Raw genomic sequence first — 288,358 nt, 5'->3', positions numbered from 1 at the left:
CCATGCTGCAGCCTCCCAGGTGGCTGAGATTAAAGGCATGAGCCACCATGTGTGTTCAAGTGAAAGTAAGAGCCACATATCTCTTATTAAAAATCAAAAGTGAGAAATGATTAAACTGAGTGAGGAAGGCACGTTAAAAGCCGAAACAGGCCAAAAGGCCCAGGCTAGTCTCGAGCTCCTGGCTTTAAGCAATCCGCCTGCTGCAGCCTCCCAGGTGGCTGAGATTAAAGGCATGAGCCACCATGTCCAGCTTCTATGCATTATTTTAAATGGAGTATTGAAGAACTATTTTTAATTTCAATTCGGTCAATATTTGGGTCACAGTTAGGCCTTAATGTTATTACACGCCGGTCTGATGCTCATGGCCAGGCCATTTTGTTTTCCTGTTGGATATAAACAATCTCACAGAATAATGTCAACTTCAGAAGGTTAATCGGAGACTGTGGTAAGTGCAAACAAAAACAAGGGCACTTTATAACGTTGTCTAAATGCAGATAAAAAACAAAGTCTTGATGCCACTTCTGACAGCATCCAATCTAAAATCTTCACTTTCTGAGACCCTATCGAAAGTCAACCAATTAAACCCCGACTCGTTTAATAGTTTCTCTCTAACTCCTTCCACTGAGATGACCCATAGTACCCCATTCCTTGCTGCAATGTAATTATATTTTCCACAAGTGTGCTCCTGGTGGTCTTTAACTGAAGGGCACTCACTGGGTCACTGGTGAATTTCCCCGCAGGAACTGAGTCAGACCCCATCTCAGGGCCCTGAACACGATAGGGGCCTGCTCTAAGGCGTGGGCCCTCCGGACAGCCCCGGCCTGTCTTGACTGGCGAGGGTTACTGTTCTTGTCCCAAGCGTACAGCTGAGGAAGGGGAGACTCAGGGCGAGCAACCCGGGTCCCAGTGGAGCCCCCGGCACACGCCGACACTGGGGTACCAGCCGCGATGGCCGCCACTGTGCGCGGAGATGGCTACGACGCGTGCGCGGGTAAAGTCCGTCGGCGCCTTGCCTCCCAGCGGCGCCTTCCCCAGCCCCAGGTTTTTGTCCCCGCCAGCGGCTCCGACTCCATCGCGTCCTCTTCCAGTCTAATGCTTTTTTCCAGATCTGGATCCCAAACTCCCTCCTGCCAGAATCTGGACCCGAATCCACCCGTTGCCCATTTTCCGCTGCCGCTGGAGAGAATCTCTGAGGTCCCCAGGACAGCCTGCCTGCACGGAAGAGATGCTTCCTCAGTATGGCCGCCCCCAGAGAGGAGCGATGAAGTGCAGGCCTCCATGTTGCTTTTGAGCCCTAGCGGCTTTAGGGAGCCATGTTTATTACTGGCGGGCGCCGGCCTCACTGAGCATGTGCAGCCCTGGCCGGGCGGCCTCAAAATTCTGACGTCACAGGGCGGTTCCTGAAGTGGACATAGTTGTAAGAGCTAGTTATTGTAGACAATGCCTCTGGGATCAGGGACTCTAATCTGGAAATAGATAGTAGGTGGGGTCGGTAATGCTGTCTCTGGGTCAGAGACCTGAGCTATGTGGGGTTAGAGAGGGACCCTGGGCAGGCGAGTCTCTGGGGAGTGTGGTGAGAATCCTTGTGTCAGATGCTGGGAGGAGGTGGGGTCAGGGCTGGGGTCCGTGGGCCGACGGGTTGGGGGATGGTCAGCGTCAGTGATCAGTAGTAGAGATTCTGTGTGCCCTGATCGCCAGTGGAGTTTTTAAATACAGAATGTTCATGAGTTTAGCAATGTTATTCACCTCTCATTATTTAAATAATTTGAAGTTTTCCCCAATAACTAGTGTCTTAGAAGTTGTGAAAATTTCAGAAAATGACAGGTCTTCCGAGTTCGTGATGGGAGTTGGGTAGCACTCGCTTACGAGCACCTGGAGAGTTCCAGGTGGTGAAGGTTTAGCCCAGTAAAGCAGAGAGGTTAGGAGGTTAAATTGGGGGCTCTGGAGCCAGACCTGTGAGGATCTGAGTCCTGGGTCTGGCACTTAAAAGCTGTGTGACCTTGGTCAAGATACTTGGCCCCTCTGTGCTTCAGTTTCCTCATCTGCTAAATGGAGAAATAAGGGCACCTACCCCATAGGGTAGTTGTGTGATTACACAAGTTAATACACTTCAGTCATTAGCAAGAAAGTGAGTGTCAAGCTGTATTTGTTCAGGCAGCCATATGGTAGCCCCACTTCATTAATAAACTGAGGTATTGAAGTATTTTCTTTTTCTTTCAGAAAATATTTGTCAAGCACCTTCTGTGTTCTAAGAACTGTTCTAGGGCTTTGGATGCTATGGAGGTCTAGAAATTCACATTATGGTGGCAGGTGACAGACAGTACAAAGAGATAAAGTAATTCCATATAGTGATAAGCCAGGGAGGAGTGCTAAAAGGAGCCAAGGTGTAGAGGTGACTGGAAGGTGACCAGGGAAACCGCTGTAGGGTTTCTAAGTGATGAGATCTGTGACAAATCCCTGTGGTCACCAGGGGGCATTGGTTGTGTAACTTTATTCTGTCCCATTGATCTTGTAGTCAACCCTGGTCTGTTCTGTATTGTTTTAATTACATAATATTTGTAATAATGTTTAATACCTGGTGGAGTGCTCTGTTTACTTATTTTTGCATAATTAACCACCCCTAAGCTTAACTTCATGCTTTTGCAGGGTGGTTGATCTCCATGGTTCTAGGTGGTTCTGCATGGGGCCTCTCACATGTATTACAGTCAAATGTTAGCTGGGGCCACAGTCATCTGAACTCACTTACATGACTGGCAATTCATGTAGACTGTTGCCTGGAGAAGACATATGTGGCCTGGTGGAATGGAATGGCAACTAGGTTCAAGGAAGAGCTTCCCAGGAGCAAGGCTCCCAAGAGACTGAAGTAGAAGCTTCAGTTTCTTTAAAAAATAAAATAAAATCGGGCTGGGCGCGATGACTCATGCCTGTAATCCCAGCACTTTGGGAGGCCGAGGTGGGCAGATCACCAGGTCATGAGATGGAGACCATCCTGGCCAACATAGTGAAACCCGTCTCTAATAAAAAATAAATAAATACAAAAATAAGTTGGGTGTGGTGGCATGCACTTGTAGTCTCAACTACTCGGGAGGCTGAGACAGGAGAATCTCTTGAACCTGGGAGGCAGAGGTTGCAGTCAGCTGAAATTGCACCACTGCACTCTAGCCTGGTGACAGAGTGAGACTCTGTCTTTAAAAAAAAAAAAAAAAAACCCAATCCTAGAATTCCCAGAATGGAATTTATGTCATATTCTGTGGATCGAGCAAGTCGCAAGGCAACCAGATTCAAGGGGAGGGGAGTTATTCCTTACCTCTTGAGAAGCAATGTGTGTTGAGGAAGGGAAAGAATTGATGGTAGCTGTCTTTGACTTCTACCATATAGAGCAGGGTCTTCACACTCTTTTCTTCCTTAATAATCTTCCATTTGAAAATTTTCCCTGCAATTCTCACACCTTTATTATTTCATATAAATTTTACAATCAAATTTTTCTTGTCTAGATAAGCATGCCATTTGGATTAAAATTGCATTACATTGCATTACTTTGCAACTTTTGAGAGATTGTGGGAGGGGAATTGGCAACCTTATAATATTGAATCTGCTCATTAAGGAACGTAGTCTGTCTATATACTTAGGTTTTATGTTTTTAATAACATACATGTTGGTATTTCTGCCTCGGCTTTTCTCTTTGTTTTTTCATGTAACCCATGAATGAGACTGCACTGTCTGTGTGATTGGGCAGTTGCCCAAAGTTTAAGGTGTTAACATGCATTAATTCACTTAATCCCTCCTCATTTCCTCCTTCCCTCAACCCCTGACAACCACTAATCTGCTTTCTGTCTCTAGATTTGCCTATTCTGGACATTTTATATAAATGTGTCATCCAATATCTGGTCTTTTGTGACTGGCTTCTTTCACTTAGCAGGATTCTAAGGTTTTTTGAGGTTCATTCATTGTGTAGCCTGTATCAGTACTTCATTCCTGTTTATGATTGAATAATGTTCCATTGTTTGTACATATGTATGTATACCACACTTTGTATATCCATTTATTCATTGGGGGATATCTGGGTTATTTACAGTGTATTTCAGGAGTCCCCAGGATCATCCTCCCCCTTGATCTACTGCTATTTGTACCTTATATGACCTCTGCAGAGCTATTTATCTGGAAATTAGCCGATGGTTAACTAAATATAGTTCTTTTTTTTTTTTTTTTTTTTTTTTTGAGACAGAGTCTTGCTCTGTCGCCCAGGCTGGAGTGCAGTGGCCGGATCTCAGCTCACTGCAAGCTCCGCCTCCCGGGTTCACGCCATTCTCCGGCCTCAGCCTCCCGAGTAGCTGGGACTACAGGCGCCCGCCACCTCGCCCGGCTAGTTTTTTGTATTTCTTAATAGAGACGGGGTTTCACCGTGTTAGCCAGGATAGTCTCGATCTCCTGACCTCGTGATCCGCCCGTCTCGGCCTCCCAAAGTGCTGGGATTACAGGCTTGAGCCACCGCGCCCGGCCCTAAATATAGTTCTAAAGACTCATTTCACAGATTCCTAGAGTAGGAGCACAATGCCACCAGTCTCCTTGCTAAGACACAGCAAGAGTGACCTTTGCTACAGTTCCCAATAAGTTCCTCATCTCCATCTGAGATCACCTCAGCCTGCATTTCACTGTCCATATCACTGTATGAGCATCTCGGTCACAACAATTCAACAAGTCTCTAGGAAGTTCCAAACTTTTCTTCTTGTCTTCTGTTTTTGGTTTTTGTCTTTAGATGGAGTCTCACTCTGTTATCCAGGCTGGAGAGCAGTGGCACTATCTTGGCTCACTGCAGCCTCTGCCTCCTGCATTCAAATTATCCTCCTACCTCAGCTTCCTGAGTAGCCGGGATTACAGGCGTGCACCATGATGCCTGCCTAATTTATTTTTCTTGTATTTTTAGTAGAGACAGAGTTTCACCATGTTGGCTGACTGGCTTTGAACCCCTGACCTCAAATGATCCACCTGCATCACCCTCCCAAAGTGCTGGGATTACAGGCATAAGCTATCATGCCCAACCATCATCTTCCTGTCTTCTTATAAGCCTTCCAAACTGTTCCAACCTCTGCCTATTACCCAGTTCCAAAGTCACTTCCACATTTTCAGGTATCTTTGTAACAATTCCCTACTTCTCTGGTACCAATTTCCTGTATTAGTTTGTTCACACATTGCTATAAAGAACTACTTGAGACTGGGTAATTTATAAAGAAAAAAAGGTTTAATTGGCTCATGGTTCCACAAGCTGTACAGGAAGCATAGCTAAGGAGACCTCAGGAAACTTACAATCATGGTGGAAGGTGAAGGGAAAGGAAGCATATCTTCACATGGCCAGCAGGAGGGCAGGGGAAGTTATTACACAGTTTTAAACAACCAGATCTCATGAGAGCTCTATCACAAGAACAGCAAGGGAGATGTCCACCCCTATGATTCAATAACTTTCCACCAGGCTCTTCCTCCAACACTGGAAATTACAGTTAGACATGACATTTGGCTGGAGACTTAGAACCAAACCATATCACCAACGCTATAAAGAAACTGAGGCGGCCAGGCGCGGTGGATCTCGCCTGTAATCCCAGCACTTTGGGAGGCCGAGTCGGGCAGATCACGAGGTCAGGAGAAAAAGAACATCGTGGCCAACACAGTGAAACCCCGTCTCTACTAAAAATACAAAAAATTAGCTGGGCATGGTGGCAGGCGCTCGTAGTCCCAGCTACTCAGGAGGCTGAGGCAGGAGAATGGCGTGAACCCGAAGACGGAGCTTGCAGTGAGCCGAGATCGCGCCACTGCACTCCAGCCTGGGTGACAGAGCAAACTCCGTCTCAAAAAAAAAAAAAAGAAACTGAGGCACTGATGTCACACTGCTGGTGGATCTGAGACTTGATCTCAGGCCAGCCTGATTCCTAAGTGGTGTTCTTACCCTATTGCCTCAGGATCAGGGAGAGATATATGGAGCCTGTACATTGCTAAAGAACAAGTTGAAAGAATTTTATTTCCAACAGTAGGATTGATAAGGACCAGGTGAAAACAACTAAAGCTTCTGGAATACATTTCAAGGACCTTTTAAAAACGTGTCAATGAGCTACAAAATAAGAGTTCCAAAAAGCCAAAAAAGTTTTAAAATGGAAGTGAAACCCAAAGAAGTAACTAAGGCACTGATGCCACTTTTCACCCTTAAGATATTTGCCAAATGTCAAATTAAACTTTGCTGTTTTTCACAGCCTGAGGTGGGAAAGGGGCAGCAGAACAGCAGACAAAGCTGAGGGCCTGCCCGAGTGGGAGGAGCTAAAAGGAGATATCATAAAGTGAGATCCAAAAGCATAGACTTAGTGTAAGGGTGAACTATGAATAAACCTTTCCGCCTCCCCTGTATGCTGCCCTTGGCCCCTGCTTCCCTAGGAACAGTGAGGAACATTGTGCATCCTGAGAGAAAACATCTCCCCTGAAAGTTTTATATATCTATAAAACCAACCCTTTAACTGGGTTGTTCACACAAGCTGGGTCGTCTAAAATGTGTCAAGCTTCAAATTCAAAGCAATATCAGCTTTTTGATGCCTTCTAAGTGACTGACGGCTGCAAAATGGATTGTCTTTGGAGGATCTCTGAGATAGTTTCAAGGAATGTAAGTTCAAAATAAAAAATCACAAATGTAAAATCAGCAAGAGCCAGCAGAAGCAATGGGCAGAAAGAGCAGGCCTGCAAAAACTTAAGACAGTCAAGTTACCAAAGACAGTACAAAGTGTGTTTTATACTTAAAGAAACAAAGGAGCTGAAATAACTTGAGTATGAAAATAACCAAATAGATTGGGAAAAGTACCAAGTAGAAATGAAAAGTATCATAACTGAAATTGAAAGTTCAATGGATTGGTTTAACGGTCATCAAAAAGAGAATAACAGATGAAGAAATAAAGAAGTTTTCAGACTCGAAAAAGCTGAACGACTTTATTACCTGCAGACCTGCACTACAAGAAAAGTTAAAGCATGTCCTTCAGGCATAAGGAAAATGATACTGATGGCAGCAGTGGGCCATCTGGAGCAGCCACTGTTATGCCAGCTGCAGCGAGGAGGCACAAGTGGTGGTGGCAGGAGCGGCTGTGGGAGCAGCAGTGGCGGTGGTGGGTCCCCTGTGCCCTACATCCCTGGGGCAGCTGACTGCACCACCCCGACCCTTGCATGGCTGGGTAGGACCCGCTGCAGGCCCGGAACCTCCGCCGCGGCTTCAACCTCACTCTCTGCCGAGTCTCAGGAGCCCGTGAGCCAATGGTGCAGCCAGGACTCATGGGGCGGCCCCAGAAGCATTGAGTTTGTTTGTGCGGAGTTGGCTGAGGCCACCAGCTGTCCGCACCTTGCCTGCTGCCACTAAGCGGCAAATGAGGACAAAAGACGTGGCCAGGGCTGCGTGCTTTATGGAGGCAGAAAGTTGGTGGGGTGGGAGCTTCCTGGGCGCAGCTGGAGCCACCCAAGCTGTGGCTGCGACCAGGGCACTCTTGTGCTCTTGGGAGCCAGGAATAGGCAGAAGCCCCGCCCTCCCAGGTGCAGCTGCAGCCACCCAAGCTGGAGCTGTGGACCCAGGTATCTCTGTACTCCTGGGGGCCCAAGAAGGCCCCCCTGTCCCTGCAGGCTAGGAAGTGCCCGCTCCCGCTGTCTGGGTTCTCCTCACTATTAGCACCTGCTCCCCTCACAGATCACAACCTGGGGCACTGTCTCTCTCCGCACTGTCGCATCCCAGCCGCATGTGTACATGCTTGGAGCAGTGCTGACATGCCAGCCCCTTGGTCCCCTTCAGACTTTGGAGGCTGACAAGCACGGGAAGGAGGCTGAAGTGGGGCTGAGGACAGCCTGGCACAGGCCTGCAGGTACTCCTTGGCATGAATAATCTGGGCGCCATGAACAATGACAGGATACAAACAGGCTCTTGAGTGGAAGCGGGCAGGTTCCCAGTGAAGCCCCACCTGCAAGCTGGGGAGGGGCTGAAGCCTGAGGGGTGGGCCACCAGTCTTCAGGGAGGAGCTACTGTCTCTGCTGAGAGCTGAAGAGACAACGGGATGAACCACCTGCAGAAAGGAGCTGCCCTCTCTGCTGAGTGCTCAATACTCATCAGGACACCCTGGCTATGGAGAGGAGCTACCCACTGTGGGTCTCCTCTGAGCTGTTCTATCATTCAATAAAGCTCCTCTTCATCTTGTTCACCTTCCACTTGTCTGCATATATCATTCTTCCTGGACGCAGGACAAGAACGGGAGACCTGCTGAATGGCGGAGCTAAAATAGCTGTAATGCACACAGCGCTGAAACATGCCCCTTTTTTGTCACATTGCAGGCAAGGGGAAGAGAGGAGAGAAGAGCTGCGGCTCTTCAGGGAGTCCAGACCTAGGAACTCCCCCAAGCCAGGGCTGTGACACCCTCTTTAGGGCTCTGTGGGTTCCTGGCATCTCCAAGGTTCTGGGTGCTACCATGTTCCCTGGTGTCAGCCATGGAAGCTGCTTATGGTATGCCTGGTCTAGCTGCAGCCTTGCATGGAGCTGGCACCTGTGCCAGTGACTGAAGCTGCCTGCCCACCGCCTGTCTTCCCTCAGCTGGCATGCTTGGATGTGTGTAGTGGCCGGACCCTATGCTTGCTCACACACCCCTTGCTGCTCCGGGCCTGGCTCACCCTTGGCAGACATGCGATCCAGGCTGGTAGTGGGAACTGAGCACAGCCTGCCAGGCCGAGTGGGTGGAATGAGACCAGCGGTCCAGAGCAAAACTCGAGTGAAGGCGCCACTGGCCACAGAGGTTTCTGGCTGGTGAAGTAACACCCTAAGGATCCCGTAACAATACCAGATGGAAATCTGGATCCACGCAAAGAAATGATCTACACCAGAAATAGTAGCATCGTGTATCTATACCAGAAATAGTAACAAGCTGGATATATACTTTACTATTATTTAAACTTCTCTAAAAGATAATTGTTTAGAAAAAAAAGTAACATGCAGTTTATAATATATGTAAAAGTAAAATGGATGACAATAAGAGCTTAAAGACTAAAAGGGGAGAAGTTTACTATTCTCAGATTCTCAAACTGTACATGATGTGATCTACTGTCGCTTGAAGGTAGGCCGTGATCAGTTAAAGATGTACACTGTAAACCCTAAAGCCACCACTAAGATAACAAACCAAAAGATTACAGCTATTAAACTAACAAGAGAGATCAAATGGAATCATAAAAATATACTGGGTAAATCCAAAAGAAGACAGAAAAAGAGGTAAAAGAGAATAAAGGACAGATGGGATGAGTAGAAAACAATAGCAAAATAAGAGACTCAACCATATTAGGAATTACGTTATATTTAAATTATCTGATTTAGAAGACAGGTTGTCAGATTGGATTTTTTGACAAAGAGTCAGTTATATTTTGCTTACAAGAAATTTTCTCTTTCCCTCCCTCCCTCCCTCCCTCCCTCCCTCCCTCCCTTCCTTCCTTCCTTCCTTCCTTCCTTCCTTCCTTCCTTCCTTCCCTCCTTCCTTCCCTCCCTGCTTCCTTCCTTCCTTCTTTCTTTCAACAGAGTTTTGTTCTTGTTGCCCAGGCTGGAGTGCAATGGAGTGCAATGGCACAATCTCAGCTCACTGCAACCTCCACCTCCCGGGTTCAAACGATTCTCCTGCCTCAGCCTCCTGAATAGCTAGGGTTACAGGTCCCCACCACCACACCGAGCTAATTTTTGTATTTTTAGTAGAGACGGGGTTTCACAATGTTGGCCAGGCTGGTCTCAAACTCCTGACCTCAGGTGATTCACTGCTCCATCTCCCAAAGTGCTGGGATTATAGGTGTGAGCAGCCATGCCTGGCCAAGAAATGTACTTTAAATATAAAGATGCAAATAGGTTAGAAGTAAAAGGATGGAAAAAGATATACCATGCCAAGACTAGTCAAAAGAAAGCTGAGGTGGCTATACGAAGGCCAAAATAGACTTCAGAGCAAAGACTATTACGAGGGATTAAAGAGATTATTTCTTACTAATAATTTGGTTAGTTAATGAAGAAGACATAACCATCCTAAGTGTGTTTGTACCTAATAACAAAGCTTCAAAAGGCATGAAGAAAAGTAGTAAAACAATAAGTAGAGATAGACACAACCATCAGAGATTTTAATTCCACTCTCAACAGTTCATAGAATAAATAGGCAGAAAATCAGCAAGAATGTAGTGGACTTGAACACTATCAACCAACTTGACCTGATTTATATTTATAGAATACTCCACCCGATAATAGCAAAATGCACATTTTTCTCAACTGTACATGGAACATTTATGGAGATAGACCACATTATAGCTCATTAAAAAGCCTCAATAAATTAAAAAGTATTCAACTACAAAGTATGTTCTCTGGCCACAATGGAATAAAATTAAAAACCAGTAACAGAAAGATCCTTTAAAAATCCCCAAATATTTGGAAATTAACTCACTTCTGACTAACTCATAGGTCAAAGAAGAAATCTAAAGGAATATTAGAAAGTCATTTGAAGTTATTGGAAATAGAAAAACAACATAGAATCTGTGGGTTGTCACTGAAGCAGTACCTGCAGGGAAATGTGTGATATTAATTGCTGTATTAGAAAAGAAGAAGGGTCTCAGATCAGCAACCTCAGTTCCTAAATTTAAGAACATAGTCCGGGTGCAGTGGCTCACGCCTGTAATCCCAGCACTTGGGGAAGGTCGAGGTGGTCAGATCACCTGAGGTTGGGAGTTCGAGACCAGCCTGCCCAACATGGTGAAACACCGTCTCTACAAAAAATACAAAAATTAGCTAGGTGTGGTGACTGGCGCCTGTAATCCGAGATACTTGGGTTGAGTATACTTAGGCTGAGTATACTTAGACTGAGGCAGGAGAATCGCTTGAACCCGGGAGGTGGAGGTTGCAGTAAGCAGAGATTGTGCCACGGCACTCCAGCCTGGGCAACAGAGCAAGACTCTGTCTCAAAATAAAATAAAATAAAAGAATATAAAAGAGGAAGAGCAAATTAAATCTAAAGTAATCAGCAGAAAAGGAATAATAAAGATCGAAATGGGAATCAATGAAATAAAAATAGGAAAAAAAAAATCAATAAATCCACAAACTTGTTCTTTGGGAAAATCAATAAGAATGACAAATGTCCAACTGGATTGATTGGGAAAAAAGAGAAAATTATCCATATAAAAAGGGGGATGACAGACATCACTAAAGATGTGGCAGAGGTAGTGCTCATCAGGATTCTCCACTGCAGAGTTTCTCTTTGTCCCCTCTTCCATACTGTCCTCTTTGGAGAATAAGTCACTGTGTGCAGCCCACACTTAAGGAGTGGGGAGTTATTCTCGCCCTCCTTTGGGGTGGAATATATTACAAATTATTTGAAATCCTGCATGGGAAATTTATCTCTTTTCCCTCATTCATTTACTTATTTAATCATTTATTTCTATCAGTATGTACTCATGGATATTTATTTTATCTAACACTGCTCTATTTTGTTGCCCTTTACGTGCATGGAATCTTCTATACTGCCACAGGTGCTATCAGATCCCCAGCCTTTGCACATGCTGTTTCCTCTCTGGGATTCCCACATGCCAGGCATTAGGTCAAGCTCCACGGGACTCCCTGAGATGGATCAGCCATAGATCCCACCATGAGTACCTCACAGTCTGGCTGGGAAGATGAGACAGGGACCCAACTATCTACAGAACAGAGTCACCAGCTTATAGGTACAAAGGAAGGGCATGGACAGCACAGGACACACCTGCCTACTGCTCGAGGTGTCAGGGGCAGCTTCTGAAGTTGGTGGATCTCGTAGGGCTCAGTGCAGAGGTGTGACCACAGAAGACAGAAAGGAGGCATTCCACGCAGAAGGAAGCTAGAGTGACAGGAGCACACAGTACAGAGGTGGGGAGCGTGGTAGGGGAGTGAAGACTTGGACCAGCCCCCCACTGGTACATTTTGTGCTAGGTCTCCACACTTAAACATCCCGCAGCTCAGCTCCAATGACTGAAAATTCTGCTAATGAGAATTTCTCTTCTGCGAGCTTTAGGCCTTGGCTGGTTGGGCCAGTGGCTGCCTCTTATGTCCCCCAACAGTTGAAGCTCAGTTCCACAGGAAGAGCTTTGTGTTTTGCTCTAAATAGCAAGTAATCCACTGGCGCGGGATCCAACAGGGAGTGAGTGAAGGACTTACATTCCATGGGAGGCCTCTGGCTGTGGGCACACAATGGGCTCTGGGCTTAAGAAGGAGGCTGGGAGCCCCCAAGTAGGAGAAGGACATTGGGGTCATCCGTGAGAGAGGAGATCTAGTGAGGATGGAGTAATGGCAGGGTGAGGTAGGGTGGGAAGGGGAGGGACAGGAGCAGATAGGGAGAGGAGGGAGTAATAGAGGAGGGAAGGTGAAGAGAATGGAAAGGAGGGGAGCGAGTAGATAAGGGACAGGGAGGGAGGGAGAGGGAGGAGAGGAACACGGGGAAGGGGGAGGGTGAAAATAGGGAAGGGGATGGTCCAGAGGTATTCATTTGATAGCAGCCCCAGCAGGACTGATTGTGGCAGTGCCTGTTCAGTGAGAGAGAAAGGAAAGAATCAAGAACAAATTCTAGATTTTTGAGTTGGGAGAGCCCGCCCCTATCCTGCCTACACGATAATCACTCATCCTTCTTTGTAGTTACCTCACTTCACTGTATTACCTGGAAATAACCTGTCTCCTCATTGATGGTCCATTCTTTGGGAGGAACTAGGAGAAGATGGGGACTCTTCCCATCTCAGTGCTTTTCACTGAGAGAAGAAAAGGAAGAGTCACATTTGAGTGTGAAAGCAAGAGTCACCTTTGAGATCTATTAAGTTTAATATGCCTCATTAGGAAGCTGCCTCATTTCCCCAGTAGCATCAACATTCTTTCTAAAACATTATTTGGAAAGCATTATGATTTTTATTGTATAGCCCCCCTGGTTTTCTTTACTTTTTCCTATTGATTGGTCATTGAAGTTGCTTCCAATTTTCAGTCATTGTGAATAATTGGTTCTTTAAAGCATAGAACAGAGCCTGTTTGCAATGAGCATTCTGTACGTAAGTCTTTGTTAGTATATCTGATTATTGTATTCCTAAAATTCCCCAGAGGTATGATTTGTAGGTCAAAGGCTATAAACATTTTATAGCTTCTTAATACATATTGCCAAATGATGCTGCAAACAATGGCACCATGTACATTTTTCAAGAGAAGCATCAAAGGAGTGCCAGTCTCACTGTATCCTCACCACCTGGACTATTGTAATGGTCCTGAATTATTGCTATTAGATGTGCAGAAAATGCTATTTTATGTTCATATCTGGATAAAGTGCCCATGAGGGTTTTGACTAATGAGGTATAGAGGAGAAGAATCCTTTTTAAGGATTTAGATGTGATTTTATTGAGTTGCAGATGTCTTCCCCACATTACCTTTCGGGATTGAATACAGGGGTAGAGGCCACTCAGCTTGTATCTATGTTTACCGTCCTTCTGTGATTGGAAGCCTCCCCGTCTTATTCCATTATACTTTGCTACTGTTCTCCCACTTAGCTGACCTGTCACCTCTTACCTGAGTCTCAGGGTTAGCAATGGATTTCATGGCTGTACACTTTGGTAATGAAGAACTCCATTATCACTGGAAGGGGAGTGATCCTTCTGTGGCGTCTGAGCCACGACAGGACAATATGGAAGCCCAGCATGTCAAGGTCCAGGAGCGTGTTCAGTGGCTGGGTCTGGGGGCAGGAGGAAGAGAGGAGACAAACAGATGTAGGGAGAGCCTGCCCCTGTCCTGCCCCCACCATGATCACTCATCCTTCTTTGTAGTTATGTCACTTCATTGTATTACCTGGACATAACCTGTCTCCTTGGTTGATGGGGTCTGTTCTTTGGGAGACAGAGTTAGAGGCCAGCAGATCTAAATTCTAATCCTTCTGCCTGATGTTGGGCAAGTCATTTGTGCCTTTGGAGCCTCAGTTCCTAATCCGAAGTGAATCTGGCAGTGGCCACCTCCCAGGGATGCTGCGCTAGGTGAACTGTCTGAGTTGGGCAGCTGGGCCAGGCTCTAGGTCACTGTGAGATGCTGCAGCGGTGGCTGTACCCCGTTAGTGCTGGGTCTGGAATCCCAGCCTCCAACACAGCTGTGATTAAAGAATGCCTGGAAGGAGCAATGCAGGAGGAAGAAGGATGAGAAGTTCGAAGTTGGCATCAGATGACTGGGGACTTGGCTTTCTTCTGGCTACTTTGGGCTCTGACACCTCTGGCCACACACGCACCCTGAGCACTCACCATCTCCCGGAACTCAGTAGCCTGATGGCCCAGGATGACTGAGTGCCCGCAGATCTGGCAGGAACAGCTTGTGAACGGCATGGGTGGCCAGGGTCTAGCCTGATAAGGGGAATGCTCTTCCCTCAGGAAAGCGGTCCAGGTGTCCTGGAGCAAAGGACTATGTTGGAATAGCTTGGTGCCTGCAGCCTAGAGCTTGGACGGTTTGGGCAACCAAATGAATCCCTGGGGTTCCCAGTATTTGGGAAGAGGTTACGGTATTTGGGAAGAGGCCAAAAACATAAGGAACGTCCCCGTGGCGTCAGGGTCCTGTTCCACACAGACAGAATCTGAGACGCCCTCCCCAGGGCACCCGTTCTTCTCCAGACCATTGTCACCTCCCAAGCGGGCCTCGAAAAAGGCAAGTCGGAGGATGCGGACCCACGCGGGACCTATTCCAGGCTGGTGGCGCCCTCCGCGGTCCTCCGAGTACAGCTCCCGGTCCCCACCTCTGAGGCAGAACTTGGAGAAAATGAGATCAAATGGAAGCTACTGGTATCGGGCCACACGCGTGGCGGCCTGCAAACACCCTTTCAAGATGGTTCATGTTGACCCCAATAGGTCTCGTGATGGAGGGGCAGGCACTGGGAGTTGCTGGTCGACCCACATGAAACCCCACCACAGAGCATCCAGGGCTGAGAGCGCGGCAAGAGCCTCCTCCGAGCCTAAGCTGCAAGTCCAAGCTCTCACGAACAGATGGGGAGCCAACACTTTGCCAGCGGGCGGAACAATCCTGCTAACGCTACGGACGTCCTGGAACTCGACCCCCTGCACAGTGGCCGCTTCTCTCGCAGGAGCTCCAGAGAACAAGCGCAGTACGTAACAGCGGCCGCCAGGTGGAGCCCGACAACCGGCGGAAACGGCCGCGGTCCTTATCGGAGCGCTTTTCTCAGACTCCGGCTGGTGGAGCGCGTCTGGCTCGTCTTGGAGCTCCCGACTTGGAGCTCCGGGTCAGCACGACGCGTCCCCAGCAGCAGACGGGACGTCTGGCTGCTGCGAAGGGTACAGACTCTCCCCACGCGACTCCCGGTGTGGCGCCGGCCTCCAGAGAGGACGTGGAAAATGTAACTGCGAGCCTGCGGGCCGGGCGCCTTGCCTGGCCGGGCTCTCCAGAGCCGCGCAAGCGGACTTAGAAAATACTGTATCCTCAGGTGTGGGCTGAAAAACTGCAACCGTGAAAGGTTGGTTGAAAACACTTTCATTCTAAAATTTATGAACAGAGAAGATCTTTAAAGCATAGAACAGAGCCCGTCACGATGGTTCACGCTTCTAATCCTAGCTATTTGGGAAGCTGAGGCGAGAGGATCGCTTGAGGCCAGGAGTTTGAGACCAGCCTGGGCGACATAAGGGGACCGCTGTCTCTTAAAATAAAAATAAAAAGGCATGTATACAGCAAAGAGAGCTCGGAAACCACCAAGGACATGATTGATTAACTTGACCGCATTAAGTTTAAAGAAAATTTATCTCTGCATGTATGTACCAGGACAAAGTCAAATGACAACAAACGAGTGTGGGGAATATTGGTGTGTGGTGCAAATGCATGTGTGATAAGAATACTGATTTCACCATTACTTGTAATAACAAAAAATAAAGAAAACATAGCCAATCAGAGGAGCCAGGTTTAAAAAATTCTGATACATCTACACAATACCATTAATTTATGTTTTGGTTTATTTCTTCAGTGAGGTAGACTTACATGTATTAACATGGAAAGATGTCCGTGATGAAATAGTAAATGAAAATAACAAATTCATGAGAATGCAAATTAAAATCATAGTGAGATACCGTGAATACCTTAGACAAAATATTCTTCAAAACTGAAGAAGAAATAAAGAATTTTTTTTTTTTTTTTGAGATGGAGTCTCACTCTGTCACCCAGGCTGGAGTGCAGAGTGCAACGGCATGATCTTGGCTCACTGCAACCTCCACCTCCCAGGTTCAAGTGATTCTTCTGCCTCAGCCTCCCGAGTAGCTGGGATTACAGGCGCATGCCATCATGCCCAGCTAATTTTTGTATTTTTAGTAGAAGTGGATTTTCACCATGTTGGCCAGACTGGTCTTGAACTCTTGAGCTCAAGTGATCCACCTGCCTCGGCCTCCCAAAGTGCTGGGATTACAGGTATGAGCTACCGTGCCTGGCAGAGACTTGTAGAAAACAAAAATCGAGGCAATTTGTTGCTGGTAGACTTGCATGCAAGAAATGTTGAAATAAGTTAAAAGAAGTTCTTCAGAGAAAAGTAAGTAATTTGGATCTACATAAAGGAAGAATATTAAAAATGAATACATGAATGTAAAGTAAAAACTTTGCATTTTCTTAGTTTTAATTGATATAGCAGTTAATAAATAATTTGTTCAAAATAAGGATAGCAATAGTTATTAGATGATTATAATTTATCAAAAAGTGAAACAAATGATAGCAAAGATATAAACTATAGGAGGGAAGAGTTAGAAATATTTTGTTATTATAAAATACTTGCACTACTCATAAGGCAATATAGTATTACTTGAAAGTAGACTTGCACTAATGGTAAATGTATGCTGCAAAGTCTAGGGCAACCAATAGAAAGGTTTTTTGAAAGTAAAAAGGAAGAATTTACATGCTTAAATGGGAGAGAAAATGGAATCATATAAACTCCATTAAAACCACAAAAGGTGGGAAAAGAGTGGAAGGCAAAATAGGAAGAAAAAACAGGACAACAAATAGAGAATAATAACAGACATGATAAATACCAATCCAACTGCATCTGTAATCACCTTTAATATCAATGGTCTACATACGCCAGTTAAAGACCGAGTTCATCTGAGTTGATCCCCCACAAAAAAGACCCAACTATACATTGTGTACAAGAAACTCATTTTAAATGCAAAGGCATATAGATTTGATGTAGGAAATGGAAAAAGTTATACAAGGCTAACCATAGTTAAAATAAAGCTGAAGCAGCTATATTAGTTTTCAGACAGAGTAGATTTCAGAGGTAAAAGATAATTCTGGATTAATATAGGCACTACATGGTAACAAAAAGTGAATTATCTGAGAAAATACAACAATTCTTAATGTGTATGCACCTAACAAGAGTGTCAAAATACATGAGGCAAAAACCTGACAGAACTGCAAGGATAAATAAAAGTATTCACAACCATAGTTGTAAACATCAACACCCTCTATCAGAAATGGAGAGATCCAACAGATAGAAAATCAATAAAATATAGTTGAAGTACACGGCATCATCAAACAACTGGAAGTAATTTACATCTATAGCTTGCTTAGTCTAATGACGGCAGAATACATGTTCTTTTCACTCTCACATGGAGCATTCACCAAGATAGACCACATTCTGGGCCATAAAGCCTACCTTAATGCCTTTCAAAGTATAAAAACCATACCATATCTGCTCTCCAAAAACATTGGAACCAACTATTATACAAAACAGTACTAGAATGATAACTGGACAATCTCGAAACACTTGGGTATTCAGAAATACATGTCTAAATAACATAAGGGTCAAGAAGAAATCTCAAGAGAAATTAAAAGAATTCTTTGAAGTACATGAAAACAGAAATACAAGTAATGCCTCCAAGAGTTTCTCACTTCCCTTATGGGAACGTGTGTATTCCCTACAGACATCAATCAAAGCTGGACAGGGAGCCTCCAGGAAGGGTCTCTGACATGGCTACAGTTTTGTGTGGGGCACAGTTGCATACAGCACTCCCTAAAACATTTCTCATTCCCAATTAGTAGCTGAGACATTCCCTAACTAGTCGTGGAGGCCAGGGAGGGCATCCCTTCCACCTGGTGGACTGAGTGGGGATTTGTCATAGGAGGCACCCTGCAAAATTGTATCTAAACCCCTCTCTGGAGGCCAGGACAAATCTGAATAGGCCATGGAACTGGAGAGAGCCTGGATGGGAGCCAGGGGTCAGGAAGGCCTTGGGAGCTGCTTAGACGGGGCCAGATATGAAGGCCTGAGAAGGATACCTTGTTGCATGGGTCTGGTTGGCCCGATGCGTCTCCAGAAACTTTCTTAAGACTCCTGGTTAGGGGAGAGTACTGCACCTAGCTATAAAGTGAAGGCCCAGGGATGGTTGGCGCCCTACTTTCCACTCCAGTCCAAAGCACTGCTGGTCATCAGAGGCACCGGAAAATATGTCTAAGTACCCCCTGTTTGTGGGCACCAGGTAAGGATGCCCAGTAAGGTCTGGGAAGGGCTTGTAAATCTGGCCATAGTTCTTCCTGGCCTTGTCTATGGCACGCAAATTCATTGACTGTTTACAAGTCCCTCTCTGGAGGAGCAGCAAAGGCCTGAGTGGCTGAGGAGGCCTATTATTTTTATTCCTATTATTTTATGTGAAATTATTACTTATGTTATTTTTGTTATTATAAAAAAATGTAAAGTGTGACATCAAAAACAAAACATGGGAGAAAAGGAAGTTAGAGTGAAAAGTTTGTGTATGCAATCAAAATTAACTGTTATCAGCTTAAATTAACCTGTTATAAGTATAACATGCTTTATGTAAGCCTCAGGATAGTCACAAAGCAAAAGCCTATAATGGATACACAAAAGATAAAAGGAAAAAAACCAAAACATACTACTACAGGAGCCACAAAGCCCCAAAAGAAGAAAGCAAGAGAGAAAGAAGGGACCAAAGACTATGAAGCAACTAGAAAACACTTTAAAAATGGCAAGAGTAAGTCTATACGTGTCAATAATAACCTAGAATGCAAACAGATTAAATTCTCCAGTTAAAATATATATAGTGGCTAAATGAGGTATTTTTTTTAAAGACCCAGCTATATGCTGCCTACAAAAGATTCACCTCACCCGTAAAGACACATGAAGATATTCCATGCAAATGGAAAGCAAAAGAAAGCAGCAGTTGTTGTAGTTTTATCAGATAAAATAGACTTTACATTAGAAATCCTAAAAAGAGACAAAGGAGGGTATTATATAATGATAAAAGGATCAATTCAGCAAGAAGGTATAAAAATTATGAATATATACCCACCAACACCAGAGCAAATACTAGATCTAAAGGGAGAGACAGACTGCAATACAATAATGGGAGACTTCAACACCCTGCTTTCAGCACCGAACAGATCATGCAAAGAGAAAATCAGCAAAGGAACATTGAACTTAAACTACACTCTAGAGCAAATAAACCTAACTTTTATAGAACTTGTCATTCAACAGCTGGAGAATGTGTATATATTCTTCTCATGACCACATGGAACATTCTTCAGCGTAGACCATATGTTAGGCCACAAAACAAATCTCAACACATTTTTAAAAATTAAAATCACATTCAAGTATCTTTTTTGACCACAGTGGAATAAAACTAGAAATTAATAACAAGAGGAAGTTTGGAAAATGTACCAATACAACGTGCTCCTGCACAACCAATGGGTAAATAAAGTAATTAAAAAGAAAATTTAAGAATTTCTTAAATAAAAATAGAAGCACAACACACCAAAATTTATTTTATATAGCAAAAGCAGTACTAAGAGGGGTAGTTTATAGAAATAAATGCCTATCTAAAAAGGTAGAAAGATTTCATTTAACCCAGTGACGCACTTCATGGAATTAAAAAAGGAAGAACAAATCAAACCCAAAATTATAGGAAGAAGAAATACTAAAGATTAGAAAAAAATAAATAAAATTGAGACTAAAAATATGAAAGATCAACCAAATGAAAATACGGTTTTGAAAAGATAGACAACATCAACAAATCTTTAGGTAGACTAACAGAAAGAAAAAAGTCAGTGGAATAGAATCAGAGATAAAAAGGAGACATTACAACTGATAAAACAGAAATACAAAAGATCATTACAGACCATTACGAACAACTTACATCAACAAACTGAAAACTTTATAAAATAGGTATATTCTTGGACACATATAACCTACCAAGATTGAACAATGAAGAAACAGAAAACCTGAATTAGAACAATAATGAATAATGTGATTGAATCAGTAATAAAAAGTCTAACAAGAAAAGTCTAAGACTATATGGCTTTACAGGTGATTCTTACCTAACTTTTAAAGATAAGCTAATGCCAATTACTCTAAAACTATTCTAAAAAATCAAAGGGGAGAGAATGCTTCCAAATCTTTTCTAAGGCCAGCATTACCCTGATACCAAAATCAGACAAGAGGACACAACAAAAGAAAACTATAGGCCAATATTTTTAATGAACATAAATGCAAAACTTAAAAAAAAAAAAACCTTAGAAAACAAAATCCAACAGCACAGTAAAAAGATTATACACCATGATCAGGTGGTATTTTTCCTCAGAGATGCAAGGATGCTTCAACCTACAAATATCAATAAATGTGGTACATCACATACATCACATCAAGAGAATAAAGGGCAAAACCATGTGCTTATCTTAATAGACACAGAAGTAGTGTTTGATAAAATTCAACTCCTCCTTGTGATAAAAGCCCTCTCAATAAAGTAGGTATAGAAGGAGCATACCTTAAAACATTAATGTTCATATATGATAAACCCACAGTTAACATCATACTGAATAGGGAAAAGTTGAAAGCCTTTCTCTAGGAAAGAACAAGACAAAGATATCCACTTTCCCCTAAGATCTTTCCTCTAAGATCTAGAACAAGTCAAGGATATTTACTTTCACCACTTTTATTGTAAAGTGGTCAATCACATAGTTTTCTCTTACTGAAAAGTGGTGAAAGAATCCTAGACAGAGCTATTAAAAAAGAGAGAAATAAAGGGCATTGGAAAAGAGGAAGTCAAGTTGTCACTGTTTGTAAATGACATGATCTTATATTTAGAAAAACCTAAAGATCTCACTAAAAAGCTGTTAGAACTGGTTAACTATTTCAGCAAAGTGGCAGAATGCAAAATCAACATACGAAAACCAGTAACATTTCTATATGCCAATAGTGAACAATCTGAAAATCAAGGAAGCAATCCCATTCACCATAGCTACAAAAATATAAAATGCCTAGGAATAAATTTAAGATCTGTACAATAAAAACTAAAACATCGATGAAAGAAATTGAAGAGGATACCAAAAATAAAAAAATCTCATATTCATTAATTAGAAAAATTAATATTGTTAAAATGTCCATAATACCCAATGTTAACTATAGACTCGACAATTCCTATCAAGTGGCATTCTTCACAGATATATAAAAAGCAAGCCTAAAATTCGTGTGAAAACACAAAAAACCCTGAATATACAAAGCAATCCTGAACAAAAAGAACAAAACTGGAGACATCACACTATCTGACTTCAAAATATACTACAAAGCTGTAGTGATTTAAAAAAAAAAAAAAAAAAAAAAAAAAAGCATGTTGATGGCATAAAACAGACATATACACCAAAGGAAAAAAATAGAGAACACAGAAATGAATCCATGTATTTATAGCCAACTGATTTTCATCAAAGACCCCAAGAACATACACTGGGGAAAGAACAGTATCTTTAACAAATGGTGCTGGGAAAACTGAGTAACCATATGCAGAAGAGTGGAACTTGACCCTGATCTCTCACCATATACAAAAATCAACTCAAAATGGATTACAGACTTAAATGTAAACCTCAAAATTATGAACCTACTAGAACAAAACTTAGGTAAAATCCTTCAGGACTTTGGTCTAAGCAAAGATTTATTGAGTAAGACCTCAAAAGCACAGGAAACCAAAGCAAAAATTGACAAATGGGATTACATCGAGTGAAAAAGTTTCTGCACAGGAAAGGAAAAAATCAACAACGTGAAGAGATAACTTACAGAATGGGAGAAACTATTTGTAAAGTATTCATCTGATGAGGGATTAATAATCAGAATACACCATGATGCTCAAACAATTCAATAAAAAAACCCCAAATAATCTGATTTTAAGTGGGCAAAAGATCTAAATAGACATATTTCTCGGAAGAAGAAAATCAAATGGCCAATACATACATGAAAAAATGCTCAACATGATTGATGATCACAGAAATGCAAATCAAAATCACAATGAGATATCCTTGCACCCCAGTTAAAGTGGCTATTATCAAAAAGACAGAAAATGACGAATGCTAAGGAGGATGTGGAGAAAGGGAAATGCTTATACAGTGCTGATAGGAATGTAAATGCGTACAGCTACTTTGGAAATCAGTATGGAGAATTATCAATAAAACTAACGATAGAACTGCTATGATCCAGCAATCACACTCGTTGGTATGTGGCCAAAAGACAGGAACTCAGTGTATCAAAGAGATATCTGCATTCCCATGTTTATTGCAGCAGCACTATTCACAATAGCCAAAATATGGAATCAACCTAAGTATCCATCAACGAATGAATGGGTAAAGGAAATGTGGTATATTTACACAACGGAATATTATTCAGCCAGAAGAAAGAATGAAATTCTGTCATTTGCAGCAACATAGATAGAATTGGAGGACATTATGTTAAGTGAAATAAGCCAGGTACAGAAGGACAAGTATCATATGTTCTTACTCATATGTGTGGGCTAAAAAAATGGGAGGTAGTGAACAGAATGGTGGTTACCAAAAACTGGTAAGGATAGTGGGAGGAAGGCATGAAAAGGGGTTGGTTAATGGATATAAAAATACAGTTAGATAGAAGGAGTAAGATCTAGTGTTTGATAGCACAATAGGGCAACTATAGTTAATAGTAGTTTATTTTATATTTCACAATGTTCTCAACACAAGGAAACAATAAATGTTTGAGGTGATGACTATCCCAGTTACCCATATCTGATCATTACACACTGTATACTTGTATCAAAATATCACAGGTACTCTATAAATATGTACAACTATTATGTTTTCATAAAAATTAAAAATAAATTAAAAACTCAACTATTAATTGTTCTACTTCATGGACATAACATAGTTTTCCATTTATTTGTGTTTTCTTCCATTTTCTTTCATCAGTGTTTTATAGTTTTCAGTATACAGTCCTTTCACCTCCTTGGTTAAATTTACACCTAAGTATTTTATAATTTTTTTGTTGCTATTGTAATGGGATTGTATTCTTTTTTTTTTTCTGCTTCCTGGGTTCAAGCGATTCTCCTGCTTCAGCCTCTCGAGTAGCTGGGATTACAGGCGCCCGCCGTCACGCCTGGCTAATTATTTTTGTATTTTTTTTTTTTTTTTTTGAGGCGGAGTCTCGCTCTGCCGCCCAGGCTGGAGTGCAGTGGCCGGATCTCAGCTCACTGCAAGCTCCGCCTCCCGGGTTCACGCCATTCTCCTGCCTCAGCCTCCCGAGCAGCTGGGACTACAGGCGCCCGCCACCTCGCCCGGCTAGTTTTCTGTCTTTTTTAGTAGAGACGGGGTTTCACCGTGTTAGCCAGGATGGTCTCGATCTCCTGACCTCGTGATCCGCCCGTCTCGGCCTCCCAAAGTGCTGGGATTACAGGCTTGAGCCACCGCGCCCGGCCTATTTTTGTATTTTTTAGTAGAGACAGCATTTCACCACATGTTGGTCAGGCTGGTCTCAAACTCCTGACCTCAGGTGATCTGCCCACCTCAGCCTCACAAAGTGCTGGGATTACAGGCATGAGCCATCATGCCCTGCTGGGATTGTATTCTTAATTTCCATTTTGGATAGCTCAATATCAGTTTACAGAAACAGTCAATCACCCTCTCTGGATAAAGCATGGGTACTCAGCAATTAGCAATAAACCCTTTAGCTAATTTCTAAGTTGCTTTCATTGTTACTTTATCTGTTTGATTTCTTGACTAAAGTCTAAAGTTTGGTAATGGCAACTAACACATTTTTAAGAGAAATTAAAATGGATAATATGCATGTGACATGCTGTGAAAATTGCATGACTTCTTTTAATTAATTTAAGGAAACTATAGTAGTCAGGGCTTTAAACCAAACTGGTGCAATTTATTTTCTGCTAAATTACAAAGTTATTTGATTGAATTGACAAGTAATATTGCTTTGTTTTATTTTTAATTCATTACTGTGCAAACTCATATTTGGGGACTGTAAGATTATATATAAAACCTTGAACCACCTTTAAATAACTATATTTTAATTTATTAAGCCACAAACAGTTTAGTTATGTTGTTCTGAGCAAATATCTTTACTATTTTTTCTCTGCAATAGGAATAGAGATTTCTTTTGCTCTTCTATCTCAACTGAAAAGAATGTGTTTTCTGGATCACTGCCATTGGCTCCTTCCATAGTATTCAATAAATATACGCATTTCATAGTGTTAGGCTTGTATAAATGCACTACTAACTTCTCTTCACTATAAATGAACTTGAACAACTCTCATATCTACAATTTCTAGTACCAGGAAAGTGACATTTTCCTTTAAAGTGGGGAATAGGCCTTTTGAGGTCATGGTGCAGTCATATATTTCCTTTTATGACAATTATTAGCATCACGTGAGGGCAGAGAGGAACGTAAAAAAGATATATCACTTCAAGTTAATAAGCTACAATCTGCCACCACTGATGGCATGTCCACTTACAGCTCACCAGCCAGCTCTTCGTCAATAAGTATTGCTTTGCAGTGGTTTGTAACTGAATTGTATGATGTAAGTGTGGAGACAGCCAATCATAATGTTACAGGATCTTTGGGGTGTCGATTTTCTTGCCCAGAAACCTCTGTGGCCAGTGGCATCTTTGCCTGAGTTCTTGTCCTGCATCCGGGAAGAATGAGGTACGCAGACCAGTGAAGGGCAAATATTAAGAGTAGTTTTATTTAGTTTTAGAACAGCTCAGAGAAGACCCACAGTGGGTAGTTCCCCTGGTCCGGTGGAGTGTTCAGCTTTCAGCAGAGAGGAGACCCTAGAGAGTGTGGCTTCTCTCCACAGGCTGGTCATTTGGAGGTCTTTGCAGGTCTCTGAAGCTCTCAGTAGAGAGGATAGTTCCTCTCTGCAGCTTGTCATCCCATTGTCTCTCTGTACTCTGCCCTCTCTGGCACAGCCCAGGGCTTTTATGGACCTCAGAGGGGAGGAAGTAACTGCCAACTGGTCCATGGGCAGCCATGGGCAGCTGAGATCCCCAGTCCTGTCCACAGGATTGGCAATCTGGCTCCCAGCCTTCAGGCCCTCCCTGGCTTGAAGGTGGGGCTTTGCTGGGGACCCACCTGCTTCTGCCCAGGACTCTCCCCCTCTCCCTGCCATTCAAGGCCCCAGGGCTCGACTCCAACTCCATTGGGAGGGCAGATCCTGTCTGTTTCCGGCCCCCTCCAAGAGCACAGGGAGGCTTGGATCCACAGCTGCAGTTTGGGCTGGGCTACAGCCTGCTCTTCAGAGCAGGAGGCCTGGGTCTGCAGCACCACCAGGGAACTCATACCCCAACTCAGAAGGGGTGGGGCTCCCACCAGCTCCATGGAGTATGCAGGCCCAGCCATGCCTCCCTGCTGCAGTCTGCGTGATGGCAGCAGCTGCTGCCGTCAATAAGAGAATAAAAAAGACAAAATTTACCAATATCAATAATGAGAGAGGTGATCTCACTACATACATTACATATATTAAAAGGCATAATAAGAGATTACAATGAAAAGCTGTATGCCAGCATGTTTGACAGCTTAGAAGAAAACACAAATTCCTTGAAAGATATAAGCTACTGACACTGACTGAAGAAGAAATAGATGCCATGAATAGTCTATTAATTAGACTGAGTTTATAGTTAAAAATCTTCCCACAAAAAAAAAATTCCAGGCCCAGATGGCTTCGCTGAAGGCTTTTAACAAACATTTAAGGAATAAATAACAAATAGACATAAACTCATTCAGAAAATTGAAGAGGAGAGAATACTTTTGAACTCATTGACTTTTTTTTTTTTTTTTTTTTTTAGACAGATTCGTGCTCTGTTGCCCAGGCTGGAGTGCAGTGGCATGATCTTGGCTCACTGCAACCTCCACCTCCTGGGTTCAAGTGATTCTCCTGCCTCAGCCTCCCAAAGTGCTGGGATTACAGGCGTGAGCCACCATGCCTGGCCTAGACAGACATTTTAAGAAAATAAAAAATACAGTCCTTCATGACCACAGATGCAAAAAAACTTAACAAAGTTTCAGAAAAATGACTTACCCCAGGAATTCAAGTTTAGTTTACCATAATAAAATTAACCAAAGCAATTTGGCATAAAGACAAACGTTCTGCAAAACAACTTGACAGTTTCTTAAATGTTAAACAGATGCCTGCCGTATGACATAGCTATTCTTGTCTAGGTATTTACCCAAGAGAAAGGAAAGGACATTTTCATATGACCATCTGTGCATAAATGTTCATAGTAGCTTATTTGTAACAGATCAAAACTGGACACAATTCAAATGCCCATCTTCAAATGAATGAACACACAAGTTGAGCTATATTCATACAATGAGATACTACTCAGCAATAAAAAGGAATGAACTATTGATACATATCACACATTAATGAATTTCAAAATAATTGTGTTGAAAGAAAAAAGCCAAAGAAAAGTAAATACTGTGTGGTTCCATTTATATGACATTCTGGAAAACAGAAACTAATCATAAGAGAGGTCAGATCTATGGTTGCCAGGGATTTGAAGGAAGCAGGGAGGTTATGGGGGAGGAGTTATCAAGAGGGAGGAGAATATTTTGCAGGGATGATGCATATATTCCTTATTTTAATCGTGATGATAGTTTCGTGGTTGTATACACATGTAAAAATTTAACAAGTCCTGCACTTTAAGTATGTGTGTTCATTATATGCCAATAAAACCTCAATATAGCTGTTAAACAAAAATTAACTACCAAACTACTAAATATGTGTATCACTCTAGGAAATGAAAGACATCTCTTCAACTGCTTTATTGTGTCTTGACTTTTTTTTCCCCAAGGAAGACCTATATTTTGCTTCATTTCTTTCTACTCTACATTTCTTTTTACTCTGCTTTCATTTAGTTTAAAAAATAGCTCTCTGTTGGTCATTTCTAATCTGTTTTAAAGTAAATAATTGTACTGTCCAATTAGAGACTGAGATAACTCATGAATTATCACACAGGTTGTTCTCCTATAGAATATATATGATTTTTGAGTACTAATATTACACAGTGAATTTAGAATTGTGTGTATGTATATACATACCATAGTCTTATAAATAACTTCAACTTGCAATAATTAACTTGCAGTTAATTCTTACAGTAGCACGAGTTTGGGCCTCTTAAAAAAAGAACTAAAACCAACTCCCTGCCTGAGAATAGAAACACACACACACACACACACACAAAAGTTGAATAATTTTCTCACTTATAATTGTGGGCATTCATTTATGGAGTTCTTGGGAGCTATGTTAGCATAAAACCCCACCTATAATTATCATTCATATTAGGATAATATTTCACAAATGTGGTCAGTATTATCTTCCTCAACATTAGGAGGTTAGGTAGGTGGAATAAGTTCTCGTGTTCTGTAGCACTATAGGGTAACCACAGTAAACAACAGTTTATGGCTTTTTTTTTCAGATAGCTGAGAGAGAGGATTTTGCATGTTACCAACACAAAGAAATGATAAAGGTTTGAGGTGATGGACATGCTAATTACCCTGATTTGATCATTATACATTGTATACATCTACTGAAATATCCCACTGTACCCCATAAATATGTACAACTATGTGTCAAGTAAAATATATGAATATATATAGTAAATAAATGAAGTAATTTGCCATTACTTAGCATTTTATTAAATGTATGTTTCCAAAATTGTATTTGTTCTTAAGACCTTTTGAGTGATCACAGTTTCTGCTAGTCTCCATAAGGCCTCGGTTTAACAGGGTGATGAAATCTTGAATAAAACAAAGGAATGTGTTTGTATTTGCGGTGCTTCCCTTGTAGGTGAAATGGCCACCAGACCGAGGCTTTCTGGAATGCATTCATTCTCTGCAGTTGAAAGGGATGATCCCGGATCTGAAAGAAAGAGCCACAGTGACTCCAAGAGTGGAGCCAGGGCATGCTGGACACTGCACAGCTATGGCCATGTGTGTCACCACCGAGGGAGATGTGAGAGAAACGCAGAGGGATTGCTTGTGACTGTGCCTTCTCGATGTACGATGGACCGTTCTGCCCAAATAGTAAGTGTGACCAAGGACCCGGTAAACATAGGAAATAAAGAATATTTCATTTGACATTATAAGGAATGCGACAATTATAGTCACTTGAAAGTAAACTATATCTGTTGAGAATTCCTAGTTTTAATGGGAAGAAATGTGCTTCTCTTCTTGAAAAGCCACAGGCTATTGCTTTTATATCTACTATCAGTCCTCTCTGGATTTCTCAAAGGATTTTCTGTATATCCTACCATTTTCCTTCTGTTGCTGCAGTTTGGAAGTAGTTTGTTATCAGGATTATCAAAGCATCACTGCTATTTATGACAATGACTTTAAGAAATGCAAGAATGTTTGGAACACTGCAGAAAACATATTTCAACCTGGAAGGCAAATACTAATTTCAGGAACTATTGATCTATTATAACACAGGACCACTCAGACATTTAGCTCTAAGACTTTTGCATATCTGTTGTTAGAGGCGTATAGTGGGGAGCATGACTCAGCTGCTTCTTAAGTACAAGGTGTTGTCTGCAGCAAAAGAAGAATTTGATTGTAGTATCAACAGAACCAGACAGAACTCTTTGAATATAATTATATATCTTGGAAACTGATTCATCAAAGCTATTAGATTACATAGTGTCATTTAAGCATCATTGGGCTCTGTACTTTTCATTATCTGTACTTTTCATTATGGAGTATAATAGGCTTTATTTGATACAGAAATTGGGTGTAAGATGGAAACAACTTGTGATTTTCGAATAAACTTTTGGGGATTAGTTACTTTGATGTTGTCAAGATAGCACCATAGTAAGTCCTCTGCCTTTCCTCTTGATTTATTTATAATTTAGAATCAGCTTATGATTTAAAAAAATGTGACAGGCACAGTGGCATGCACCAGTAGTCCCAGCTACATGGGAAACTGAGGCAGAAGGATCACTTGAGCGCAGGAGATAGAGACCACCCTGGGCAACGCAGTGAGATCCGCATCTCAAAAAAAAAAAAAAAAAAAAAAAAAAAATCAATTCCCAATACCATTCCAGAACACTTTAAATATAACCAGATAAAATTGTGATCACTTCTTTACTATGGCGTTAAAATGGTTCTCAGTCCATATTTGTTAAGTACAATCTTAGTGTTTCTGTGCAACCTAATACATTAGAAAGAAAAATTGTATTGCATCTGAATAGGAAATAACTCTGAATTGAGGGTTACTTCTTTTAGCAGTTGTGATTAGATTGGTTAGTGAAAATTATCTGTAATTTTCAGGCAATGGCTAGACAAGTGCCCAAGGCACAATAGCCGCCTCTGTGTGTGTGTGTGTGTGTGTGTGTGTGTGTGTATGTGTGTGTGTGTGTTGAGGGTGGTAACATTTCTGGGAATTTGTCTTACATAAAATGATACTACCTTTCCCAAAACGACCTAGAGGAAGTTGGAAATCCCATTATCCTGGCTTCCTGCTGAGCAATATCCGCTTCTTTTTCTGACTCATGCTGATGCAACTGTATACTTAGCTTCACTTCTCCAGTAAATAAGCGAGAGCTTTATTATAAAAGACAACTTCTAATTGATTTTCAAGCTCAATCCTTTCTATGCACTGAGGGAAAATTATGGTAAACTATCTGTAAAACAATAGGTGAAAGAAGAGGAGGTAAAATTTAAATAAAAACTAGGATCCTAAATGGGAAAATAGCTTGACATTAGAAATTGATACCAAAAAATAATGATATGTAATCTAAGATGAAAATATTTTGAAGACTATCAGGATATATCCCTTAAATGTTATTTAGTTCTGAAAAATATGTATTGAAAAACTGTTATATTTTACTTTATGTCTTATATTACATGTGCTAAAATTAAAGAGAAACAAGTAGAAAAAAGTAAAGATGATATTATTATTTTATCACCCAGCTGATTTCAAGACTGGAGACATTCTTTAAATAAACCTAAATTATGACTCCTTGCACTTAAGTTTTGCTAACATAAAAAGTATATATGATTTTGGAGATTTCTGCATATTTTAGAATGAGCTCTTCAGTTGCTTGTAATTTCCAAGATTACCCATTTTACCCCTTAACTAAAACTCCTCTTCCCTTACTGCTTCACTTCATGGGGATGTGACACTGACCAGAGAAATGATCACATTGAATTTCTGAGCCACACTGTTTTGTACGGTCAAAATACGATGCTCAAAGTATGATTTCACAAATCACATGGTTATTGCCATGCAAGGAGAATTTGTTTTCTTAGGCTCACAATGCTTGAAAAGGAGGAGACTAATGTAAACAAATCTACAGGGAATACACTCAAGAGATGAGGCACATTAACCACAGACAGAGGGAGTGAGTTCCAAATACTAAAATCTAGTTCCTGAAGTAGAAATGGAAGCAGGCCTCTGTGGAAAGGAAAATCGAATTAAAGTTTGAGGTGCACCTTTTTTTTCAAGTGAATTCTCTGGAAAGATGGGATCTGACACCATGGAGATCCTCAAAGACACCTAAGGTCCCTTGACACCAGTGGGTGGTGCCGGTGATGCAGGAAAGGCTTCAAAGCTCAAAGGCTGACAGGGTGGGGCATTGTTGCTGCATGAGTTCAGTCTTCCAAGAGGTGACTGGCAGGGCAGCCCTGTCATAGAATATGCTCTCAATTTTTGGAGAAGTGGCTGAGATTTACTGAAGTTCTCAGTGTTCATCGAGCTCTTATGTTTTTATGTATTTTGAAATCCAGTGGTTGAGGTCAGTAACTCACGTATGATGGGTCTGATAAGCTCTGACATTGCATTCTTTTTTCCCCTCCCCGCTCCATGAGGGGAAAAAAGCTGTGTCACCCAGTCTGGAGTGCAGTGGCGTGATCTCGGCTCGCTGTAACCTCTGCCTCCTGGGTTCAAGTGATTCTGCTGCCTCAGCCTCCTGGGTAGCTGGGATTACAGGTGCGAGCCACCACACACGGCTAATTTTGTATTTTTAGTAGAGACAGCGTTTACCATGTTGACCAGGCTGGTCTTGAAGTGGCTAGTCTTGAACTCCTGACCTCATGATCCTCCTGCCTTGGCCACCCAAAGTGCTGGGATTACAGGCAGGAGCCACCGCGCCCGGCAGGTATCACATTCTCGAGGGGTGGAGAGAGTACAATCTAAGTTCTTGTTACAGCAAAACATAACAAACTATGTAAGTCTTTGGAATAATTCCAAAACTACATAACACACATGAGCTCCAAGCTTACTGATTTATGTGTGTGGCTTCTCCGAGGAATATCTTTTGGTTATCCTTGCACGACATGGCAAATATTTTTCAAAGTGAGTGAGAATGAATGAGAAAATAAAATTAGAAAAATAGTATGGCAACGATGTGGATCATCGCAGTGTTCAAGCTACAGATAAGAAAATGACATGCCCTCCAACTTTCATTCTGTTTGTTATATTTTTCAGTAATATTCAAAATATTTATTGCAAAAGTTAGCATTTCAATGGTGAAATTAAGATGCCTATCTTTCAGTTGAGTTTGGCAATTTTACATGTTTGATGTGAAATTCTGATTTGAAATGTTGCTGGGGGTCTTTAGTATTGCATATGAATAATAAAAATAAAATTTTCACTTTATGTTGAAATAAGATATACAGTATTTTATATGGCAAATATTCCTTTTCCTTTTAAGAGAAGAAGAAGAAGTATTTTATATGGCAAATATTCCTTTTCCTTTTAAGAGAAGAAGTATTTTATATGGCAAATATTCCTCTTCCTTTTAAGGTGGTTATTAGCCAAGTGAATCCTACTTAAAAGTTACTTTCCAATAGTTGAGAAGTCACTTACGCCATACCTACATGAAGAAGAAATATGAATTGACAGTCACTCATTCAGCCCAGTGGGACAAACCTTTCACACTAGGAAAACAGAGCCAGGCTTCCTTAACTATGCTGCAGGGCAAGTCAAAACATGAACGTAATATCTGAAAAAGCCTGAAAAACATCTCTGGCTAACTAGATCTCGTTGCAGGCAGTGAGAGTGGTGGCAAATGTGAATGTGTCTGTGTGGGGTGGTGGCAGGGGGATCAGAATATACGGGTCCAAGGAAAACTGTGACTCTTGGCAAATTACTTGTTTGGGTGCTCCTCTTTATTTTTTTATTATGGTAGAAGACTTTGGATACACATTTTTAATTGTACAAAAAACAAATTCTTCAGTTATTGCATTTTTGCAATATATTAAAATACATGAGAAAATCACATTAAAAAGAGGCATGATTATAGAAACAAAATGTTATTGCAATACGATATCAACTTATAATTCACAATTATATTTGTAAATATCAAATTATAAGTAATTTATGAGAAATTAGAGCCAAAGCTTTTCATACTTAATTTAATGTTTTTCTAAAGGAAAAACGTGGTGAGAGAATTGTAGAGAAGACGCAGCTTATCCTTAATCCATTTGTCTTGATACTTAACACAGTTTTCGTGGCGCAATGATTCCAGGACTCCCTGGGGATACCAAAATCCACGGATGCTTGAGTTCCTTATGTAAATTATGAAGTATTTGCACGTAACCCACACATACATTCTCTCTTTAAATAATCTCTAGATTACTTATTATTCCCAATGCAATGTAGACACTATATAAATAGTTGTTTTACATATTGTTTTAAAATTTGTGTTATTTTTAATTTTTGAAGATATTTTATCCATGGTTGGATGAATCCATGGATGCAGAACCTATGGATAGGAAGGGCTGACTGTAACTGAGCTCAGAGATTGGCACTGGAAAAGCACTTAAGTAATCAATATTCCAGGAAAGGGTACTTAAAAAGTATCATTGAATCTACATGAGAAGTTTTAAATACAGTTTTTTCCTTTTTAGGGAGTTTGCAGGTCAGGTATAGGCTAGACTGACATCAAGATTCTGACTTCTTTTACTTTGATTTTGAAAACTTGGCTGATAGCAGCTTCACCATTTTAAAATGAACATGAAAGAAGAAATTATAGAGGTGATGTAATAATTAATTATGACTTTCTAGCATCAATGACTTTATACAAATATTTGATAATAAATGGGAAAAAATGCCCAACCTATGATTTTTAAAATATATGTAAGAAGTGGAGTCAAATATAATTACAGCATTTTGTTTGGTTTTGCTTTTGTTCTTTGCTTTGCTTTTAACAATGAGAATCTATCCAAGGTATTATTAACATTTGATTACTTAGATGCCAAGTTTTGCTTTTAGTTTATAAGGAAACATAGTGGATTTTATCGCTGGATACTACTGGTAGAAACTTTGAATTGATTTTTGAGTGAAAACCAATTTTCATTGAATTGTCAAACCACAAATGCTATATATAATAGCAATTTAGAACAAGAAAAACCTGATTTTGATTAAAATGAGGATAAATAATGAAAAGTCACCACAAAATAAACTTCACACTGTTACTGGCTTTTGAAGAAAATCATTTCGGTATTAAATCTGTAGATAGAACATTTCTCTGCCTCATGTGATATTTTATTCTTACTTAAAAGGTTTGAGGTATAAAATAATGCATTGTATTTCTTTGTAGATCCTCCTATTTATAGATATCCTATGATGCAAAGTAAATTGGGAAAGGAGATAGCAGGTGGAGTGGCAGCTTACGGCATTCTATAAGTTGGTTAAAAACATTTTCCTCTTAGTATATAAATCTTGGAATTGATCTCTTAACCTTTTTGGTAGCACTAACAGGTGGTTTATTTTATGATATTTTTCCCCTTGGTTTCCCTTTGCTTCCTGTCTTTTTATCACAAAGTTACTCTTCATTTGAATGCTTCTATTGGAACAAATTGCTAGGTTAACAGAATGCAAGTAGACAAGTAATCCTGTCAGGTACAGAATTCAGTGCTGTCAAATTTCTTGTATCAGGGAAAATTTTAGGTAGGTGGAATAAAAATCTTTCCCTTCATATAACAGATCAAAAGTGTCATGTCACAAGCATGAGAACCATTTGTCATACTGAAAGAAAATTCTTTTCTTAAGTTTATGAATAATTACATCGTGAGTGACAATCAAGATAAAAACTGTACTTTTATCTAAGTGCACATGTAATCATGAGTAAAGTGCTTCCTGAAAGATGAGCAAGTATATTGCTTGAAAAATAATCTTACACTTATCTGTCTCACTTAGCAATCAAGCACAAGGAAACGTGTTATTTCTCTAATAATTCAGGCGAGAAAAAATGTGATCAAAGTATGTGTAAAATTCACAGCTTCTGTCTGTGTCTTCATCAGTGGTCAACCTAGAAACTTTCATTTAATAAGACAACTAAGATTAGGTTTGGAATAAAAGAACTGTATGAATTAATTTTAGAATGCTATGTTGTTTGTCTTCTGACTTATGAACTGTATGGATTAATTTTAGAATGCTATATTATTTGTCTTCTGCCTTCATTTAATTCTTATGGAATTTGAATTTTTAGTAAAAAATGGTTCTGAGCAAGTACTGCAGTGGATACAAGATAACTGGATCCTAGCACTGGCTCTTCCATTTACAAGTTGCACCATAGACTTTGACAAGGCATATGATATGGTTTGACTCTTCTCTGTGTCCCCACCCAAATCTCATGTTGAATTGTAATCCCCAGTGTTGGGGGAGGGAACTGGTGCGAGGTGATTGGATCCTGGGGGCAGATTTCCCCCTTGCTGTTCTTGTGATAGTGAGTTCTCTTGAGATCTAGTTGTTTAAAAGTGTGTAGCACCACCCCCTTCACTCTCTCTCCTGCTGGTCAAGTGAATATGTGCTTGCTTCCTCTTTACCTTATGCCATGATTGTAAGTTTCCTGAGGCCTCCCAAGCCATGCCTCCTGCACAGCCTATGGAACTGAGAGTCAATTAAGCCTCTTTTTAAAAATAAATTACCTAGTCTCAGGTAGTTATTTATAGCAATGAACTAATACAGAAAATTGGGGCAAGAGAGGAGTAGCACATTGCTATAAAGATACCTGAAAATGTGGAACTGACTTTGGAACCGGGTAACAAGCAGAGGTTGAAAGAGTTTGTAGGGATCAGAAGAAGACAGGAAGATAAGGGAAAGTTTGGAACTTCTTAGAGACTTGTTGAATGGTCGTGACCAAAATGCTGATAGTGATATGGACAGTGAAGTCCAGGCTGAAGTGATCTCAGATAGAGATGAGGAGCTTATTGGGAACTGGAGTAAAGGTCACTCTTGCTATGCTTTAGCAAAGAGACTGGTGGCATTGTGCCCCTGCTCTAGGAATATGTGGAACTTTGAACTTGAGAGAGATGAATTAGGGTATCTGTTGGAAGAAATTTCTAAGCAGCAAAACATTCAAGAGGTGATCTGGCTGCTTCTAAAAGTCTATGCTTATTTGCATAAACAAAGAAATGACCTGCAACTGGGACTTAACATTTAAAAGGGAAGCAGAGCATAAAAGTTTGGAAAATTTGCAGTGTGGCCATGTGGTAGAAAAGAAAACCCATTTTCTGGGGAGTAACTCAAGAAGGCTGCAGAAATTTGCATAAGTAAAGAGGAGTCGAATGTTAATAGCCAATACAATGGGGAAAATGCCTCCAAGATATTTCAGAGAACTTCAAGGCAACCTCTCCCATCACAGGCCTGGAGGGAAAAATGATTTTGTGGGCCAGGCTCAGGGACCCACTGTTCTGTGCAGTCTAGGGACATGGCACCCTGTATCATGGTCACTTCAGCTCCAGCCTTGGCTAAAAGGGGCCATGGTACAGCTTGTGCCATTGCTTCAGAGGGTGTAAGCCCCAAGCCTTGGTGACTTCCACATTGTGTTGAGCCTGTGTGTGTGCAGTATGCGAGAGTTGAGGTTTGGGAGCCTCCACCTAGGTTTCAGAGGATGTGTGGATGTCCAGGCAGAAGTCTGCTGCAGGGGTGGAGACCTCATGGAGATCATCTACTAGGGCAGTGCAGGGGGGAAATGTGAAGTGGGAGTCCCCACACAGAGTCCCCACTGGAGCACTGCCTAGTGAAGCTATTAGAAGAGGGCCACTGTCCTCCATATCCCAGAATGGTAGATCTGCTGACAGTTTGCACCATGTGCTTGGAAAAGCCACAGGCACACAATTCCAGCCTGTAAAAGCAGCCATGTGGGCTGTATGCTGCAAAGCTACAGAGGTAGAACTGCCCAAGGCCTTGAGAGGCCACCCATTGCATTAGTGAGACCTGAAGTCAAAGGATGTGAGACCTGAAGTCAAAGGAGATTATTTTGAAGCTTTAAAATGTAATGACTCCCCTGCTGGATTTCAGACTAGCATGGGACCTGTAGCCCCTTTGTTTTGGCCAATTTCTCTCATTTGGAATGGGAATATTTACACAATGTCTTTACCTTTATTGTATCTTGGAAGTAACCAATTTGTTTTTGGTTTTATAGGCTCATAGGCAGAAAAGACTTGCCTTGTTCCAGATGACATTTTGGACTTGGACTTTTGAGTTAATACTGGAAGGAATTAAGACTTTGGAGGACTGTTGGGAAGGCATGATAGTGTTTTGAAGTGTGAGAAGGACATGAGATTTGGCAGGGACTAGGGGTGGCATGATATGGTTTGGCTCTATGTTGCCACCCAAATCTCATGTTGAAGTGGGACCTGGTGGGAGGTGATTGGATCATGGGAGCAGATTCCCTCTTGCTGTTCTCATGATAATGAGTGAGTTATCATGAGATCTGATGTTTTAAAAATGTGTGGCACTTCCCTCTTCACTCTTTCTCTCCTGCTTTGGTATGGTAAGACATGCTTGCTTCCCCTTCGCCTTCTACCATGACTGTAAGTTTCCTGAGGCCTCCTAGTTATGCTTCCTGTACAGTCTGTGGAACTGTGAATCAAGTAAACCTCTTTTCTTCATAAATTACCCAGTCTCACTGGGTGCAGTGGCTCACACCTGTAATCCCAGCACTTTGGGAGGCTGAGGTGGGTGGATCAGGAGATCAAGAGATTGAGACCATCCTGGCCAACATGGTGAAAACCTGACTCTACTAAAAATACAAAAATTAGCTGGGTGTGGTGACGCACGCCTGCAGTCCCAGCTACTCGGGAGGCTGAGGCAGGAGAATTGCTTGAACCAGGAAAGCAGAGGTTGCAGTGAGCCAAGATTGTACCACTGCACTCCAACCTGGCTACAGAATGAGACTCCATCTAAAAAAAAATTAGTCTCAGGCAGTTCTTTATAGAAGTGTGAGAACAGACTAATACAGCATCTGTTCTTCTGTTTTTTCATCTGTAAAATTGAGGAGATTTGAATAAATGATCCCCTATATCCCTTCTACTTTTGATGCTTTATGAATCCAGGTTAAAGTGTGTGGTACAATTTAAGAAGGCTCCTTTTAATATTTGTATATCCATTAAGGACTCTTAGCTCAGATCTTCAGTATTCATCAATGACTCTCTCTTTCTCTCTTCCTCCTTCTCTCTCTTTACCCTCATTCACATCAACATATAGAATATTTCCGTTACCTAGGAAGTTTCCTGTGTCCTTTCCAAAACAATCTCTTATCACCATTGGCTAGTTTTGCCTCTTCTTGAACATATTAAATGAAATCATACAGTATGTCATCTTGTGTCTGACTCATTTCCCTTAGCAAAATGTTTTGATATTCCTCCAATTTTTGGTAGATATTTTTAGTTCATTCCTTTCCATTGTTATGTACTCTTCCATTATATGAACATGGGATTTGTTTATCCATTCTTTTATTGACGAATTTTTGGGTAATCTCCAATTGTTGGCTATGAATCTCCTGTATTAGCTTTGAAGCTGTAATGAAACTTTTAGTCATTTCCCTCAATATCACAATATGTCCTCTTAAGTTATTAGTGCTTTGGCCACTTCCCAAAGAATGCAAGATCCTTACAAGTTTATTTCCATGTATTTGTCTGTCTCTCACCCTTGTGCCATTGTAGTAATACACTTTTTAAAATTGCATATTGTATTTCTACAAGATATTATTATTATCATCATAGTTTTAAAAAGCTTTCATTACTATTTACTCATGTTTGCCGTTTCTCTGCACTTCATTTATTCTTGCATTCCCCCTGCTGCTTTTGTTTTCTGATTTTTAATTGCCAATAAGAGCTACAGAAAATCATGAAATGTTTCTTTTTTGTTTCTATATTTAATGTTTAATTGTTTTTGTGCTTATTGTTAGTAACTTTTTGAAACACCTTTCATTCCTTTACATAGAGAGGCTCTTCAGCCAAATTTCTATTCTTTAGTGTATCCTTTTTCTTCCAGACATTTTGTTGTTGATGAGAGCAGAAATTATTTCCCTTATTGGAAAACATTATCAAGCAAAATATTTTATGGGCAAATGCCTCCATAACCTGAAACAATTGAAAGAACTATGGCTTGAAATGATAGAAATTTGATTGGTTTCTAGATTTCTTGTTGTAGATTTTTTAAGAGAAAAAATATATTAAATCTGTTTTTAAAGTGACTAAGGTAGGCCAGGTGTGGTGGCTAAAGCCTGTAATCCCAGCACTTTGGGAGGCCGAGGTGGGTGGATCATGAGGTCAGGAGATCGAGACCATCCTGGCTAACACGGTGAAACCCCATCTCTACTAAAAATACAAAAAATTAGCCGGGTGTGGTGGCGGGCACCTGTAATCCCAGCTACTCGGGAGGGTGAGGCAGGAGAATGACCTGTACCTGGGAGGCGGAGCTTGCAGTGAGCCGAGATTGTGCCTCTGCACTCCAGCCTGGGTGACAGAGCAAGACTCCATCTCAAAAAATAATAAGAATAATAAAATAAAGTGACTAAGCAACTCTACTAAAAATTGTGATGCAAGTGAAAATTGTCCTCAGCTTCTTAGGCTATCACTTGACATTTACTTCACTACTTAGCTTTACCCAAATCATGCTTTTCCTATCCCTTTCTTGCCTAATAGAGACGCTTAATGTTTTTTCTTTTTTTTTTTCCTCTCAAAAACAAAGTATATTTGTTTTTCCATGCTAACAGTTGATAAAATATTGTCCCACTGAGGCATAAATTAGTAAGAAAATGCCAACTATTAGTTCTCCCAGTTGTTTTTATTGTTTTCTTTTCGTGACATTTTACTATAAAGACACATGCACATGTATGTTTATTGCAACACTATTTACAATAGCAAAGACTTGGAACCACCCCAAATGCCCATCAATGATAGGCTGGATAAAGAAAATGTGGGACATATACACCATAGAATACTATGTGGCCATAAAAAAGAATGAGTTCGTGTTCTTTGCAGGGACATGGATGAAGCTAGAAGTCATCATTCTCAGCAAACTAACACAGGAACAGAAAATCAAACACTGCATGTTCTCACTAGTAAGTGGGACCTGAACAATGAAAACGCATGGACACAGGGAGGGGAACATCACACACCGGTGCCTGTCATGGGGTTAGGGGGCAAGGGGAGGGAGAGCATTAGGAGAAATACCTAATGCCTGTGGGGCTTAAAAGCTAGATGACAGGGCGGGCACGGTGGCTCATGCCTGTAATCCCCTCACTTTGGGAGGCTGAGGTGGGTGGATCACGAGGTCAGGAGATGGAAACCATCCTGGCTAACAGGGTGAAACGCTGTCTCTACTAAAGATACAAAAAAATTAGCCGGGCGTGGTAGTGGGTGCCTGTGGTGCACCTGTAGTCCCAGCTACTCTGGAGGCTGAGGCAGGAGAATGGCGTGAACCTGGGAGGCTGAGCTTGCGCTGAGTGGAGATCTGACCACTGCACTCCAGCCTGGCCAACAGAGACTCCGCCTCAAAAAACAAAAACAAAAACAAAAAACCTAAATGATGGACGACGGGTTGATAGGTGCAGCAAACCACCATGGCACATGTATACCTATATAACAAACCGGCACGTTCTACATATGTATTCCAGAACTTAGAGCCAAAAAAAAAAAAAAAAAAAAAAAAACCAAGAAAACCAAAAAAACAAAAAAAAAGGAGCTACAGATTGAAAGGGCTCACCAATTTAGACTGATGTTATTTGTGCTGTTTGAGTTTCTTATGTTTCAGATATTGGCCCTCTATTAGTTGTATAGTCTGCAAATATTTTTTCCCGTTCTGTGGGGCTGTCCCTTCACTTTGTTAATGGTTTGCTCTGAAGGAGCGTTTTAGTTTGATGCCTTATTTCTGTCCTTTTTGCTTTTATTGCCTGTGCTTTTGGGGTCATATCCAAAAAATCATTGCCTCAGGGAATGTTGTGAGGATTTTTCTCTGTTTTCTTTTAGTAGTTTCACAGTTTCAGATATTATGTTTAGATTTTTAATCCATTTGGGTTGATTTTTGTATGTGGTATAAAATATTGACAGGTGACAATGTGCTAGCAGTCTTCCCTCGCTCTTGACGCGGCCTCGGCCTAGGCGTCCTCTCTGGCTGCGCTCCAGGAGCCCTTCAGCCCGCCGCTGCACTGTGGGGGCTCCCTCTCCGGGGCTGGCCGAGGCCAGAACCGGCTTCCTCTCTCTGCTCGCGGGGAGGTGTGGAGGGAGCGGAGCGGGCAGGAGCCGCGGTTGCGCGCGTGCTCAGGGCCTGGTTCCGGTGGGCGCCCGCTCCGCGGACTCGGCACTAGGCGCGGCCAGCCAGAGCCTGCTGGGCTTGATGGGAGGCTGAGTCCTGTGCGTGGACCGCAGTTCCCTCTAGGTCGGGTTGTTGGCCACGATGTTGAGTCTCCCTCTCTTTGTCGCTTCCCCTCTTTTTCTCTTGGTTGTCTGGGAGGAGCTCTCTCTGGCCTGCCAGAGTGGGAGGGCTAGGTGCCAGCGAAGTCCCACAGCAAGTGCCAGTGAGAGGTGAAGCTGGCTGGGTTTCTGGGAAGGGTGGGGACTGGGAGAAGCTTTCTGTCTAGCTAAAGGATTGTAAACACACCAATCAGCACTCTAGTCTAGCTAAAGGTGTGTAAACACACCAATCAGCGCTTTGTCAAAACGGACCTATCAGCACTCTGTAAAACGGACCAATCAGCTCTCTGTAAAATGGACCAATCAGCAGGATGTGGGTGGGGCCAGATAAGGGAATAAAAGCAGGCCACCTGTGTCAGTAGCTGCAACGTGGTTGGTTCTTCATCCACATTGTGGAGGGTTTTTTCTGTAGTTGTTTGCAGTAAATCTTGCTGTTGCTCATTCTCTGGGTCTGCAATATTTCTATTCGCTTTAGCGCTTACTGTGAAGGCCTGCCTTTTCACTCGTGAAGTCAGCTACAGGAGAATCCCATCGGGAAGAGGGAACGACTTCAGTTGCCCTGCCCTTAAGAGCTGTAACACTCAGTGGGAAGATCTGCAGTTTCACTCCTGAGGCCAGCAAGACCAGGAACCCACCGGGAGGAAGGAACAACTGCAGACCGTGCTGCCTTTTAAGAGATGTAACAGTCACCGGGATGGTCTGCAGCTTCACTCCTGAAATCAGCGAGACTACGAACCCACCAGTAGGAAGAAACTCCGGGCACGCCTGAACTTCAGAAGGTACGAACTCCCCACACACCATCTTTAAGAACTGTAGCACTCACCTCGAGGGTCTGTGACTTCGTTCTTGAAGTCAGCCAAGACCAAGAACCCACCACTTATAGACACAATATGCATTCAATTTCGTTCTCCTTCATGTGGATAGCTAATTTTGCCCCACACTATTGACGATACAGTGCTTTCCCCAATGTGTGTTCTTGGCACCTTGGTCAAAAATTAATTGATCATACATGCATGGGTTGATCTCTGGGCTTTTATGCTGTTTCATCAGTAAGTTTTTTATGCCAGTGGCATACTATTTTCATTAGAATAACTTTATATTTTGAAATTAGGGAGTGTAATGACACCAGCCTTTTTCTTTTTGCCCAAGATCGTTTTGACTCTTTAGGATCTTTTGTGATTTCACGCAAATTTAAGGATATTTCTTATTTCTGTGAAAAATGATATTGGAATTTTGGCAGAGATTACATTGACATTGTAGATCATTTTGGGTAGTATGGACATTTTTGAAAGTGGGGTATTGAGTTTCCATACTGTAGTACTGTCACTTCTCCATGTCATTTTTAATAATTGCTTTATGTATTTAGGTTCTCTGATGTTGGTGCATATATAATTACAATTTTTATGTCCTCTTGGTGAATTGACTCCTTTCTCATTATTTAATGACCTTGTCTCTTTTTACAGTTTTTGATTTAAAGACAATTTTGACTGATAAAAGTATATATACTCCTGGTCTCTGTTGGTGTCTATTTGTATTGAGTATCTTTTTTCATACCTTCAGTTTAAGTCTGTATGTGTCACCAGTAGAGTGAGTGAGTCTCTTGTAGGCAGCATGTGGTTCTTTAAAAAAAAAATTATTCAGCTGTCCTGTGTCTGTTGGTTGAATAATTTAAACTGTTTGCATTCAAGGTAATTACTGATAGATAAGGGCTTGCTACTGCTGTTTTGTCATTGGTTTTCTGATTTTTTGTAAGTCCCTGTTTATTCCTCTCTCGCTATTTTTTTTTGGCTTTGTGGTTACAATGAAGGTTGCATAAAATAACTGAGCGTTATAACAGGCTACATAAAGCTGATAATAATTGAACTTTAATCTCACACTTTCACTCCCCCCTTTTATAATTTTGATGTAAAATTTTTAATTTTTTTTTTGTAATTTGTATTCTTTAGCAATTGCAGCTACAATTTCTTTTAATAGTTTTGTCTTTTAATCATCACAGTAAGGATATGATTGCTTTACGTGTCACCCATACAGTGTTAGAGAATCTCAGTTTGATTGTGTTACTTAATACCACTGAGTTTTTTACTTGCGTTTTTTCGTTGTTGTTATTAAGTAGAAACCTTCCATTTCAGCTTAAAGAACTGCCTTTAGCCATTCTATAGTAGGGATAATGTTATCCCTAGCAGGATGACTCCCTTAGGATTTGTTTATCTGGGGAAGTTGGAATTCTCTCATTTCGGTTTTCGTCTTTTTTTTTTTTTTGAGATGGAGTCTTGCTCTGTCGCCGGGCTGGAGTGCAGTGGCGTGATTTCGGCTCACTGCAACCTCTCCCTCCTGAATTCAAGCGATTCTCCTGCCTCAGGCTCCCCAGTAGCTGGGAATACAGGTGCACGCCATCACGCCCAGCTAATTTTTGTAGTTTTAGTACAGACGGGGTTTCACTATGTTGACCAGAATGGTCTTAATCTCCTGACTTCGTGATCCGCCCGCCTAGGCCTCCCAAAGTGCTGGGATTATAGGCCTGAGCCACCGCGCCCAGCCAATTCTCTCTATTTTTTAAGGACACCTTTGCCAAGTAAAAAATTCCTGGTTGGCAGTTCTTTTTCTTCAGCACTTTGAATATATCACCCCAATCTCTCTTGGCCTGCAGAGTTTCTGCTAAGAAGTCAGCTGAAAGTCATATTGTGGTTCCCTTGAATGTGATATGTTTCTTATCTCTTGCTTTCAGTCTTGTTTCTTTGTTTTTGATTTTTGATAAATTGATTATGTTTTATCTTGGAGAATTCCTTTTTGAGTTGAATTTGGTTGGAGACTTCTGAGCTTCCTGTATTTAGATGTTGTCATCTTTCCCCAGATTTGGGAAATGTTCAGCCATTTTCCTAAATACGCTTTTTGGGCCTTCTTTATCTTGTTCTGATTCTCCTATTATGTGAATATTAGTTTGCTTGACGGTATTTCATAATTCCTGTAGGCCTTCTTTATTATTTTTCTTTTTGCTCTTCAGACTGGATAATTGCAAGTTATCTATCTTTGAATTCATTGATTCTTTATTTTGCTTGATCAAGTCTGCTGTTGAAGCTTTCCATTGAATTTTTCAGTTAAATTATTACATTCTTTATGTCTCAGATTTCTATTTGGTTTCTATTTATCATCTCTAGTTCTTTCTCAAATTCTCATTTTGTTCATGAATTAGTTTCAAATTTAATTTTATTTAATTGGAGTTCCCTGAACTTCTTTAAGGGGGTTATCCTGAACTCTCTGTCAGTCATTTTATAGATCACCTTCTATTCCAGATCTATTATTGGATCTTTATTATTTTCTTTTAGTGGTGTCATATTTCCCTGACTTTTTATAATACCTCCTGTTCGTGCATTGATGCCTCTGTGTTTGAGGACACAGCCACCTCTTCCAGGCTTTGACAGATCTTTACTGCTTCGCAGGAAGGAATTATGGATGCATTAGCTGGCAATGACCCTGGACAGGGAGACCTTGGTGTCAGGTTCTCTAGTTGGCCTGTGTGACTTCCTGAGCCCTAAGGTTGAACGGTACTGCTAACTGGACTCTGCAATTCACTCTTGATTAGTTAGGATTATAGGCTGTCTCCACTGGCTGGACGGTATTGTTTTGAATCTATAGTTGAGCAGGCCTCTGTGCTGAGCTCTATGTCAACTAAAGATTCTGGTGGTGGTGCTCAGCTACACAGGGTGATCAGGGCTAGAAGCCATTATGCCCCAAACATATGGGTGGACTTGATCTTGTCTCCTGGCCTAGAGTAGGTTTAAACAAAGCACCAAGGCTTAGTGGAGTGCCTGGTCAGCTGCTGGTGCTGGGTGGGGCCAGATGCACCCTCTGCAGATAAGTGCTGACTTTCACTTGCCTTCTAGCCTGGGCAATGCTCTAGAAAGCACCAGGTCTAGTCTACATAAGAAAGCTGGCAAGGGATTCGAGCTGGGTAGACCTGTGAACTGTACTTCCTGCGGTACAATGCTGTTGGCTAGTTTCGCTCATATGATTCCTCAGTTAGCCAGAATGCAGAGCAGCTACATGCTGGTCTCAGTGAGATCTACTCCCATTCTTTATTTCTAGCTGACCCTAGGTGATCTAGCCCTGATGGTACTCCTAATGTTTCCTGTGGTATAAGACAAGAGTGAGCCTCCTGTGAAGGGTTCCAGAATGGTGGGAAAGCTGAATGTACACCTCCAACTTACTTTTCCCACTGTAGAAATTGTGGGTCCAGTGAAATCCTCTGTGCGTCATGCTGTGTCAGCTTGGTGGAGGGGGTAGCATGCTCAAAATGAACTGTTCCTTACCCTTCAAGCACAGCTTTTCTTAGTTCTGCAGTACAATTGGGTGTCTGTCTCACTCCTGAGTTCTGGGATATTCAGAAAGGTATTCTTGCCTGTGGATAGTTGCTAGTTGGTTTTCCGTGTGGGGGTGTGCAGCTGGAGAAATTCTATTTTGCCACCTTGTGAAGTCATTCTCTGGAATAATTTTGGATTTACATAGAGTTGCAAAGATGGTAAAGACAGTTTCTACACACTCTTCACTCAGTTTCTTCTGATGTTAACCTCTTACATTGCCATGGCACGTTTATTAAAAATAAGAAATTAGCATTGTACAATACTATTACCTAAATGACAGGCTATATTTAAGCAGTTTTTCATTTTTGAGAGGAAGTCTCGCTCTGATGCCGAGGCTGCGGTGCGATCTTGGCTCACGTCTACCTCAACCTCCTTGTTTCAAGTGATTCTCATGCCTCAGCCACCTGAGTAGCTGGGATTGTAGGTGCCCAACACCACGTCCAGCTAATTTTTGTATTTTTAGTAGAGACTGGATTTCGCTACGTTGACCAGGCTGGTCTCAGACTCTTGACCTCAGGAGATCTACCTGCTTTGGCCTCCCAAAGTGATGGGACTATAGGAGTGAGCCACTGCGCCCGGCCCACATTTCACCAGTTTTTTTTTTTTTTTTTTTTTTAAACTAATGTCTTCTTTTTGTTCCCAGGTACCATCCAGGATCTCATATTGTGTTTAGTCTTCATGTCTCCTTAGTCTACTTCAATCAGGGACAATCTCTCTGTCTTTCCTGGCTTTGTCACTTTGAAGACCGCTGACCAGATATCTTTTAGAATGTTCATCAATGATTTGGGTTAATCTGATGTTTTCTCTTGATTAAAGTGGGGTTGTAAATTTTGAGGAAGAATTTCGCATAATTGAAGTGACCTTCCCATTGTGTCATGGTGGTGTGAGGTAGCCATATGACTTTTCATTGTTGACGTTAACCTTGATTACTTGGCTATGTTGGTGACTTGGTTTCCTCCACTACAAAATTACAGTTTTTACTTTTCCATATTCCATTTCTTAAAAGTCAGTCATTAAGACCAGCCTGCAAGACTGGGCACAGTGGCTCATGTCTGTAATTCCAGGACTTTGAGAGACCAAGGTGGGCAGATTGCTAGAGCCCAGAAGTTCAAAACCAGCCTGGGCAACATGGTGAAACCCCACCTCTACGAAAATTAGAAAAATTAGCCAGGTGTGGTGGAGTGCACCTGTAGTCTCAGCAATGTGGGAAGCTGAGGTGGAAGGATGACTTGAGTCTGGGATGTTGGGGTTGCAGTGAGCTGTGATTGTGCCAATGCACTTCAGCCTGGGTGATAGAGCAAGACTTTGTCTCTAAAACAAAAACGAAAACTACAAAAACACGACTAACTTGCAAGTCACATGAGGGGTATTCAACTTCACCATAATTCAAAATCACCACAGTAATTAACAAATATTTTAAAGAATTTTTAATTGGTTATCCAATTCTGTGTTGATAGGTTTTTAAAACTCTTTTATGATTTCAAAAGTGTTACTTAATTTCTTGCTTGCATGGTTTCTGATATGAAGTCAGCTCCCATTCTTAACCTTGTTTCTTGTTGGGTAATGTCTTTTTTCCTCTAGCTTCCTTCGAGATTTTTCTCTTTTGTGAGAGGTTTTCAGTTTTTGTGTTAATTTCTCTTTGTCTCTGGTTTTCAGCAATTTGAACACGTTCCATATCACTTTAAGAGTTCTTCATCAGGGGTCACTGGACACGTGTCACAATTAACAAACATTCTCCAAATGTGTTCTGTTTCCCCAGGAAGCCAGCGGGAAATACAGCAAATTGCCTCTCCTCCTTCTTTAGCAAAACAGGTGTCAGAGCAATGCAAGATTTGACTGGGACAGCTTTACTTCATTAACAATTAGAGTGAGCTGTTTATCTTTCTAGTAGAAACCCAGTGATAGATACTAAAATTATTTGGAGCTAATTAAGTGTAATGGTAGTTTTCATTTAAATTTTGCTATACGGTGGCTTAGAGCATCTTACCTGTACACAGTTCCAAAAGCAGAAAACCTAAATTAAATTAACATATTAAAAATTAACATAGATGTATCATTATAGGTTCCCAAAACCATCATAAATGACTCTATTTTACACCTCTGAGTTCTTATATGATTTTTCCTTTAACTATGTCATAAGACCTAAGACTATGGTGTGAAATATATACCTACTATAAAAAAGTAAGCCTTCCTCCTAGTGTCAACAGATTGATAAAAGCAAAATAGACAAAACAACAACCAAAAATGCCCAGAAATCCTATATATGTAATTTTATATATATAAAATATATAATATATAAAATTATTTATATATATTTAATATATAATATAAAATTATTTTATATATAAAATTTATATATATTTATAATATATAATATATAATATATATTATATATAATATAATATATATAAATATTTTATATTTTGTATAAATATATATAATATATAAATATATTTATATATAAAATATATATTATATATAAAATTATATATATAAAATATATATTATTTACATATATAATATTATATATATATATATTTTTTGAGATGGAGTCTTGCTCTGTCGCCCAGGCTGGAGTGCAGTGGTGCAGTCTCAGCTCACTGCAACCTCTGCCTCCTGGGTTCAAGCAATTCTCCTGCCTCAGCCTCCTGAATAGCTGGGACTACAGGCGCCCAGCACCACGCCTGGCTATTTTTTTTTAAAAAATATTTTTATAGATAACGGGGTTTCACTGTGTTAGACAGGATGGTTTCGATCCTTTGATCTCGTGATCCGCCTGCCTTGGCCTCCCAAAGTGCTAGAAATCCTATTTTTAAATGCATATTTGCATTAATAACAACCTGTGATCTATTGATGTATGTATTCATGCATTCTCTATATGTAAATGTCTGTCCAAAATGTGACTATATATATATTTATATATTAAACTTTTATTTTAAGTTTGGGTTACCTGTGCAGGTTTGTTACATAGGTAAACTCGTGTCATAGGGGTTTGTTGTACAGATTATTTCGTCACTCAGGTATTAAGCCTAGTACCCAATAGTTATTTTTTTGTACCCCTCTCCCTCCTCCCACCCTCCACTCTCAGGTAGGCCCCAGTGTGTGTCATTCCCCTCTATGTATCCATGTGTTCTCATCGTTTAACTCCCACTTGTAGGTGAGAACATGTGGTATTTGGTTTTCAGTTCCTGTGTGTGTGTGTTAAGGATAATGCCTCCAGCTTCATCATATTCCTGAAAAGAACATGATCTCATTCTTTTTTATAGTTGTATAGTATTCCAGTATTCCACGGTGTATATGTACCACAATATACTAAATTTTAGTTTATTACAACTTATATGCAACATACAATGGCAAGATGAATCAAATCAGGAGATAAACAAATGAATGTGAAAAGACAGCAGTTTTTTTCCTGTTTTATTCTCTGCAGATGTAATTTTTAATGAGAATACATTTTATTGCATTAGTAGTGGTTTTAGAAGAGACATCAATATGATGCCTAGGCTGGTCTCAAACTCCTGGTCTGAAAAATGCTCCCTCCTCAACTTCCCAAAGTGGTAAACTGTACTTCCTGAGGGTGCAGAAAAGTGATAGATGAAGCAAGTGAAATTAGTATTACTGTTTTTTCTGTTATTCTTTATTAGTAAAACCTTTATTAGGGTTTTTTTAGTCTTTCCTTAGTTTTCATGTGTCCAAGCTCCTTTCTCTTTCATTTCACATGCGCACACATACAATAACATACACTTTCGAACATCAAAAGTTGAATGATGAAAGAGTATTCATGAGCCCAAATCAACCTGTACCTGACTTTTTAAAAATTCCTCTCAGAGTTAGCCTGTGGAAAGGTGGTGGGGTTTCATTGCATTATCCCCTGCAGATGGAAAGTCAATTACAACATGTGTAATTGCTTCAGTCCTGATTTTCTACCTGCATTTTCTGCTTTGGGGTTGTTTCACCTGACCAAGGCAGTTTCTGTGGCAGCAGGTCCTAGCTCTCTTGGCCAGGTCCACTGACAAAGCCACTTTGCTGAGTGGCCAATTTGCTGATGACTATTTTGTTAAATTTGTTTCTGTTACCTATTTAAGGTTGACTAATTTTCATGTGTCATAGTCACAGCAAATGTAGGATGTTTGGTCTATCTCTGACCTGGCTTTCTGCTTTGACAGATGGAAACTAAAAGAGAAAAGGAAAAACTGGTGGTGCAAAAGATGAACATATTTATATGAGTTTATTCTTGAATAAAATGATTTATTTTTAAAATATATTCTTGATACGATTTGGCTGTGTCCCCACCCAAATCTCATCTTAACTTGTAGTTTTCATAATCCCCATGTGTCGTGGGAAGGACCCAGTGGGAGGTAATTGAATCATGGGGGACAGTTACTCCCATGCTGCTGTTCTCATAATGGTGAGTGAGTTCTCACGAGATCTGATGGTTTTATAAGAGTCTTTTTGCCCGTTTGCTCAGCACTTCTCCTTCCTGCCATCATGTGAAGAAGGACATATTTGCTTCCACTTCTGCCATGATTTTGTTTCCTGAGGCCTCCCCAGCCAAGGTGAACTGTGAGTCAATTAAACGTCCCTTTTATAAATTACCCAGCCTCGGGTATGCCTTTATTAGCAGTGTGAGAACAGACTAATACAATTCTTCTGATGAATATATTCTTCTCATTGATAAATGCTTGATGTAAATACTTAATTTTTCCTCTAGCTGCCTTCAAGATTTTTCTTGTCTGTGGTTTTCAGCAATTTGGTTATATTTCATATCATTTTTATGAATCTTCCGTAGAGATCAGTGGATACATGTGGCACAAAGAACATGGGATTTAAGAATGTACTCCTGAATAGCATATTTCACATATATATTAAGTTAGTATTCTTAAATACAAATACTTTCTTGTGAATATATTTTGATTAGTAAAAATGTATTAATAAATATTAATTCATGCATATTGTTCTTATTCAAAAATATGTTCTTATAAATATATTAATTGCTGCCTCTCTCTTCTCCCTAGTCCCCAAAGGTAACATCAGGGGCCAGAACAGAGACACAGAAATGTTCCTTAACATGTCAAAATGAAATATTGTCTATTAAAACAGAGGAATTAAAATAAACGAGAAGTTGGGCATTGGTCAGCTGATGCTTGTAACCTCCAGCTTTCAGATTTTCCAGGAAACTTGGTTGGACCCTTTTCTTGTGTTCAGCTGTCAGAAGCTAAATGTTCCCTTCCTCTCTCTCTCTGCAGTCTGTTCGTGACATTTGGTATTCCTAACATGCCCACTTGGAGGAAACGGCCAGCTTAGGCCAACTGGGGCGAAATGCATGCACTTCTAAAGTCATAAGCCCAATAATAATTTTCAGAAGGAGGCACTCATTCACTTCAGCTTATAAACTTGCAAATCTGTAGATTCATTAGTCTATCACTTACATGGAAAGATAAAATTTATATTTAATTTTGAGACTTGACTTGCAAATTTTCAAGAACATCAACATTTGTTTTTGTTGTGCACCTCTGTCAAAAGATAAATACATAGTACGTGATCATTATTTGTTAATAATATACTCTGCATGGTCTCACATTTCATAGTTCATGCATTGTTTATTCATTAATATAACCTGTCTTAATATGCACCACATTACTGAGAGCCCTTGTCAACTCCTCAGAAGCAATTAACTCCCAAGGTAACTATGACAACGAATCACTTAATGCTTAAAGTGTAACAAAAAGACTATGTGATTTGGATGTTAATTCAAATATTTCCCATACAGCCCCATACAGCCACTTTGGAAGGGAAGTGCTTTCCCACAAAACTAAGTATACTCTCACCATAAGATCCAGTAATTGTGTCTTGGCTTTAACCAAAGGCATGGGAAACTGAGGTCAACACAAAAATCTGCACATTGATGTTTATAGGAGTTTTATCCATAACTGCCCAAAGGTGGATGCAACTTCAGTAAGTGAGTGGATAAACAAACTCTGGTACACTCATACAATAGAATATTAAGTAATAAAAAGGTACGTGTTATTTAACTATGAGAAGACATGGAAAAAAAACCAAAACAAAACCTTAAATGCCCATCACTAAGAGAAAGAAGCCAGTCTGAGAAGACTACATACTGTGTAAGCCGAACTATATGACATTCTTTAAAAGGCAGAACTATGGAGACAACGAAAAGTACAGTTGTTGCCAGGGATTTGCAGGGAGGAGGAGGGATTAATAGGTGGACCACAGGGGATTTTTAGGGCAGTGAAACCATTCTGTAAAATGTCATGGTGGATATATTACATTACACATTTTTAAAACCCATAGAATGTACAACACAAACAGTGCACCTTAATGAAACTGTTAATTTTAGTTAATAAGAATAATGTATCAATATTGGCTCATTAATTGTAACAAATATACCATAGGAATGCAAGATATCTTACTAATAGGCATGATGAGCTAGGGAGGGTTTAAGGAACTCTCTGTATTGTCTGCTTGATTTTCTTGTAAATGTAAAACTGCCTCCAAAAATAATGCCTTTTTATTAAAGAAAAACATGCTGCTACCACTGTATGCTTAGTGTCCTATGCATTTCAAGTCTGGGTGGTATGTCTAGCGGAAAGACATTAACATGTCCCAGGCTGATGGTATTGAATAAAGGATTTAGATGGCCATAAAAAATGGATTTTGTATAATGGATTTTCTGAGTTGATAAAAAAGCAGTATGAGTATATCACCATAATACAAAACTTAGTGATTTGAAATAAAGCAAACATATCATCCAATTTGCCAGTGTAATGATAACACACACCTTGTATAAACAGATATTGAAACATCAGTTTGTCGCTGGGTATTCAGGATTTAGAATATACATCAATCTAAATTTTCACATTTAGTAAAGCTCTAGCTTCCTCTTATGCTAGCCCCATAAATAAGACAAATTTTTTCTTTCATCCTCTCTGATGGCCAACGCCGGCCTAAACTCTTGCCTGTTAGGAATTAGTACACATCTCCTAGCTTAGAGACACCTACACGAGTGACTCAGTGGAATGTGGTTCACTGTGCTCTCCAGTGCGGGGCCAGGCATTGTTCCTCTCCCTTGCTTAGCATGCCAGTCTTGTGGACCCTCTTTCAGTTGTTCATTCACTCCCGGCTTCCTCTCTTCACAAAAACTACTCTGTTGACCTTGGTTTAGAATTCTCTACCCACCCCCTTCCACCCACCTCTTTATGCTGATCCTGTCCTTGTCCCGTCTTGCAAGGCTCAACAGTTAAATCTCAGGGCAGCCTTCCCTCACCCTTCAGTCCTGCCTCTTTACATAACCATCTTGTGGACTCCTGCTATTTTCCATCAGACTGAGAGCCTCAGTTCCCTGGTGTGATAATGTGACTAAAGTCAGCCTCACCTAATTAAACAGGGAGCCCCCAGAAAGCAGGGCTCACTGTCATTTGGCAGTACCTGCCCTGAGTCTGGCCCATCCTTGCTGCAACTCAGGAGAACTCAGAAGGCTGGGAAAGCACCTTTGCAGGGCTTGGCAATACAGCTGGATCTAAGGGAGGCAGGGAAGGAAAGAGGCAGAGAATAAATGAATCAACTTAGCCAGAATTTTATAGTCAGAAGATCTACAAAGAAGTGGGTTTAATTTCAGCATATATTTGCTTTTAAAGACAAAATGACATTTGAATTAATGCTATTATTAGTGGTAGGGAATGGGGGAAATGTCTATGTATTGGTGCTTGAGGTCACTAAACAACATAGCTCAGAGTAGAAGTTTCAAAAAGAGTTTTCGGTGAAATAATTTGTTTTACAAAATAGGGCACATTATCTCCTGTTTTGTTGCAGAAACAAAAACCATAATTTCCCTTTTAAGCAATTCTTTGTTTCCATTGAGGGAACTAGGAATACACATGTTAGATCAGGAGAGATTCAGGACAGACATTAGGAAGAATTTTCTAGCTCAGGTGTTGTTAATCACTTTCCCATAGTAAAAAAGCCTGCAGAGCAACCTTTTTTTTTTTTTTTTGATGAGAGTTAAATCAGTAAGACAGTGAATAGTCTAACCCAGTAATAGCTGAATTGACCAGATATCCTTCAAGGCTTCTCAGAGACTTCCTCAGCACATGGACTTCAGCTCTCACATAATTTTCTCATTCATAGACTGCGTTGTGCCTGCCATTTCATGTGTTACTATTATTAGTAATATTATTTTAGATGGAGTCTCACTCTGTCACCCAGGCTGGAGTGCAGTGGCACAATCTCGGCTCACTGCAACCTCTGCCTCCCGGGTTCAAGCGATTCTCCTGCCTCAGCCTCCCAAGTAGCTGGGATTACAAGTGCATGCCACCACGCCTAGCTAATTTTTGTATTTTTAGTAGAGATTGGTTTCACCACATTGGCCAGGATGATCTCGATCTCCTGACTTCATGATCTGCCTGCCTCGGCCTCTCAAAGTGCTGGGAATACAGGTGTGAGCCACAGTGTCTGGCCTCATCTGTTATTATTCAAGGTATTTAGTGCATCACTGCGCACATGATCTTTGCTCTTGCCCTTATTTTGTTATACCTGTACTTGAAGAGAGACATTCTGCCTGGCATTAAATCAACGTTTTGTATGATGGACACTTACATATGGCTCAGAATGCATTTTTGTCTGCTAAATAGAAATAATCTTCTCTTCTGTGTGACAAATAATACAGCTAAAAAGTCTCAGAATTAATCAAACATCATCAATTAATTTCACATTTTTGACTGGCTTCCTTAAGTATTTAAATTATTATGATTTGCAAAATAACCTTGAAAGTCATTCAGTCAAAATGGCTTTGAAATAAAATCATAATATGTTAAAGTAAGAAATTATATCCTACATAATGAGGACAATAGAGACATTAAAATAGTCTCATCAAGTATTTGCCTTTAGTTAGTAGTAGTTTCTCCAAGAAAGTATTAACTTCAATTTTGAACAAAGTTTTCTTTCTCTTTTTTGGCAGTATCAGCCTTTTGCCAAGCTGAACACAAGGGGATGAAAAGAAAATCTGGGCTCGAATGTGCAATTTCATATTTTATGTTAGGGCAATTTACAACATATCATAAAGCTGCATTAATAAACAGATGTTCCACAGTCTGCAGAATACAAAATGTCTTGAATAAGCTACGAAGACCAAGGCACTTTTTGGAGCAGATTTTTTCGTCTTAAAGTTTTATCTCATGCAAACATTGCATATAACATGAACTTATGTAACCAATGCTTTCAGCAACATGTCATAGTAGAACCAAGGCCCAGTTGTTAGCTGAAATCTACATAAATATATGTATGTAGAATAGTTAGGAAATATAAATATTAGCATATGCTATTTATTGTCGATGATATCAATAATTCTTACATGAACTCAGAAAAGTTTTTTCTTTTTATATTCAAAATGAAGTTTTCTAATTACTCTCTTTGACACAAGGTTCTCCCTGTCTGCAAATTCCACCCATTACAGCTATCTCTTTGAGGTAAATCTCTCTCCTTCAAGTCAATCTTAGCTTCTCCAACACCTACACAATGGCTGGCACATGTAAAGGCATTCAGAATACAAGTAAATGCATGCATAAAATGAACACATATATTTACAAGATATTTATAGACATGTCATAGGAATGTGGGGGCCAAGAAGAGGGATTCTAGCTTTTGGGTAGATACAATTGCAGATTATAACGGTAACTTACATGGTGCCTAAAATATCAAGTTACTGTTCTAAATGTGTAAGATCTGTTGGTTCATATAGTGCTTGCAAAAGCCCTTGAAATATACTTTTATTACAATTACCATTATATAAATAGAGAAACTAAGGCAGGGAGAGGTTACGTTGTTCCAGGTTCACGTGATAATTCAATGGCAGAGCTTGATTCAAATTTCATACTGTTAACTTACATACAATTTTGCCTACCATCGAGGCATTCTTCTTGTTGAATGGAATAAGGCCCTCAAAGGGAATTTATGGAGTACTGTTACACAGAAATAACTCTGAATATAAGTAAGTCTTCTGTGGAATGACTTCATCTTACATTCTCAGAGAATGATACATTTTATGTCAAATAAGTACAGAAGAAAGAAAATGATTTTATAAATGTTACTAACACTATACCTAACAAATGGAAGACATATGATAAACTTATACATTCTAATTTGAAATTTATGAAAATGATACACAAAACAGTGTTTAGAGTAGACTCTACCTCTTATTTTTGTGAGGCCAAAATACCTAATTTATTTTATGAAATAAATGCTTAGGAATTATTTTATTTGTTGTTGTAAGGAATTTTGCCTACTGAAATGGACAAAGCATTGTGATTAGTGTTGGGTCTTTTGGCTGAGACTAACCTAAAGGGAACAAAGAGGAAAAACCAGATGGTGAAACTGAGGTTCCTCCATCCTCTGACGGCTTGACTACCATTGTATTTTAGTAAATCCTTAAATCATATACTATGATTATGATGACTTAATTTTTTTTGTAATTGATGATGGAGTTGATAAGTTTTTGTATACCCTTGCTTGTTGGATCAGGAGAGATTCAGGACAGACATTAGGAAGAATTTTCTAGCTGGGGTGTTGTTAATCAGTGTCCCACAGTAAAAAAGCTGGCAGAGCAGCCTTTTTTGATGAGAATTAAGGCAGTAAGACAATGAATAGTCTAACCCAGTAATAGCTGAATTGACCATTGACCACTTATCCTTCAAGACTTCTCAGAAGCCTCCTCAGCACATGAACTTGAGCTTTTACATAATTTTCTCATTCGTAGTGATTGCATTGTTCTTGTAATCTCATGTCCTATTATTTAAGGTATTCAGTGCATCACTGCATACATGAGCTTAGGTCTTGCCATTATTTTGTATTCCCTGTACTGGAAGAAGAGAGACATTCTGACTGGCATTAACTCAACATTTTGTGCGAGGAACTATTACATATGGATCAAAATGCAGTTTTGTCTGCTATATAGAAATGATCTGTAACTCTGTGTGATAAACAATACTGCTAAAAAATCTCAGAATTAATCAAACTTACCATCAATTAATTTCAAATGTTCACTAATTATTAGTGAGAAAGGAGTGTTGAATTATCCAATCATAATTGTACATTTGTTGATTTCTCCTTTTACTTCAATTAATGTTTGCCTTTTGCCCAATTTGGGTAATTTTTCCTGCTAGGTTTTCAAAATTTTTTCAGCACTGTGCTCCTTTTCCTCTTCTCCCTCTGAGACTCAGATGACATGTATGTTGGAACTTTAGTTATTGTTCCTCAGGTCTCTAAGACTCTAATCAAGACTTTTTCATCTTTCTTCATATTCTCATCATCTTCATATTCTCTCTCAATAGAGAGCTGTTAAGATTAGATAATTTCTGTTGATTTATATTCACAATAACAGATTCTTACCTCTTTAATTTTATTGTAATAAAAAGCTTACCTAGAATTTTGTGTGTCAGTTATTGTATTTTTTGGTCCTAATATGTTCATGTTGTTTCTTTTTACATCTTCTTTTTATTTTCTGATACTTCTAGTTTTCCATTGGTATACAAGTGTTGCGGCCGGGCGCGGTGGCTCACGCCTGTAATCCCAGCACTTTGGGAGGCTGAGGCAGGCAGATCATGAGGTCAAGAGATCAAGACCATCTTGGCCAACATGGTGAAACCCCGTCTCTACTAAAAATACAAAAATTAGCTGGATGTGGTGGTGCACACCTGTAGTTCCAGCTACTTGGGAGGCTGAGGCAGGAGAATCGCTTGAACCCGGGAGGCCAAGATTGCAGTGAGCCTAGATCGTGCCCCTGCACTGTAGCCTGGGCGACAGAGTGAGACTCCATCTCAAGAAAAAAAAAAAAGTGTTTGTGACCACTTGTTGGAACATTTTTACAAAAGCTGCTTTAAAATCCTTGTGATGTAATTCAAACTTCTGTTTCTTCTCAGTATTGGTAGCTACTTAGTACTGATTGTGTTTTCTCATGTGGGTGCAATTTATCTGTTTTTTGTAATTTTGGATTGTGCCATGGACATTAAGTTTCAGGCTCTGGGTCTTATTAAAATATTAGGCAGATTGATGCTATTTTTGCTTTAGAAGCAATTGACCTTGCTATATTCAAGCTGCAAGTTCCAGTCTCTGTTTTGTGAACTGTGGTTCCAACAATCAGTTGAGTTTTCAAAGCCTTTCCAGTTTTCTTCAGATATGTCCTGGTGGTCAGTGTGGAACTTGGATGATAATCTGCTAGCTTCGTTCTCAAAATCTTTGGTTAACTAATTAGGAGCAGATCCACACACATGCAACTTGGAGATGCACTCAGTTCATTAAAAACTTTATGTTGTCACTTCCTCTCCACAATGTCTTCTAGTTTCCTGAAGCTCCTCTTTTCTGTTTTCTGGCCAGAATGCTGCATCTTTGATTACTGTGCTCTGCTACAGTTTTTCATGGCTTCATCCATGTTTGGAGCCAGGTGACAGGTGGCAAAATGAGAAAAGACTTAAAAGAGTTTGCATCACCTTCTTGGGATCACAGCTGCACCAACTGGAGAGGAAGATGCCCTGGCCTCAGAGTTTTGTTTCTCCTAGGCACCTACTGCTGCCACCACAGGAATTTTTGGGGGCCAGATCACAAGGACTCAGAGAAAACAACAACAAAGTGGAGGGATTTCTGCATTCTCTCAAAGTAATAGGAGTCCTCTTTCCTGCCCAAACTCATAGGGCTTATCCTTGATCTCAGCAATTACTGAGAAATTGTTCCGCCCTTTACATGGAAAACGGACTTTCTTGTTCGCCTCATCCCTACCAGCGTCTTTCTCCCTACACCTAAGGTCACTTACCAACTGCCCTTTATCATTGAACTTACTGCATTTTTCTCTTAGTAGAATTAAGAGGAAAGAAGAGTATTTCTTGTACACGTATCTTTATTATATGCAGACAAATCACAGAGTGAGAGAGTAAGGGTTTCAAGAACAATGAGAGAGAGACAGAGGAGAGAGAAAGAACTGCTTGTGGAAATACAGAATATCCCACATTTTCAATATGGAAAATGTATGAGGGTCTGAAAGAAAATACTCAGTTTTTTTTTGTCCTGTAAGAGGCAGCACTGACAAATGTGTACCAGAGTTTGGGTACATTTGGTCCAGCTCTTCAGAATCATGTGGTGGGAAATATAACAAAGCTATTTACACCCAATTCTAGGCAGATAAATGTGCTTCAAGGAAAGACAAGGGCCTGGCTAGATTCTAGATGTTTTTAAACTGGAGGCCAGAGACAGCTTTAGGGAGTCTATATACAGGCACAAATTTCTTTCTTTTATATTCTTCTTGCTCTTTGAAAACGGTCTTTATGTAAATACACCCTACATAACCAAAGTTTCCCTTTGTTCTGGGCAGTAGTAGGTCTGATTGGAGCCATTGTATAGTGTCAGGAACATACCAGGACACAGAGAATAGTGTCCTAAGGATTCAGAGAAGGTGGACCCTGCTGTGATGCACAAAAGTGAGGGTGCAGCTGCCTAGGACACACTCATGCATGTTTGCTTGGACCATGGAAGATGGCAGGGGAAGAGCTGTCATGTTGTTGGGGTAGAGGGTGCACATGAGTATTCACCTGTAAGTCATGTTGTAGAATCACCTCGCACAGCCACTGTATCTTCCCACCAGCATCACCAGAGAACTCCTTTATCGTCACTTCAGTAATGCTTGATTTTGTCTGACTTTTTTATGTATACAAATTTAGATAAAGAGAATTGCACTCTCATCATTGCTATAATGTATACTTTTTTGATTACTAATGAGTCTGAGAATCTTTAGATATTAGCCATTAATGTTTTTTCTCTCTCTTTATTCTTTTTTTTTTTTTTTTTGAGATGGAGTCTTGCTCTGTTGCCCAGGCTGGAGTGCCGTGGCATGATCTCGGCTCACTGCAACCTCTGCCTCCTGGGTTCAAGTGATTCTCCTGCCTCAGCCTCCCGAGTAACTAGGGCTATAGGCGCCCCACACCACATCTGGCTAATTTTTGTATTTTTAGTAGAGACGGAGTTTCACCATGTTGGCCAGGCTGGTCTCAAACTCCTGACCTCGTGATCTGTCCACTTCGGTCTCCCAGAGTGCTGGGATTACAGACGTGAGCCTCCACGCCCAGCCATGGTTTCTCTTCTTAATGCGTTTGTACTTTTGTTTTTTTCTTTCCTCTTTATTAGGATAACAATCTATATCTTCGATAATGTTGTAAATACCTTTTTGTTCCCACTAGCTTTTCTTACAAACTTTTATTCCTAGTGTCTTGTTACACAGAAATTTTATTTTATTGTGGTCCATTTTGTCAGCCTTTATCTTTATAATTTATATGGGGTTCTTTTCTTGTTTGGTTTTGATTTGTATAAAAGTGATTTTTTACCCTAAAGTCAAAAGTTGAAATATAACGTTTTCTTCCTATTTCAGAGGACCATGCAAGATATGATAAAGATCTATGTCACTGAAATTTGGTTCTATATTTGTACCTCAGCTTCCTAGAAATAAAAGAGAATTCTAACATTCATACTTTGAGTAAATTTTATGTGAGAGGTTTTGTTGTCAAGATCAAGTCTGAGAGCAGTCTTTATTCGGGCCTTTAATTGAGTTACCAAGTGATAAAGGGGACATTGTCTTCAACAATAACCCTACAATAAACATGTTTTGTACAATAAATATATGACAGTTTCTTAAAAGCAATTTCTTTGGCAATCAAGACAATATGGCTTGTGTATGGAGTTATATAATGGTCTGGATTAATCCAGTATTAAATCTCTGGTTATTACAGAAATCAATGGATTCTATTCTTCCAAATAATCCTTAAATATTACTTATCTCAACTGAGATTTTGGTGAAAATTCAGCTTTAGAGCTTTTATTGGCCTGCCAATGAGCTGAAGTAAGATTATTCTTTTCTACTGAATGAAGACAAACCACCTTATAAAAATTAACCCAGAAGGCTATAGAGGTGATTTGTTTTCTTTATTTCTGATGATGGTTAGATAGCTTGACTAAAACTCTTGGTTCCCTAAATGGCTTTTCTGCTTTTGGATGGTGGTAGCCTGGGGAACTTCAGGAAAGCAGATGTCTCCCAAAACTGAGAATAAAATACCTGGTTTATTCCAGTACATTCCAGGAAACCCCATTTCCAAGTTCTTTAAACTAAAACATTACTGTAAACATGTTGGCCTAAAATTTTTCAGAGCTAGAAATTTTCAGAGCAATAGCTGCCAGTTGCCACCATGATGTTAGGAAATTCTCATTAATTCTTACATGACAGTTGTCTACATAGAGATGAAACACTTGACTAAATTGTCAGCAGCACAATTGTGTCCATACAGACAGACGGAACAAATCCAATGCTGTGATATAGTTTAAATGTGCACATATTAACTGATTAGAGAGCTAGAAAATGGAGGGTATTTTTAGCAGGCATATGATAAATATATTTCTGACTGTTGAATATTGCTTAACTGCTTTGTTCTAGGTACTGGGGATTATATAGTAGTAAGTAATACAGACAGATGTAATGTCCTGATGGGCTTTGTATCTCAGGGATGAAATGGGATTTTGTTGGCGCCAAGACCTGATTGCTTTGCCAGTTACCCTCACTCCTGGCTCACGAGGAAAGTGTATTGAGGAGATGCTCGTGGAACCACATGAGTTTTAATATCATAAGCTTCTGCCCTGAATTGAAAGGTAATTTTTTGTTGAGGAAGGCTGAGCCACACTTATCCACAAGGCCTCCTTTGGCACAGGCCCTAGATAACCCAAAGTGTGTTCTCTGAAACAGATGGAGAAAATTAGAAGGAAAAGCAGGTGAGGATAGAAAATGTCAAGAGTGGTACTGAGGATGCTGCCAGCTGAACCGCCATTTGTTTTTCATAGAACAAAACTTCAAGGGGTTTAAGTAGTTGCCTTTCCTTGGAAGTATTTATGCAAGAAAGATGTTTTATATTCTGAAAGAGGGCATATGTGAAGGGCATTTCAGAATGATGTAAGGTGTATGCACAGGTCATGTGATGGAGTGGTCTGGGGTAACAGGACATACGACAGGCCTCGAAGTTCACCACTACAAGGCAGGAGCCCATACCACAACATTTTAAAGCACAGAAGCTGGACTGTGGAGGTGGAGTCATTCATGCCAAAAATCACAACTTGGTTTGGAAAATGAGAGGGGAGAGAAACTTCCCTAAAGAGAATTAGAAAAAGTAAAACCCATGAGGTAAAGCTGTATAGATTTGAAATAATAAATCCTTACAATTTTTACTTCCACTGGTTGATGGCAGGGTTTCTTAATCTTAGCAGTATTAACCTTTCGAGTCAGATAATTTTAAATTCTTTTTGCAGAGGAGAAGAGAGGGTATAGGCTGTTCTGTGCATGATGGCATGTTTAGCAGCATCCATAGCCTGTACTCACTAAGTGCCAGTAGCAACCCCCAGTTTTGACAACTCAAGATGTCTCCAGACATTTTGTTCCCTGGAGGCAAAAACGGCCCTGGTTGGGAAGCACTGGTTTATGAATAGAAATAAAACTAGTGTTCTCCAGCCAAACAAACAACAACAAAATTAAACAGCATATTTTCAATTTATTGCCTTCCTTGGCTAGTACATAGCTCACTACAATTAAAGCTTCCAATTAGAAATTCTTCCTGGGTTTAAAAAAAAAAAAAGCCATCAAGAGAAGCAATTTAGTAAGCTGGGTTTTAGGAATATGTTGTTAATTTTGCCTAAAAGGTGGCACACAAGGGGAGTGTTATGTAATCATTTTAAGTAAATGTTTCATTCAAAAAAATATTCTTTAAATGGTTTGATTCAAAAGTGCTAAAATCTCTTATCATGGAAGCATAAATATGAATAGTTAGGTTATTTAAATATAACTTACTGTGAAATCATCAAGGACCATAGCTAATCGAACCTATCATTCTAGCCTACATCATCCTGTGCATTTCACAAAATCCTAATGAAAACTACACCAAGCTCAAAGTAGAGATAAACATATCAGTGTTGACAGCCATGAAACCACACTATGCAAAGGCTATGAGCTCTGAGGAATTCCTGTTAGTTGCAGCACATGTAGGATCAATGAAGGAAGAAAATGAAGGCTCTTGGGAGATAAAATTATGCCAGGACAAAGCTGAAGAAGAGCAACACATGTCGGAAATACCCTAAATTTTGAAAGGTGCCAGGCTTGGAGGTGGGGCAGGCACCACCAGAAGAGAAAACTTCCCTTTGAGACTTTCTTTGCTTGTGACAAGAACAGCACTTGATGCCCTTAGAATAGTTCCTGGAACATCTGAATAAATATCTGTGGAATGGTTGAATCAGAGGTGGGGACTAGTGTTCAGCTGCCAGAGCTCTCAATGGTATGACCACAACTGAGGCTCCAACTGGCAGGGAGCTGCTGACTCCTGACACTGCAGGAGCTGGTCTCTGGATTAGGAGGTCCTGTTCTACTTCCAGTTGCAAATATTACATACATTTGTGTGTCTGAGTGCATATATAACCACCCAACAAGTTCCCCTTGCCCACTGCCTAGACAGAGCTGATTTATCAAGACAGGGGAATTGCAATAGAGAAAGAGTAATTCTTGCAGAGCCAGCTGGGAGGGAGACCGGAGTTTTATTGCTCAAATCAGTCTCCGCGAGAGCGTTTGGGGATCAGAGTTTTGAAGGATAATATGGTAGGGGCTCAGGAAGTGGGGAGTGCTGATTGGTCAGGTTGGAGATGGAATCACAGGGGGATCAAAGTGAGATTTTCTTGCTGCCTTCTGTTCCTGGGTGGGATCGCAGAACTGGCTGAGCCACATTACCGGCTTGGGTGGTTCTGATGGCAGCAGCGGCCCATCTGGAGAGGCTGCTGCCAAGATACCGGCTGCAGCAGGGGAGGCAGCGCAGGGCCGCGCTTGTAGAGCTGGCGGGAGTGGGGAACAGGCAGGAGCCCTGCCCGCTCCTGAGCTGGTGGGCAGGGAGCCCTGCACTCCCTGGGGCAAGGGCAGCTGCCCAGCCATGGCTGCAGCTGGGCATCCCTGTCCCCTTGTGGGGTGCCGGGAGAAGGGGGGCACGGGAAGCCTATATTAGACGAAATATCATGTTATATTTTATGTATTTATTTTTTAACCCATACCAATCCAAGCTAGATTTTCTTACTGATTTAGTTACTTTGCTGGCTTACTAATCTCATTATGTAGAATATATTTTGGAAGTTGCCTTAATAGTTTTTAGAGGAAAACAGGATAAAAATAAATATGTAAAAGAGGCCAGTTTTCCTTATATATATATGTTATGGTGTAAAAGAGCACTAAATAAAATGATCAGTAGAGTGGCTAGGGAGATAATTAAAGTTAGGTTTTTGGGCCGGGCGAGGTAGCTCACGCCTGTAATCCCAGCACTGTGGGAGACCGAGGCTGGTGGATCACTTGAGGTCAGGAGTTCGAGACAGCCTGGCCAACATAGTGAAACCCTGTCTCTACTAAAAATACCAAAATTAGCCGGGTGTGGTGACGGGCGCCTGTAATCCCAGCTACTCGAGAGGCTGAGGCAGGAGAATCGTTTGAACCTGGGTGGCATAGGTTGCAGTGAGCAGAGATGGCACCATTGCACTGCAGCCTGGGTGATAGAGCGAGACTCTGTCTCAAAATAAATACATACATAAATAGATAAAGTTAGGTTTTTGAAGGAATTGAGATTATAAAAGTATAGTTCAGTAAAGGATGCAATAAATGTCTTTTGAAAATGCAAAGGCAGAGGTATTTCTGGCAGAAGTAATATGAGACATTTACTAAAATATCGTTTCTACTTATGCTTCTGTAGTTTACTAAAGGCAATTATTGTTTCCTTGGAAATATCATTAATGAAAGTGACCCTCAGTACCATAGATTGGGAGCCACGAGGCTGGTCCTGGGCTGACTCTGCTTGGACTCACTCAGGAACCAGCTTGTCTGGTCTCTTTTAAATAACTGCTGCCAGCAACTGCCAGGAGTTGCAGGATGGGAGGAAGGGATGCTGACTGGCCCAGCTGATCCATAAACAGTCCTTTAGTAGCACTGCAGTTGCTTGTGATGCATGCCTGTGATTCCAAGTTTGTAGTCTTTCTTTCGTGAGGGGTTTCCATCTCACCCTCAACTCTGTTCTTTGCATCGTTCAGGCTACACATTCCAGTGTGTTCCCATCTCCTCCTGCCCTCTAGTCAGCTGAAGGTTTTGCATCCTGTTCTCAGCATGGACACACATCTTCTCTTTTGTCCATCACATGGTCATTTCAATAGGATGTTGGTAGAATAGGAAGAAGATGCTCATGTATTTAATAATTTTTAATTAGAAAGTCAGAGGTTGAACTGAAAAACAATTCATATTGAAACTGCGTTTGCAATAATTATAACAGTGAGAAAATTATGGCAGTGGGGAAGATCTAATCTAGCCAACTTCCCTCTTACATTTTACCTTCATGTTGCCTTAATTATTACTGGGCTTAGGATGGGCTAGCTTTGGGAGACATGTAGTTTACAGTTTAAATGATAATAGTCCTCCAAAACTCAACCACCTTTATAAAACTAATGAGAGACTACCAGGCTAGGAGGAGAGGAGGCTGAATCCAGCAAAGGTATAGACACAAAAGACTGCCAGCCATCATTCCAGACATCACGAGATATGCATCTTTTCCAATTACTCCTGCAGATAACATCACTACTGTAGAACCCAAGATTGGCCTTTTGAGATAGCGTTTCAGATATTTTGCATGTTTGGCACCAATTTTGGCACCTTCTGAACCCACCAACTGCTAATGTGGCCCCATGCAGAAGCAGAAGCGATTCAGCACACAGCAGGATCCTTTCCCACGCTGTGATTGCGCCTCCCAAACAATCAGCAGAAAGCATCCATTGCCTAGCCACCTCCCTCCCTTCCCCCAAATTACCTTTGAAAGAACCCTAACCTACAAGCTTTCGATGAGTTTGATTTAATAACTCCATCTCCTGTGTGGTGTGGCTGGCTTTGCATCAATTAAACTCTTCCTTTACTGCAATGCCCTGGTCTCTGTGAATTGATTTTTTTTTGTGTGCAGCAGGCAGGAAGAACCCATCAGGAAGTTACGGTATCATTGTTGAGCTTTTCAATTTATGGAGTTTCAAAATATAATTATCAATATGTGTCTTCATAAAACACTTTTACACTATGACACTATACAATATTTTTATTAGATCTTATTTGTTATTTATGATTTATCATCCTAATTTTTAAAACTGTGATTTTTATTAGATTTTTATTTACACTTACAAAAATTTTCAAACATACACAGAAGTAGAGACAAAAGTAATAAAACCCAATGTATTCCTTACATTCTACTTCAATAATTGTAAATATATGTAGTCTTAAAATTTCACATATATCCCTCCCACAAACACACACTCATGCAGAATTTTAGAACAAACCCCAGATATCATATTATGTCATTTTTAAATACATAGCTATGTATCTTTAAGGGAAAGGACTTTTAAAATACATAATAGTAGTACCATTAACACAACTAAATAAATTAACAGTAATTCCTTAATATCATCTAATGTTTGGTGTTCAAATTTTCATGATTTTCTCACAGATCTGTTTTTCAATCAAAATCCAAACAAGTCCACACACACTGCATTCTGTTGATAGAAGTTTTTGACAGGGCAGGAGCATCACCATCATGGACAAGCACCACCACTCTAAAGTTCCCCTTGATCAAAAACCTAAATCCAAAGGGCATCAGCCTAATGGCTAAGGTCAGCATGACCATAAACCACAAATGACATCTCTGACCAGAAACATTCCAACCATAGGATAAACCCCTCCCTGACCAGAGACATGCCAGCCCCCAGACAACCTCCCCTCCAGCTGGAGAGATGTCAGCCCCAAGATAACCTCCTCTCTGACCACAGACATTCCAACCCCGCCATAAACTTCTTGCCCACACAGAAACATGCCAAGCCTGTGATAAGCTCTTTCACCAATAAATACTCTTACTCTGTAAGAGAGAGTGTTCCTGACTGAAATCATCCAGAAGCCCCTCTCAGGTTTATTCTCCAAAATAAACCTGTCTTTGACTGTTAAGCCACTTTTCATGTTTCTTTCCTCTTTCTTTAACTCTTACAGTTTTAATTTATCACAATGTCTTCTTCCCACCTGACTCCATGTATTTGCAGAAAAAACTAGGTCATTTGCCTGTAGAATTTCCCGCATTTTGTGTTTGGCTTAGTGCACCCTTATGGTATACTTTAACGTGTATCTCAATTAAACTGATAGAAGAAGAGATTGATTAGATTTCAGTTCTTTCAGTTTTATTTATTTATTTTTTGTTGGCAAGAATACTTCAAAGGTGGTGCAGTGTACTTCCTAGTGAATCATATTCGGGGCCTGCAACGTTGGATTTTCTTTCTCTTATCAGGCTTCTTAATTTCAGTTGTTCCAGTACATAAAAATTAGTATTTTATCATGGTCTGTGATTACTAATCATTTAAGAGTTTATGGGGACATAAGTCGCTTGCTCCTGCTTTGCTGTCTGCCATGAGTAAAAGCTCCCTGAAGACTCCCCAGAAGCAGATGCTGCCATGCTTCCCGTACAAGCTGCAGAACGTCATTGAAATTATGAGACTATCATTCAAATGGAAGCATTATAGTTCTTTGGAACAATTATGATCTCAAAACAAAAGGAGTATGATACAGATACGCTGCCTGAGGTGTTTTGAGATGTATTGAAGTGTTCCAAGCTGTGACTTACCTTAACATGTTCTTGAGGTACCATGGCATGGATTAAAAGGAAATTCGGTGAGCAGCCTCCACCTAAATGACTTACTAGGGAAACTATGTGAAATTATTTAGAAGAGTGAGGGGATCAAATAGTACTTATCCTTCATGCAAAAGTTGCACAGAAGTCATATGGAAATGAAAAAAGGTTTTTTTGCCCTCCCCCTTGTGTATATCTTACAGGCAGTGGATGGAAGAAAATAAAAGAATATATGAAACACGATGGTTGTTCTGAACAAGAGCCTTAACCGTATGCATTTATTGGGATAGGAAATAATGACTAAGAAATGCAGCAGCTAAACTTGGAAGGAAAGAACTGTTGCACAGCCAAAACATTGTACATATCTGATTCAGACAAGCAAAAGCACTTCATGTTGTCTGTAAAGATGTTCTGTGGCAACAGTGATGACATTGGTGTGTTCCTCAGCAAGTGGATAAAAGTCATCTCCAAACCTTCCAAAAAGAAGCAGTCATTGAAAAATGCTGACTTATGCATTGCCTCAGGAACAAGGTGGCTCTGTGTAATTGACTACAATCCCAGACAGTTAGTACCAGATACTTGCATGTAGGAGGAGGTAATTTTCATGCTAGTTCACAGCAATGGGGAGCATTTTACATTAATCTCTTGGATGATGATGAATCAGAAGGAGAAGAATTCACAGTCTGAGATGGCTACATTCATTATGGACAGTCAAACTTGTGTGCTCAGTTACTGGCATGGCACTCCCAAGATTGATAATTAGGAAAGTTGATAAAGAGACCACATTGTTGGATGCAGATGTTCCTGTGTAACAACTCCATAAACGTGCATTTCACCTTAAGGATACGGAAAGAATGTACTTGTGTCTTTCTCAAGAAAGAGTAATTCAGCTTCAGGCCACTCCATGCCCAAAAGAACAAAATAAAGAGATGATAAATGACGGTGCTTTCTGGACAATCATTAGCACACATAAGGCAGAGTACACATTTTACGAGAGAATGGGCCCTGTCCTTGCCCTGGTCATGCCTGCGCCTGTCGTAGAGAGCCTTCAGTTGAATGGTGGTGGGGATGTAGCAATGCTTGAACTTACAGGACAGAATTTCACTCCAAATTTACGATGTGGTTTGCGGATGTCGAAGCTGAAACTATGTACAGGCGTGGAGAGAGTATGCTCTGTGTCATCCCAGATGTTTCTGCATTCCAAGAAGGTTGGAGATAGGTCTGGCAACCAGTCCAGGTTTCAGTAACTTTGGTCCGAAATGATGGAATCATATATTCCACCAGGCTTACCTTTACCTACACACCAGAAGCAGGGTCGCGGCCACATTTCAGTGTGGCAGGAGCAATCCTTTGAGCCAGTTAAAGCCAGGTCCCCCAATGAATCAAACACAAACAGCGAGGGAAGTTACACAAACGCCAGCACAAATTCAACCAGTGTCACATCATCTACGGCAACAGTGGTATCCTACTGTCTTTTTGCTAGGACTTGAGTGCAGCAAAAAGTTGACAAAAAAGGAGAAAAAAATGAACAGGCTTTTGTGGTTTATTGGGAAAATGTTTCATACCAGGCGATGCTATTCTAAAACCCCACTATCTAACTGCAAGTGCTGATTTGAAATGCAGAAGCCACAGTAAAACAAACAAAAAATCAAAATGTACAAACTATTGGAAATTAATTTTTTTTCAGCAGTTTTGTTGGTTGGTTGGTTTTTGTTTGGTTTTGTTTAAGTGGGCAAGAAGTAAATAATGTGGCTGGAATACAAGTTGAACAAACTTGAAAACACAAATCTAACATGTTTTTATGGACCAATGAACTTGTATATTGCATAAGCTTTAGTAAAAGGTATATTTTTACCATACCCTTTTTTATATCATGGTATTATAGTACACCTTGTTACCAAATAGGTTATTCTCTTCCCTACTCACCTTTGAGCTTTTGCTTTAAAATACATTCAGGTTCCAAGCCTGGCCATGCTTGTTTAATCTAATTATCATGCTCTTCCATGTTTTTTTTGGTCTAAGGCTGGAGCTTTTTTTTTTTCCCAGCTGAAGTCTTATGACTTTTCGTGAGTCAAAATTGTTTGGATTTCAGCAAGTCAAATCTTGTGAAGGCCTACATATATATTTTTTAAGATTATGTGAAGTCTGTGCAAAAGCTTTAAAAAACTGCCTCTGCCTTGCCTGCAATACATGTGACATATGTTAACTTAGTCTCTCTTCCCAGACACTGTTGGTAGTTAATTCGGCGTTTTCCTTTTTTTTTTTTTAAAAAGCATTTATAGTGGTTATCCAAGAGGTTCTAACATTCACATGCAATTTGGTGTGGCCATTTAGCTACATTTGAGTTAATGGCGCAGAACATGTAGATATTTGAAGTGTTCTCTCCCCACACGTAAATACATATGTGTGTTCCAGGATTTGTTCAGGTTTTTCCCCGCTCCTGATCTTGTACATAACTTGTATTATGTATAAGTTAAACATTTTATTTTGAACTTGGAATGTTCCCAGTGATTTTGTTCAGCAGGGTATTTTCTGCCATGTTGGCAAGTGACAAAAAATATCATGAGAAGCATCTGCTACCAATTGGGAGATGGTGCCCTTATGGTAGAATGAGGAAGATCTCAGTAAAAGCATGTTTTATTAGCTTTACTTTTGGGGGCTGTTGGAGGGGGTAGTCTAGGCCAGAACGTCATTTTAATCTTAAAACATAAGATGCTTTTATTAGATGATCAACTAAAATAGCTGGAAGACAGTACTTTAGAAACAGATAGTTGTAAGATGACAAAATGCAAATGTAACTTGTGTTTTTATTTTTTTCTCTGGCTTCTTTGTTTGTTTGTTTTCTCTTCTCCAGTACTGAGCAAATGTCCACAAATGTCTCCTAACTCAGAAAATGTTTCTTTTCCTTTCAGTTGAGATTTGGTTCCATTCAGGGTTGTATGTTGGCCTTGCATGCTAAACTGGCCGGTTTTACCTTGCTTTCATTCCTGAACTTTGGTTATGCTTTTGTTCGGATTCTTCAAAGTTGCAGCAGACTCACTGGGCTATATTTAGTAGGGGAACCACATGCATAATGTTATATGGCACAGTCTAGTAATACAATCATCCTTCTTAGAGTAAAAACTACCTCTAGATTGTGGTAAGCTTTTACTGTCCCATAAGACAGGAGCCACAGTACCTTATGAATGCGAAACTGTAGCTTCCTACAGTGTTTCCATACAGAACATTGTCTTTCTGGTGTCCTGGGCTGTTTTGAAAAAGTTTCCATTAATAGACTTTTCAGAAATTATTATTAGTAGCATTTTTTTCCAGCTTCGCTGTTTTCATTGCTCACTCTTTGCTCAGACTCCAGCATTCAGTACCGTGTTGGTCCAGATGTAGGTTTATATGCTCGTTTTTAGCTTATTTCTTGTACCTTGCAGCATGCTGTATGCATTCAGCCCTTAAGGGGTTTATTTTACAAACTGTGTGCCTGTAAGGTTTATTAACAATAAGATAGAAAATTGAGCAAGTGTATACAATAATTTTGTAGAAAAAAAGAATCTGCTCAATTCCATATTTCGTCCATGAAAAACTTGCAATACGAGCAGTTTCAAGGAATAAAGAAAAAAAAAAAGAGTTTATAGGTCGTCCAGGTCTGGTGGCTCACGCCTGTAATGCTAGCGCTTTGGGAGGCCGAGGCCAGTGGATCATTTGAGGTCAGTTCGAGACCAGCCTGGCTGACATGGTGAACCCCTGTCTCTACTAAAAACAAAAACAAAAACAAAAATTAGCCAGGTGTGGTGGTGTGTGTCTGTAGTCCCAGCTACTCGAGAGCCTGAGGCATGAGAATTGTCTGAACCTGGGAGGCGGAGGTTGCAGTGAGCCGAGCTTGTGCCACTGTACTCCAGCCTGGGTGACAGAGTGAGACTCTGTCTCAAAAAAAAAAAAAAAAAGTTTATGGGTAATTTGTGATTTATTTATTTCTGTAAAATGCCCTTTCCCATCTTTAGCCAACTTTTAATTGGGTGATTTTTATATTAAGACAAACTTTATATATTAAACATTGATTTTTAAATTATTTACTATATCCAGTCAACAGCTTTCTTTAAGAACTTTCTAGTGCAAAATAGAAGAGTGATAGAACTTGAGTACGAAAAGGAAAATAATCTAATTAATTAAATGTATCTCTGATTAACAGAAAAATAATATAAGCTACAATAATATTGTTATTTCAGAATCCCCCAGTTACAAAGTAACAGTGAGAAGATGGTGGTCTACCAAACTTTACTTGTGACAAAATTCTAGTGTAGTCTTTTTTAAGAAATGATAGAAGAAAGTGATTGGATTACAAATAAGATTAATATAATGATACATCAGTATTATGAGCATCTTTCTTACATAAAGAATATTTTCTGAAGACATGGATAGTAAAAAAAAAAAGGTAGCACAATAAAATTATACAGGGACAACTTATTAAAATAAACGTGCTCAGTTCATTGTGAGGAAATAAAATTTTTTTTCTGAAAACAAATAGAAAGAAAATAATAACTATGTTAGCCCAGAGAAGGGAATACACTTGAATTATAGATGAACAATACTGTATATGACAATTATAGATGAACATATACTGTGTATGACTAACACGTAACCATGAAGAATAGGTTAAGATAAGGGAAAAGCAGCAGAAACATCAGTTTTCAGGCAGATACATTATTACAGTGTACCCAGTTAGTTTATGTCACTTTTTAAAAGTCATTTAAATAAATTTATTTGTGGAAGAAAAAATATCTGAACATCAGGTATGGTTTGATCCACAATGATCCAACAATCTGTCATAACTCACTCTAGGAGTATTCTTACACAGTTTGCAAGAGAAATTACATGTGGAGCTACGGGTGAACATTTATCAAAATTCATAAAGCTGTTTAACCTGAGTGTTACACAGTACATAGTGACCATCATACAATAGTAAAAATACAATATCAGATACTATTTTTACAAGCTATGATGTAAACAATTTAGGCTCTTTTTAAAAAAAAATCACAAAAATTTGATTACAGCTTTATTTCAAGCATTTTCAGTTAGACACAGGTTTATATATTTTAACTCAAAATAGCAAAAGACCTTCTGTAGGTAAAATATATTCTGTGTTTAAATGTTTGCATTCTGAAGTATGACTTGCCATGTATGAGTTCAGGTGGGACGATGAAGCTGCTGTAGCAAAATCCTGGCTGATGATGAAGACTCGGACACATTTCATCTTTCATGCAGTCATTCAATATTTTGTGTATTTACATGAAGGGGAAAAGAGGGGAGGATACAAAGGGAGCCAGCATTCTTTTTGGATGAAGCAGCCTAATTCCAGAGAACGGGCTTTCCATTTTGAACTCAAAGGGTGTGATGCACAAATTGAATTTTTACCAGTCCAGGGAGCTGCCTTTGGCCTGGGAGGCAACACTTGATGATGAAGTGAGCTAAAGGGAAGTGTTAACTGAACTACAGGGATGGTCGCCTGTAAAACAAGTTTCCAAACATGCTCAGGCCCACGCAGAGGTGAGGTGCAACCAGAACTATCAATTTAAAAAAATGCATTCACAGATGCAGACACAGAACTTGTAGGAAGAGTAACAGTTCTAGGGGCCTGGTTGTAGTTTCTAATATCTGCCTTCACCACCCTCTGTGACTCTTCTATTTTTCTGCTTTAATTTGATCCCAAGGATTTCATTAGCAACTTTCTGAAAATACAGGAAGATACAGTCTCCTGTCTTGGCTGAGATAAAGTGGCTACTAAAACCATTTTCCTGGCAAACCCATAAGTGTTTTTCAGGTTTTACTGTTTCCATATGCTCCAAATCAATTTTATTGCTCACCAAGGCAACCAGTAGCAAAGTTTCTGACTCTTCCCTCCCTTTCTTCAGTACAATGTACCGATCTTTTAAATTCTCCAAGCTTTGCTAATTTGTAACATCATGTATCAAGAGGATTCTCTGTGGTCCATAGATAAATGTACCCACCATCTTGCTGCCTATTGTACACACCCCCTACATCTCATACTTGAAGAGTAACCTTCAAGTTTCCTGGCAATGTTATCCAGCTCAAAAAAAAAAAAAAAAAAAAAAAAATCACCACTATAGTTTAGTTTTCTTTGTTCCCAAAAGTTTCTTGAGCAAAACTCATAGGTCTTCCAGGAGCTGCTGCTTCAAGCATGACAAATTTCAGTTGCCATTCTCGACTTCTTTCTTGGGGTCTGATGGAGTTCAATGTGGTGCTCAGGCTAGCTCCCCAGGCAGACGGAGAAGGAAAGGAGAGCACCTCTGTGGACAGGGACAAAAGGAAGGGAGCAGGACCTTGCCCTGGGATCTGGATGCCCTGGAGAGATCAAGGGAAAATAGCACTCACCAGGCACCATCTTGCTCATCTCCCCTCCCCGTTAGTTGATGATACTTTCGTTAAATGAACCAGTACTTTCACATGCTTTTAAGTAAAAATGAAATTCAATTGGAAGGACCCAAATCAAACATGGTATCTCTTGAGTTATCTCTCACTGTGGATGACAAAGGCTGTTGTCAAAGTTGATTTCATTCAATTAACTTGATGAACATTAAACAACCTGTGTAGCCCAGAAAATGAGCGTTCTGGGAAATCAGTTATTACAGAAATGCAGAGGTGTCCTAACTCGTGTCATGTGAAGGTTGCCATGATGCAGATCATGACATGGCTGTGAATGTGCAGGCTCTGGTTTGCCCTGACTTGGGTCCATGACTATGCCTTGAGGGTGGAAGAAACACCAGAGCGCCCTCAGATAAGATGGCTGGAGGGCATGACAAGAACCATGCAGGTAAGACCAGACCCTGCATGCAAGATGAATGCTAGCATCTGGCTGAATAGAGGAATTTGAACAAACAAAATCCTTTTTCCACAAGCTCTTCACATAATCCTACTCCACCTGGAGCTTCATGACTGAAATGAGTGGTTATCTATATTCAGGTCTAGTCAGATGTGCTGATTAATTATAGTTGAAGAGCATACATGTATCATGCTTTCTTACATATTTAATCTATCCCATGTATACATAAGATTTTGAAGGATAAATTATTGATTAGCATTAAAGTGTAAAATTTACTTGATAACTATAAAATGTCTTAAATACACTAGTATGAATTTTGAAATTATGCCAAATGACCAATGTGAAGGGGTAATGTTACTACACGGGGTATGTCTTGCCACTGCGTCCTTTAGGAGATTTCTGTAGTATCACAGTAAAGTCCACCTGTGTGTGAGAGAGAGGCTTGTGCTCGCCTTCCTTACCAGCAATGGAAAAGTGTTCAGAGGACCCAGCTTGGCCTGAGTGTGAAAACAAACCAAAGCCAGCTCTCCTGTAATGTGTGCTCACATCCCTGAAAGAAAAGCAAGAAAATCCCAGACTCCAGATTTTCTAATATAAGCTCTAGTGAAATACTTACCTTTCTTGAGTCAAAGTAGAAGCAGCTGCTAACTAGAAATGTCAGCCTGCTGCCTCCTGCCAGAGCTTTTCTATGGCTGTTGTGGAGTGAAGAGGGTCGAGTCTCTGGCTTTCTTACCACAGGTGATCAGGTAAGAAGGAACCACAGTATCCTCTATGAAGAAATGCTGTCCGAGGTGCTACCTGGAATCCAAAGGTTTTCTAAAGAAGACCTGGGAGGGGACTCCACCCCCATCAACCAATACCAGCCCAGCCCAAAGGCTGCAAATTTGCTTCTTTCTGACACCCAGAGGAGAAACAATCACCAGCTCTTTTCCAGTGAGTCCAGCACTGTCTGCAATTGGATTTGCTTTAGTTGCAAGGATTGTAACCTAGTTGTGTGTGTGTGTGTGTGTGTGTGTGTGTGTGTGTGAAGCTTGAGGCACCTGGTGTTAGTTTTACTATCCAGTTGTATTAAAATTGGCATGAAATTTCCTATCTAGAATTTCAAGCCTCCAGCTGTGAGCCTTATTCAGCAATCATTGATTTCATCACCAAAAAAGATAAAACCAGGAAATAAAATGTGTGTCAGAGAGTCCAACTGATTGTTTCTTTTACCCTTAACTAACTCCCTTTCCCGTGCCCCTCCCCTGCACCTACTGGTTTTCTGAGTTTTTTTTTTTCCCTCAGTCTTTAATAAACTAATTTTAAATGTGTGAATGGGGTCACCAGGTCAGAGAGTGAGGTTCTTCACCCAGGGAAGAACCATGCCATGGATCCCAATGATAAGTTCTCCTTATGGAGCTAAAGTCTTTCACTGGAGCTGTTTCCAGTGTCACTTGATGTAGCATTTGGGATAGTCTCATCGTGGAGCACCACCACTATCCTAGTTGGCCGATACCTGTTTCATCTAAGAGGAGAATCAGGTAAGTTGTCCTTAAGCGCCTTTGGGAAATCGTGCCGTTCAGAGAGCTGCGTTGTGCTCACGCCTCTGGAAGGTCTTGCTGTCCATGCGCTGACTCTTCTAACTCCGTGTCCCCCATTCCTGGGGGTGTTTGCCAGCAGGATGGAATGATGGCTCACTGAAAACTTAAGATGACATGGAAGATGACAAGGGAGATGAGAAAGTCCTGCCCAGTAATGATAGGAAGATAGGCACAATGCAGTGACCTCACAGGTCTCCATTCCTCAGCTCAGCTCTGATGAAGAGGCTCATGTCATACAGTCTCTTCAGATGATTGCAGAGAAAAAGGTGGTGACAGAGAGGCAGATGTTTTACTGTTTCCACTTCTGGAACTTGCTGCAGGGTATGAAGAGGGTCAGCACCAGCAAAGGTATAGAATATCATGTCTGCAATGGATGAAGCCATCAAAGGATGGCTTCACTTCACCACCAGACAGCACTGACCAACCTATGGCAATAAGTCCCGCAGACCAGAATGACACCCATCAAATGCCTCACTCACCATATGTCAGCCCAGAATACTCTTACAGCGGTGAACCAGTCTCTTTATCCACCAAGCCTGACCCAGCAGGCAGGAGAGGCCCAGTACCAAGACGATCATCCACAATAACCTGCACACTGCACGGAGGATGGAGGCCATCCCTAACAGCCCACAGCCCTCAGGAGGCAGAGGCAGTAAAGGGCTCCTTCTCTTCTTGTCCTGATGAATGGGTATTGCACCAGGAAGACGAACATTAGGAGTGGGTGATCAGAACCTCAGTCCAGCCACCATCTCCTCTATGATGACGACCAAGATGGGCAAACTTTCTGAAGGCAAAGGTCCAACCAACATCCTGGGTGGCTGGCATTTTCTGAATTTCTAAAGGCCATCACAAAGGAATGGGAGTATTTGGTGCACTTTGATTTTGCAGTTGCCTCTGATGACCAAGAGATGGAGGGCCAAAGATTTCTCCTGACGCAAGGCCCAGGTCATATTTCTGCCGCACAGCTGTGACCTTCACCCCACCTACACCCGGTAGCACAATCTCCAGTAATATTTGCAAATGGTTATACTAACATCAGGTCATAAAAGCTTTTTGTTTTTGAGTTACATTTTTAAATATAAAATGTCTTGTTTTTTATGTTTGTGTTCATGTGGTACATTTTCCAGGATAAGATGGGCTGTGCTGTAATGGCAAATAAACCCTGCGAGTCTCAGTGGCTGGCCTCCTCAAAGTTTATTTCTTGCTCACAGGGTCTGTTGTGAGACCAGAGACTCTCCAGAGCAGCTCCCCTTCCGCCCCTGCCCAGGAAATAGAACATGTGCACAACCGAGACGAATCGTGTAGAAAAACAAGGTGATTTTCCTAGAGGAGGACTGAAGTGCTTTGCTAGTATCAGCCACTATGATAAAAGGTGGAGAAGAACTATTCCATTTCTTTAATCATCTAAGAGACAGAGTACTCACTTAGAGTGAAATATTTAAACTATTTCTTTATCCCTTGAATTAAAAGACCTTAATAACATGAATTCATAACTCAAATATAGATAATAAACCCAGCATAGTTTGGCAAAACAATTTTTATTTCTTCTTGAAATACTAAGGCTATTTTCTCATATAAATTACATACGTATCTATATACATATTTTCAACGACTGAAATTAATTTTAACATCTTTAAAACAGCAAATAATATCATATTTCCTGTAAAATGGCTGGTTACCTCAAAGGCAGCATTTTAACTTCCTTAGCTGCTTTAAAAGATTATCAGCAGTCTACAGTAAATATTACATGAGACATTTAAAGAATGGTGATTGATTTCATCATTTAAAAATCTTAGTCAAGAATAGGCAAGAGCAATTTCTTAGAATCAAAGCTCCTTCATTGGGAAATCATTCATCTTGGAAAAAGCAGAAATATTTTAGCTAATAAAAAATATGTTATTACTAAATTAGCATCGAAGAACTTGTAAAAAATCTCATTTTACTTTAATTTGTTAAAGTCAAAGCCTTATATGCACCTTTGATTTTTATAATATTAAGCATCAAAAGCAAATAGAAAAAAATTAAAATAAAATGAAAACCAATGAAATAGAACACAGACCAATCATAAAATCTGTGCTGGCAAAAGCTGATGCTTTGAAAAGATTATTAAAACCTGCAAAACACCTAGCAAAAGGAAAACATCACCAATATCAAGAATAGAAAATGGGACATCATTATAGACCCTAGAAATGCTACAAGGATTATAAGAATGTATGCTGAACAACTTTATGGCAAGAAATTTGACAATTTAAGTGAAAAGCATGCATTTCAATTGTTTATGGTATAGTTACTTGCAACTCTGGAGAGTCCACATAATTCATATAGCAGCCATCTTCTAGCTTTGTGGGTTCTCTGTAAAAAAGAAACTGGAAGACTCACAGTAAACGAATGACATATACTTTCCACCCTTATATGAGTAGAGAATAATCTGCTAGAGCTTGCAATGCTGAGGTTTAGCAGAACCACTTCAGATATTATTACTAGCAGAGAAGATTAAGTTTGGGTGTGACCCACAACCCCATCACCCCTGAGCATGCCTGATCTCACCTTGGAAACTTGTGTGTGTCTTATAGCCTTATACCTAAATATGGCTAAGCAATATGGTTAGAACTCAATATCATGTTGTCTCTTGGACGCATGAAATCAAGTGATAAATTTTGGTACACTGCTCCCACTCTCACTCCATATACAGATGCACACACAAACACTTATCTGCACACACTTCACAGAATTAGCAAATACACATACACATTGACACTCACATAGTCATACATCTTCTCTCTCCCTCCCACACGCAGACACACATACTCCACAAATTCTTGCTAACTGCATCTTTGAATGCCAGTTTAAAAGGAAAATTAATGTCTACATATTTATAAAAATGTTTGACTTCACTATTGGTTATGAGTATGCCCACTAAATCCATTTATTCCAATGAAGTATTTAGAAACTATAGTCAATGGGCTTATCCCTGTCACCAGCGACCAGCACATAGCATATCTCTTGGAAGATTGAAAGTAGCAACTATGAAAACGTGTTAAACTCAATTAGAAACCATTGACTAAAAAAGTTAATGTCATTATTTGAATTTACAAAACCATATTTTCAAATAATCCATTCCATGCCTATGAGTAGATTATTTGAAAACATAATTAGTTTTGTAAATGGTCTACACAATGGGTCAACCAGACTGTACAGGGACTTGACATTGCTGGCCTCATATCTAGGGTGTTTGTACTCACAGAATAGGCTGTTTTCTTAATCTATATAAAATGTCTTGAATTAATCAGGATGAATAAAACAATGCCCAATTTAATTGTATTTGTGCAATGCAGCAATGACAATTGTTACTGATAAAACATTATCATCCTTTATGTATTTATTCCTTAAGCTACACTATCTTTTTGAAATTTATATAGTAATAGATATTCTACTTCATGTCCAGGGACCATTTTTTTCTTTGTAAAATAATGGCAAATATAGCATCTACATAGTCAGCAGACATAGGCTCTGATTTTCAAAGCAAAATCTGCTCACCAAAGTGATTTATCAAAATCATTGCTTCAGTGTAACACTCTAACACTGTGAGACTTAGCAAATTATATCAAAATTATGCAAAAGTGGCTTGCGATTTTGAAGCGAAGCTGTATTTGTGAAATCTTGAAGTTATCTATGGCTCTTAAAATGGCTGTTCACGAATCTGAAAGGAAGTCCACTAACCTTTGAGGAAGAACCCAGGTAGGTGAATAAAACTTCCTGTAGTGCAAGGTTTTCTTATTATCTTCATTTAGTGCATCTTTCAGTTATCTCATCTCTTCCTCTGACAAAGCACTGAATATTGCATCTTATGTTATCTTATCGGATGCTAACTCCTGTTCACTCTGATCTAGAATGTTTACTTTTCTCTGTAAGCTCCCTCTGCGGCAAGTAATAACTGCCATGCCTCCTGCATTTCTACACATGGTAAAAAAGAAACTACATATTTATTTGTGCCTGTGGTGGCTGTGCTTTGGAATTTAGAGCAGTGTTCCATTTTCCTCAGAAGAGTTGAGAGTGATTTTTACTTACAAATTAGATCAGTTCTACTTTTTGATTCTCCTCCTCCTCTTTCTTCCTCTTCCCCTACTCCCTTTCCCCCTTCCTGCTTCTTTCTCTCCTCTTTTGCTGTCTACACTTTTTCCTCCTCCTCCTCACTCTTGTTCTCTCTTCTGCCAGTCATGTATGTCAAAGTGTGTCCAGAATTGGTGGGTTCTTGGTCTTGCTGACTTCAAGAATGAAGCCGTGGACCCTCACAGTGTTACACTTCTTAAAGACAGTATGTCTGGAGTTTGTTCCTTCAGACGTTCAGATGTGTCTGGAGCTTCTCCCTTCTGGCAGGTTCATGGTCTCCTCGACAAGACTGAAGCATAGATTTTCGCAGTGTTACAGCTCTTTAATGTGTGGAATTGTTCGGTCTCCTCTCCTCCCGTTTTCGTGGTCTCCCTGGCTTCAAGAGTGAAACTGCACACCTTTGCAGAGGGTGTTAAACAGCTTTTAAAAGCAGTGTGGACCCAAACAGTAGGCAGCAATTTGATTTATTGTAAACAGCAAAAGAACAAAAAGAACAAAGCTCCCACACTTTGGGCACCTGAGCAGGTTGCCGCTGGCTAGCTCAGGCAGTCTGCTTTTATTCCCTTATCTGGCCCCACCCACATCCTGCTGATTGGTCCACTTTACAGAGAGCTGATTGGTCTACTTTACAGAGAGCTGATTGGTCCATTTTGACAGAGTGTTGATTGGTGTATTTACAATCCTTGAGCTAGACACAGGGTGCTGATTGGTGTATTTACAATCCCTTAACTAGACATAAATATTCTCCAAGTCCCCACTAGACTCAGGAGCCCAGCTAGCTTCACCTGGTGGATCCTGCACTGGGTCTGCAGGCCTGAGGTTGCAGTTAGCGGAGCTGGAGCCATTGCACTCCAGCCTGGACAACAAGAGGGAAATTCTGTCTCAAAAACAGGAGAAAGAAAGAAAAGAAAAAAAGAATCTCCAAATGTTCAAATAAACTCTATAGAATTTAAATGTGTTTTATTTTTTCTCTTACTGTTAGGAAATTGGTATTTTAAGTGAAAACAACTATTCAATGATTGTTTCTAGAACCTCTGAGACTTACATAAACCCTTTAGGGGAGCTCCTGGGAGAGCCTGAGCTTCTCCTGATTCAGGTTCCCTTTGGAGCGTTCACTAAGAGTCTTCTCTTTGCCGAGTTTGGTAACAAGGTTGTTGAAAATGGAAGAGTATCTTCAGCCGTGAACTTACTTTGCAATATTCAGGTTTCTTTGGAGTTTCAAGAAGTTCACAATTGTCTTATAATGAACAAGAACTTTCCTATAAGAACTACAAAGCATGCCATTCAGAAAACAGGTAATAGACATTAATCCCAGGAACACTAAATATTTTAGGAAGGCTGTAGGTTCAGAAAAACCCAGGAGCCCTGTAGACTGAATGCCTACCTCCCCTCCCTGCCAACCTCCCCTTCCTGCCCCCCCCCGGCCCCTCCCACCTCCCCAGTGAGCTCCCTGCTTTGAGGCTCAACCTTCTAAAGTCCACTTTCCGGGCTGAATGAGTCTCCCATGAAGCCCTTTCCATCTCTCCACTGCTCGGAGCTCTCCAGAACTCACATTGTGATTTAAATCCAGGATTTAAATCGAATGTCTTTACTTACTAGTCAAAGCCCCACATGCTTACCTGAAATCCCTCTAGTTATTTAGTGTTAGAAACCCACCACTAGGACCATTATTTTGCTGTTAGATCTATTTTTTGGGGAAATGCCTAATGTCAGGAATTTTGTTTTTTTTTATTTTTATTTTTTTGAGACAAAGTCTAGCTCGGTCGCCAGGCTGGAGTGCAGTGACTCAATCTCGGCTCACTGCAATCTCCTCCTCCCGAGTTCAAGCGATTCTCTTGCCTCCACCTCCCAAGTAGTTGGGACTACAAACAAGCACAACCATGCCCAGCTAATTTTTATGTTTTTAGTAGAGACAGTTTTCACCATGTTGGCCAGGATGGTCTTGATCTCTTGACTCCCTGATCCGCCCGCCTTGGCCTCCCAAAGTGCTGGGATTACAAGCGTGAGCCACCGCACCGGCCAGAGTCAGGATTTTTATTGCTTATCTTTATTGAGCTGGTCTAATCCCCACAGATGAATATTTATTGACTCATTTATTTCCCTCTTTGGAGGAAGGAAGCCCTGTTGCCAGCGTTCTAAAAGGTGGACAATGAGAAAAAGCTCAATTTTCAGTATGTGCTTTGTTTTCAGTATTGTACCCTTTCCTCAATTGGTCTTAGTGGTCTCCAGTCCAGAGACTCTCTGTTTTATCCTGTATGGAAAATGAACATGTTTGTCCTTTATACAGAAATGGACATGTGGGGCTGTGTTCAACCACTCCTAAAACACTAAAACAGACATTCAGTAAATCCTTGTGCTTCCAGCCCACTTAATCCTCCAAGTTACTTAACTGCAGATTGTAGCACTCACGTAGGAAACCCTGTGAGCAGCCTCCTTTGAAACTAGTCATCCCTCCAGCCTTATTCCCCCACACCCTCAAGGGTATTTTAACTAAGGACCTAAGTTTTAAAAATATACTTTAGTCATCTACTCACTTTATCTTCCTGCCTGCCCCTCTCACACCTTGATTAAATCCATTTTTTCCTTCCACCCATCCGTGTCTCTTGACTCTGGCTTTTAGGTGGCAAGCGGCTGCACTTAGGACCAGACACAGTATCATGTGTCATGAGACTTTTTGGAGAGCTCTTCAGTTTTATAACTTGGTGGCTCAAAGATTTCCTTTCTACTGCTTTAGACAGCTTTTTGTGGGTATGTGTTTTCCAAAATCAGCTGCTTTTTCCATATAGAACCGTACATTGAGATTACATGAGTGGCTGTGATGTCTAATGTAACAGAACATTTGATTCTGTTTGTCTATATGGTTTATAGGAAAACATCTCTTCTCACTGATACGTTTCTTTCCCCTTACATCTCTGTTACTGTATTAACCATTACCGGCTTTTTAACAATCACTTTAAGATTTTAAAAGATATTTGCAGCAGGAATTACTGTCTGCCCCTAGAGGTAACGTTTGAGTGAACTGTCTTATTGTCATTGGGAACTTCCTTTAGATCATTCCACTGCATTCCAGACAGGTCGACAAGAGTGAGACTCTGTCTCAAAAAAAAATTTTTTTTAAATAAATGATTAAAAAAAAAAAAGAAAAGAAACCTTTCTAAGGTAATAGTTGGAGACACTGGCAAAGACATGTGACAGTGTTTTCACTTTGTTTTATTATAATGTCAAAGTATAGAAATACCTAAATATTGAATCATGGAGGGATGATTGAATTATACAATATTCCTATGTATGGCTGATTGGTTCAGTTAGAACTTTACTCACATATTGAACTTTGAAATTTTCACTCTCCCGATCAGTGCCTTTTAGCCTCCTGTTTCATTTTGTTTAACACTCATCACTGTCTAATATACTATATTTTTCTTGTTTATTGCCTGCCTTTCCCAGAATAAAATCTTCATGAAGGCAGAGATTTTTGTTTTTACTTCATTCATTCATGTAGCTCCAGTAATTAGAAAACTGCACATGGAAACAGCTCACTAAATATATGCCGAATGAGTCGCTGATGCTTTTTCTTAACTTAATGACATAGGGTAATGTCCATAACATATAAAATAAAATATGCGGAGTCAGAACATAAAAAAATACACACACACCCTCAAACACACGCATATAACAAAAATCTTGACTTCAAGATGTTCTGCTGAACTTCAGTTGTTCTTGACTTCTGCATGTGGAGGTGGAGCATCTTTGTTAAGTTTATGAGTAATGTGATTTTCTTTGTTTATGAAATGCCAGGTTACATGTTTCCTTTGTCCAGTTTTGTATTCTTTTCTCTTCTGATTTGCATAAATTCTTCATATTCCATAAACGCTACTCCTTTGTCATAGGTGTTGCAAATATCTTATTTCCACTAATGGCTTCTATCTACTTTTCATAAAGTCTTTTGATAAACTAAAATTTTAATATTATTGTTGCAAAATGAACTAATGTTTTCATAGTTTACTGTTTTCTGTTTTGGGTATGCAATCCTTGTCCACTGGAAGGTATAAACTATTCATATTTTCTGAATTTTAAAGTTTTTTTATTTTTTATTTGAATTCATTAGAACTTACATTTTTGTGTGTGTCAAGTGTCAGGTAGGGGTCCAATTTTATATTTTTTTCTCATCTGTAACTAACTTCCCAGTACAATTCATATTTAGAGTTGCCCATTCTTTCCCAATGGACCTGAAGCAAAAGATCTCATGCACTGGGTTCCCTTATAATTTGGCCATATCTATATTTTGAGCTGTTTGTCTTATTTATATAACTCTGTAGTCATGTAAGGAGTCTTATGTAAGGAGTCTCCCTTCTGATGGAGTTACCTACCCCATTGATTTTTTTTAGGCTTTCTCTTTACTAATAAATATATTTACAAATACAAATCACTTTCGGAGGAATGCTTTAGTTGCATCCTCAAGCTTTGATATGTAGTTTTTTCATTGTCATTCTGTTCTAAGCATACTTTATTTTCTTATTTCAAATGTATTTTTAAATTTCGCAAAGTATAGTATATTGTGATCTTCTGGTTAACAAAATCTATGTTGTCAAATTGTGGTCTAAGAATATGATCATTATCATATTATTATTATTACTCTTTTTTTTTTTTTTTTTTTGTTCTGAGACGGAATCTTACTCTATTGCCAGGCTGGAGTGCAATGGTGCCATCTCAGCTAACTGCAACCTCCGTCTCCCGGGTTCAAGCAATTCTCCTGCCTCAGCCTCCTGAGTAGCTGGGATTACAGACATGCACCACCACATCCAGTTAATTTTTGTATTTTTAGTAGAGACAGGGTTTCACCATGTTTGCCAGGGTGGTCTCGATCTCCTGACCTCGTGATCTGCCCACCTCAGCCTCCCAAAGTTCTGGTATTACAGACGTGAGCCACAGCGCCTGGCCCGATTATTATTATCTGTTGATACTTGCTGTGGCCTAGTACATGGCAATTTTAATAAGTGTTTCATATCAACTTGAAATAAACATATATTTTGTCATTTTTAAGTATTAGGGTCTGTTAATATCCTTTTCATAAAATTTTCATAAATAGTGCTTTCCAATATCCTTATTTTGAGATTTTTGTTTGTTTGTTTATTGCTCAACCAGTATCTGAGGGAAGTACTATTTAATTGTGGCAAAATACAACATAAAATTACAATTTTAACCATTTTTAAATACAACTCAGTAGTGTTAAGTGTATTCACATTCAGAATACAACCAGTCTCCACAACTTTTCATCTTGTGAAACAAAAACTCTACATCTGTTAAATAACTTTGATTGTCCCCTCCCCACAGTGACAGAGGTATTTTAAACTGTCTCTCTGGAATATCTGTTCATTTATCATGATTTTGTCAACTTTTACATCATATGTATTGAGGCTTTTTATATGCATAAAGGTGAATTTATTATTACTTCATACTTTATAATAATGTATTATTTTAAGCATTTTAAGTACTTACAAAGCTGATTATGGATCTTTAGTCTCTAAATACCTGCAAGGAATAAGTATAGTGCTTTATTTCTAAGGAGAAATTTCTGTTTTCACCTAGAGAATAGCAAAGTTCCCTATCCTTTCTCTCTTTAAAAAAAATCAGTCTACTGTTTGAATGTGCCCCATTTTCTATGTGCTGGCTGGGTGCAGGCATCTCTAGTTCCATTCGTTATATCACACAGGTTAAAGGCTTTATCTCTGATATCTGCAAGGCTATCAACACCCCAAACTCTAAATACAGAGAATGGAAAGAATTGTTATGTATTATCTAGTGTCCCGAGGTGTTTCTTTTTTTTTTTTTTTTTTTTTTTTTTGAGACGGAGTCTCGCTCTGTAGCCCAGGCTGGAGTGCAGTGGCCCGATCTCGGCTCACTGCAAGCTCTGCCTCCCGGGTTCACGCCATTCTCCTGCCTCAGCCTCCGGAGTAGCTGGGACTACAGGCGCCCGCCACCACGCCCGGCTAGTTTTTTGTATTTTTAGTAGAGACGGGGTTTCATCGTGTTAGCCAGGATGGTCTCCATCGCCTGACCTCGTGATCCGCCCGTCTCGGCCTCCCAAAGTGCTGGGATTACAGGCTTGAGCCACCGCGCCCGGCCCCGAGGTGTTTCTAATTACAAAAGTTGGGTGTTGTTTTTAAGTTATCTTAGCCAGCCACCTTGATGAATCGGGAAGTCTCCGTGACATAATATTAATCTGAAAAAAGTATAGTTTGTTGATAGCATTTACTCAGTGATTCCAGAAATGTATACTGTGAGCACACCATGCGCATGGTTATGGAAGTCCCTACATCATACTGTCCACTTGGAGAATCATGGCTTATACATTTGGGAGGAGGGCTGTAATTCTAAAGGAGGTTACCACAACCCGCAGGCAGGACACAGAACCTCTGAAGTGAGCAGAAATGAAGTGTTTCCCGGGAGTAAGGAATGAGAAAGGCTAACATGTATGTAACATGTGTCCCACGTTCACTTTGGGGTGGAGACATAGCATGTAAATGTATTTCAGTTAGGCCTTGTACATCGAAAGATGAAGTGGAGGATACGAAGACGCAGCCTCTGTAGACTGGCCAGAGCTACGCCGTGGTGGGTGGCCTCGTATCGGGAAGGAATACTGGTCAGTTTCTGCGTTAAAGCTGCAAGAGGGAGGAGAAGTGTCAGGCAGTTGGTTGAAATCAGTGGGCAAGACTTTTGAAAGAGCTGGTTTCTGCCTTCGCCCTTAGGGAAGAAAGCCTAATGGTGTTAGCCATTCTCTAGAGAAACCTTAAAAACCTCTGGTCCCTTCGACCAAGAGAAAGTCTGTTCAGTCAAGTGGGCGGTTTAGGATTCTCTTTATTTCTCAATACGTAAGTCCTGCACTCATGGCCTAGCATGATCTAGCAAGGATTCAGTGTGATTCCACTAACGACAATTTATTTATTCCTAAGTCCATGTGTATGGACATGTAAATATATGGAAGACTGCTCAGCAAAATATTGGTTCTGTTTATCTTTGATATCTTGGTGGTAGTTTCTTGGTGGTAGGTAGTTTCTTCTTCATGCCTTTCCAAATCATTTTTATTTTGGGAGTTGTATATAAAGAAAATATTATAAGCACACCAAAAAACGCAAATAGTATATATATAAAGAAAAATAATTCAAAATATTTAATTGCTCATGATGCCATAAAATGGTAGACTTTCTCAGGAAATACATATATTTCCTTAACATGAATTTATTAGCACATAGTCAGCATTTTCATTTCAATATAATGTAGTTTACAGTTCTCACTATCTAAATTGACATTTACTTTAAAATACAGAAAAAGACGGCCAGCCACGGTGGCTCATGCCTGTAATCCCAGCACTTTGGGAGGCCAAGGCGGGGGCATCACGAGGTCAGGACATCAAGACCATCCTGGCTAACATGGTGAAACCCCATCTCTACTGAAAACACAAAACAAAATTAGCCAGGCATGGTGGTGGGCGCCTGTAGTCCCAGCTACTCGGGAGGCTGAGGCAGGAGAATGGCGTGAACCTGGGAGGCGGAGCTTGCAGTGATCTGAGATTGCGCCATTGCACTCCAGCCTAGGTGACAGAGCGAGACTCCATCTCAAAAAAAAAAAAAAATATATATATATATGTGTGTATATATATACACACATATCCATATATATCTTTATATATATATCTTTTCCTATATATATCTTTCTCTCTCTATATATATAGAAAAAGTCTTCTCAGATAATAATGGTAAGGTTAATTATACGTAATGGTCCCATTCTTTTTTTCTGTGAACCAATATGTGAAAGCAATGACTATCTTCTCTATGAAAGTTTTAGGTGGCTTAGACAATGTTCATGCTTTATTAGAGTCTCATCTTGAATGGGCAAGAGACTGCAATGCTTAGGTTACTACTGGACATAGTGAAGTGATCCGTGCCATATATATGCATAAATCATTCTGAACAGCTGGACAGTTCCAGGAGACCAATTAATCAAGTGGAAACCAGGTGTAGAGGCCAATGAAAAGCTTCCCCTTTGCCCTCTGAAGGTTTGCTGAAAAATCAACTCAAAAAAGGTAGATTAACAGGAGAAATGGCGTGCAAATTTATTAATGTGCACAAAGAGAATCACAGAGTGATTGTCAATACCTTAATGGGGTTCAGAAGCTTGTATACCATGTTGTGGGAGGGGAATCTCAGAGAAAGCCTGGCTGTTTATTTCACTTATATAGATTTTCTCCACAGATGCAAATCTCCTCCACGAAAGTCAGGTTTTCCACACTATTCCTGTCTGCTGGCCCTCTGAATAGCGACCTCAAGATACATCGAAGAACTATATTTTGGGGTATACCTTTACTCCTTTTGTATACCAGGCATCCAGCTACCCACTATTGCTCGCCTGCATCCCATCTGCATTCTACAGGGTTATTTCCTGCTTATATCTGTTTCCTTGAACTGCCATAACAAAGTACCATAGACTAGGTGGCCTAAACCACAGAAATTTGTTTTCTCACAGTTCAGCAGTCTGGGAAGTCCAAACTTATGTTGTTGGCCGGTTGGTTTCTGGTGAGGGATCTCTTCCTGGCTTGTAGATGGTCACCTTCTAGCTATGTTCTCACATGGCCTTCTTTAACTGTGTGTATGGAGAGAGAAAAAGAGAGAGACAGAGAGAACTTCAACCATCTGACCCCGGCTTTGAGCCTCATGCTTTGCATATGACTCCCAAGTCCATATGCACATTAATAAATGTATATACCTTTTCAAAAATCTGCCTATTATCAGTTTGTTTTATAGGCTTCATAAAAGGCCAACAATCCTATCAGATTGGGGGCCCAACCTAATCTGATAGCATGTAACTTTAATTACCTAATATCAGTTTAATTTCTTCCAAATGTAGTCTAAATGAATTCAGTTCATAGCAATTCAGTCCATAGCTTGGCTTAGCCTGGTCCACAGTCACAGGTGAAGCTGAGCTATGGACTGAATTGCAGCCCATCCCAAGTCATATGTTAAATCCCTAACCTACAATTTGACTGTATCTCCAAATGTAGCCAAACTGGAGGCTAGGGATTTAACATATGAATTGGGAAGGGCTGCAGTTCAGTCCATAGCTCAGCTTCACCTGTGACTGCAGGCCCACTTTGACCCAGGTAAACAGACTTCTCTGTAATTCAGTATGATAACACACCTTCTGCAATCAAGTCTTAACCGCAGATTTGGGGAAGGGCTTCTCTTTCCAAGTTCGTTCTTCCTTGAGTATCTTCCCTTAGCTATAGATTAACTTACAGAGTTCACTTATGTCCTATAGTTAATCTTTTCTCATGGTGTAATTCTTTATATTAAATTTCTGTTGAAATCACTCTATGGTTTTTATCTCCTGATTTGGCCTAGACTGCTACAACAACAGATAAGCTGAGAAGCAAGAGCTTGCAATATAACTGCCCCTGGTGTTAATTATTACAGTTTTGTGGAATATATCTGTTACAGGACTAGGTATCTGCTTTCATTATACTTGTACTTTAGTTTTATTTAATTATACTTGTATTATGATTCTGCCATGCAAAATGTATGCCTGTGAAGAAAATAAAAATATTTCACCCCCAAATATCCTTCTTTGACATCGTCTGAGATTGCTGTTCAGAGGGCCTGCAAATAGAAGTGGCCCTGAAAAGCTGTCTTTCCTCAGGTGGGAGGTTTGCATCTGTAGAGAATCTGCCTTGATACAGCCAGGCTTTCTTCTGGGGCACTTCCTTGTCTGGGTCTAGTCTGACACCTTTAAACTTCTGAAAGAAACACTTACCATCTCTTTTCTGTGACGGCTACTACCTGTGAGGTTTCACCTACATAACAAGACCAGCTTTGCTGCCAGGCCTCCTCCTCTCTCCCTCCCATAACGTGTCCCACCACCATAACTTGATTCACCACCAGAACCTGGTTTTGGCCATGCTCTGAGCTGCCATTCTTTCTGTAGCCTCAAGATGGCATAAAATCTTCAACCATCTGACCCTCGCTTTGAGTTTATTAATACTTTGTATATGACACCCATGCCCATATGCATGTTAACAAATTTGTATGCCTTTTCTTCTGTTAATCTGCCTATTATCAGTTTGTTTCATAGGCTTACATTATCAAAACTTCAGGGGAAAAATGTAAACTTCCCTGCAATGCCAGTGCAGCACAAAGCTTAGAGCACATGGTAACCCTGACAGGAGGGTCGCTGCATCCGGGGGACCTCACAAGACAAGTCTGGAGGTAGGGACAAGCAGGCAGAGGGAATCAGGGTGACAGTGTGGGCAAGAGACCTGGACCACATAGCGTCTCTCTCAAGAGGGCTGCATGAAGGTGGTCACGAGGACAGGCTAGGACTGAGGGGTGGTGTATTTTGAACATGTCACTGGGGCAGAACAACACCAGATGTTCTCACTCACACTGCTGGCCCACCATGCAGCAGCTGGAAAGAGCAGAACAGCCCTTCTTTCTGCTTCCTGATATCCTTACTAGAAAGCAGAAATGCTTAAAGATGCCTGTCCATTAGTACAGAACATGTATTGAAGACTGCATTTGGAGACCAGAGGCAATAAATTGAAAACTAGCATGATTATCTTAGTCACTTTTTACATAATAGATTCTGATAATTTAAGACATTTTTTGTATGTGATTTATTGTAGCCCATGTGTTACAAAGGATCTGAGAATTAGACACTTTAATTGTAATATATTACTAAGTTTAATATGGAATGTTGTTACCCCTTGTATGGGAGTGAAATATGCTTAAAGAAACATTACAATGTGTCTAAAATAACTTCTTAAACTTGCAAAAATCAGAGTGGATATGCCACATAATTGCACTCTAGTGTGAAAATTCAGAGATGTAAGAGCAGGTCAGATACCACCTGGGATAAGGTTTCACCTATCCTCCTTTTATGATCAAAAATTATTTTGCAAATTTTGCATTTCTACAAAATTATTTTAGGTTATTATCTAAAGTCACCATTTAAGATTCACCATTAAAAAAAAAATTCTGGGCTGGGCACGGTGGCTCACGCCTGTAATCCCAGCACTTTGGGAGGCCGAGGTGGGCGGATCACAAGGTCAGGAGATTGAGACCATCCTGGCTAACATGGTGAAACCCTGTTTCTACTAAAAATACAAAAAAAATTAGCCAGCCGTGGTGGCGGGCGCCTGTAGTCCCAGCTACTCGGGAGGCTGAGGCAGGAGAATGGCGGGAACCCGGGAGGTGGAGCCGAGCGAAACTCCGTCTCAAAATAAAAATAAAAATAAAATAAAATATAAAAATAAAAAATTCTGATACCTGGTAAGAACAATGTCATGCAAAGGAATTTCAAAGTTGTGAATTATCTTCTTGGCTCCACCTTCTAAGAGAGGAGGATGTACTATTTGTTCTTGTAAATCCTCACGGTATTTCCCCATTAGCATCCCCAAATACAAGAGCTCTAATGAGAAAGTGGCTGCTCAGAAATTTGGGCAGACGTTTAATCCTTATGCCTTCATTTCTTTCATTGCTTAATAAACACTAATGGATAATAGTGAACACATTTCTATATCAAATGATTTTATAAAAATTTAGTCAAGGAATTAGGAGAAAGTACAGTCATTTCTCCAAAGGAGCGTTTCAACAGACATGTCATCAAAAACTAAATTTAAAATGGCAACCTGTGTGAAACACTTTGGCAGAATAATAATAAATAATTTGGATACAAGCTGAATACACGAATTATTTTACTGGGGTGGATGATATGGGCATCGCATGCTTATTATGTTTTTGGTTTGTATTACCCTAGATGTTGTTTAATGTTCTAGTGTTTTGACAAAGACGGGCATAAAATGAGCACTAATATTTTAGTTTCTATTTTCTTAAGGAAATAGACCAGTCCTTTGCAAACACGTTTTATTTCCTAGTAAACTCATCTATTGCGACAACTATGCAATTAAGGGACAAATCATTCTTCCTTAATCTCCGTTGATGGCAATTCCAACTGGTGCCCAAGCTAGGACTTTGGGATCACCACTCTTCTCTCATACTCTACATCCAGTCTGGAAAGAAATCTTTTTGGTTCTATCACACTTACAAAAGCTACCAAAAACCCTACCACTGATTAAGAACTCCATCGTCACCACCCTGATCAAAGCCATATTTTTCTCTTTCCTGGACCAATTTAATGGCCTCTGGAGGAGGACTGGCCCCCAGATGGCCTCAGCGGACCCAGCTTTCTTCTCCCCTTCTCCATTTCCTGGCTTGCAGTTTTAGAGTAACTGTAGAATGTGCGAAGAATGCAGTATCTTGATACATGGAGGAACTTTCCAGAAAAGCCTGGGCTTTGTCCTCATTCCTTGTAGAACAGGATGTACTATAATGCTTTTGCTCAGTGACCCACCCATGGGATGCCCTGGAGCTAAAACCCAGAGCGGTGTGCTTTCAGAGTCCTTCAGCTGTGGTGCAAAGTGGAGTATGTATAGATGAGTATATATTCTCTTTATACCAGAAGTAAGTATAGTTTCATTCAGTGAAAGTCACTGTCCCTAATCTATATAATACTCAAAGTTTAAAAAAAAATACTCTATGTTAAAAACTGTGAGCATTGAAAGCTGACTTATCTATTCAACGATCATATATAGTAAAGGGTATTACAGTATAAAATACCAAGAAAGCAGATCAGTTCATGAAAAAACTGATTTTGAACATCTTTTTTATTCATTATATGACATCCTGATAAGTTGTTCTGAGGAATTACATACTTTTGGGGTCTTAAAGTACATTTTCTACAAAAAAGTCATAGCGTTTTCTTAAAATGAGCCATCAATTAAAGCAAGAATGGGGAGTAGATGGCATTGGTAGATACAATCAACTAAAACATTGTGTTTATTTGCACTCCAGAGTACGGTGAGCTTATATTCAAAATTACTAAAGGAAGCAGAGTTGATTTTCTACAGCTTCTTCTGTTTCTTCTCTCAAACCTTCAAAGAGAGGAAAATGCAAAGGAATGCAGTATTCTCCCATTTAAATCAACATTACAAATGCAATTAAAGGGAATATAATATGACTAAACAAGACCTCATCATGATGTGAATTCTATGGCAGTTTATTTTGACTGCTTTTACTGAGCTTTGTGTGACTTTCTTTAGTTTATTTGTTAGCCACTCAGTTGCTAAGATCAGGATGTTTTTAGCTTTTTAGACACAGTATTTGTCGAAGCTCTTCTTCTCATACTATACTTTTCTGAAATGAATATGAAAGTATTGAAATGTCTTATCAACTTTCCATAAAAATTCTCATTTACTTGAGCCTTTGCAAATGCCTGACTAAACACATGGCTCTTCACTTCAGAACTTGCTCGTCAGCATCTGCCATGGAAAAGTTTCGATTGCACACATATGAACCCATTGCCAGCACCCCAAGGGAAGGGGCAATAGAAATGGGAGGGGAATGATCAAGTCAATGAATGATGCACTCCATTAATCTTAATGTTAGGACATTAATATTGCTTGGCAACTGCCTAAAATCAACAATAAGTGATCAACCAATTTGTTGCCTAAAAGTTACTGATTTAACCATCAATAACTTTAACAGCATAACAGTAGCAATAACTTTAACTTCACTAACTTTAAATAACTAAAGTTATTTAACAGTAACCATAACAGCATATATGTACATCAGTTATACATTTAAAAGAAGGACATTTTTTATGTACATCTGAATGGAGAATATTAGATAATATAGAAAGACATGAGACAAAGTTAATAATACAACCCCTTAGAGCTTTAATAAATGAGCTCTGTCAGTCAAGCCACAGTAACGACCTTTTCTCTGTGATATGAACCAGGACTCTGCAGGTGCACAGAGGAGATAAACTGCCATTATAAAGTACAATTAACAGGTGGTAGTAGCCTAGTTCATTATACACACATACGCATGTCTCCAAGCCGGATGATCAGTAAGTATTCACAGCAAGTAATCACCCACTGAACAAAGCAGCATTACTTCACCTTCTGAAAAAGTGGTTTCTACTTCTAGAAAAGCTTGCTGGTGACAAGACGAAAACTGAAATAGGTTACAATTCTAATACACACACAGTACAGGTAACACAAAGAGTCTTTCATTCTTTAGCATTCTTAAGCATCACCCAAAATGCCAAGAAGAAATATGGTAAGTTTCAAGGTTTTACATAAAGTACTACACTGACCTTTTAAAGTGAAGGGCTTAGTCACCCAAATACCGTCTCAGGCCCTACAGTATCTCCCCTGAGTTCCCGGTATATAATTTATTATACCAAACAGACCACTCTCCGGAGGTCTTCTGATATTTCTAGATCTCTTTCAACTTATAACCTAATCAGCTCCCTCAGTGCCACATAGGCCTCAAGCGAATCTCAATCACTCTTCTTCCATTCATTTTTCATTCACTTATTTACAAATATGTATTTAGCATGAATTGTCTGCCTGCACTGTTTTAGGGGCTCAGATATATGGTAGGACCTAAGAAAGGCCCTCGTTCTTGTATCTCTGTAAAGGAAGATGAAAGTTTTAAAAAGGTAAATATTTAAAAATACTTCAAAGGAGGCCAGGTGTGGTGGTTTACACATGTAATCCCAACACTTTGGGAGGCAGAGGTGGGTGGATTGCTTGAGGTCAGGAGTTCGAGACCAGCCTGGGCAAAATGGTGAAACCCTGTCTTTACTAGAAATATCCGCCCCTAAAAAAAAATCAGCTGGGCGTGGTGGCATGTGCCTGTAATCCCAGTTACTCGGGAGGCTGAGGCAGGAAAATCACTTGAATCTGGGAAGCAGAGGTTGCAGTGAGTGGAGATCATGCCACTCTAGCCTGGGTGACAGAGCGAGACTCCATCTCAAAAACAAAAAACAAATAACCTTTAAAAGACACAAAATGCTGTAATAGCAGAGAGTGATCATTGCTTCAAAGAAAATAAAACATGATTATGGAAAATAAATGAACTGGTTAATCCGAGTCCTGTCTGTGTCCACTGCTACCATTTTGGAGTGAGTTCTTGTTAGGTCGCCACTTACCCAGGCTCCAGTGATACCCTAATTGGTTTCCTTCTGTTAATGGCCTTCATTGTTTTTTCTGCAATGCTGCTAGTATTGTCAGAGCCTGCAATAGCAATTATTGAGCAACTTTTCTTGAGAGAATAACCTTATGAGAGGGGAATAGTAAGCAGGGTGAGACAAGGGTGAGATCTACCTAAGCCAGGATAATCTCAACACAAGACTGGCTCAGCCTCACACCCAGAGTTTTGGAGCATGGATTGCATTACAGAGCTGGGCTGATGTTGAGGCTAGAGGAATAGCCCTTTATACCATGTGTCAGTCAGTCACTGGCTACAGGCTGTCCAGATGAGGCAGCTCCCTTCAGTCTGGGGAAGTGCTCAGGAGAACAGGACACTTGTGGGCCCTTAGCTACCAACACTAATAGTATTGGGAGGATGCAGAGGCCTAGTAAAGTGTGACTGAATGGAGTGGCACCCTTTAATTTGAAAGAAGAGGAAAATGGATATTGATTAGAAACATAGCAGCATCTGCTACAGTTAGAAAAAGCATGACTATGTGGTGTTTCTGTAAGAACCAGAGAGAATGTCAGTGAAGCACATCATAACAGTGATTGGAGCATGAGTTCTCAGTCAATGGCAGTTATTTTGATTGTGACAGAGATTGAGATGTTTATAACTTCAATAGCTGGCACTAGAATTCCTATTAGAGAAGAATTCCTAATGTTGAAGTACTAGCTTGATGAGTTCTTTGGGATAAAATTGAAACTTCAAAGTTATGACCAATGGCAAGAGTTAAAGCAGCAAAGAGGGCACCAAAACTATCTTGTGTGAGAAAAAGATCCAATTCAGTTTTTCTCCTGAGAAGAGGAAAGACAGGAGAGAAGGGAGGGGAAGGTGGGAGATGCGGGAAGGAGAGCCAGGGTCATGCTAGAAATGCTCAGAGGGAATTAGTTGACCAAGCAGTGGGGAATTAACTTTTAAAGAATATAAGGCTTGGCCCGGGCGCAGTGGTTCATGCTTGTAATCCCAGCACTTTGGGAGGCCGAGGCGGGTGGATCACCTGAGGTTGGGAGTTCGAGACCAGCCTGACCAACATGGAGAAACCCTCTCTCTACTAAAAATACAAAATTAGCCGGGCATGGTGGCACATGCCTGTAATCCCAGCTACATGGGAGTCTGAGGCAGGAGAATAGCTTGAACCGAGGAGGCAGAGGTTGCAGTGAGGTGAGATCACACTATTGCATTCCAGCCTGGGCAACAAGAGTGAAGCTCCATCTCAAAAAAAAAAAAAAAAAAAGTAATATAAGACTTAAGTTTACAGTAATTTTTATTTCACCTCAATATCTTCAGTAAGGTAATTGAAAATAAACTAATGTATTCTATGTATCCACATATATGTATATGTGGATTTTTTTTGTGAAAGTTAAGGGAGGAAATAATTCTTGTAAATTTATGAGTTAGGATGTTTGAGTCGCAGAGAAAGAATAATCCATGAAGTGAAGAAGTCGGAATTCTGAGCCAGAGGTGATTGCAGTGCCTGGAATATCCTGAGAAACAGAACCAGTAGGAGAGACAGAGGGAGAGAGAGAAAGAGAAAGACTTACTATAAGGAATTAGCTTATGTAATTCTGGAGGCCGAGAAGTCAAGTTCTGCAGTTGGCAAGCTGGAGACCCAGGAGAGCCAATGGGATAGTTCCCGTCTGAGTCTGAAGGCCTGAGAACCAGGAGAGTCAATGGTGAAAGTGCCAGTCTGAAAACTGGCAGGCTGAAAATCCAAGAAGAGCCAATGTTTGAGTTTAGTCTGAAGACAAGAAAAAACTCACGATCCAGCTCAAACAGCCAGGCAAGAGTTTTCTCTTACTTACTAGAAGGTCAGAGTAATTTTCGTTCTATTCAGGCCTTCAACCGATTGAGTGAGGGCTACTCTTACCAGGGAGAGAAGCCCACTTTACTCAGTCTACTGATTCAAATGTTAATTTCATCCAAAAGTACCATCACAGACATAGCTGGGATAATGTTTCATTAAATATCTGGGCAGCTCATGGCATAGTCAAATTTCCACGTGAAATTATTCATCAAGGCTGGGCGCGGTGGCTCAAGCCTGTAATCCCAGCACTTTGGGAGGCCGAGACAGGCGGATCACAAGGTCAGGAGATCGAGACCATCCTGGCGAACACGGTGAAACCCCGTCTCTACTAAAAACACATAAAAAACTAGCTGGGCGAGGTGGCGGGTGCCTGTAGTCCCAGCTACTCGGGAGGCTGAGGCAGAGAATGGCGTAAACCCGGGAGGCGGAGCTTGCAGTGAGCTGAGATCCGGCCACTGCACTCCAGCCTGGGCGACAGAGCAAGACTCCATCTCAAAAAAAATTCATCACAAGTCCACCCCTTGTCAACTTGTTATCCATACACATCTCCTTAAACTATACTCAATCTCCAAATAAAGAAAATAGCAAAGCCATGCTTCTGTCTAATATACAAAGATCCCATGTACAACTGAAGACATACCTACCCCTTCCCCAGAAAAGGAGGTATAATCTTTGAAAGATGTTTACTTTTCTCCTTGATATCCTGTAACTTATATGTTATAATATAAAAATCAACAACACTTAAATACAATGATATAGTCAATACATCCTACATTAAATTATAAGGGAATAAGACAGCAGAAAAACAAAGATATTTGCTTAATGCGCCCACACACATTTGTATGTATTCATAACAAAAAAGGAGGAAATACTGATAATTTCAATCTTGATTTCTGTAACTGGTCATGTAGTCATAACTGGTATTTATAGCTACTTTCTTTCACTAACTGCCTCACTTCTTTCACTAAGCACCTCAGCTGGTCATTATTATTTACTTGCTGGGATGACCCGAGGCTTCATTCCTGAAGGGTCTGGGCCATTAGTTGTCCTGCCTGCATTAGGTGGTTGTCATTTTCCATTGACCATAATTACAGAATATTATAATCCCAAGGACACCCTAAGGGTATATGTATTGCAGACACACCTTTCCTTATCTCCATTTGGAAGTACAAGTCCAAGTTCCTTTTGCCAGTTAAGATCAACAACCAGAACTAGCCCAGTAACTCTCTTCCTTGCCTGTTGATTTAGAGGCACGAGGAATCCAAAGCCACTGGGTAACAGGTTTAATTTCCAGTTCTATAAAGGCAGTGTTGTGTCTCTTGGTGGAAGCAATCATTCATTTGAAACAGACCTCTAGGCCAGCAGATCATAAAGTTGTAGGATCAGGAGGCAAACATTTTGCTAGTAGGTCACTAGGAATAACAGTGAGTGAGACCACTCCTGCTTTCTTCCCTTGATTCCTGGATCTGTGAATTCTGGCTTTTGGTGAAACAGCATCATATTTTGGATGCTGACTTAACGCATACAGACTTCTGAGGGATCTTTCCCCAGCTCAGTACTACCACCTGGCTGACACTGAGTCTGCAAAAGGCCATTCCACCATTCTACCAAAGCAGCTGCTTCAAGATGGTAGGAAACATAGTAAAGTTGGTGAATTCCATGAACATGGACCCATTGCTGCTCTTTTTTTGCTGTTAACTGAGTTCTCTGATCAGAAGCACTGTTGTGTGGAAAACAATGACTGTGGTTAAAGCTTTCTGTAAGTCCATGGATGGTAGCTTTGGTAGAAACATTGAATGCAGGGAAGGCAATTCTATATCCAGAGTGCCTCTTCCAGTAAGAATAAAACACTGCCCTTTCCATGATGAAAGTGGTCCAATGTAATCAATCTGTCACCCGGTAGCTGGCTTATTACCCCAGGTGCATATCAAGGATTCAGAGGTGGTCTGTGTTGCAGGCATACTAGACCTTCACAGTGGCCATGGCCAGGTTGGCCTTGGTGATTGGGAGTCCATGTAAGCTAAGCCTCCGTCCCTGCTACTATGGATACTTTGTTCCTAAGTCTACTGGGTGATGACAGAAGTGGCTGGCGAAAGGTTGACAGGTATCCACAGAACAGGTCATTCTATCCACTTGATTTTTAAAATTCTTCTCTGCCGAGGTCATCCTTTGGTGAGCATCCTCATGGGACACAAATACCACCATGGCTTTTTCGCTCATTCAGAGAGGTCCATCCACACATACCTCTTTCCCAGGTTTCCTTGTCACCAATCTTCTAATTATGTTTACACATTACGCCATTTGTTCTTTCCAAGCAAAGTGAACAACCAGGTGCACTATTTGAAGTTGAGTCCACTGGCACAACTTCTCTTCACCACTGTCCAGGGATGTCCCACAGGGGGCTACAGTGCTGCAGCTATCCACTTTCAGATGGTTCCTGCATATTATGCAAAACCCTCTGTAATCCAGGCCCAAGTCTTCTCTTCTTTCGTCAACCGATAATGGGGAGCTCCCCATGGGTCCATAGTTGCAGGCTGGGAGAGAAAAGGCAGTGTAGCAGTTGTGGGGACCATGGGCTTTTGGGTCACTTTTTTGTGTAGCTTACTTGTGCCTCAGAGCCTGCTCAGACCTAATCGTGTGTATACCACTTCCATTAAATGCTGGAGTACTCCTCTGCATGCCTAACTTCATAGCTTGATGAATCACATAACACCCATGTCATCACGTACAACTCAGATCACATGGTAACTTGGTGGCCCATGGTTATGCGTTCTGTATCTACTAAGGTCTAGTAGCAGGCCAAGAGTTGTTTCTCAAAAGGAGAGGAGTTATTCGCAGAAGATGGCAGGACTTTGCTCCAATGTTCTAAGGGCCTATGCAGTTACTCACTTACAGGACTTGTCAAAGTCTCCAAACAGCATCCTATCTGCCACTGGCACTTCAAGCACCATTGGATCTGCTGGATCATACGGCCCAAGCAGCATCATACGGCCCAAGCAGTGAGAAGCTTGCACAGCAGCCTGGACTTCTACAGAATCTTCTCTTGTTCTGGGTCCCACGCAAAAGCAGCAGTTTTCTGGGTCACTCAGTAGATGGGTCAGAGTAACACAGGCAAACGAGGAGTATGATGATGCCTCCAAAATCCAAAGAGATCCACAGTGTGTTGAGTCTCTTTTTTGGTTGTAGGAGAGACCAGAAGCAACATCACCTTAAAAGGAATATCGTGATGTGTCCAACACCACTGGACCCCTTGAAATTTTACTGAGGTAGAAGGCCGCAGAATTTTAGTTGGATTTATTTACCACTCTGACATGTATGTCTTACCAGCAAGGCTAGAATACTTGTTACTTCTTGTTCACTGAGTCCAGTTATCATAATGCCATCAGTGTAACGGACCAGTAATATCTTGTGGAAGTAAAAGGTAATCAAGATCCCCGCCAACTAAATTTTAACATCGGCCTGGAAAGTTGACATACCTGTGAGGCAGGATAGTGAAGATGGATTGCTGGCCTTGTCTGCTGAAAGAAAATTGCTTGTAATGAGACTTATGAACAGATACAGAGAGAAAAAAAGCGTTTGTCATGTCAACAACTGCATATCAGAGGATGTGTTAATTTGTTCAGTGAAACCGCATCTGATACAGCAGCTGCAATTGGCATAGTGTAGTCTAGTTAAGCATACTGTAATCTACTGTCGTTCTCCAAAATTCATTTGTTTTCTGCACAGATCAAATAGGTGAATTGAATGGCGGATATGTGGGAATCGCTACCCATGCATATTTCAAATCCTTGATGGTAGCATTAATGTTTGCAACCCCTCCAGGAATGCAGTATTTTTTTTTTTTTGAGACTGAGTTGGTTTGTCAGCCTGCTGGAGTGCAGTGGCTGGATCTCAGCTCACTGCAGCCCGGCCCCGGTTTACTATTCTCCTGCTCAGCCTCTGAGTAGCTGGGACTACAGGCGCTCACCACCTCGCCTCGGCTAGTTTTTTGTATTTTTAGTAGAGACGGGGTTTCACTGTGTTAGCCAGGATGGTCTCGATCTCCTGACCTTGTGATCCGCCCGTCTCAGCCTCCCAAAGTGCTGGGATTACAGGCTTGAGCCACCGCGCCCGGCTAGGAATGCAGTATTAATTTTGGTTTACTACTTTCCAAGGCAGAGGCAGTTCTAGCGGCTTCCATTTAGCCTATCTCACCATAATAACCCTTGTCCTTTACACAAATTAGGGAACCAATGTGGGGATTCTTCCAGTTAATGAGTGTATCTACTCTAATTATGCATTCTGGAACCAAGAAATAACCATAGGATGGATTTTGGGACTCACTGGGACCACTGTGAGCTAAACTCCATGAATCACCTGATCTCCATAAGTCCTTACTCTGACTGCTGACCCACAGAGGGGGTTTAGGTCTCCTGGAATTAGTGTCAGCTCAGAGTCAGTATCCAGTAGTTTCTAATAGGTCTGATTATTTCCTTTTCCCCATTGCACGGTTACCCTGCTAAATGGTACCTTACTTTCGGGGAAGTTGTGAGAATGTTTAACAGTGTAATTTTTTTGCAGTGTATGGCGCTCCTTCCTCAAGAGTACTTGGTCTCCCCTCCATTCAAGGGGTTCTGGGGCTGTAAACTGGCTGTCATCTGGGAATTGATTGAGGAGTTGTGACTCTGGTCTAGGTTAAACTTACATTCACTCGACCTAGAAATTTTCTGCTTATCCAGTGATACAGTTTGGATATGTGTCCCTGACCAAATCTCAGGTTGAACTGAAATCCCAGTATTGGAGGTGGGGCCTGGTGGGAGATGACTGGATCATGGGGGTAGATTTCTCATGAATGGTTTGGCACCATCCCCTTGGTGCTGTCCTCATGATAGTGGGTGCCTTCTCATGAGATATGGCTGTTCGAAAGTGTGGCACCTAACTCTCTCTCTTTTGCTCCTGCTTTCACCATGTGACTTGGAAGCTCCTGCTTTGCCTTCCACCATGATCCTGAGGCCTCCCCAGAAGCAGATGTCAGTGCTAATGCTTCCTGTAGAACCATGAGCCAATTAAACTTCTTTCCTTATAAATTACCCGATCTCAGCTATTTCTTTATAGCAATGTAAGAACGGCCTTACATATACAGAGAAAGTAAGAATTTAGTAGTCTTCCAGAATATTTCGCCTCTAGGAACATCATGCTCAACCAGCCAACACCATAGATCTGCACAAGTGATATGATTCTGATGGCGGCCTTGAGTCTGCCTCCCTTACAGGAACCACACCCCCTCTGACTTTGTCACTGCCCCTTGGGTCCTGCCATCCTGGGATCCAATTACTCCCATTGTCTATATTTCCTAAACAGTGACTGCATTCTCCACTGTAAGGTCTTGCCTACAGAGAAGAGCAATCACAAAACTCTTCAAAAATACTGAGGCTCTCTGTACAAATTTATTTCTCACAATATCAGTGAAAAGTAATATGTCTTCTGTTCTCTCCCAGTGTGGGTGGTTAGATCTGAAATGACAAATTTAACATTCCAATATCCCTAAGCTTTTGAATCCTTTCCTCTACAGATAGTCCCCTTTAAGATGGTTCCTGTTGCAATGGTGTGAAAGTGATGCACATTTAGTAGAAACCACACTTTGAATTTTGAATCTTGATCTTTTCCCAGGCTGGATCTGCTGTATGACACTCTGTTGTGATGCTGGGTAGCCGCAGTGAGCCACAGCTCCCAGCCATCCACACACCATCACGAGGGTAAAGGACCAGTACTTAACTGTGTACTGTGAGTGTGCTGTGTTGCCAGTGATTTTTATTTTTTGTACTTTTAATTTTTTTTAATTTTTTCGTAAGTTATTGGGGTACAGGTGGTATTTGGTTACATGAGTAAGTTCTTTAGTGGTGATTTGTGAGATTTTGGTGCACCCATCACCCGAGCAGTATACACTGCACCATACTTGTAGTCTTTCATCCCTTAACCCCCGTCCCACTCTTCCCCCCAACTCCCCAAAGTCCATTGTATCATTTTCACTCTCAAGCTTCATCAGAAGAGAGAGAAATCAATGACTCTGTCACCAGAGCCTCTCCCATCAGCCAGCAATTAATTTTAGTTCAATGTTTCAAACATTCTTCAGGCCTCATGCACTTTCAGCTGTGTACATTAATGGTTAGTACCGATACAAGCATTCTGTTTTTCACTTTCAGTACAGTATTCAATAAGTTAGATCAGATATTCATTACTTTATTATAAAATAGGCTTTGTGTTAGATGATTTTGCTCAACTGTAGACTAAAGTAAGTGTTCTGAGCATGTGTAAAGTAGGATAGGCTAAACTATGATGTTTGGTAGGTTAAATGCATTTTGACTTGTAATATTTTCAAGTTATGATAGCTTTATTGGGAGGTAACCTTATAGTAAGTAGAGGAGTATCTATACATTGAAGCAAGGCGGGTGTGGCATTTCCAACTTACTCACTGTAGGCCACCTTTTCATCTAGGCTTTAGTCAACCAAGGAAAGTGTTAGAGCCCTTTCTGACTCCTAAGATGCACATTAAATATATAGTCTATGCTTACTAAACACATATCAATAATTTTAGCCTGAGATAAATTCATGTTCCTCCACCAATATCTCACACCCTTAATATCCATTCTCACATGTTTCCTAGGTTTTTGTCTGTATAATTTTAAAAACTCAAATAATCATTGTAGAGCGCAGCACACCTCCTCACAAGCCACACTTGATACCTCATCTTTAGGGACCTTCTGAGATGAATCTCGTTATAGGTCTAGAAGCAAAGAAAGGTGGTGGGCGTGGTTCCTGAGATTATTCAGCATTGTCTTGATGGCAGCTTCCTCAGGGGAGGCCACTAGAATTTCATCAGTCACTAAGAGGTTACTCTCTTCAAATGGGGGTAGAGAGGCTCTCCCACTGGGACTGGGGAGACATCTTCCAGCAGAAAAGAACTTAGTGGTTAATGTTTCCAGCTTCATCAGGGTCTTTCCACACATCACATCCCCACTCCAATATTCAGATTCCATTCCTTCCCAATCAATGCCCTCACTTTCACAGTAAATACTCTACAAGGTTGGGAGTTCAAACTTACACTGTAATTCAGCCAGTCACAGGATGAGTTTCTGGGCTTCATTTTCAGCAATCTTAGACCTGAAACTACAGGAGATAAATGTCTCCTTCAGGGCACACATGGAAGCTTTCCAATCATTTAGGTAGCATTTGAGCTGGGAATTTTAACCCTTAAGCACATCTTTCTCTTTCTACACTTTGTCCAGCACCATTAGGAACAATCAGTCCTAAACTGTTATATTCAATAGCTTGTCAGAAATGTTTGAAAGTACCATATCCACAGTCATCCATATCCATGCTTTTTATAAGTAGTTGCTTATAAAGTAGTTGATTTCTATTGCCAAATCACGCCAGGTACTGTGAGTGCTTTCTTTACCACTGGAAACAGAACCACTAGATTACACAGCCAATTCTGGAAACTTCAGAACAAATTCAGGAAATTTATTCTTAAATTTTTGTTCTCTAGAACCACTGTTAGTACTAAATCACGCTAATCTCAGTACCAATCTGTATTAGTCTCGTACCTTCAAACAGAAAAAATCCCAGAATCAACTAGATGCTTAGATGGATATGTAGACACATAGGTAAATTTATTGTAAGAAATTGGTTTATGTGATTACAGAGACTGAGGAGTCCAAAATTTGCAGTTGGCAAGCTAGAGACCCAGGGAAGTTGGTCATGTAGGGTCAGCCCAAATCCAAAGGCCTGAGTACCAGGAGAGCTGATGGTGTAAGTGCCAGTCCCAGTCTGAGTCCAAAGGCAGAAGGACACTGATATCCTGTTCAAAGACTATCATAGAGAAAAAAATATTTATTACTCAAACTTTCATTCCATTCAGGCCTTCAAGGGATGATGTGAGGTCCACCTACGAGGCGGAGAGCAATCTGCTTCACTCAGTCATACCTGGGAGGCTTCACGACTTCTGAGGAGGGTGTTAAACTTCCTTCAGACATGGAATTAAATTTTGATTCGATTTTATCCAACTGTCTTGGGAAAAGGGGAATGCTTCACCCAATGGGTGGTTTAAATTATTTTGTGATAATCATTATAAAAATGTGTCTATCTGTGGACAAAAAGAAACAAAGAATGAGCCAAATACATAATTGGAAATTCACAAAAATGTTAGCTTTATATAGACATAATCTGATAAGCTTAGAAATTTTTTAAAAATGCCTTTCAAATAAGCTCAGTGTTTACAATAGTCTTGTTGTTTCTTTTACTTATCAAAGGCTCTGTCTTCTGAGGATATTCAAACCTTGAGTTTCATGGGCCCTGCCTGTGAGAAAATGTGCATTTTCCACATAAAATCCATTGCCTTGTCAGATAATTTACAACTCGCCATGTTTAAGCAGACTCTCTATTTAAATCTAGAAGATTTATCACACAGCAAGTTCAACCTCAGGAATTCCATATAAGTCCACAAGAACATGTGTCTAAAAACTGTTGAGAAAGTAAATTCAATGATGAAAACTGTAATTTATATCAAGGATGAGAAATACACTCTTTGTAGGGTCTATTGTCAATGACTAATATATGAAGAATTAAAGCTCTTGATCATCTAAATAGTGCTACGCATGGATCTGTTTCCATTGGCATGTGGACAAGAACATGTGTCAGTAAAAAAAGAGTTTTGAAATAAATCTCTTGTATTATGATTGTTTAATTTTCTCTAATAAAATGTAAACATGTATTCTTGGAAAATAATTTTGAATAGAGGTATTGAGGAAAGAAAGACCCTCTCATATTGTTTTATATTGTTTTATACTCAGTACCTGTTTAAAGAAAAAAACAAGGAAGTAAAACCAAAGACAGGCAGCCTGGCACCAGTCCCAAAACCAGGCCTGGGCCTGCCTGGCCTAAACCCAGTAGTTAAAAATCAACTTCTAACTTAGAAACCGATGTTATTCATAGATTCCTGACATTGTATAGAAGAGCACTGTGAAACTCCCGGCCCTGTTCTGTTTCTCTCTGACCACGGGTGCATGCAGCCCCTGTCACGTACCCCCTGCTTGCTCAAATCAATCACGACGCTTTCATGTGAAATCTTTAGTGTTGTGAGCCCTTAAAAAGGACAGAAATTGTGCACTCAGGGAGCTCGGCTTTTAAGGCAGTAGCTTGCTGATGCTCCCAGCCGAATAAAGCCCTTCCTTCTACAACTCAGTGTCTGAGAGGTTTTGTCTGTGGCTCATCCTGCTACAGTGTATTCAGGTATACCTTTATTGTTAATTTTATAAGCATTAGTTTCACTAATTAAATATAATGTGGCTTTTGTGGAATGAAAAAACACTAGCCTGAAGCTGAACTGGTCACTTTTCAATTTTGTTGTTGGTGAGTGTGGACAGACATGATGTAATTCTTTGGAGAATTGAGATAACTTGGGAGATTTAAAGGGCACATGTGATTGTATTTCCATTAGTGAAATTGTCACACGTTAAAGAGAGAGTAGGCATATTAGAGCTAAAATGTATTCAAAGGACCTTTATCAAATAAATGTCAGTTGTGGAAATAAATGTTCAGTTGGAATATATGAAAGATAAATGGAAAATAAATGGAGACCATTCATTCATGGACAGGTAGAGAAACATTCAGGGAAAGCTAAAAAGATTAAAATAGGGTCATGAAAGGTGATTTATTTGTTTTGAGATAAGTGACATTTAGATAATAACTTGAAACATTGATAGGAAACTTCCAGTAGGATGGGAACAATTGAAAGGACAAGAGAGTGGGGAAATAATCGACAGGAGGTACCAGGAGGTGGATGGAGATCACAAGTAGAAGATTTTACTTTCCCGGAGGGATTCCTCATCTGGATTGAAAGGGAAGGCAACAAAGAGTGACTGGGACATAGGGTGATTTTAAAGGTAGGATACATCAAAGTCTGGGGGTAGTTGATGCAGAATACTTTGAACTAATGTGAATATGTCTTTATGGAATGTGCCCATCCTGCACCAATATAAGTGTGCTGCTAAACCAGAGATAGCCCTCTGGAAGGGACTTCCTTGCTAGTGTTACAGGAAAGGGGTCCCTATAGAGACCCCAAGAGAGGGTTCTTGGATCTCGTGAAAGAAAGAATTCAGGGCGAGTCCACAGTGCAAAGCAAAAGCAAGTTTATTAAGAAAGTAAAGTGGTGAAACAGCAGCTACTCCATAGACAGAGTTGGGAGTTCCCAAAACTAGGAAGAGGAACACGTCCATCCTAGGTACAGTACTTGTTTATATATAGGATAAATAAAGATCATGGGAAGATGTGCTATGCTATCAGGGTTTGTGATAAAGGATTAATTTTCTTATGTTTTGCAAGAATCGATATTATTATCTTTAAAGCAAAATTAGGAGTGCTTCTGTTCTCAAGACATCAGGATATCAGGACACTCCCAAGTCTGGGCCTCTTTAGTAAACATTCTCAATCTGTTCCCTTAACAGTAAACATCTAGAGGCTAGGAATGCCTAACTTTCTGGGAATGTAAATGCAGCCCAACAAGTCCCAGCCTTATTTTCTTAGCCCTCACTCAAGATGTAGTCATTCTGGCTGGAAAGCCTTTGACACTAGGAAAAGCACAAATTTTATAGGTGGAACAATTTGGAAAGAGGTGTCAGGTAGTCTTTCTTTAGACACAACGTGACTTTGGCATACAACTGCAAATAATGCTTTGCAACCAGCTCAATAGTGGTATCTTGAGGGGAACTAGAGAATTTGAAAATAAATGTACTCTTTACCTAACTCCTAATTTTTAAATTTATTTTTATCTCTTACAAATATGATTATATTTGTTTAGGAATAAAAATTTGTTTCTTAGGGAGTTCATCTATTTTTGTTGCAGTTCCCATTGGAAAACACATTTTTTGTTGTTGTTAGAATAGTATAATCCCAATAACTGACCTGTATACATGAAGGCTAAGAATAGAAACAAGTAATGGTAGCTCAGAGGCTCAGGCTGGAACATAATGGCTCTGCCTCCTAAGAAGAGGGAAGGTCTAATATTACATTAGACCACATGTGGCATCTTTATATTTACTAAGGGATAGTTAGTGCTTGCATTTCTCCAAACAGTCTTACATTATCACTATCTGCATTCAACTAGTTCAAAATTCAAGGTTAATGGATTTTTTTTTTCCCACAGTAGTCATGCTAATGTAAATAGCACATTTGCAGTGAAAATGTTCCAGTTTTATTCTTACAATGTTTTAGGGCAGTGCTTCTCAAATTTTAATGTCCAAGATCTTACGATCTTGTTAAATGCAGATTCTAAGTCAATGTAGGTGTAAGTAGGGAAGTCTGCATTTCAAACAAGCTCCTTAGTGAGGTTGGTGCCTTGCATAGTAAAGTTGTCGTTTGCAGTTAGATACCTACTTACCAACAGAAAGAGACCAGTTAAGAATGAACACATGCTCACCAAATGTTCATCTCAATAAATTTCTTTATACCGACTTATTAAAATCAACGTACGATGTACATGACACATATAACATCCCAGTCTTTAGAAAAATAAATTGATTTTTTTTTGTCTGCCATATATGTCAAATAAATGGAAAACTGAAGATAATAAAGTTTTTGGTTAAACTTTGGTTTTAGCATTAAAATTAGTTCGAAGGGTATTTTTCTGAGAAATGTATCTCTCTTTCTCCTTATATATTAAAGCATATATATAATATTTGACATTTAACTTTAATTTGAAGTAACATTTGCAAGAACCATGCTGTAAAGTAGTTTCCAGGGACCAAATTGTTAAAATAGATGTTTGTAATCAACACTTAACAGATGTGAACATTTTGCGTCATGACATTAAAGAGGGAATTCTTATTTGAACTCTGCGTTAGCTGAAAGTTCAGTGCATTCTGTAGCTTTTATATGAATTCCTTCCACTACATTAGGTTCTAGATTTTAGTATTTGTAGAGTTGTCTGCATGCTGTAGGGAAAATGCCTTTTACTCTTAGAAGTCATGTGAATTAAGAGGTCATAAGGCGATTTCGTGCATTTAAGCCAGATTTCATCCTGTAAAATCCAAGAGCAGATTTTTTTTTTTTTTTTTAGCCAAAATTAGTTACTTTCAGAAATGAAGAATAGAAATTCCTTTAACAAAGTAAAGAAAATTCTGTCTGGTACTCTGGTTGACATAAAGATAATAAGATATTGAATTTTTTAATGATTCTTTGAGGCTAGGATGTGTCCAAGGAAACCTGTCCCTTGGCAGGAAAATAGCAGACATTTTCTTGAAACTATTGACTCATGCAACAACTTGGATAAATCTCAATGGCATTATGGTGAGTGAACAAAATCATTCAAAAAGTTCATATTGTATTGATTCCATTATATGACATTTTCAAAAGATAAAACTATAGGGATAGAAAATAGATCTGGGATTGCTGGAGCTTGGTGGCATAAGGGAGGCTTTGATAAAGAGGCAGCATGTGGGAATTTTTTAGGGTGATAGAAATGTATCTTATTGTGGTGATAGTTACATACATGTCTTAGAATTTATATAAATATGCACCAGAAGAAGGTCAATTTTACTGTATGATAATTATAAAAATAAAAGAAAATAGAAAAAAGTGTGAGAAAAAATATTAATTTACCTCAGACACTAAATGAGCTTTTCCCATTGTATGGAGCTGAGGATTTATGAAAATTGCTTTCTTTGATATGCAGCCAGGCATGAAGCTGACTTCTGCCTCCATTCCCTGGAAGAATATATCGGGGAAATGGTGGTAATAGAAGATGTGACTCTGTTTCCTGGATTTAGATGCCATTACTGCTAGAGCACAGAGGGCTTCATGTAGTTGCAGACAGAAACTATAATGGAAATATTACTTAACAATGTATCACTTTTTATTTCTTTTCTTGTTTTGTTTTCTTGAGATGGAGTCTCCCTCTGTCACGCAGGGCGGTGTGCAGTGCCACAGTCGAGGCTCACTGCAACCTCTGCCTCCCGGGTTCAAGTGATTCTCCTGCCTCAGCCTCTTGAGTAGCTGGGATTACAGGCACGTGTCACCACGCCCGGCTAACTTTTGTATTTTTAGTAGAGACGGAGTTTCACCATGTTGGTCAGGATGGTCTCGAACTCCTGACCTCATGATTGGCCCACCTCGGCCTCTAAAGTGCTGGGATTACAGGCGTGAGCCATTGCGCCCGGCCACTTTATATTTGTTTGAATATAATATCCCAAGTAAGAATTTGGGATTGTGGATCGGCCGTGGTGGCTCACGCCTGTAGTCCCAGCTACTTGGGAGGCTGAGGCAGGAGAATCACTTGAACCTGGGAGATGGAGGTTGCTGTGAGCCACGATCGCGCCACTGCACTCCTCCAGCCTGGGCCACAGAGTGAGACTCAGTCTCAAAACAAAACAAAACAGAATTTGAGATTGTGTTTAAATAAAGTAAGTACATTTGATAATCAACTGCATGGCAGTCAAATCTTAAATTCTAAAACCACTACATCTCTGAGTCAAAAAGTTGTATTTGTGGTAGTATTCTAAAAGAAAAATTCTCACCACCAGCACTTCAGGGCATTCTAAAAAGTGTTGCTGATTCTTTTCATTAGGGTGGTAATTGCTAATTAAAGCCTAATATATAGTGTGGGCTGTAAGGACTTTTTTTCCTCCATGTTGGAAAAAAACACGGTGTAAGGACAAAGCTGGTGTATATTAAATTAGCCCTGATGCAGATTGGCTTTCCATATTCCGTATGAGGAATCTGAGGTTTTTATTTCATTTTATTTTATTTTTTTCTGAGACGGAGTCTCGCCCTGTCGCCCAGGCTGGAGTGCAGTGGCTCGATCTCAGCTCACTGCAAGCTCCGCCTCCCGGGTTCCCGCCATTCTCCTGCCTCAGCCTCCGGAGTAGCTGGGACTACAGGCGCCGCCACCGCGCCCGGCTAGTTTTTTGTATTTTTTTTTTTTGGGACGGAGTCTCGAGAGCAGTGGCGCGATCTCAGCTCACTGCAAGCTCCGCCTCCCGGGTTCCCGCCATTCTCCTGCCTCCGCCTCACGAGTAGCTGGAACTACAGGCGCCCGCCATTGCGCCCGGCTAACGTTTTTTTTTTTTGGTATTTTTAGTAGAGACGGGGTTTCACCGTGTTAGCCAGGATGGTCTCTATCTCCTGACTTCGTGATCTGCCCGCCTCGGCCTCCCAAAAGGATTACAGGTGTGAGCCACCGCGCCCGGCCAGGAATCTGAGTTTAGAGCGTTGAAGGAATTTGCCCAAAGTCCAGGCACTGGTCAAGAGAAGCCATGCTGAGAACCCAGCCTCATGGTTCCAAGCGTGTCTTGACACAGTCAGGTATTCGCTGCTCTCTGCTAAAGGAGGTAAGTAGTTACCATCATTTAGTCATCCACTCATTCAACTAGTATGTATTGAATAGCACCTAGGTGACAGGTGCTGCTCTTGGCAGAAGGCATTGTTCTATTGTTCTATTAATAGATGCTGGAGTTGTTTCTCTCATTAGAAATATATCAAACCTTGTACAAAAACAAATATCTTGGCATGGTGGCTCACAGCTGTAATCCCAACACTTTGGGAAGCTGAGACGGGCAGATTGCTTGAGGTAGGGAGTTTGAGACCAGCCTAGCCAATACAGTGAAACCCTGTCTCTAGTAAAAGTACGAACATAGTAGCCGGGCGTGGTGGCACATGCCTGTAGTCCCAGCTACTAGGGATGCTGAGGTAGGAGAATTGCTTGAACCCGGGAGGCAGAAGTTGCAATGAGCCAAGATGGTGCCACTGCACTCCAGCCTGAGAGATAGAGACCCCATATAAAAAGAAAAAAGAAAAAAATCTTTCTTTGGAGTTTATCAAATGTATTACTGCTTTGATTATTATTAGTGAAATTTGATGAGTTATAGCAAATGATCAGTGATAGGAGATAATATCTACAAGATTTAATGATTGACTATAGGGAAGGAGAAGAGAAAGGAATAGATTTCTAAGTCAAATTGAATTGATAATGATGAGAATCATACGGGGAGGAGTCAATATGTAGGAGAAAAACATTTGGTTTAGGACATGTTAAATGTGAGGAGCCTGTGATAAAGGATAAGATAATATGGAAATCCTCCAAAAGGAGTGCACCAGATTATGAGATCTTTTTCCCAAACTAATAAAGGGAAAAAATATTAACTCCATTGTTAATTCTCTGTTGATCCTGATGAAATGTCGGTACTGCTGATGAGATGTAAAAATAAAAAGAAGCAAGACTAAAGTTCTCCAAGATTCCTCTAGGATATGTTTGGTGTCTGCATTTGGATTTACTGTTGTTTTATCTATGTTATTCAAGATGCTTTCTGTTTGGAACCCCAAGACAAATGGTTGAGTGGGCTTGCTCTGGCTCTCTATTTCGACAGAGCAACCACCCAAAATTTAATGGCTTAAAAGATGACAGCATTTATTTTGTTCATGAATATGCAATAACTCCGCATGGTTTGAGGATGGCTCAAAGACCAGGGGCAAGGATCATCTGCAGGCTTATCCACTCACACGTCTAGTGGTTAATGCTAGCTGTTGGATTTCCATGTGGCTCTTCAGCTTCCTCTCAGCATAGTAGATGGAGCCAATGGTGAGTGTCCCAGGAGAGCAGAAGGGAGGCAGGCAGAGGTGTTTGGCCTTTCCTAACTGAGCTGAGGAAGTCAGATGGTGTCATTTCTACCATATTACAGTCATTAGAAGTGAGCCACTAAATCTGGTCCATATTCAAAGAGAGGGAAATTAGACTCTTTTTAAATAAGTGTCAAAGAATTTAAGGGTGTATTTTCAAACTGCTGGAGGGATCTCAGAAGGCTCTGCCACCTACAATCAACTATTTCTTTGCATTTTAATAGAATTTTTAAGAGAAATCATAGCTGAAGCTGAGGTTATATTTTGGAGTCATCACAGTGAAAGAAATAAAGTATATGTAATTTGATATTTCAGAGCATTTTTCCCTTTGTCTAAGACATTTTAAATTTGAAATATGGTTTTGGCAGTTTTGTAAGAGATATTATGTAAATTGAGAGGAGAAGATGAGTTTTGGGGTCAATCTTAAAAATTCATTTTGGAGAAGCACAGCATTTGCACAGCATCCCTCTGATTTCATGCTATTTATATAAAAGAGCTGTGCTTTCCCAGGAGTGGAAACTACATTATTGGAAAACTATAGGCTCTTTAGGGTAAATGACAGCACAAAGATAGTAAATGTCTTTTCATTTGAAAAAACCTTTGTGGAAATGCTATTATTCTCAGTATATTATAAAAGAGATGAATCAGAACAGCGTTAGAAACTATTTAATGGATTATCTATCTGTGACACATTATAAAGCTAAATGTTGAATTAGCACTTGGCTAAAGGAGGCTTCATGGCCAGAAAGGGTTCAACTTTGGAATCCACAACCCTGGTTTTGAATCTTGGTTTGACTTTTCTTTGCCAAGAGATCTTGAAGTTTTGTTATGAGGATGAGCGCGCAATTCCTGGTATCTGCTCCCTGGCTGACACTCAGAAACTGAGACTTGTCTTTAAGATTGTGATGGTGGGATGATGATGATAAATTGTTTGACTATCTTAGGAATAGTAGAAATTATTAAAATATTGAATTATACCCACAAGACTATGTGGCCAGGCAAGAAGAATGAGATAGGCCCTTCCTTCAAAGTATATGATTTTTTTATTATTGAAGAAATTATTCATAAACACTTGAAAACAAAGCATATTCAAAGTTTTAAACTGTACCTAAAAGATAGTGCCATAGGAGTTGTGAGATTTTGCTAAAAACTTTGACCTTAAAATGGGCAACTCATGAAATATGAATTATTTTAAGGGTCTAATTTATTGCATTTTTTGATTCATATGAATTTCCCTTGACAATGTTAATTCAGTTATCAGGGCAAATGAAAAAATAAGCTTTGTAAATTAAAATACAGAAATATTTACATATTGTGGCTTGTCTCTGGAACTTTTATAATGGGATATTATATTTTAACATAATGTTGACATAAAATATTATGACCAAGATATCAGCAATATAGTTACAAGTTGTTCTTTCAAAACACAGGGTCGTAACTCACAGGTACCTAATTTCAAAATACTTAGCATAATTTACAATTTATAAATCTATAATCTCTTTAAGGCTAATTGTTCGAATGCATAATTAATACGTTAGTGCCATGACTAACTTTTAAGAGTGCTGCATTTTCCACACCAGTTTATTGATAACCTAAAATATTGCAGTCATTCTTTTAAAAAGTTGTTAAAGATGTCTCTGTCAAATATAATGGCAAATGCTGGCTGTTTTATGAATGGAAATTACAATAGTAAATAGTAAAACTGAAAATATTTTCCAAGAATAAATGTGCTTCATGTGGGTTTGATCAGCACATCTGGTTGAAGATTTGAGGTGAGATACATTGTCCCCATTAAGTTTAAGGGTTTCAGCAGAAAATCAGCTGATCTACTCTTTGAAATGCAGAGCATTTGTGAAAATGCCAAGTGCATCTCTATTAGAATCTCATCCATGAGCAAATGAGTAAGTCAGATACAATGGTTAATTCTGTGGTTTGCCGAATCTGTGTACTTTCCTATTACTCTGTAGGTTGTAAAATAATGATGCAGGGTTCACCCCTAATGATCAATTGTTTTCCTTACTAAAATGTAAGCATTTAAAAGATCTGCCTAATCTTTTCTATGTATATGTTAGGCAGATCTATACTTCCAACTCTTAAAGCATTCTTCTAAAGCAGTTTATTAGAGCACATACTAATGGCTTATCGATTAAGCAAACACGATTAGTATTGAACACTTGCTCTGCTCCAGGGTGCCAGTGCTAGGTTCACGTGCATCAGGGAGACAGAGTCATCGTCCTCATGAAGCTTACAGGAGGGCAGTTTGATTGAGCTGACACCTCTGATTCCCTTTTAAGCCTGTAAGGGAGCAGCTGCTCTGTAAAGCAGCTGTTTCAGGCACAATCACCTTTAGAGACAAGGTGATTCTGCTGAGTGGGTGAAGCAGGCCAGGCATGAGGCAGCAAGCAGTGGTTTAGACTGGTTCACTGGGGGAATCCCTGCCTTATTAAAAGGATTTACTTCCAAAAATGTGAAAGGAAGACATGTCCTTTTCCCCAAATCATTTAGAAAGCTTGCTTTGTCACCTCTGCTTCTAAGGAGTCCGGGTTGGTCTCCAAAAGGAAGCTTTCCCTAAAGAACAGTGAAGTACAAAGTAAGATGGGACAAGACTCAGGGCTCCCACTCCTGAGCTGCTCAGCCACTTGCTCACCTCAGGTAAACACTGAGCCAGGTGGTCTTTCAGTCATTCCAGGTCTGATGTTCTACAGTTTTGTCAGGTTATCTCGAGAAATGTTGATGCTGAAGAGTCCCAAAAGTAGGAGACGCATTTCAAACTGAGGCCTAAGATGTTTTCAAGTTGCAGCAGAGTTGCCTTGAAGAAGTTAACTCAGGCTTTGCCCTTTGCCCTCATCTGCAGCCAGCACATCCATACCTCGTCTCCAATACAGCACCCCTGTTCGACATGTTGTATATATTAAGCTTTTACTCAAGATGTCATTTAATGAAAAGGATTTTGCTGCTTAAAAAGCAGTGGAGAATAATAGCTAGCCTCTTGAATACACAGTCCTGTAAGATTTGAGCACATGATTTTTTAGAAAAAGAATATAAAATGAGAGAATATTATAACCTCACTTTATCTGTTGGGATATTGGCATCACTGTCAGATTTCACAAAGCCACATGTGCGTCTGGTGAAATCCGAGATCCACCCTTTCTAACTGTATGCTCTTAGGTAGCTAATTAATCTTTCTAGGACCTCAGTTTTCCATTCATTAAATGGGAAACTTACCACATAGGGCTTTTGAGAGGGTTACATGAGTCAATATAAGCAGAGAACTTAGTACTTTACCTGTCACGTAATAAGCACTCCTTGTTATCCTTGGATTTTGTGGTACTTTGGAGGAGAATGGCACTCGGATCTCTGTTGGTATAATTTTTGCTGAAGTAAAATTTGGTTGAAATAGCATTCAGATTTAGGCTTAAGGAGACGATATTTCTTAGAAGGGAAGGCTAGCTTAATGGGAGAGAAGAGTCATCAGTGAGGCCCTGGGGCAGGGGACTGACTCCACTGGGCATTACTTGTGAAAAAGGGATAAAATGTAGAGACAGTTTTTTTTTCTGGTATATTATTTTATTCCAATGTGTCTAGAGGCATCTATTGTTAAAGTCCATGTTCTACTTTTATTTTGTAAAATAATATTTCTGAGTCCTGAACAAAAGACTTTCAAGATAGATTTTACTGACAGAGAAATGGAGTGCCACATTCCATAACTTTGCATATACAGTTTCACATGCAAAACTCTTTGCATCTCAAGGGCTAAGCCAGGCTGACTTAAAGCAAGTAGCTTTCCTGTAAACTGTAAAGTAGAAGAGACAGGAGACAGCTCTGAAGGTGAGAAAAATGCCTCCTGCAGAAGAAGAGCAGACGTAGGGGAGCATAAATAGTATACCCTGCCTGGACCCTGAGGAGGACCCAGACCCTCATGCTGCATATTGAGAGGGACACGGCTGTGGATGCTCATTGCTTGGGATTCTCAGTGATGCCTTAATCCACAATTTCCTAAAAAAAAAAAAAAAAGTCTTTAAAATATGTGCATCTAGGAATCAAAGTGTCATTCAATGACTTATTGGTCCTCAAATGACAGCTTGGGGTGATATCTTATTTTCTATATCACAGAGTAACTCCTACATTGTATTCATTCCAGGAGAATTAACTATGTCAATTCTTATGTTCATCTCTTCCTTAGCTGATTATTCGTTAGGGAAAAATCGTTTGCTTGTTTATTAACTTGTTGCCTTCCTACTCTTCTGATTATTATTTTGTAATCAAAACATGATTTTAAAGTTCATAGACACTAAAATATTCTAGACTTTTAGCACTGGTTTCTAATATTTTGGGAGGAGAAGCTTCATTTTTTTATTGAAAATGAAGGTGTAAAGATACTAAATTCCTTGAGTGGAACGTCTGGGCTTCATAGAAACTTTGGAACTATACGATACTTAGAGAGAATGTAGGCAGGGTTCCTCATTGTATAGATAATGAAACTGAGGCCCAGAGAAGCTGAGTGACTTGTAGAAGGTCCCCTAGTGAGTAGCAGATCCTGGATGCATGCAGCATTGCTAACTCTGAGAGCTAAGTCCTCGTCATACCCCACCTTCACTACACCACATAATTCAGGGGAAGGGGCACATCTCTAGAATACGGCTGGAAAATACACTAGGGAAAACTTTAGATCCACTAGCAGAGTCTAGTGCTCCACTTGGAGAAAGTGACCAGAAAGAATAAAGCACAATCAGTTGTTGAAGAAAAGCTGATTTCTCAGCCAGATTATATACATTAACATCCATGTTAGTTACCTTTGCTGAAAAATTCTCTCCTCAACTCAGCTCTCTGAAGAAACCTCCAGGAATTAGCAAGGGTTTGAGTAGAGATGGCATATGTTTGGGCCCTCATGAAAATGGTAAAATTGTGGCCTGGTTACAGCTTGTGTGCTGAAGGAAGAGCATGATGCAGTTCATTGGTATGAAAAATGAATGCAACTAAAACCTAAACATTAAGACTTGGCCTTTATTACCAAAGTGAAAGTGCATCCAATTGAGACTCCCTGGGTTTTAATTGTTCTTCAGGAAAATTAGATGTTGTCAAAGTAGAAGGTTAATGTCTGTTCACAGTCTGGAGTTTTTGGAATAACTTTCTTCACAGCGTGTGTGTTTTAAACATAAAAAGGGCTTTTTGGTTTGTATATAGTTAGTGGGATTACAACTGCCTCACTAGATGCTTCCAACAAATATTTAAGAAATCCATAAGGTCTACTATTTATAACAGAATAAACATTTAAATTTAAGATATTTTGACCATTTTGGTAAAGCATTTAAAAATAAACTATCATGAACTGACAAAACCAACATCATTTGAAAAAATTTAACATGGCTAAAACTTTGAGACTTATACCGTAGACCAAATTTGTAAGTTTAGCCTTGATACTTTACTGCTTGTAAATAAAAATGTTCTTGCTACAAAGTGATGTGCTCAGATACACCCAAAATTTATTAAAGGCCTGTCAACAACCAAATTCTGTGGTAGAAAGTTTTTCATACATCATTTTACATAACCTTTGAGGAATTCCCATTTTATATTCTCATTTTCTGAATACTTGGTTAGTTATTGAATTCAACAAATGAGTGTGAGCAGGGGCCTGGAGTTAATAAACAAAATGCCTTTAAATCAGAAACACAAAATTGCTAGTAATTTCAGTTAATTGCACTTTACTCCATGTAGCCACAATTGTGGATACCTAGAAAAAATATCTAGGCTAAAAGCCTGCCATCTGGAAAAGTCAAAAGAATGATGAGCTGGTATTAAATCACAGTACCCCCGGCATATGGAGTATCTCTCCCATGTTAAGAGCAGACCTTAGTATGAGACCGACTCTGGGCTTTACATATGAATTTTGAATTGCCATTATCTCTACTTGAACTATGTGAGACAATAAAAGTGCTCCCTTATACACTTTAGATAATGGGCCCTTTGGGGAATCTGATGTTCATTCTGCCTTTCCCAGAAAAATACAACTATAGTAAAATGTTGTAATCAGTTTCAGTTTATTTATTGCTGATCTTTTATTTTTGTTTTAATTTAACATGGCAATCCACTTTCTATAGTCAACAGTGCAATTTAAAGAACTCTAACAACTCACAATCTAGAAGAATGTCTTTGGAAATTTTAGGATTCAAATCTAAAATAAATCTTGAGATTTTTTTTTCCCTAGATTGTACTGATGTTACAAGTGCCTTATGTAATACCCAGTTCTTCCCCATGGAGATTTCTTAGTGAAAGAGCCACATCACATATTCACAAGAGCATCAAGAAGAGGGCCAAGTACCTAGGAAGAAAGACTGGCTAGCATTCTCTCTCCCCATAGAATATAAATGAATTTAGCACAGGGATTTGGTTTAATTCACTACTGCCAGCACCTAGAACAATGCTTGACATTTTTAATATGACAATGCACAATTCAAGAGGAAATAATAACATTGTATTAGGCTGTTCTCACACTGCTATAAAGACATGCCTAAGACTTGGTAATATGTGAAGAAAAGAGGGTTAATTAACTCACAGTTCCACAGGCTGTACAGGAGGCATTGCTGGGGAGGCCTCACGAAACTTGCAATCATGGCAAAAGGCAAAGGGGAAACAGGCACATCTTCACGTGACTGGTAGGAAAGAGAGAGCAGGGAGGTGCTATACCCTTTTACAACAATCAGGTCTCTTGAGAACTCACTATAAAGAGAATAGCAATAGCAACAGGGAAGTCTGCTCCCATGATTCAATCTCTGTGGATTACAATTTGATATGAGACTTGGGTGGAGACACAGAGCCAGACCATATCAAACATTAGTACATGAAAGTAGTTATTATGATAAAACGTATTTTAACTAACATACAATTAGTTATATGATTTGTTATAATGTTTTCAGTGTTAAAATTTTTGAAAACACTGCAGAAAAACAAGTGGAAATGAACAAAATTACATTGACAGTAGTAAGTTGTTAATGTGTAATTCTTTGAATGTTTCAGTGGGAGCTAGATGTAGGTTTGATATACTTTTTAGTTCAGTGGGAATACTACACTTCTCCACTTTGCCTAATACATGCTGCAGCAATAAATTAATTTTCCTTCTGAGATTTCTAGTAATTTGAGGAGTGTTTATTTGCAAAGAATTGAAAAAAGTGATATAAATTGATGTATCAAGCAAACTGTGGTTTTGTATTTTCAACTAATAGCTAAAGTGTACTTACACAAAATATCAGATTCCTCAAAGAAGAGATATTTAAGGCAAGCAAAGAAACATATAGGTCAGTTTCCTTCAAATAATTTTATTTCTTACTCTTAAAAAACTTTTATTTTAGATTCAGGGGGTACATGTGCAGGTTTGTTACACAGGTGTATAGCATAGGGCTAAGGTCTAGGCTTCTACTGATTCTCTTACCCAATGCTAAACAAAGTACCCAACTGGTAGTTTTTAAACCCTGCTGCCTTTTCTTCTGCCCCATTTTTGAAGTCCCTGGTGTCTACTGTTTCTATCTTTATTTTCCAGTATTTAGCTCCCACTTATAGTGAGAATATGCAGTTTTTGTTTTTCTGTTTCTGCCTTAATTTGCTTAGGAGAGTGGTCTCCAGCTGCATTCATGTTGCTGCAAAGGACATGAAATTTTTTTCTTTTTATGGCTGTGCAGTATTCCGTGTGTATTTGTACCACATTTTCCTTATTCAGTCCATTGTTGATGGGCACCTAGGTTGATTCCATGTCTTTGCCATTGTGAATAGTACTTTAATAAACATATGAGTGCAGGTGTCTTTTTGGAAGAAACATTTATTTTTCTTTGGGTAGCTACCTAGTAATGGAATTGCTGGGTCAAATAGTAGTTTTATTTTTAGTTCTCTGAGAAATCATCCAACTGCTTTCCACAGGAGCCGAATTAATTTACATTCTCTCCAACAGTTTATAAGTGTCCCTTTTCTCCACAACCGTGCCAACATCTGTTGTTTTTTGACTTTTAGTAATAGCCATTCTGACTGGTGTGAGATAATATTTCATTGCATCTTTTTGATGATTGATGTTGAGCATTTTTTTCATATGCTTCTTGGCTGCTTGTATGTCTTCTTTTGAGAAATGTATGTTCCTTTTGCCCACTTTTTATTGAGGTTATTTGGGTTTTCTGTTGATTTGTTTAAGTTCTTTATAAATTCTGGATATTTGTTTTTGTTGTGTACATAGTTTATAAATATTAAATACTTTCAATCTGGAAACTTGGATCTTTGATTTTTAGGATGATAAATTGAGACGTATTGCAAGAAAAACATTTGAATCAGAATATGTACCAACATTATCATAATAGTGAATTATATTTTTACTTGTCCCTACATTTTGGTAATAACGATTAAATTTTGCTAAATAATAATTAAGTGCTGGTTCAAGATGTTGGACTGATTATTCTTCCAGGGGGCCAGTTTCAATGACAATAAATGAGAAAATGATGTGAATCGGTAACAATACTAGTTTAAACCAATTTCTGTAGTGTACATGTTCTTTGAAGAAGCAAATATCTATCACTGTAAGAATAAGACATTTGGAAAATTTCTTATATATATGAGATATGTCATATTTTTGTATCTATATAAACCATAACATTTCTATGGTATATTATGTGAGCTATTTTCAAACATGTGAGTTCCGATTTCCCTCTGTTAAGGAACATTTAACTTTGAGTGATTCATGTGACTTCTGAGACCAACTGTCCCCAGCCTCTGAGATTCAGATAAAAACAAGTATTCTTAGCTCTAGCTTAATCAAATGGCACTGAGCATCTATGGTGATGAAGGATGTATTTTTGGTAGTCATTTTACCAAAGACGGTGCTGTGAAAACCATCAAAATATAAATCATGGCCTTAACCATCTAGCTGAGAAGACGAGACTAATACGCTTGAAACACAAGAAACAAATGCAAGATAATGTAAATAAACTTGTCATTGAATTTTGTAATACAGCCTACAAATGTTATGGAGGTCCATCTACATGAGGAAGTTAATGATGCATAGTGTAATAAAGACATCCTTCCTAGAATACATTGTGTAGATGGATTTGAATAGGCAGAAAGGATAAAGATGAACATTTAAGACCTGAGCAAATGCCTGCACACCTGAAATAATATGGCAAGTCTGTATAGGAGAGAAGGACATATCTGAGGGCTTCAGCTAGAGTGTGACAAGCAGCTCATTTGAATAATCTGGTGGAATCAGATGGGCTATGGAAGACTGACAGAGTAAAACAAGCAGATAATGAAGATACCTATCAGCTCTAAGAAGGAATAGAAAAAAATTTTAGAATATAAACAATGGAAACAAGGAAATAATTTTTAAATGTATAAATTTTAACCTAAATGTAATTCTATAATGTAAACAGAGAAAAATAATGGACTGGAAACTATTTTCATCAAATACAAACATTATAAATTATTATAATGGGTTACTCAATTTACATTTTAGACATTTTAAAATGATTCAATTTTAAAATTTGTTTTTAAATTTATATATATTTGAGATAGAAAAAAACCAAACTGTTTTTCTTAGTCTCACACACTTAGCACTCAATACATTACTTCACCTCTGGTCACCAAAATATGTATGGATTTTTTCCCTCATACCAAGTAATTCTCCAGCAGACACCACTGGGGTGGCCTATTATTGAATTCAATTCTGACACTATCTACATGGATATAGGGTCAGATCCCACACACAAAGGGCACGGTCTCACAGGACTTCCCTTCACTTCAGATGCCAGTTACAGGTCCCAGGATGTGACCTGTACTTCTGGCCAACTGGCTATAAATTGGAGGTTCCCACTACCCATTGTTTAGGTTCAATTAATTTGCTAGAATGGCTCATAGAACTCAGGGAAACACATTATTTACATTTACTCATTTATTACAAAGGATATTACTAAAGATACTAATGAACAGTTAGGTGGAGAAGCTGCATAGGGCAAGCTTGTCCAACTTGCCTTATTTTGTTGTTGTTGTTCGTTTTATTTTGCTGTAGACTTTTAGCAGCCTGAAGTCATGGTTTTAGTTTCTGTCTATAGTGATGAGCAGAAAAGAGGAATGAGGAAGGGGCTTTACTGGCCCAACGAGGAACAGAAACTAAGAACCCATGACTGTATTCCCTCCCTTGGACATCACTGAAGGCATGAGGGAAGGGGTGAGGAGCTTCCATGCCCTCTCTGGTGTGCCACCCTGAGGTACCTCCATGTGTTCAGCAATTCAGAAGCTCTCCAAACTCATTTTGGGGTTTTATGAAGGCTTCACTATGTAGAAATGATTGATTACAGCATTGGTCACTGGTAAACAACTAAATTTTCAGCCCCTTTCCTCTTTCCGGGGAATAAAGGGTTGGGGCTAAAAGTTCAAACCCTCTAATTACATGGTTGGCTTTCATGGCAATCAGCTCCTATTCTAAGGCTATCCAGGAGCCTACCAAGAGTCACCTAATTAAAGCAAGAGATGCTCCTGTAATCCAGGAAATTCCAGGGTTTAGAAGCTCTGTATCAGATACTCCTATCACTCAGGAAATTCAAAAGTTCTTCGGAGCTCTGGGTCAAGAACCAGGGTCAAGTATAAGAACAAAAGATAGTCCTAGCATCCCTATCTGCAAGGGATTTAGAAGCTCTCTCTCAGGAATCAGGGACAGAGACCAAATACATAATTTTTTATTATATCACAATATCACATGGCATAATTCACTTTTATATTTTGTATATAGTTCAATAAGTTTTACCAAATGCATAAAGTAATATAGCCACCACTACAATCAGCAACACAGAATAGTCTCATCACCACAAAACAACTCCCCCTGGATGCCCCTTTGTAAGTGCTCTTCTCTACCAATATATAGCCTCTAGAAACCACTGATCTGTTTTCTGCTCCTATAATCTGGTGTACTTCAGAGTGTCAGAAAAATGTGATAATAGGAAATGAATGACGAAAAAGCTACAAAACCTACAGAAAACAAATAACAGAATGCCAATAGTAAGTTCTTCCCTTTAAATGTGAATAGATTAAACTCTGCAACCAAAATACATACACTGGCAGGATGGATTTTTTAAGAAAACTCACACAGGATCCAACTCTATTCTGTGTATAATAAACTCACTTTAGCCCTAAGGACATGCACAAGTTGATAGTGGAAATCGGCAAAATATATTCTATGCAAATAGTAATAAAAAGAAAGTAGGGTGCCTATACTATCAGTCGAAATAGACTTTAAGCGAAAAACTATTATAAGAGACAAGGAAGGGCATTATATAATGATAAAAGAATCAGTTCACCAAGAAGACATAACAATTTTAAACATATATGGACCAAACATCAGAACTTCAAAATATATGAAATATTTTCCTAAATCAAAGTCATGGGTATTTTCTCCTAGATTGTCTTGTAAAGTTTTATAAATTTACATTTGTCTATAATCCATTTTTAGTTAATTTTTTATAAAGTGGGAGTTATAAGTAGAGGTTTATTTTTTACATAAGATGTCAAATTATTTCAGCACCATTTATTAAAAAGAAAATTTGATATTTTCTTTGATCTTTATCAAAGATCAATTGACCATACATATGGACATCAATCTACGGATTCTCTATTCTGTTCCACTGACCTGCATGACTATCTTGATTACTGTAACTTAAGTCTTAACATCAGATAGTATGATTCCTCTAACTTTGTTGTTTTCAAAATTATTTTAGAATTTTTGCCCCTTTACCACACCATATACAATTTAAGAATCAGTTTGTGCTTTATCAGGATAAGAAAATTGCCTTTATTTATACTTTGCTGAGAGTTTTCATAATATGTGGATATTCAATTTTGTCAAATATTTTTATGTACATAGTTATGTGACTGTTAGATTTTTATCAAAGCAGTGTAAGAAAATTGCTATGAGTAATGCAGAGGATTAGCTATTCTTCTTCTTCCCAGATCAGCCCTATATTTTGACTGTAATTTTCCATTTTGCTAATATGTGTCTATAGGATTGTATATTCTTCCCTATTTATTTAAGCAATCATTTATATAAATTTAGAATTAAAAATAATTTAATACTTTGGGATATAATTTAACACACTACTTTGTTTATTTTATTACACAAATTGCTCTAGTTTTGACCACTGGGAGTTCTTTCAGTTGACTCCTATATTCCTTTGATATACTCCCATCATTGAGGGTTTTTAAAATGTGGTTTATTATTAATGAAATTAAAATGATCTATTCATAGGACCTGAGATTATTTCAGATATTATATTATGCAAGCATTAAGATAATATTAAGAATTAGACTGGCAAATGAAAATCTTAGAATACTTACTCAATGTCAAGTGTTGCTAATAACTGCAATGACACAAGTAATTATATGACACAAGTGAAGCAAAAAGTGTTCTGGGACCCCAGTGTGACTTATTGGGTCCTTTGTTCTTACATGAGATGTGTTCTGGTATAGATCTTGCACAGAACAAGCCACTTAGGTCATGAATTACTCAGTTACATAGTTTATGTGACATTTTCCTTGGAGCTATCCCCTGTAAACTTAAATATTCCAGGTCTATTTACCACAGGTGATTCTAGACAGGCAGCTGCATTTTGCTATATGTATTTCATAGTTCTCTCCTGCTAACCAAAATCACATACTTTGTTTGCCAGGAGATCTGCCATTATAATGTTTACAAGGCAATTAGACAAGATAATATGCTTTCTTTCTTCGTTTGATGCATCACCCAAACTCTGCAATGAGAGAGAAGGGCATGCAGGTCTGCTTCATAAGTCCTTTCTTTCTAGATATTGTGGTACAGTATTTTAATGTATTTTATGATATAGATACTCTAGCATTTAATATATTTTAATGTATCGTGTTTAATATAAGCTGGATAAAGAATCATCACTTCAAATACTTTGGATAGTAATTGTACACAGTGCAAATTCATGGAAAAAATAATTAGAATCATTAATGCTGATAATTTTTGGGCATTTAAACCTTTTTCAGGTCAATGGATTAATAGATTTATTAGCTCTTACAGAGTGCAAGCATATTACAGATTTATAGTATAAGTGGTTAAAAGCAGTTTTATTTCACTGAAAATTCACGTAAAGCAAAGCCTTTGCAAAACTGTGATCTTTATGCTTTTAATAAAACAGTATTTCTGTTGTACACTGTAATGATTTTGTTCTGGAACACTATGTATAAGCAGGTTTTGAATTGAAGGCAGTGGAGCAAGTTTGTCAAAAATCAATTCAACTGATTTCTATTTATGTAGATGCATTGAATTTTACAGTGGTTGAGTTCTCTTTAAATTGATTGGATTCAGAATGAAGACCAGTGGTCCACATCCATATCCTCACCATTGCTCCAAAACTTGGTAAAGAAAAATGCTTCAGAAACTTTCCTGAACAAATAATATAAAGATCATGCCAATTATACGTTAACCAACTAGTTATGAAATCTAAAATCATTAGGGTTACATTTCAAAAGTGAAGTTACTAAAAAGGTGAAATTCAAATAATTCTAATAGAAATAGGATAAAATGCAGAACATTTATGAAACATAAAAGAGGGCCTACGGGCGCGGTGGCTCACGCCTGTAATCCCAGCACTTTGGGAGGCCGAGGCGGGCGGATCACAAGGTCAGGAGATCGAGACCACGGTGAAACCCCGTCTCTACTAAAAATACAAAAAATTAGCCGGGCGCGGTTGTGGGCGCCTGTAGTCCCAGCTACTCGGGAGGCTGAGGCAGGAGAATGGCGTGAACCCGGGAGGCGGAGCTTGCAGTGAGCCGAGATCGCGCCACTGCACTCCAGCCTGGGCGACAGAGCGAGACTCTGTCTCAAAAAAAAAAAAAAAAAAAAAAAAAAGAGGGCCTATTTGTGTTAGCTGTAGCACACAAGGGCTGTAGCAATTTCTGATATCAGAGTCCAAATTTGAAGAGATCCAGACACTTAATACACAGGTTTATTTTGCCCAAATATTTTGTCTTATTGAGAATTGTGGTAAAGCCAGAAGACCTGAGTTTCACCCTTATAATGGTTTGAAACATGAGGAAGTCCTGAACATTGCTGGACCTAACTCACTTGCATGATTTCAACTATCACATATACCTGGATGCTTGAATTACAAACCTAGGTACACTAGACTTTCCCACTAAGCTGAAAAGCTGTATATGAACATATCTTTCATGTTAGCTCCAGTTGACTGTTTCTCGGGTACTTTCAATTTCACATGTCCCACATTTTTCTGATTTTCCTCTGGTGTCTGAATGCCCTTTCTCTGTGAGCAGCACCATCACACACCTTGTCACCCAATCTCAAAAATGGAAAGACACCTTCCAAATAGCCTCTTCTCACTACCCTTATCCTATTCCACACCCTGTTTCAAACACTGTGAAGGCTTTTGGGGTAGCCATTCAAAGGATCTACCACAATTAATTTCTGAAAAGAACAAAAACATTACTAGCTCCAGCTGGTTGACCATCCCAGTTGGGATCATGCTTTATTCTGCCTCTGATGTAAGATTTTCATTGCTCAAGGCAGTCAATACATTTTGATTCTTAAAGACACGCTCTGATAATTTTCTGTGAAGTAGGAAACTCATTCAAGAAGACCAGCCTTTGAGTGGTATCACAGTCTAGACTTTAAATTTATAAGGTGGAAGTGGGCTACAGTTGAAATAGATTTTTAGTTCTGTGGATTCTATTTCTATCACAGCTGTCATATCCACCTCCCTCTCCATTGCCCATGAAACAGCCTAAATCCAGGCCTTTAACACTTTTTATTTGAATTATTATGGAAATAGTTAACTGTCTGTCCTGCCTCCAGACGTGCTTCCCTCTAACTTCCTCCTTCATATTGCTGTGCAATGATCTAAACTCCAAATCTGATCCAAATCTGCTGCAAATCCTTTAATAAATGACTTCCTAAATCTTTCAGGAAAAAGTTCAAGTTTTGTGGATCATCACACACCACATTGTTTGAATGAATACAGAGTAAAATAAAAAGTAGTTGAATGAATATAGAGTAAACAAAAATGGGTGGGCCTCATGCTTCTATAAAACACAAGGTTTTATTAGGTAAATTAAAAGTTTCTTAAGCTTCCAAAATTTTCTTATTCCACAGGAAGCTGTAAAATTTTATGTCACTGGATCCACACTTTGTCTTTACATTCTCCTCTCAGCACACTACTTCCCAATATTTGGTAACCCACAGACTAACATAGAAAATAAACAAGTCAGGGTGGCTGGCAAGGTGGCCAAATAGGAACAGCTCTGGTCTGCAGCTCCCAGTGAGATCAACGCAGAAGGCAGAAGGCGGGTGATTTCTGCATTTCCAAGTGAGGTACCCGGCTCATCTCATTGGGACTGGTTAGACAGTGGGTGCAGCCCAAGGAAGGTGAGCCGAAGCAAGGTGGGGCATCACCTCACCCAGGAAGTGCAAGGGGTTGGGGAACTCGCTCCCCTAGCCAAGGGAAGCTGTGAGGGACTGTGCCATGAGGAATGGTGCATTCCAGCCCACATACTATACTTTTCCCATGGTCTTCACAACCTGCAGAACAGGAGATTCTCTCCGGTGCTTATACCACCAGGGCCCTAGGTTTCAAGCGCAAAACTGGGTGGCCATTTGGGCAGACACCGAGATAGCTGCAGGAGTTCTTTTTCATACCCCAGGGGTGCCTGGGAATTCCAGCAAGACAGAGTCATTCTCTCCCCCTGGAAAGGGGGCTGAAACCAGGGAGCCAAGTATTCTAGCTCAGGGTATCCCACCCCCACGGAGCCCAGCAAGCTAAAATTCACTGGCTTGAAATTCTCACTGCCAGCACAGCAGTCTGAAGTTGACCTGGGATGCTCGAGTTTGGTGGGGGGAGGGTTACTCAAGCCATCACTGAGGCTTGAGTAGGCGATTTTCCCCTCACAGTGTAAACAAAGTTGCCAGGAAGTTTGAACTGGGCAGAGCACTCCACAGCTCAGCAAAGCGGCTATAGCCAGACTGCCTGTCTAGATTCCTCCTCTCTGCTCAGGGCATCTCTGAAAGAAAGGCAGCAGCCTCAGTCAGGGGCTTATAGATAAAACTCCCATCTCCCTGGGACAGAGCACCTGCGGGGAAGGCGTGGCTGCGGGCGCAGCTTTAGCAGACTTAAACATTCCTATCTACTGGCTTTGAAGACAGCAGATCTCCCAGCACAGTGCTCAAGCTCTGCTAAGGGACACATTGCCTCCTCAAGTGAGTCCCTGACCCCTGCACCTCCTGACTGGGAGACACCTTCCAGCAGGGGTTGACAGACACCTCACACAGGAGAGCTCTGGCTGGCATCTGGGTGGATGCCCTGCTGGGACAAAGCTTACAGAGGAAGGAACAGGCAGCAATCTTTGCTGTTCTGCAGCCTCCACTGGTGATACCTGGGCACATAGGGTCTGGAGCGGACTTCCAGCAAATTCCAGCAGACCTGCAGCAGAGGGGCCTGTTAGAAGGAAAACAAACAAACAGAAAGGAACAGCATCAACATCAACAAAAAGGATGTCCACACGAAAACCCCATCTGAAGGACACCAACATTAAAGACCAAACGTAGATAAATCCACAAAGATGAGGAAAAACCAGTGCAAAAAGGCTGAAAATTCCAAAAACCAGAATGCCTCTTCTCCTCCAAAGGATCACAGCTGCTTGCCAGCAAGGGAACAAAACTAGATGGAGAATGAGTTTGATGAATTGACAGAAGTAGGCTTCAGAAGGTGGGTAATAAAAACTCTGAGCTAAAGGAGCATATTCTAACCCAATGCAAGGAAATTAAGAGCCTTGAAAAAAGGTTAGAGGAATTGTTAACTAGAATAACCAGTTTAGAGAAGAACATAAATGACTGGATGGAGCTGAAAAACACAACACAAGAACTTCATGATGCATACACAAGTATCAATAGCCAAATTGATCAAACAGAAGAAAGAATATCAGAGATTGAAGAACAGCTAATGTAATAAAGTGAGAAGATAAGATTAGAGAAAAAAGAATGAAAAGAAATGAACAAAACCTCTAAGAAATATGGGACTATGTGAAAAGACCAAGCCCATGTTTGATTGGTGTACCTGAAAGTGATTGGGAGAATGGAATCAATTTGGAAAACACTCTTCAAGATATTATGCAGGAGAACTTCCCCAACCTAGCAAGACAGGTCAACATTCAAATTCAGGAAATAGAGAGAACACCACAAAGATAGTCCTTGAGAAGAGCAACCCCAAGATACACAATCGTCAGATTCGCAAAAGTTGAAATGAAGGAAAAAATGTTAAGGGCAGCTGGAGAGAAAGCTCGGGTTACCCACAAAGGTAATCTCATTAGACTAACAGTGCATCTCTCTGCAGAAACCCTAAAGCCAGAAGAGAGTGGGGACCAATATTCAACATTCTTAAAGAAAAGAATTTTCAACCCAGAATTTTATATCCAGCCAAACTATGCTTCACAAGCGAAGGAGAAATTAAATCCTTTACAGACAAGCAAATGCTGAGAGATTTTGTCACCACCAGGCTTACCTTACAAGAACTCCTAAAGGAAGCACTAAATATGGAAAGGAAAAACTGGTACCAGCCACTGTAAAGCATACCAAATTGTGAAGACGATCAACACTACAAAGAAACCGTATCAACTAATGGGCAAAATAACCAGCTAGCATCATCATGACAGGATCAAATTCACACATAACAATATTAACCTTACATATAAATGGGCTAACTGCCCCAGTTAAGAAACAGACTGGCAAATTGGATAAAGAGTCAAGACCCATTGGTGTGCTGTATTCAGGAGACCCATCTCATGTACAAAGAAACACATAGGCTCGAAATAAAGGAATGGAGGAATATTTACCAAGCAAATGGAAAGAAAAAAAGAACAGCAGGAGTTGCAATCCTAGTCTCTGATAAAACAGACTTTAAATCAAAAAAAAGATGAAAACAAACAAAGTAGGGCATTACATAATGGTAAAGGGATCAATGCAACAAGAAGAGCTAACTATCCTAAAACATATATGCACCCAAATATATATGTACCTAAATATATATGCACCCAATACAGGAGCACCCAGCTTGATAAAGCAAGTTCTCAGAGACCTACGAAGAGGCTTAGACTCCCACACAATAATAGTGAGAGACTTTAACACTCCACTGTCAATATTAGACAGATCAATGAGAAAATTAACAAGAATATTCAGGACTTGAACTCAGCTCTGGACCAAGCAGACTTAATAGACATCTACAGAACTCTCCATCCCAAATCAACAGACTATACATTCTTTTCAGCACCACATCACACTTATTCTAAAATTGATCACATAATTGGAAGTAAAACACTCCTCAGCAAATGCAAAAGAACTGAAAACATAACAGTCTCTCAGACCACAGTGCAGTCAAATTAGAATTCAGGATTAAGAAAATCACTCAATACTGAGGGAGGTTCCAAGACAGCCAAATAGAAACAGCTCTGGTCTACAGCTCCCAGCGTGAGCCACACAGAAGACGGGTGATTTCTGCATTTCCCACTGAGCCTCCGCTGGTGATACCCAGGTAAACAGGGTCTGGAGTGGACCTCCAGCAAACTCCAACAGACCTGTAACTGAGGGTCCTGACTGTTAGAAGGAAAACTAACAAACAGAAAGGACATCCACAGCAAAACCCCATCTGTATGTCACCATCGTCAAAGACCAAAGGTAGATAAAACCACAAAGATGGGGAGAAACCAAAGCAGAAAAGCTGAAAATTCTAAAAATCAGAGCACGTCTTCTCCAAAGGAAGGCAACTCCTTGCCAGCAATGGAAAAAAGCTGGATGGAGAATGACTTTGATGAGTTGACAGAAGAAGGCTTCGGACATTCAGTAACAACAAACTTCTTTGAGCTAAAGGAGGATATTCGAACCCATCGCAAAGAAGCTAAAAACCTTGAAAAAAGATAAGATGAATGGCTAACTAGAATAAACAGTGTAGAGAAGACCTTAAATGACCTGATGGAGCTGAAAACCATGGCACAAGAACTGCATGACACATGCACAAGCTTCAGTAGCTGATTCGATCAAGTGGAAGAAAGGATATCAGTGACTGAAGATCAAATGAATGAAATGAAATGAGAAGAGAAGTTTAGAGAAAAAAAGAGTAAAAAGAAACGAACAAAGTCTCCAAGAAATATGGGACTATGTGAAAGGACCAGATCTACGTCTGATTGGTGTACCTGAAAGTGATGGGGAGAATGGAACCAACTTGGAAAACACTCTTCAGGATATTATCCAGGAGAATTTCCCTAACCTAGCAAGGCAGGCCAACTTTCAAATTCAGGAAATACAGAGAACTTCACAAAGATACTGCTCGAAAACAGCAACTCCAAGACACATAATTGTCAGATTCACCAAAGTTGAAATGAAGGAAAAAATATTAAGGGCAGCCAGAGAGAAAGGTCGGGTTACCCACAAAGGGAATTCCATCAGACTGACAGCAGATCTCTTAGCAGAAACTCTACTAGCCAGAAGAGAGTAGGGGCCGATATCCAACATTCTTAAAGAAAAGAATTTTCAACCCAGAATTTCATATCCAGCCAAACTAAGCTTCATAAGTGAAGGAGAAATAAAATCCTTTACAGACAAGCAAATGCTTGGAGATTTTGTCACCACCAGGCCTGCCTTACAAGAGCTCCTGAAGGAATCACTAAACATGGAAAGGAACAACTGGTACGAGTCACTGCAAAAACATGCCAAATTGTAAAGACAATCAATGCTAGGAAGAAACTGCATCAACTAACGAGCCAAATAACCAGCTAACATCATGATGACAGGATCAAATACACATTACAATATTAACCTTAAATGTAAATGGGCTAAATGCTGCAATTATAAGACACAGACTGGCAAATTGGATAAAGAATCAAGACCCATCAGTTTGCTGTATTCAGGAGATCCATCTCATGTGCAGAGACACACATAGGCTCGAAATAAAAGGATGGAGGAAGTTATGACTTACTGTATATGTAATGTGCCTAATACATTATGTTTTATGTGAACACTGAGTGATATTTGAAGGGCCAATAGAAGCAACAGAGCATGGCTCTGGAGTCAGACTCCCTGGGTGAGCTTTGTAACTATGTGGCCTTGAGACACTTACCCCCATATTAGAGTCCTCTGGATAAACAGATTGTGTGTGTGTGTGCATGTGTGCACACATGTGTGTGTACACATGCATATATATGAGAAAATTTATGCTAAGGAATTGGCTCATGTAATTATGGAGGCTGAGAAGTCCCAAGATCTGCAATTGACAAGCTAGAGACTTGGGAGAGCCAATGGTGTAGTTCCAGTCTGAGTCTGAGAAGCCAATGTTTCAGTTGAGTCTGAAGACAGAAAACACCAATGGCCAAGCTGAAATAGCCAGGCAGGAGGAGTTCTTTCCTATTTGCAGAAGAATCAACCTTTTTGTTCTACTTAACTCAGACTTTCCAGTGATTAGATGAGGCATTGTTTTCCTTAAAATCTTCTACCTGCTATGACCACTCATAGCCCTACTTCCATCTCACCCCTGGGCAAAATATCCACTACAGTGGCTATTGACCTTTTTGTTAAAGTCACAGAGAGAATGTAGTAACACTCTATTATTTTTTTTTAATCCAACAACCTCTTTTAATTGTGAAACTGCTGCCTCTGACCACATGCATGAGCAATTGACCAGGTCTAATCTCATCAACCATGGCTCCTTATATTCCTTACTCTAGTTGTCAGTCCAAGGGTAGACATGTAATCATATTAGGACCATAGACCCCGTATGAGATTATAATATTCCAATATTGGAGCAAGATCTGTCTCTCGCTTTTACTTGGAACAAGTGATCGATGGAGCTGGCAGAGGCCATCTTGGCACCACAGGGAAAAGGCCTGCTTGAGAATGAAGCTAAGCAAATGCAAACAGTGCTGAGATGTGGCATTATTCCTAAATCTCAATGTGTGAAAAAACCAGTTCCTTTAGCTTGAATGTGGTTACAGTTGTTTGCAACCAAAATATTTCTGAGGCTGAGGAGGGAGGATTGCTTGAGCTCAGGAGTTTGAGACCAGCCTGGGCAAGGTAGCAAGACCCTGCCTAAATGAAAAAAAAAAAATTAGCTGGGCCTGGTTGTGTGTGCCTGTAGTCCCAGCTACTTGGGAGGCTGGGGTAGGAGGATCTCTCAAGCCCAGGAAGTCAAGGCTGCAGTGAGCCATGATGACACTGCTGCACTCCAGCCTAAGCAACAGAGTGAGACCATTTAAAAAAAAAAAGTCTGGCTAATATATGGGTATTCATGAATTTTATGGCATTGTGTATTAAAAGATACATATTTACAATACTAGATTATTTAACCCTCTAAGTAGATTTCTGTATAGTATAATACTGCCATTATATTTTGTCTTTTACATTGCATATTGCCAATTTAATTCAATTTATTTAGTGCATACTTTATGTAAGGTACTCTCACATTCAACAAAGGTTCTTCTAATAAAATAAATGCACAAATCAAGAATGTACCAAAGAATAGGAGTTCTATCTCGATCATTGATACAGTTTGGATTTGTCCCCTCCAAATCTTATGTTGAAATGTGATCCCCAATGTTGGAAGTGGGGCCTGGTGGGAGGTGTTTGCTTCATAGGGGTGGGCTCCTCATGAAAAGCTTGGTGTCCTCCCTGTGGTAATGAGTGGTCTCTGGTTCTGTTAGCTCACAGGAGGTCTGATTGGTAAAAAGAGTCTGGCACTTCCTTCGCTCTCTCTTGCTCCCTCTCTCACCATGTGAGAGGCCAACTCCCCCTTCACCTTCTGCCAATATTGTAAGCTTCCTGAGGCCTCACCAGAAGCAGAATGCTGAAGCCATGCTTTTTGTACAGTCTGCAGAACTGTGAGCCAAAATAAATCTCTTTTCTCTATAAATCACTCAGCCTCAGGTATTCCTTTATAGCAACACAAAATTGACTAATACAATCACAATTACTTTTTAAAGGCAAACTAGCTGTGAGAGTTGTCTGTCTCCAGTATTTAAGACTATAATTTTATGATCATACAACTCATACTCCCAGCACTCAGTAAAGACAACCTATATTATATTTCTGTCAGTCTTTTATATGCACAATTAGAAAATGATTAAAATAGTCTGATAATAGATTTCTCTGATAAGTCCAGAAGCCCAGTATTCTTTGTTGGTTTTTAACTGGCACACTCCCTTTAATTTTATATTTATTTATCTTAATGATGAATATAGAGGCAATAAATAATACTTTATATAGGATTGGATTACAATTAACTGATGAATTTAGGAAAGGACTTAAAGATTTATTATTATCATCTTGTGATTTAAAACAAAACAACAGGGCTATAAACTCCAAATATGCAAGTAAATGTAAAGCTCCACTTCAAAAATAAATGACTTGACAATGATGAAAAAGTAGGAAATGTTTGAGAAACTTTAGAGCAATATCCTTTTACTTCAAAAATAGGAGAAATGTGCACTACAGGTAGGCCCCTATTTACAGACTCCTAATTATTCATACGTGAATTCTCAGAAGACAAGGGCTGGGGGTAATACTGCTTTTAATGAAAGTCTACTTTTATGAGTTTTCAGATGCCATAACCAAACTGACATTGTGTACCGTTGTTCTCTGGGGAGCTTCATGCGCAGAATGAACTCATATGTTCCATGACCTTGGGCCAAACAATATCTTAAAGAAGGAATCAGTACAACATTTCAGAAATTGAGGTGGCCGAAGTTGGTCTGGGAATGTATCTCAGGATTTGATATGCTGAGTGCAGGAGAATTCATTTTCCATTCAGAGAAAAGGTCGTAGAAAGTATTCATGTGCCTCAACTGCTGAAAGCGATATAGAAAAAGAAAAATTGGGCTTAAACAACATTTTAAAAAATCTGTCTTCATTTTCTCCCCTGTGATCCTTTATATCTAGGAAGGCTATTACTGTGGAGAGGCCTTAATATGGACTATTTAGACCAGTCATTTGAACAAATGTCCTAACAACAGCAGAAAAACGTATCAGTGTTCTGCAGAATCCGGACTTGTAATCAAGTAGACGATCCTTAAGAGACAAGGTTAGGTCATGGAAATATACTGGAGCCAAGAACCAGAATTCTAGTTTTGGCTCCAGCACTGATTTGTTCAGCTATGAGTGATGTTTTCAGATAGATTTCTTTAGGGTAGGAAGCAATAATGTTATATGACTTGGAAAGACTTGATGAGTGTTACTGAGTAAATAGATATTTGCTGTTGAACAGTGGATCAAATTATTAAAGAAAAGTTAGGATAGAAAAATCCAAATACAGGCCAGGCGCGGTGGCTCATGCCTGTAATCCCAGCACTTTGGGACGCTGAGGCAGGTGGATCACGAGGTCAGGAGATCGAGACCATCCTGGCTAAGATGATGAAACCCTGTCTCTACTAAAAATACAAAAAATTAGCCGGGCGTGGTGGCATGCGCCTGTAATCCCAGCTACCCAGGAGGCTGAGGCAGGAGAATGGCGTGAACCTGGGAGGCAGAACTTGCAGTGAGCAGAGATCGTGGCCACTGTACTCCAGCCTGGGCGACAGAGCAAGACTCAGTGTCAAAAAAAAAAAAAAGTCTAAGTACAAAATTATAACAATATGTAGCTATTTAGAGTTCATTAGTTACAAAGCTGCTAAGATTATAGATATTGCATATTATAATATATACATGTGGAATTTCTGGAACTGATACTGTGTTTTACAAAGATATTTAGGCAGTTGCCAGTTTGGCAAAATTTACATTTTCTGTAGTGAATGAATACAAATTATTGGATGTGAAATTACTACTTTATGAAATGTATTATTTGACTATTAAATCATCAGTTCTTTTGGAGGTGGCCAACAATGTACCAATTTATTTTTTTTAGTAGTGCAGCCCATGATAAAGAAAAGCAGAAAGCCACTAAGGACAAAAAGATTACTGAGAGCTCCTCCTCATTGTACTTAAATTCTGTTTAGGATGAGATAAAAGGGAAAAGAGCTTCAGCCTTTGGAGATCTAGAAATTTGGGCAAATTTTCCAAATGTTCATCTGGATGAGTAAACTGTCACATTTCCAGATTGAAGAACATTGCTTTTTATTCTGCCTGGACTAGTATTAGGGAAAACCTTAACTGAAAAAGTTACCTTATAAGAATTATATCCAGAGTATCATATTTAATTAATTTTTTGCTTACCCCAAAAATACTCAATTATCAATGTTTTTGAGCAAAAATAAGGCAATAGGTCAGGCTTTAAAAATAAATATAAGACTATAAAAGATGTATGTCTTATATCCTACCATGGTAAATGGGGCAATGGTAAAGGAGAATGCAGAGAGGCCGCCTCCTCGTGTACAGAATTTCTATTACTGATTTATTATTGTCTCACACACATCAACCCTTGAGGCAGGAAAGGTGTGTTCATAGAAAGCAACTTACCAGTGACCATGCCAGGAACGTTCAAATATACTTCACTATGACATGGTAAGAATACAGTAATATTAATATAACATTGACAGGAATTCAGTAAAGTTAGAAATCTGATAATAGTAACAACCATCATTAATTAATGAGTCCTTGTTATATACCAGGCACTGTGTTAGTGCTCTCTGTCTTTGTTTCTCTCTCTCTCTCTCAGAAACCACACATATTCATATATATTTGTATAAAATGATCATACAATTCCAGCAGCCACATAAAAGTTTGGAAGCATTTTCCCTCTTTCCTCTTTTTGAAGAAATGGGGAAACACAGGCACAGACAAATACGGAAACTTTACAGCATTCACGCAGAGGATGCAGAATGGAGCCTGAATTAAAATGCTCCCTTGGATAGAAGAGGCTTCATTCTTCTTTCTAGAAAGACTGTGGTGAAGGTCCTGGATTGTGACAAATATGCTATTTCCTCTAAACCCAGACTCCCTCCTCTTCAAGTAGTTTGAACCCTCTTTCCTACCCCGAGACCTGTAGATTATGCCTCCATCTCTCCCATCCTTGCTCTCCACTCAAAACGTAAGCTGCTGTCTTGGTTCTTTCTGTTAGTCCATCCTGCCTCCTAAATGTCTCCACCATAATCTCTCTGGAACACCATTCCATTCTCATCAACTCCCTCCACATCCTCTACCTCATACACCTTGACTTAAGTGAGGCTTCTATAAAGACACTGTCCACCTCCCACATCCAGCAATTGCAAAGGGATGCTTCTCAGAGTTGGAGGCTTCTTGGGGTTGGGAGGAGAGGCCAGTGTTCTCCACCCTCGGTGCAGTTCCAGACCATTCCTCCTATGTAACAAACCCTTTCCCTTGAGGCTGACAACATCCAGCCATGTGACCCTGTACTTCTTTCTCACACTCGTTTGCTTTTACTGAAGACATTGAAGCTTTTTCTATATTCCAAGTTTCACCATCATTTTTGTATCTGGCACATAGTAGTTGCTAAATTATATTATTAATAAATTCACAATCATTATTCTTAATAAATTATGTGTGATATACTCACGATTCATGGTGAAATGACTGTGAATCTCAAGACGAGAGTTGAAAAGGACAATGAGGACACCCCTTTCCATACTCTGAACTCTAAGTTGCATGATCTTGTCAATCTCAGGATTGTCAGCCATCCACTTTCACAGCCAAATCCTAGACATGCTGGAACTTTGAAATATTAAATTATAATACCACATACATACACACTTACTCCAAACCACATTCCTCCAGCCATCACTCGTCACCTCCACTCTGCCTTTCTTCATTTTATTGTAAAGAATGAATTGGGTTATTGTGACAATCTTTATCAGTATTCCCATTACTCTACTACTTTGTCTTTCTACTGTACGTCCCGTGGAAAAAGATTTCACATCACAATCCACCAGACTGTCTTCTGATCTCCTCCTACACAAACAACTCTCCTACAGATGGAGAAACTCATATAACTGCATTAAAAGTTCGTTTGAAAGGCATAGTTGCCAAATTCAATTGGAATACCACCTGGTATTTCTATATTTTCCTGGGCAACTTTCTCTTTCACTTCCCACGAGCATATTTCAAACCTCTATTGTGGTTTAGTTTTCTTTATCACATCACTATATGAAAGTGTAATTCATTTATTCTGCACTTACTTATTAGACATCTGTAATGTGCCAGGCAAAGGGTGCTAGGTATTATGGCAGAAAAAAGTATAACATTTGTCTTTGTTCCCTCTCACTTCTGCCTTCATTCCTGAAAGCACTCACCTATGTCTGTGCCCACCTTGCCAAGGGGAAGAGATATCTCCCTCCGTGCCCAACCATTCTACCTGTACTCTGTTAGCTCAGCCGTTAGCTCAGTTAGCTTATTCCTCTCCCTCTCTCCACTACCTGAAAATTCTCCAGGTAGTGGAGCATTTTCCCAGCTCTTCTCCAGCAGCACTTACACTTATTTCTGTCCTATCTTTAACCAATCAATATGACCACTCTCAACCATATGTTTGCTTCTAAGTATTTCCCTATATCTTCTAATTTCTTCAGACCCGCGGTACAGTTGCCACGCTCCCCTCCTGGTTCATTTCATTCTCTCTCCAGCCTCCTGCAGTTTGGCATCTTCACTCTTGTACTGCAGTGTTTCCTGCCAGGGTCAACAAAGCCTCTTTATTGGAAAATGCACTGGGCACTTACTTTCTTCAGTCTTTGAAGTCTGCAGGCATTTCTTTTCTTTTCTTTTCTTTTTTTTTTTTTTTTTTTTTTTTTTCAGATGGAGTCTCACTCTGTCTCCCAGGCTGGAGTGCAGTGGCGCGACCTCGGGTCACTGCAAGCTCCACCTCCCAAGTTCACACCATTCTCCTGCCTCAGCCTCCCGAGTAGCTGGGACTACAGGCGCCCGCCACCACGTCTGGCTAGTGTTTTGTATTTTTAGTAGAGACGGGGTTTCACTGTGTTAGCCAGGATGGTCTCGATCTCCTGACCTCATGATCTGCCCACCTCGGCCTCCCAAAGTCCTGGCATTACAGGCGTGAGTCACTGCGCCTGGCCAACAGGTATTTCTTTTTTTTGTGGGTTGGGGGAGACAGAGTTTCGCTCTTGTTGCCCAGGCTGGAGTGCCATCGTGCAATCTCAGATCACTGCAACCTCTGCCTCCCGGGTTAAAGCTATTCTCCTGCCTCGCCCTCCCGAGTAGCTGGGATTACAGGTGCCTGCCACCACGCCTGGCTAATTTTTGTATTATTAGCAGAGACGGGGTTTCACCATGTTGGCCAGGCTGGTCTCGAACCCCTGACTTCAGACGATCTACCTGCCTCAGCCTCCCAATGTACTGGGATTACAGGCATGAGCCACTATGCCTGGCCAGGCATTTCTTTCTATAAACCATGTACCCTGCCTCTGGCCCACCCGAGTCTCCTGGTCTTTTCCCACTCACCTCTATGGTCAGTTACTCGGCCTGTCATGACATGCGATGCTCCTCCAGGTTCGTTCTTCTCTCCTTAAAGTTTGTAGGTTCCATGAATGGCATCATTTACTCCCTCAAATCCAAGTACATATTTTATTTGTGTGAATCCCCAATAAGTAAGTTCCTATGGACAGAGGCTGTGCACGTTCGTTGTTTTAGTCCTGACGCCTATCACAGCGTGCCTGACAACCCAGTACCCAGCAATACAGAAAAATGCACAGACTGAATAATACAAGTTGTTGTAACCAGGACGACCCATTGAAAGTGGAGTGTATTCTTTCACTCAGTATTCACTGGGAATGGACTATACACGAGTTCCACTGCTTGGGTTGGGAATTCAGTGAAGAGCAAGAAAGACAAACTCTCTAGCCCCTGGGACTTACATTGTAGCAAGGGAGATAGTCATTAAACATATATACTATATATGGTGTCAGACAGTGACAAGTGCCATGAAGAAAATAAAGCAGGGAAGGGAGTTAGAGAGGGATAGAAGGTAAAAGTGGGCCAGCTACTCAAGGCAGTCTGGGAAGGAAGGCTTTTTGGTGGCATTAACCCTGAAGATATGGATGTAATGAGAAAAGCCCTAGCGGCTATTTGAAAGAAAACCATTTGAAGAGGAGGAAATGGTAAGTACGGTGAAGTGGGAAAGGCTTTGGGATATTTGAGGAGCAGGAATCAGGCCAAAGGGATTGGAGCTGAAGTTCTGATTCTAGATAGAATATAGGAGGCAGTGGCACTGCATCACTCCCACTGGAACAAGTCGTTCCAAAAGTAAAGAAATTGAAAATGTAGTCGTTTTAAAGATATCAGAGAACTGTGGTGGATAGATGATTAGATGGACTACAAGTGAAGTTGAGATGACTCCCTATTTCAGGTTTCTGTTCAGACTTGCCCTAAGCTGAGGTGTTTTGCCAGGGGAAAGAGAAGACAATAGAACTTACTTTCTATGTAGCTTCATTGAAGTATGACTCATGCACCATACAATTCACTCATATAAAATTAACAATTCAATAGTTTTTAGTGTTTTAGAGATATGTGCAACCATCACCACAGTCAACTTTTGAACATTTTTATCACCTCAGAAATAAAAGCCATGGCCGGGCGCAGTGGCTCACGCCTGTAATCCCAGCAGTTTGGGAGGCCGAGGTAGGCGGATCACCTGAGATGTTCGAGACCAGCCTGGCCAATATGGTGAAACCCCATCTCCACTAAAAATACAAAAATTAGCCAGGCGTTGTGGCACGTGCCTGTAGTCCCAGTTACTCCGGAGGCTGAGGTAGGAGAATTGCTTGAACCGTGTACTCCAGCCTGGTTACAGGGAAAGACTCCGTCTTAGGAAAAAGAAAAAAGAAAAAAAAGCCACATGCTTTAGCTATTACTTCTTGTCTTCCTAAGCAGTAGCTAGGCTACTTTCTCCCAGTAGGTTGTCCTATTGTGGACATTTCATATGAGTGGAGTCAATAACATGTGGTCTTTCGTTACTGACTTCTTTCAGTTAACAATGTTTTCAGGGTTCTCCATGTTGTGGCATGTATCAGCTCCTCTTTCCTTTTTTTGTGAGTAAAGAAAAAACAAGATTTAACATTTTAACCACTTTCAAGTGTACAGTACAGTACTGTTAACTTTATGCAAGTTGTTGTGCAATAGGTCTCTGTAACTTTTCCATCTTGCAAAATGGAAACTCTATACCCATGGAAAAACTCCCAATGGAAACTCTATACCCGTGGAAAAACTCCCCGTTTCCCCCTCTCCCCAGCTCCGGTGCTCACATTCTACTCTCTGTTTCTGTGAATTTGATTACTTTAGACAACGTATACATAGGGAATCAGGCAGCATTATTCCTTTTATGGCTAACATATTTCATGTAGCACAATGTGCTCAAGGCTTATCCATGTTGTAGCATACGATAAAATTTTCTTCTTTCTTTAGGCTGAATAATATTCCAGTGAATACATGATTTATACATTAATGTATAAATACGTGTTTATATGCTAATTTGTCAGGAGATATTAGTGTTCTTCCAACTCTTGGCTATTATGAATAATACTGCAATAAAGATGAATGTGCAAATATCTTTTCAAAATCCTACTTAAAATTTTTTTTGTATATATTCAGAAGTGGGATTGCTGGACTATATGGTGGTTCTGTTTTAAATTTTTGGAAGAACTTCTGTTTTCCATAGTGGCTACACCATTTTACATTGCCACCAACAGTGCACAACGGTTTCAATTTCTCTATATCCTTGCCAGTATTTCTTAGTTTCTGTTTCTCTTTTGTTTTTTGATAGTGATCTCGCTAAGAGATGTGAGGGGACATCTCGCTGTGGTTTGATTTGCATTTCTCGGATTAGTGATAGTGAACATATTTTCATATGTTGGCCATATTGATGTCATCCTTAAAGAAATGTCTATTCAAGTCCTGTTAATAGGGTTTTTTTTTTTTTTTTCTGTCTAGTTTTGATGTTGTTGAGTTGTAGGAATTCTTTGTATGATTGGATATTAACCCTTATCAGATACATGGTTTGCAAATATTTTCTTCCATTCTGTAGGTTGCCTTTTCACTCTCTTCATTATTTCCTTTCTGTGCAGAAGATGTGAAGTTTGATTTAATTCCATTTGTATATTTTTGCTTTTATTTCCTCTGCTTGTGGTGTCATATCCAAGAAATCATTGCCAAATCCAATAACATGAAGCTTCTCCCTATATTTTTATCTTACTATATAATTTTATAATTTTATAAATTTTAGTTTTATAATTATACTTTTATAAATTACAGTTTTATAATTTTAGGTCTTACATTTAGGTCATTAATCCATTTTGACTTGTTTGTTGTTTTGAGGCAGGGTCTCTGTCTGACAACCAGGCTGGAGTGCAGTGGCATCATCACAGCTCACTGCAGCCTCAACCTTCTGGGCTCAAGCAATCCTCCCGCCTCACCCCCCACCTCTCCCAGTAGGTGGCACTACAGGGTGCGCGCCACCACACCCAAGGAATTTTTTTCATTTTTTGTAGAGACAGGGGTCCTCAGCGTTGCCCAGGGCTCGAGCTATCCTCCCGCCTCAGCCTCCCAAAGTGGTGAGATTACAGGCGTGAGCCACTGCACCTAGCTGTTAATTCATTCTGAAATGATTTTTGTGTATAGGTACAGGAAGGTAAGGGTCTAACTTCATTATTTTACATGTGAATATCAAGTTTTCTCAGCACCATTTGTTGAAGACACTATCTTTTCCTCATTGTATAGTCTTGATGCCTTTATGGAAGATTATTTGACCATATATGTGGGAGTTTATTTCTGGGCTCTCTATCCTGGCCCACTGGTCTACACGTGTGTCTTTATTCCAGTATTATGCTGTTTTGATCATTGTAGCTTTACACTGTTTTTTGAACTTGAGAAGTGTGAGACCTCTAGCTTTGTTTTTCTTTCTCATAATTGTCTTGACTATTTGGAATACTTGAGATTCTTAATGAAGTTTGGAATTTTTTTCTATTTCTGCAAAAAAATGAGATTTTTTTATCTCAAATTATTTAATTATCTACAAAAAAAAAATAAGATTTTTATACGGACTGCACCGAATCTGTAGATTTGGAGGGTAGTATGAGCACTGTAACCATATTCTTTTCCAATCCAGGAACATAGGATGTCTTTATATTTATTTCTGTCTTCATTAATTACTTTCAGCAATATTAAGAGCATTCAGTATACAGGTCTTTTGCATCTTTGGTTAGGTTTATTCCTAAGTATTTTATTCTTTTTGATGCTGTTGTAAAGGGGACTTAAAAACATTTCCTTTTCTGATTATTTATTCTTAGTGTCTAGAAATGCAACTGATTTTTGTATGTTGATTTTGTTTCCTGCAACTTTACTGAATTAGTTTATTAGTTGTAACAGTTGTCTGTGTGTGTGTGTGTGTGTGTGTGTGTAAAATCCTTCAGGTTTTCTACATATAGGATTATATCATCTGCAAACAGAGATAATTTTATTTCTTCTTTTCAAACTTGAATGCTTTTTACTCCTTTTTCTTGTCTAATTGCTCTGACTAGAACTTCCAGTACTGCGTTGAATAGAAGTGGCAAGACTGGGCATGCTTGCCTTGTTTCTGTTTGTAGAGGGAAAGCTTGAGTATGATGCTAGCTATGGACGTTACCTATAGGGCTTTTAATATGTTGATGTAATTTTCTTTTATTTCTATATTATTGAATGTTTTTTATCATGAAAGGGTGCTGAATTTTATTAAATGCTTCTTATTGCACTAATTGAGATGAACATGTGATTTTTTTACCTTTCTTTCAGCTAATATAGTGTATTGCACTGACTAATTTTTGTATGTTGAACCATCCTTGCATTCCAGGAATAAATAACACTTGGTCATACTGCACTGCTGAATTAAGTTTACGGTATTTTGTTGAGGATTTTTGCATCAATATTTAGCAAGATTATTGGTGTGTAGTTTTTCGTGGTGTCCTTCCTTAGCATTGGTATTAAGGTAATACCGGCCTCATAAAATGAGTTTGAAAGTATTTTTTCTTTTGAAAATATTCAGAAGAGTTTGAGAAGGAGTGATGCTAATTATTCTTTAAATGTTTGGTAAAACTCATCAGTGAAATCATCTGTTCCTGGGGCTTTTCTTCATTGAGAGATTTTTGATTACTAATTCAATCTCCTCAGTTGTAGATGTGTTCAGATTTTAATTTCTTCACAATTCAGTCTTGGTAGGTAGTATATTTCTAAGAATTTATTTCTTCTAAGTTATCCAATGTACTGGAGTATAATTGTTCATAGTAGTCTCTTGTAATCTTTTTACTTCTGTGTCCTCATTTTTAAAGTCTCATTTCTGATTTGTGTTACTTTAGACTTCTATTTTCTTAATTATTGAAAGAGTTTGTTAATTTTTTATTTTTTTAAGAAAGAAACTCATTTCATTGATTTTTCTATTGTTTTGATTTATTCTCTATTTCATTTATGTTTTCTGTAGTCTGTGACCTTCCTTTTGCTGACTGTAATCTAGGACCTTCCTTTCACTAACTTCGGATTTAGTTTATTATTCTTTTTCTAGTTCTTTGAGACACAAAATTATCTGCAATTATTGATTTTGGATCTTCTTTTAAAAATATAAACATTTACTGCCACAGTTTTGGTGTATTGTGTTTTGATTTTCATTTGCTTTAAAATACTGTTAAATAGTGATTTCTTGACTCATCAAGTTGTTCAAGAGTATATTGCTTAATTTCCACATCTTTGAGAATTTTCCAGTTCAGAGTTTTCTAGTCCAGATTTCTAGTTTCATGGTTATTAGAAAATATGGTTGGTATTCTTTCATTTTTTTTTTTTTTTTTGGAATTGTTAAAACTTGTTTTGTGTCCTAATGTGTGCTCTGTCTTGGAGACTGTTTTATGTGCAGCTGAGAAGAATGTGTATACTAACATTGGGTGGAATAATCTTTATATATCTATTAGATTCAATTTGCTTATAGTATTGTTCAAGTCCTTTATTTCCTTTTTGTTTTTCTTTCTTGTTGATCTATTTATTATTGAAAGAAGAGTATTGTATTCTCCTCCTATTTGTTTTTAATCTAATTCTTCCTCTAGTTCTATCAATGTTTGCTTCATGTATTTGGCTGCTCTGCTGTTTGATGCATATATATTTATAAATGTTGTATTGTGAATTGACACTTTTATCAATATGATGTGTATTGTTTTTCTCTTGTGACAGTTTTTAACTTAATGTCTATTTTGTCTGATATATGTATGGGCACCCTTGCTATTTTGGTTACCTCTTGCATGGTATATATTTTTCTATTCCTTCATTTTCAGCCTATGTGTGTTTTCAAAGCTAAGTGAATCTCTTGTAGGTAGCATGCATTTGGATTTTTAAAACATTGATTCTGCCACTCTGTCTTTTGATTGCATAGTTTAATCCATTCACACTTAAAGTAATTATTGATAAGGAAGGGCTTACTGTTGCAATTTTGTTAATTGTTTTCAATATGTCTTAGGGTTGTTTGTCCCTCTTTTCCTCTCTTGCTGCCTTTGTGTTTCATTGATTTTTTTTTTTGTAGTGGTACGCTTTGAGGCCTTTCTTATTTTCTTTGGTATGTCTTCTATAGCAATTTTCTCTGTATAAAACATTTTATAGCTATAACTATTTATTTAAACTAAAAATTTAATTCAATTGCATACAAAACCTCTACTCTTTTACCTCCAATTCACCTTACATTATCAATGTCACAAATTATACTTTTAATATTTTGTATCCATTAATATAATTTAATAATTATGGTTATTTTATTCTTTTATTTATACCTGATTTAAAAATGATTTGTGGACCACTATTGTAGTATGACAAGATTCTGCTTTTTTTTTTTTTGACAGAGTCTCACTCTGTCGCTCAGGCTGGAGTATAGTGGTGCAATCTCAGCTCACTGCAAACTCTGCCTCCTGGGTTCACGCCATTCTCCTGTCTCAGCCTCCTGAGTAGCTGGGTCTACAGGAACCCGCCACTATGCCCTGCTACTTTTTTTTTTTTGGGTATTTTTACTAAAGACGGGGTTTCACCATGTTAGCCAGAGTGGTCTCGATCTCCTGACCTCGTGATCTGCCTGCCTTGGCCTCCCAAAGTGTGGGAGTACAGGCGTGAGCCACCACGCCCGGCCTAGATTCTGCATTTGACTATATGTTTACCTTTACCAGAACCTTATACTTTTGTATGCTTTCAAGTTGGTATCTAGCTTTCTTTTATTTCAACTTGAAGTACTACTATTAGTAATTCTAGCAAGGCAGGTTAATGGTGATGAACTTCTTCAGCTTTTGTTTATCTGGGAAGGTCTTTATTTCTCCTTCATTTTTGAAGGGCAGATTTGCTCTGTATTCTTAGTTGGCAATTTTCTTTCTCTTTCAGCCCTTTGAATATACTACCCCATTCCCTTTCAGTCTGGAATGTTCCTGCTGATGAGTTTGCTGATAATCTTATGAGAGTTCTCTTGTATATAAGTCACTTTTCTCTTGCTGCTTTCAAGATTCTCTGTCTTTGACTTTTGACTAATTATAATGTGTCATGGTGTTGGATCTTTAGGTTCATCTTAGATAGAGGCCTTCAAGCTTCTGAAATTTGGTTGTCAGTTTCCTTTTTCAGATTTGGGAAGTTTTCAGCCATTTCTCAAGTAAGCTCTCTGCCACAGGCTACTCTTCCTCATGCAGTCTGTGGACTCAGTTGTCATCTGCCACCACTGTCTACTTATCTTTCAACTGCCACAAATGGATTCCAAAAAAATCTCCAAAAGAAACTGTTACTATGACAAGATGGCCAACTAGACACAACCAGGAAGCTCTGCTCCCACTGAGAGAGACCAAAATATTGAGTACACCAACATATTTTGAGCCCATCTTCCGAGAGAAAATACTGAGAGTCATTAAAGAGGTGATGCAGACAACAAGGCTGAAGAGGGAGGAAGCTGGGAACCCTGCGCAGGATACTTGCGTGACAGGGCTAGTTCCCAGACCTGAATGTCTCCTGGGGAAGGGATAAGTGAAAGGATGGAGGGACAGGCCACTCTCACTGTGGACCTCTGGGATCCTAGGTACATAGAACTTCACATTCTCCATGGACATATGAGCTGCCAGGGGGATCTTCAAAGAGAGTAGGCAGAGACAGGGCTTCACTGGCACGGAGTCCAGGAGCTTTTGTACATGTGGCAGCTGTGGCAGAGCATGGCCTAGACACCCATCCCCTATGGCTCCCCATCCCCGTATAAGCAACTCTAGCCTCAGCTGATTGCTGGCCCAGGAGAGGGTGTGGCTGGCTTCCTTGTGGGACTGGGAAACTTTTTTTTTGTAGACCCTCCTGCCCACCAGCAGGACCCCTGCCTGGCCACCCTGCAGGAGGTGTGCACAGAGTAGCCTCTGCTGCTAAGCCTGGGTGCTTTGCTTTGCCTGAGTACCTTCCTGGTGGCCCGGGAGCACTTTGGATCCCCCAGAACAGCTAGGACCCAATCTCAAGGGTCTGGAGGATGAAGCTGAAATCAGTCCTAGCCCCCCAAAAACTACACAAATACATGGAAATTGAACAACTTACTCCAGAATAACGCCTCAGTGAACAATAAAATGAAGGAAGAAATAAAAAACTTCTTTGAAATAAATGAAAATAGGGACATAGCTTACCAAAATCTCTGGGACACAGCTAGAGCAGTATTAAGAGGCAAGTTTCTAGCACTAAGCACCTTCAGCAAGAAATTAGAAAGGTCTCAAATTAACAATGTACCTTTGTATCTAGAGGAACTAGAAAAAAAACAAGCCAACCCCAAAGCAAGCAGAAGATAATAAATATCTAAAATTAGAGAACTGAATGAAATTTAGACACAAAAATCCATACAAAAGATCAATGAAGCAAAGAGTTTTTTCTTCAAAAGAATAAACAATATTGGCAAGGTGCAGTGGCTCACGCCTGTAATCCCAGCACTTTGGGAGGCCGAGGCAGGAGGATCACAAGGTTAGGAGATTGAGACCATCCTGGCTAACACGGTGAAACCCCTTCTGTACTAAAAATACAAAAAAAAAATTTGCCAGGCGTGGTGGTGGGCGCCTGTAGTCCCAGCTACTCAGGAGGCTGAGGCAGAAGAATGGCATGAACCCAGGAGGCGGAGCTTGCAGTGAGCCGAGATCACACCACTGCACTCCAGCCTGGGTGACAGAGGGAGACTCCATCTCAAAAACAAAACAAAAACAAAACGAATAAACAAGATCAATAGACCACTAGCTATATTAATCAAGAAAAAAAGAGAAGATCTAAATAAATATAATCAGAAATGACAAAGAAGACATTGTAACTGGTCCCACAAAAACACAAAAGATCCTCAGAGACTGTTATGAAGAGCTCTATGTACACAAATTAAGAAAACCTAGAGAAAATGGATAAATTCCTGGAAACACACAAACTCCCAATATTGAACCAGAAAGAAACTGAAAACTTGAACAGACCAATAAGTTCCAAAATTGTATCAGTATTAAAGAAACTGCCAACCATAAAAGAAAATAAAGAAAAAGAAAAAAAAAGCCCTGGACCAGATGGATTCACAGACAAATTCTCTCAGAAATAAAAAGAAGAACTCAGACAAAAAAAGAATACCAATCATATTGAAACTATTCAAAAAAATTGAAAAGGAAGGATACCTCTCTAACTTATCCTACAAAGCCAGAATCAGTCTGATACCAAAATCTGGCAGAGACACAACAAAAAAAGAAAATTTCAGGCCAATATACCTAATGAACATAGGTGCAAAAATTCTCAACCCAATACTAGCAAACTGAATCCAGCAGCACATCAAAAAGTTAATTTACCACAATAAGGCAGGCTTTACTCCTGGGATGCAAGGCTGGTTGAACATATGCAGTCAATAAATGTGATCCACCACAGTAACAGAATTAAAAGCAAAACCATATGATCATCTCAGTAGATGCAAAAAAAGCTTTCAACAAAATCCAACATCCCTTCATGATAAAAGCCCTCAACAAACTAGGCATCTAAGGTACATACCTCAAAATAATAAGAGCCATCTATGCCAAACCCATCATACTGACCGGGCAAAAGCCAGAAGCATTCCCCCTAAGAACAAAAACAAGACAATGATGCCTACTCTCACTGCTATTATTCAATGTAGTACTAGCAATCCTAGTCAGAGCAATTAGGCAAGAGGAAGAAACAAAAGACATCCGTGGCTGGGCATGGTGGCTCATGCCTATAATCTCAACACTTTGAAAGGCCACGGCGGGCAGATCATGAGGTCAGGAGATCGAGACCACCCTGGCTAACACGGTGAAACCCTGTCTTTACTAAAAATACAAAAACAAAAACAAAAAACAAACAAACAGAAAAGACGCCACATAGTAAAAGAAGAGGTCAAATTGTCTCTCTTCACTGACAGTACGATTTTCTCTTTTTTTTTGAAACTGAGTCTCCCTCTGTTGCCCAGGCTGGAGTACACTGGCACCATTTCACCTCACTGTAGCCTCTGCCTCCTGGGTTCAAGTGATTCACCTGCCTTAGCCTCCAGAGTAGCTAGGATTACAAGCATTCACCACCATGCCTAGCTAATTTTTGTATTTTTTAGTAGAGATGGGGTTTCACCACGTTGGCCAGGCTGGTCTTGAACTCCTGACCTCAAGTGATCTGCTCGCCTTGGCCTACAAAAGTGCTGAGATTACAGGTGTAAGCCACCATGCTTGGCCACTGATAATATGATTCTATATCTAGAAAACCCTAAAGACTCTGCCAAAAGGCCCATCAAACTGCTAAATGACTTCAGGAATGTTTCAGAATACAAAAATGATGTACAAAAATCAATAGCATTTATATATATAACTGAGTACCTCAGCCTCGAAATACATTTTTGAACTATTTTTTTCCTCTCCTTCCTAATCTCAGAATGTAGCCTTGTAGTGTAAGATTCTTTGTTACGCCCTTTCCCAACAGACATATCTGTGCACAGTGCTTGCCCATCTAACTATGTGCTTGCTTAGAAATTCCAGGAGCCAATTTTGAAGCAAATCAGGCAGAGAGACCCAGCCGCAGATCTTCCCACTCAAGGGGAGTTATGCCCAAGTCAGGATGATGCAAATCAGATCTCTAGATGGGCGATGACTTGAGATAACTATGGGAACAAGACATGCAGCTATGCACTCCCTTTTCACTACTCATGTTCATATCCCCATTCCTTTTTCCTTCTTAAATCCCTTCACTCAGCCCAGAAGGCTGAGATGGCTCTTTTAAGGCTTATGCCCAGACATTCTCCCATCTGCTAGCATTTGACCAACAAAAGTTGCTTTCCTTTCACCACACCTCAGTTCTCATGCTTTGACTTCTGAGAGGAGAGCAGCTGGATTTGAGCTGGTTACATATACACCAATAATGTTCAAGCTGAGAGCCAAATCAAGAACACAATCCCATTTACAGTAGCCACACACAAAAATGAAATATCTAGGAATACAGCTAATCAAGAAGGTTAAAGATCTCTACAAACCTGACAATGTTGGTGTTGTCGTGTTTGGAAATCATAAACTAATTAAGGAAGGAGATACAGTGAAGAGGACAGGAGCCATTGTGGATGTTCCAGTTGGTGAGGAGCTGTTGGGTCGTGTAGTTGATGCCCTTGGTAATGCCATTGATGGAAAGGGTCCATTTGGTTCCAAGACCCATAGGCGAGTTGGTCTGAAAGCCCCTGGAATCATTCCTTGAATTTCAGTGCGGGAACCAATGCAGACTGGCATTAAGGCTGTGAATAGCTTGGTGCCAATTGGTCATGATCAGCGTGAGCTGATTATTGGTAATGGACAGACTGGGAAAATCTCAATTTCTGTTGACACAATCATTAACCAGAAACGTTTCAATGATGGATCTGATGAAAAGAAGAAGCTGTACTTTATCTATGTTGCTATTGGTCAAAAGAGATCCACTGTTGCCCAGTTGGTGAAGAGACTTACAGATGCAGATGCCATGAAATACACCGTTGTGGTGTCAGCTATGGCCTCGGATGCTGCCCCACTTCAGTAACTGGCTCCTTACACTGGCTGTTCCATGGGAGAGTATTTTAGAGACAATGGCAAACATGCTTTGATTATCTGTGATGACTTATCCAAACAGGCTGTTGCTTACCATCAGATGTTTCTGTTGCTCTGCCAACCCCCTGGTCATGAGGCCTATCCTGGTGATGTGTTCTACCTACACTCCCGATTGCTGGAGAGAGCAGCCAAGATGAACAATGCTTTTGGTGCTGGCTCCTTGACTGCTTTGTCAGTCATAGAAACACAGGCCGGTGATGTGTCTGCTTACATTCCAATGAATGTCATTTCTATCACTAACAGACAGATTTTCTTGGAAGCAGAATTGTTCTACAAAGGTATCCACCCTGCCATTAATGTCGGTCTGTCTGTGTCTCGTGTCGGATCTGCTGCCCAAACCAGGGCTATGAAGCAGGTGGCAGGTACCGTGAAGCTGGAATTGGCCCAATATTGTGAGGTCACTGCTTTTGCCCAGTTCAGTTCTGACCTCGATGCTGCCACTCAACAACTTTTGAGTTGTGGTGTGTGTCTAACTGAGTTGCTGAAGCAAAGACAGTATACTCCCATGGCTATTGAAGAACAAGTAGCAGTTATCCATGTGAATGTAAGGGGCTATCTTGAGAAACTGGAGCCCAGCAAGATTACAAAATTTGAGAATGCTTTCTTGTCTCATGTTGTCAGCCAGCACCAAGCCCTGTTGGGCACTATCAGGGCTGATAGAAAGATCTCAGAAGAATCAGATGCAAAGCTGAAAGAGATTGTAACAAACTTCTTGGCTGGATTTGAAGCTTAAAATCCTATGGATTCACATCAAATGCCAGTTCAGTTTTGTCATTGTTTATTCTAGTAAATTAGTTTTATTTGTGAAAGGGTTACTCTCATACTCCTTATGTACAGAAATCACGTGAAAAATAAAGATTCCATAATGTGAAAAAAAAGATCGCTACAAGGAGAACTGCCAATCACTGCTGAAAGAAATCACAGATGACACAAATAAATAAATTTTTTAAAAATTCCATGCTGATGGATTGGAAGAATCCATATTGTTAAAATGGCCATGCTGCCCAAAGCAGTTTAAAGATTTAATGTTATAACCATCAATGTCAGTTTTCACAGAACTAGAAAAAAACTATTCTGAAATTCATATAGAACCAAAAAAAAGTCCGAATAGCTAAAGCAATCTTAAGCAAAAAGAACAAGCCTGGAGGCATCACACTACCCAACTTCAAACTATACTATAAGGCTACAGTAAGCAAAACAGCTTGGTACTGATACCAAAAAGACAGATGAATGGAACAGAATAGATAATCCAGAAGTGGTTCTATACCTATAGCCATCTGCTCTTTGACAAAGCCCACAAAAAATGGGAAAAGGACACCCTATTCAATAAATAGTGCTGGAATAACTAGCTAACCATATGCAGAAGAATGAAACTGGACCCCTACCTTTCATCATATACAAAAATTAACTCAACATGAATTCAAGATTTAAATTTACAACCTCAAACTATAAGAATCCTGGAAGAAAACCTAGGAAAAATAGTATTCTGGACATGAGCCTTGGCAAAGAATTTTTGGCTAAGTCCCCAAAAGCAGTTGCAACAAAACCAAAAACTGACAAGTGGGACCTAATTAGATTAAAAAGCTTCTGCTCATCAAAAGAAACTGTCAGTAGAGTAAACAGACAACCTACATAATAGGAGAAAATATCTGCAAACTATGAATCCAACAAAGGTTTAATATCCAGAACCTATGAGGAACTTAAATCAAGAAAAAACAAACAAACAAATAACCTCATTAAAAAATGGGCAAAGGACATGAACAGATACTTCTCAAAAGACGACATATAAGCGGCCAACAAATGTATGAAAAAATGTCCAACATCACTCATCATCAGAGCAATGCAAATCAGAACCACAGTAAGATACCATCTCACTCCAGTCAGAATGGCTATTATGAAAAGGTCAAAAAACAACAGATGCTGGTGAGGCTGTGGATAAAAGGAATGCTTATAAACTGTTGAGGGGAATGTGAATTGGTTCAGTCATTGTGGAAAGCAATTGAAGATTTCTCAAAGAACTTAGAACTACCATTTAACCTACCAATCCCATTATTGGGCATATACCCAAGGGAAAATAAATCATTCTACCAAAAAGACACATAGACTTGTATGTTCATAACAGCGTTATTCACAATAGCAGAGACATGGAATTAACCTGGGTACTTATCAACAGTAGATTGAATTTTTAAAATGTAGTACATATACACCACAGAATACTACACAGCCATAAGAAAGAATGAATTCATATTCTTTTCAGAATCGTGGATACAACTGGAGTCCGTAACCCTAAGTAAATTATTATAATATAGGAATGGAAAACCAAATACAGCTTGTTCTCACTTGGAAGGGGAAGCTAAACACTGAGTACACATTGATATAAATATGGTAACACTAGACACTGTGAACTACTAGAAGGGGCGGGAGGGGGGATGGGTTGAAAAACTACCTGTTAGGTAATATGCTCACTACCTGAGTGATGGAATCTCTATCCTAAACATCAGCATTACAGCGCATACCTGTGTAAAAAACTTGCAGGTATATCCCCTGCATACAAACTAAAAGTCAAAATTATTTTTTTTAAAAAGAAATTGTTGTCATTTCAGGAAGTGGTAGATAGTTTGGGTTTCTAGGCTGTTTCTGAATCATAGGGGAGTCCATGTGATTCTGTTTGACATAAGTATCCCTGCTCAAAACATTCTGGAAGGAATCAACTTCATACATGGAGACATCTGTCATCTCTCTGAGGTAGAGAAAGCCTTCCAGGATGTAAATGTTACTTGTATGTTCCATATTGTCTTTTATGTTATGTCAGGGTGGAAACAATGGAATAAAAAACTGGTTGAAGAAATCAGTGTGGCGGGGGGGACACAGGCAATGTCCTCCAGGCTTGCAGGAGGATAAGAGTAATAAAATTAGTTTACACTAGTGCTTTTAATGCATATTTGGAGGTGAAATGGTCAGAAATGAAGATGAATCTCTGTATTTCTTAACTCTTCACCTCTATAGCGATCACTACTCTCAGACAAAATTGACTGTGGACAAAAAGATGGTGGAAGTGAATGGTGGTTTTCCTCCCCTACATCCCTAACATCCTGAATCCCTTCCCTTAAGTCTGTGACCACTGGGATACTTGGTCCCACTAGGATAGCTTTTTTCCACTGTGATTCCTCATCTACATGTTCAGTGTTGTCAGAAGAATGATGTTCTTTTCCAGATATTTCATTTTTTATGAGAAGTTATAAAATTGGAATAAAAAGCAGAAACAAGGAAAGGGATCTCCTGAAGTATACATTTTATAAGAGCCAAGGAATTAGTACCTGGAAAAATAAACTGTAATATTTAAAATTAGTTTATATATGGAGATAATTATGTTTCTTGCTAACATGCTTATCACCCTACTGATTCTCAATTTGAAATAAGCATTATAACTTTTATATGTCTGAATATGAAATTTTACAACTTTGACAGAAGAGGCCAGAGAACTAGCTTGCTCTTTTCCCACCATGTAGGAATAAAACAAGAAATCAGCAGTCTGCAGTCAGTAGTTACTGGAACTCAAATATAATGATGCCTTGATCTTGGACTTCCCAGCCACCAGAACTATGAGAAATAAATATTCCTTGTTTAAGCCACCCACTTTATGGTAATTTGTTACATCAGCCTAAACTGATTAAGACAAAAATGCTAAGAAACAGAAGGACCACAAAGTAAAATTCTGTAACTCATTCTGGAGTTTTAGATCTACTACAAAGGTCTAGAATCCAGTAGGTCTTCATGGACTGAATATAGTACCAGCAAGGGGGATGTGGACATGAGCCAGATCCTAACACAAAGGATATTTGCCCTCAAACCTCCTTTATGGTTCCTTCCAGGAGTATGCAGCCCAGAATGAAGGTTTGATGGAGTGACTGGTGCCACAGGTATGAGCAATCGGCTCATAATTGGGGCAACAGTTTGGAATCAAAGAATCATGATTGTTCTTGTAAATTATACTTATGGACCGAAGAGGCACATTGGGCTCAGAACATAGCAATTTTTCTCCTAGGTCTGTCAGCCTGTATATCTTTTACAGGCCAGGTATGTCAAGAGTCTACATGTGAGAGAGGTCTTAAAATCCATACAATATACATTTTGTACACAATTTCAGAATTCATAACAGATTATACTCAAGATACTGCATTTTATCTAGTGTGTTTTTACATTATAATTTCACAGGGTAACAGCTTCTCATTTTCAATGCCAGGTTACTTTTATGTGATAGTCACATTTTGTACCAATCTGGTGTTCAGATTTTATATTGCTTGATATGATTTTTTTTTAAGTGCATAATCACTTTCTTAAAGTTTCTGTTTAAAAACTTACAGGAAGCATGACACAATATAAATTATATTAGAGATGGAATATTTAATATCCCCTAAAATACCAAATAACTTACCAGTATCCCAGTATTTAAATATACAGTTGATAACTCAAAGTAATTTATGACTGTTTCTTTGTAATCATTTTGATGTCACAGGTTGTTTAAGGCTTAATGATGATTAAGAACATTTAGTGAATTTATGCACACTTTAATGAATTGATTTAACATTTCAGCTGTTTATGTGCAAGGACCCATAAAATTATCAATTTAAATGACTTGAGAATTAAAATATAATAGTTTATTCTTGGAGCATTACTTTTTCTCTCTCCAGTTATTGATCAGGCTACCAAATGCTTTTTTTAAAAAATCTGTGTTTTAAATATTTTTATGTATTTACTTATTTTGAGATGGAATTTCACTCTTGTCGCCCAGACTGAAGTGCAATGGCATGGTCTTGGCTCACTGCAACCTGCGCCTCCCGGGTTCAAGTGATTCTCCTGTGTCAGCCTCCTGAGTAGCTGGGATTACAGGCACCCGCCACCACACCTGACTAATTATTGTATTTTCAGTAGAGATGGGGTTGCAACATGTTGGCCAGGCTGGTTTCAAACTCCTGACCTCAGGTGATCCACCTGCCTTGGCCTCCCAAAGTGCAGGGATTACAGGCATGAGCCACCATGCCGGCCTAAATATTTTTACATGAGATTGTGGATGATAATCTCATTTTGGGTAGATTTGTATTTTGGGTAGATTTGTATTATGGGTAAACTTTTATCAGTGATCCTGATTTTAAAAGAAGAAAATAATTTTTTTTTTCTGGTTATGATTAGCATTTTTCATTAATTACCAGCTTTAGTTAAGGTAGCTTCATTTAATTCATACATTTTATTTGTTAATGCATGGTGCAATTAAAACAATAGTTACAATGTCATGAAGGACCTGTGCCAAGAATCAGATGGCACCACATAGCCGTCATTACCTATGACAATGCTACTTTTAAATTCTCATTTTTTTAATGAGACTATTGAGGCTCTGAGATGTTAAGTAACTTTCCCAAGAATACACAGCTAGTCGATTCAGATTTATAAGGCCACAAAGCTTGAGTTCTCAGTTACTACTCTGCTCACTGGAACTTGTGGGAGCAAATTCTAATAAACTTACAGCTCTTCTTCCCCAAAAGATCTTAGCTCAGAGAGGAAGGAGACCTCTATACTGCAGAGCTAAGGTTTTAAGTAGGTCGTGCTTGATTTCCGGGGCATGTGACATGTGAATACAACTGGTTTTATGATGATAAAATCATCAGCACTTTCATGGAGCATCTTGTGTTTCTCAGGGCATGAGAACCAACCATCTGCAGCATAAGGTAAATTTTTAACTCATAAGTCAATGAGATTGTTATTGCTACAGATATCACCATATTATCTGGCAGGTAATTCTTATTGAAATATCATAAAGGGCAAGTATTGTGACAACTTTTCTCCATGATTAATAAAACAAACAGATAATTTTTACAATACTAATCCTTGCTGTGTTTCTTAATAAAATGTTCTTGATTACTTAAAGTCCTATTAAATTAAAAATCAGATTTTTGCAACATGTAGAAGCCTCTTTTAAAAGAAACTATAGTATTATTCTATATTGTATTTCTGTAGGTATAATATCACACCACCATAATCTGCATGGTCTAATAAAATAATAAATTGTTTCTCAATAAATAACTTTCCCACAATATAGAAACATTGGCAATGTTTTGTTTTTTTTTTTTTTTGTTTGTTTGTTTTGTTTTGAGATGGAGTCTCGCTCTGTCACCCAGGCTGGAGTGCAGTGGCGCGATCTCGGCTCACTGCAACCTCCATCTCCTGGGTTCAAGTGATTCTTTTGCCTCAGTCTCCTGATTAGCTGGGACTACAGGCGTGTGCCATTATGCCAGGCTAATTTTTTGTATTTTTAGTAGAGACGGGGTTTCACCTTGTTAGCCAGGATGATCTGGAACTCCTGACCTCATGATCTACCTGCCACAGCCTCCCAAAGTGCTGGGATTACAGGTGTGTGCCACCGCACACAGCCGGCAATGTTTTTTAACTTGTAGTTTAGTCTTCAGACCCTCTCAAATTACTTACTGAATTAAAGTATGCCTTTTATAAGAAACAACATTCCAGTAATATAAAAAAAATTCTGATCTCTTCTTTTACTTTCCATTTAACTTAAGGTACATTTTGGAGGGCATTCTTGTGCTTGCTTCATGGAACCTCACTTGCTTTTAGGTGAATTCAAAATTCTGATGTTAATCCCTTGTATTAGGGTTCTCTTGAGGAACATAAGTAATAGGATATATGTATATACGAAAGAGAATTTATTAAGGAGTATTGACTTACACGATCACAAGGTAAAATCCCATGATAGGCTGTCTGCAAGTTGAGGAGCAAGCAAGCCAGTGGTGGTTCAGTCTGAGTCCCCAAACCTCAAAAGTAGGGAAGCTGACAGTGCAGCGTTCAGTGTGTGACCAAAGGCTCGAGAGCCCCTGGAAAACCACTGGTGTAAGTCCAAGAGTCCAAAAGCTGAAGAACTTGGAGTCTGATGTTCGAGGGCAGGAAGCATTCAGCATGGGAGAAAGATGAAGGCTGCAAGACTCAGCAGTCCGCTCTTCCATCTTCTCCTGCCTCCTCGCTGGCAGCTGATTAGATGGTGCCCACCAGGTTGAGAGTGGGTCTGCCTCTCCCAGCCCACTGACTCAAATGTTAATTTCCTTTGGCAACACCCTCACAGACACACCCAGGAACAATACTTTGCATCCTTCAATCTAATCAAGTTGTCACTCAGTATTAACCATCTTCTTACTGAGCAGTTGACTCATAATAACATTGCCAGAGAACTCTGTTAACAGAAGCATTGTTTGTTGTCCTAAGTCTGTCATAATATGCTGTATAACCTTTCAAGAAACATTTAAAATGTCCTCTTTCAAGCAATGAAATGTGTATTCCTTGAATTGAAAGAACTTGAGCCTCCTTGATGTGTTGCCTGACACGGTGGGAAAGGTGAGCCCCTGAGTGGGGGACTCATCCCGGATCCCGTTCTCTCACAGGTTTGTGAAAGCGGAAGTCACTTTCCTTCTGACCTTGGCATGCATCCTGCTTCAAGAATGGAGCTGGAGGCATATCCATTCTGATTACAAAGAAAATTTAAGTCACTCTCCTACAGAATTTTAATTTCAATAATTGTTTTAGTAATTTGCAAGTATGTGGCATGTTTTGTCTTAACTAATAGAAAAAGTGTCCTTTTTCAAAAAGAGAAGTGTTAATGTAATAATAATAGTAATGACTTCACAGGGTGTGTGTGTTCCGTTCCAAGCACTTTAAACATATGAACAATTTAATCCTCTCTTCCTGGGCGCTGCCTATGGAGGTGGCAGCCATCTCCTCCTTGGCATCATGGCCGCCCTCGGACCCCTCGTGAAGGCCAAGATCGTCAAAAAAAGAACCAAGAGGTTCATCTGGCACCAGTCAGACCGATATGTCAAAATTAAGCATAACTGGTGGAAACCCAGAGGCACTGACAACAGGGTTCGTAGAAGATTCAAGGACCAGATCTTGATGCCCAACATTGGTTATGGGAGCAACCAAAAAAAAAAGCACATACTGCCCAGTGGCTTCCAGAAGTTCCTGGTCCACAACGTCAAGGAGCTGGAAGTGCTGCTGATGTGCAACAGATCTTACTGTGCCGAGATTGCTCACAATGTTTCCTCCAAGAACCGCAAAGCCATCGTGGAAAGAGCTGCCCAACTGGCCATCAGAGTTACCAACCCCAATGCCAGGCTGCGCAGTGAAGAAAATGAGTAGACAGCTCGTGTGCACGTTTTCTGTTTAAATAAATGTAAAAACTGCCAAAAAAAAAAAAGAAATTTAATCCTCACAGTAGCCCTTGGAGGATGATATCATCCTGATTTTGCAGATGAGACCACTGAGGCACAGAAAGGCCAAGCCTTATATGGCAGAGCTGGGATTTGAACCCAGGATGTCTGGCTCTTCATGCTGTTAGTTCACATTCTTAACTGTGGGCCAGATGTGTGTAATTGGCTATCAAACGTGGTTCTGATACAAAATTCTACATCTAAATTCCAGTGTCCATTTTACATTTCTGCTAACCTGACGGGGGGAAATCTTTTATTTTAATATGACCAGGGATCCACATTTTGAAAAATATCGCCAGTGCAGTCCTGACGGCCACTTCTTCATTCTTAAGCACCTGGGAGGAAACTGTTCAGAAGTGATTTGTTAACGAAATGGTAAAATCAGCTCTGCCCTTGCTGATGAGTCAAGAATAATTACCAACGACTGAGTCCAGCCTCATGACCACTTTCTTGAGTGACATTTAGTTTGCATCCTAATTTGAAGTTTACAATTCTGGCAAGATATTGGACAGCTGCATGGATAATTTTGTTCACAAATATAGATGCAAAGCTCTATTCTGCGTTAAAGCTATTTTAAAGAGCATACTTTAGGACTAGTGTTTATTTCCTTGTGTCTAAATTTCCTGTTTTGCATTTGCTTCAGCTAAGATTGTTTTGGGCCAAACTTATCTTCCTACACAGACCCTTGGTATCATGTAAATCAAAATAGTCATTAAAACACAGGCATATCTAATTATATGACTCTTATTATCGCTACATTGAAGTTTTTCTAACATTCTTAAATTTTGTCTACATAATGAATATGTTTTTAACAGGAAAAAAACTATATGTTTGATTGCCTGCTTATTTAAATAAAAAGAGAAAGAAGAGATAGAAGAATTATGTACTCTTTATTGGTTGCCAAACAATAAAAATACTTTTTTTGGGAAAAAAAAGTAAACCCCATTGTTTCTTTGAATGTGCTTGTTCTTTCAGCTCAGTCCTAAGAGTGGATGATTACTGAGCACAGGGCCCTGAGATGAACTGAGGGACTCGCATCTCATTCAAGCCTCACAAAGCAGTGGAAGTATTAACGTTTCCTTCATTTTATAAAGAGCACGCTGAGACTAAGAACGGTTGATTAGTTTGCCCAAGTTCTCAAGAGTAGTAAAATTTTAGCCATTAATTTAAAACAGACCATCTGGAGGTAGACTAGAGCTGAAAATGATCTCAATTAAAGGAAGGAATTCTGTCACTTTGTGGAGTTTTATGAAGAGATAAGATAGAAACCAGCTTACTGAGTATTAAACAAAAGGCTATTTCCCAAAAACATCCTTCCATGTTCATTCTTTAATCAGTAAAGTTTTACTACGGTTAAGGCAGAAAAAGGGTTAGACACAATTCCTTTCTTCAAGAAGCTTAGAGGTTAATAGGGACACTACAATATTCGTGACACAACTTAAAAGCTACATAAAAATGGTATAGAAAGGTAAAGATTTCTCTGTGGAAGAGGTATAAAAAAGAAAATATTTTCCTCATGGTAAGCTTGAAGGTTCTTCCTCCCTGAGAGGCTTAAAGAAGTCTTCATGATGGAGATCTAGAATCCATCTTTAGTTGGTTAGTGTGTGCACATGTGAGAGAGAAGGCCATGATAGGCCTGATCCAAGAATGAGTCTGGAAATGGGTGTACTTTTAAGAAAATGAATAAATAAATAAATGATCTTGTTTGCGTAGGAGCCTGGAAGAGACTAATGGAAGCTGTGAATAGAAAGACCCTTTGAAGCCAATTTGGAGATGGCCTTGAAAACGAGGAAAGTATAGAATTTTCTTAAAAAGAAAATAAGAAACCTTTAAAGGATTGTATCTGGGGAGAGGCAAGATAATAACAAAATCTTCGAGGAGGGAATAAGCCCTTACCTCACTGCTGTTCACCTTGTTTGAGGGCTTACCCTTCACAGCATGCGCCCCTGCTCCTGGACCTCCCCGTCGCCTAGGCGGAGTTCACTGTTAGCCCTTGTCAAGTGTGATCACCAGCTGGCTTGTCTATCTCTTCTTATCAGTGATTGGGCAGTCTTGATACTGAGCTTCCCAGCTGTGGACCCACAACTAAATTATTGTAAGACCCAAAGGTCTGAAATGCCCTTTAAGATGCTGCCCTTGAGAATAAAGGATGTTATATACCAGCAGAGGGTGTTAGGTTTATGCAAGAAGAAGATGGTGTGGTGGAAAAAATCTGAGAGTAAGAAAACTAAGAGAAGAGAAAATAATAAAAAAGAACAGTGATCATTTGTATTAAATAATGAGAGTGAAAATAGGGCTAACAGTATTTTACAGGTGCAGTGGGTCACAGGTTGTTGACATGTAACCAACAAGAATTGGACTACATGGCTGCAACCCTTTGTCTGCAAAAGCTCACATGTATTGGCTAGTAATGTTCAAGTAATTAACAGAGGACATTAATCAGTTAAATATCTATCTGCACATGTTTTCTCTAAAAAATTTCAGGTCTCTGCTGGGCATGGTGGCTCATACCTGTAATCCCAGCACTTTGGGAGGCTGAGGCGGGTGGATCATGAGGTCAGGAGATTGAGACCATCTTGGCTAACACGGTGAAACCTCGTCTCTACTAAAAATGCAAAAAAAATTAGCCGGGTGTGGTGGTGGGCGCCTGTAGTCCCAGCTACTCAGGAGACTGAGGCAGGAGAATGGCATGAACCCGGGAGGTGGAGCTTGCAGTGAGCCGAGATCGTGCCACTGCACTCCAGCCTGGGCGACAGAGTGAGACACTGTCTCAGGAAAAAAAAAAAAAAAAAAAAAAAAAATTCAGGTCTCTATTTTTTTCTGTCTAATACTTCTGGCTTCAAGGATAGAGTCAAGAGAACTGAGACCAGGAATTGCAACTATTGCAATCAGGCAAATCCCCACAATGTCCCAGGTCAGAGAGTCAAGAGAGAGACAGCTAAACAGTGGGACTATACCCACCTATGACATGACCTTTTAAAACATCTCTTTTTTTTGTGCTGCTTTAGATGGATAGAAGTGAACTTATGTCTATGCTTTGATTTTTGCAAAATTCTTAGGCTGTAAAAGATATAGTTGTTACTAGGAGACTAACTCTCATTTGCCTCAGTCCTAAATTCAGTGTGTTCAGTATAACATTGAGGAAATAAAAATCATAATAATGATTTCAGGAGTGACATATTAACTCCATATTTTTGAAAGAAAGTGTGGTCAGGCTCTGTGCTAAAAAGAAATTCTACCTACTGATGTTCCGAAAATGTGTCATGAGATGATCTGTTATACTGAAAACTAGATTTCTGTGAATGTGGAATGACTTTTGTGTCCTTTTCTTTCCATATTCAAATCTTATTTCACTTCTATGAGATTTCCCCTTATTTGTGGGTTTCTTTAATCATATGCATAATTTTTATGTTGACATCCAGTAAAGGTATATACGCTTTTGTTTCATTTTTAGCATGGACCTAAGAAGCTCTTCCATCATAATCTATGGCTTTCATTACTGATTCTGTTTATAGATAGGATACAAAGATAATATAAAAATCAAAAACAAGTTGTAAGCAAAAATTATTTTTAAAATTAGATTTTTCTCTTCAGCTTAAATATTTCAGCCTTCCAAAGGGTGAGGGAAGGGGGAAAGATGAAAGTGGCAGAATTAATGTAGAAATAAAGTGTTTGGAGCAGAGCTTGGGTTTTTTCCCCATAGAGTGAATACTAAATTTTATCAGTATAATGATCCACCACAGTTTAAAGAAGCAACACATTTTCCAATTACAATGATAACTTTTAACATATCTAACATTTTAACATATCTATATCTTCTAATACATTAGACCTGAAAAATTCTGTAGTGGTTGCCTGTCTCAGCATTTTGCAGGCATCATCCTTGCTGTACCAAAACAGAGTTCACAAATTTTGGAAAGATGTGTGAGTGGCTGTACCTCTTCTGGGGCGAGACCACTGACGGCAACAACTATACATGCAAGTAGTTGTTCTCTGATGAGCTGAAACAGTCACTCATACCACTTCCCATGCTCTGTGGTTCACATGAGGAGCACTGGTAGAGAAAGGCAGCTCTAGATCTTTGTAAGAAGGTAATAAGACACCAAACTGTGTTCTTCAATGGCAAGTGTTAATCTAATACATCTCTCCAAGGAAGGGCTGACAATGGGAGTTGAAAGCCACCAGATAGCAAGCACCCTGTGGCTCTCAAAATGAGTGGGAAGGTAGTTACACAAAGTTGGTGCCCCCCATACCTGTCTGGAGGCCTGGCTGAAGAGCCAATCCTAGTATGCCCCTCCTATCATCGTGGCCACTCTAGGAGCCAGCCCCAGCCACAGGTTCCCTGCTAGGCAAGAGTTGTCATACTTCTACAAACTTCGAGTAGACTTAAAGTTTTCCTTTTGTCATCTTCACCAGAGAAAGAAAAAGTTTACTTTTGGACAAGTTGCACTAAAGCACTTTAGATGTTCTCTTTTCTCTGGTGGAAGCCTGTGTCTTAGGAGACATGGGGAGCCTGCTGCTGGCTCACCTGTCACAGAACTGGATCGTGAAGCTTTCATCTGGTTTTTCCCAGGTGGGCATTTTAAACTTCTGCTTCAAAGTCTGTCTTTGTACTTTTAATAAATAAGACATTTGTACTGATGGAATCTGCAAGACAGGTTTGAAGGAAAAAATAAATGTCTCAAAGTGAAAGTCTGTTTCTTTCCATAAAGACGATATCATGAACAGTCATGTAGAAAACGTATTAAAAATAGCCTTTTTGAGTTGGGGATCTATTATGTTCAGTAGCTAAACTGTAACACAGAAGACCACATGGAGCACATACATGAAATATTGTTGAGGTGGCCATTTGGAGTCCTGGGTTCTAGTAAGGACTCCATTTCAATTGGCCGCATGATCCAAGGATGGGCACATCACTTCTCCAGGACTTACGGTCTTCGTTTCTAAAGTGAAGGCTGAATATTACAGGTGCCCTTAAAGCCGCAAAGCATCACACATTTCACACCTGTTTACCCTCTCTTTCTCTTAGATAACACTTTTTCTCTCTTTTTTCTTTCCTCAAAATGCCAGCGTCTCCTCTCCCCGTCTCAGTCTTAGCTTCCTACTTCACCAGAAAACTGAAGCAATCAAAAAAGAATGTCCATGAGCTTCCAACATCACGTTGGCTTGTGGCTGTGATCTGAATGTGTCTCCTCCACAATTCAGGTATTGAAACTTAATGGCCAGTGTGACAGTATTGAAAGATGGGCCTTTAAGGCCATGAGGGCTCCTCCCTCATCAAAGGGATAAAGGTCTTTATAAACGAGGCTTCACACAGCATCTGGCCCTCTCGCCATGCTACCTTCTGCCAGGTGAGAATGCAGTGAGAAGGACCTCACCAGATGCCAAATGCTGTCTCCTTGATCCTGAACTTGTCAGCCTCTAGAACTGTGAGAAAATACATTTCTTTTCTTTTCTTTTCTTTTTGAGACAGTTTCACTCTTGTTGCTCAGGCTGGAGGGCAATGGCACAATCTCGGCTCACTGTAACCTCCACCTCCCAGGTTCAAGGGATTCTCCTGCTTCAGCCTCCCAAGTAGCAGGGATTACAGGTGTGCGCCACCACACCTGGTTAATTTTGTATTTTTAGTAGAGATGGGGTTTCACCATGTTGGTTAGCCTGGTCTCGAACTCCTGACCTCATGTGATCCCCCTGCGTCGACCTCCCAAAGTGCTGGGATTACAGGCATGAGTCACTGCACCCAGCCAATTTCTTTTCTTTACACATTACTCGGTCTGTGGTATTCTGTTATAACAGCACAAATAGACTGAGACCAAAATTGATACCAGGAGAATGTTGCTACCACAAATACCCGAAAATGTAGAAGCAGCTTTGGAACTGAGTCATGGGTAGAGGCTGGAACCATTTTAAAGGGAATACTGAAAAAGCCTGTATGGCCAAACATGGCACATTAAGGGTGATTCTGGTGAGGGCTCAGAAGAAAAGGAGAGCTGTAGGGAAAGCCTGAACCTTCTTAGTTTATCTTAGACAAATTCTTATATTATCTCAGTGGTTGTGACCAGAATACTGGTAGGAATATGGACAGTGAGGGCCTTTATTAGGTATCTTAGAGAGAAATGAGAAACACCTCACTGGAAACTGGAAGAAAGGCCATCATTGTTACAAAGTAGCCAAGAATTTGACTGAACTATGTTCCTGCCTCAGTGTTTTGTGGGAGGCAGAACTGAAGAGTGATGAACTAAGATACTTGATGAAAGAAATCTCTAAGCAGCAAAGTGTTGAAGGAATTGCATGGCTTCTCTTAACTGCTCCTAGCAAAATGCAAAAAGAGAGAAATGACTTAAAGATGGAATTTATAATCAAAAGGGAAGCTATCACATGTAAAGAATGTAAAGATTTGAAAAATTCTCAGCCTGGCCATATAAATAATAAAAAAGCATGTTTAGTAAAGAAAACCAAGGTTGTGCCCAATTGACAGTCTAATAAGCAGATTAGTGTGAATAGCAGGAAGCCAGGAGCTATTTATCAAGATAATGGGAAAATGACCTCAAAGACATTTCAGAGATTTCGAGGCCACCACACTTTTCATAGGCAGAGTTCTAGGGCCTTGGGGGCAGAACAGGTTTGAGGGAGGGGCCCAGGATGCCCTTGGGAACTTGAGGCTTACCATCCAGGGTCACCTCAAATCTCTTTCCCTGCATTCTGGCACAGTGCTCCTTGGTTCCCCAGCTATGGCTCAAGTAGGCCCAGGTGTGGCTCAAGCCACTGCTTCAGAAGGTATAGGCCATAGCACTTGGCAGCATCCATGTAGTGCTAACTCTGTAAGTGCACAGAGTTCAGGAGCTTTGAAGGCCTGGCTTCCTCCCCTTGGTTTCAGAGAATGCCATAGAGTGTCTCTACCAGAGAAATGCACAGTGGAGCTGTGTGAGTGAGGCCACCTCAGAGAGTACTCACTAAAACAAAGTCTACTGGAACCATAGGGCAGGGCCACACTGGAGACCTCCACATTTTAGAGTCACCAGCATGCAATGCCAGCGTAAAAGAGCTGCAGGCAGAGACTCCAACCCATGAGGGCTGTGGTGTGGGCTATGCCCAGCAAAACTATGGGGTTGTGGCCTTTGGAGCCTTGGGGATCCAACCCCTGCCCCAGTCTGCCTTGAAGGTAAAACATGGAGTCAAATAAAATTATTCTCAAGCCTTAAGACCTAATGTTGCTTGCCCTTTTGGGTTTTGGAATCACTCAGAACTTGTTACCCCTTTCTTTTTGCCAATTTCTTCTGCCTTTCAGTATGGGAATGTCTATCTTACACTTGTACCACCATTGTGTTTTGGAAGCAAATAACTTATTTGACTTTGCCGCCTCATTGCTGGAGGGAAATTTGCCTCAGGATGAATTGTTCCTTGAGTCTCACTCATACCTGATTTACGTAAACCTCTGGACTTTAGACTTTTGAGTTGTTGTTGGAATGAATGAAAACTTTTGGGGCTATTGGTATGGAATTAATAATGTATTTTGCACATGAGAAGGACATGAATTTTGAGTGGCCAGAGAAGAATGCTACGGTTTGAATGTATTTCTGCCAAAATTAATATGTTGAAACGTAATGAAGAATGTGATCATGTTGAGAGGTGAGGCCTTTAAGAGAAATTAGGCCATGAGAACTCCTCCTCCATGGATAGGATTAAGGACTGCCTTAGTCCATTTTATGCTGTTACACAGAATACCACAGACTGGGTAATTTATAATAAATAGAAATTTATTGGCTCACTATTGTGGAGCTGGAAAGTCCAAGATCAAGGGGCTGACTCCTGGCTAGAACCTTCATGTGTGTTTTTTCATGGTGAAGGGCATACAAAAAAGGGTGAGAGAGAAAAAAGCAGGCCAAACTGGTCCTTTTGGAAGGAGCTCACTCCTACAAGAGCAACATTAATCCATTTATGAAGGCAGAGCCCTCATGGTGCAATCACCTCTTAACATTCCCACCTCTTAATACTATCGTAATAGCAATTAAGTTTCTAACACATGCTTTTTGGGAGGACACATTCGAACTGCAGCAAGACCCTTAAAAAACAGGCTTAAATGCAATATTTGGCTCTCTTGCCCTTCTGCCTTCTGTCATGTGCACAGGCAGCAAGAAGGGCCTCACCAGACATCAAATTCTGGCATCTTGATTTCAGGCTTCACAGTTTTTATACCTGTGAAAAAATTAATTACCCAATCTGTGGTCATCTGTCATAGCACAAAATGAACAAAGACACTTACCCATCAGTACCTACACCCAGAGGCTGCCTCCTCACCTTTTAACTTAGACTAACTACCCTTTCTCATATACAAAGCTCATACTTCACCTATTCAAAAATAGAAGTCACAAGATTAGCTCACCTCTGGCCTTTGGATTTTTCTCTGATAATCATGCAAAGCTGAGTTGCTCATCCCATGACTGTTAGGTAAAGACAAAAAAACTTTATTTCTTTCATCTCCCTTTCTACCCATTCCCCTTTCACCCTCACCCCTGGTATCTTTGATGTTCCCTGAACTGGCCAGGCACTCTCCAGCCTTAGTCCTTTTAATGGTTCTGTCCACCTGAAACGTCCAACTGAAATGTTCTTTCCACAAATATCTACGGTATTTTTACGTACATGTACATAGTGAATGACTATCATAATCAAGCTAATTAACATATCCATCACCTCATGTATTTACCTTCCTTTTTTATTGTATGAGAACTCTTAATATCTATTCTCTTAGCAGATTCCAAGTATACAATACAGTATTATTAACAAGAGTCACCATGCTGTACATCAGATCTCCAGAACTTATTTATCTTGCATAACTGAAATTGGACTCTTTAATCAATATCTCCCAACATCCCCTACCCCCAACCCCTGGCAAACATTATTCTACTCTCTGCTACCTGGATATTTTGTCTCTCTGTGTACATTTTAGATTGCACAAAATAATTTGCTGTTATAATGAGTGGTATTGCATTGGATCCACAAATCAAGTTAGGAAGACATCTTGACAACATTGAGTCTCTCTATCCATGTACGTGGAATAGCTCTCTATTTTTTTAGTTCTTTGATTTCTTTCATCAGCTTTATAACTTTCCTCATATAGATCTTATACAAATTTAGTAGATGTATATCTACGTTTTTAATTTCTAGGGGTGCTAATGTAAATGATATTCTGTTTTTAAATTTAAATTCCACTTGTTTATTGCTGGTGTATAAGAAAGTGATTGCTTTTTGGATATTAGCTGTGCTTTTATTTTTATTTCCCTCATTTTGCTTGTTTTGAATTTATTTTGTTCTTCTTTGTTATTTCTTAATTAAGAACTTATTGACTTGAGGACACAAACGATCCTGAAGAGCCAAAACAATATTTAGCAAAAAAAACGAAGCTGGAGGCATTATACTCCCTGATTTCAAAACATATTATAAAGTCATATTAATCAAAACCACATAGGTACTGGCATAAAAACAGACACATTGACCAATGGAACAGGATAGAAAGTCCAGAAATAAACCTAGCCATTTGATTTTTGACAAAGGTTCCTAGAACACACAGTGGGGAAAGCACAGCCTTCTCAATAAATGCTTTGGGAAAAACTGAGTATCCACATGTAGAAGAATGAAATGAGATCCTTGTCTCATACCATATACAAAAATTAACTCTAAATTGATGAAAGACTTAAATATAAGACTTGAAACTGTAAAACTATTACATGAAAACAGAGAAAATGCTCCAAGAGACTGGTTTGATCAGCAGTTTTTTGGATATAACCCTGAAAGCATAAGGAACAAAAGCAAAAATACACAAATGGGATGACATCAAGATTAACTATCTTCATTGTATTATTTGATGAATAGAAGTCATTAATTTATAGAAGTTCAATTTAATAAACTTTAAAAATATTTGGTGTCTTTTTGGTCCTGTTTAAGAAATCTTTGCCTATCTCAAGGTCATGGAAGATATTTTGTACTGTTTTGTTATAGAATTTGCATTGTTTTTACTGTCTAAGCTTCCACATTGTGGCCTATGATCCATCCTGAATACATGTTGCTAAAAATTAAACTTCGACTTAGCTTAATATAAATGATATTTATATTTGCGTATTACATATGAGAATTATTTTACTATAATAACTATAATTAAGGCAGAATAGATCGTTTAAATACATATTCATGAAGATGCCACTTCCATTCAACAGGCAAAGGATAATCTTTTCAATAAAATTTACTAGATCAGTTAGATATCTGTAGGTGTGGTGGTTAATTTTATGTTTAAACTTGGCTGGGCCACAGTGCCCAGATACTTGGTCAAACATTATTCTGAATGTTTCTGTCAAGATTTTTTCATCTAGATAAGAATAATATATAAGTCAGTGGACTTAGGGTAATGCACATTACCCTCCGTAGTATGGATGGGCCTTCTCCAGTCAGTTAAAAGACTTAATACAGCAAAGACTGGCCAGGCACGGTGGCTCATGCCTGTAATCCCAGCACTTTGGGAGGCTGAGGCGGGCGGGTCATGAGGTCAGGAGATCGAGACCATCCTGGCTATGGTGAAATCCCGTCTCTACTAAAAATACAATAAATTAGCCGGGCGTGGTGGCAGGCGCCTGTAGTCCCAGCTACTGCTGAGGCAGGAGAATGGCGTGAACCCGGGAGGCGGAGCCGAGCGAAACTCTGTCTCAAAATAAAAACCATATCAGTATGTCTATTCAGACAAATGTTTTATATATATATATACACACACACATATATATACATATATATATATATATATATATATATATATATTTTTTTTTTTTTTCAGAATCTTACTCTGTCACCCAGGCTGGAGTGCAGTAGCGTGATCTTGGCTCACTGCAACCTCCATCTCCTGGGTTCAAGCGATTCTCCTGCCTCAGCCTCCCAAGTGACTGGGATTACAGGTGCCCATCACCATGCCCAGCTTACATATATATATATGTGTGTGTGTGTGTGTGTGTGTGTGTGTGTGTGTGTATGCATTTCTGGTAGAGACAGGGTTTCACCATGTTGGCCAGGCTGGTCTTGAACTCTTAACCTCAGGTGATCTGCCTGCCTTGGCCTCCCAAAGTGCTGGCATAAGCCACTGAGCCTGGCCAGAAAAATGTTATTTATATTCTAATGGTACCAACTTCAATACCCTTTATCACTCTGAACCACAGTTTTTTAATTTAATAAGGAAAATTTGGGTAGAAAAATATATTAAAATATATATTAATCTGTCAAATACTACACAAAGACAAGTCCTTAAATGGGTTAGGCAATATGCTGAAGTTGAACACCAGTAAAACGTTGAGTAACCCCTCCATAGAATTCCCATAGAAATCTCTTCCTGACCATAAAGCTAAGATCATTGCCCTCCCTCACTACCAGAGGGATGTGATTTTAGCATTTGTATCCAATTTGCGGGTAGCCTAAGCCATCAGTGAGATATTTGGCATTCTGTATCTAAGCATGTTCCCTCACCACCACATTTCTTCATTTCTCTTGGTTCTATTCTATCTGTAGAAAACACTGAAAAGTGACAAGATGTGATGTTGAAAATCTATTTCAAAATCATACACTCATTGCTCACTAAATATTAGCTCTTCAATCCCCTGGAGGTACCTGGGATCAGTCTCTCCCACCTCTCTGTAGAGAAGAGGGAGGGGTACGCTGACTGTTGGGCAGTTGTATGTTCTCTTGGTTTTCAAAAATGTCTACTAATTAAATGCCACTGGGCGTGTGCTCCTACTTCCTGGGGGGGATGAGACACAGTGTGACACAAAAGACAAAATGTCCTTTCTGTATGTTATTATGTCATTTTGTTCATATTCTGTGGCCCTACACATTTGTAATGTCACCTTTACCTTTCATTACGTTCATACATGCACACTATTCAGTTTCTGAGACCTCTCATTTCATTGTTGATTTGTCGATTTCTGAACAAACAGCACTGTTTTAATTATTTTAACTTCAGACTTTTTCAGTAGGAAAAGTCATATTTGATTTTTATCTTGCTTGAAAATGCTTCTTATTCATATTCTCGTCAGGATGAAATTCCCCTCATCCTGATATTCAGTAACCTCATTCATTCCATCCATTCCACCTGACTTTCTCCCCATCTACTAGCTCCTGCTGTATTCATTTCTCATCTTATCAAGCTTAGGAAGAATATGGTCCATTATTTACCATTTCCTCTCTTCTATCATTAGTTTAAACTGTGTTTCTCCAAGTATGGTCCATGAACTATTGCCTCTGAATTACCAGGGGTACTTGCTAAAATGCATATTCCTAGGCTCCATTCAATCTGGAATGAATGGAGCTTGAAATCTGCAAATTTAATATGCACTTCTGAAGTACATCATCGTTTGATAGCTGCTTCCCTAGCCTCTCTGCCCATTGCATGGCGTCACTCTCAAGAACTCTGACTCAGGATGAACCTGCCTCTCTGCCTTCTTATGGCCCTTAACTAACTGGGGCGAGTGGTGTGACTGAATGAGCATTCACCACAATCCACTTCAACAGGCTTCAAACACCACCGACAATCCTGATACAGAAGTCAGCATCTGCCACACATTCTTGCTATCAGCAGTGACCCAAGTGTTCAGTCCCAGCCAGTACCTCATTTCACTTATATTGAGTTTCCTTTAATGGGCCACTGTTGCTCTTTTCTCCCAACACTTGTGAATCTGGGACACCCTAGTTTATCAAACATTTTCTAAGTGGCACTGAAGCTCAAAGAGAAATGGTCTGGATGCCACTTCCCTTCTGCGCAAATGGCTTTTTTGTATCTCTATAAATCTGCAAATGAAAAATAGATGCGTCTAGAAGTAGGAACAACCTCACTTATCAGACCATTGATAAGACAAACATACTTAGTTACAGTCATCCCCTGAACCATGGGTTGGGCACTTGCCTTATACCTGTTATCATGAGAGGGACTGTCCAAGTGGTTCATGCGAGAGAAAAAGAGAGTTTTCCCAATGTAAATGAACTTAACATATAAGGATTTAATACTTCTAGTAATTTCAAAATGATTTTTAAAATTAAACTTCTTCCTTGCTTCTTAAATTTCCCTGTACCTCACACTGTAAATGAGTGCACAAGAAAGATTAAAAAAAAAAGATGACACTAAAATTTTAGCTGTTATTTGGGAATGATGAAAATAGGAGTGATTTTTAAATTTTTATTTTTACAAAGTAACATTTATTAATTTTGTAAGTAGAAGGAAGAAAGATAATACTTATTCATTTAACAAATATGCTCCAACTTGAAAATGCTTTGATGACAAGGGGTGAGGTCAGCAGTCTGCTGTGTCAGTAAGGTACAGAGGAGTGCTTTAGCCTTGGGTCCTGCACACACTTACAACAGCAGAACAATCTGGTGCTTTGGGAAGAGGTGTCCACAGGGGCTAAGGCACAAAATAAGAGGGCTGCATAGGGACTGTGTGAAGTAATAAATTCCTGAAGGCCTGCTTATTCTATGTATTTAAAATTTAAAATTACCCTTTCAAGCATGGAAAAGACAATTTAGGATCTTTATAACCAAAGAGGATAAGAATGATCTCTTCTCCTTAATGGAACCCCAGAGACTAGAATTTAACTATTTCCTGGCTCCATTCCACTTCTATCACCCCAATTTGAGTCTAGAACTCAAAGGGCAATTCATCCTAGATTCTATATACATGTACAAATCATCACATCTGTTTTATCTAGAAGTATAACGATAACTTAGTGTTGCAAGAAAAGCCCTATGTCTATTCAGAAAATGTTATTTATATTCTAATGGTACCAACCCTTCCCTTGACTCAGCTCTGTAACCATTCTGGTAAATAGGAGGGATTAGGGTTGAAGATGGACAATCACTAAAAACTTGAAAAAAAAAAAGTCACTTAATCGCTTAAAGCACTTCAATGACTTCCCATTGCATTCAGAATAAAATCCAAGTTACTTATCCTGACCTATGAAGCCCTGGACCCTTCCATTCCTCTGCCTTTCCCAGTTTATTTTATGCCAGTCTCTGTGCCACCCTCATGGATATGAATAGTCTTCTTTGGTCTGAAGTTTATTCTTGGTTGCTTTATATACTACTATAATAATAATAATAAATTTGTCCCCTTTGAATTTCAAATAACGTAAAAGAAGTTGTGGCTGGATGTTATCATAAGTACAACCTTTCTGTTTGGGAAGTACGGAATACTTCTCAACCATAAAAAAGAATGAAATTATATTTTTTGCAGCAATATGGATGGAACTGGAGGCCATTATTTTAAGTGATATAACTCAGAAACAGAAATTCAAAGACTGCATGTTCTCACATATAAGTGGGAGATAAATAATATGCACACACGGACATAAAAAGTAGAATAGACATTGACTATTCCACATTGACTAGGTCCAGAATAGACTCACTGGAGACTTTGGAGACTCCAGTAGACACTGGAAGGGTGAGAGGGAAGTGAGGGAAGAGAAATTACCTGAAGGGTACACAGTACACTATTTGAGTGATGGGTACACTAAAAGCCAGGCTTCACCAGCACACAATATATCCATGTAGCAAAACTGCACTGGTATCCCCTAAATCTATTTTTAAAAGTGATTAGAATCCATATGTTCTCCCCAACCAACATTTGCCAGAACAGTGGTCCCCGTGTGCCTGCAGGGACTTGACCAACTATTAGGGCAAAGGCCTGCTACTTATCTACTTCCATGGTCAAGAAAACTACAACAGCTTTGGTGACCAAGAATGTGGAATCCTTTGAGGAACCTTTGCTAGGGTCCGACCTGCAGACCCTGACCCAGCGATGGATGAAGGAAGTACACTGACACACAGATATTCCGCTTTGCCAGTCCAGCTGAGTGAGCCACTTACAGACTCCCTGGAGAGTGCTATAAACAGTTGCAACTGCCGCCTCGATCAGTCAGTGAGACTTGCATTTATTTGGTAAAGATTAATTGACAAAGGTCATAGGAAAACACTATTAGAGGGTAATTGACATTGTGGACTTCCTGAGTAGAAAGCAATTAAGCACCCAGGGTACATCAAAGGTTAGTCTTAGGGAAACAAGTTAATTATATAAACTACTCTACATTATTTTGTATTTGTGCCTTAAGCTCTCTAGCTCCTACAAAGAGACTCTGGCTGCCTTCAGCCAGACAATCTGAAGCTATGCAAACTCTCAGGCTTTCCAAGAAGAGTTTGTGGCTATTACTATAACTATCATTAATATTTTTCCAACCAGCCTGATTGAACCCCCACAAACCTCAACTTCAGCAGAGAGCTGGAAGCAGGGTAAGGAACTGCAGTTGCCGTTGCAATTCATTGAGAATAAAGAGAAACTAAAGGGACTTCAAATTCATTTGAATAACCTTAGTCTCTTTGTGTTCTAGAATATTCTTAAAATACTTTCAAGATAAATCATGATATGACTCACAGAGGGAAAAGATCTGTCATTTTGGAGACCTTAAAATACTTGATTTTTAAAAACGTGTGCATTTTACTCACCCTTGTGATATAAAGCGCTAAGATTTCTCAAGGGTTGTGTAAAAATGTGCATTTTACGCAGAAAAGCCTGCAAGCACAGAGATGTCACTTCAGACATTCAGTTTCTAGTTGTTATCTTACCGTCAATCCTTTCAGCTTGGTCATCTCTATATCCCCACACACCAGCTCACTAAAGTAAGATATTTGCTGTGTTTTATGGACAATATAGAACAATAGCAGACATCACTTTCTACAACTCATGTGTTTCTGAAGTGATATGTACTCTTTGTAAGACTCAGAAATCATCCCTCTCTGCTTACCTAATCAAAAAGTAAAAACTGAAACATTTCTGGTATAATGCTGCTTTTCACCATTTTAAATGTGACTAGAAAAGGTTTGCATGCACCTTACTGTAGAAGTAAATGTAGACCACCCACATGAGAACTGGTTTGATTAATTCAAAGTTTGGGAGTGGGAAAACTTTAGAGTGAGCAAAAAACGGGAGGGAATGGGTGGGGAAGGTTTCAAATATGCTCTGATTGGAGGTAGTTGGCAAGGGGAAGTTGGAAGTGGGTTAACTAGAAGCAGAGTATCTTATGTGGTTGGTGTGGGGAACATATTTTGCTTTATTTGGTTGGTTCTAAGTTGGAAACAAGGCAAAATAGGGAAGCTAACAGTCATTAATGATATCCTGACCGTTTGGGACCAATCACTGCCAATGATGTGGTATAGCCTCCTGGACTGGTGGCTTCAGAGATTGTGAATCAGAATTCTATTGTCATATGTTCTGACCACTATTCATTTGAAGATTTATCCTCTCAGTCCCCTATTATGGTCATTCTCTTAATTATGAGAGATTGACCAATTCAGGGGCAGCTGGAAACCCAGATCTTCACCACTGTGATGTTGTTAAGTGGTCTCCATTGTAAACTATATTATGAGGCCTTCTTGACTTTTTGTTGTCCTATCAGTACTGAGAGGTGAGACTAGCAGGACTTCCTGGGTCAAGTGGGGACTTGGGGAACTTTCCTGTCCTACAAGAGGATTGTAAAACACACCAATCGGGAACTTTCCAGTCTTACAAGAGGATGGTACAAAGTACCAATCAGCACTCTGTAAAATGCACCAATCAGCAGGATTCTAAAAGTAGCCAACTGCAGTGAGGTTTGAAAACATGGCATTCTGATAGGACAGGAATGGAATATGGGCGGGGCCAATAAGGGAATAAAAGCTGGCCACCCCCCCCCCCCCCAGCCACCAGCGGGCAATCCGTTCCACCTTCCGGCTGTGGCAGGGTTGCTCTTTTGCTCTTCACAATAAACCTTGCTGCTGTTCACTCTTTGCGTCTGTGCCATCTTTAAGAGCTGTAACACTCACAGCAAAGGTCTGTGGCTTCATTCTTGAAGTCAGGCAGACCATGAACCCACCACTAGGGACGAATTTCAGACACAGTACAACAGTGATCTCCTGTGAGAACAGCTGCAAAGTAGAATGTAAGACTTTTTCAGGATGTGATGGACCTGCATCATGGCAGGTATAACCAAAGTGTTGCACGTTCTGTAGTTCCATGTGCAGGGTGGAATGGTGCCCCGTGGCTTTTTCTCCTCTGTTACTTGGCGAGTGGGAGGGAGTCACAGTGTTACAGGATTCCTTCAGTGCCGCTTCATCAGCTGGAAATCTCTGTGGCTGCCGTGACCTCTGTTCCAGGCCTTACTCAGGCCTGCCGGGTTGCTCTGCCCACTGGGCCCAGCAGGCTGCACTTGGCTTACATTACTGGCCCAGATCCTGTGGTCAGCATGGCTCCATGCTCAGCTTGTAGCTGGACTGGGCATGCTGCAATTGGCTTCCATGTTGGGTGCTGGTATCTAGATGAAGGGGACGTGGTGGCACCCAAATACTTGGAGATGCCAGCAACTGCGGAGCCCCAACAGGTATTACAGCTTTTGCTTGGGTAGTCCTGAGGTCTGAGCCCCCAGAAAATGTTACAGCTCTCTCTGGTTCCTGCTGCCTGCAGCTCAGTTAACAGGGGCGCCTTACAGCTCCTTTGTTACTGCCACCTGAAGCTCGGGAAGTTCCCACAACCACGAAGAATAACGTGTGTGGACAGCAGAGAGTGAGAAAGGCAGAGAAAAATTTTATTGAGTGACAGAAAAGCTCTCAACGCAAGAGGGGACCTGAACTGGGTAGACTTTTATTTTTTTTTTGAGGTAGAGTCTCACTCTGTCGTCCAGGCTGCAGTACAGTGGTGTGATCTCAGCTCACTGCAAGTTCTGCCTCCCAGGTTCACACCCATTCTCCTGCCTCAGCCTCCTGGGTAGCTGGGACTACAGGCACCTGCCACCACGCCCAGCTAATTTTTTGTATTTTTAGTAGAGACGGGGCTTCACCATGTTAGCCAGGATGGTCTTGATCTCCTGACCTCATGATCCACCCGCCTTGGCCTCCCAAAGTGTTGGGATTACAGGTGTGAGCCACCGCACCCAGCCTGAAGTGGGTAGAATTCTGTGTGAATGGGGGCCTGAAAGCCAGCAGCCATCTGTGTGGCTGAGTCTAGGATTTTTAAGGGCTCAGAAGGGGAGAATGCATGCTTATTGGTTCATGGGTGGTCTTGGAAAAAAGCACCATTCTATTGGTTAAAAGGCATAGAGGATGTTCTCACTCAGATTGTTGACTCTACAACTGGCAGTTGGGTTTTCAGGGGTCAGGCTGTCTTTGGCTTGAAGATCGGGTTTCAAAAACAAAAATAATCACTAGTCCCTGTAAAATGCTACAGAAGCAGAAATTCTAATTTTCCTACCCAAACCAAGAGAACAATAGGCCACAGACCATGAAGATCTGCCTTAGAATGGCAATTGTCTTTTTTCCTTAAGGAAGTGTGAGATGTAGAGCCTGTTTTACCCTGCCTGTTTCATTGATCCAAATATAGTGAGAAGTATTAGCAATAACACAGCTACCATGACTAGCCAACAAGAAATCTAGAGAAATGTGGTTATTATTACTTGGACTTGAATTGAGGCTGATTTATATTTCATATAGGGAAGAGACAATGTCATTAATAACTTCTGCCAGAGTTGGTGATAGTTTTCTTACAGTTTTGTCCATTTGTACAATTCTCACTCTGATTATTCACACAATGAGTCAGTAACTCCCCCAGGTAGACTGCCTGAATAATCAAGGGTGGCCTCATTTGGAAGCTCCAGCCTGAGGTGGAATTTCCAGCCTTCCTTTTGGAAACTGGGGTTGACCCATTGGTATTTTATAATGGCCTATTTGAATCCTTAGAAACTTCGCCTTTGAAGATTTACATAAGACAGGCCGGGCTCGGTGGCTCACGCCTGTAATCCCAGCACTTTAGGAGGCCGAGGCAGGCGGATCAGGAGGTCAGGAGATCGAGACCACCCTGGCTAACACGGTGAAACCCCGTCCCTACTAAAAAAAAAAAAAAAAAAAAAAAATTAGCCAGGCATGGTGGCGGGCACCTGTAGTCCCAGCTACTCGGGAGGCTGAGGCTGGAGAATGAGGCTGGAGGCTGAGGCGGAGCTTACAGTGAGCGAGATAGCGCCACTGGACACTCCAGCCTGGGTGACAGAGCAAGACTCCATCTCAAAAAAAAAAAAGAAAAAAAGATTTACATAAGACAATAACTTTAGTTAAGGCTTTCTTTTTTTTTTTTTTTTGGCATCAAGTTCTGTTAGACTTTTTTCTTTGGCTTTTATATTATCTTCTTTCTTTGTATGGGCTTCAACCTTAAAATGGCCAACTCTAGAAAGTAGAGTGCCTTAACTTATTCATTTTCATGGGGTTTCCAGCAGAGATGATGGATTTCTTTTTTTTTCCAAAGAGTCCCAAATTCATGTAGTACTCTAAAAGCATACATGCTATATATGTTTACTACATGGTCTTCAGCTAATTGACAAGCTCCAGTAAGTGTAATAAATTCCATTATATGGGTTGATTTTACCTCAGGTAGAAAATATATTCTAAAGGAGAGCTTAAATTAGTGATAATTTTCAATATCAGTTTTGAGGTATGATCCATCAATGAATAACATTTGATCAGGGTTCACAATGACAGCCAGTTTCTCATCAATCTGAGTGAGGTATAGAAACTCCCCTAATTGAAGTATAACAATCATGAGGTTCCCCTTCTTCTGGCAAGGAGAGGAGAGTGGCAGAATTTAAGGAATTGCATCAGTGAATAGTAAAGCGAGAGGGAGGGAGTACAACTCTCATAAGAAGTTAATCAGCTGGTTGAAAAGTATTGTATGCTCTTTGTCAGTAGTTATGTCTACACTGCCCAGGGAATCATGATGTGAGTAGCAATATGGGCGCTAACTCCTTCTAGGTGGGGAGCCTAGAAATAGTTTAAAAGAAGCATCAACAAATGTTGCAGTGGAAGTTGTTGCCTTAAGACAAGGGCTATAAGCCTTTGCAGCTGGGTCAAGGGTAAGGCTATGGAAAATGATGAATTTTTGATGGTTTCCATGACATTGAGTTACAAACAAAAAAGCTTGTACAAGTTGTCCATGCACAATTAGACAAAATGGCATATTGTCATCAGGGGTACCTAATTACGAAAGGGAGTGCCTAACTACAAAAGGAAGAGGCTATTGAAGAGCCTTCTTGAGTTACAGAATCTATATTTGGGCCCCCACAAAAGACAGTTTCTTACTAAGGACTCAGCCAATTCATAAAAAGAGATCACAAGCTCAGAAAAATTTAGCAGCTGTTGTCTACAATATCCAGTAAATCCTAGAAATCCTCTCAATTGTCATTTTGTGAGGCATTGAGGCGAAGTTTCTATAGTCTTTTGCCTACCAATAGAGGCAAAATGGTTTCTCCCTCTTAAAATAACTTATGCCCTAAATAATAGCCTGTCTTTTGACAAAATTATAATTTATCTTTTGAAACATTATGTTCTTTTTCTGCTATGGCTGAGAGCAAGTAAATGGAATCCTTCTCACAAGCTTCCTCGTTTTCTGAGAAAAGCAGTGGAGATCATCTGATCCTGCATATACTGCATCAAAACCGAATCACAAGTGAAATTTAGATCTTTTAAGTCTTGATTGAGGACTTGGGGAAAGTAAGAGGGGGCTTCAGTGAGCCCCTGGGGTATGACTATCCAGATGTATTTGTTGTCCTCCAGATGAAGGCAAAGTTGTTGACTGGTCTGGAAGCACACTGAAAAATGCACAGTAAAGATTCAATATGGTGAAGCAAGTGGCTTTGGGCAGAATTGATGACAGGATAGATACTACCAGGAAGCAAAGCAAAACAATTTTATTGATTTTTCCTGAGGTTATGAACAAAGTGTACTGGCAGAACAAGTGTGGTGTGTGGGCTACTGCAGTGTATGAGAAAGTCTTTGGATATAAGGTCATCAACTACAGTTTTGAATCCTTCCTTTGCTTCTAGTTTTTCAAGGAATATCAGGGAAGTTTGACCATGGTTTGCTAGGATACTTCTGAACTTGACTAGGTTCTGCTCCAATTATTTCCCATATAAGTGGATTTTTTTAGTTCGTAGAGTATGAGGTAGAGTGTTGAGGTCTTTATCTGGAGCATACGTCAGTAAATATAATGAAGGAGATAAACGTATATCCAGAGATGACATGACTACAAGTAGAGGAACCCTCAGGAAACTCTGCTGTGCATTTATTATTTGTTTGAAACAAAGTCTTGCTCTGTTGCCCAGGCTGGAGCGCAGAGGTGTCATATCGGCTCACCGCAACCTCTGCATCCTGGGTTCAAGTGATCCTCCCATCTTAGCCTCCCAAGTAACTGGGGTTACAAGCATGTGCCACCACACCAGCTAATTTTTGTATTTCTTTTTAGTAGAGGCAGGGTTTCACCGTGTTGTCCAGGCTGGTCTTGAACTCCTGAACCAAGTGATCTACCCACCTCAGCCTCCCAAAGTGCTAGGATTACAGGCGTGAAACACCATGCTCAGCTAGTGCATTTACTATTAAAATTCTATTTGAAAATTAAGTTACTCCCATTAAATTTGCAGGAGTGTTATAATAGAGCAGGGAGAAATGTTTTTAAGTCAAATACCCAAAGGTTGCTGTTACAGTAGGAAATAGAAGGAATTTGTGGGTTACTTGAGATACCTGCCACCTGCTTACTATGAGGAAAATGTTCAGCAAAATTGCCAGGGTTTAATGTAGAAAGAGTTAGTGCCTGGCTGGGCATGGTGGCTCATGCCTGTAATCCCAGCACTTCGGGAGGCCAAGGCAGGCAGATCACTTGAGGTCAGGAGTTCTAGAGCAGCCTGGCCAACATGGCGAAACCACATGTCTACTAAAAATACAAAAAAAAAAAAAAAAAAAAGAAAGAAAAGCAGGGTATCATGGTGCATGCCTGTAGTCCCAGTTACTCGGGAGGCTGAGGCAGGAGAATCGCTTGAACCCAGAAAACGGAGGTTGCAGTGAACCGAGATTGCGCCACTGCACTGCAGCCTCAGTGACAGAGTAAGACTCCATCTCAAAAAAAAAAAAAAAAAAAAAAAGGAAAGAAAGAAAAGAAAGAGTAGCGCCCATATTGCCAGGAATCGCTGAGGTTGGCCATATATATTTATGGTTAATTCACCTTGAATGTTAAATTTTAAATCAGGATATTGGGTACCTTTATTGATCTAAATTAAGGGGTTTTTTGGTCTTATTTTTACTGGAAAATCATTTTTCAAGTGTCCCTTCTGTTTTCAATATCTGCAGGTGTCCTCTTCTAGGGGCCGTCCACTCAACTGTTTGATCTGCAGGGCCATAAGTTTATTCTGGATCCTGTCTTGTTATTGTTCTAGGGCTCTGTAAAAATGTCAGCCAGGTGTTGAAGTTCAGGTAAAGTGGCTATTTCCCATTCTAATTTTGGTCTAATTATTGTCTCCAGTTTCAGGTTTAATTCCATTAACAAAGCAGATAAAAGAGCCATTATTACAATGACACTTCTTTAACACTCAAATGCTGTTGAAAGGAATTTTCTAGTTTATTCTGAAAATCTCCTATAATTTCTTCTTTTAATTCAGCTCACGTTCAAGGTTTAAATTCTACTGCTGCTTGCGTATTTGGGTCATTGAAGAGATGGAACTTTAGAGGTAAACGACATGCCGGGATCTTAGGAGAGTCACTGGGAGAGGGTAGGGGATCTGGAAGAAGAGGGAGGCGTCAATGAGGTATGAAAAGAGGATGGGGGGATGAGGAAGAGTTGCAGAGCTGAAGTCAACTGGAGGAGAAGCTGGGAAAAGATTTGCTGAGCAAATGAGTTAGTTTGTTGTTAAGTTTGTCATATTGTTCATTAGCTCTGGCCAAAAACTGTTTTAGCAGAGCAATGCCTGAATCAGAATTTCATTTGAAAACTTGTGTACCGATCAAAAACTGCTGCCCATTGCCCCTGAGAAATGTTACTCTCTTTCTTTTCTAAGGTGTTTTTCAAAGGAACAATTTTGTTCAAGTCCAGTGTTCTCCAGATTGGCACTGAAGGCCTAAATTATCCTTGGTATAGAGATGGGTGCAAGTGCTAAGATCGTAGCAAGGGTGCATATAAGAAATGGGAGGTTTTTCTGGAGGAAAAAAAGGAAAAGAGGATTTACACTCAGAAAATTCCATGAGAGCTGGCAACAGTCAGTTGAAAGTAATATTTGTGCACTTTATGTCTTAGGCCTCCAACGTGATAGTTGGCAGCCTCCAAATGCAAACTTGACAACTTGTGCCCACAGGCAGATGGAAAACCAGAATGTTCCCTCTGGATCAAATTCAACCTCTCCTGACCAAAAAAACCCAAAAAACAAAAAACAAAAATGAGGTAGATAAAGAACTTCATCCCATTTTATTGGTGACTGACCGATAGGAAAGTTTAGGAGAGTTTGTCCAGATGGATGCTGGTTTGGTAAGAATTGCAGCTCACTGGTTGTGGAGCAAGCTGAGACACTCTTAGAGGAGCAATGCCTGTGTTCTGCACTGATTGTCCTTCTGATAACAGACAACACTTCAGACATATCTCACAAAACAGAAGCACAAAAGAGAGCAAAAAGGAATGAAAAAAAAAAAGGCAATATTCTTCCAAGGGTGCCAAACAAGTGGGAATTGGTAGCCAAAGCTGAGTACCAAGCTGAGAGTGAATAACCAAGGATCTCAATACAAAGAGAACAGAGTTGAAGCCACACTCTGTTCTCTCACAGACACTGTGTCAACACAGACTTGACAGGCCTCAAGAAGCAAGGCACAAGAGGCACCATAGATACTGCACCCGATCAGGGTCCAAAGTCCATGGTGATGGGCAGTTAAGAATGTGTCCACTGGAGCTTCCAGGAAAATTACAGAAATACAGACCAGGCATGGTGGCTCATGCCTGTAATCCCAGCACTTTGGGAGGCCAAGGCAGGTGGATCACCTGAGGTCAGGAGTTCGAGACCAGCCTGGCCAACATGGTGAAACCCCGTCTCTACAAAAAATACAAAAATTAGACAGGCATGGTAGCACATGCCTGTAGTTTCAGCTACTCAGGAGGCTGAGGCAGGAGAATTTCTTGAACCTGGGAGGCAGAGATTTAGAATATTGATCTCTCAATGACATAAGTCAGCATAGCCAGCAAGGTGAGGCCAGATTGTGCCACTGCACTCCAGCCTGTGCGACAGGGCAAGATTCCATCTCAAAAAAAAAATAAATAAATAAAAATAAATAAAACAGAAAATTACAGAAATAAACGAGACACCCTAATGAGAACAGAAGCTATTTATTTCCTCCTTGCTAGAGAAAGGGAGGCAGTCACTATCATTTATGTTTGGCAGAGACTTAAAGGCGGGGAGAATGGGAAAGATTTATAATGAAAAGGGGCAAGGCTTTGGGATAGGAGTCTACAGGCATAGAGAGGCTAGAGGTAGGCTAAGGAGAAGCATGGCATCTGATGGGATAGGTTTGGAGAGAGTATTTGGCTTTCTTTAATTAGTACTAAACTAGAAGCAGGGGCAATCTTAGGGAAGTTGGCAGTCATTGACCAGCCTCTGATTGTTTTGGGCGAATTGCTACAGAATTTGTGGCTTGCATTCCTGAACTGGCTGCTGCAGAGAATGTGGTTTGCCTTCCTAAGCTGGTTGCTGCAGTGGTTGTGGGCCAGAATTCCATTGTCGTACGTGGTTTGGCCACTGTCTGTTTTAATATTCAGTCTCTATTACTAAAAGATATACAAATGGCCAGGCTTCTCACTTTAGTTCTTCATGTGCAAGCTCCATTTAGAGGTTTCTGCACTAAACTATTGTAAAAAAAAAAAGGAAAAAAAAAAAGACAAACGCCATTGATCCAATGTCAGCCTTGACATCAAGAATGATTAATGTGGCAGCTGTTTCCTTCTGTTATTGATCTTTTTACTGACCCTTCCCATTGTGCTTTGTCAAGGACTGAGTACCTTCGCTCGACCGCTCTTAACTGAAGTCATTCTCATCTCTCAGGGATTTTCAGCACCATCTGTCAGCCAGGCACTGCGACTCTGTCATCAGTGACCATTTTTATTGACTTTTGTCTCTTCTGGGCTTTCCACAGTGCCTTGGCCTTAAATATCCTACTAATTAGCTCAGTGGTGATTACAGCACTGGTTTTGACAGCAGCCTGTTGTTTTTTCTTATCTAGGAGAATTTTTTTTCTCTCTTTATCTGGAAGTGTTACCTTGCTGGCTATGCTGACTTACGTCATTGACATCTGATCAATATTCTAAATCTGATCCTGGGATTCCCATCTACAGTCTTCCCACACAAGGCAAGGGAAGAGACACACTTGATTAAAACCTTGCACTCTCTTTCCTATTTGGCTATTTTTTCTCCTCTTGGAGAAAGAATTTCCCCAAAATACTATACGAAGTGTTATTTTGTAAGCCTACTTAACTAGTTTTATATACTGTGCACAAACTTTACATACGATTTGAATAGGCTCAGTTTTCTTTTCTTTAGTTTTTCAGTGAATTTTCTAAGACAGACTATTTAAGCTAAATAATTTCTTATAGTTAGAAGATACTGTTGTCTCATTTATGCACCAAAATCTACCAAAATCAATTTATTACAGTTAAGAATTTTTGTTAATTACCATTATCACTGCTGTAAAATAAAATAAATCTTTAAGAATTTTATGAGCAAAGCTTTTTCAAGTGTACTATTTAGTTTAGCAATTATTCTAAATATCAATCTCAAAAATTGGAGTAAGGGACTTTCCCTTTTAGGAAAAGATATCAATAATTATATAGTAAAAATTTAAAATTAAGATACAGACATTTATTCTGTGTTGGATCCCAAATATCTTATTAGGGAATTATCTTCTCTCATTGTCTACTATTTTCTAAAATACAGGAAGATATAAAGTATAAATCTGATTTTTTTTTTCTACCAGAAGTTAAAGAAAGTAAAATATATTTGGTATGATTAATTGGGAGTTTTTATTTCCTCTGCAATCTAGAAATATTATTAAGTATCTGCAATATTACTTATTTTAAAAGTTTTTATTTTGAAAAGACATTTCTGAAAGTCCCAAATCTGTGAGCATTTGCTACTACAAAATTTTTAACTGTAAGCAATTGAGAGAGAAAAGGCCTAGAATTTGGCTGGGCGTGGTGGCTCACGCCTGTAATCCCAGCACTTTGGGAGGCTGAGGAGGGCAGATCACGAGGTCAGGAGATCGAGACCATCCTGGCTAACCTGGTGAAACTCTGTCTCTACTAAAAATACAAAAAATTAGCCAGGCGCAGTGGCAGGCGCCTGTAGTCCCAGCTACTTGGGAGGCTGAGGCAGGAGAATGGCGTGAACTCGGGAGGTGGAGCTTGCAGTGAGCCGAGATCGTACCACTGCACTCCAGCCTGGGCAACAGAGCAAGAGTCCATCTCAAAAAAAAAAAAAAGTCCTCAAATTTATGCAAATGACATAGCAATCACTTCATGCCTGTCAACTCTTAAATAATTTAACAATCATAAGAGAATGGATTTTTTTTTCTACTCTTGTTTGTATCTTGTCTTTTTGAAAGAGAGTACTTATTAATAATATGCTTCTGATAAAACAAAAACTAAGGGAAGTGTGTGATACAGGCCTGAGTCTCTCTCCTCAAGTTCACTTTTTAAAAATAAAGCATAATCAGGGATATTGTAGCCTCTACCTATAAAGGAAGGCTGGCTTTATATGTTAATGAAATAGGCAGCTTCTTACACGATGTGATTTCAACAAAGCCAGAAAGTATGTCCTGTCTCTAAATAATTCCCTAAATAACTCTAAATAAATCCTTCTAACACCAGTATCTGAAATGTTGTGACTGATTTCTTTCCGTCCTGCCCTGAAGTTCTTTCCCGACTGCAAAGAACAGCACATTTTGAATGTTTCAAACTGTCATACGTGTTCTCTCCAGAAGAGTGGAGTGATGCCCCTACCGGACATTCTAAGTCACAGGATAACATGACATATTCTATGACTGTCAGTTTTACCATGCGGTGAGTAGTTAAAAAGAAGACGTTTATATTTCCAAGAACACAAACTGTATTATGGAATAGGACTAAACACAAGGATTAAAATAATCCCTTATTTTTGCTTTAGGTTACTCACCTTGCTGTCGGTAATTGTATTCACTGAAGTATTGAGGAACACATTAAAGTTGGTTTCAGATTTTCTGACTTCAAGTTCCACATCTGAAATATGTTGGCATTTCGACCTTGCACAATTCAATGTCATGTCTCTGCACCACTGTTTCATTTTACACAAAATGATTGACAATAATAGTTATCCCACCCAAGTTGAACTTCCATTTCTGTCAATTGGTCAAACTGGGCTTCCTAAAAAGCCTTGTAGCTCTACAAAATATCAGAAAAATATATCAAATCTACTTTTAAGCAAATGTGAAGCTCTCAAGGAAGCCCTGATGGCAATCCAGAAATAGATAAAAGCAGCACAGGAGCTAGAGTTGCCTGGGGAACAGAAACTGACCTGGATTACCCAGAGTTTGGGGTATTAACAACTACTCAGGGGGAAGTAAAACTAGTCCTTGGACACAGAAAACGTTGGGAAGGTTGAGTCAGGCTTCTTGCATATAGCCAACTTCTTGCATATAGCCAAGTCACAATAGGCTAAGGACATGAATTTAGGAAGGAAAGCAAAAAAATCTACAAGTAGTATGAAAAAAAAAAATCTCCACCACCTTGATACATTTTAATGAAACACCAGATTACAAAGAAAAATACAAATTCTGGAAAGTACCAGAGAGAAATCAGAGATTCCTAGAGGAAAAAGAATGTCCACTTTATAATGGGGTTGTTTTTTGCTTGTAAATTTAAGTTTCTTGTAGATGCTTGATATTAGACCTTTGTCAGATGGATAGATTGCAAAATTTTTCTCCCATTCTGTAGCTTGTCTGTTCATTCTGATTATAGTTTCTTTTGGTGTACAGAAGCACTTTAGTTAAATCCCATTTGTCAATTTTTGCTTTTGTTGCAGTTGCTTTTGGCATCTTCATCATGAAATCTTTGCCCATGCTGGTGTCCTGAATGGTATTGACTAGGTTTTCTTTTAGGTTTTTTATAATTTTGGGTTTTACATTTAAGTCTTTAATCCATCTTGAGTTGATTTTTGTATATGGTCAATTTTCTGCATATGGCTAGCCAGAGTTCTCCCAGCTCCATTTATTAAATAGGGAATCCTTTCCCCATTGCTTGTTTTTTCAGGTTTGTTGAATATTAGATGGCTGTAAGTCTGTAGTCTTAGTTCTTGGTTTCTGTTTCCTTCGTCTACGTGGATTTTCTTGTACCAGTTTGGTTACTGTAGCCTTGTAGTATATTTTGAAGTCAGGTGGTGTGATGCCTCCAGCTTTGTGTTTTTTGCTCAGGATTGTTGTGGCTATTTGGGCTCTTTTTTGGTTTCATGTGAATTTTAAAATAGTTTTATTGATTCTGTGAAGAATGTCAATGATAGTTTAATGGGAATAGCATGGAGTCTATAAATTGCTTTGGGCAGTATGGCCGTTTTCATGATATTGTTTCTTACCCATGAGCATGAAATGTTTTTCTGTTTTTTTGTGTCTTCTTTCATTTCTTTGAGCAGTGTTTTGTGGTTCTCTTTGTAGAGGTCTTTCAGCTCCCTGATTAGCTGTATTCCTAGGTATTTTATTCTTTTGTGGCAATTATGAATGGGAGTTCATTCATGATTTGGCTATTGGCTTGCCTGTTGTTGGTGTATAGGAATACTAGCAATTTTCGCACATCGATTTTGTATCCTGAGACTTTGCTGAAGTTGCTTGTCAACTTAAGAAGCTTTTGGGCTGAGATGATGGTGTTTTCTAGATATAGGATCATGTCATCTGCAAAGATAATTTCCCAAGAAGGGAGATAAAACAGGAACATCTCACAGCCATTACAGAAATTGAAGCAGTATTTACGTATCTCAATTAAAACCAAACCACCATAAACTTATTTCTTTGAAAAATACGATTTTTAATGCTTGCTAAAATATTCCGCTGTATGGATATACCAAAATTTACCACGTGACTTAGTAATTAAATGTATTTATATTCTGTCTTGAGTTTGCCTCCCATGTTTCAAATATACTAGTCTTTTCAGTTACATTGTCAAGGCCATTATTTATATTTTTATGGTCTTCTCAGCACCAGCTGTCGCGATCATTGAAATATATTCTTGATCTTAGATGTTCACTGCACACTTGACAGATTGAAAACTGAATAGAGGTGCTTGTTAGTATCTGCATCTCAGTGGCTGGGGACAGCTGGACTCAGAGCTTGTGTGACTCATGCAAAATCAGATGATCAATCATAGAGGGAACTTGGAACTTAAAAGTGTAAACTGGAACTTACACTTTTAAAAATTATTCTATCTCACATAGTGAGAAATCTTTATGACTCTTTAGTCTACAAAAGGGATTTTCTGTAAGGTGATAGATGATATGATATAGAGTAGTTCCTCTTATCCATAGTTTCACTTTCCGTGGTTTCAGTTGAAATGTGGTCAACTGTGGTCTGAAAATATTAAATGGAAAATTCTAGAAATAAATAATTCACAAGTTTTAGATTACATGCTGTTTTGAATAGTGTCCCTTCTAGGACATGAATCACCACTTGGTCTAGCATATTCGTGCCTTATATGCTACCTGCCCATTAGTCACTTAGTAGCCTTCGGAGTTATCAGATTGACTGTCGAGGTATCACAGTGCTGTGTTTAAGGAGCCCTCATTTTACTTAATATTGGCACCAAAGCACAAGAGTAGTGATGCTGGCTTATTGTTAGAATTGTTCTGTTTCATTAGTAGTTATTGTTGTTATCTCTTACCATGCCTAATTTATAAATTTTATTATAAGTATATATGTAAAGGAAACACAGTATATATAGTGTCCCGTACTACTGAAGATTTCAGGTGTCCACTGAGGATGTTGGAAGGAATCCCCTGTGGATAAGGGTGCACCACTGTAAGTATGTTCAGCTTTGAGGGCTACATAGTCTCTGTCACAACCGCTCTACTTGCAACAGCACCGGACCACTGTGGCTAAACTTTAAGGCAACAAAGTTGTGAGTTGGTCTGAGCCCTCAGGTTGAAGGTCATGTAACCTGAGCATGCCCAGAGGAACCAAACGTGCAACCACAAGGGGAACGTAAGTGCCTGGACCAAGGAAAAGACCACGGAGCAGGGACTGAATTAAGAAGCAGACGAAATATGGAGGGATCCTAAATTGAGCTCTGCCATCAGCCCATGGTAGGATCCAATCAGATCATGCCTCCAGGCATCATCTCATTGCAGAATTGAATCAGATCACACCTCATTACCCTATGCTTATAAAACCCAACCCAAATGCCAGCGCAGGGTGATATATTGGAGCATTTCCTCCTGTCTCCTTGCCGGTCCACTTGCAATGAAGCTTTTTTTTTTCCTCAAAAGCCAATGTCATGGTATTGGCCTCCATGTACATTAGGCAGCAGGCCCATTGTTTGCTCGGTAACACCCTACCTTTGTACGTGAAAACAGCCACAGAGACTATGTAAATGACTTTTATCTCATTTAAATGAATTGTCAACCTCAGCTAAATTACTACGTATCATATAAACAGAAAATGTAAGTAAACTGATTATTTCTTTCCGTCCATGTTTTTACCCATTTTCTTCATGTGTAGAATGTTAGGATTTTGAAGTTAACTGTTTCTGAAAACCTATTTGCAAATTTTTCAACACTGCAAAAATTGCTAAAAATAATGAAGCCAATAAAATTAAGCCAGGTTAAAAACATAAAAGAAGAAAAGGAAGGAAGGCAGGCAGGCAGGCATTTGTTTAAAGCTGCTTTCCCTCAGCATACTATTATTTATGATTCAGCTATCTTGTTGCGTTTATCAGTAAGTTGATTCTTGGCCGGTGTGGTGGCTCAGGGATGTAATCCCAGCACTTTGGGAGGCCGAGGCACGTGGATCATTTGAGGTCAGCAGTTTGAGACCAGCCTGGCCAACATGGCGAAACCCCGTCTCTACTAAAAATACAAAAATTAGCCAGGCATGGTGGCGGGCACCTGTAATCCCAGCCACTGGGAATGCTGAGGCAGGAGAATCCCTTGAACCCAGGAGGCGGAGGTTGCAGTGAGCTGAGATCGCGCCATTGCACTCCAGCCTGGGCGACAAGTGAGACTCCTTCTAAAAAAAAAAAAAAAAAGTTGATTATTTTATTGCTGAGAAGTGTTTCATTGTATACCATTTGTTAGCCCATTCTCTTACTGATGGACAGCTGGGATGTTTGGATGTTAGAAATAAAAGTGCCTTGAACTATCATAAGTTTTCATGTGAAAGTATGTTTTTTAATTCTCTTGGGATTAGAGCTGCTGGAACAAAGCAGCAGGGATCAGTGAAACCTTAATTTGTATTTTATTTTATTTTACTTTATTTATTTATTTATTTACTTATTTATTTATTTATTTTTGAGACAGAGTCTCACTCTGTTGTCCAGGCTGGAGTGCAGTGGCACCATCTCAGCTCTCTGCAAGCTCTGCCTCCTGGGTTCACACCATTCTCCTGCCTCAGCTTCCCCACTAGCTGGGACTACAGGTACCCACCACCACACCTGGCTAATTTTTTGTATTTTTAGTAGAGGCGGGGTTTAACCTTGTTAGCCAGGATGGTCTCAATCTCCTGACCTCGTGATGTGCCCGCCTCAGCCTCCTAAAGTGCTGGGATTGCAGACGTGAGTCAACGCGCTGGGCCAAAACCTTAATTTTATAAAATGTTTTTTATGTTCCAGACCTTAACTTCTAAATTTGAAGTGTATATTTAATTATGGAATATGCTTTAATGTAATCTTTTGGGACAATCACATAATATTTCACCTTGAGATTTTTAATATAAATAACAATAAAATAAAAAACTAATAGTAAATGAATATCCTCCCAATCTTCCTAACCTTGGAATGTGGGGACAGGATTCGAAAATATCTTAGAATTTTGAGATCTTTACATGGTTCCCTCAAGGCTTTTAAAAAGAGTATTTAATTGCCTGGCATCGTGGCTCACGCCTGTAATCCCAGCATTTTTAGAGGCTGAGGCGGGCGGATCACCTGAGGTCAGAAGTTCAAGAACTGAATAGAGGTGCTTGTTAGCATCTGCATCTCAGTGGCTGGGAACAGCTGGACTCAGAGCTTGTGTGACTCATGCAAAGTCAGATGATCATGCCTAGTCAACATGGTGAAACCCTGTCTCTACTAAATATACAAAAATTAGCTGGGCGTGGTGGCGGGCACCTGTAATCCCAGCTACTCAGGAGGCTGAGGCAGGAGAATGGCTTGAACCGGGGAGGCAGAGGTTGCAGTGAGCGGAGATCGTGCCATTGCCCTCCAGCCTGGGCAACAAGAGTGAAATTTCGTTCCAAAAAAAAGAATATTTAATTGTGTTGATTTTAATGATTACTAAAATTTTAGCGTTTTTTTTTTGAAACATTTCTTGTTTCCTTTCTCTTTCCCTTGTAAATAAGCTGTAAGAGAAAACTGCTCAATCACAAAATGTAACATAAGGCTTTCATGTCAGTGTCCAATAGGAATGCATTTTTTATGGTGACCAGGTAGGGTTATAATCCAGAACTCCGGTAGGCACATCCATGTGTAGAAAATAGCATCAGTTTTTTTGTCCGGGCGCAGTGGCTCACGCCTAAAATCCTAGGATTTTGGGAGGCTGAGGACGGTGGATCACCTGAGGTCAAGAGTTTGAGACCAGCAGATACAGTGTTCTTGTTCTCAAAGCCTAGGTGGGCGGATCACTTGAGGTCAGGAGTTCAAGACCAGCTTGGCCAACATGGCAAAATCCCATCTCTACTAAAAATACAAAAATTAGCCAGGCGTGGTGGCGGGTACCTGTAATCCTAGCTACTCGGAAGGCTGAGGAAGGAGAATTACTTGAGCCCAGGAGATGGAGCAAGACTCCGTTTCTCAAGGAAAAAAAAAAAAGAGTGCCAGTTTTAAACAGGTATGAATCTGAATCTTCCACTTACTAGCTACACGATCCTCAAAAAATTACATGAATAACTTGAATCTCATTTCTTCATTTGTAAAATGTATGAAATCTAAATCCTTAGGGGATTTTTGGAGGATGGTATATATAGAGTATCTGATTTATGGAGTGTATTCTGTAAGTTTAATTTTTCTCTTCAGCCATCCATGTAGTCAGTATTTATTTAATAGCTACTATATGGCAGGCTCTGTGCTAAGCACTGGGGATACACCAGTCACACTGCCTGTCATCCAAGCAATTACAAAGCAGTGCTACCTATACCACGATAGAAGGAGAGATAGTGCTAAAGTAGTCATGAAAGGGAGGTCAAGGAATATTTCTCAGAAAAGAAGGTGTGTATTGGCAGTGCTTTAAAGGATGAGTGGCAATTATCCTGGAGTGGCAAAGGAGAGCACTGCTTGTTTGAAAAGATAAAAGTAATTTAACATGGCTGGAGCGTTTATTTACTTGGGAGAAATGGCAGAATATGGGCTTCCATAAGGGTCCCAGGTAAATTAGCAAAGGCTACATATTGGCTTTTTAATTTTTAAAATTGATAAATTGTTACAAAATTAATTTCACTGCAGCTGAATGTGGCTGTAGAAAAACTTAAAGCGATTTAGATTGGTTTCACTTTAAATTCATGATCACAAGCTTCGAGTGAGCCTGTCCCTCATCTATTCACTCTCTCTATCCTAGATGACCACTCCATAGTGAATCTCTTCAAACCCTAGACGCTTCTTTATCTATCCTCCCTCTCAGCTGGTGACTTTCTGACCAGAAGTGTTTCAGATTCTGGATTTTTTTGGATATTGGAATATTTGCGTATGCATAATGAGGTATCCTGAGGATGGGACCCAACTCTAAACATAAAATTCATTTATGTTTACATTTGCTTCATACACGTAGCCTGAAGATAATTTTATACAATATTTTCTAGTAATTTTGTGCATGAAGGCAAAGCTTTGACTGTGTTTTGACTATGACCTGTCACAAGAGGTCAGGTGTAAAATTTTCCACTTGAGGTGTGTTGTCTTTTGAAGCATTTTGGATTTTGATATTTAGCTTAGGGATGTTTAACCCATATTATACAAAAAGTGGATAACAAGAAATTGTTTAGGTATATTTACAAATATTTTCTTCTTGGGTGTAATTATTTTGTAAAATGTTTTCATTATTATACCATTTACTTACTACACTCATATAAACAATAAAAGAAGCTATGTTTTTAATATTCTGAATGCATTTGTTTCTATCCTCTTCAGTTTTATATCCTCAATAAATATATAACAACTAATAGAAAACAATATTTTTTGCTACTAAATAAAACAATTAGTGCATCTTCTATGAGAGACCTTAAAAGTTAATTAGTCATTCAAATGTTCAGGCTAGTAGTTCTGACTGCACATTAGAATCACCAGATAAGCTTTTAAAACTCCTGGCGCTGAGGTCTCACACCAGATAAATTAGATTTGAATTTCTATCCATGGAACAAATTGGTATTTTAAAGACTTCCAGATGATTTCAGTCTACAGCCAAGATTAAAGGCCACTGGTTAACCAGAGCCCATCAAGCACTGAACATTAATCTTGACTAAACCTTTGTAGATATTTCCAAATGAAGATCAGAGCACCTCTAGCATGCTGCAAACATACTGTCTCTGCTTCTGTCTTCTTTAAAGCACAACATATGGGCCGAGCGCGGTGGCTGACGCCTGTAATCCCAGCACTTTGGGAGGCCTAGGCGGGCGGATCACGAGGTCAGGAGATCGAGACCATCCTAACTAACACGGTGAAACCCCGTCTCTACTAAAAATACAAAAAAATTAGCCAGGCGTGGTGGCGGGTGCCTGTAGCCCCAGCTACTCGGGAGGCTGAGGCAGGAGAATGACGTGAACCCGGGAGGCAGAGCTTGCAGTGAGCCGAGATCGCGCCACTGCACTCCAGCCTGGGCGACAGAGCAAGACTCTGTCTCAACAACAACAACAACAACAAAACACAACATACGACTTTCTTAAAGAGTCAGGGCCAAGAGTCCAAAGACGGCTTGGCATATCTGCTATTCAGTCTCTTTTAATGAACACTGCCAAAGAGTTGACTCTGCTTTAGGGGCTAATGGAAACACAAAGGAGGAAGAAAACATGAGCTCTGCTTATAAGAATCCCAGTTAAAGACATTAGATAAGCAGTCTTTCCTCTCTAGTCTTCATGATCCCTGTCTGTGCAATTAGGATAATGCAGATATCTTCCTCATCTGATTATTGAGAAGATATTAATAAAATGTTGTACATAAGTGTTTGTATTAGTGAATGGCAGTACATTTTTTAAAATAATGTGGCCATTATTTTTTTTTCTTATTTTCAGCTGACTGAAGCTGACAACAAATTTTCAGCCGATAAGTAGAGTGAAGACTCTCAAACACTGTAATGCGCATGCCTACACTCTTAGACATTAGGGGAATCTCAAGAAGAATTTGAGGAGGGAAAAACAATATGGGTCAGGATGCTGATGTCTTTCAACTCTCCATGAATTAAGGTAAGAAAACTGTTAATTTGTAGAAATGAAGTGATGTCATAACTACTGGCTTTGGCCTAGGGAGTTAGGGTCTAGGATCCAGAGAGGTAAACTGTATTAATGATGTGGTCAGATCCATGCCAGGGTTTGTTTGGAAATGCACAGAATTGATTCCAAGATGTTTTAATAATGCAGTCTGGAGTTTGCATCTCAAAGTAATGATCCATCAAGGATGGTCTTTAGAGCTATTTTCTAACTCACATGCTTAGGGGAGACTCACATCAAAATGCCCTGTTAATAGGAATCAGTAGCTGGTAAACTGAAGCCTAATTCAATTTGTGTCATTTCCCTGCAAATCTGTACTCCATCTATGTGCCATCACCTGAAGACCACACACCCAAAGCTGTTAGTATACAATATGATGTATAACAGAGCTCCATGACTTCTCTGTGGAATAAATTTATTTCACTGTATTTTTTAAAAATATTTTTCATGTTTATACTCAGAGTAAATGAGAAATGTTACAGCTATTCTTCTTTGTAAATTGTCACACCTTAAGTTCCTTAGGATGGCTCAACTCTTTCACTCTTCTAGCATGGGAAAGAATTGTTTAATAAAAATAAAACATAGCAGTGGATTCATGATCAAAAGAAGGCAAAATAGAAGATTTTTGTTTTCTATTTCTCTTGACTACTCAGCTAATTGTACGACCACTAAACCTTTCTTTATCTCCCCCACCTCACAGGGTTAATCTCTAATGCTACTCAATATTTTATACCTATGTGGAAACTACCATTTAACAAAATGTTGTTTGATGTGGGAAAAAAATCATTCTTTCAATATTTGATAATTTTGTATGGGTAAGCACTTTTGTTAGATTTTTATTTTCTTCAAGAGAAATAAAATAGAGGCAGTGGAAAGGATTACTTCTCTGTCCCCAGGGGTTGAATACTCACCAGAGGACTCAGTATGTTTGATTCCTGATACTTATTTAAGACCCTTTTTCATGCTTACTTACTAGGGCTTTTTAAATTTGTCTTCTTCCAGGTGAAATAATGCAAAACAACTCGAGAATGAAACTACTGATTCATTAACAAAGAACAGAAAATAAGCAAGGGCAAAACTTGAGAACATACATACACAAAAATACAAAGACTCACGTAATTTTTATCTCAGATAAACAAGGAAAGAAGTTTGCTGAATTTGCCTTTCTACTAAGAAGCCTTTGCTTTCATTTGGTTGGGAGGGTGCTTAACATCAAGAAGCAGGAGCTCCTGGAAAACAGGCCCCTTCTACCCTAACATGTTTTCTGTGGGGCCGTTCAGTTATTGTCCCTAAGCAGAGGTAACTGGGAAGTAGCCTCGGGCTGTAATTTTCCCATTTTACCTTAAGCAATATCATAACTAGCAATGTGTGACGCCCAGGAGGTTTGTTTTCTAGATAACATTCTCTTTACAATATAAGGGCTCTTTGAAAGAGTTAATATAATAAATCCTCAGAGTAAAGTCTAGGATACTCTTTAGAAATTAACTATTAGTTGAAACATATGAAAGCCGTTCAGCAGGTGACAGAGCTATTTGAAAATAGATTAAACAACTTTCAAGTAAATTATTATAATATAATTTAACATTCATTAATGTTGTTAGTGATTACACACTAAAACATAGCCCAAAATAACATATTTTATCCTCATATTGTAACACAATTTATGTTACACTTGAACAAAAATCCCTCAATGTGCAGCTGATTTTAAATCCATCATCAGTTCTACTAGTCCAAAGTGGATAATCATTTTGCATTTGTACCTCTGGTAGCCAAAGTAATGTATCTTCTCTTCATGTTTCTTTATCATTCATTAATGTGCTGTTTCCACATTGGTTAGTTTTGAAATTGTCCATGGTCCAGTTGACCCAAGCAGAAAGATTTCACAGGCTGGTTGCATTGTATTTTACCTTCTGTTGTCAATTCCTTTGGTCTAGTAAGAATGAAATCCTTTGGTCTCATAAGAATGAGTTTTTTTTTCCTTTGAGCATACAGAATATGTTTGGTTTTGTTCAAAAGTGAAGCCACAAATCAGAAAATGTTTTTCTTCTTTGTTTATTTGCTCCTCTAGCAATGTGTATTTCATATATGTGAGTGCTCAGGTCTAAATTGCAGGTCTACATTCAGCACAGCATCGTCATGGACAGCTAGTGAGATTGCAGATGGTAAAGCAGAACATGTGTGGTCATGGGATGAAACTACTCCAAATATTTTATTAAATGCTTACACTCCCTTCTCTCACTGGCTTCATTTGCATAAACATTTTATATTACAGTTTTTTTACAGACATAAATACATGAATACCTCCATTGTAATTGTTCTTAAAATTTAGCATGATTATCTCCTTTGAAGAATAGAATGGTCCTTTAATCAACCAATTAAAATTGTATAACCCACCAGAAGAATTCATACACTGTGCTTAATAATTAGTCACAAACCATATGTCTGGGACTATTTAATATTGACTTTAGCTCCATGTATATTATTTCCATCTACTTTTTTATGTTAGTGGGTTAACAGTATGAGTATGAATCTATGAATTTCTAAATGGAAAGAGATGTGCTTTCTTTATTAAGCTTTGGATTGTCAAGGAGAGCAATGGTTAAATATGACTAAGGTCCATTTCTATTTAACTCTGCTCTTTTTTTCTGGAATTGACAGTATAGCTGAATGCATGCTGGTATTGTACTTTCTCCTTTGAAATAACAAAGAAGCCAGATAAAAGGATTATTGCTCACAGAAGAGAATAGAAAAAAGCAAGAGACCCAGGGAAAGAAGGACTCAATCCACTTTCTCTAAAATTATTCATGTTTGAGACAATGACTGATGTCATGAGTATCTTCTTACCTCTCTATGCCTTTTTATGGCATATTTTAAGGTTGATTTTTGAACTGGCTTTATAAATGTTTTCTAAGGTTTCAATGAAGGTGAATATGCCTTTGCAAACTATTTCTCAGGCTATGAACCATGAGTGTGTGGGTCAGTGAGTGGCAATGATGACATGCCACACTTGTGGAGAACTAAATATGAAAGATTAAATGCTTTTTGCCTTAGATCAGGAAGAAGAGGTTTTTCATTTGTTTAGAATGAACTCTCTGAGTTTCTTTATCCGCTCAGCTGGTAGCCATTGTTTTCTGCAGCCACCAGAGACCCAGACGGAAGCACAGCAGCAGGAGACCCACCTGCATGGGTCAAATTGCAGATGTGGCTTCAATGACATGATCACAGTGTGAAAGTTCCCTGGGGGCACACAGCATGCCTGGAGAACACACACACACACACACACACACATACACACACACACACACAGAGGTCAATGCCTTTATTGGGTCCAGGGCATTATATAAACAGGGAACTTCAAATTGATGGGTTTAAAGCAAGCAGGCACTAGTACTAGGAAGTCACATTGTGACTGAAAAGTGTCTAAATGGTCTGTTTAGAGGAAGCAGCAGGACAGCTGGGAGCCCAGATTGCTAGGAGACAGAGGTGCCTCCAAGTTTTTATTTCTGATCACTAGCTGGAGCCATTTGGTGGGGGTATAGTACAGGAAACTGTACTATAGGGTACAAGGTACAAGGATGACTGAACCCTGCTTCTGGTTTGAGAAAGTTCAACTCATATTTAAAAATAGATGTTAAGGCAACATAAAACTTTAAGCACTCACTGCACTACGCTTACCTCTATTATTTACCATTGTACTGGAGGTTCTAGCCAAGATAATTAAACAAGAAGAATAAAGCAAAGGCATTCAGATTGGAAAAGAAGAGGTAAAATTATCTCTACTTGCAGATGACATTACCTTGTATATAGAAAATCGCAACAATGCCACTAAAAAAATTATTAGAACTAATAAACAAGTTTAGCCTGACGGCAAGGTACAAGATCAATATACAAAAACTGCATTTCTGTACTCTAGCAATGAACACTTCAAATTAAGACAATTCCATTAATAATAGCATCAAAAAATAAAATGCTTAGAAATTAGTTATTCAAAAAGAGCAAAAGTTATACCCTAAAACTACGAAACATACTTGAGAGAAAGTTAAAAAAAAAAAAAAGGAGTAAATAAATGACAAGACACCAATGTTCATAGATTGGGAGACATTATTAAGATAGTTTCCCAAATTGATCTACAGTCACGACATCTCTATAGAAATCCCAACAGCCTTTTCTGTGGAAATTGACAAACCGATCCAAAAATTCATGTGGAAATGCAAGGGACTCATGATAGTCAAAGTAATCTCAAAAGTGAAGAACAAATTTGGAGTATGCACACTTCTCTACTTCAAAATTTACTACAAAGCTATAGTAATAATTGCAGACTTGTACTGGCATAAGGACATATAGATCAATGGGATACAGCTAAGAGTCCAGAAACCAATGTTTACATTAATAGTCAGTTGATTTTCAACAGGAATGCCAAGGCTGTTCAATGGAAATAATAGTCTTTTCAACAAAAGGTGCTGGGAAAACTGGATATCACATGCTAACAACTGAAGCTGGACCCTTTGCTCATATTTTATACAAAAAGTTACCTCAAAAATATATCATAGACTAAAATTTAATAGATAAAATTATAAAACACTTAGAAGAGAGCATGGGGAAAAAATCTTTTTGAGTTTAGGCAAAGCTTTCTTAGATATGACACCAAAAGCACACGCAACAAAAGAAGAAAATAGATAAGTTGGACTTCCTATAACGTATACATATATGAATATATAATATTGTATCCCATAAATATACGCAATCATTATTAATTAATTTTTTTTTTTTAAAAAGTAAAAAAAAAAAAAAATTTTTGAGATGGAGTCTTACTGTCACCCAGGCTGGAGTGCAGTGGTGTGATCTTGGCTCACTGCAATCTCTGCCTACGGGTTCAAGCAATTCTCATGCCTCAAACTACCCAGTAGCTGGGATAACAGGTATATGCCACCATGCCTGGCTAATTTTTGTATTTTTAGTAGAGATGGGGTTTGGCCATGTTGGCCAGGCTTGTCTCGAACCCCTGACATCAGGTGATCTGCCCGCCTCAGCCTCCCTAAATGCTAGGATTATAGGCCTGAGCCACTGTGCCTGGCCAGAATTTTTGTAGTTCCAGAGATGCTACCAAGAAACTGAAAAGACCACGCACAGAATGAGAGAAAATATTTGCAAATCATATATCTGATAAGGGATTATATCCAGAATGTATAAAGAACTCTTACCATTCAATAATAAAAAGACAAATAATCCAATTTAAAAATGGGCAATGGATCTGACTAAACATATTTCCAAAGACTAGCCTGTGTGCTCACAGGAAGATGATCAACATTATTTGTCATTAGAACAATGTAAATCAAAACCACAAATGAGGCTGGGCGTGATGGCTCACACCTATAATCCCAGCACTTTGGGAGGCTGAGGTGGGGAGATCACTTGAGGTCAGGAGTTCGAGACAAGCCTGGCCAACATGGCAAAACACTGTCTCTACTAAAAACACAAAAATTAGCTAAGTGTGGTGGTGGGTGCCTGTAATCCCAGGTACTTGGGAGGCTGAGACAGGAGAATCACTTGAATCCAGGAGGCAGAGGTTGTAGTAAGCTGAGATTGAGCCACTGCACTCCAGCGTGGGTGACAGAGCGAGACTCTGACTGAAAAAAAACACAACAAAAAACGCCAGTGACACTGTTCTACACTCACTATTATAGCTATAATCAAAAAGACAAATAATGACAAGTGTTGACAAGAATGTGGAGAAGTTAGACCCTTCATACATTGCTTGTAGAACACAAAATGGTGCAGCTACTTTGGGACACATTTTGGCAGTTTCTCAAGATGTTAAACATACTGTTAGACAGTGAAACCCCGCCTGTACTAAAAATACAAAAAATTAGCCAGGTGTGGTGGGGGGCACCTGTAGTCCCAGCTACTCGGGAGGCTGAGGCAGGAGAATGGTGTGAAACCAGGAGGCGGAGCTTGCAGTGAGCTGAGATTGGGCCACTGCACTTCAACCTGGGTGACAGGGCGAGACTCCGTCTCAAAAAAAAAAAAACCATAGTGTTAGAATACAACCCAGTACTTAACCAACCCCTCCGCCCCAGTATATATATCCAAGAGAAATAAAAATACACGTTCACACAAAAAGTGACGTATGAGTGTTCATGGCAACATTATTTAATAATAACCAAAAAGTGAAAACAACTCAAATATTCATTAACTGATGAACATGGCATATCTTTATTAAGGAATATTACTCAGCAATATAAAGAAATATTACAACATGGATAAAACATGAAACACTATGCTAGGTATAAGTAGCCAAAACACAAAAGACCACATATTCTGCCATTCAATTTATATAAAATGTCCAGAAAATGCAAATCTATAGACACAGAAAGTAGACAGATGATTACCAAGGAACAGAGCAGGTTGGAAGGGATAGAAATGATGGTAATATGTATGGGACTTGGGGGATTGTTATGGCTCAGTTGTGTACCCCCAAAATTCATATGTTGAAATCCTAATCCCCAGTGCCTCAGAATGTGACTGTATTTGGAGGTAAAGCCTATAAAGAGTTAAGGTTAAATGAGGTCATACATGGCCCCTAATCCAATCTGACGGGTGTCCTTATAAGAAAAGATGAGGACACAGACACACAGAGGGAAGACCATGTGAGGACACAAGGAGACAGATGCCTACAAGCCAAGGAGAGAGGCCTCAGGAGAAACCAGTCCTGTCCACAGCTGGATCTTGGACTTACAGCCCCCGGAATCATGAGAAAATAATACATTTCTGTTGTTTAGGTCACCCAGTCTGTGGTGCTTTGTTATGGCAGCCCTAGCAAACATTTATAGGGATGAAGAACGGGTCCTAAAACTGACTGCGGTGATGGTTATACACGTCAGTGAATAGATTAAGCATCACTGAATTTTACTTTTAGATGGATAAAATGTACATTATATTAACTATATCTCAACACAGCTATGTATTTTTCTAAAGTACAAACAGTTTTTTTTTTTTTTTTTTTGAGACAGAATCTCTCTCTGCCACCCAGGCTGGAGTGCAGTGGTGCGATCTCGGCTCACTGCAGTTTCCGCCGCCCGGGTTCACACCATTCTCCTGTCTCAGCCTCCTGATAGCTGGGACTACAGGCGCCCGCCACGGTGCCCGGCTAATTTTTTTTCGTATTTTTAGAAGAGACAGGGTTTCACCTGTGTTAGTCAGGATGGTCTCGATCTCCTGACCTCGTGATCCGCCCGCCCCGGCCTCCCAAAGTGCTGGGATGACAGGCGTGAGCCACTGTGCCCGGCCCAGTATTTTTTAAAATACAAAAACGTTACATAGAGTGAACTCTATGGCACAGCTTCCATACTGAAGGAATTATACTCTGTGTTTAAAAACCTGATTAATATTTGGATTAAGTTTTTTTAAAACTGGGTCATTAAATTTTATTTTAAGGTTTTAACAGTTCTTTACCCAAGCCAAACATTTTATCTATAGTTGCCCAAGGAAAAGCAGTAAGCGGGTTACTTAATTTCTTCCCTGTGGCAATCCTTGGCTCTCGCCCTTCTTAACACTTTATTAATGCAAGTCAGCAACTGCTATTTTTACATCTTATCTTTCATCAATGTTTAAGAGATAGCAAGTCTAGGGCTTATAATGGTCTGCTAATATTGTTCTTAACAAGACACTTAGCTTCCATAGTTATTTGCCAATGAAGCAAGAAAGTGGTACCACTTCATCATTATTCTGATTTTATTGGAGAGAGTGGATGTGTGAGTTTGCTGAGGGAAGCAGCCCAAGGAAGTGGGATGGGACAAATTCTACAACAGAGATCACCATAGACAAGGAGTGGACCCATGAAACTTAAAGATGTAGAAATTTAGGGAGTGACTTTACATCCTGTGATTCATGTCTTTGGGGGTTTATTATTAGTATTAATTCCTTGTTGCCATATAACAAAATATGTAAATGGGTTGCTGTGGTGAGTCATATTATATTATAATTTTTTTTTTTTTTTTTTTTTTGAGACAGAGTCTCGCTCTGTCTCCCAAGCTAAAGTGCAGTGGCGTGATTTTGGCTCACTGCAACCTCCGCCTCCCGGGTTCAAGTGATTCTCCTGCCTCAGCCTCCCAAGTAGCTGGGACTACAGGCACCTGTCACCACGCCCGGCTAATTTTTGTATTTTTAGTAGAGACGTGGTTTCACCATATTGGCCAGGCTGGTCTTGAAGTCCTGACCTTGTGATATGCCTGCTTCGGCCTCCCAAAGTGCTGGGATTACAGGAGTGAGCCACCGCGCCCGGCCAATTTTGGTTTTAATTAGAAACTAGATAGGATGCATACCAACTATATATTATGACATGTCACCACCCCCTGCCAAATAGACACACACACAAACATACACATTTTCTCCTTATCTTTTCTCTAATCACGGTATCTATTTCACTCACAACTTTTATGCAAAATCATGAAATAAAAATAATTTTAAAAATTATTAATCTTCATATTGTGAGACTAGATGGATAAATTTGGTATATGTGATATTATTTATCTTTGGTAATTTTGTAAAGAGTTTTAAACGGTTTTTAACATTCAAACGGAAAGACACATCTCTCTCTTTTAATATAGAAGGTGAGTCTTGGTTATTTACAGCATACATGGGGGGCCTTATCTGATTCTCCAACCCCTGGAAAAATAGAGTTGAATGCTCATTTGATCCTATTCCACATGCTACTGGTTTCCCTCCTGTTCACCCTGCTCCAGCCTTGAGGATGTTCTTGCTGAAATATCACCATCCAAAGCTCTTCCTCTATCAGGCTTTTGCATTTGCTGTTCCCTTTTCCACATCTTCTCAAGGCCGGATCTTCTTTAGTTTTCTGCAAAATGTGAACTCTGTGAAGAGGCCTCCCTGACCAGTTAAACTAAATTAGCCACTGCCCCATGACTTTTTTGTTTTTTTTAACTTTCTTAAAGTGCTTTAATCTCAAGTGTTTATTATTGTTCTTTGAGTGCATTTTGATCATTTGTTTTTTCTTGTTTGTTGTCTAGAAGTAGATGACAACTTCATGACAATAGGAACGTAATCCTCATGAGGGCAGGCGTTTTACTCGTATTGTTCACCATGACTCTCCCACTCCCATCTCAAACTGGGTGCTGTAATAGGCATTCAATAAATAACGGAATGACTGAATGACAGACAAATGTCACACGTCATGCTACCTGATGTTATAACATCCAATGTTGATAAATGAACAGAAGCAAAATTAAAGGCCATGAGAAATTGTAATGGTCACACTGATTAAAGGCTCTGTGGGCTGCACCTCATCGCACACATTTGTCAGTGGCTGAATGAAGGTGATATTTAGCAGTTTGATATTACCTATGAAAACGAGCCAAATGGATGTGGCATGCTTTCTTTTTTTGAAACATATTTAATAATTGATTTCAATCATTTTCCATCTGAAGTTTTAATATACTTTTAACAACAGATTTCATAGTTTGGTTTTGTTTTCTTGTTTAGTGACTCATTTACTTGATCATTAATGTTAAGCCAGTTCTTTATGTAGTTGTATGTAGAAGTAGCCACAAACTCCCCAGCACCAACTCCAGGCCAGTTTGAACACGGAGGACTCACTCAAATTCCTGCATCTCAATGATGGTACAGCCTGGAGCCCTTCTGTCCTCCACACCGATAGGCAGTCACAGCTGATTTGGTTCTTTAGCAGTGAATCTCTGTCCTGCTGCCTTCAAGCTGCCATTTCATTTCTTCAATATGGAGACAGGAAACGTGGCTTACCATCAGCAACAAGTTAGTAGTAATCATCCTCAGGGAAGACACAAAAACGTTTGTCAAGAGGGTCCAAAGGTTGTAGCTGATGAGAATTTACAGGAAAAAAGGAAGGAAGGAAGAGAGGGAGGGAGGGTGGAAGAGACAGAGGGAGAGTGTAAGAAAGAGAGGAAGGAGGGAAAGAAAGAAGGAGGGAGCAAGAGAGTGAGAGAGAGAGCCTGAGAAAGATACCGGTGGGCTCCACACATACCAGCAAAACAAACTCATTGAGGTAGAACATTTTAGCATTTAAGTTTTGACCAGCATCCAGATGATTTCCTTTATTTTTCTGAGACAGAGTCTTGTACTGTCTCCTAGGCTGGAGTGCAATGGCGTGATCTCAGGTCACTGCAACCCCCTCCTCCTGGGTTCAAGTGATTCTTCTGCCTCAGCCTCCCAAGTAGCTGGGATTGCAGGTGCCTTCCACCACGCCTGGCCACCACGCCACCACTTCTCCATGTTGGCCAGGCTGGTCTCGAACTCCTGACCTCAGGAGATCTGCCTGCCTCAGTCTCCCAAAGGGCTGGGATTACAGGCGTGAGCCATCGCACCCAGCCTCAAATGACTTTCACATGTACTTAGCAATGCAAAACTATGGTCCTGAATTCTTGATTTTGTGCATTTTGCTTAAAGGAATGTAAGTTGACAAATGGTATGTGTAATTTCCCTTGTGGTTTCCCTCTTCAAAGTCTGTGCTCACTACATTTAATAATGAGATATAAGTTTAGGAAATGCCTCCATAGTGTTCATTATACTTTGTGTATTTTCCCTGAGACAGGAAACAGAGGACTGTCTGTCAAAGAAAGCAATTTTTATAAATTCACAGCCAACAGGGAATATTCCTTTCATTTTTTTAAGTTAAATCTGTAATTTAACAAGTGTAGAGAAGTGTTTGTCAGCAAGGAGATTGAAAACATTATGTGTATTCTCTACCTGCTGATAATGATATTCCAAGTGGGAAGTCACAAATATATTGGCATCAATAGCAATACGGAAAGCAGATTAAGCTCCAAAACTCGTCACCCACTTTGAAGCCAAATAAAAAGCCCGTTTTTCTTTCTAGCTATCAATGATGTAAAACTACAGACTGTAACTGCAAATAATCATTGGCAAGGACAACATAAAAGTTATAAATTTAGACTTTGAAAACAAATCAAACTTGAAACAATCCTCTGTATTTTATTCCTAAATTAAAAATTTCCTCCTTTTTCTTGAGTGAAAGAACTTATACGTAAGCATGGAAATGAGAACTCAATCATTTGCTGAAACATATGCGTGAGAGTTACTTAATTCAAAACCACTGTTGTCATATGAAATAAAGCAGAAATTGATTAGCAGGTAATAAAAGGCAATTAATTTAACAGGCAGTAAATATACTGCTGATTCCTGAAATCTCTCGCCCCATTTTCTCTTTACAAAACTATTTCAACTCATAGCATTCTCTCCTTTCACTGAAGTCCTATAGTAATTAAAATCAGTAATTTAATTATATACTGCCTTGGTATACAGAGTTTAGGGTTTGTAGGACTATTGCTAATCATCTAAATCAGGAGTTTGGTAAACTGTGGCCCAAAGAATGAAACTTGGCCATACCTATTTTTTTACATTTTGTCTACGGTTGCTTTCCTGTGACTGAGCTGAACAGCTGTACAGAGACGTTGCAGCCTCTAGAACAAAAGTAAATTTACTATCTGTCCCTTTATTGAAATAGACCCTAAGATTGTCACAGGGAAAAAATTAAGTCTTCTAATCAGAGGATATTGTTTCACAAGTGGGGTCCCTAAGATGGAGCAGACAACCCTCCTGGGGCCTGCACCTGATCCACCCGGGATCACGCTGCCTGGATCCACCAACCTCCATGGATCGATTGACAATTTTGTTGTAACTTCTGTTTTCCTGAAATTTACCCCTACCTTTAAAACCCTTACTTGCGGCAGGGTGTGGTGGCTCACACCTGTAATCCCAGCACTTTGGGAGGCCGAGGCGGGCAGATCACGAGGTCAGAAGATCCAGACCATCCTGGTTAACACGTTGAAACCCTGTCTCTACTAAAAATACAAAAAAATTAGCTGGGCGTGGTGGCGGGCACCTGTAGTCCCAGCTACTCGGGAGGTTGAGGCAGGAGAATGGAGTGAACCCGGGAGGTGGAACTTGCAGTGAGCCAAGATCACACCACTGCACTCCAGCCTGGGTGACAGAGCAAGACTCCGTCTCAAAAAAAAAAAAAACAAAAAAAAACCAAAAGTGTGTAGCACCTCCCTACCCTCTCTCTCTTGATTGCTTCTGCTTTCACCATGTGACATGTAAGCTCCCCCTTTGCCTTCCATCATGAGTAAAAGCTTCTTGAGGCCTCACCAGAAGCCATGTTTCCTGTACAGCCTGAAGAACTGTGAGCCAGTTAAACCTCTTTTCTTTGTAAATTACCCAGTCTCAGGTATTTCTTTATAGCAATGCAAGAATAGCCTAATATGATGACTATGTTAATATAAAAGTAAATTTCAGGCCAGTGTGGTGGCTCACGCCTGTAATTCCAGAACTTTGGGAGGCCAAGGTGAGTGGATCACCTGAGGTCAGGAGTTCAAGACCAGCCTAGCCAACATGGTGGAACCCTGTCTCTACTAAAAATACAAAAAACTTAGCCGAGCATGGTCACAGGTGCCTGTAATCCCAGCTACTCAGGAGGCTGAGGTGGGAGAATCACTTGAACCGACAAAGTGGAGGTTGCAGTGAGCTGAGATCATGCCACTGTACTCCAACCTGGGTAATAAGAGCAAAACGTCGTCTCAAAAGAAAAAAAACCAACAAAGTAAATTTCAGATCAAAGAATATTGCCAGTAATAAAATAAATTGGCTATTTCGTAATGATAAAAGGTCTTAATCCTAAATGTTTGTGTGCCTTATGGCAAAGCTTCACATACTGAAAAAACTCAAAGAAAAGATAGACAAATCCACAATCATAGGTAGAGATTTAAATGCCTCTGTCTCAATAATGATAGAATACAGAAATGGAAAATTAGTAAAGATACAGAAAAATTTACACAATGTCATCAATCTACTTGATCTAATTGACTTTTACAAAATATTCCACCCAACAATATAGGAATATACATATTTTTCAAGAACAGATGGGGCATTTATCAAGATAGACCATATTCTGGGACATCATCAAGTCTCAAGAAATTAGAAAGGATTAAAATCCTACAAAATCTATTCTCTGACTAGATTGAAATTAAAGATTAACAACTGAAATCTCTTTCACAATTTTCCAGGAATCAGAGAAAAAAATTACACACTCCTTTTAAAAAATGAGTGAAATTATAAGTGGGAGCTAAGCAGTGAGTGTACATGGACACAAAGAAGGAAATAATAGACACTGGGGACTCTTTGAGGATGGAGGGTGGGAAGAGGGTGAGGACTGAAAAATTACCTACCAGATATTGCGCTGATTACCTGGGTGACAAAATTATCTGTACACAAACCCCTGTGACATGCAGTTTACCAGTGTAACAAACCTGCATATGTACCCCTTAACCTAAGACAAATGTTGTGAAGAAAAAAAATGTGTGAAATAAGAAATACTGAAAAGGATTTTGAACTAAATAAAATTGAAAGCACAACAAAGGCAGCTAAGAAATGGCTTGGGGAAGGGTGATGTGTGGCAATGACAGTCTATACTAGAAAAGGAGAAGAGTTGCAAATCAATGACTATTTCCACATTAAGAAACTAGAAAGAGAAAAGCAATTAAACATCAAGAAAGTACATGCAGGAAAATAAAGTTCTGACCAAAAATAAATGGAATAGAAAACAGAGAAATAGAGAAAAATAAATGAAACCAAAAGCTAATTCACTGAGAAGGTCAAGGAAATTAATATACCTTTAGCAAGACTGGCAAGGAAAAAAGAAAAGAAACTAATTGAAAATATCTGATGAGAAATGGTATTACTGTGGAGTCTAAAGATGTTGAAAGAATAATAAGGGAAGATTGTAAACAAATTTATGCCAAAACATTCAAGAACTTAGACAAAATGGACAAGTTTCCAAGGGTCACAAACTATCAAAGCTCCCTCATGAAGAAGTTGAAAACTTGTGTAGCCTTATATCTACTAAAGAAAGGTTTGCAGTTAAAAACTTTCCCCCAAATTAAGCTCCAACTTTAGGTCACTTTACTAATGAATTCTATCAAGCCCTTAATGAAGGAATAATACTAGTTACACACAGACTCTTTCAGAAAATTGAAGAGGAAGGAATCCGTTCTAATCCATTCTATAATGCCAGACTGATTACTCCAATACCAAAACATGGAAAATACATTATCAAAATCTATCTTACTGTTGTATCTCTCATAAACACAGATGTCAAAATTCTTAGCAAAATTTTAGCAAATACAATCTACAATATACAAAATAGATAATGTATCATGTATAAATGGAAATTTAAGGTTGTTTTAACATTGGAAAATGAATTAAAGAAATTAATCTTACTACTGAACAAAAAGGAAAAATCTTACCATCCTATCAACAGTTATAAAAATACATTTGAATAAGTTCAACATCCATTTCTGATTAAAAAGGAAAAATAAAAACCTTTCAGGAGAGCAGAAATAAAAGGGACTTACCTCAGTCTGATAAAGCACCTATGAAAAACTTACATCTAAGCATCCTAGGATCACGAATGAGACAAGGAGGCCCACTGTCGTCATTTCTATTCAACGTTGTACTGAAGCTATAGCCAGTGAATCCAGGCAAGAAAAGTAAGTTAAAATCATCTGTGCTGGAAGGAAGAAATAAAACCATCTTTACTGACTTGACAACATCGTTGTCTAAATAGAAAACATGATTGAACCTACACAACTGTAGAGGCAAGAATAAGGTGGTTGATCTTTGATACGCCTGATAATTGCAGCCAGTAAAAACTCCTGGTACAGATTAATGGAGTCCAAAATAGGTAGGTGAGTTTTTTTTTAACTCTCATTCCCTCAATCGTTTATTCCAAGCCGCTGATTCCAAATGTGTAATTGTAATGGAATGCACATCTATCAGGTATTCATCAGGACAGGCTGGGTTCACCCATCCTATTACTATCCTCTGCTCACACTGGTCTCATTACATCGTTCTCCTGTTATTTGTCCATGTCCCTTATGGCCTCTGTCGCATAGGCAGGCTGATGCTTGGTCTCAAATTAATCACTGTGCTATAAAAGATCCTTGCCATGTAATCTATCATTTTCATGTTAAATTCCCTCAAGTGGTCTATGTCTACTGTATTTTGTTTCTACCAAAAACAAAACATGATTGTAAAGAGTTGAGAACTTGAACAAGTGCCATAACGATAAAAACAAATCTACTGGGAATAGTTTGTTTGAATGCACATTGGCCATTCATTACATAAAATTCCTGCGTAAATGAAAGCCTTCCAGTTATTTTTAAACATATTTATATAGATAATGTAGATAAGGCAAAACATTGCTGGTAGTATTCAATAATTCCTCACATAAGGAAAGAGACTTGCCTTTGGGCATGGAGCATTTGTCTGGGGTGATCACATGGAGGGTCCTGACTCAGTTTACCTCCCTCATTAACCTGCTTGTTGACTAAATTATCACAACTTGATCACAATTCCTTTGAAGCTGCCTGAATCGAAGCCACTAATCTACAGATAAAATAAAAATACACATTCGGCATTACATACAAAGTAACATTGCCTTATATACTGTATCTACACTTTATTGCGAACTGGAAATTCCATCAAGATGGAGAGGCATTACTGAAGGCAAGCAAGCAAAACACTAGCATGCAGCCAGACTCACGGCAGGAATTATGCATGATCTGCCTTGTCCTCACCCTCGGAGCACTGCCTGCATGTCTGTAGGCCTCAGCCATGCCCAGCTCCTGTGGAAAGTGTGGGTTTGGCCAGTTGCTACCATCGCTACTCCTCAGTGGGTCCTGGATCTCAGCATTTGCCTGGTAGTCCTGGGCCCACCTGCTGATGTTGAGGATAAAGGGAGTAGGGAGAAGGGGTCATTCTGCTTCCTTCACGTGGAAGTGCAGGTGTTAGTTTTGGGGGACTGGACAGCAATGAGCATGGTTCCTTGACTCCTGGAGCAAGGGGTGTCTGGCCACTTCCACATTGTTGCCACTCACTCCTAGTGATACACCAGGCACCAGATGCTCCACTCCTGAGACACGTGCCCTGGCTGCCTCAACACTGGCCCTTCCCCCACCTTGGATGAGCTCCAGTTGCTTCAGCATGAGCAGGGCTCACTCTTTCACTCTACAGCAGGCCTAGGCTGTGCTGGCTTCTGAGATGCCCCAGGACACCCGCTGGGAAGTGGGGTGTATGTGTGTGAGGTGCCAGTGTCGGTCCATTCTTACTGGGCACCCTTATCTTCCCAGCTTTTCCCTTGTGCCACCCTCAGTGTTTTCTCTCCCATGATTTCCCTTTCAGGTCACACCACTTTGCTGCTTGACCTTGAGTGTTAGCAACCCTTCCCTGCTCTGGGACTCAGTTTACCTTTTGTTTGTTTAGAGGGGCAGGACAGGTGATTTCTTCCTAGCTTGACTCCAGATCAACAGCTTGCTCTCCCCTGGTGGCAGTAGAGAGATCTATGAATCACTGCTCACCCTCATACCCACTCCTGCCCCTCAGCATACTCCCACCCCCGGTCTTCCCAGGTCACCTGCTCTTACGTTCCACCACACCCCTGCATGCCAGCCTCTCCCAGCAGCCTTCCCATAGACTCCTTCTCCCCTCTCCCCATCTCTTTCCTTTAGAGGCTTTGGAGCCCATCAGCCCAAGGACCAGGACTCCACGGCCCTGCACCCCTCCTGCGTGAGGATGGCCCCAAACTTTGGCAGATGCTCTGGCTCTAAAACATGAGCCAGCACCAGGTACCCCAGGCAGGGCCCTAGTTCTGCTGTCCTGCCCTGAAGGCCATGTTCAGTGGCTGGCCTAGCCTGATGGGAACTTGTACAGTCAGGAAATCTCTCCACAGCTCCAGGCCCAGGTAAATGGTTCTCAATACTCTGGCCCAAGGGACTGGTCCTTTGAGGCCAGGAGCACATCTCATTTTCAAGGGAACCTTCATTTTCAAGGAAAAACATGCAAGACTCTATTGCTAGAAGAATTTACTGTATTTTTATTTATATATATATATTTTTGAGATGGAGCCCAGGCAGGAGTGCAGTGGCATGATCTTAGCTCACTGCAACCTCCGCCTCCTGGGTTCAAGTGATTCTCTTGCTTCAGCCTCCCCAAGTAGCTGGAAACACAGGCACACGCCACAAAGTCCAGCTAATTTTGTTTTTGCTTTTGTTTTGTATTTTTAGTAGAGATGAGGTTTTACCATTAGCACCACCATGCCTGGCTAATTTTGTATTTTTAGTAAAGATGTTTTGCCACGTTGGCCAAGCTGGTCTTGAACTTCTCACCTCAAGTGGTCCGCCCACTTTGGCCTCCCAAAGTGCTGGGATTACAGGCTTGAGACACTGCACCAGCCCTCAAAAAAGGTTTCATAAAGCCCTAGTGCTTCATCTACTAGGCTATGTATCTCCAAATCCATTTGACCATTCAGTGTACATTTATTTTTAAACTCTTAAATGTCAATCCGGGTGTATATATAATTTATTTGGCTACAGAATGTCAGTTATATTTTATGTCTTTGGTTAAAAAATTAGGATACAAAATTTTATTCTCAAAACACGTTTATGTAATGTTGATTAATAAAAATAATTCACCTACTTATGTTTGATAATTAAATAATTAGTTTTATCTTTCCCATCACAGTAGGTGACACATAGAATATTTAGGTTTTGATTTTGTCAAGATGAAAATGAATAGTAAACCTGTTTAGAATTCTGAATTCAATCTCAAGGAATAGGAAAAAAAAAGCAGATTTCATTTTAATTTGGTTTGTATTATTCACACAGGAATATACCTGGGGCAGATAAATTTTCTAGAAAATCAGATGTCCTTTCATATGAGAATAGAGTTCAATGATATACTTTTCATCATACGCATCACATGACAATGTCATCTTTAAATAAAGGCGGCCAGGTGCGGTGGCTCACGTCTGTAATCCCAGCACTTTGGGAAGCTGAGGCGGGTGGATCACCTGAGGTCAAGAGTTCGAGACCAGCCTGGCCAACATGACGAAAACCCGTCTCTACTAAAAATACAAAATTAGCTGGCGTGGTGGCAGGTGCCTGTACTCTCAGCTACTTGGAGGCTGAGGCAGGAGAATCGCTTGAACCCGGGAGGCGGAGTTTGCAGTGAGCCGAGATCACGCCACTGCACTCCAGCCTGGGTGACCAAGCGAGACTCATTTTCAAAATACATAAATAAATAAAAAAGAAAAAAAAATATATATATAGAGTAAAGGGAACAATTACATTTTACAATATTGTAGTGGAAATAAACATGGTTTAATTCACTGGAAACAATTAGCTCTGCTCTATACAAAATTCACAAAGATTAAAAATAAATACACTCTACATTAAACCTCTGAGCACTGGAAGCTCACCTACCTATTCACAGGCTCGCATACTGTAAGGGGGTAAATCCCAAAACACAGATAAGTCCAGTGAAAACTTCATTATGCCCTCCCTTTATCTATCATGTGCAGCTTTGTGCGTTTTCAACATAAATGAGCTTCTGAGGAATTTTAAAAGAATTTGCCATAGATCAATGATAATATGTTCTAAAAATGAGTCATCAATTAAAGCAACAGTATCGTGAATATAGTATTAACAGTTATAGTCAATGAAAAAACAATGACTTTAATTTTTGTCTTTAAGGGTACGAAAAGCATATTCAAAGTTACTAAGGGAACTCAGCTTTAATTTTTCACATCTGAAGGGAAAGGGCTAAGGAAGGAATTGTTTTAGCCTTTCATTCAACATTGTAACTGCAAACAAAAAATCACTTTGAAATAAACATACAACTTTATCCCTTGCTAATTAAGAAGGAACTTCTTGGTCATAATTATATAATGGCCAATTTTTACTTCTAATTTTGGCTTGGATTTCCCTAGTTTATTTATTAGCCATTGAGTTATTATGATCATCCAGTTGTTAGTCTTTAGACATAATAGTTGTATTAGCTGTTGGTTAATTTTTTTTCCAAAATTTACATAACTCTGGCTGTCCTATCAATTTCCCATAGAGTTTTCATTCCACTTGAATCTGCGAAAAGTGTCTGATTAAAAATCATATGGATAATTACCATCAACACTCATTTCTCAGCAGCTGTTGAGGAGGAGATGCAATTATATACACATCATCCCAAAGTGAACTCATCGTGATGGAAGGGACATTAGAAATAAGAGGAGAGTGGTTAAATCAGTAAAAGATCGACTCCATTACACTGCCATCTGTTAATCCGTGACCTTGCTTCCATTGTTCTGTGCCCATTTATTGATTTAATGACATTAATATTGTTTGACGACTGCCTAGTGTCTGCAATAAATGTTAATTTTTTTGCTCAACAGTTGTTGCATCCACCATGAAAATATATTTGAGCATCAATCATTTTCACTGTACATCTGGTTGGAAAATATTGGACACTATACGAAGTCCTTTATAAGGAAAATACAGATAACTTGCATTTTTAGTAAACTCTACCGATGAAGCTGTGCTGATGACATACTCCCCATGACATATCTGAGAACACACTTCCCGCAGGAGAGGTGAGCTACCAAAGTGTAAGCATCAGTAAGAACACAGCACTCCAGGTTACTGCAAGCACCTTTTTTTTTTTTTTGAAACGGAGTCTCACTCTGTCTCCCAGGCTGGAGTGCAGTGGTGCGATCTCGGCTCACTGCAATGTTTGCCTCCCAGGTTCACGCCATTCTCCTGCCTCAGCCTCCCCAGTAGCTGGGACTACAGGCCCCCGCCACCACACGCGGCTAATTTTGTGTGTTTTAGTAGAGACAGGGTTTCACCGTGTTAGCCAGGATGGTCTCGATCTCCTGACCTTGTGATCTGCCCGCCTTGGCCTCCCAAAGTGCTGGGATTACAGGCGTGAGCCACTGCACTTGGCCAGCAAGCACCTATTTTAAAGGGATGTGCTACCTAAATATTTGTGTCTAACATCACACTGTTACAAATGATGCACTGAACAGCAGTTATTATTTTACCAAAAAAAGTTTCTGTGGAAGAATCTCTTAACAAGCTTATGACAGGAGAAAAAAAGAAAAAAAAAAAACTAGACAAGGTTTTAAATTATTTCTACAGATCCAGGTAACACAAAGGAGTCTTCAGTTCCTCAATTTTCTTAAGCACCACCTTGAGTGCTAAATAATTATATAGCAAGTCTGAATATCTCGTATGACATGCTACATAAGTGTTTAATCTCTTCTATTAGGTCCCATGACATCTTGCTTGAGTACTCAGTATTCAATTTATTGTTCTAACCACAAAATTCCCCAGTATATTTAAACACGCTCAGGTCTCTCCCAACTTACACACCCACTTGCATACCACACTACCCTAGAGCTAACCCTATGGCTCTATTTCCATTCATTTATTCATCCACTTATTCATCAAATATTTAATGTGCATCAGCTGTCTGTCAGCACTGTTCAAAGTTCTGAAGATATAATGTATAAGACAAACCACATCTTTACTCTGCCATTTCGATCTTATATTTTCATGGTGGAAGATGAAAATAAAGTAGATAAATAAAAAATACCCAAACATACACAGAAATAATATAATTGCAGAAAGTGATCATTGCTATTATAAAAATAAAACATGGTAATGGGAAGAATTAGAATGGCTCCTCAGCGTTCCCTCCATCCCTACTGCCGCCATCCTAGAACAAGATGGCATCACTTTGCTTCTTAACCAGATGGCCAGTGACATCTGACTAGTTCCTTCACATTGCCTGACTCTCCTGATTATTTTCCAACACTGTAGAAACTTTTAAAAAAGCAATCCTCAGTCAGGTACGGTGACTCACACCTGTAATCCCAACATTTTGGGTGGCGGAGTGGGGCAGATCACTTGACGTCAGAAATTTGGGACCAGCCTGGCCAACATGGTGAAACCCCATCTCTACTAAAAATACAAAAATTAGTTGGGCATGGTAGCGGGTGCCTGTAATCCCAGCTACTCGGGAGGCTGAAGCACAAGAATTGCTTGAACCCCCGAGGCGGAGCTTGCAGTGAGCCAAGATCATGCCACTGCACTCCAGCCTGGGTGACAGAGCAAGACTCAGTCTCAAAAAAAAAAAAAAAAAAGTAATCCTCCCTGATTGCTCCTCCCTGAATGCCACACACACTTAACACTTGTTATTAGTTTCTCATGGATCTCCAGATAAAAATCAATATCCTTCCACAGACTTTAAGGCTCTGAATGAACAGGCTATGCCTGGTTTTCCAGCCTCACCCAGCACACCATTTTCCTTCTCTCCTTCCTGCAGTCGCCTATCCAAAGGACTCCAGTGATCCATTCTCCATGTCAACATTAAGACTTAGTACTGTGTTTTTTTCCGGTCAACTAACATCTCCCCATCTCATTTTCCCTAACTCATACGTGAGGTCTCAACCAAAGTGGCACTTCCTAAAGCAAGCTATTCCAGGCCACTTGCCTCTGTCAGGTTCTTTTGTTAAATGATCTCATAGATATGGACTTTTAAAAAAATTTTTTGCAGGACAACAGAGTTTTATTATTACTCAAATCAGTCTCCCTGAGCATTCAGGGAGCAGAGTTTTTAAGGATAAATTGGTGGGTGGGTGGGAAGCTAGTGAGTCAGGAGTGCTGATTGGTCAGGGATGAAATCACAGGGAGTCGAAGTTGCCTTTTTGCACTGAATCTGTTCCTGGGTGGGGGCCACAAAATCAGGTGAGCCACTTGGGCTGGTTTCTGTATCCATCACTGAAGGGAGGCCACTGAACCACGGGCAGGTAGCCACAAGGGCAATCCTAGACAAGCCCCCAAATTTGTAACCACGCAAGGGGTTCACCTTGCCCACTGCCTAGACAGAGCCAATTTATTAAGACAGGGGAATTGCAATAGAGAAAGAGTAATCCATACAGAGTCGGCTGTGTGGGAGGCCAGAATTCTAAACACATAAATATCATGCACATCTGTGGGTGTGTTCATGGAAAGCAACCCAAGTTGACATGTTTGGTGTGTGGATAAGAAAAACAAAATCTCATACATACAAGAAGTAGAAATTTACAGCCAGAGGTGACCAATGAAACTTTGGCTTACCTGAGAGATTTCACTTTTCAAGAGAGTATTAGACTTGCACAGGGCATGTTATTGGCTATATAATTCAATTTTGTCCAGCTTTCAAGGGAAAAGAAGGAAACCCCACCTAATGTAATCATAATATAAACATTATTATATATGCTTTTATTATTATTATAATTACATATTACATTATTTAAATCATAAACATGTCAAGTTTTGCTTTTCATGTGGACAGGTGTAACAATGGATAAATCAAATGCATATTGCATCAGTACAGGAATGCTAGCCTTGTATGAACAAAGTTTTAGTTATAAGTCATCATACTGTTTTTGAGTCATAGAAGAACTACAACAGTCTTCCTGGTTCTATCAGGATGCTTATCCCAGGTTCCATAACATTAGTAAAAGTCTGATCATTCAATCACTGAGCTTCACATGCCCTGCTTGTATGGGAGCTACATCTTACACAATGATCCAATTTTGTTGTTGGATAATTCAAGACTCTCCCTTGTCAAAGCCAATTTCTAAAGCTAAAGATTCACCACACGGTGGGATATACTGTGGACATTCCAAACACATTAGGGTTAAAACATATATCTTGGTGTCAGACACTAATAAAGCTTTCTTGGATTCAATATAAAACTTATGGGGATAAAAAAACTAATGTGTCAATATAAATTATAATTTATATCAAGATTGAGAAATAGATTCCTTCAAGGTTCCACTATTAGTGATATGTATATAAAGGATTAAAATACTCCCTCATGTGAGTAATGGTGCTACAGACATGTTCCCATTGGCATCTGATCTCAGTCAATCAGTAAATTAAGAGCTCTGAGCAGGGTGTGGTGGCTCACGCCTGTAATCACAGCACTTTGGGAGGCCAAGGTGGGCGGATCACGAGGTCAGGAGATCGAGACCATCCTGGCTAACATGGTGAAACCCCGTCTCTACTAAAAATACAAAAAGTTAGCCAGGTGTGGTGGCGGGCACCTCTAGTCCCAGTTACTCGGGAGGGTGAGACAGGAGAATGGTGTGAACCTGGGAGGTGGAGCTTGCAGTGAGACGAGATGGCGCCACTGTACTCCAGCCTCCGCGACAGAGCAAGACTCTGTCTCAAAAAAAAAAAAAAGCTCTGAAACCAAATTTTACTTATTATGACTAAATCTTTTCCTTTTTCTAATAAAAATATATAGTTTTCTTTTAAAAATCTTAATGAAAGTATTATAGGTTTATTCATTGAGTTCCATCATTATCAATTGAGTTTCTTTCTTTCTTTCTTTCTTTATTATTATCATTATTTTTGGAGACAGTCTTGCTCTGTCACTCAGACTGGAGTGTAGTGGTGTGATCTAGGCTCACTGCAAACTCTGCCTCCTGGGTTCAAGCGATTTTCCCACCTCAGCCTCTCAAGTAGCTGGGATTACAGGTGGGCACCACCATGCCTGGCTAATTTTTGTATTTTTAGTAGAGATGGGGTTTCACCATGTTGGCCAGGCTGGTCTCGAACTCCTGACCTCAAGTGATCCACTTGCCTCAGCCTCCTAAAGTATTAGGATTACAGGCATGAGCCACCATGCCCGGCTCATTATAATTTTAAAAGCATTAGTTTCATTCATTTAATATAAGTTGGCTTGTGTCAAATGGAGGCTGAATTGGCCATTGTTCAGGGTTTGGCTTTGTTGGGTCTAGACAGACATGATGAAATTCCCTGGAGAAGTAAAAGCTTTTTGTGAGTTCTGTGGTACTTCCTTCAGCAACATACTGTTTCCACTGAAGTGAGATCAAGTAATATCAGTTCTAAAGTGTATGCTGGGAACTTTCATCAGAGACATTTCTTTGCAATTGTAGAAGTGAAATAGAGCAGGATGGACTGAATGATAAATAGGAAGTAAATAAGGAGCGGAGAAGCTAAAATATTGAAATCAGTGAAATAGGGTGAAGGGGGTTTATTTGTTTTATTAGAGATGTGTGAGACTTAAGTTTAAACACTAATGGGAAATGGCCAGTAGAAAGAGAAAAGCTGATGGAATCAAAGAATTTATAGGAGGTTTGAGCATCAGCCATTTTCACCGTACATCTGAGTACTGTACATTCAGAGAACAAGGAAACATTTTATTTTCCAACTAGATTAAAAAGGAAGGCGATTAAGAATAGCTGGTATGCAGGCATGAATTCAGGAGCAGGGTGTGTCTCAAGATGGAGGTAATTGTCTTGGAGGAGCTTTGAAAGTGAAATGCCTTTGTAGAAAATGCAATTGTAAAATAAGACTTACCTTTGTAAACCAACTACATTATTTCCAGATCCATACCTTAAAATGTTGGGAGTTGGGGGTCAAAGCTCTCTGAAGATGCCTCCGGATGTTCCCATCAGGAGTGAACTCTGTGAATGAAACAATTCAGAAAACAGAGGTCGCTCAGTCTTTGGCCATTGCTGTACAATTGTGAATAAGTAGCATCGCTTCATTATTAAGTCAATAATGCTATCATGAGGGCAGAAATGGAATTTCAAAATAGATCAGTTTATGAGTTTGCTTTACTTCATTTCTTCCTTTATTAAATTTTGCTTCTTACAAACATGATTATATTTTCTTAAAGTTCTGCTGTTGCAGTTTCTATTTGAAGAGCATAATCAGTTTCCCAGCAACCAAAAATAGAAATGTGCTGTCTCAAGAATGAGGACATAAAGGCTAATAATAGATTCCAGTGATTGTGACTTAGAAGCTCTGATTAAAGCATAATTTTCTCTGCCTCATAAGAACAGGAGCCCAGCATAACTGTATTAGAATATGTTCAGCAACATTATTTTTGCAAAGGGTTTGCCAACACTTGGATTTCTCAAAGTAGCTTACAAGGTGACACTTCATTCATTACTACCCATATTTAACTATTGAAAAGTCAGATAGTGGAATTTGCCCAAGAACATACTATATAGCGTGCTTAGAATTGAAACTTGCCTACCATTCTTTCCTTTGTTTTAAGGCAGTGTTTTTCAAACCTAATGATCATTAAAATTGCATGGGAATATTGTTAAATGCAGATTCTAGCAAGATCCCAGGTGATGACAATGCTTCAAATAGCAAGTTTCAAGACATTTTGGGCTGCAGTTACAACTATACTTGCAAACAGAACCGCCTCCTGGGTTCAAACGATTCCCCTGCCTCAGGCTCCCGAGTAGCTGGGATTACAGGCACTTGCCACCACGCCTGGCTGATTTTTGTATTTTTATACCATGTTGAACAAGCTGGTCTCAAACTCCTGATCTCAGGTGATCTGCCTGCCTTGACCTCCCAAAGTGCTGGGATTACAGGCGTGAGATAATTATTTTTAGTCTATCATATTTGTCAAATAAATAACAAATGAAAATATTGTGGTAGGAGTTACTAAAAAATTATTGGCCTGGGGCCAGGTGAGGTGGCTCATGCCTGTAATCCCAGCACTTTGGGAGGCCGAGGCAGGCAGAGCACCTGAGGTCAAGAGTTCGAGACCAGCCTGGCCACCACGCCTGGCTAATTTTTTGTATTTTTAGTAGAGACAGGGTTTCACAGTGTTAGCCAGGATGGTGTCGATCTCCTGACCTTGTGATCTGCCCGCCTCGGCCTCCCAGAGTGCTGGGATTACAGATGTGAGCCATCACGCCCGGCCTGGATTAATTTATTCACATGTATCACTAACTCAAAAAAAAACTTTTTTTTTCTTTTTTCTTTTTGAGATGGTATATCACTCTGTTGCCCAGGCTGCAGTGCAGTGGCACGATCTCAGCTGACTGCAGTCTCCGCTTCCTGTGTTCAAGAGATTCTCATGCCTCAGCCTCACAAGTAGCTGGGATGACCAGTGTGCCAGGCATGGTGGCGGGTGCGTGTAGTCCCAGCTACTCGGGAGGCTGAGGCAGGAGAATGGCATGAACCCAGGAGGCAGAGCTTACAGTGAGCCGAAATCGCGCCACTGCACTCCGGCCTGGGCGACAGAGCGAGACTCTGTCTCAAAAATAAATAAATAAATAAATAAATAAATAAATCGATCAATCCAGAGATTTAAAAACCACTTTTACTTTCCATGTTAAAAAAAATCAGCATGCTTTCCAACTATAACCTGAAAATCTACGAATAACTTTCCAAATTCTCAGTAAAGAAGTGTTGCAGTCCACAGGAGACTATTGCTTTGTTCTAAAGACGATTGAAACAGGGTGGAGTTCACAGAACATTTTTTTCCTGATCATATGACATTGCCTACATAGTTTTGTGATTAAATGACTTTGGAAAATCAGGATTGAGACAAGTAAACAGTCCTATCAGAACTAAATATATTAATGTGTGGAGTCTCCAAGGGGTGTGATATGCAGCATTAACTCTTAAATGTAGATGACCATGGGACTTTTATAAGCAGATACACTTTGTGAATTACTACTTTAAATATTGGTAGTAATAGATTGCTTAATTGAACTTAAATTTAAAGGGATGATGTTGGACTTCTAGTGAATGGAAGCCAAGTATTTCTATTTCCCTCTATTAGAAAAATGTACGTGATCTATTATCCACAGTGAAATAGCAAACTTTCCATCTCGACATTTAGTTTTCAAATCAATTGCATTATATTTCATCAGCTTACATTTTTTACTCACTAGGGCATACTTTTATTTTTTTCATTGCAATAGCTTATTCAACATCTGCCTAGTTATTCATATATTAAGTAATATATATATTTTTAACCTGCATCCCACACAGAGAAATCATGAGGAAATCTTCACTCATTCTGGTCAGCATCACAGTTGCAGTATGTTGCAGGATTGCTGGGAGTCGATGTGATCTTTTCTAATACGTACATATGTTTCTCAACATTGGGCAAATAACCTCTCGCTTAACTGTGCCTCTGGTTCTTCCTGCCCACAGGCTCAACAGGGTTTCATCTGAAAAAAGAGTATAAGAAAGGCAAGTCCTATTTAGCCCAACTACTCACCTGCAGATGCGGTTCCCTTTCTGCTCAGATAATGAAGTAAAGAAAGAAACAGTTTTTTGGTTTTGTTTTGTTTTTTCTTTTTGAGAGGGAGTCTCGCTTTGTCACCCAGGCTGGAGTGCAGTGGCATGATCTTGGCTCACTGCAGCCTCTGCCACCTGGGTTCAAGTGATCCTCCTGTCTCAGCCTCCCAAGTAGCTAGTACTACAGGTGCATTCCACCACACCCAGCTAATTTTGTGTTTTTAGTAGAGACAGGGTGCCACCGTGTTGGCCACGCTGGTCTTGAACTCCTAACCTCAGGTGATCCTCCTGCCTTGGCCTCCCAAAATGCTGGGATTACAGGTGTGAGCCACCACGCCAGCCCTGTAATTTCTTTAAAACATTTTTCAAAGATTGTTTTCATAAAAATAAGTGGCAGCTCTGTAGAGATTGAAGCTAAAATCTGTTTGAGACCACAAAGTGCTTATTTAAAACCCTAATGTCATGAAAAGATACGATTTCTGTTATTGCCTTTATTAGATAAAACCCCAGCTGCATATTAAACATTTAGCATGGCATGGTTCTACTTCTTTGTATTACTGGGGCTCAGAACACAGTACCAAAGTATGGTGCCTTGGCATGTGCAGATTGTTGCACTAAAGGAGACAGGAGGGGCTTAGAAGCAAGTAGGTCTCTCTGACCTTCTCCCACCCTTGTCTCCTGAAACAAGCCATAGAATCTAGAAAGGTCATCTTTCACCTACCTCCCCTGAGAGCTCATAAGACCCTCATTCCGGAAGAGTCCTGCCCCACACCTGGAGAAAGGAATGCTACACATGAAACCATTACTGCAAAATTATAACTGAGGCAGTGAAAGGGATCTGACCTAACCAACTCCATCTTGCTTCTAACTTCCAAGCTGTCCTTGGTCATTCCTTGGCATAGGCTGAACTAACATTGGAAGGAACTCAGTTTATAATTTATAGTTTAAAATGAACATAATGACAGCTCTTTCCCAAAACAAGTCCCATTCTTGCTTAGGGACTAGATTGCCTTTGTAGGACTAACAAATTAGCCACAAGATTAGAAATTATGGTTTAGGAGTCATGCAGCTGGAGGCTACAAAGTTCTTTCCAGATTGCTCCAGGGGATAACATCACTACTGTGAAACCTAAGGCCAGTTCTTGAGATACTTTGTAGTTGCTGCCATCACCCAGACCGATAAACTGGCTCATCTGATACTGTGGCTCCACTCAGGACCTGAGTCAGCACAAGAGGACAGCTTCGACTCCCTATGACCTGACCAATCAGCACACCCAACTCACTGCCTCTCGCCAATTCACAAATTATCCTTAAAAACTCTGATCCTCAAATGCTCAGGGAGACTAATTTGAGCAATAATAAAACCTCAGTCTCCCACACAGCTGGTTCTGTGTGTATTACACTTTCTCTATTGCAATTCCCCTGTCTTGATAATTCAGCTCCGTCTAGGCAGCGGACAAGGTGAACCTGTTGAGCGGTTACACACAGAGAGACCAAGAAGAATCAGAACAAACAGGCCTTGCTGGGCTCTGCCTCAGTTTATTACCATTAGATCATATCCCTTTTGTCCAGTCATGTTGTTTCACAACTACTCACTTCTTTCATCAGATGTAACATAAAAATATGGTTTCCCCCTGGGTGTTTGGGACTTCATTTCTGAAGGCTCTTGTGTCAAGTAAAACTTTGATTGAATACATTTGTTATGCTTTTCTCTTGTTAACCTGTCTTTTGTTATAGGGGTTTTGGGCTGTAAACCTTGTGACAGTGAAGAAAAGATAAGACTTTTCTCCCCTAGAGTATTTTAAAAGTCTTGCGGAGGCATGTGCTTATTTCAAAGAAGTCTGGAGGCATGGCTTGACTGTTTATTCAAAGACAAAGAAACACTGATGGACTTTCCTGCCTGGAGGAAATGTCACCCTCGGCCACACAGCTTCTCAGAGCCAAGTTCACGTCCACCAGCGGCAGACACTGATTACTGACTCCTCGGCACTGTCCAGCGAATGCTGCGTGGAGGCTCACAGGCACCCCAGCTTAAAAAGGAGGAGAAGGTAAAGACCTACCTAGCACACAGGAAATCAAAGAGCAAAGCTTGAGGAGTGGTCTTAGACCCATCAACCCCTCAAAAATGCTCAGCCACTTTTATGGGTTTTTTTTCCCCAACCCCAAGCTCTCATCCTGAGGTCCTGACTGAATCTGGAACATGCTTCAGTATCTCCCTAATTTATAAGCACCGCTGCTCATTAACGCTCCCTGTTAGATGAGACCTCTGCTGCAACAGCCTCTCTGCTTGTAAACATCACTGCCTTTATCACCACCCAACCCAGCCCAGCAGGGAAAGGAAAACAACAACAACAAATAAAATGCAATTCTAGGAATAGTGAGATATGCATGAAGTCATCAGTATTAAAGGGTTTTTTGTTTTGTTTTGTTTTTTGTTTGAGACAGAGTTTTGCTCTTGTTGCCCAGGCTGGAGTGCAATGGCGTGATCTCGGCTCACTGCAACCTCCGTCTCCCGGGTTCAAGCAATTCTCCTGCCTCAGCCTCCGAAGTAGCTGGGATTACAGGCGTTTGCCACCATGCCTGGCTAATTTTTTTTTTTTTTTTGGTATATTTAGTAGAGATGGGGTTTCACCATGTTGGTCAGGCTGGTCTCCAACTCCTGAACTCAAGTGATCCACTCACCTTGGCCTCCCAAAGTGGTGGCTTACAGGTGTGAGCCATTGCACCCAGCCAGTATTAAACATTTGTTAAAAAATTATGTTGAAACTTAAAACTAGGTGTTAGAAAGTACTTAAAACAATTAATAGATGGTTTTCAAATACCACTTTCAACTTAATTATTAGTCATTATATTTTCTCCTCGGAGATTGAAGAGCCAAGACACCATTACACCTTAATGCAAAATTGTCTGTTTACATCCAAATCTCTCATCTTTCTTATAACACAGGAAATAAAATGTTAAAGGTACCAAATGTGTTTGGATCCATTGAAGATAGTTTAAATATTGTTAAAGATTTAGGGGACTATAAGAAAAACTTTTTTAAAAATTAGTGAAAATATTGGACTCTGAAGAAGAGAAATAATAAATAAGAAAAATGTAAATGACTTTCTCAACAATTTTAACCACTGACTCACATCCTCCTCTGTGACCTCAAATTCAAATTTCTGTGACTTTCGCAGGCCAGGAGTCATCATTCCTGTTGCTGACAGCTCAGCTCCTCAGCTGGGAGTACCCATTTTTGAACATGCATTTTTTATTGTACTTGCTTTTTTAACAACCCACAATCATGGTTTCATTTTAGAATATCCGTGGTGTAAACAACACATTACTTCGTGCAATGGAGACAATATTGCTTGATTGATTCTGTATTACTTAAAAAAAAAAAAAGCGAGAAAAGAACTTTTATCTGAGGAATGTGAATCCTTTTAAATAATGAGGCCCAGAGAGACATTAAAATGAGGCAACAGTCAAGTCTTACTCCCCGCTTTGAGCTAGGTATTCATCTCCTGAAACTGCTTGCTATTGCCACAAGTAGCTATAAATTAACCTAATAATGCCAGAGTAGACGCTATCACCCACACCCTATTGCTTAACAATGTATGGCCAATCGCTAATCAATGTTATTTCTATAAATCAATAAGAGTGCCTGAGAAACAACTTTGTACCAGCCATGCCTTCTCCCCCCTTTTTTTTGCCTTTAAAAATCTGATTGTAACAAAGGCCAAACTCGTATCCAAGGTTACATGGGTCCGTGTCCTCCTGACAGCTGTCTTCACTTCGGCTCAGTAAACTCTTTAAATTATAGAGGTTGTGTCGCAGCCTCTTCCTTTTAGGTCGACAAAATGATAGAGTTTTGGAGGTCAATATTTATCAAAACTGCCATATTTGGGAAATCTTCTGCATATACGAGCTGGATGTAATTGAACCAGATGCTATTTTATTCCACAGCACTGCAAAATATTACCCTCCTTTTCAACTCTACCCCAATCGAAAGGTTCTGGAAATACTAAGTCTCTCGTGGATATTTGTGTACATTAACTTTTAACAGAAATTCTCAAATGGCAGCTTTGCTGTGGCAGCTGTCAGGCATGCGTATGAGGAAATGTGTTGTAAGTGCACAGATAAGGAATTACCTGATGTTTCTGTAGACAGAGATTTTCAAACTCTTAATTCTTTTCATGTGCATCATCTTCTCCCCCAAATTAAAAAAAAAAAGTCTATATGTTTATCTTTTCAGCTAGGGTTTTCCTCATCTCTATAGGTGTTTCTCTCATTTTCAAATATATTTTTAGGACACTCGTGTTCAGATCATGTGGACTACATGTTATAACTTTTGTTAATTAAAAATATATTTTTAGTATCAGCACGTCAAACAAAATGCCTTTGGGTCCATAATGGCTACTGAAATGTCAACCGACAAAAATTCAAATGTATTTCTGGCACATCGATTACTTACATTTTTGTATTTAAAAATTAAATACAACCTGCCCGATCATGTGACAGACAAAAGCTTTCTTAGATCTTGTACCCTTCTAAGACCAAATGGCCACCTGGAGCATTTATGCTGTTTGTGCAGCATTGCCCAACTGCAGAGAAGCCCAAGGCTCAAAGGGTAAGAAGTGACTGGAAGTTGTCTTGTTTCTGCTGCATATGTGGTACAGGTTCTTTAACTTTCATAAAAATATATTTAATAAAATGGTCAATTTGCATGAGTATATTTACCCAATCAGAGGGGACAGGGAACAGTCATATGGAGTTTTTTTTAAACTATTACATTTACATCATTTAGAAATCAAAACGAGATAAGTTACCTACCAAGGGTACCTTTCCTATTTCTACCCCCATCATAGGGAGCTGGGAATGACCTGATAATAAATTTGCATTAGAATTAACAACCACAGGGATGGCATACTTTACAACAACAACCCGGGACAAGGAAAGGGGACAGGATGTTACCAAGCCTAGGGAAACAACTCAGGCTCATGGTGGACAGGGAGGGAAATTGATAGTGTCTAACTAATGCAATTTTAAATTCAGTAAGAAAATGGCTTGTTAGATCATGTAGCTCACTTACTCGCCATTGAAAAATGCTGTGAGTGTTTCCATGGAAATCTGAATTCAAAAGATCTTTCCTTTAATCATATTCTGAGATTTATACAGAAAATATATAAAATAGGCTTTTGTTTTCCTTGCACATTACCTACTCTATGATCACCCTCAGGGGTTTTTCTCTCAAATGAATCAAATACAAAGGGAACCTTGTAGAATACTGAGTTAGGTTGTGGAGTTGATTTATCAAGTGCTATTTTTCTCATTCTCATCACAGCTCGTAGCGTATTGGGGAAAAAAATGATGCCTGAATAGCTCATATTGGCAGGTGGTCAGTATAATTGATTTGCAGTTATGTATGGTTAAAATTTAATAATAGAAAAAACGTCCTTGGTAAAGAGAAGTATTGAGAATACATCTATAAAATGTTTTCTTAAGAGTAGAATAAGTTAATCTGTGGATAACATGAGGTAGGGGTGTGTGTGTGTGTGTGTGTGAAAAATCCCTTTAAGTCACAGATTTTTACAACAATACTAATATTTGAAACACCCAAACGAGGGCACAGACAATTATGTTTCCCTAATTGTCCATAGCTTATCTTCAAAGAATGAAAGCATATTAGAGATGGAGGGAAGAAACAGCCTAGGGAATTATAAGTAACCTGCAAAACAGAAAAGTATATGGGTGATGTTCACCACCTTTGAATTATGAATAGACTTGGGAGACTTATTTTAAGAATGGCAAAATGTTGAGACAGTTTCTGGGACGTGGTTGAGTAAAACACTTCAGAAAGTGTTTGCTCTGACTGGAGCTTGTCTGGCATCAAAAAGGGTGATTCTTAATTGACCCTTTGTCCACCCTGTAAAGAGCAGTCAAAAGAACATACAATTTAGCAGGTTAAACTATTTTAATTTCATCATTTAATGGGATTTTGCAGTATAAATAATAAAATGTACTAAATGTCATACGAAACCCCATGTTTCAGTTCATTTGCCGTATTATAGCAATTTTGAAATATTGCAACTTTTTCCTAGATTTTATAATTTCCTATAAAATGTCTTCTATAATCCATCTATGTGATTTCTAAGAAAGAAAGTGATTTTATGTAAAAGGAAAATAACCTTGGGTTTTCACATTAGATAGGAATGTGCTCATACCCAAGTCTCCTGGAGGAAAAAAATAAAGATCCTGTCAAGAAAACACTGACACTACTATAATTGGTGAGTCCGTCATTCATGATTTGGAAATTGACCTCTAAGAAAGTAGAGAAAAAAATCTCCTTTCTCACAGAAGGCAAAAAATCATTTCCATCTATGTCAAAATACCATCCTTTAAGAAGAAATGGAGAGCACTGATTCTAATGAGAAAGGGGAATGCAAGTCATGAAGGAATTGTGACATAAACACACATAGAGGATCTATTCTGTCATATTTTATCTCTACATAAAGAACTGATCAATGCCTTGGATGCATGTTGATGAGTAGTGATGGATGGATGTAACACTAGCGTCTGTGCCCAGACACACGAGGATAAACGATGTGCTACTTCACGACTCTGAGGATGTGGTGCCAAGACAGATATTTACAGTGCAGAAATTCTTCTAAAATATTGCTGCCCTTACAGAGACAGGACATTGGCTAGGCCCTGCATTTTATCCAGGCTAACCCCCTCATCATACAGATGAGGAAAATGAGTCCTGGAAAAATTATTGTGACAGAACAGGTGAACTCTTGACACTTCGGGTTGTGACCTTGGCTGAATTCTTAGATTTTGTCCAAAAACACACTCTAGGGTTTCTCGCTGTAGTTTGACTGTTTTGTTTTGAGGATTTTGGAAATAGTATCTCCTGACAGAATTTCTGTGTGTTTTTGCTGCTCAATTGGCTCTGAAATTTCTGAACATGCCCTATGCAGTTTCAACTTGCTTCTGTAATCTTTGCTGAAACATTTTTGCATCTATATTTTATATAGATACTTTCTGTGCGTGTGTGTGTGTGTGTGTGTGTGTATATGTTCTAGGACCCACTTGAGGAAGATTACCTAGTCAACGTTGATATAAATGCTGCGTATTGTTAGGTATTGAATAAGTATTTGTTATCTCTTTATGTTATGAAGAAGGAAACTGTATCCGCGTTTAAATATGAAGACAGGGTTACAGGGGAAGCATGATGCTATCATCTAGTGACACTCATCTTGCAGTATCATATTTTTTCTAGTTAAGTGTTCTTTATTTTAAGCAGGAGGTACAGGATTCTGAAGCATAGTGTAAAAGATTGGAAAAGGTTTCACAGGGAAACCTGTGAGTATGAATCCTACATGCTGTGGAACCCAAGGATCTTCTCAAAGTCATAGTTACTGGACTTCAAATGAAGCCCTGTAATTAAAGAAGCAAATCAGCTTAGTAATAGCCGATAATCACTGAAAATCTGAAGTGTGTGTGTTTAACCTCGCTAAATAGTCAGTTATCATCCAACAAATCTGCTGTAAAATAGTTTTCAATTATTTAGTAATTATTCCCTTCATTCACTTAAACACAGTTTGCAAATAAGAAGTAGTTATTTCAAAAGGTAAAATGATCATCCAATGAGCAATTCCTTGTCATGAAAACCCTCCAAGGCTGGTTTAAAACAGAAACTTCCTGAAATGTTCTGCAAACAAAAATTCAAGATAATTAAAATCCAGAACAAAAGAAAATATTTACATAAAACATACTTCTACAGTATTTTAATTTATTCTGAATCATAATTGAATAGAATATTTTAATTTGTTCAAGTAAATATTTTACTATGTTCATGATAGGGGATTAGTATCTGCAAGTGATGGGCCTTTTTAATCGTCGGAATAAGTTTAAATGACAGCTCAGCAGGGCAGCGTCTCCCATGCAGCAGCCCCTGTGGAGCAGCAGCCCCTGTGGAGCAGCAGGAAGGAAGGCCGGGGAAGAAGCCTCAGGAAGCCGATGGCTCCTGTGAGAAACTGACTGACTGATGCTGTCATGCTGTTGACCCGCTCCCCAAGAGCCCTGAGATCACACTCGCCCTTTTTATATCACCCAACAGGACTGATTTAACGTCCACGGAGGACAAATAAAGGGGAAGAATAAAATAATCCAACAAAAACAGGACAGAATTCATTCATGTCATTAATGGAGCTACATGCTTACTTTGAATGAATTACCTACATTATTTTATCTTCCTAAAGACTTACTGAAAAAAAGTGTTCAAAGAACTAAGGGAAACTGGGGGTGGCATTTGAGGTTGCAGATCACAGACCACACTCTGAGTAGCCCTGAGTCTGGGTGCAGAGCCGGGCTGCCCGTGTGCAAGTCTCCTGGCCGTGTGTTAGAGGTTGAACCATGCATCTCGCAGAAATCAAATGCTGAACTTTTATTTAGTTTTTTTGAGACAGAGTCTTGCTCTGTCACCCAGACTGGAGTGCAGTGGTGCGATCTCGGCTCACTGCAACATCTGACTGCTGGGTTCAAGTGATTCTCCTGCCTCACCTCCTGAGTAGCTGGGATTACAGGCGCCTGCCACCATGCCCGGCTACTTTTTGTACTTTTAGTAGAGATGGGGCTTTGCCATGTTGGTCAGGCTTGTCTCGAACTCCTGACCTCAGGTGATCCGCCTGCCTCAGCCTCCCAAAGTGCTAGGATTACAGGTGTGAGCCACCGTGCCTGGCCCATATGTTGAATTTTTAAACACTGAGTACTGCAGAACCTAGGACTTATTTGGACATAGGGTCTTTCTTTACATGGGAGTTAAAATGAGGTTGTTGGGGTGGGACCCTAATCCAATTTGACTAATATCCTTGTAAAAAGGGAAAGGTGGAGACAGACACACGTAGAAGGAAGATGATGTGAAGAGACCGAATAAGAAGACAGGTGTCTACAAAACCAGGAAAGAGGCCTGGAATACATACTTCCTTCATAGCCTTCAGGAGGAGCCAACCCTGCTGACACCTTCATGTTAGACTTCTATCCTGCAGAACTGTCAGACAAAAAATGCCCGTTGTTTAAGTCACCCAGTCTGTGGCACTTTGTTATGATGTCTCTAGCAAACGAATATACCTTGTGACCTTGGCAGTTCTGCCTTCCTGCCTCTGTAAAATGCAAATATTACTGATGTATTACCTCCTAGGGCTTCTGTGAACATGAGATGAGTTAATGCATGCAAAGTGCTGCAATAGTGGAGACATAATACTCAGTAAATGTTAAGAATGATTATTAACATCAACATCATCATCATCATTGTACTAAAAAAAAAGAAAATTGGGGCTGATATCTGATCTCTACAACAATTTTGCCATGCAGCATCCCTGTCCATTGCTTTTTCTAAATTCTATTATTAACCTTGAGCGTCTTGTAATTGATCATGTTTCAACCTTTCTTTGACTGCGAGGACTCTCAGAAATAAAAGTATTACTCGGGCCAAACAATTGAACAACATACTCATGCGTTTGTGTTCATGTAGAAATGCCAATTATACATGTTTTATTCATGACTCTTTTTTGTATCTTATACTCATTTCCCCATTGAAATGAGGTGAATTAAAAATAAAAACTTTATAATTAGCTGCAAAAATACTTATTTTTGTTCGTTTTCCCAAATGGTTGCAATTTACATAGTGCACAATACAATGCATGAAAGTGGAACGATGCAGAGATCAGAATGGAAATGAGAACCAGCAACCTGAGAGTCCCACAGAAATATTCAGTCACATCTTTGTAACCAGGGGCTGCACAATCTTAGGTGGAGGTGGTCCAGATTCTCGTTTCTTATAGTTTCTGTCAGATGTAAAATGTATATGTGGAACTATTGTGCACTTTTTTTGTTTGGTAGAGACACTCTCTCTCTGTTGCCCATGCTGGTCTCGAATTCCTGGCCTCAAGTGATCCTCCCAGCTCAGCCTCCCAAAGTGCTAGCATTACAGGTGTGAGTCACCATCCCCAGCCTACTGTGCATTTTCTATAATTTGAAGCAAAATTGGAGCCATGAAGAAGGTCGTCTGTAGTATGCCAATAACATAAACCCCTGACATTTCAGTAAAATGTTGCCTTTGCCTCTGCACAGTATGCCAGCATGTTCTGCGGGTGGGCAGCCGCAAACAGTGGTTAGAACAGGGGCTCTGGAACCAGGGCCTGAACCTGAGGCTGTGCTCTGCTCTCCTTAACAGTGAAAAAAGAGGCAAGTTGCTTGACCTTTCTGCTTTGTGTTTCTGCTTTTGCAAGATGCACAATATCTGGTGTGTGGAGTTTTTTGAGGACTAAGGGAGATAGTAATTCCTATCAAATGTTTACCAGAGCCTCTGATAACTGGCTTTTCTCCCTCCACTTCCTTCCCGCCTTCCTTCTTCAAGTTGATTCTATTTAATGGCATGTTGGAAATCATGTCAGCAGTCATGACATGCCAAGGCAAAATGAAACTTTTTTCCTTAAAAGTAGGCAAATGAGGTAAGAGATGATTTTAGAAGTTAAAACCTACCCAAACATAAAAGGATATGATTTGTGTCACTGTCATTTAAAGCGTCTACTGCTGCATTTTCCATGGGGCTAAAATTTTGATTAAAAAGAATAATGTCATATCCCAGGTGTATCCCTAAATTGGCAACTACTTCTGAAAGTCTTTTTTAAGCTTGTACTTAAATGACATTTTTAAAGGATAATAGTTTTGTATTATACAAGATAAATGCACAAAGCAGCTACATGTAAAATGCCACTTTAGGATGTACTGTTCTAACACAAATACAACATATCATTTGTGAGTGAACTGACAAGATATCCAACGAAGGAGTTACAGTGGAGAAAATTCAACGTGCATCACAGAGTAGTTACCAGCTCCTGGCCCTCCACAGATGTGGACCTAAAACCACGTGGAGGGCAGAGTCTGCTCCCTCCCCCTGTGAGTGCTCCCTAGTGAGCCAGCAGCTGGAGGCTTCCCTAGCCTCACTCCTCCAGAGCGGGCATGGAGATAACGAGTGAACGTGGTCACAAAGTCGGAGCCAAGAAGTCTCTAACCCCAAAATCAAGATTGAGAAATACTGGACCGGGCACGGTGGCTCACACCTGTAATCACAGCACTTTGGGAGGCCTAGGCGGGCAGATCACCTGTGGGCAGGAATTCAAGACCAGCCTGGCCAACATGGTGAAACTCTGTCTCTACTAAAAAATACAAACAAATTTAGCTGGGTGAGGTGGCAGGTGCCTGCAATCCCAGCTACTCTGGAGGCTGAAGCAGAAAGAATTGCTTGAGCCCCAGAGGCAGAGGTTGCAGTGAGCCCAGATGGCTCCACTGCACCCCAGCCTGGACAATAGAGCGACACTCAGTCTCAGAAAAAAAAAAAAAAAAAAGATTGAGAGATACTGGGGAAATTCTTCCTTTATGCATCCCTCATCCTTGCATCAATTTTTTCCTACAAATCAGTGGAGTATGCACATATGGGGCATTATTTCATGGTAAAGGAACTAAGTCCATATAAATGATTTGTTTTTTGAGAGGTGAGGTCTCACTTTTTTGCCGAGGCTGGAGTGTAGTGATGTGATCAGATCTCACTGCAGCCTCCATCCACCTCCCAGGCTCAGATGATCCTCCCACCTCAGCCACCCTAGTAGTTGGAACCACAGGCGTGCCACTGTGCCTGGCAAATTTTTACATTTTTTTGTAGAAATGTTGCCCAGGTTGGTTTTGAACTCCTGGGCTCAAGTGATCCTCCCACCTTGACCTCCCAATGTGCAAGGATTACAGATGTGAGCCACTGGGCTTGGCCAAGTAGAAATTATATCCTTCTATTAGTTGACCAAACATGATTCATAAACTAGAGCTAGTATGGCCATCATAATTTTCAGATTAATGTTTATTGACAGTACCTACTCTACAAAGTAAAAAAATAAAATATGCTTTTATGAGGTGGACCATAATATCCATAAGATTGCTTTTCTGATTGAATTGGTTATAAAAATGGAAAAATTATCATTTTGTAATTGTGTGGCATTTGTTCATTTATTCAACAATAATACCAGAGTGGAAAGCAACAAGTTAGGTTTGACATAATATAGAAATGGTTTTGTTTTGTTTGTTTGTTCTACATATATTATCAGTAAGGTTTCTCTAGAGTACTATCTCTCTCTATATCTTTCTATCTCTGTCTGTCTACACAGACATAGACACACACACACACACACACACACACACACACACACAGAGATGTTCCTCAACTTACAATGGGGTTATGTCCCAATAAACCCATCATAAGTTTGTTACAGGAAAGAGGTCCAGATCCAGACCTCAAGAGAGGGTTCTTAGATCTTGTGCAAGAAAGAATTCAGGGCGAGTCCACAGTGCAAAGTGAAAAGTAAGTTTATTAAGAAAGTAAAGGAATGAAATAATGGCTCCTCCTTAGAGCAGTCCCAAGGGTTGCTGGTTGCCCCTTTTTCTTTTTGAGATGGAGTCTCGCTCTGTTGCCCAGCCTGGAGTGCAGTGGCGCTATCTAGGCTCACTGCAACCTCCCCATCCCGGGCTCAAGCGATTCTCCTGCCTCACCTCCTGAGTAGCTGGGATGACAGGCATGCGCCACCACACCTGGCTAATTTTTTTTTTATTTTTAGTGGAGTCAGGGTTTCACCATGTTGGTAAGGCTGGTCTCAAACGCCTGACCTTGTGATCCACCTGCCGCAGCCTCCCAAAGTGCTGGGATTACAGGCGTGAACCACCACACCAGGCTGGTTGCCCATTTTTATGCTTATTTCTTGATGATTTGCTAAACAACAGGTGGATTATTCATCCTTCCCCTTTTAGACCATATAGGGTAACTTTCTGATGTTGCCATAGCATTTGTAAACTGTCATGGCGCCTGTGGTGAGAGGTGACAATCTAGCAGCCCTCATTCTCAGCGCCTCTTCCGCCTCTGGCCTCCGTGTCCACTCTGGCAGTGCTTGAGGAGCCCTTCAGCCTGCCATGGCACTGTGGGAGCCCCTCTCTGGGCTGGCTGAGGCCGGAGTTGCCTCACTCTGCTTGCGGGGAGGTGTGGAGGGAGCGGCACCGGCAGGAACCGGGGCTGCGCTCGCAGCCCAGTGTAAGTTCCGGTGGGCAGGGGCGCGGGCTGGGTGGGTTCCGCACACGGAGCTGCCAGCTGGCACCACCAGCCCAGGGCAGTGAGGGTGTTAGCACCCCGGCCAGCAGCTGCGGAGGTTGCTCCGGGTCCCCCAGCAGTGCCAGCCCGCTGCTGCCGCACTCAAATTCTCGCCGGGCCTTACCTGCTTTCCCGCGGTGCAGGGTTCAGGACCTGCAGCTTGCCATGCCTGAGCTCCCCAACTGCAGTGGGCTCCCACGTGGCCTGAGCCTCCCCTAAGGGTGCTGCCCCCTGCTCCCTGCTCCCTGCCGCCCGGGTCCCATTGACAGTCCAAGGGCTGAGGAGTGCAGGCGTGGCTCCAGACTGGCGGGCAGCTCCACCCACAGCCCTAGTGCAGGATCTACTGGGTGAAGCCAGCTGGGCTTCTGAACTGGATGGGGACTTGGAGAATTTTTATATCTAGCGGGAGGATCTTATGTGCACCAATCAGCACTCTGTATCTAGCTAACCTAGTGTGGAGTTAGAGAACTTTTCCATCTAGCACTCTGTTTAGCTCAAAGATTGTAAATGCACCAATCAGCACTCTGTATCTAGCTCAGGGTTTGTAAATACACCAATCAGCACTCTGTGTCTAGCTCAAGGTTTGTAAATACACCAATTGGTACTCTGTATCTAGCTAACTCTGTATTCTAGCTAACTAGCACTCTGTGACTCTGTGTCTAGCTCAAGGATTGTAAATGCACCAATCAGCACTCTGTCAAAATGGACCAATCAGCAGGATGTGGGTGGAGCCAGATAAGGGAATAAAAGTAGGCTGCCAGACCTAACCAGGCGGTATGGGGAAGCTTTGCTGTTTCACTCTTTGCAGTAAGTTTTGCTGCTGCTCACTCTTTGGGTCCATGGGGCCTTCAAGAGTTGTGATACTCACCGCCAAGGTCTGCAGCTTCACTCCTGAAGCCAGCGAGACCCGGAATCCACCGGAAGAACGAACAACTGCAGACGTACTGCCTTTAACAGCTGTAGCACTCACCACAAAGGTCTGCAGCTTCATTTCTGAGGGCAAGTCCACGAACCCACCAGAAGGAAGAAGTTCCAGACAGATCTGAATGTCTGAAGGAACTCTGGACACACCATCTTTAAGAAGTGTAACACTCATTGCGAGGGTCCGCGACTTCATTCTTGAAGTCAGTGAGACCAAGAACACACCAATTCTGGACACAGTGGGAGTGTAGCAATGAAAACGACCGGAGTTACTCTTGTCGCCATTTTGGTTTTGATGGGTGTTGACGGGTTGCTTTACTGAAACCTGTTTTATCAGCAAGGTCTTTATGAGCTGTATTTTGTGCTGACCTCGTATCTCATTCTAAGACTTACAATGCCTTAACCATCTGGAAATGCAGCCCAGGAGGTTTCAGCCTCATTTTACCCAGCTCCTATTTAAGATGGAGTTGCTCTGGTTCACACGTCTCTGACAAGTTGAAAATGCATTTAATATAGCTAACCTACTGAACCTCATAGCTTAGCCTAACTTAAACATGCTCAGAACACTTACATTAGCATACATTTAGCATATAGTTGGGCCAAATCATCTAACACAAAATGTATTTTATAATGAAGTGGTGAATATTTAATGTAATTTATTAAGTATTGTGTTGAAAGTAAAAAACAAAGTGCAATCTTTATTATGTTAGCCAAAGTCATTGTCAGTTTATTAAAAACAAAACAGCCCGCACCATCATTAGCTGAAAAATCGTTTTGAACCATTGTAAGTTGGGGACTGTCTAAAGAATTGAGAATTGGCTCAAGTAAATACAGAAGCTGATTAGTATGGAAATCTGGAGTCAGCAAGTTGGAGACCCAGCAGAGGTAAGGTACCCTTCAAAAGCTTGCAGCCTTGAGGCTCAAGAAGAGCCAATGTTTTAGTTCATTTAAGAAGGTAGGAAAAGACCAATGTCCCAGCTCACACAGTCAGGCAAAAGGAGCTCCGCCTTACTCATGGGAGGGTCAGCCTTTTTGTTCTATTCAGGCCTCCTAGCAAGAGGATGAGGACCATCCACACTGGGGAGTGCAGTGGGCTTTACTCAGCTAGAGATTCAAATGTTAATCTTTCAAAAAACACCCTCACAGACACACGTAATAACGTTTGACCAAATATCTGAGCCACCCTGTGGCCCTGTCAAATTGATAGTTTTTCCTTAGGTTATCTCCACTGTCATTTAAATATTAATATTTATAGTATATTATATATTGATGTAAATATTAACATTTATTACCCAGGGGTTGTGTTCTCTTGATAATGTTCTATTTTTTTAATCTCTTTAAAAAAATGTTTTATGAAGTGTGGAATTTATCTACTATACTGACATATTCTGCATTAATCTTTCTTTATATTGTGGTTGTCAATCACGGATACAATTTCAGAGAGTAGGAAATGAAGATTCAGCCTTTAACTCCTACACAATCCACAGTGTGTTTTTCCCCTCAGAATTGTCATAAAACCTGTTGTATTTTTAGATTTTTTAATTAACAGCTAAAGTCATATTCTAGTAATACTTTAATAATCTAGATTTCATATCTTTAGAGTAGAAGCCTGCATCATATTTAAAACCACTGCGGAGAGTTTGAGGTTTTCAATTTAATCTCATATTAAAAATTTTTGCACTCTGAAGCCTTTCATTTATTGCTTTAAAAAAATGTTGAAACTCAGAGTTCAAATGATTAAAAAAACTCTAAATCTGGATACAGTTAATGTAAACTTTGTATCTCTCTGCAGATGACTTTCACTGCCCCTCATTGTCAATCAAGAGCATTGAGATAAGGACTGGAAAATCTTAAATATATGTTAATATTTATATAAACATTAAATGTATGTGTGTGTCACACATACACAGAGCAAGAGAAAGAGCAAGAGAGGGACAGTAACTGTTTTCAGAATATCAAAAGTTCTGCTAATCGGCCCTTGTGCAGAAGCTTGTCCTCACTCTCCACACAGGAGAAACAGAATGAGCTTTAAGACAGAACTTCCTGCTGAATTAAATGTGTCCATTACTACTGACAGAATCAGTGAGGTTAAGCCCCTCTGAAGATGACAAGATTAATTGTCACTATTATGACACTAGACATGAGATACTGGGATAAGATTTCATTACTGTATTATCATAGGTTTACTTGCTTGGCAAAATTTCACTTAAGAAGGATGCGGAAATTCTGAACACGAGTTAGCATTTCTAGCACGATGGTACAAGACGTATTATTGAGTAAGTCAAAGATATGCCACAAACACAAATTTCAAGGAATGGCATAAGGCCAGGGTGGTGGCTCACATCTGTAACACCAGCACTTTGAGAGGCCGATGCAGGTGGATGACCTACGGTCAGAAGTTCAAGACCAGCCTGGCTAACATGGTGAAACCCTGTCTCTACTAAAAATACAAAATTAGCCGGGCGTGGTGGTGGGCACCTGTAGTCCCAGCTACATGGGAGGCTGAGGCAGGAGAATCGCTTGAACACGGGAGGCGGGGGTTACAGTGAGCCGAGATCGTGCCGCTGCATTCCAGCCTGGGTGACAAGAGTGAGACTCCGTCTAAATAAATAAATAAGTATAAAAGGATGGCACGAATGCAAAACTCTGTGCACAACATGCTGCAGTGCAGCCTGCTGTCTGACAGAAACATCACGAAGATATAAACACAGACTAAGAAAAAAAGTTTCAAAAGTCAAAGGGACAGGTAACTGAAAAATTGAATGCAATATGTAGGAAATGTTACTTTTTTATTTTTATTTTTTATTTATTTATTTATTTTTGAGACAGAGTCTCGCTCTGTTGCCCAGACTGGAGTGCAGTGGCACGATCTTGGCTCACCACAAGCTGTGCTTCCCGGGTTCATGCCATTCTCCTCCTTCAGCTTCCCAGAAATTCTGCTTTTTGAAAGTGACCATTCTTATGCTAATAACGTCATCCATGAGACAAGAACTGGTCAAAATATAATAGCGCATACCAAAAACAATACTGCCTTGTCCAAGTCAGTCCCATTAGTCCTGGCATGATTTCGATAGCACTCCTTTCAAAGAAAGAATGTCCCAATTTGAATGAAGAAAGCTATGTAATCATCCTAATCATGACAGCAGGATTAAGTCGTCAATTGTAGTAAAATCTTACAACAGATTATGACTGGCTGTGTAGTGACAAAATAATTGGAAAGTGGCAAAAACTGGTCATAGAGGGTCTCAGACTGTATTTGTTGCCTTGAAGACATCATGGGAGAATTAAACTTAATAAATGACCTCTTCCTGGATGAAGTAGCCTTCTTAGACCAAATATTTCTGCAAGGTATGGATTGAATCTTCATACCAAGTCCAACGAATTTTTGTCCTGCTGGAAACTAACTGAGAGGTAAATTAATAGGAATTAAGGTGAGATGAACAAGGTGAGTTGCAAAAGGGCAGGCTCAGATCCTGTTGTCTAAATGTTAATATTTGCTCATGGTGATTTTTTTGTATTAATTTTAATATTTTAAAATAATATATTAAAGCATTATTTATTTTGACTGTTAAGTTTTGTGCTTTCCCTTTTAATTGTGTTCCTAAGGGGAGTACCTCACTTATCTCACCTTGTAACAGAGTCTATACAAGGTATACCTGGGATTAGATATAAAGAACAATGAAGTCAGCACGTGATATGAGGGCTTCCGTTCCAGCTACCTGAAACTAAGTTGCCCTCTTTTAGTGAGTTCAAAGCTGGGGATTCTGTAAATAGACATAGGGGCTGGGAGGTCCCTGCACAAAGAGATCATATCTGTAAATTAAAGTTTGTGATTATAATAATCTTTTTTTTTTTTTTTTTTTTTTTGAGATAGAGTCTTGCTCTGTCGCCCAGGTGGGAGTGCAGTGGCACAATCTCAGCTCACTGCAACCTCCGCCTCCTGGATTCAAGCGACTCTACTGCCTCAGCCTCCAGAGTAGTTGGGATTATAGGTGCCTACCACCACGCCCAGCTAATTTTTGTTTTTTTAGGAGCGATGGGGTTTTGCCATGTTAGCCAAGCTGGTCTCAAACTCCTGACTTCAGGTGATCTGCCCACCTTGGCTTTGAGAACAAGAACACCATATCTGCTGGTGTGTTAGTCCATTTTGTGTTGCTATAAAGAAATATCTGAGACTAGGTAATTTATAAAGAAAAGAGGTTTATTTGGTTCAGGCTGTACAAAAAGTATAATGACAGTATCTGCTTTTGCTGAGTCCACAGGAAGCTTACAATCATTGCAGAAGGCAAAGTGGGAGCTGGTATATCACATGGTAAGAGAGGGAGCAAGAGAGATGCCATTTCTTTATTTATTTATTTGAGACAGAGTCTCACTCTGTAGCCCCAGGTGGAGTGCAGTAGTGCGATCTCGGCTCACTGCAACCTCTGCCTCCAGGGCTCAAGCAATGCTTGTGCCTCAGCCTCCTGTGTAGCTGAGACTACAGGTGCGTGCCACCACATCTAGTTACTTTTTTGTATTTTAGTAGAGGTGGGCTTTCACCATGTTGCCCAGGGTGGTCTCAAACTCCTAAGCTCAATCAATCCACGAGCCTCGGCCTCCCAAAGTGCTGGGATTACAGGCGTGAGCCACTGTGCCCAGCCTAGACTCCTTTAAACAACCAGCTTTTGTGTGAATTAATGCACAGAGGGCTTGTTCATTACCATGAGGAGGGCATCAAACCATTCATGAGGGCTCCACCCCCATGACCCGAACACCTCCTACCAGGCTCCACCTCTAACATGGAGGATCACGTCTCACCATGAGATTTGGAAAGGACAGACCTCCAAACTATATCAGCTGGTGGTTTGCCCTAAACTTTTCTCCCTGAAGTTTCCTTTTACAGAAATGAAGTTTGTCTTTATCTGATGTCAGCAGATTGGTGTTTGCTGTAGCCTGCTGTATTCCTTTAGTTTTTAAAATAGTCCACATTCTTCACCCTTCCCTGAAAATGTTGCTCTTACGTCAACATAACATGTCTAGTTTCATTCAGTGGTTGAAATTATAATATAGTACTCAGATTAGAGTTTACAGCTGTTGTTGTTAAATTTAGGTCATTCTAAATTTATAAGTTAGTTGGGAAGAAAAGAACTGCAAATTCTCAACCCTCATCTCCATTTCTGCCTCTCAGTGCTCATATAAAATCATTACAGAAAAAGAAGGAATGCAGCAATAAAACAAGCTCATCTATAACAGGATTAATTTTTAACTCTTTAATTCATTTGTTTCTCATAGGAAGCTACATTAACATGACAGTTGTTTTAGAAAATGCATTGGCGCTGTATTTGAGAAGAGGAAATCGGACCCATGGTCTCTAAAGGACTTCTCAGCAACAATGGCCTGGGGCTGGTCATAAACATCATTGAGAAAAGGCTATGTCTGTGTGTACAACTGACCTGACCGACATGCACATCAGTTCCCCTAACCACCATCCGGTCTGATAAAGTAAGCCACGTTGGTTGTCTCCCAAAGTTCTCTGTTCAAACCAGTAAACTTAGTTAAATAGGTTGTGAATAGGAAAATCCAAGAGTCACTGGGAAAAGATGTTACAAACTAAAATATTCATAGAAACATTTTTTATGAAAACAAAAAAAGGAAAAACAACTAAAATGCCTAAAAACCATAAAATGGATAAATGTGGCAGATGCATTCAGTGGAATATCATATAGCAGTGAAAATTAAGTACATTAATGACATGTATCAGCATGCCTGAATCTCAAAAACTCAAGTTGAACAATAATAGTTTTTTAAAAAAATCACAGAGTTAATATGTGTGTTCCAAGTCTATGAAGTCTTTAAAAAGAGGAAAAACAGGCCAGGTGTGGTGGCTTACACCTGTAATCCCAGCACTTTGGGAGGCGGAGACGGGCAGATCACAAGATAAGGAGACCCAGACCATCCTGGCTAACATGGTGAAACCCTGTCGCTACTAAAAATACAAAAAAATCACATGCATGACATGTGACATATATGTGAACTACATACAGTTCACAAAAACTAAATGTAGATAATGGTATGCAATCACACAAAAGCACTAATATATCAGTGTGTCTATACAAACATTTATGCCTAACTTATGACAATAAATATACTCTCAAATACCTGGTCATCATTAAATCTAATATGTAGAATATTAAAATATGAAAGAAGATGCTGTATTTGTTGTTAGTCATTTTTCTCCAGTCTATTTTCTTTGGCATCATTTAACAAATCGGTAGATAACTTTCCTCCCATTCCTTTTAGTGTTTTAAAATCTTTTAAATGATAGCTCTTAGATAATTGACTTATATATTATTTTTAAAATGTTTTTCCTATGGGTTGCTGCAAATCTATCCTAAGTGGCAAAGTTTTAAAAACAATATGGGTCAACAGCATACAAAGCTCTGAAAATGAGAAAAGAAAATGACCAAACCTTTAAGATTCCTAGCATTATTCTGCATATCACCATAATGTTTGCTTGGAGGGAGGCAGGCGGTGAGCTGAACAACCTAATTTATATCTGATGTGCTCCCTGGCCATTAAGGGCAGAATGGGGGCTTGTGGACAGCAGTGCCTCTCGGCATTTCTCTTCACATTCCACAGGCTACAGCAAGTCACATGACAAATCCCGACTCCATTGTGTCAGGGATGTATAATCCTCTTACTTGGAGGACAGCAAATAATTGGGAACAGTAATACAATTTGGCACACAAAACAAATCTTCAGAGTGTCAGGGTCAAGAGAAGCATTTATCCAAGAAAAAGTTACTCTAAACTTGCAAAAAGATAAAAATCATTATGCTTGATTAGAAAAAATACAGGATTATTTTCTAATAATTTACTTGACTCTATCCTGACAACATTTATAGGAGTGACATAAAGTCAGACTATTTATAGACTGTGAGTCTATAATTTTGCTAGGTCAGCCAGCAAAATTTAGAAATTATCATGACTCTGTAGTCCAGTGGTTTACAAGTCATAAAAGATATACTTTACAATGAAATAGACCACCAAGTAGAACAACAGACCACTGAAATTAACCATCAAATGGCATCCCATAATTTAGAGGTATGATGAAAAACGGAAAGCGTTGTAATTGCTTCTTCTAGAGGTGTCATTTGGTGCTTCTGTTAGAAGGGTTATGGAGGAGGCCGGGCACAGTGGCTCAGGCCTGTAATCCCAGCACTTTGGGAGGCCAAGGTGGGCAAATCACAAGATCAGGAGATCAAGATCATCCTGGCTAACACGGTGAAACACCATCTCTACTAAAAATACAAAAAAATTAGCCGGGCGAGGTCGGCGGGTGCCTGTAGTCCCAAGCTACTCCGGGAGGCTGAGGCAAAAGAATGGCGTGAACAGGAGAAGACTTGCAGTGAAGGGAGATGGCGCCACTGCAGTACAGCCTGGGCGACAGAGTGAGACCTCATCACAAAAAAAAAGGGCTGTGGAGGAAAAAAGATGGCCAAAATAACTCCCAAAACCGGCTGGGCGACAGAAGTGAAGACCTCATCCACAAAAAAAGGGCTGTGGAGGAAAAAGATGGCCAAAATAACTCCCCAAACTGTTTGACACAGTTTGATCTATTTCTAACACCTGGTGGCATTTTTACGGCATAACCTTTAAAAAGTCATTCTAGAATATCTTAATAGATGTACACATCCCTCTGCCTAACTTTTTGTAGATGCTATCTGCCTACACAGTGAATGACATTGTATTTCAGCAGAATTTATCATTCAACTTTTAAAAACAAAGCTCCTGCATTTACATCCATTTTCCATATCTCTATGTCATAAAGATAATGAATTTAATTAGATGATTTTCTTTCAAATGTGTGCAGCTTCCTTCCACTTCCAAGTCTGAAAGAGGACATTCTATTTTATAGACCACACCATTGCCAAAGAGTGGACGCTGGAGCAAGTGGAAGATTCCACATAGTTTTACTTGCGGTACTCTAGAGACTAGTGGCAAGTGTCTTGGAGATGGCATGATAATACAAATAACTAAATATTACCGAGTTGTCACTGTATATGGCACTACGTTAAATGTTTCACAGGCATCACTCCTCATCACAACCATTTTTTAAAAATAGCTTTATTGGGATATAATTCACATATCATACAATTCATGCATTTAAAGCATACAATCCAGTGGCTTTTAGTATGTTCAGGGGTTGTGCAGCCATCACCACACTTACTTTTAGGACATTTTCATCACCCAAAAAAGAAACCCCATGACCTTTAGTACTCTTTCCTCATTTCTCTCCTCATTCCATCTATCCTCTCCTCACCATCCCTCGGCCCCAGGTGATTGCTTATCTTCTTTCCGTCTCTATACATTTGCTTTTTCTGGACATTTAACTATCTAAGTGTAATTATATATCTTTCAGCCAGTATCTTCCCATTGCCACCAACATCCCAGTCTCTGGTAACAACGATTTTACTTTCTACTTCTATGACATAAACTTTTTTTTTTTTTTTTTTTTTTTTTTGAGATGAAGTCTAGCTCCTGTCACACTGGAGTGCAGTGGTGCAATCTCGGCTCACTGTAACCTCCACCTCCCGGGTTCAAGTAATTCTTCTTCCTCAGCCTCCCAAGTAGCTGGGATTACAGGCATGTGCCACCAAGCCTGGCTAACTTTTGTATTTTCAGTAGAGATAGGATTTTGCCATGTTGACTAGGCTGTTCTCAAACTCCTGACCTAGGGTGATCCACCCTCCTCGGCCTCCCAAAGTGCTAGGATTACAGGCATGAGCTACCACACCCGGCCCAAGTTTTAGATTCTACATATGAGTGAGATCATGCAATATTTCTCTTTCTTTGCCGAACTTATTTCACTTAACCTAATGTCCTCTGGGTTCATCGATGTTGTTGAACATAACAGGATTTCTCTGTGTTTTTTGGCTCAATAGTATTCCACTGCGTATATATACCACATCTGAAAAATCCATGTATTCATTGATGAACACTTAGGCTGATTGCATATCTTGGCTATTGTAAGTAACACTGTAGTAAATGTGAAGATGTCTCTTTGACATACTGATTTCATTTTCTTTCTATATATGCCCACGAGTGAGATTGCTGGGTCATATTTAAGATTTTGAGGAACCTCCATAATGTGTTTCGTAATGGCTGTTCTACTCTACAACACAACCCATTCTAAAATCTCAGTTTAAAGACGGGAATTATGGTGGATTAGCCATTCATCCATGGTCACTCAGCCAGCAAAGTTCAGAGCCGGGTCAGGAACATCACCTGTCCTCTGCCTCACCTTGAATCATTTCTTGTGTTGCCTTGCAGGGAGGGTGATGCCTGCCCCCTCATGTGTCAGTCTGTTAAGTCCAGTAGTGAAGGAAAGTGTTCACATGTCCATATGCATTGCAGATGAAGGGAGTATGGAAGCTTGGAGGGAGAAATTGCTCTCTTTCTTTCTGTCCTTTTTTTTTTTTTTTGAGACGGGGTCTTGTTCTGTCGCCAGGCTGGAGTGCAGTGGCACAATCTCACCTCACTGCAACCTCTAACTCCCTGGTTCAAGAGATTCTCCTGCCTCAGCCTCCCAAGTAGCTGGGATTACAGGCACGCACCACCACGCCCAGCTAATTTTTGTATCTTTAGTAGAGACGGGGTTTCACCATGTTGGCCAAGATGGTTTCGATCTCCTGACCTCATGATCTGCCCACCTCGGCCTCCCAAAGTGTCTGTCCCTTCTTCATTCACCAGCCACAATGACACACAGAACATAGCGGGAGGAAAATAGTTTATATTTATTCCTAAGAAAAGAAACTTCTGTAACCATTCTAAATTTCCAGAAAAACTTATTGTGAGTGCTAAACTAATATTATCCTGACCTAGGACAAATTGCCAACTCCTAAGGGTGAGATTTATAGGAGAAAACCATGTCTACGCTTGAGGCGAGTGCTTAGTAGAGATACAATAGCCAGTTGCTATTATTTCAAGGTTTGTCTGTCTCTAAATATTGCCTGCTTAGGTCTGACTATGCTAAGATTAGTGATAATCTGCTCTGAATTAAAGGTTTAGATGCACTTTTCCCAGGATAAAATTAAGTTTGGGGACTTTCTCTTTTCCTGGGAGCAAAAACCTCAGAAACTAAGTGTGCCATATGCTGGAACATGGAAACATTCCAGTAGCCAGAAGTAGAGGGAAGACAAAAATGGCTTCCCTAAAGCAAGGCAAATCAGAGACAGCCAGTCCTGTGGCCACCACTAATCACTTGTAAACGAACACTGCGATGTGTTTCAAAAGCCCTCATTCTGACTCTGCCTGATCTGTTACTGAAATGTTAATTATATGCCTAATCTTCTCTTGCAGACAAAGGCAACAGAGTTGCTAAAAATGATAGCGGGTGAAAGTCTCCAAGGAGAGGTAAGGAGTAAATGGAGCTGGGAGGGAATGGTGTCTCTCGGGACAGAGCCTGGCTCATTGAAAAGGGATAGTCCTACCCTATAAGGGATGCCTCCCAGTGTGATCAGGTCTTCTCTGATTTCTTTTTATGAGAAACCAGAAATCTGATGTTTTTAAATGAGAAATTGGAGTTTTACAAGTTAGCAAAACTGTGCTGTGCTGGGAAAACAGAATAAAGCTGAAGGCCAGAGGTGTGCTGGGGCCGTCATTTACAGAATCAGAGCAACTACTTAGCTAGAGCAATCATGTGTTTTAATAAGAACAGGGACTACTGTGCTTGTAAATGTCTTTATGCCTTCTAAACGTCCTTTCTCCTTAAGTCTATAACGTGACATGGGATGGCAAAGTATTTTTTGGCAGGAACTATTGCGTTGAATATCTTAACCCATTTGTGTTGCTATAAAAAAATTCCTGTGCCGGGCGCAGTGGCTCACATCTGTAATCCCAGCACTTTGGGAGGCCGAGGTGGGTGGATCACGAGGTCAGGAGTTCAAGACCAGCCTGACCAAGATGGTGAAACACCATCTCTACTAAAAATACACACACACACAAATTAGCTGGGCATGGTGGTGGGCGCTTGTAATCCCAGCTACCCTGGAGGCTGAGGCAGAGAATTGCTTGAACCCGGGAGGCGGAGGTTGCAGTGAGCCGATGTGGTGCCACTGCACTCCAGCCTGGGCGACAGAGCGAGACTGAGTCTCAAAAAAAAAAATTTCCTGAAACTTAAAAATGTATATTAAAAAAAGATTTTGCAGCCCATACAGGAAGAATGGCGCCAGCATCTGCTCAGCTTCTGCTGAATTCCTCAGGTTGCTTCCACACATGGCAGAAGGCAAAGGGAAGCCAGCGTGTAGTGAGATCACATAGTGAGAAAAGAGGCGAGAGAGGGGAAGGGGACTCCAGGCTCTTCACAGCAACTAGCTTTCTTGGGAACTAACAGAGAGAGCGCATTCATCCCCTCTCCCCAGGGAGGCCAACAATCTTTTCATGAGGCGTCTGCTCCCATGACCCTAACGCCTCCCATTAGGCCCCACCTCCAACACTGGGATTCAAGTTTCAACACAAGGTTTAGGAGACAAACATCCAGGCTATGTCACTGGATCCCTAATAGGCTGAAGTAATGTGTTAAAAATAAGTTGTAAATAATTACATGCAAAAACACATAGCATTTTGGAAACTTTGCAAGATAATGAAAATATTTATCTGGATTTTAACTTAATTCACTCCATATTCTACACAAACATATTTTTAAAAGATAATAAAATAGTTGAGACATTAATATATGTTAGATAACCAATCTACATCCTCAAGAGCTAAGAAAGTGTTAAGTTGCCCTTTCTTAATAAAAACAAAATTTATGATGATAACTGGTTTTTTTGTTTGTTTGTTTGTTTATTGAGACAGAGTCTTGCTCTGTTGCCCAGGTTGTAGTGATCATGGCTCACTGCAGCCTTGACCTCCTGGGCTCAAGTGATTCTTCCACCTCAGCCTTTGGAGTAGCTGGGACTACAGGCACATGCCACCATATCTGGTTATTTTTTGTAGAGGTTGTGTTTTACCATGTTGCCCAGGCTGGTCTCAAACTCCTGGGCTCAAGCAATCTGCCTACCTTGACCTTCCAAGTGCTGGGCTTATAGCCTTGAGCCACTGTGCCTGGCCTATGACGATAACTTTTTAAAAGACAAAATTAGAACAAATTTTGTTATAGATGTAATTGGCTTCTATTTGTGATTCATGAATCAGGGGAGCCTTCATTCTACAAAATAGGATGAGAGCTTCCACAGACAACGGAAGAACAGTAGGTTTTGTAAAATGAGAACAATTAAACAAAACAACAGACAAAAAGCTGATTGGTTAACATCAGGTTAATCCAGGTTAATTTGTTGTAAGGGTTAAAGCAGAGGGGAGTTCCTTTTTGCACTGACTCAGGTAGACCGGAAGTTCCTATCTTGAGGAAAAACTGCTCTGTTCTGGGACTTGTCTAGTTTCTTAAAGTTTCAGTTTGATTATGTGGCATTTAGCATAAGTGACTACATTTTTGTTGAGCCTGATCTACTGGGGCCTAGTGCAGGATCTCAGTCTAAAACAATGGCCTCCCATAATTTTTATTTAACATAGCACATGAATAAAAATGCAATTATTTTAAAAGAGTTATTATAATAAATTTTGATAGATTTGGTCAAAGTCATATCTCAAATTTAATTATCAAATTATCTCAAATTTAATTGGTTGCAGTATATGTGTCATTTATTTCAAAAATCTTGGCCAACAGTGAAATGAAAAACCTGTTCCACAAATCACAGTTTAGTTTATTTTCAAATTCAAATGTTACTTACTTCACTGAATCTAACAAAAGTAAATGTTTCAAAATAATGCAAAAAAAAAGAGGTTTGTAAAGTTGGTAAGAAAATATTTGCTGAGCAAATAATCAGATGTTTATTATCTTACCCATGTCATTTCTTATATATTTACATTCACATTGATTTGTATTAGCTATCAAGTTAATCATGTTAAAAAATGTGGTACCACAATGAATTGTGTTTGATGTTGAAATTAATATTTAAAGATTTAAAAATTATGAGAGAATATTCTGTGTTATTTCACACTTAACTGGTGATGTCTTAAAGATTTCTTGCTACAAACTAGTTTTAAAAGACATGAGTTTTATGGGCATTGCATGCATTGCATTGATAAAAGCAGCATTGCATAGGTATTTAACACCAGGCCATGATTGAAACGGCTTCAGAAGACATCATGATGAACTACATACAGAGTAATGGCAAGTTTACTATAAAATTAACATTCTCAGTTGTCACAAGAAATCTGACAGTCACTAAAATGGCAAGCACTGTGTTCTATTTGTGTCCTTTTCAAACATGATTGATAAGAATTTGTTACCTTATTAGCATGTCATAAGTAGACAGCAAAGTATGTTTTAAATTTGAAAATTATTGTTTTCTGCTCATGTTGTACTTTCAGCAATGTACACAGTGATAGTAATGAAAGCAGCCATCAGAATACTCTATTTTCTTCATAGTTAGCTGCCAAATACTTCTTTTTTTCTGCCCAGATCATACTTATATTGCTTTTGTGCCTTTGATCATAGTCATAAATTAATACACAGAGGAAGCAGGGCAGTGACAGCTATACATTTTTCTACAGAAGATCAGCTATTAAATCAAGAACCAAGAGAACCGTCTCAGCCTGGAGACTGAGAACCGAAGCCACACCTTCCCACTGATATTAACATGATTTTATTATTCTATTGTTCCATTAGTATTACTTTTTGAGGACTGTCCTACCTCCAGAATGGTTTGATTTTTCATTATAGGAACTTCCCAAATGCTTTATCAACTCTTCAGGGGAAGGCATAGACCGAGTTTACAGCTTGAGTCTTTGAATCCTTCCCCACAAATCCTCACCTCGCTATTTTCGCTAAGCCCAGACTGTTGTATCATGATTCTCACACAATTCTAATCAAATCCTCTCCTTCAGAGACCCATCTTAAACCAAACTTGCAATTCTCAGTAAATTCTAATCTCCCCTTCTCTCCTCTGAGACGCTGATAGCAATTTACAGAGGCTACACTCTCTCCCTTGCCACGGTGTATTTTCTATTGCCGCTGTAACAAATTACCACAAACAGTGTTGTAAACAATCCAGACTTGTTATCCTACAGTCCTCTTGGTCAGAAGTTCAACGTGGGTCTCACTGACCTAAAACCCAGGCATCAGCAGGGTAGAAGTTCTTCCTGCAGGCTCTTGGCTCCTGTGTCTTTGACTTTTCTAGAATCTAGAGGCTGCCTGCTGTCCTCAGTTCCTGGCCTCTTCCTCCATCTTCACAGTCAGCGGTGATAGGCTGGGAGGCCTTCTCATGCTGCCATCTCTTTGGTTCTTTCTCTTCTGCCTCCCTCTTCCACTTTTAAGAATTTGTGGTTAGCCCCATCTGGATAATCCAGGATAATCTCCTTATTTCAAAGTGAGTTAACAACTTTAATTCCATCTGTGGTCTTAATTTACATTTTTCATGTAAGTTCACATATTCACATATTCCAGAGATGAGTGTGTGGACATCTTTGGGAGGTCAATTATTTTCCTGCCATATTGGTAAAGAAAAAACTTTGCAATAAGCCGGGTGCGGTGGCTCACACCTATAACCCAGCACTTTGGGAGGCTGAGGCGGGTAGATCACCTGAGGTCAGGAGTTCGAGACTAGCATGGCCAACATGGTGAAATCCTGCCTCTACTAAAAATACAAAAAATTAGCTGGGCGTGGTGGCACATGCCTGCAATCCCAGCTACTCGTGAAGCTGAGGCAGGAGAATTGCTTGAACCTGGGAGGCGGAGGTTGCAGTGAGCCGAGATCGCACCACTGCACTCCAGCCTAGGCAACAAGAGAGAAACTTTGTCTCAAAACAAAAACAAAAACAAAAACAAAAAAACACTTTGCAATAAATAAGCAATCAGCTTTGTCTCATCAACACATTATGTTGGTGATATTTGGGGATACAGCTTTGATAAGCAATTAGCACCAACATGACCTACTTGCAGAAGCTTGTCATAGCTATTATTCTAAATATGGTAATAGATGACTGTAATAATCCAAGCCAAGAATTATGACATTTTAAATCCAGACACACTCTTACTCCTAAAATGTCCTCAAATGGACTTTAACATACAAATATTTTAATTAGATTCTTTTAAATTCTTAAGATTATATGATGTAACCCAAAAGTGGGGCTGAAATGTCAGGTGACAATAACACCCAAATGGAAGTTTTACTCAGCACTTCCAGGCACACCCCCTCAATATATACACACTCTTTACAAAAACATATTTGGAAGTGAATTCATTGTTCATAAGTAGTTGTGAATAGTTAGAAAATAGATTTTACACTTCACATTCAATAAAACTCCCACAGAATGTCAATTCTCATTATTCGTGGATTTTGTATTTTCAAATCCACCTTCTTGCTAAAATGTATTTGTATTTGCAAATTCATCCACCTGCTTAAATTTACTTGTAACCCCAAAATTCACACTCACAGCACCTTTGTTGTCATACACAGACTGGCCAAAAATTTCCCTTTCCCAGCTTGCACATACCCAGCTGACGCTGAACAAAACCATGCTCTGCCTTCTTGTTTCAGCTCTCATACTAAAATCAAGTGTCCTTTGCACAATCCATTTAGTGCCGTGGTTTTCATATTTTTGTGCTTTTTTGGTGATTTTGTTGTTTGCAATGGCCCCCAAGCATAGTGCTGAAGTGCTCTCAAAGCACAAAAAGACCGTGATGTGCATTATGGAGACACATGTAAGAAAAACTTTGTTCAGATATGACCTATAGTGCCATTGGCTATCATTTCGATGCTGATGAATACATTTTATATATTAAATAAGGTGTCTTTAAACAGAAACAGATATAAAACAAGAGTATGTCTTGATCATTTGACGAAAATGTTGCAGCCAGAGGCTCACAAAAACGTCCCCTTACATTTTCCCAAGGAGCAACGATTCAGTACTTGCTAAATCTAAGTTTAGTACTTGTTGGAGCTCTGAGAACCATATCCTCAAAAATGGCACTTTGTCATGTTGAGTGCTTTGAATTAAATAAAATGGAAAGGCCTCAGAAGTAAGCCTCAGGACCAACATCTCTAACACTATCAGTCCCCAAACCCCGCCTTACTGTGTTCGTCTGTTCTCATGCTGCTGATAAAGACATACCCAAGACTGAGTTGTTTATAAAGAAAAAGAGGGTTAATGGACTCAGTTCCACATGCCTGGGAAGGCCTCATAATCACAGTGGAAGGCAAAAGGCACACCTGGCGGCAGACAAGAAAGAATGAGAATCAAGTGAAAGAGTTTTCCCCTTATAAAAACATCAGGTCTCATAAGACTTAGTTTGTTCCAGGAGAACAATATGGGGGTAAGAGCCTCCATGATTCAACTATCTCCTACTGGGTCCCTCCCACAACATGTGGGAATTATGGGAGCTGCAATTCAAGATGAGATTTGTGTGGGGACACAGCCAAGCCATATCACCCACCATCCTCTTTCTTTCCCTAAGCAAGGAAGCAAGAAAGGAGGGGCTTTTGCTGAAGTTACCTCTTATCTGATCGAGTCTGATCAAGGGCGGTTTCTCCAGAAGAAATGCAGTGTTTTTGTTTGTTTTAATTTAGCCCAGTCAAATTGACACAAAGAAATGCAGTTGTTTTAAAACTCCCTCTCTAATCATATAACCAGGAAAGATTAACCACTAGAGAGGAGAAAATAAGTCATTACCATGTCCAGACAGACTTTTCACCTATCCTTCTGAGGGCAGCTCAGAGAGATTATGCGAAAGATTTTATCTGCATAATGACAACTTTTGTTTACAATGAAGTTCTGGTCTCACTTTTCCACAATTTGCTTGTACCTCCCCCAGAGCTCAGAGGAACTTTGTACCAGCCCTATGCATAAAATTCTATCTTCTCTACCTTCTCTACTTCTCAGCATTAGCAAAGGAATCTCATGATAACTGAATTCAACAGTAATTTATCTGATGCTATTTTTGTGGCTCTATGCTGGGCCCCGGGTACACAACAATGAAAACAATGTTCTCCTCTCCACTACCCAGGTTGCCTTCTCCTCTAAAGAGAACAATCGTCTGTGATTCACCAACAACAAGAACTTTTCTTTACCTACCTACCTAAAATATATAAACACAATTGACAACTTCAGGCATGTTCTTTCAACTGGAGGACAATTACAAATAGTTGTTCTATGTACTGATGAAAAGGCTGGTGGCAAGGTTGGCTATGGCCTGGGCAGCAGGCTAGATGGGCCTCTCAGGAGGACTTGCCAGGTTGCAGTGCCCCAGAGCAATTTATGACATAAAATCTGTAATATTGGAGATGTAATTGTCACATCTTATAATTAAGATCAAATAACTGGATTCTCCTTTTGTCTGCAAATGATGATTGTGTTTGTCCACAGTAAAGCTGACCTGCATGTCAAGGAGCTCGATGATGGAATCCCAGTGCTGGCTTCCAGGGTGAGGGTCATTTTGGTTGCAGGCGAGGGTGATAGAATGTTGTCAAAAAGAGAGGAAAAACAAAATTTCAATTATGGCAAGTGCAAAAATCACATTTTTTTATTTTGAGGTTTAGCATTTCTCAAAATAATTACAGTTACATACTTCTGTACTACGTACTTCTATCTCAAAGATTAGTTGGTTGGGTTTATCTAGGGCTTGAACACAATATCCTATCAACCTTGTTGTAATCCTTTCCATATTATTTGTATTGTTTTTACTCACTTAGCTCAGTTTCCATTGAAATGTTACCTTTACTCGTTATTGCTACCTCTAAATTTCCTGTCCTTGTTTTTATGAGAACAGTGTGTAGCTATGTTGTTACATTAGTACTATATAAAGAGCATTAAAAGATGTACTTATTTCACAAATTGTCAAAATATAAACAAAATATAAAGCAAAAGAGAATAGAGATAGATAAACATAGCTGTTAAGAGCTGTAGATACACTCTTTTTTGCCAAAGATTTCTATTTTTCATGGTAGATTTGGCGGGGGCAGGGAGGGGGGACATGTGCAGGTTTGTTACAAGGATATACTGCATGATGCTGAGGTTTGGGCTTCAACTGAACCCATCACCCAAATGTGAACATAGTACCCAGTAGGTAGTTTTTCACCCTTTGCCCCTTCCCTCTTCTCCCCTTCAGATTCTCCAGAACCTATTGTTTCCATCTTTGTGTCCATGTGTACCTAATGTTTAGCTTCCACTTGTAGGTAAGATCATGTGGTATAATATACTCTTAAATTGTTCAAAGACAAAGAATGCATCAAAAATACTTCCAAGTGCTTTGCCTGAGAGTTTTATCTGAGTGAAAAGAGCTTTCTGGATTAATCCCAGGTTTATATGAGCTCTGGTTTGTTCTCTGTGGAGAAAAATCCTATCTCTCTGAGGTTTTTGTTTTTAACAATTCTCTTTTTTTTTTTTTTTGAGATGGAGTCTCACTCTGTCACCCAGGCTGGAGTGCAATGGCGTGATGTCAGCTCACTGCAACTTCCGCCTCCCGAGTTAAAGCGATTCTCCTGCCTCAGCCTCCTGAGTAGCTGGGATTACAGGTGTACGCTACTATGCCCGGTTAATTTTGTATTTTTAGTAGAGATGGGGTTTCAGCATGTTGGTCAGTCTGGTCTCGAACTCCTGACCTTGTGATCCACCCACCTTGGCCTCTCAAAATGCTGGGATTACAGGCATGAGCCACCATGCCCGGGTGTTTTTAACAATTCTCATTAATTTTTGTTGTACATGTAAAGATGAAATCATTTAAGAAGATTCATAATGACAAGATATCTGTAGAGTAAAACCAGAAAGGGTTCGGGCTTTATGACAGCAAAGGAAACAATTAGCAGATTGAAAAGGCAACCTATAAAATAGGAGAAAATATTTGCAAACTATTCATCTAATAAGGCGTTAATATCCAACATATATAGGAAACCCTACAACTGAATAGCCAGAAACAAATAACCATTTTTTTTTTTCTTTTTTTGAGATGGAGTCTCACTCTGTTGCCCAGGCTGGAGTGCAGTGGTGAGATCTTGGCTCACAGCAAGCTCTGCCTCCCGGGTTCACGCCATTCTCCTGCCTCAGCCTCCCAAGTAGCTGGGACTACAGGTGCCCGCCACCACGCCCGGCTAGTTTTTTGTATTTTTAGTAGAGATGGGGTTTCAAAGGTGTACAGTATTTGGATTGACACTTCTCTAAAAGAATATCCAAGTAGCCAACACATATATGAAAAATACTCAATGTCACTAATCATCAGAGAAATGCAAATAAAAACCAAAACAATGATGAGATCTCACTTCCCACTGGTTAGGATGGCTGTTGTTAAAACAACAACAAAAAGGTAACAAGTGTTAGCAAAGATGTGGAGAAACTGGAATCCTTGTACATTATTGGTGGGAATGTACAATGGTTCAGCCACTATAGAAAACAGTATGGAGGCTCCTCAAAAACATTAAAAATAGAACTATCATATGATCCAGCAATCCCACACTTGGTATTTATTCAAAAAATTAAAATCAAGATATTGAAGATACATTTGAACTCTCATGTTCACTGCAGCAGTACTCACAATAGCCAAGATGTAGAAGTCGCATAAAAACCCATCGACATGTGAACAAATAAGGAAAATGTGGCATATACTTACAACAAAGTATTGTTGTCTGGAATGAAATCCTTCCATATGTGGCAACATGGATGAACCTTGATGACATTATGCTAAGCGAAATAAGCCAAAAGGAAAATACAGTGTGAGTCCATTATTATATGTCCAATATAAAATAACCCCATTCACAGAAGCACAGAGTGCAATGGGTTACCAGGGGCTGGGAGAAGTGGGAAATAGGGAGTTACTGTTTAACAGGTATAAAGCTTCAGGTATGCAAGATGAATAAGTCCTAGAGATCTACTATGTACAATATTGTGCCTGTAGTTAAGAACACTATGTTGTATTCCTAAAAATTTAAGAGGGTAGCTCTCATGTTTTTATCCCAATTTTTAAAAATTAGATAAAAGGGAAAAGAAAAAGATCCTTGCACATGGACTTTTCTTCTTTCCATAATTTCGAAGTGCAAGCAAATTAATCTGGGATGATGACTTCTATCTCTCCTCAACTATAGTTTTACTTCTGCCTCAGGAGGATCTCCTATGAATTTCTGATAACCTAGTTTTCCTGTGTTTCTCCACTCAGAGGTTGTCCTAAAATCCTAGTTAATTTACATGCTTGAAATTGCTTGCATGGTTTTTAAATTTCAAATAAATAATACCTTTGATTGGACTTGTGGGCTTCTGATCAAACCCATAGACTTTCCTTCATCAAAACTAAACACTTCAGTAGATCCTAGAAAGACATTGAAAACTATTTGCAAGTATAAATATGATGCTGAATAATGTGTTTAAAATATATGAAGCTTTATTTATACATACATGTACATTTTTAGTATGAGGGTATCTCTGGCCTATTCACCTAAGGAAAAACATACCACCAGAAATGGAATTCCCTTTTGGTATCAGAGGTTAATATGTTAAATTCCGTTGTTAGCTAACATTTTTCTAAAATGTACCAACTGGAAGTTTGTCTTATACTCTACTCCTTACTGCTCCAATCTTACACATATCATTATGAAAACAAATAAATGTCCAGTTTGTTTCCTTTTGTAAAAACATATGATAATCAAAACCTTTGGTCAATGTCTACTGCATCTCTTTATTTATTTCAAGACAACTTTTATGTAAATGATAATACTGGAAAGTTATGATATCCTTCAGCTAGTTGCAAAGAATAAAGAAAATACGCTACTCAAGGTTAATGATTTGTAACCCCTGAGCAGAGTCACAGTTTCTCTCTCTGTCTCTCTCTCTCTCACACACACACACACACACACACACACACACACACACACACACACACATGCTTCAGAATCTTCAAAAACCACTTCCAATACAAACTAGGTATCTGAAGTAAAGAGATACTCATTTTGGCTGAGTAAAAGGCTAATTCATTTTGTGTTTTTCAACTCATTTTTTTGCTGAGACCAGCTTGGTCGGGGAGACCCTAACCCAGCGGCACTAGAGGAATTAAAGTCACACAGAAATATAGAGGTGTGAAGTGGGAAATCAGGGGCTCACAGCCTTCAGAGCTGAGAGCCCCAAACAGAGATTTACTCACATACTTATTAACAGCAAACCAGTCATTAGTATTGTTCCTATAGATATTAAATTAACTAAAAAGTATCCCTCATGGGAAATGAAGGGATGGGCTGAATTAAAGGAATAGGTTGGGCTAGTTAACTGCAGCAGAAACACGCCCTTAAAGACACAGATCGCTCATGCTTTTGTTTGTGGTTTAAGAATGCCTGTAAGTGGTTTTCCACCCTGGGTGGGCCAGGTGTTCCTTGCCCTCATTCCCGTAAACCCACAACCTTCTAGCTTGGACGTTAGGGCCATTATGAACATGTTACAGTGCCGCAGAGATTTTGTTTATGGCCAGTTTTTGGGGCCAGTTTTATGGCCGAATTTTGGGGGGCTTGCTCCCAACAATTTTTAGAGAAAGTTTTGAAATTACATTGCAAGTCATGTCCTTTGCAGCCCTGTCATAACCATGTCACCGTACTTTCAGCTTCTCAATTCCTTGGCAGGTCACATGCATTGTCATGTTGAATATCAGTATTTTAAAAGAATAGCTGTCAACATCAGTGGCATCCTGAAAAACATGTACAAAGAAGCTCATATTACCCAGAAAAATCTCCCATTGTCTTTCATACTTCAGAAATAAAAAAAGAAAAGGAAAGGTAATTGTCCTTTAAGTATACATTTGTATAGATGCCAGAGAAAGCAAATAAAATATGAAGCTATTTTGCAACTGACATGTTCTAAGTCAATATAATGGCATTATGCATTTTCTCAATTTGTTTAAATTGATTTTAAAAGTCACATTTGAATCTATGGGTATGAATTTCATTCACATTATCTATCATATATAATGTAAAATATTTACATTCATGATTTTAAAAATCTTGTCTATTTTGTGTAGTTTTCTTTCGAAAATTTAATGTGTTGATTTTCTCACATCTTGTTAATGTACTTCTAAAAATTCATTTACCGAGTACACAATGAGTAAGCATCAAATTACATCTAAATAATCTGTTGATTGGACAGTTTCTCCTCATACACTACAGAACAATTAGGCAAAATAGAAAAAATCTCTATGTCAAATATAAGTGATTTTTAAAAGCGATTACTAATCATAATAACATAAGAGCAATTGGAGCAGGGCCTTCAATATTGTCACATTTATGGTAATACAGTTATCTTTGTGTTATGAGTATCTTAAATAAGAATAGTAAGGTTTTTATATGAGAACTATTTTTACAATATAGCTAATTATAAAATGTTTATTTTGAGATATTGTAAATTATTTTGGTATGTTCTTTTCTCTTTTTCATCTTGGTTAGTATTACTGTTAGATTGTAACAGCAATATTTATCCTCCATGGCATATAATATCTACCATTCCAATCTTCCGAAGTGATGTGGTTGGGGTTCAGAACACAATATTCCAACAGATGGCACCTTGGCCTGCTGAATACTTTGAACTAAAGGAGACTGGAGGCCTCAGAAGCAAGGGCAAGGTCTCTGACCTTCTCCTGCCCTCCTGTCTCCCTCCCCTCTCATTACTCTGAAGCTGAAACCGGAATTCCTTTTCCCCAAGGCAAGTCACAGAAACTAGAGGCCCTCTTCCCCAAAGCAAATCATAAAACCTAGAAAAGTTGTTCTTTTCCTTCTCCCTTGAAGACTGTCTGTCCCACAGCAGGAGAAAGAAATGCAGCAGAGAGGCCAAGAAGACAGGTCTTGCTGGGTTCTTTCTCAATCTATTACCACGAGATCATTCCTTTTTGTCCAATCAGATTTCCACATGGCTGTCCCTTCTTCATGAAGCCTAGGTATAAAAATAGACGATTTTCCCTGTGTCTTTGGTTCTTCATTTTTGAAGGTTCTTCTGACATGCAAAACTTTGGTTAAATTGATTTGCTATACTTTCCTTTAAACTGCCTTTTGTTATAGGAGTGCTGGTTGTGACCTTTCTGATGGGGAACTTTAGAAAGGTATCACCCCTTTCTGCCCTTATTGTATAAAGGGTAAACAGGTAATTGAGGCACAGAACAATATCATAAAATTTCTTTTGTCCTTTAGACAAGGCCTTGACTTTTCCTCCATTGCGATTTTGATCGATTGCAAATAAAAATGGAACCTTATTCCACATATTTTAACATAAGACTATCCAACCATTGCTAGACTAAAAGCAGCGATCATGAAGCAGATTCTGCTAATTAGCTATTTCTATTTCATTAGAATTTTTTGCATAGTTAACTGAGATTGTAACTGTAATTTTACTTTTTGTATTTAATCTTTTAAAAGTAATTTAACTTTAATGTTGTACTCATTTCATAAAATGAATTAGAAAGCTTTTATCAGTTTTCAATTCTTCGGAGCAGTATAGACTGCACTAGAATTAACCTCTCTTTAATACAATTCTCTTAAAAAGTAGTGGCCACTTGGGCTGGCGCAGTGGCTCACGCCTGTAATCCCAGCACTTTGGGAGGCCCAGGCGGGCGGATCACGCGGTCAGGAGATGGAGACCATCCTGGCTAATACGATGAAACCCCGTCTCTACTAAAAATACAAAAAATGACCTGGGCATGGTGACAGGCGCCTGTAGTCCCAGCTAGTCGGGAGGCTGAGGCAGGAGAATGGCGTGAACCCGGGAGGCGGAGCTTGCAGTGAGCAGAGATCATGCCACTGCACTCCAGCCTGGGTGACAGAGCGAGATTGTGTCTCAAAAAAAAAAAAAAAGAAAGAAAGTAGTGGCCACCTTATATTCTGAAGGACTGACATTTTTCTTTGTCTTTTGCATAGGAAGTCCTATTTTTTATAGGATTCATTTTGTTAAATTATATTTTCTTGGAAAATTATGTACTTTATTAAGGTTATCAAACTAATTTGAATAACTAAGCTAAATAGATTCTTACAATTCTTTTAATTTCCTCATTAGCTCTTCTTTTTTCTGTTTCTTTGTTTTGTTTTGTTTTGAGATGGAGTCTCGCTCTTGTCACCCAGGCTGGAGTGCAGTGGCCGCATCTCTGCTCACTGCAGCCTCCACCTCCTGGGTTCACGCCATTCTCCTGCCTCAGCCTCCCGAGTAGCTGGGATTACAGGCACCCGCCACCACGCCCAGATAATTTTTGTATTTTTAGTAGAGACCGAGTTTCGCCATGTTGGCTGGGATGGTGTCAAACTCCTGACCTCAGGTGATCCGCCCTCCTCAGCCTCCCAAAGTGCTGGGATTACAGTTGTGAGCCACTGTGGCGCCCGGTCAGACCTGGAAATCTTATCTAAAAAGTAGCAAGTGCTGGAAAAGGGGCCTGGGGCCTGGGGTGCAGGGGTGGTTCTTGTCACAGCCCCCAGGCTCCTATCTCAGGGATGAATGTGGCCTTCTCATTGGGATTCTTCTCTTGCCCTAAAGGGCTGCTTTTGGGAACTATCAATACTGGGGAGTGGGGGTGAAGCCGGACCTAGCTCAGGGTGAGGATTTCGGGGCCCCGGGGCACTGAACACCCCAACATTCCCCTCGCTCTATCTCTTCCTCTTCTCCCGACCCCTTTCGTGCCGGGGCTGCGAGCTCCCCGAGTTCTGTGGTGACTAAATCGAGGCCGAGAAGGGAGGCTGGCCCCGCACCCTGTGGGTCAGTGCCCGTCCCCCAGGCTAGGAGAAAGGGGGGTCACAGCAGCCGAGCTGGGGGTTACTTTGGCTGGAGCTGCTGGAGCAGAAAGGCGTGGGTCCGAAATGCTCGGCAGGGTCTGAGGATGTTGTTGGACCCGCGTGGTGTCGGGTGGGCTGTGGGGTCCTACAGGGGAGCTCCGGGCTTTCATTTCTCTTGGGGTCGGGTGGGGATTAACTCAGCTATTCCCAGGGTAAGGCTGGGTCTCTAATTGGGCCCTGGGAGCCCTGTTAGGTCACCGGCATGGGGGGTCAGTGAGGAAGGGGACTCCCCAGCTTCCCCGACTCCCAGTTGCCCCCCGTCCGCATTGCCTTGGAGACCCCTGGGGGAGGGGGCTGGGGGCTTCTGAGCCCCTGAGTCTAGCTTCACTTTCCTGTCGGGCTGTGGGAGGGGACTTTCACTTTCCTTTGTCTTTAGGGAGGGGACCCCACTTTCTTCTGGGATCTCAGGGCCGTTGACACACACCCCCTTTCCAGGAGCGAGTGGCGGGCATCTAGGTTCTCCCTGCCCCTTCCCGGGGCTGGCACCGTAGCAGCACAATCACCCCGGGAAGGGGGCGTCTTTCCGCCCCAAGACGCAATCGGGCCCCACTCGCAGAACCACCTGGACCCTGTCCTCCTCCGCCCCCGGCCTTCAGGGCTCCTCTCCCCAGGACCCCTGCCCTGTGCCTGGGTCCCGCGCTGGGGGAAGAGCCTGCTGCCTATGTCTGTCTACCTCAGGTCTGACTTTTAATGCCAAAATCTGAGTCCCTGGGGTGCCTCTCCCCCACCTCCTGCGCACCAGGGTCTGCAGCAGCCACTGGGGCCTGGCTGCCCGCTGCATCTGGCGGCCCTGGAGGGGGCCACGGGCCCCCTTGCACCTGCCCACCTCGGTGCCTGGGGAGGGGCAGCGCAGGGCTGCAGGCTGGGTGGTGTCTCTCGGGCTGCGTGTGTTGCACGTCGGTGTGCACGTGTGTGTTGGGAATCCTGTGCTTCGTGTCTGTGTGGGCGATCTGGCCTCCCAGCGGTGGGTGGAACTGGATTCTAACTCAGGGGACTTGGGCCTGCTGTTAACAACGATGATTGTAGGGACAGGCGGGGCGGGCGGGTGGTGGGCACGGGGCTGGGTCCCGGGCAGCCTGGCCGACACCAGGAGAAGGAAGTCACTGAAGGCAGTGGCCGCGGAAATGGGAGGGGGTCACAGGGGTTCTGTGGGGCCCGGTCCTGGGTACTGGGTAGGAAACCATGGTCTCCGGAGGTTCCTCCCTGTCTCAGGTGGCCCCGTTCAACCCCAGCCATGCCCATCTCCCACCACTGCCTGTCAGTAGGGGTTTAAAGTCGGGGTGGCTTTTTGGGGTGCAGCTCAGCATCCCCCCTTATGCAGATTGGGATGGGGTCAGGCAGCTCCCTCAGCCACAAGGACCCTGGACGGGTTCGAGTTCACTTGGGGCCGTGTGGCCTAGCCGTGTACTGGGTGGGGACCCCACACTGAAGGCCAATGGGGTCTCCCCCTGCTCTGAGATGTTGGGGGACAGGCAGCTTCTGGAACCTTTGGTGGGACCCGTAAGTGGCCGTCAGGATAGGCAGGAGGGTGGGCACGGGGCACTGGGGTCTTGTTTAGGGTCATGCATCTGTACAGTGGAATTTCCGTTCTTTTATCATTTTGTTTACCCACTTTGTCCCTTTTTTCCCCCTAATTGTACTTCTGCATTTTTTTTTCTTGGCAAACGTAAACTCAGCCTTTCATTCATGACGTATGAAATTTCAGTTTTTCTGGAGTTTGTAGGACAGCGTGGGGACCACACCTGAAACTTAGGTAATAGGAGAAAAAAAAATAAACTTAAAAAATAAATAAATAAAAAGACATAAAACTACTCTCTACCTCTGGCTGGGCCCAGCCTGTCTCACCCTGGCTGCAGCAGGGTGGCTGTAACAATTTCATTTCAGTTTTTGCAGAACATTCAGGTATTAAAAGGAAACAAACAAACAAACAAAAAAACAAAGAGACCAAAAAAAAAAAAAAAGGTGTGATTTTCAAATTTAAAATAACACTGAAAGTTTACATTTTATAATAACATTATTATGCAGATTGTATTTAAACTTCAGAAATATTTAAGATGATTGTAACCCTGTAAAGCTGATGAGATATTAACACAAGACAAAACACTTCTGACTTTTAACAGAAAAAAAGAGAAATTTCTTCTGTCAGATACCCTAAATCATCTCTGTCAAGTTCAAAGTTCTACAAATCTCTAGGGCAGGGCAAAATGCTGCCAGTCTCTTTGCTAAAATATAACAAGAGTCACCTTTGCTCTGGTTCCCAACAAGTTCCTCATCTCCATCTGAGACCACCTCAGGCCTGGCCCTTATTTTTCATATCACTATCAGCATTTTTGCCAAAGCCATTCAACAAGTCTCTGGGAAGTTCCAAACTTTCCCACATTTTCCTGTCTTCTGAGCCCTATAAACTGTTCCAACCTCTGCCTTTTACCCAGTTCCAAAGTTGCTTCTGCATTTTTGGGTGTCTTTTCAGCAGCACCCCCCTCTACTGGTACCAGTTTACTGTATTAGTCTGTTTTCATGCTGCTGATAAAGACATACCCAAGACTGGGCAATTTACAAAAGAAAGAGGTTTATTGGACTTACAGTTCCATGTGGCTGGGGAAGCCTCACAATCGTGGCAGAAAACAAGGAGGAGCAAGTCACATCTTACATGGATGGCAGCAGGCAGAGAGAGGGAGCTTGTGCGGGGAAATCTTTTTATTTTTATTTTATTTTTGTTGTGCATATATGTATATGTATTTATTTGTTTATTTTTTATTTTAAGTTCTGGGATACATGTACAGAACATGCAGGTTTGTTACAAAGGTATACATGTGCCATGATGTTTGGCTTCACCTATCAACCTGTCATCTAGTTTTTTAAGCCCCGCATGCATTAGGTATTTGTCCTAATGTTCTCCCTCCCCTTGCCTGCTACCACTGATAGGCCCTGGTATGTGATGTTCCCCTCCCTGTGTCCATGAGGAACTCCTCTTTTTAAAACCATCAGATCTTGTAAGACTTATTCACTATCACGAGAACAGCATGGGAAAGACTTGCTCCCATGATTCAATTACCTCCTATCAGGTCCCTCCCATAAAATGTGGGAATTCAAGATGAGATTTGGGTAGGGACACAGCCAAACCATATCAAATCCCTAGAGTGAGTGGGTGGGTGGAGCTTATAATTACTGGATTGGAGGCTCATCAATCTCTTTTAAGATTTATATGTCATAATTTGTCCAGCCTCTGAGTACTTTGTAGCATGAAATGCTTCATGTTACAATGAAGAATTAGTCTCTCATATTATGGATGCTGTCCTCGTTTTCTTTTGCTGCATAATGAATTACCACAAACTCAGCTGCTTAAAATAATACAAATCTATTTTCTTACAGTTTTTGTAGATCAGTTGTCTGGGCACAACAATTTAGGCATTGTCTGAGGTAACTTAGGGTTTCTGAGTCATATTCCTCATTTTCTTCTGTCTTCTTTCCACTGCCTAATTATGAATCCACTCCTAGTCTCAATTATAAAATCTGTCTTTGTTTTCTGTTGCTGTACTGCCAATTACCACAAATTTAGCAGGTTCCAACTAAGCCATTTATGAATTCATAGTCTTGTAGGATAGAAATCTGGTGTGGTGAGGCCACGTGCAGTGGCTCATGCCTGTAATCCTAGCACTTTGGGAGGTTGAGGTGGGTGGATCACCTGAGGTCAGGAGTTCAAGACCAGCCTGGCCAAAGTGGTGAAACCCCATCTCTACTAAAAATACAGAAATCAGTCGGGTATGGTGGCGGGTGCCTGTAATCCCAGGTACTTGGGAGGCTGAGGCAGGAGAATTGCTTGAACCCAGGAGGCGGAGGCTGCCGTGAGCCGAGATCGTGTCATTGTACTCCAGCCTGGGCAACAGGAGCGAAACTCCGTCTCAAAAAAAAAAAAAGAAATCTGGTATGGCTTGTTTGGGTTCTTTGCTCATCGTCTCACAAAAGCTGAAATCAAGCTGCTGTGGGCTGTTTTCATTTGGAGGACTGAGCAAGGGAGAATCTGCTTCCAGTTTATCAGCACAATTAAGAGAATCCAATTCCTGCTTTCTCACTGGCTGTCCACTGAGGCCACTGTCACATCCTAGAGGATACTGTATTCCTTCAAAACTGCAATAGCATGTCAAATTCTTTGTGTTTTGAATCTCTGACTTCCTCTTTTGACATCAGCTGGAGAAAATTTTCTGCTTTGTAAGGGTTCATATGATTAGAAACTTCTCCCCATGTTAGGGTACATCCAGATAACCTCCTTATCAATGAATCAGGACCTTAATTACATCTGCAAAATCTCTTCACAGCAGTATCTATATTAGTGTTTGAAAAACTGGACGTAGGTGTGTATATAATAGGGTAGAGAATCTTGGCCATAGGCAGTGAGAGGAGGTATCTTAGAATTCTGTCTACTATAAAATTTTCTAAAATTTTCTCTTGAGTTGATTTAATGCTATATTATTTTATTTTGGGGAGGGCAAAAGATATATAAAGTATTACAAATATTAATTTATTTAGAGTAAATTTGGAGTGCCATTAATTGTTCCTCATGGACTAAAAAGTTTAAAGCCCTGATGATAATCTCATTATAATAAACAACTGTGCAATATACTGAATTGGTCCACTGACCTTTGTTTCAATTCATATGTCTTCAGAAATTAATCCCTCAATGTAAAGTAAACAATCATCTTATAATAGTCTCAACAGTCCAGAGAAATGGTGTAAATGGTGTATAGACTTCAAGAAGAGCTGTGTGTTTCTTTGTGTGTGTTAATGTGTGATCACAAAACCTAGAATGTGTTAACATGATATATTATGGAAGAAAATTAATTTAAGGAAGTGAAATGGAAATGCAAACACAGAAACAAAAAGATGGAACTGTCTCCACAAATTTTAGAAATAGATTGTGTTCCAAACACCAAATAAAATCAAGTCATAGAAAGGAAGAAAAGATTAAATACACAAGTAAAATTTGCTGTTTTTCTCTCAGTCTCTATTTATTTTGCTTTCCACATGCTTTAGGTTGATCATTGTTTCCTTCACTCAGCAATGCAGAAGAGGTAGAGTGATAGGAAGAAATTACCACGTCAAATCATGAATAGACTGAAAACAGCTAGTGACTACTTTGCAAGTAGTTATTTGAAACTACTTGAAAATTAATTTAAGGAAGTGAGATGGAAATGCAAACACAGAAACAAAAAGATGGAACTGTCCCCACAAATTTTAGAAATAGATTGTGTTCCAAACACCAAATAAAATCAAGTCATAGAAAGTAGTTTGAAGATTGCAGTGAGCCGAGACCGCGCCACTGCACTCCAGCCTGGGCAACAGAGCAGGACTCCATCTCAAAAAAAAAAAAAAAAAAAAAAAGAATTTGACTTAACCCTGATAATTCCTCTTGAACAGGGACATTGGGTGTTCTTCTTTTAATTCCTTAATCATGACTCATAGATTGAAAATGAGAAAGGCTTCTTCTTGATAGATAAAACACAGATCTTATAGCAACAAGAGGGAAGAACTATGGGCCAAATTTTCTTAGCTATGCTTGAATAACCTTGACAACTAATCACTTTTTATTTTATTTAAGAATTCCCAACCAGGAGTAAAAGTCCAAACCTGACTTATAAGGCATATAATTTAAAAAATAATACTATGAAATAACTTGGTACAAATAACAAAATGTTGAAGGTAGGCATGTTAAATCCACATTATCAGATTGGGTTTTAAAGAGAAGGAGAGCAGACATCAAGCATTTAGAAATCAAAAGGATAAAGATTATTCTATTTTTATACCATAATGCAAAGGAGGCAGAGTGATTTTAAGAACAGTGAAGTTAAAAGCAATTAACTTCGTAAAATAAAAAAATCAGATATATGTAAAAACAAACTTCAAAAATTATTTTAACATCATAATTTTAGATAAATTGAATCAGTGGCTTATTCTCAAAGGTATAATAGAAAATGTGATGACTGTTAAGTAACTATCAAACAACTTTTTGTTTGACACAGTTGAAGTTAATACCATCTGTGTGCAAGAGACACCATTCCAGCCTTTCATTCATACATGCAGCTACTGCAAAGTTATATAAGGCATTTGTATTAGTCTGTTTTCATGCTGCTAATAAAGACATAACTGAGACTGGGAAATTTACAAAAGAAACAGGTTTAATGAACTTACAGTTCCACATGGCTGGGGAGGTCTCACAATCATAGTGGAAGGTAAAGAGGAGCAAGTCACATCTTACATGGATGGCAGCAGGCAAACAGAGAGAGAGCTTGTGCAGGAGAACTCCACCTTATAAAGCTATCAGATCTTGTGAGACTTACTCACTATCATGAGGACAGCATGGGAAATACCTGCCTGCATGATTCAATTACCTTCCATCAGGTCCCTCCCACAACACATAGAAATTCAAGATGAGATTTGGGTGGGTGTGAGAAACCTACTCATCCATCCAAACCCAAAGAATGGACTTAGAGGCATAAAGAACAGTAAAAGTGAGATTTAATAATGGTCTTGCAAGATGGGGTGTCTGGTAGGCAGGTACATCTGGGGCAGTCACAACAAGTAATTTACCTTCTAGTATGCAAGTCCCTCCCCAAGTTCCTCATTGGTTGAGTACTATGGGGTTACAATTTTCCTGAACATCACCTAAGTTTCATCATCCCCTTCATAATGTTATATCCAGGTCCTCTTTCCCGCTTAAGTTTCAATTTCCTAATAATGAAACTTTTTTCCCTTTTATGGGCTGACCCCTCCTTTTCATTCTCTTTGCTTACTGTGGCCTTCTAGGTGCATGAGCTGTGCGGTTTGTTAAATTTGCAGGCTGGCTTCCAGTACTTAGATTTATCAAGCCTTGAAAATGGACCATTTAAAATGTTTCTCACAAATTCCCTCCTTTTTTCTATTTACTTCCTTTGGTATTACTTTTATTTAAACTCTTTTGGTCTTTGAATCACTGGGGACACAGCCAAACCATATCAGCATTTAAACACCATTTCCTTATTAGATAATCTGGATAATAAAACTCGCTCTTTCTACAATATGCCACATAAATGGAAGTATAGATGTAACACTGTCATTAATTTTGTGAATTATATGTCGTATTATTTTTTGAAAACATGTAACTTGTAGTGAAGTTAGTCCATCTCAGAGACGGCCCTGTTTAAGTATAATAAACTTCTAGGTATTCATTATATACTGTATTTTTTATGATCAAATCACTGATCAGATATTTGCCTTACTGATTTATTCTTCCATTTGACAAACAGATTTTGGGGCAAGTTCTTAGGTGTCGGTGTGATAGCAGTGAAGAAAATTCAGCCCTCGGGGGCCCTGCTGTCTAATTGGGAAGAGCACATCAGGGAACACACAGACATGGGAAGGTGCGGGGTTTTTAGAACTGAGAGACCCAATGGAGGCTCTCAGCAAAGTCATTTTTCAGGAAGTGGCATTTAAGCTGAGACCTAAATGATGATTTGTAGTTTGTCAAGGAAAGAAATCCAGAGAGGGGGAGGGGAGACCACATAAGCAAAGACCTTGTGTCAGAAAAGAACTTTGTACCAGAGATGAATGGAGGATGAGAGTAGAAGTAAAATTAGAAAAGCGGGGGCTAAGTCACTGAGGCCTGAGGCTGCACAGGGAGCTGGATGGTGTCTTTGGAGGAAACGAAGACAAAGAGGTTCAAAGCTGCTCAAAGGTCTTGCAGGAAAGTGATAAAGTCAGATTTGCATCTTTTAAAAGGTCATGTTAGCATCTTTTAAAAGGTCACTTATAGGAGTCTGCCCCAGTACTGCACTGGATATGCCACAATGATGAATGGCAAACACCACTTGGGCCTTATAGCCTGCACATCAAACTTGTAATACAGCATACTCTGCCATGATGGGGATGGTACAAGATAGTTTATTATGGGAGGACATGAGAACCTACTTTGTCTTGAACATGAGATGGATATGTGGAGATGTCAGGAAAATTAACAGAAAGCAAGTGACTTCTTTACTGAGATCTGGAGAATGAATAAGAATCAGGTAGTAAGGAAATGATAGGTGGGTGTAAAGGGAATGTGGCAGGTGTCTGAGGTGGTGTATGCAGAGCCCATGAAGCTAGAAAAATCACTCATGTTTAGAGCGAAAATTGCTTCGGTGTTTCTGAATAGTTAAATGTTCTGCTCCATGAACTGCCTCAGAGTCTGGAAGGGGCATGGACTATGAGATGAGGTTGAAGATCAACTCGGGCGTAAAGAATTTGGGATTTAATCCACAGGCAAGGAGGAGCTCTTACAGCATCTTAGGGGTACATTTAAGAGCAAGACATTATTTTTCAGAGAATCTGCTATACATTTTAGAAGGATACCCTGGACTGCAGTGTAATTCCAACATGGAGGGATTAGGATTTGAGGCAGGTGGCATACATAGGATGCAGAAACTTATGCCAAGGTTGATGGCACCCTAAGCAAGATGCCAGCCATCCAGACAGAGAAAAGTGGGCACATTCAAAATGTATTCAGAATGTGGCATCCACAGGGCTTAGAGTGCAACTGAGCGTCAATAGAGTCTGGAGAATGTGTTTTAGCAACAGATAGGATGTTGCTGTCAGGATAGGGGACGCTAGAGAATAAGACAGCTTTGGGCGAGAACAAAGGAGGTAATACTGGTTTCAAATAGACTGAGTATTGGCCTGCGCGGTGGCTCACGCCTGTGATCCGAGCACTTTGGGAGGCCGTGGTGGGTGGATCACCTGACCTCAGGAGTGACCTGGCCAATATGGTGAAACCCCTCTCTACTACAAATACAAAAATTAGCCGGGCATGGTGGTAGCTCACCTGTAATCCCAGCTACTCTGAGGCTGAGGCAGGAGAATCGCTAGAATCTGGGAGGCAGAAGTTGCGAAGGTTGCGTGAGCCAAGATTGTGCCACTGCACTCCAGCCTGGGTGATTCCGTCTCAAAAAAAAACAAAAAACAAAAAAAACCCCCCAAAACAAAACAAAACGAAAAACCACACACACACACAACACTAGACTGAGTGTTAAATGGTCTGTGGCTCATGCAGGTGGAGGTGTCTGGTTGGCAGTTTAATGTGAAAGACTGAGCTTCAGAGACATCTCATAGCTTGGGAATATGTTTTACTCCATAAATATTCAAGTAAGACTAAGATCCTGGGATTTTGGAGTCACGGGTAAAGTGATATTATTCCTGAGCTTTTGCTAGGAACTATCCCCAGGGGCCTCAGGACCAGCCCCTCTCACTGCATTAACTCCATAAAGCAGTGCCTATTTTACATTTTACAGCTTGGAAACCAGCTCAGTGGGACTTAGTTAACTGCCCACAGTCAAGTGTCAGCGTTAAAACTGGAGTCTCACCCAGGGCCAGCTGACCCCAAAGCTCACACTCTTATAAGATATAATCGCTCAAGATGTCTTAGACCTCACCTGATCCAATCTCCTCTTTTCTTCCCCCCACCCCCCGAAGATGGAGTCTCGCTCTGTCTCCCAGGCTGGAGTACAGTGGCGCGATCTCGGCTCACTGCAACCTCTGCCTCCCGGGTTCAAGCAATTCTCCTGCCTTCACCTCCCAAGTAGCTGGAACTACAGGCGTGTGTCACCACGCCTGGCTAATTTTGTTGTGTATTTTTAGTAGAGACGGGGTTTCACCATGTCAGCCAGGATGGTCTCAGTCTCCTGACCTTGTGATCTGTCCAACTCGGCCTCCCAAAGTGTTGGGATTACAGGCGTGAGCCTGTAATGCCCAGTCTCTTCATTTTCTTTAACAGATTTTTTTGGTTACAACTCCTGATTTGATTTGTTTTTATTACTCAAAGCATAATACAGCAACAATGATTAAGAACAAAGACTCTAGAGCCTTACAAAGCTCTCTGCTCACTGAACGTGGGCTCTGGGTGAAATCCCTTAACCTCATTGTGCCTGAGTTTCCTCATCTGGAAAATTATGAGTTCTCACTTCAGAGAGATGCACTGAGTGTGCATGCACAATAAGTGCTGTTTTAATTTTATTAATGTACATATTTGTAGACCACAAATGCATTTTTACAAAGTTGCAAATAATATCTAAGTTTAGCTAGTAAATTTGTCTAAACACATCTATGCTGTCTGGCTGCATTTTAGCATAAATGGAATATTACTTTATGCATTATTATCTGACTTCCTTTCTCCTCTCATGTCATTTCTGTCTTGGTGATCTCTCCGTGTCAGGCCGGAGCTGGGTTTCTCTCCTACTTTCTAACAGCTGCACCCTGCTAGATAGCAAGGATTCAGAATGATTTTTCTATCCCTCACTGATAACATTCTAGGGAGTTGTCAGGTTTTTAGAAATTATTATTACAGACAATGCTGCAGTAAACATTCTGCTACATATTGGGGGATGTTTTGTCCTTACTTGAGAATTTCTGTAAGAAAAATGCCTATGTTCTAACACCGGATGTAAAACATAGGAATAGATTATGCTAGAGCAAGAGGTTCATATACTGAGTGTTTCTAAAATACTTTTTTGATTTCATAGTTTATTACTTTTACTGTATAACTGTACATGCTCCCAGTACATTCTAGAGGAAAATCTCAAACAAACATTTCAGGAAAGCAGTAAACGTTACCATAATGTGATAAAATTGGTATTTTATTAATTTTAAATTATATTTCTAACACATAAGCCATATTATCCTTGACACGGTACTCTTGTTAGGAGTCAGACAAATTTATGAATGTGCACAATCTCTATTCTGTTTCTGTCCAGGGCTATTTTTCTTTAAAAACTAGTAGCTCACATTCTTAGCAAACTAACATAGAGAAAAGAATAGAGGTTTTCAAGTTGGAAGATCTTAATCAGTGTGGTTTTTAAAGTTTCATCTTACTAAGTTGACTGAACAATGGCAGACCGTAGTATCAATTATTCAAAAGTGATTAATGCAGCTTAAATGCCAATGGGCTGGAAGAGAACTTAAATGCATCACTAAGCTCTTAGCAACTATAAAGATTTGTTTGTTTACATATTTCACCATATGGATATCATTGAACTCTTCAGCCTTATAATGGATATTTTGTGAATAAAATATTATTTTGCAAGAAATAAAAAATAGTGTTTGTCTTTAAGCATTGCACTGTTGAGACTACATTTACGCAATAATTCAAAACAGGTAATTTAGTGCTAGGAATATCATCTCCCCTGAACACGGCTGCAGTATGCTCTATACACAGGGAACTGTCTGTTTTAAGATTTTATATAATGGGGCCTAGCTCAGTGGCTCACACCTGTGATCCCAGCACTTTGGGAGGCTGAGGTGGACGGATCACCTGGGGTCAGGAGTTTGAGACCATCCTGGCCAACATTGTGACAACCCATCTCTACCAAAAATACAAAAAATTAGCCAGGCGTGGTGGGGCATGCCTATAGTCTCAGCTACTTGGGAGGCCAAAGCAGGTGAATCGCTTGAACCTGGGAGCCGGAAGTTGCAGGGAGCCGAGATCGTGCCACTGCACTGCAGGCTGGGCAACAGAGCGAGACTCCGTCTCAATAAATTAAAAAAAAAAAAAAAAATAAATAAAAAAGATTTCATATAATGGGGCAGCTGCTTTTAACTGGAATGCAATAAATCCTCACATACTTTCAAAAGACTGACTTTGGTGAAGTAGCATACTGGGCATAGAGAGACAGGGACCTCACTTTCAGGACTGTCACAGTTCAGTGCCTGACACAGGCATGTAGACAAACCTCATGCTGGGAAGCTCAGAAAAGCGAGCAAATAATGTTTGGTGAAGGAGGCCAGGAAACGCTCCATCTTACAGCTCTGTAGATCAGAGGTCTGCCACAGTCTTTCTGGGCTAACGTCTGTGCATCCGTCGGACTATCATAGACTCAACATTCTTTAAAGGACCTGAAATTGCAAATTATTTTATTTCCTGGTGCAAAACCAGGTGCCCCTCACCCACCCATTCCCCAGCACACATACACTTCTTTTGCAAATTGCTACAGTTACAACAAAGTTGTGGTCAATTCGCAGTAACAATTAAAGATGTCCATAAGTGTGAAGGGCTGAGGTAAGGAAAAGCAGGCTCTCCTTATATGAACCTGACTCACAAAGGACTCACTGTGACGGAAGGTGAGAGAGTCCCGGAGAGGCTACATGAGATTGCCGAGCCCTTTCAGAACCCATTTCTCAGGCATTGCTGGTTGCATGAGGTTACAGTTTATTGGACCCGCCCCTCTACCTGGTGGAGTGACCTTTGCGTCTCTTCAAATCTCCCAGAAAGAGATTTGGGCTCATGGGGCCTGAGGGCCTGAGAGGCCAGAAGAGCTCAGTCTTCACAACTCTCACTTCAGGCGCTACTAGTGGACACTATGGAGCACTTCTTTTGTTGTTGTTGTTGAGTTTTGCTCTGTCGCCCAGGCTGGAGGGCAGTGGTGCAACCTTGGCTCACTGCAACCTCCACCTCCCCAGGTCAAGCGGTTCTCGTGCCTCAGCCTCCCGAGTAGCTGGGATTACAGGCGTATGCCACCACACCCAGCAAATTGTCGTATTTTTAGTAGAGATGGTGTTTCACTGTGTTGGCCAGGCTGGTCTTGAACTCCTGATCTCAGGTGATCCACCCACCTCGGCCTCCCAAAGTGCTGCAATTACAGGCATGAGCCGCCATGCCCAGGCATGATGGAGCACTTCTAGGGACTTTTGGGCTTTGGAGAATACCAACCTAGCAGAAATGGTTCCTTTTGGAAAGGACGTTGGATGACATCAAATGCTTAGCATAAAGTATATGCTCTGGGTAACTGTCACTCTTCTAGGTGACCCTCAAGGAAAATTGTATGAGAAAGTTATTGTGGAGAAGCGATGAGGCGGGGTCATAGAGAGAACGGGGACTAAGAGGGTGCAAGAAGTTGGGGAAGTTGCAGAGCTAAGTGACAGAGGAGCAGAGCAGAAGAAAAAGCCTCGGTGTTGGGAGAAAACATGAAGAAAAAATAAGTTCTATGCTTGGTCCTATGATATGAACTGCCTGATGCTGGTGGCATGAGGGAAGGTTGCTATAAATGTACAACATCCATCAATATTCCACAATGCTCCACGTTGTCTTTCTCCAAGCACTATCCAGAGAAACAGACACCACTCATCAGTGGGAGAAAACGGAACCATTTTGTAGAAGAATCTCCAATTATAAAGGGTCAATGAATGGATCCTTTTTATAAGTGAGACACCTGACCACATTGCATTTCAAAAGTACCTTGTCATCATTGTCACGTGACAGTTTTTGAATCTGGTGTTTTTCTCTCTGCAATAATAAGGCCAATCCTGCAGGGACCGAAGTCTATGCAATCACTGTGAAACACACTTGGAAATAAGGCAGGAAGAACTTACAGAGCCGAGACACGCCCATCAGAATATTTTGAAACGTAAGTTACAGTATAGGAATTCTCCCCTAAAGCCTCCAAACTGGAGTGAGAACAGCTGAATCACTTTCATAATACAAAAGCATTCTCAGAATCTCTATGAAATTATGAAAATTAAATTCTAAGGTGCATTTTCATAAATGTGGTGGTTGCTCTGCTTATTTTCTGTTGCTGCAAATTTTTCCACAGACTCACTGGCTTAAAATGATATACATTTATTATGTCGTATGTCTGCCGATCCGTGGGAGTCTGCTTGGGGTCTCATGAGGCTGGAATCAAGATGTTGCCTGGATGTATTCTCATCTGGAGGCTCAGCCAGGGAAAGAGCTACTTCCAAGATCCCTCAGGTTATCAGCAGAATTTGTTTCCTTGTGATTGTATAACTCAGTACGCACCGTCTTCCTGGCTGCCAGCCGCAGAGCTCTCTCAGCTTCCAGAGATTCCTCTCAGGGCCTCCCCACGTGTCCTTGCATCTCAGCAGCAGAGAAACTCTCGCATCTTCAACTCTCTCAGGTTTTTCACCTCTCTGACTTCTTCAAAGCTCTGATTAAGTCAGGTCACCTCTGATTAAGTCAATGTAATCAAATAGCATCCCTATCTTAAGGACAATTGTGCCATACCAATGACCTAATTACAGGAGTCAAACACATTATATTCATGGTTCCAGGGGTTAGGCAGGGTTTGTATGCCAGGTGGATGGGTATCGCCCTGGGAACGCCATCTTTAGAATTCTGCCTACCACAAATCCCAATTCTATAACTCAAAAGGCCTGAGGGCTTCATTGCCATCACAGCAGGAGGTATACGTTTCCTGGATACCCAGAGGTATCCTCTGTCTGTCTCCACCTAACATCCCATTTTCATACCAGGTGGTGAAAAATCCACTCGTCATCCATACCATTCAGAAGCATATAGCATGGATTTTGTCATTCTAGTTCTTGTCACCGTGTGTTTGAGCACCTACTAGCTAGAGAAGCTCATTCATCATCAGCTCTACACGGTGCAATCCTCAAAATGCGCACCATTATCCAGAGGTTACCAATATCTCTCTTTTAATCACACTTAAGCTAGCAGAAATCTTCTTCATATCATTAACCCAAATGGAGAAGAGAAAGCTAGAAAATTATACATCTATTTTTCCACCAAAAGAAAAGAAAAAGAACATTTTCCTCCCATCTTTATTGTGCCTTCAAGTGGTTATAGTAATCTGTTAAGATCAGCCATGTCATTAAACTGCTTCCCAGTGAATACAGCCTGTGAAGCTGAAAGAGATAACAAAGTTTCTTGGGAGACTGACTACTAGACTTGCTTGACACTGGCTCCATACAGAAGGAAAAATAAATTAGTGGTTACTGACTAGACATCCTTGCAATAAGGGTGGGAAATTCAATATACAAAGAAGCAAAGTGCTGATAATAAAAATAAAGTAAAAACTGAAAGAAAATTGTAATTGGATTGAATATAGCTAAAATCAAGACATGAAAAAGCAGAAAACAAAGCCAATTCAAACCCTGAAGAAAGAATAAATGAGAAAATAAACGAAAAAAATTAATTGGTTCAGCAAGTCATGACTAGAAAACATTAACATTATTAAATTATTCTACCTTCCGGCATGGAATAAAATGAAAACATAAGTATTCGTGTTAATTTCAATCTATTTCTGAATGGTAAACTCCTTTCTCCTTCTTCCTCTTTGTATGTTTAGGTCTGGGAAATTTGTCTGGAATTAGCAACCTGGGTTGAGGTTTATTTAGACAGAATGACTATGAGCTTGCCTGCAAAGTGGCCGCTCCTTTCTTCCCTTCTTTTCCATCAAGCCATTCCCCCATTGAGAGGTGGTATCTATTTCTGTCCCCCCATGAATCTCCATTTGCAGATTCCAAGATTAGGACATAAGAAGCTTTTTCGCTTTTGCCTGGGTCTCACGGAATGCAGGGGAATCTGGGGAAAGCCAGGCTCTCTACAAAAACTCTGACTAGCCCAAGACTGTCATACTGTGAGGAGCCTCAAGCTTGTCTCATGGAGAGGCCGTGTGGAGGTTAAGGTACCTGACCAGCCCCTAGCTCTTCAACTTATAGCATTCCAGGTGCCAGGTGTAGACGTGCAGAAGCTTTCTGACAGCTTCAGCCTTGTCTGCCATCTGAGGAGCTGCAAGTGAGAACTAATCCGGAGTAATCAACACCACCATCCCCTGCCATCAAATCAATGCAGTGCGTTCATTCACTAAATTAGGAGGCAGCTTGTTCTATGCAGTGGTACAGAACAGGAACAACGACACCTAGGGCTGGGGTATGGGTTGTGAAGGAAGAAGTTCCATGTTGGCAAAAGTTCACAGCATATGAAATCTTAAAGGTCACGCAGCTGAATTTCTGAGCTTACAAAAAGGAAACCAGGTGCTCAAAGAAGCAGTGACCTGCCGAAAGTCACCCAGCAAATTAATAGTGGAACCAAAGCAAAAATCAAGTTTTCAACATGTAATATCCTTACACTACATAAAAAAGCTTTGGGTTCCTTAGCTTGAGAAACATCAATACCCCTTCGTAAATCAGGGGTATAAACTTTGCAGAAAAATTAAACTTCTTACTGCCTGGCATCCAAACTGGAGTGAGAACAGCTTTGCCACATCTACATTCCCACTCCTACTCAGAAGACAGACTCCAAGAAGCATAAAACTTCTGGAGTCCATGATCTGGGGTAACCTGAGTAAAGCCCGTGATAGGCTTCCAGGAAGCAAGGGCACAGGCAGGGGTGGAGACTGTAGCTTATCCCTGCAAGGGTCAGCTCTGAACCTCAAGGCCCTTAGTCCTCCCCCATATTTCTCTGTTCTGCCATTTTCGGGCGCTCTGTCAAGTCCCAAACCATTAGCCCCTCAGTAAGTCTGTCTTTCCTTCTACTCTAAGCATCTCTGTTTTCCTAGCTCACCCTTTCACTGTGGTCCTGCCTTCCAGCTCTTTCCTTCTGTGCCCTCTGGGAACTCATTACATTTTCAAAAAGGACTATCTTAACATCATCACAGAATGCCCTCATATAGCATAGCATTTGAGAGTATGGCTTGGAACCAACAGTCTGAATTTCTAATGCAGACTCCACCATTTACCAGTCATAAGCCTTAACAAGTCACTTAATGTCTCTGAACTTCAGTATCTTCCACTGTAAAATGAAGGTATCCATTGTGAAAATTAAATAAGATTATGCACAGGCTAATGCCTGGCACACAAAAAATACTAAAACAACAAAAAAAGTGTTGACTCTACATCCTCAACCCCACTGAAGCCTAGACCACCATTTTCAATGCCCTTATAGAACTCATTGTTTCCATAGTTTGTCTACCATAGCATCGGGAAACATTTCTGGTAAATTTCCATCAATTTCTGATCACTGGTGTTCATAAAAAGAAGCAAGTAGGCCAGGCACGGTGGCTCACGCCTGTAATCCCAGCACTTTGGGAGGCTGAGGCAGGCAGATCCTGAGGTCAGGAGATCAAGACCATCCTGACTAACACAGTGAAACCCCATCTCTACTAAAAATACAAAAAAATTAGCCGGGCGTGGTGGTGGGCACCTGTGGTCCCAGCTACTCAGGAGGCTGATGCGGGAGAATGGCGTGAACCCAGGTGGCGGAGCTTACAGTGAGCTGAGATCGTACCACTGCACTCCAGCCTGGGTGACAGAGTGAGACTCCGTCTCAAAAAAAAAAAAAAAAAAAGAGCAAGTGAACAAAATGACAATCTCACTTTTCCTTTTAGACAAATATCAGCTGATTACAGCAACCTCTACCATTCCTAGCAAGTGTCATCTTCCAAATTGGTCATTTTCTTATATCCATCACCATCTTCTTAATTCCTCAATCTTCAATTTCCTTGTGGATGACACTTGAGTGCAAGGAACTTGCAATTCCTACATGTGTAAATGACCTTCACTGTGGCTCCTTTTCAGCACCCATACCGTGGACCTACTTGGAACTTGTCATGACCTAGGAAGGTACCATCTTTTTTTGTTTTTTTTTTAATCTAATAAGGCGTTAATATCCAACATATATAAGGAAACCCTACAACTGAATAGCTGGAAACAAATAACCAGATTTTTTTTTTCTTTTTTTGAGACGGAGTCTCACTCTGTTGCCCAGGCTGCAGTGCAGTGGCCCAATCTAGGCTCACTGCAAGCTCTGCCTCCTGGGTTCACGCCATTCTCCTGCCTCAGCCTACCAAGTTGCTAGGGCTACAGGTGCCCGCCGCCACACCCAGCTAATTTTTGTATTTTTAGTAGAGACGGGGTTTCACCGTGTTACCCAGGATGGTCTCGATCTCCTGAGTTGTGATCTGCCCACCACGGCCTCCCAAAGTGTCGGGATTACAGGCATGAGCCATCGTGTCTGGCCCATCTTTAAGGATTTTAAATGCTTATAAGCTACTCTTTGACTGTTCACCTCTAGATCTTGAAGCATTCTCACTTCATCCTCTTGCTGTACCTGGTTCGAGCCCCAGGAGGAATATCACCATCCTCTCACTCCTGATGCCCTGTCTACCCCTCCTGACCTTGGTGCTCGCCTGTCCAGCCCAACTCTATGATAAACCCCTTCCTCTTACCAGCTCTCCGTGTCCCTTCCTGAAGAGTTAAAACCAAAGTCAGATTTCTATTTGCAGATTTTTTCCCAGTTCCACGTCTGTTGTATGAATCCAATTCTGAAGACTGGCACCTAGTACTTTCACTGTCTTTCTCTTTTCATGCTCACAGTCACCTCTGGTCATGCATACCATGCATAATGTTTCCCTTGAACTGTAACAGTATTAATTATCAGTGTGTTTCACATCTATGTCATTACAAAGCACATATTAGGAAAACACTAACATGCTGTAGTGTACGTGCTAGGTCCGTCACACTCAAGCCAAACCTCTGATTCCCAAAAATTCACACTCTGAAATTAACAATGAACAGAATTTTGGTAAAGATAATGTAAATAGTAAGTCGTTTATTAGATCTGATGTTAGTTTATGTCTAAAGTACACGTGCTGAAGAAAGGGGAGTTTGTTAACTAGAGTGAATCAAAACAGAAAATTACTGCATTCTAAGTACAGACAAAGAGCTATTCAAAAAGTCATTGTAGTTTATAGTCGCTCATTTTAGAAAAATTTAAATGAGGAATGAGAGATGGTTTTGTAAATATTGGGGAGGAAGAACACCTGGCAAGTGGGTGCCCTGAGTGTTAGCATCAGGCTTGAGATGGAATTTTTCCTGCAGGTGAGCCTGTGGCACCCAAAGAGAATGCCCTGGGAGAGCTGTGATTTGGAGATGTGGAGGAACAGCACATGCTGATTACCATCCTGCAGCCAGGATTCAGAAGGCAAGTCAGGAGGTGAAGAGGGAAAGGAGGTGACCCCAGAAAGAGACAACCTCAGAGGGGTGGACAGAGCCGTCACACCTGGCAGCATGGCTGAGCCTCTGACTAACACACAGTGATGTTCAGTGTACACAATTTGGTCATGAACATCTCCTAGCAGCAACGTAAATGTGTATTCACCCTTGTACGATACATCCTTTCACCTGTGCCTCACCTGAGACCCCACTCATAGAGCTCACTGGGGTACAGGAGCCTACAGCAAAAGCTGACTCAGCCATGCAGATGACAACTCTGAGATTTGGACCTCAGTTCATACTTGTATTTTTGTTTTGTTTTGTTTTGTTTTGTTTTTGAGACAGAGTCTTGCTCTGTCACCGAGGCTGGAGTGCAGTGGTGCAATCTGGGCTCACTGCAAGCTCAGCCTCCCAGGTTCATGCCATTCTCCTGCCTCAGCCTCCCGAGTAGCTCGAACTACAGGTGCCCGCCACCACACCCGGCTGATTTTTTGTATTTTTAGTAGAGACGGGGTTTCACCGGGTTAGCCAGGATGGTCTCGATCTCCTGACCTCGTGATCTGCCCGCCTCAGCCTCCCAAAGTGCTGGGATTACAGGCATGAGCCACCACACCCGGCCACATACTTTTTAAAATAATAAATTATCCAATGCTATCTAACTGTGGAGACTATCACTGGGTTCATTCATAAGATACATAGTGACCTTAAGTCCATTCATTCAAATCATATCAGATTCTCTTTTTTTAGTGCATTGAAACATTATTCTTTGCCAACCTTCTGTATTTATAAACATCAGGATGGCATCAAAAATCTAAAATATGCAATTTTATAAAATGTGGCAGTTGTAACTGTGAATTTGGTGGGAACTTAATACCAGAACCATCAATTCCTCGGTTGGCAAAGTGAAGCTGTTTCCTCTTCTTTATGAGATTGCATCAGAAACATGCAATTTAAAAAGCAGGAGAGAATTACGGATCATTCAGGCCCAATTCGATTCCACCATAACCCTCGTTTTTCAACCAAAGTAAAAGAATCGCATGCATGTTGCGTGACTAGCTATTGGAGATCTTCTTGCTAGGACCCCTTCATGAGTTGTACCATGTCTTCTGGCTCTCGGCCTGCTGCTCTGTCCACATGACATAGAAGAGTCACAGCAAGGTGACAGACAGGCACAAGTGCTGCAAAACCATTGAACAAATGAACAGCCGTGGGTTCCTTGTCAGTTACTAGCAAAACTAAAATTTTTATATTTATATTTATACCATTAATAAATGTTACAAGGTTATAAATATCATACAATGTATGAGGGATTCCTGTTATCTTATTTATAAACCCACTGTATAGATGCTTTCCTACACATGCTGTTCTATCAAAGGTCCCTTTCCTGTTTCTGCCTGCCTGGTTGATCTCTTCCAAAAGCTCAGAAGAGTCTGGCTCTCACCTGCAGGTTCAGGGAACCCCTGTAGCTCACTCACGGCTTTCTACTCTCTCCTATTCTCCACTGCAACCTAAAGATCCTTCACATCTTACCTCAAGACAACAACTCCATGGTCACGGCTACTTGGGAGGCTGAGGCAGGAGAATTGCTTGAACCGGGGAAGTGGAGGTTTCAGTGAGCCAAGATCGCGCCACTGTGCTCCAGCCTGGGTGACAAGCAAGACTCCATCTCCAAAAAAAGAGAAAAGAATGAATATGAAAGTGGACTTAGAGTAACCCACCAGCCTCCTTGTGGATTGCCTTCTTCCACTCAGAAAAGTTGTCATTTATTTATTTGTATGACATTGCCAATTATCCTTCCTGTGTTATTTTAAAAAATTTTTCCACCAGCAGTCTAAGCGACTGTCACCTCCTCCCCACACCCTAAGGCAGCAATTTCTGATTTGGAACCAGGGGAATTTCACTTTCACAATTTCATCTGCCAACATGCAGTAACATCTGTCTCTATGCTGATGTGGTTGTGTATCTGGGCTTGGGTTTAAATCCCTCTACCACCTTAACTTGCAAAGTGACATTATGCAACTCACAACCTTGTGTGATTTTTCTGTGAATTAATTGAATATCTACATGTAACACACTAAGTGTTCTGCAAATGCTAGCTTTACTGGTTTATTTAGTATTCTAATTTAAATTGATAAAATTCTTTTTATGATTATCTTGTGCTAAACAGTAATATTTAAGGCTGATGTATGATTTATATATTATTCCAAGACATATAACTATAAGAAATATGCTTTTCCTATCCATAGTTTTAAAAGCACTGTGTTAATCACTAGAATATTATTAAATATTTGGACAGTATCAGTTTGAAAAGTTGAGTGAAGTTATATCTCATTGCTATGACCCTTCTTTTGTGGTATGTTCTTCAAGGTGAAGACAAAATATGTGTCGATCAAATGAAACACTGTTCTAAATGTTAAATGCACTTTAAGTAATTGCTTATTGTTTTTCTTCTAAAATACCATATTCCCAGGATGTTCTAGGAACTTCTGTTTGGCAAAAGTAAAATCCTTATCACATGAAGAACCTGCACAGCAGGAAAGAAAATTATCTTAAATTTTAAGTTGTCAGTGAATTTGAATAGTAATTCCCAACTTGAACTCATGAGAAGTAGTTAACCTTTTAAATTAGAGTTCTGATGAGTTTTTAATATAAGCAATAAATCCCTAATTATTATTACAGAAAGCACAAATTAGGGAAAAATTACAGTCCTCAAAGACATGGCTAAATCTAAACTCTTAGGTGCCTGGAAATTATTTACTGATAGATGTAATTAGAGAAGAAACCTGGTGCTTTGTTCCACTACAGCAATAGCTGCTGGGAAGAAGGCACCTCTCAGCTGCACAGACGTCAGGGTGCAGTGTCTGGAGAAGCTGGGTTCTTTTTTTTTTTTTTTTTTTTTTGAGATGGGGTCTAGCTCTGTTGCCCAGGCTGGAGTGCAGTGGTGCGATCTCAGCTCACTGCAACCTCCACCTTCCCAGGTTCATGCCATTCTCCTCCCTCAGCCTCCCGAGTAGCTGGGACTACAGGCGCCTGCCACCATGCCCAGATACTTTTTTTTGTATTTTTAGTAGAGACGGGGTTTCACCATTTTAGCCAGGATGGTCTTGATCTCCTGACCTTGTGATCTGCCCGCCTTGGCCTCCCAAAGTGCTGGGATTACAGGCGTGAGCCACCGTGCCTGGCCTGGAGCTGGGTTCTTAAGGCCCATCCAATTGCAGGGAGAGGTAGTAGCTCAGGGTGACACATGAACAGTCTGGAAAACTCTACACAATTTTAGGCAGCTGAAAGTTGAGGTAAAAGGCCAAAATTAAACCAGTCTATTCCACAGAAGAAATGTTCTTGTTGATATCTGGAGTGCACCTAAGAAGTACAAAGTTGCAAATGATTCATTAAATTTACTTCATTCTGCTCCAAGTACCTAAGGGTACAAGGAATTGCAATCTTCTGCCTTCCTTTTTAGGGGGCAGATGAGAAATAGAGAAAGGGAAGCCTCTGAGAACAAAGAGGTAGAAGAGAGAGCAAAGGGTCTATTATAAGGGTTGTGTGAGAGAGAGCAGATTTGGAAGCAGGGTACGTCCTGCCCTCTCTGGCCTTCTTGGGCGAGCCTCTCTCCTCCCATCTTTGTGACTACAATGGGGATTACCTTGTTTTTGTTTTTTGTTTTTTTTTGAAGAAAGCATGGTTACATTTGTCTTACATATTTTTTAATTTATATGAATTTATGGGTTGCAAGTGCAATTTTGTTACATGCATAGTGGTCAAGGCAGAGCTTTTAGGGTATCCATCACCCAAATGCTATACATTGTACCTATTAGTAATTTCTCATCATCCCCCAAAATCCCAAGTCTCCACTGCTTATCATTCCGCTGTCTACATCCATGCAGAGACTTTTTTTAAGCACTCACTTATGAGCGATATTTTTCTGTCTGGCTTATTTCGCTTAAGATAATGACCTCCAGTTCCAACCATGTTACTGCAAAATACATGATTTCATTGTTTTTGTGGCCAAATATTATTCTATCAGGTACATATACCACACGTTCTTTATCCAATCATCCACTGGTAGAACCTTAGGTTGATTTGGAATCTTTTGTATTATGAATAGTGCTGCAGGAAACATGAGTGCAGTCACTTCTTTGATATGTTGATTTATTTTCCTTTGAGCAGATACCCAGTAGTGAGATTGCTGGATTGAACAGTCGTTCTAGTTTTAGTTCTTTGGGAAATCTCTATTTTCAGTGAAGGTTGTACTAATTTACATTCCCATCAACAGAGTATAAACATTCCCTTTCCTCCATATCCTCACCAACATAACAGATGGGACATTTTATCTTTTTAATAATAGCCATTTTGACGAAGATGATATCTTATTATGGTTTTAATTTGCATTTCTCTGACGATTAGTGTTGCGCATTTTTTTATATGCCCATGCTGGTCATTCGTGTGTCTTCTTTTGAAAAATGTCTGTTTATATCTTTTGACCACTTTTAAAGAACGTTATTTGTTTTTGTTTGTGTGTTTGTTTGGAGATAGAGTTTCCCTCTGTTGCCAAGGCTGGAGTGCAGTGTGGCGTGCGATGGTGCGACCTTGGCTCACTGCAACCTCCACCTCCCACATTCAAGGGATTTTTGCATCTCAGCCTCCCAAATAGCTGAGATCACATGCACCCACCACCATGCCTGGCTAATTTTTGTAGTTTTAGTAGAGACGGGCTATCGCCATGTTGGCCAGGTGGGTCTCAAACTCCTTAAGTGATCCAGCCTTCTTGGCCTCCAAAAGTGCTGGGATTACAAGGGTTAGCCACTATGCCTGGCCTTATTTGTTCTTTTTGTTCTTGTTAAATTGTTTGAGCTTCTATATTCTGGATATTAGTCCCCTATGGGATAAATAGTTTTCAAATATTTTCTCCTACTCTGTGGGTTGTCTGTTTACACCTGGTGATTTCTTTTGCTGTGCAGAAGCTTTTTAGTTTAATTGTCCCATTTGTCTAATTTTGGTTTTGTCTTGTCCTTTTAGTCCTTAAGTCATACATTCTTTGCCTAGACCAATGTCCAGAAGAATTATCTCTAGGTTTTTAGTGTTTTGATAGTTTTGGGTCTTACATTTAAGTCTTTAATACTTAAGTTGATTTTTGTATATGGTGAGAGATAAGAGTCTGTGTCCAAAGTTGGTTCCTGCTGGTGGGCTGGTGGTCACTTTGACTTCAAGAATGAAGCTGCAGACCTTCACAGTGAGTGTTACAGTTTTTAAAGGTGGCACGGACCCAAAGAGTGAGCAACAGTAAGATTCATTGTGAAGAGCAAAAGAACACAGCTTCCAGAGCATAGAAGGTGACCCAAGCAGATTGTCGCTGCTGGCTGGGGTGGCCAGCTTTTATTCCCTTATTTGTCCCCACCCATGTTCCATTTTTGTCCTATTAGAGTGCCCTTTTTTCAATCCTCCCTGTGATTGGCTACTTTTAGCTACTGCTGATTGGTGCGTTTTACAGAGTGCTGATTGATGCATTTTACAGAAGGCTGATTGGTGAGTTTTACAGAACCCTGATTGGTGCATTTTACAGAGCACAGATTTGTGTATTTTACAGAGCGCTGATTGGTGCATTTTACAATCCTCTTGCTAGCTATAGAGTGCTGATTGGTGCATTTTACAATCCTCTTCTAAGACAGAAAAGTTCTCCAAGTCCCCGCTTGACCCAGGAAGTCCAGCTGGCTTCACCTCTCAGGTTCTGTTTTGTTTTTCTGCATATGGCTATCTAATTTCCCAGCACCATTTATTGAGAAAGATGTCCTTTCTTCAATGTCTCTTCCTGTAGTTTTGTCAAAGATCAGTTGGCTGTAACTATGTGGCTTTATTTCTGGGTTCTGTATTTTGTTTTATTGATCTATGCATCTGTTTTTATAGAAGTACTACACTGTTTTGGTTACCATAGCTTTGTAACATAATTTCATATCAGATAATATGATGCCTCAGGTTGCGTTCTTTTTGCTTAGAATTGATTTTGCCATTTGTGCTCTTTTTTGTTTTTGTTTTTGTTTTTTTTTTTTGGTTTCATATGGATTTAACATTGTTTTTTCTAATTCTGTGAAAAATGACACTGGTATTTTGATAGGGATTGCATTTCATCTATAGATTGTTTTGGTCATTATGGTCATTTTAACAATATTAATTCTTCTGATCCATGAGCATGGAATATTTTTCCATTCATTTGTCTTATTGACAATTTCTTTCATCAGTGTTTTATAGTTTTCCTTGTAGAGATATTTCACCTCCTTGATTAAATGTATTCCTAGGTAGTTTATTTTTTGTAGCTCTTGTAAATGAGATTTCCTTCTTAGCTAGTTTGTTTTTGGTGTGTAGAAATGCTACTGATTTTTGTATATTACTTTTGTATCAATTTTACTAAAAACCTTACTAAATTCATTTATTAAATCCAAGAGTGTTTTGGTGGAGTCTCTAGGGTTTTCTAGACATATAATAGTATGATCAGCAAACAGAAATAATTTGATTTTCTCTTTTCCAATTTGAATGTCTTTTAATTCTTTCTCTTACCTGATTGCTGTGGCTAGAACTTCTAATACTATATCAAATAGGAGTGGTGAAAGTGGGAATCCTTGTTTTGTTCCAGTTCTTGAGAAAATGCTGTCAGCCTTTCCCCCATTCAGTATGATGTTGGTTGTGGGTTTGTCATATAAGCCTTCCATTATTTGAGGTATGTTACTTCAGTGTCTAGTTATTTGAGGGTTTCTTTTTTTTTGTCATGAAGGGATGTTGAATTTTATCAGATGATTTTTCTGCATCTATTGAGGTTTTTAATCCTTCCTTCTGTTTTCATGATGTATCACATTTGTTAATTTGCATATGTTGAAATACCCTTCCATTCCTTATGTAAAATTCACTTGATCATGGTATATTACCTTTTTGATGTGCTATTGAATTCCATTTGCTAGTATTTTGTTGAGGATTTTTGTGTCTGTGTTTATCAGAGCTATTGGCATGTAGTTTTCTTTGTTTTGTTTTGTCTTTGTCTGGTTTTAGTATCAGAGTGATACTGGCCTTGTTACATGAGTAATGAAGAATTCCCTCCTCCCAGATTATTTGGAACAGTTTCAGGAAGATTGGTATTAGTTCTTCTTTGTACATTTTATGGAATTCAGCTATGAATCCATCAGTTCCTGGACTTTTTTTTCATGGGAAATGTATTTATTACTGATTCAATCCTGCTACTCATTATTGGTCTATTCAGGTTTTCAGTTTCTTCCTTCTTCCATCTTAGGAGGTTGTATGTTTCCAGGAATTTAGCCATTTCCTAGGGATTTTTTAGTTTGTGAGCATGTAGTTGTTCATAATAGTCTCAGATGAAATTTTGTTTTTCTGTGGTATCACTTGTAAGTCTTCTTTTCATTCCTGATTTTATTTGTCTCTTCTCTTTTCTTGGTTGCTAGCAGTTTATCAATTTTGTTTCTCCTTTCAAAGAACCAACTTTTTGTTTCATTGATTCCTTGAATGGTATTCTTACACAGATGCAATGATAATATGTCCTACAGGCTTTAGAAGAATCTTAGTGCATTGTCAAAGAAACGTTTTTAGTTGAGCACATACATTATGAGCAAAGCAGTGACATTAGATCTTCATAGTAGAGACAGTTATAGTGTTTCTAATACATGTGTTTCTTAGAGAGAGTCTAACAACATTTAAAGGGTCTACTCACAAAGGCCACTGTGCAAAGATAACAGGAAACTCCCCAGAAGCTTGTCTTCAAGTTACCTATATCAAGTCCTGTGGTGCTTGAAAATCTCTCCATTAATGCTGACTTGAAGACTAGAGGGAGACCAACAGACTGTAGGATTAATATGTTTCTTCAGGATAATCTATAATATTAAGAAATAATTTAAAAGTTGAACAAATATGTCACGATGTATGTCCCAAAGGTTCATTATGAACTAGTGAATTAATAACTTTATAAATCTATTCACATATTACATAAGACATAAAATTATTTTGAAAAGAAACAGTAGAATTTGATATACAAACATTTTAGAACTTGAATTGCCTTGTAAAGATGTCCACAAATGATTGGGAAAGACCAAAGACTGAAATACTATGTGACTTTTTTCACAATATATAATGGCAGACCTTCCCAGACAAAGTGAGTAAAGCATCATCAGCAAATAATAAGTTAAACAAAATGAATAAAAGCTTAGTGTTAGTTTTGTAATGTTTGTGATGATATTGTAGGAAATATTGTACATAAAATGTTGTATGAAGTATAAACTCACATGTAACAGGATCATATTTTGAAAATAGTAAATACATTTAATATTCTTCTTCCTAGTAAATCATGTTCCCTAGCCATTATTTTACTTTATTGCAATACCAATCCAAAAAGAGGAGAATAAGAGGCCTGGTAGTTCGATATCAGCCCAGAAAAGGCGTCCCTTCTTTCTGGTCATTACAGATTATGAGAATGAAAAGGCGATGAAAGCAGAAAGTTCAAGAGGTGAGACATGTATCTAAACTCTTATATCAGAGCTAAAGACCCAAAAGTCAAGTCTTCTTAGCTACACTGAGGAACAAGTGAAGAAGAGATGATGACTTTAATTTAGATTCCTACTTGAGTTTTTGAAGGGCCATCACTTGGCAGGGTACTTGTGGTAGCCATTAGTGCTGTTCAAGAAATGTTTCTGGTTCTTTTCCCTTTCTGGTACATAGCATCACTATAATTCCTGTCC

At 40.0% G+C, this 288,358-nt stretch overlaps 3 long non-coding RNA genes and 5 pseudogenes across 9 annotated transcripts in view; 5 read left to right on the top strand and 3 right to left on the bottom strand.

Moving 5' to 3' along the window:
* The window catches only part of LOC116269982, a 1,921-nt pseudogene extending 37 nt beyond the window's left edge, over nucleotides 1-1,884 (bottom strand). Inside the window, exon 1 of the transcript XR_004177779.1 lies at nucleotides 1-1,884. This exon is cut by the window's left edge and continues 37 nt beyond it. The product of XR_004177779.1 is annotated as an uncharacterized LOC116269982 (transcript).
* Nucleotides 1,885-49,873: 47,989 nt separating this feature from the next.
* LOC103878575 lies at nucleotides 49,874-51,907 on the top strand. 2 transcript variants are annotated; one of them, XR_001895475.3, is made up of 2 exons: nucleotides 49,874-49,909; nucleotides 50,362-51,907. It is a non-coding gene; the product is annotated as an uncharacterized LOC103878575 (long non-coding RNA). The 2 variants fall into 2 exon arrangements; XR_002517728.2 differs by lacking the exon at nucleotides 49,874-49,909 and adding an exon at nucleotides 50,058-50,215.
* Nucleotides 51,908-65,658: 13,751 nt separating this feature from the next.
* On the top strand, nucleotides 65,659-70,764 carry LOC110741484 (annotated as a pseudogene).
* Nucleotides 70,765-72,511: 1,747 nt separating this feature from the next.
* Nucleotides 72,512-73,176, bottom strand: LOC101000237 (annotated as a pseudogene).
* A 37,465-nt stretch (nucleotides 73,177-110,641) lies between these two features.
* LOC110741483 lies at nucleotides 110,642-254,106 on the top strand. 3 transcript variants are annotated; one of them, XR_002517727.2, is made up of 5 exons: nucleotides 163,047-164,687; nucleotides 194,811-194,981; nucleotides 241,340-241,549; nucleotides 246,409-246,462; nucleotides 253,474-254,106. It is a non-coding gene; the product is annotated as an uncharacterized LOC110741483 (long non-coding RNA). The 3 variants fall into 3 exon arrangements; XR_002517726.2 differs by lacking the exons at nucleotides 163,047-164,687; nucleotides 241,340-241,549; nucleotides 246,409-246,462; nucleotides 253,474-254,106 and adding exons at nucleotides 110,642-110,867; nucleotides 196,008-196,593; XR_002517725.2 differs by lacking the exons at nucleotides 241,340-241,549; nucleotides 246,409-246,462; nucleotides 253,474-254,106 and adding an exon at nucleotides 196,008-196,593 and having other exon boundaries at nucleotides 163,049-164,687.
* On the top strand, nucleotides 150,551-152,085 carry LOC100999901 (annotated as a pseudogene). Its single transcript, XR_001895470.3, has one exon. The product of XR_001895470.3 is annotated as an ATP synthase subunit alpha, mitochondrial pseudogene (transcript).
* Nucleotides 158,316-159,469, top strand: LOC100998241 (annotated as a pseudogene). Its single transcript, XR_638806.3, has one exon. The product of XR_638806.3 is annotated as a 60S ribosomal protein L32 pseudogene (transcript).
* On the bottom strand, nucleotides 204,620-219,665 carry LOC103878573. The gene is made up of 3 exons (XR_004177778.1): nucleotides 219,314-219,665; nucleotides 209,459-209,580; nucleotides 204,620-204,807 (listed from the first exon to the last, which is right to left on the bottom strand). It is a non-coding gene; the product is annotated as an uncharacterized LOC103878573 (long non-coding RNA).
* Nucleotides 254,107-288,358: the final 34,252 nt, after the last annotated feature.

The sequence above is a fragment of the Papio anubis genome, chromosome 13 (assembly GCF_008728515.1).
Source record: "Papio anubis isolate 15944 chromosome 13, Panubis1.0, whole genome shotgun sequence".
NCBI classification, from domain to species: Eukaryota; Metazoa; Chordata; class Mammalia; order Primates; family Cercopithecidae; genus Papio; species Papio anubis.
Note: the sequence above shows the minus strand (reverse complement) of the source record. Positions and strands in the feature narration are given on the sequence as shown.